The following is a 204658-nucleotide window of genomic DNA, read 5'->3' on the forward strand; positions in this document are numbered from 1 at the left end:
AGGTGTGGCTCAGTTGGTGGGGTGTCATCCAAGCACCAAAAGGTGGCCGGTTTGATTCCTGGTTGATGGCACATGCCCAGGTTGTAGGCTCAATCCCCAGTAGGGAGCGTGCAGGAGGCAGCCAATCAGTGTTTCTCTCTTACATTAATGCTTCTCTCTCTCTCACCCCCCTCCCTTCCTCTCTCACTAAAAAAAAAAATCAATAAACTATTCTTTAGAAAAAAAATATAATCCAGTTCCCACTCTTTTCCAATTTTGCTGTGTGATCCAGAGCAAGTTGCTTACTGTCTCCGGGTCTTTGTCTGCACATCAATAAGAGGAGATGTTGTGTTGTGGCTAAATGGCATGGATTTTAATCACACAGACCCAGATTCAAATCTCGCTTTCACTGCTTATTGCCAAATGATTTTGGTCTGAGACTCTATAAAATAAAGATACATAAAGATGAACTCTCAGAGTTTATTGTGAGCATTAAAAAAATAATGTAAGTAAGACACCTAGTACAGTGCTAATACATAGTAAATTATAGAGTATTCAATTACCAACTACCTACATGTTATAATTGTAACTATTCGGTAACACAATTACATGTAATAATTGGAGTGTCCTTACAAGAAAAAAAATTAAGTTGTCTGTGGTGTAGGAACAGTGGGTGAAAGTTCTATGTAAAAAGATTTTTCTTTAAATAAAGAAATAACTTTCTAGTAACTAGAACTAACAAGAGAAAAAGCTGACTTGTGAAGCAGCAAGGTTCCCAACACTGGAAATATTTAAAAGGGGAAGATGAATATCAATCGGGATACTACAGAACAGCTTCCTGTATATTGGTATAAGTGTAGAAGGACATAAGGCCCTTTACTAATCCAAATGTGAATTTCAGCTAAGTGCAATACCAACTACATTCCTAGCTTGTAATATTAATGTACCACTGCCCTCTAGTGTATAACCTAAGAAGATAAAATCATGGATATAAAAAAGAAAGAAAAGAAAGAAAAGAAAAAAGCAAATTGCACAAGCACCATACAAAATTATTTTTATTGGCAAAAAGTTCTCTCTAATTGAGTAGAAACTTCTCATTGTCAGATAAGAAAACTGAAGAATAGAAAGTGAAATGATTAGCTGAAAGTCAGCTACAGAGTGGAGACTAGACTGCTGGTCACTCACTCTCAGGTTAGGGTTCCCCCTTACGTCACGTTCCTGGTACCACAGTTCTTCCCCCAATAGCCAAAAATCCGTGCCGAAAATCCTTGGTTCTAGCCATGCAAAAATTAAAGTTTCCCCAAGCACCACAAGCCCAGCTTGTCCTCAATCACAAGTTCAAACACTTAGGACTATTTTGCAGGAAAAAGCAATTGTTAATGAGGCATTGTTGACAAGAACAGTCCGTTATCAGCAAGCTAATGACCACTCAGGCTGCAGCAGGGCTGCCAGCCTACAATTAGGTCTGCAGTGATGTACACACAGAAAGGGACTCTAGTTATAATTAAACCTGATCCTTTAACCCAATTGCTCATTAGGAAAGAAAACAAAACAAAACACAGATCCCACAACAAGAAGGTCTAAAATGAAAACTTTCGTCCAGGGATGAAATTCTAGGCCATCGATTTATTTAGCCCATGTCAGAGTATCGTCTCTGGGTGAGCACTTAAGCTTATATTCTTCTTCAAAATACTTTGTAATGAAGGGGGGTTGCTTTTTTATCTTAGTGATTTTTAAAGTCATGGCACATAGCATAGTGATACTCCTTTATTTTCTTCACTTTGCTTATCAGTACTTTCCCATTGTATTTCTATGAAAATGTATAACTTGTATAATTAAATATATTAAAATTATACTGAATCTTGGCAAAATCTCTTTAAGTGATAAAAATATCTAGGTGTTAAATAAAAGGACACATAAAAGAATTAATCGTTCATTATTAGAAGAAAGCAATACGCTCTATTAAATAGCAACGTGATATAAAAAGTCAGTGTGGGTTCTGGGTTCTGGAGCCAAGCAGACCAGAGTTTGCATGGCAGCTTTGGACAAGTGTCTAAAATGTTTAAGGAAAATGACTGATAAAATGAAAGCTCATGTAAAAATCCTAGCAGATTATTTTTTAAGTGACCTATAGTTATAAGCTTCTTCCTCTTCCCAAAATGCTCCTGTGTTTCTATTTCTTTCTCCCAATAGTATTAAAAGTATGTCTAAATTTAGAAAGACAGATGTATTACTAAGAAAATCTACCTTGCCCGGCCAGGCATGGCTCAGCAGTTGAGCGTCGATCTGGGATCCAGGCGATCAGGGTTCGATTCCCGGTGGGGCACATGCCCAGGTTGCGGGCTTGATCAATGACTCTCTCATCATTGATGTTTCTATCTCTCTCTCTCCCTCTCCTTTCCTCTCTCTGAAATCAATAAAGATATATTTAAAAAAAAAAAAAGAAAGAAAGAAAGAAAGGAAATCTACCTTTTTAAAGCCTTGGGTTGCTGAGGAAAGTAGTAAGAAGAGGTGGAAGGAGATTAAAGATGGCAGCAGACTGAGAGGAAGCTACACAGACACTCCCAGGACCAAACTGGAATTACAACTAAAATATAGAAAAACCATCCTGAATAATCAACTGCAACTGAAGACGAGCTGCAGAACACCCCCATAACCAGTGAGGAAAAGTGGAGACCACATAAGAGACTGGTAGGAAGTGCGGAGGCACGAAGTTCCAGAAGGATATCTCAGCTGTGGGGGTTCCCACTGAGGACTCTGGGGTCCAAACCCATAACAACTGGCTGAGAAAATCATCAGAGTTTCTGTCTGCCAGGGAGAGATGACTGGAACTGCAGGCACCCTCTTAAAGAACCAACGCACAAAATTTCGTGTACAGACACTCACCTTGGGCTCCGGCAGAGGGAGGGCAGAGTGGACTGAAACTGTGTGAGGAGAATCTAGGGTTGTGGGCTCTGGAGATAGAGATCAGAAGCATCCCTCTGGATTCCTGGGCTGAGTCATTCCCCCATACTGCAGAGGACATCTTTCTCTGGCAGACATTTTGCTGCTTTTGCCTGGGGGGGGGGGGGGCCGAGAGCAATTGCCCCACTCTGCTGGAAAACCTCTCGCTCTACCTCATGGAGTTTCTACAGCCTGAGGCTCATTAGGAGAATCAGATTAACCAGCCTGCAGGCAGAGGCAGACCTCAGAGTGCTTTGAATCTTCACCTGATCTGCTTCTGGACCCAGGCCTTGGAAAAGCAGACTTTGGTGTGCATCTTGGTTCTGTCCACATGCACTCAGTCCCAATAGAGGAGACTTCAAGCCATGGGTTGTTGATAGCTCCAAACAGGATATACAATGCCAGTCACAAACAGCATCTGACATTGGCCTGCACCAGAGACCTTCCAAAAAGACTGAGTCCTAGCAGGCCTACCTAATACATAGAAACAAACCCAAATAGGTAGCCAAAATGGGGAGACAAAAAAAAAGAGCCCCAAATGAAAGAACAAGAGAAGTCTCCAGAAAAAGCTAAATGAAACAGATAAGCAATCTATCAGATATAGAGTTCAGAATACCGAATGTAAGGATGCTCAACAGCATGAAAAAAGATATGGAAACTATGAAGGAAATTAAGAATGACATAGCAGAAATAAAGAATACATTGGAAGGAATAAACAGCAGATTAGAGGAACCTGAGGATTGGATCAGTGAATTAGAAAACAGGGTAGAAAAAAAATCACTCAATCAGAGATCCAAAAAGAAAAAATTGAAAAACAGGACACTCTAAGAGAGCTATGGGACAACATGAAACATAACAATATTTGCATCATAGGAGTGCCAGAAGAGGTTGAAAGTAAGCAAGGGTTAGAGAACATGTTTGAAGAAATAATGGCAGAAAACTTCCCCAACCTAGTGAAGGAAAAAGTCATACAAGTTCAGGAGGCACAGAAATTCCCAAGCAAGCAGAATCCAAAGAGGCCCAGGCCCAAACACATCATAATTAAAATGTCAAAAATTCAAGACAAAGAGAGAATATTAAAGGCAGCAAGAGGAGCTCCCAGAAGGCTGTCACCTGACTTATCAGAAACTCCACAGGCCAGAAGGGAGTGGCATGAAGTATTCAGGGTAATGTAAAACAAGGATCTGAAACCAAGAATACTCTACCCACAAGGGTATCATTCAAGATAGATGGTGAAATTAAGAGCTTCCCGGTCAAAAAAAGGCTAAAGAAGTTTATCACCACCAAACCAGCATTGCAGGAAATGTTAAAGGGACTGCTGTAATAAGAAGAAAAAATAGAGAGAGAAACATAGGCATAAAGAATTATAATGGCAATAAATAAGGACCTAGCAATAATAACCCTAAGGACTTTAAGAGAGAGATCAACAGAAATACAGTCATAGTCATGGAACTGAACACCTCACTGACTTCCCTGGATAGATCTTCCAAACAAAAAGTCAACACAGAAACAGTGACTCTAAATGGCACACTAGATCATATGGACTTAATTGATATTTACAGAACATTTCACCCCAAACCTACAGGATATATATTCCTCTCAAGTGCACATGAGTCATGCTCAAAGATAGACCACATGTTAGGACACAAATCAAGTCTCTACGAGTTCAAGAAGACTGAAATCATACCAAGCATCTCAGATCACAAGGGCATGAAATTAGAAATCAACTACAGTAAAAACACTCAAAAACATTCAAACACATGGAGGCTAAATAGCATGTTATTAAACAATGAATGGGTCACCAATAAGATCAAGAAAGAAATCAAAAACTTCCTGGAAACATGAAAATGAACACACAACAACCCAAAATCTATGGGACACAGCAAAAGCAGTCCTAAAAGGGAAGTTCATAGCACTGCAGGCCTACCTCAGAAAGCAAGAAAAATGTTTAGTAGACTATCTAACCCTACAACTTAAAGAATTAGAAATCTCCCCTGTGAAGCCGTATGGACCAGGGATTTTGTTTGCTGGGAGTTTTTTTATTACTGCTTTGATTTCATCAGTTGTTATTGGCCTGTTCAGGTTTTCTGATTCTTCCTGATTTCGTTTTACAAGATCTCACTCATACGTGGAATCTAATAAACAAAATAGACTGAGGAACAAAATAGATCCAGAGACATAGAAGCATAGAACAGACTGATGAATCTCAGTGGGAAGGCGGGGGTGGGATAGAAAGTGGGGAGAGGTCAATAAAAGAACTTCTATGCATATGTGCATAACCCATGGACATAGACAATAGTGTTGTGAAGGACTGGTGGGGGGCGGGAGCAGAGTGGAGGGGATCAATGGGGAAAAAAGGGGGAATATCTGTAATACTTTCAACAATAAAGATAAATTTTTAAAAAAAGAGACAAGCAGAGAAGAGGGGGTAGGTGCTGACTGAAAACAAGAGAGAACAGCTTCATTTGATTTTAACTCTGGAGTGTTGAGAAGACAGTGGGGAAAAGAAAGAGAGAGTGAAGCTAATGAGATTAGAAGAGCCTTGTTTCATCCATTTCTTTTCATTTAGTGCCCTTCTTTCCTTATTGACTTTAGATTTTCCTAGGGAAATCCATGATGGGGCCCTTCTTATTCCTGCCCATTCACTCTTCATCTGCAACCCCTCCTGACTCCTTGATAAGCCTGCCCCCTGCTCCTGTGCTCCTGAATCAATCTCGCCAGCATTTTCTGGAACTATATGTCATAAATTTTCTTCTCATTACATTACACTTTCTCGCACATCCCTTCAATCTGTTCGTCTCTATTGATCTCTTACCCATCTGTCTACAAACATTCTTAGGTTCTCTCTGTGCTTAATATTCAATCCTGCAAGTCCTCCAATTGCCATGTTCTCCTTTCTGGGTAATAGAAAGGGAAAGCACTGTGAAGAATACATAATTTTTTTAACTGGTCCTGTGCTCGAGGGGCTTATAATTTAGTTGTGGAGACAAGACTGCTACTTCACTAGAAACAATGGTGATCAATAAAAGGCAATATATAATTAAGTCCTGAATTGTGTTGTCAGGCTCTGAGTTTCTATAGTTTGGGAGATGCAGGAGGGGGAGTTCCCCAAAGTGATTTGGTCAAGGATGGCTTGAAGGAAGTACCCGACCACAATACTGCACAGAGCAATCAATAAATGTTGGTGATTTGATTTTAACTTGATTTGAGATGAAATGTTAGCTAAACTTTGAAAATAATTATCATATGATCACCAATTCTCCCATCCGTATGACAATTATCTGTATTCATTGAACTTAAGGTGTATATTATTTTACATTTTAACAACTCTGACACATGCATCTTTTAATCAGTATCTCAACAGGCATCAAATTAATTGGCAGTGCTTTTCTTTCATATAAATAATGGTATATAAGATCATGGTATAGTTTACAACTGATGGCTTCTTAGATTCCATACAATACAATATTTATTGAGCATCTAGTATATTCCATGTTATTCTTCTGAACCCCAGGATATGTGAACAATGAATGTAAAGTTTCTCTCTTGTGTAGCTTGCATTGCAGTAAGGTAGTGGAGATATGTAATAACCAAATGAATAAACATATATAATACTTTGAAAGTAGGTACTGTGGTAGAGACTAAACAAAAACTGGATTTAAACCTACATCCCAATCTACCGTGTCAGAAAAGAAAAGGTATCCAGAAGCAAAGTTTTAAAATTCAGATTTTATATAAGGAGAAATTGCAATTTTCGAGGAATTGAATAGAATGGGATAATGTAATAATGTGAACTGGATATAACAATCAAAGTAAGGGATTAATGGAAAGACGGTAAATTTGGCAACTGTCTTTAAAGCCACAGTACAGCCCTACTCTGCCTTGTCTTATTCAGAAATTTTGTCAATGACTTGGGCAAATAAGAAATTACATTAGTATCTAATTTATCAGATGATAAATCTTGGAAGGATAACAAATACATTAGCTGATGATGACAGAATAAAACAATGGACTAAACCTAACAATAAAAATTAACCACGAAGTCCTGTTTTCAGATTAAAATTTTCATTTGCAAAAGAACAGATAGAAGATATATGATGTAACAGTAGTATATGTAAAAAAAAAAATTGGAGATTTCTGTTGCTGACAAAATCTACATGAGATAAAAGTTCTGAGGCTAAATTTTTTTTTTACGTATTATATGTTAAATACATTTTGTTCCACTCATACTGTTCTGGAGTCAATACTGTATCCCGTTTTGGCTGGCATAATTTAGACAGAGGGCTTCAGTAAGAGTCAGTTGACATAGATTTGCTTCAAAGAATCTATGAATCTCATAAAATTGTGTGTAACGTTTTATTTTGGCTTGTGTGTTTTCAACGAAAGAATCTATAATTTTCTTCAGATTCTCTAAGTGTTTAGAACCACAGTTTTTAAAGCAATGTTGACAAACTACTGTGATTCCCAAGGATAGTGATCTGGCAGATGAAGGATCTGTGGAACAAACCATGTGAGGAAAGGCTGAAGAAGGGTAAGAAGACACTACTGAGTAGAGAGAGATGATAGCTCTCTTCAAATACTTGAAGGATCTTCTTGCTGAAGAGAGCTTGGATCTAGTTTATGTGACTCTGGTCAGTAGCACAAGAATGAAAACGTGAAAGTCACTAGAGTTTCTCACATTGTACAATCGGAACAATCTTAAAATGTCATTGGCTGCCCCAGGAGACAGTGAGTGTCTTCCTGGAGATACTCATAGAGATATTGTAAAAATTTCGCATACTCTGTTTTCTTCTTGGAGATTTACAATGTACGTCATGCATGTCAACACACTAAAGTCTTTGAGAAAACCTTTGGTAAAGAAACTGAGCATGGCCAACCCCACCTGACACCTAACACACTTTTAAAAGGCAGCTTCTTTAACTTTTACAATAGAAGCTGGAGAACATAGTATGGATTAAAGCCCTGATCTCAAGGGTGAGCAGACTTGTTCTACAAAGGGCCAGATAGCAAATAATGTCAGCTTTGTGCATTATATTGTCTTTGACACAACTACTCAACTCTGCCATTGTAGCAGAAAGCAACACATTCAATACATATACTAATGTGCATGGCTGAGTTCCAGCAAAACTTCATTTGTGGAACGAAACAGGACTCAGGCTGATGGGCCTGTGCTGCAGTTTGCCAATCTCCAGACCAGATAGCTGCTCCTAGAACCCTAGAATTCCATGGCTCTGAGATCTGAACCTGAAAACCTATTTACCCACAACTATATACAATACCCACACAGTGCCCAGGATTTTAGAAAGGCTACTAAAGCAAACAAACAAGAGGAGCGGCAATGTTTATAGTGTGTAGTGAGCAGAGACAAACACATTTATAAATTTTTGCTCGAAGAACTAGAAATTACACTCATCTCAACATAATATGACTTTCCAGGTAGATTCAGAGGATCCTGCACTAAGAACAGGCCTTTTTAAGAGCCCAGGTAGGAGAGCACGCCGGTGATTAGTGAGGTCTGTATCCTCAGGCCTGGCTTGTTCCACTGCGGTCAGTTACACAGCTGGTTACAAGGGTGTGTTTGCACCTGTTCGAGCCTTCAAGTGTGCTGATCTCACATTAATTAAACAACTCCTTAAAAGCAGGTTAAAAACAAATTAGACTCTGCCGTCCTGTGCCTACTCCAGCCTTCCCTCTGTGGCCCTTCATCTACAAGGGATCATCTGCAGAGGGTAAGAGGCAGTGTTTCTTTGTAATTAGGGAGGGGTTCATTATCCCCCATCAATTAATGCTGCCACCGCTTACTGAAAACAGTTGTTGGTACACAGTACAAATTAGTGACTAATTAATAAGGGTTGATTAGCTAAGCTTCCTCACAAGGTAGAACAGACAATAGCCACCGTCCACATGGGACCATTGATGGATTGATTAGAACAGGGACATGAACAGTCTAAAATGAAAGACAGGCATGATAATGACATTTTCAGGAAAAAACAGCACTGCTAGACATGCTTTCTCCCTCTATATAGAGGCCAAACAAATCCTTCAAGATTTTAAAATATTATTTAAAAAAAGAAAACAGAAAAATGGATGGTATCCACTAACTCTACATACCTATTTTCCAATGCTGGGAGATACAGGCTGAAATACCTGGGTAACTCAGGAGGACGACAGCAAGATTCCTCGGGTGTGTTGCCGAGAGCACACCAAGTTTAGGACTTCTGTTGGCACTCCTGCAGCCAAGAAATTCTTTCTCTTTTTCTTCCATGAAAAGAGATAAAGTGAAGTCAAGGGCAGAGAGCAAAATAAGTTAGATGACTTTATAGGACAAATCCCAGAAGGTTTTCTTATAATTTTCAAATTTAAGTTGCCCTTGCTAACAAAGTAAAAAATTAGCAGAAGAGTCCACTGAACGAAACATTTGCTGGAGCTCCAGGGCAGCTGGGACTAAAGGTGGTTCTCAGCTCTAAGCTTCCAGGTTCTTTTAAAGCAACTGATTCTATTGAGAAACTGCAATAGGTGCAGTATCATCATGAAAGTGCTTGACACACAATGAGAGTTTAATAAGATTTTTTAAAGATAAAAGTAAATATTTTGTAATATCTCTCTAAAGAGAGATGTTAGTTGTGCAAACTAGAATTATAGCAGCATGGTCTTTGGCAATGGTTCCCAAATATTTTAAGTGTGAAAACTTCTTGAATATCAAAATAAAATTTTGCATATCTCATGAAGTAATAGTTCTGCTCTGGGTTTCCATCTATCAAAAAATATTTCACACACGTTAAGAGAATGTATGCCAAATGCATTGGTAGTACTTAAGAAATATTATGAATGAATGAAAAAATTGCATTCATATATGATGTTGACCTACAGAGAGTGCTCGTAAGGATCAGCTCCCTATCCATAGATTGGGCCATTCTCCTCAGAATGAAAACTCCTTTGCCCATTTGTCTATGTGTCAGAGCAAAACTGAAGCTATTAATCAACGAAAGCCTAAGCCTTGCCTGGACTCCACCCAATTCCAAGTGGAAATTGGGGAGCTTTCCATATGGCATGCGTCCTATTAGGCTTCTCAACTTTCTCTTAACTGTTAAACATACTCCCTGCTTAGCTGTTAAGCATGCGGGTCTGCACTTAGCTTTCAGATATTACTGCAAGGATAGCCTTGAAGTCACTCGTACTTCATTTTATCAAAACCTAGTTAAGAGATTTAACATTTATAAAGGACTGTTGGGCAGTCTCTCTTATCCTCTAGATATAAGATTTATGCCCAGACCATTGATCTCACTTATGTATATTCTAAAATAGTGAAACTCAGAGAAGCAGAGAGCAGAATGCCAGGAGCTGGAGTGAGGGGGAAGGAGAGGTCTTGGTCAAGGGTACAAAGTTTTAGTCATAGCAACATGATTAAGCTTGGAGCATGGTGATTGCAGTTAACACTGTATTGTATACTTGAAATTTGCCAAGAAGGTCGATTTTAAGTACTCTTACCGCACACACATACACACACACATACAAAGATGAATAAAAAGAAAAAGGTAACTATGTGAAGTGACAGAAATGTTAATTAGCGTGGTTGTGGTGCTATTTAACAATGTATACATATATCAACACATCAAGTCGTACACCTTAAGGATATACAACTCCTATTTGTCAATTACACCTCAAAAAAGCTGTTTTTATAAAAGACTTATGCTCACATCAATCTATTATGTCAAATTTCTACTTACCTAGTCTGGATGCAATTGTTTGGTTTCCCTCCCCCACAGAACTACTTTTCACCAAATTGCATTTTCCGTTTAAACCAGTGGGTCACATTATGGGATGTAAAAGGGGATGCACTGACTTTGAGGATACTGCTGAGGCCATGGTTCTCTCTACAGCGGCCAAGGGAACAGTTTAAATCAATCCCAGGGAAAGTTTTACTTCTCCTAAGCAATTGCTTTTTTTCTTTAAAGATATAGTAAAACTTCTGTGCGTAATGGTATTTTCCTACTGTGTTAAGGAAACTCAGAGCTAATTTTGTGAATCTGAGTTAACCTCCAGTAATTTCAAAAAGCTGGTGGCACACATTTTGTGTCTGCACCTCTCCCTAGTTCTTACTGCGTTTCTTCCAATCTTTTTCTTTTCTAAATTTTTTGTTTCTTTCAGTTACAGTTTACATTCAATATTACTTTGTATTCGTTTCAGGTATACAGCATCGTGGTTAAACAATCATATGCTTTACAAAGTGTTCCATCCATAGTTACTACAATATTATTGACTGTATTCCTATGCTGTTCTTTACGGCCCCGTGACTATTTTGGAACTGCCAGTCAGTACTTCTCAATCCCTTCGCCTTTTTCATCCAGTCCCCCAAAGCACACACAACACACACACACACACACACACACACACACACCCCCGCAACCATCAGTCTGTTCTCTAATCTTTTTCATTAGCTCCAAGCCAGAAGTGACAGAACTAGAGACTAAATCAGCAACTGAGAACAAGTCCCCGAGGAGAGCACATTCTAGGCTCAGAGGCTCGCTGGGTGCAGCCAGCACCTCCCTGGAGAGCTTCCTGGCGGAGCCAATTCGGCAGGAGCAGCATTAACGCCTCCATCTCAACATCCAACCACCCTCCTACTCCTGCACCATAAATAGGAAGGCTGGAGATCACCTTTTGAGAGAGTGTGTTATTTGGTCTAAAGAAAACAACAACAAACAATTCCCTCCATAAGGAGGAAAAATTGCTCACCTCCACCAGGGTCAAGGGAAGGGCCTGTGCTACCCAGGAAAAGCCCTGGAGCAGATGAGTCCTTCCCTGCAGAGCATGGTGCTGGGGGAAGGAGAGGAAGGTATATGGGAACTGACACCCCCTCCAGGAGCCTCCCCAGGAGCCAGGAGCCAGGGGCAGGGAGAGGCGGAGCCGGGTGGAGCTGGCGGTGCCTGTAGAAAGGAGGGGCGCTTCCACAGAATGTGAAATTTAAAAATAACAGGAATGAGTCACCTAAAGGTGATTGTTTTGAGAACCGAAGAGCCAAAAATTTGTGGAACTGGACTGAGATGCTGTGTGTGGGACCTGCTAACCAAGAGGAAAATGAAGTTGTATGTAGCAAGTCTCAAAGCATTAAAACATTTAATTTTCAACCCCAACAAACTGAGACTTGTGTCTACCCTAGGTATATTTATTTCTTTACTTACATGGGATCCATTATGTATTTAAGATAACTTTCAAAAACAAGGGCTATTAATGGGAATTGTTTCTCTTAATTAATCTTCTTAATATTACTGTGTATATCAAATTGAGGGTGGGGCGGGAAACACCTGGCAGAGATGTGAGAATCATGGTCTGGCAACGTCAGAGCAGCACATTTCCGTGCCAGCCTCTTTATGGAATTTTTAATTTTTCAGCAGCCAGTTTCAAAGCGAGCTGAGATTGTGGCATGTTTCAGGAACCACGATTTTCCCAAATCATATTTCAGAAAGTGTAATGCTCTACACTTACTGATACCCTTTGACTCAGCACTTTTTCCCCCTGAAAAATTTACTATGAGGAATAATCAAATATTTTGCCCAAAGCTTTTCAAGACCAAGTTCACCTGAGATACCTACTTGGGAAGTCCCTTATTTCTTTGATTTCCCCCACTTTCCCTCAGGATGATCCAGCTCTGATCCCAAGTTTGCCCTGAGAGGGGAACAACCTGATTAATAAATAGAGACCTGAACTGGGCCTGAGCAGTTCCACTTCTATCAGTAACTTGGTCTGTTATTTAGGTCTTCATTTTCACTCCTTCATTTTCATCCACAGTCACCTATGGATGTTAGAATCCTGGGTGCTTTTCTTTTCTTTTTTTTATATTGGTTATGTACCAAGTTTTCCATAATGATCATATAACCCTTTTGAAACCAGACACAATGGATCCGAGGCCGCCTGTCACTACTTGAGCCAAATTGAGCAGAGACAAGGTTGAATCATATATGAGCGTTTATTCTAATAATGCCGGCAGTATGGGGAGAGCAGTCGGTCACCCTGGGAATTCTGCCCTGATCCCCCCCCCCCCCCCCCCCGCCAGTTGGCTGACTATATATCAGGGAGGGAGAAGCTGGAGCTGCAAGTGTGACAGGAAAGGGGATGGAAGGGTCTGCCGTCCGGCCCTCAGGAGCTCAAAGTCCGATAACCAGGTGGCGAATCTGTTATGTTAGAAACAGCTCAGCCCATTCCTGGGGCCAGAGAATGGTCAGCATTCCTCAGGCAAACTTCCGAGGGGGTCAGGGTCCAGGCACAGCAACCAAATTGAAGCGTGTCCTGTCCTTGGTCTGTTCTCAAAATGTATTTCTTTTCTAAGTAATGGACCCATCGAGGCATCTTATCTTTTTACAGCCTTGTTTCAGCCTCCAGTTTCCCAGGGTCTGTAAGAAAACTTTTTATCTGTAGTTAGAAAGGTGAATAATTATTAAACAACTGTGGCTGTATTCTTATTACATGCCCTACCCCACTATCACTTTTATAATAAAAACATTATTTTAAAAATAAATTAATGAAAAGACTAAGTTAAAACATCTTATAAATACTATAAACATTGTAAGTAACAAAATGCTTAATAATAGTTGAATACTGAGGAAAAATTAGTGCCTAAATACTGACATGGCTATACAGAAAGATTTTAGAAGAAACCATGCTAATCTAGAGAAAAGGGGATGAAGAGGAGCTTAGCAAATAATTGATTTTTAAATAATGCTCTCAATTCAGCTTTGATATCATCTATCACAAATCCTTGCCTTCTCTTAATATGGCATAATCACTAGGGAATGGAGGTTATTCTGCTGCACTAGAGAAAGTCAAATCAGCCTCTTGTAATTTACCCAGAAAAATCCAGAATGTAGCAGGGATTAGTCAAGCAACTGCAGTCTTTGTGCACTATTTTGATGGGCATTGAGGGATGACAAGGACAGTCTGACCTTCACAGCAGCGACAGGCAGGCTCTAAAAGCAGTGCCCTGTTGCTCCCCGGCTCTGGAATGCATGAAAAATCTTCATTAACCTCTTGAAATAAGATCACCCTTTGGAGACACTGCTACTTTTTTTTATACTTTCACTACCCAAGTACTGTCTGCAGACACAGCACAAACTTAATCACTGAATCAATTCACCTTTGGAGAGAGTTCTGGTTCCATGAGATCCCACAAACAACTCAAGAAAAAGAGAGGCACCTTATAAAAAGGAAATAAAGGTGACAAGCCCCCAACACACAGAGTTGCAGATCCTGAACCATAAAGGTGGGTGGGATCCAGTCAGAGCCTCTTGGATCCAGGATTCCTCCTCTGGTTTAGATCTGCATATTCCTGGCTACCATCACTATCCAGATATATGTAGGAGAGGTGGGAGCAATACCACTGACGTCAAGGTTACTAAAAGGCCAATTGGGATTTTGAAGACCATAATTTCTTTCCCTTTCAAGCAAACACCCATGTTAAAAGTTAGCCTCACCTCTCACCAAATCGTTTCACCAACCTGAGTTTGCCTCACCACTTCTAAAATGGAAAAAGAAATTGTACAGCTCAAAGTGCTAGAAATCAGAGTCAATATCCCCTCCTCCCTCAGTCCCTCCACTCACAAGTCATTATAACCTAGCTAGCAAAGTTCACTAGCCCAAATGGCAAGCTTGACTAATGGCTAATATTTAATCTCCTTTCAAAACATCAAATAAAAGCAGAGCGCTAAGGCCAAGACTGTACTTCCTTCTTGCAGCTTCTCTTTGCAAGGCAGACAGCCAGGCCTGCAGTCAAGGTCACCTTGGTAAATGATGTCAGGTACTGGTAAAGAAGCTGGGACTGAAGGCTAATCTGCTAAAGAGCAGGTTCTGTTCAGTCTTCTTTCCTCGCAGAAAAAGGCAGTACTAATCCCCTTTGCCCTTCTTGCAGATTTTAAGACAAGCAGAAAGGGAGTAGAGTCAGATTCTTGCTTTGGAGACACAATAACTCTACCCATTGTGTTGTACGTGGCTCAACAGATTTACTCACACCAATTAGCTATTTATCTTCCTTTCAGGAGGGCAAGCAAAAGGTGGTCAGACAAGAACTACCGAGAACTGAGGTGGTCCTACAAGTGACTGGCAGTCTGGTAGGACTCGGTATCCTGATGCATAAATCTTAAAGACCTCGGCTTACTACGAAGCTCAAAGAAAAGATTTTCAGCAAATATTAATAGAGAACATCAAGCTGGGAAGATGCTAGGGGAGGGGAAATTCTCAACTCTCCTCAGTTTCTGATAGGAGATGGGCTCAGGCTGGTGACAACAGTGTTCTACCTGTCCAAGGATAGATCCTGCCAGGTTGCCGGAAGGCCTGTCACTGTGAAATTCTAAATAATTGCTTGGTGTAACTGTAAAATCTAACTTGTTTAGCCACATCAGCTGGCTCTACCATCCAGTTTTAAGTGCACTGATTTATAACCCCATTGGTGCTGTCTTGCTTTACTGTCCAGAGACATTACAATAATAGACAGGCAATAACATGACAGTTATGACATGTCCGGTCCATGTGATTCCCCAGGTATCTGTGAAGTCTAAGAAACACTGAGCGTAGCAGACCTAGCCCCATTTTATTATCCCCTTTTTATAGGTGAAGAAATCAAGGCAGAGAGTAGGTATAAATCACGCAACATCTCAGCTAATGTGTTATAGAGCCAAAAATTGAACCCAACTAATAGAGTTCCAAAGTTCCTAGCAACCATTGCACTGTGCTGTATTGTAAGGAAAAATGTTTCTAAGGAAAAATACCCTATGCAGAGCAAAACAAAGAGTGAGCTTTTCTCTGGTTAAAAAAAAAACAACAAAAAAACTAGCCTCCACTCATATTGTTACCTAAAGTTAGATTTAGAATTTACACGAGGCTAAGCCATCATCTTGTCCAATTTATAGTCCAGAGCATAAATAAATCCTTTCTATAAAACTCCATTTCCTAGAACTGCTGCAAATGCTAAAACCAATAAAAGATCGTATTTATGGAGCATATGCCCTGTGCATGACTCTCCTTCATTTAAGGTGTCACATTTAGTCTCTATCAGGTAAGAAGCACAGAATCCTTATTTTCAGATTTAAAAAAAATTAAAGCTGAAAGGGTAAGTGACTTGTCCAGGATCACACACCTCACATTAGCAGAGTTAAGACTGCCCATTAGAAAGGGGTGTAAGGGTAGAGATGGGGCGCAGGCATGCACTGTGCAGGGAACACCCATCACCTGAGGCCCGTGTTGTGGGACATGTGCGCAGCAGGGTGGCAGCCGACATCCTCTGGGCCTTCGGTTTATTCTTCCTGTGAGCTGCCTTTTTGCCCTCTCTTTATTTAATCTGCTTGTTTTATCTTTCACTTATTTAACAGATATTTAATGAACACCCACCATGAGCCAGAGACTAATATAGGCACTAAGGATAAAGCAGTAAGCAAAATAGAATTATTTCTCTCATGGCGCTTACATTCTGCTGAGGGCAAGAGGAGAAATAAGTGAGAGAGAGGAGCAGTGGTATGAAGAGAAATAGAGAGAGATCTACATCTAAATATTTCTATCTATCCACCTACCTGTCCACCTAATAAATAGATGGATAAATAGATAGATGATAGATACATCGATAGATGATAGATAGATGATGATAGATAGATGATAGATAGATAGATAGATAGATAGATAGATAGATAGATAGATAGATAGATAGATAGATGATAGATAGATAGACAGATAGACGATAGATAGATGATAGATAGATAGATAGATAGATAGATAGATAGATAGATAGATAGATAGATGATAGATAGATGATAGATAGATAGATAGATAGATAGATAGATAGATAGATAGATAGATGATAGATAGATATAGATAGACACACAGACAGACCCAGAGAGGGAGAGGGGGAGGGAAAGCTTTGGTGATGAGTGTTATACTAAGATAATAAAACAGACTAAGAGGGATCGAGAGTGATAGAGTATAGGGAGGGGGTGGAATCTGACATCAGATGGTAAGAAAAAGCTTTGTTAATAGAGTGAACTGCAAGCAGAGCCTTTAAGTAGATACTTCATGTACTTTTGTGTCCTTATATCCGGGAGGGGATGGAGTCAATATGTCTCATCTTAACATCCCCAGGGAAGTGCCTACATATCTCCCTTCATTCATTCATCTCGGAGTATCTTAGTGGTTTCATTGGTGGAAGACAGAGATGAAGAACATCAATTAGCTGTCTTGAGTCGGGTTCTCTGGTAACCAGACTCGAAGACTGAGATTTGTGTGCAGGAAGTTTTATTGGGGAGTACTCGGGGAACAACACCGTAAGAAAGCGAGGGAAGCAGCCCTGCACAGAGGGGCATGCTGACTGGTCCTACAGGGAGCTCTGGAGCTGGGCTGGCTCTGCAGAGGCCAGGCCAGGACTCTGAACTCCTGTATCATCCAGTCACTGTAAGCGCCCGTCCCCAAGGACAGAGCAAACCTGGCTAGGCTGCTGCTCCCTTCAGCTAAGGGCAATCGAAGGCAAGGGACTCCAATAACAATAGCAGCCGACACTCCCAGCAACTGTGGAAATGGGCAAATGAGCGCCTTGGCACCAGAGGCGCCCTGGGCAGCACACACAGCATCTACCACACTAACTCAGCCCAGTGCCCTCTCAGTGGGCAGTATTGTAAGAGGGTGAAGGACATCTTGAGTTGGAGTGCCTGGGTAAAGCTGGTTTCCACCCTTTACCAGTCGTATGACTATGAGCAAGTTATCTAATTTGTCCACGCCTGCCTTCCCTTGTCTGTAAAATTAAAGTAATAATAGTGTCTATTTTCTAGGGTTATTCTTTTTTCTTTTTTTTTTAACCCTCACCCGAGGACATGGGTTCATTGATTTTTTTTTTTAGAGAGAGAAAGGGGGAGAGAGAGAGAGAGAGAAAGAAAGATCAGTGTGAGACAGAAACATCTCGGTTGCCTCCTGTACACACCCCGGTCGGGGACTGAACCCACAACCTAGGTGTGTGTCCTGACTGGAATCGAACTCACAACCTTTCGGTGTATGTGATGATGCTCCATCCAGCTGAGCCACCCAGCCAGGGCTCACAGTTATTCATAAGATTGCATGAGTTGGTGAAAGTAAAATGCTTACAAAAGCACCTTGGTAAGCATCAGACAAATAATAGGGTATGGCTTTTCTCTTTTACTCTCAGAACACTCCCTGTCCATATTACTACTTCCATTTTAACGAACAAGTTTAGCTAAAACTCACTAAAGGGGCCCATGTACACCTGCTTGCTCAGCCTTTCTTTCCCGTCTCTGCTTTGCCTTGGGTGTGGTTTGTAGTGAGGCTGGCCCAGCCCCCTCGAGCTCTGGCTTGGGCCTGGCCAGTCACAGCCGTGAATCCCGAGTCATAGATCCTGGGATCAGCATCCAAGCTAAACTGAGATAAGAAAAACTCTCTCCTGGAGCTTCTCTGTTCTTTCATGAAAGCTCATTTTTCTTTCTCCTGAAAATCCTCTCTCTTAAGAATCATGTAAAGATTCTCAAGTTTCTAGGAATCCTCTTTTATAAATTGTGGAGACAACTGGCCTAAAAAGTGAAACCAACCCCAAAGAGATAATGCCAAATGACTGTGATTGAGTTCCTGGATCCTGCCACGCCTGAAACCAGTATTCCTGGTTTTGTAAGAACATGAATCAAGAAATGCCTTTTGCATTGGGCCTGAGGTGGGCGTCCTCACTGGCAATCCTTAGCTAGGCCCTAGAGGCTGCTAGCACAACCCCGAGAGCAAAACAGTAGCGCCCTCCCCAATCTCCTCCAAGCTGCGTTCAGTTTACTTTCTAACCCTGAGGAAGATCGTCCTTAATATGCCTTTCAAACTTCTTTCAGCATATAATAATGTCAATTTTTTTTTTTTTGGTGGTGGTTTGTTCAATCCTCACCTGAGGATATTTTTTTCCATTGCTTTTCAGAGAGAGTGGAAGGGAGAGAGAGAGAAACACTGATGTGAGAGAGACACATCAATTGGTTGCCTCCTGACCGGGGCGGGGGATCGAGCCTGCAACCGAGGTACGTGCCCTTGGCTGAAATCGAACCCAGGCCCCTTCAGTCCGCTGGCCCATGCTCTAGCCACTGAGCCAAACCGGCCAGGGCAATAATGTCAGTGTTTTGAAAGGAGTTGGCCCAAACTGGCTTCTCTCCACAGCCCACTTCCTTAAGTCTCCCCAGCCTCATGCACACATTACTCCGGAGTTCTTAACCTTGAGCATGCACCACGACCACAGGGACAGACTACTGACTCTTACAGCCATCGTTTCCCATTCAGATGGTCTGGAGTGGGGTGCAAGAACTTAATTTCTAATGAGTTCCCAGGGCACTGCTTGTGAGGCAGGATAGTAAGAAGCCAGGAACCTCCCTGGGCAAGTGGAATGGGGAAACTGAGACAAAATAATTTAAGAAGGCCAAACAATTTGAACAACTTACAGATAGCTAGTGAATCGCAAGACCTTATCTTTCCTAACCAAGAACACTTGAGAGCAAATGGTTTATACCTCTCCTCCCTGACCAGAGAATATATAGCTTAAATCACCCTGGTCAGGGGGATAGAGAACAGAGACCCATTTAATGCCATTTGTGCCAGCCAAACCCAAGGACAGATGAAGTCAGGGGAACAAATAAAAACCAACTAGAGCCCAACAGGCCCAAGATAAAAGTAAAGCAGGGAAACTGACCAGAGGATGATCCCAAACTCCCCTATACACAGGCTCATTTTGATGACTCCACATATTGATGGACACACCTAAAAACTAATGAATATTCTGTTAAGACCCTCCCCTGAGACCTTCCCTAGGATTCCTGCCAGCCGCAGAAGAGAGATTAAAACCCTCAAGTCAAAGTATTCCAGCAGGAATTCGCTCTGGACCACTCCCATGCCTTCTCTAGAGCATGAACTTTTACTTTCCTTCTCCTAAACTCTAAGGGTCCCTACGAAACTTGCAACCAGGGGAGCAGCGGGCAGCAGCAGCTGGTCCTGGGCTAACCCCGGAACCTGTCTCCGAGGCCCCCTTTTTCTCTGACTTCCCAGTGAGCTAAATGCAGCCCTGCCTTGGCTCACTTCTTTCCCATAACCTTTCCAGGGAGCCAAAGCAGAGCACCGCCTAGGCTCTCTCCTGTTGCTTCTCCTACCCTAAGCCCTTCCTTTGTTTCACTGTCCCCAGCTTTAATAAATATTCTCTCAAAATCACCTAGACTTGTGTTGTGAAATCTTTCCTGCATGAAGTCAGGAACCCACACACTACAGGCGGGCCCGAGGCAGACATGCTCCGGGCCTGTCTTCGTCTGGTGACACTTGGATGTTGCTGGTCCTGGACCACACTTGAAGGACCCACCACATTACTCGATAGAGCCTCTTTATTCCACACCGAAGTGAAGAAATCAATAAACACGCAAACCCATTTTTCATCTTTACAGTTATCTCCCAAATGAGCCCAGTGTGGATCTGATGACTCACAGCGGCCTGCCTGTTTGACACGTTAGAGACAGAAAGCCAGCTGGATACTTGTTGTGAAAGGCTTGGTTGCCGTGGGACTTTATGGAATGTCACCTTGAAAAGCCCACGCCGGGCTCTTCACTGGTACAGGCATTAAAACAGCAATCCTATAGGGGGTAGGGAGAGGAGGTGAGATTTTGATTTTAAAGAAAATTCTTGAATTGAAATTTCTTTCCCAAACACTGTATCATGTTGCTATGTGGACACACATACACACACACACACACAAACTGCAAATGCAAATGCTTTTCAAAAGTCATTAAATGTACAAAATGCTATTCTTCTTTTAACATACATAATTGTCCACCCACATGAAAACCAGCGGACCCAGATTTCCTTCCTTCGGGAATTGGGGAAGTTGTACAAACTCTTGTGGGTTGATTTTCTTAATTTCTCTACTTACAAGCCAGTTGCTAACTTCAAGATATCTCTCTTTCATAACCATCCATATCTGTTACCAATTCTATTCCTGCACCTTTATCTTCTAGATCTTACCCACTAAACCCAGAAAAACCATTCCTCTTCTTCCTCCCTCTGTTTGTTTCGATTCTTAGAGGAGAAATGGTCAAATTTGCTAAGTAAAAGCTAGTACTCAAACAGAGGAAAACTACGCATTTTGATGGGCTTAGATACAAGAATCAGAGCCACCAACATGTCACATTCTTGGAGTCTTTCCAGCTTGACAAGTCTTTTTCTTCGTGTTTCTCTAACACTGCACCATCTTAATTATAACTAAAAATATATTTTTGTTGAATTTTTAATCACCTTTATAACTTTGACTATTTTAGCAGTATTCTTTTTACTTACTTAAATTACACATTTTATTATTTAATTACATCATGGGTTGAATAGATTTTGAAGGGTTTATCTGAAAACCTATTCATGATTTATAATTTTGTAAATAAAGGACATGCATTTTTGCCTTAATAAAGATCTACAAGCCAATCCGTTTCTTGCTCAAGGACTAAATGAATTTCTATGATCCCTTAAACCTGAAACATGTATTTAACAAGAGGCCCTTCCTGTTGGTCAACTCATAGATTATCAAGTCGAACTGTGAGATTATTTACTTTGCAACATGATTTTTTGCTTTTCGAAAGAATCAACCAGTTTTCTTTAACTAGTCACTTATAAAAGCACATTTTGACTCACACACATTTTCATGCACACAGCTGTTGCTAAAAGCAAATGTAAGAATGAAATAGAAATGAAGTATCATCACTCTTATTTTAAGCCTGTAGACTCTTCCTCATTAAATTGACTCCCGTTTCCTAACAGAAAATCTCAAAGCATCGCCCTTTGCATGTGGATGTTAGACTGAGCACTAACAAACACTGCTACAATAGTAAGTAGCCAGCTCAACAGCAAGTAGCACGGCAAAATCTAGGGCTACAGGTGTTTGCTGGTGTCTTACACATAGGGTTGCCAACAGCAGAAATTAAAAGTCTAAAGAGCAAACTATTTGTTTCCAACTATCTCCTCTGTAGCTCATCCTTTGAGGTAAGAGCCGTGTCTCAGGACACTCTATGCCAGTGGAAACCTATTTTAAAACTAGGGTCCATGCCTGCCCCATTTCTCAACAAGGATCCCTGACTCTAATCCTAATTCTGGGTATTAAGGATGGGGCCTATAAATGGATTTTTAACATTCTGTTTTATGCCTTAAATGCTCTTATCTTTTCATATGCCCTAACTATTCTTTTAGAACAAAATCCAGTCTTGTTTCTAGAAAAGGACCAGGTTGGGATTTGTCTCTTAAAAGTGTATGTAACTAAAGTTATGAAATTAAACCATTAAAAAAACAAAAAACACCTGTATGTAGCCCATGCTCAGGCCACCTGCCTCCGTGGAAGCCAGCGAAGAGTTTCACAGCCCTCTAGCTGAGAAGGCCGCTGGCCAGCGGAGTGTGCACCTGCCTCACCCAGATGCCACTGTGCTGACCCTGCTGGACCTGTGCCTCCTGGCAGCAGGTGTCTGCCAGGCTAGTGGTATGAAGGTGACCCACGTGGGCACTATCCTCAAGGGACTCAGAGTCTGTCAGAGGGGCCCCTTCTTAAATACAAGGACCCACAGACCCCAGTTTGAGAAAAACTCTACCCTGATCCCATTAAAGGCAATTTGCTAACCGAGAGCCACTCTCCTGCCATTATGTCAATGAAGCACTAGATGGCGTCAGAAAACTGCCACATGAGAGGAGCGGCTCGGGCATCCTGGGCTGCAATCTCCTTGCTCCTCCAGGAGTCAGCACTTGGTGTGCAGAGCCTCAAATATGCCCTCATAGCTATGATTTTCCCCAGAGAAACACAAAAACAACACAAACGGATATTCTAACAAAAGAAGCACCTACCATTATCACTGTCAGCTGCCTGATTTAATGCCGAGGACCAGCAGTGTGGCCTGAGGCAGCTTCTTGATTTTCCAAACAGCTCTAAGTTCTGATTTCCTCGCATACCAGACTCGGAATTTCATCTGGCTTCCTCGAGAGGCATGTGTGAGAACCAAATGTCAGAATGGGCTGGAAAGCCTTTGGTAAACTGCGATGGGTTCTTCATTAAGTGCCATTCGCACACACTTTCCCCTGAAATCAGAGCTGGTCCTCGGGAAACACAGGCCGAGGAGGGAGCAGCAGTTCCTCTGGGGAAGGCGGGGGTGCCCTGCCCAGGAATGCAGCGTTTCCACCGAGCTCGGCCAGCGTGCTCCGCGCACACAGCGAGGGAACAGAAGTGTTATTCAGTTTCTGGACACCGGGGATTTGCTTTCCCTGCTCTCTGGTTAAATTATCACCCTGACTTAATTCCAGTCTCAGGCAGAGGCCCTGGCACACTGGTTCCCGGTCCTCTCAGCAAACTCCAGTGAAACTGAAGGCTAATCAAAATGGTGAAATGAAAAGAGTCTCTAAAGCGCCCCTCTCCTTCCAGGTCCTGACAGTAACGTTTCCTCCCAATTAATCCTGTGCCATCACTTTTATCCAGGCTGCCCCTGTCTGGTAGGGAAATGAACAGAAAAAGGAATAGATGCCTTAACATGTTTCCCGTTCCAGAAACATTTATATTTTAAAAGAGAATGGTGACGAAAGGACAGTGGTTCATCCAAAGAAATAAATCTCTAATGGTTAAATGTGAGGCATTGGGTGGGGGGGGGAGGCTTTAAGTTATCAACTCTTCCTAGCGGAAAAGTCATCTCTCTTAGCTTTTAATAGAAGGCCCAGCCACCTTTTCTTCCTTCTGCCCCCTAACTTGCCTCGGGTCTGTGCAAATGCCCACACTCTGAAATGTACCTACTATTCTCTTTCCTTTGCTGTAGTCCATCAGCAACCGCATTTTTAAATTTAGAGGATCTTTCTATCTGACCCTAAACTCACATTTCTGTCCCTATACACACATGCTCAACAGAAATCTAACCAGCTACCATATAAGCTGCAGAACTTAGCAATAATACTTGAACCCTTTGTACTATTTTATAATAGACAAGTGTTTCTAAGAGGTAAAAGGAGGAATATGAAATGCAATAAATTGCCTGAGGCCACAGGGCTAACTGGCAGCAGGATTCAGACCTAAATGTGAAACCCTGACTCCAGACAGCCCACGGAGTGTTCTGGAAGCTATGGGAGAGGAGCCTGAGGAACAGAATGATTCTCCATGGAAATGCCCTCACGGGCCACACCTACACCTCCAGGCCCACAGGCTTCTCCTGGGACCAAAACAAATCATATCTACAGCCGGCACTGGTGACGTCGCTATTATTGGGGATGGGGAAGGAGAGCAGAGACAGAAGTCCTATCTCAGCACCTGGCCACTGTTAAACTCTCGGAGTCCCTTAAATACTTAAGGCAGATTCTACCCTGAGCTGCACGAGAGTATCATTCCCACGTCCAGATTCAACCGTGGAGCTCGGATACCCTGAAAAACTGTGAGCTAGGGGGGAAAAGAAGAACTCTGCAAAGTGAAGAAATCAGGGCCGTAAAGCCGTGTTCTTGATTCCAGATTTCTTAATCCTGTCTGTGGAAAGTGCTCTCTGGGCTGTTGTAAAAGAGCTAACCACCACAAGCTTTGCATTTTTACTAAAACCCTCTACTATGACTTCACCCTACACCCACCAACACCCTTCCTCCCCTCGCGCGGGTCCTACCCGGGCTGCGGGGGCGCCTCCTCCCTGCGCACAGTGCCGCCTTTGTGGGAGCTGGCGCCCTGCCCTCCGGGGGAGCCGGCCTGGCAGAGCCTCCCTCCCTCACTCAGGAGCCCAGTGCCCAGACACCTCCAGTCCTGAGGGCTTCAGCAGAGACGAAGATGGGGATTACGAAGAATCCAAGAGAGCTGTTGAGAAGGCCGCCCACCTTCTGAGGGTGCACAGAGGCCCTTTTAAGAACTCTTTGCTCTCCCCAGGACATGCTGTCATGTGAGAGCAGGAAAGCGGCCGTGGCTCTGCAGGCACACCCCTGCCATGCTGCCCTCCGTGATAGGCCTCATACCTGGAGGCGAAGTCCACGGGAGGCATCCAAGGGCAGAAACAGAAGGCCTGAAGCTCAATCAGCTTAAAGACATGCCAGGAAGCCTTGTCAGAGCAAAGGTGAGGCCGTGGTTGCTGCCACCCTGGGACTTACCAATAACTGTGGCTGAGCGGTTTCTTTGCAGGTCCCAGCTCAGCCCTCGCACACCGTGGCTTCCAAAGGCCCAGTGGATATCGGATATATATATGCATGTTTGTGTATATGTGTGTACATATATTTATACAGCTGACCCTTGAACAAGAGGGGTTTGAACTGCCCAGGTCCACTTATACGGTGGTGTTTTTTCAATAAATACAGTCCACCCTTCCACAGATTCAACCCTCAGATTCAACCAACATGGGATCAAAACAGTATTTTCGCATTCCCAACTGCAGATTCCCAACTGTGGGTAAGGAATACTGTTTTCCATCCCAGGTTGATTGAATCCATGGATACAAAGAACCAACTGTGGTTAAGTTTTGGGGGATCAAATTATACGTGGATTTTCAATCTTGTAGGGTCATCGCCTGTAACTCCTGAAATTGTTTAAGGATTCACTGTATATGTTTCTGTGTATATATGTACCGATATATGTATACATACACAGTCCTTCATACGTGTGACTAAATGGGACTGCAAAGGAAAAAAATAATATCCTACATTTCTATAAAACTTTCTACCTTTATCAAAAGCTTTTGCATCTGTTACTGTGTTGTTTCATTCCTAAGTTATGAGATAGACTGAGCAGATACTATTATCAGTCTTGCTTGACAGATGAGGAAATCAAACTTCCAGTACATTGTGCTGGTTTGAATCAAAACTAGACTCCAGGTTTAAGGACACATCTGTATCTCCCTGCCCAATAGGTATTTGTTTTTTAATAATTGTAAAATAATTGTACGTAGTGTTCAGTTTGGGATATAAACTTATAACATTTTATAAATTTAAGAATGATTTTTGCTGACCATGCTCCCCCTCGTTGCCTTTTATCTCTATAACTAAAATCCAAGTAGAAATGAACAAAAATTATTTGGATGCTGCTTACCTTAAAATAGCTATTTGGCCTATTATTCTCAATTCTACCTGCATATTAGGAATCAACTGAGGAGCTTTTAAAAAATATCAATTCCTGGGCTTCACCCCTGACCAACTGAAGCAGACTGTCTTGGGGTGGGCAGGGCAGAGTAATTTTTTAAAGTGCCATGTGGGACTTTAATATGCAACCATGGACTTAGATTTATAGAAGTACACATGTCATCCATCGTACCACCCGATGCCAGGTCACTTTGCACATTTTGTGTGTGCACATATCCCATTTCTTTAATCCAAATGCCCCCAAGTTTACGAGCTATTCAGGAGTCAGTCTTTTCACTAATATTCAAATAATATGCTCGAGCCACCATCTAATGTGTGGTGAGAAATCCAACTACCTCCCAATATTTTTGAGGAATCCAGGAAACATGCTAACTCTTGGTTCATCTCACTCTAAATTCCTGCTGTTGCTGATTTCTCAGCCTTACTTAGTATCTTTGCAACCCCTCGCCTTTGGCCACCACCTTCCCACCTCCCTTCAACACCCAAAGCAATCCTGTCACCACTACTTCAGGGAACAAACTTTTGCTAAGAGCTTAGGTTTAATATAAGGAGACTACAGTTCCTAAAGAAAAACTTGCCATTGGGTGTTAGGCATCACTGTTCTTGAAGTTCCTAGCCCTCCCCTGGAGGTTCCCGCTGGCTGTTTTTTTCCCTTAGTCAACAATTTCCTATGTTGCTGTATCCAACTAAACTTTTCTACCACCTTCCCTTTCATTGAGCCAGGGGTCCTCACCACCTTCCTACCAAGCTACAACCCAAGAAAGCTCACATTCCCTCAATTTTATTAAATAAAGCAATGTAGCCCTTTGGACTTCATCTTCTCCTCTAGATTATTCCAGGAAAGATAACCTTTTTTTTTTTTTTTTTACCAACATGGCCCATTCAGGGGTTTCCTAAATAAAATATCTATCATTCTTAGGATCTAGTGGGAGCTTTGAAGATACTGGTTTTCTTTGACTTGGCACAGACTGAGTTCATAGACCATGATCTCTTCTCTCACTACTTTATTTATATACATTCATTTATGTATTAATATATATGTATGTACGTATTTATATACATTACTATATGTGTGTATATGTGCATATATATGCATATGTGTATATATACTTATGTATGTATATATGTATATACACACACACTCCTGAGGAAGCTATGCACTGCCAGACACTTAGCTGGGTACTATTATCACAACGAGCTTTTCAGACAGAGAATGAAAGAATTCTTTGGGCAACATGCTTACCCAACATCCCATTCATCCCCAAATTGCAAAATCTTTCTGCTCAGTTTCTTTTAGAAGAAGGAAGGCAGCCTCCTACTCATGGCCTTCAGGGTGTCAGTGAACAAACCTGGCCATTTTAGACTGTACATATTAGCATTTGTTGCACTGTTTGGCAGAGTACACACCAAATCAGAATGATTTCAGGAACAGCGTATCTTGCCATGAAGGATGACTAGACTTGGGGAGCTAGCGACAAGAGAACTCAAGAAGTCATCTGAGTCACTTCTTCATGACACTGATAAAGAAACCCAGGTCCAAGGGGTCCATAATACTTGTTGGATGATCTTGGCTTCTTAGTAGCATAGCTGAGTCTAGTTGGTCTCCTGGCTTCCTGTCGAAGGAACTTCGGTAAACACACAGCCTGTCATAAAATGTAACCTTAATTAAACTTTATTTTCCTTATTAGAAGAAATCTTAAGATTTGAAATGGACTATATTTCAATAACAAGACCACAAGGGAGAAGAAATAGGTTTCCTGACAAAATGCCATTTCCTCTCTGGCTACACTGCCCCCTTTTCTTTCTCCCTAATACCACACCCCCGACCCAAACCCCGCCCCCCATCACCCATATCACAATGCCCAAACACAGAGCATCTCTTTATACAACTGCCCGTGAAAACTGCCTGGACAAAGGCAATGTTCCAATCTGCTGCAGAATGAATTCATAGCAAAATTCAGAGCCTTAGTTTTGTTGACTTAAGAGATTTTATCCCAGCATATTTCCTAAACTTTATTTATCACCTCTAGATCTGCCACTTGCTCTGCTAAAGAGGTGAAATTCATGCTAACTTTGCCTATTAAACCATGAGCCTAAAGAAGTCCCAGCATTTTGTTAAAATCAGGCAATCCTCAAAGGAAGTCTATCTCAGCCACAAAAAATGCATAGACTTTCCAAGCTGGGGCATCGTGGACAGGAGAGTGAATTGAGTGGGAGTTAGGAGGTCTACATCCAAGGCCAGCTCTTCCACTGACAGACACACCCCAGTGGCACTGTTTTCCTTTCCTAAAATCAAGAACTTTAGACTAATAATCCCTGAAGTTCCTCCATCCACAAGTTTCTAGGATTCCATATAATCATACGGATACCTTCTGTGATATCCTAAGCGATGTGACTTAGGTTAGGTCATCCAGAGGATAGACGTGCTTTAATGGGCAACCCTAGCAAAACATTTTAAGAAGCTGAGTGTTCCTAAGAAAGATTAATGTTGAGAAAAATCAGGTCACCCTATTTGGAATTTGCCCAAGAGTTGCTTTACTTAGAAGAAAAGCCTCAGAAGCCCAGTGGCCGTGGCTCATTACTGAGGTTGTGGGATTTTTTCCCCCCACAGCCCAAATGTTGCCTCTCCCAGCACAACAGGGGCCTCTGCTGATACTGACCCAAAGGGCACTCGCCCCACCCAACACCCTACAATGTGTTTTCCTTGGAACTTTCTTTATACACATTTAACTACAGACCAGCCCTGCCTATCTTAAATCGAATGTACCAGGCATGGCTCTCCCTGGTACAGAGCCCGAAAAATAAGGAGATGAACAACTCGTGGCTACTTTATTGATGTCTTTCTGGGCCAGGAGGAGAAGGCAGAGGAGAAGGTTCAGACAGAAGGTATCACTGAAAATACTGAAAGAACCGAAGGCAGAAACACAGCGCCAATAACTGTTGGCTGTCATTAAATCAGGAACAGGCAGTCAGCTGGGAAGGAACCAAGCAGCGGCCTGCTTGCTACTCCTGTTACGTTAATTATGAAAGCCGAAAGGTAAGTTTCATGATTTACCTAACACAGTGCACGTTTCGCAAGCTCATGAATTCAAGAGGCCTTAATACTCAGCACATAATTTGGTGCATGGCACTATGGGCACCTTTCAATTTAACTTTCAGAGCTGCGATTTCAAATATGACAAAAATGTTAAAATCAGTGTGGCCTTAAACGATGTGAACACATCAAATGATAGGAGTAGAGTATTTAGGCTGCATTCTCTCTGTAGCAAAGCTCAAAAGGGGACAGGAGATGGAAGCTCTCTTATGCTTTACTCTGTCTCCCTTTCATCACAGAACTTGCACATACCAAGTGTTATGGACTGAATGTTTGTGTCCTCCAAAATTTAAATGCTGACACTCTAATCCTCAATGTGATGTGGACGTGGGGCATTTGCGAGATAATTAGGTTTGGGTGAGGTGATGAGGGTAGGGCTCCCATGATAGAAGAGAGAGACAAGAGCTTTCAAAGAAGTCATGTGAGATGACAGTAGCCTACAAGCCAAGAGAAAAAACCTCAGAACAAAACTTACATTGCCGGCACCTTGATCTTGAACTTCCCAGCATCCAAAACAGTGAGAAATATAGATTTCTATTGTTTGAGCCACCCAGCCAACAGTATTTTGTTATGGCAGCCGAGCTGACTAATTAATTCACCAAGACTCAGAACTCATAGTCTGCCTGAGGTGAGTGATGTAGTCCATGGAAAGTCGTGAAGCCTGAGTTTAATCAACATCACAAAGCAAGTCAAGAAACAAGGGTCTCAGGTTACTGAGTAGAGTTTTTCAGATAAACAGACCTCTGCAGCCTCTTCATTCCTCTCTCTGATTTCCAATATGGACGGTCCTTCACAGACCAGAGGGCAGGTCTGAGCTCCTCCGACTAGTCTGACCATTTGGCTTTTCTCTCATGATCTGCAGCAGGCCATTTAGCACTGAGTTACATGCCATCAAGGACTTTTCACATTTTGGTTTTGTTTTTTTAATTTTGCTTCTTGAAGATCCTTTTTAAGCACATAGAGTGTAGAGACCCCATCTCATCTGTTTTCAGCCTCCACAAAGCCCAGCACAATACTTAGCATATAATAGGGAATCAATATGTATTGGGTTTTTTAGTCAAATAAAAAGCAACACTTTTTGTGATCAAATGAGCTGTAATTTGTTGCAGGTCCCACTTGCGTTGAGGAAAGGCCAGCCATCTTTTATGCACAGGATAAAGAGCTGTGCTCTTACCCAGCCTCACATCTAATAACAATAATTGGTCATATTAGTCTATCACTTTATAGCACACCTTCAAAAAGGTGATTTCTGCAGGTTTCTTCCCACAAATCCTATCAGCATGATCCTCCGAGGGGAGCCTCTCGGTGTGGATGGGATCATAAAGCCCACCTCATCAAACACCCCCTACCTCTCTCCAATCCTCTCAAACATTACATGTTTGAGACCACAAATCTAGCAAAAATTTCAGTGGTTAAAGTAAAAAAGTGCTGTTTTAAAAGTTCTACTTCCTCACAGGTGGAGTCATAAGGAAGAATCTCTATGCATGACCTAGACAAAGAAAATTTTTAAAAGCAGACATGGTCAGGTGTCTCCCATTTAAAACTCCCCTGAGTAAGGGCTGGCTCCTGGGGGGTGACCCTGCACATGAGTTAGAGCGAAAGGCTCCTGGAGATGGGTAAATAGTTTCACTGATTTCTTTTATGAACAATAGAGCCAGGCAGCCTTTATGGGAAAAATAAGTCATAAAAGGGTAAGATCACATCCTCAGCCAGAGGGGTGTATGCAAAACAGAACACAGGTGGTCAAATTTCTGTCCAAAGCTACAGACAAATCTTTTTGGTTTTGTTTTTTAATTTAATTTAATTTTTCCATCACCATTTATCCCCCCTATACTTTCTTCCACCTCCACCCCCCACCCCACAATCACCACACTGCCCATGTCCATGAGTTCTCTTTTTTTCTTTTTTGCCTAATCCCTACACCGAACCCCCACCCCCAACACCACCAGAGCCGTCAGCCTGCCCTCGATCTCGGAGTCTGTCTCTATGTCACTTGGTGGCTCAGTTTGTTCATTCAGGTCCACATATGAGTGAAATCACAGGCTACTTGTTCGTCTCTTCTTTCATTTGTGTTACACCCAGTGAGTGCTTTCACCGAGCAGGCCACCTCCAACCCGAGGGCCAAGACCAGCATTTCTTTTAATTGAACGAATAGTACAGTTCAGTTCAGTACAACAACCGAGCACTTCACACTTAGTAACTGTGAGACTTGCCTCATGAAACTTTTGGGATTTATACATAAAACCTCACTGGGTCTTCCTGTCGTATATATTTCTCACGACTGGTGGGCCGGGGAGCTGGCGAGCTTTGCCCAGCAGTGGCCAGGGTGCTGGTGGAGTAACAGCACTGGCACTTTCTCCTTCCTGGCTGTGGCACAATGGAAGAGCAGCACCGTCTGTCCTCTGACAGAGCAGCACCCAGCAGGGTGTTGTAGCCCTGGGTTCTGGCCCGTGGATCATGGCTGCACCCTTAAGGAGTAGGTGGGCCTGGGCAAGCTGCTTACCCTCGGAGTCTCGATTTCTTCATCATTCTGCAGGGCTCCCACCTACTTCATCCAGGAGTCCCAGGAGCCTTAAATAAGCTATTGCTTACAAAGCACCTAACATAGTGCCCCGTGGATGAAGATATGGAATAAATGTGCATTCCTGCCCTTTCTACACGCCCCACCTCACCCCACCCCTCTCCCACCACTCCTTCGGTCGGGTCTTTGGCATCACTGCTACATTTTCCCACTTTCCTTAGGAGGGGCTTTGTCGACCCTGAAAATGTTACCTAACAGTCCAACAGAGTCAGCTCCAGAGGCAGTCCCTGAATCAAAACAAGGTGAATGTAAAATCTACACAAGTTTTCAGAAACACATATATCAAAGAATATCTGAAATCCACGAAGGACTGTTATTTCTCTTGGCTGGAGCAAAGTCGAGGCCTAAGAAAAACGTTTTGTTAGGTGACTGGCTTTAGGACTTTTGGGGTCTCTGAAAAAGACTGGCTTCCTATTTGAAGCAATAAAAGCAGCTTCTGTGTCTCCTTCACCTGACTCCACATTCCTGTAACCGGGGGGTTTCCACAGCATCCAGGAAGGACTCTTGATAAATATTAACTAAGGAAAAACAGGCCGGGAGAAATGACTCTTCTTTTCTGGCTTATCCGTTCAATTCTGAAAAGCCGGAGGCCTGTGTGTTTCATCTGTAAACTTTTCTAACTACGAAACAGCAACTCTCCCAAATTCCAACACGCTGAGGAAGGCAAGTTAGTCATAGGTGGCCCCCTGATGTGTGACCTACCCTGGCAGTTTGTGCAGGGACATTTCCTCTCAGAACATTCTAGTTCCTCATCAGCAACAAAACTGCCTATTCTCACTGTCTCTGTCTCTGTCTCATGTCTTCCTTTCCTGAAACCTTCCCATGTTTCTGGTCAGACTTCTTCTGTTTGTTTTTTGCATTGCCTGCTATTTTGTTTATACCTTTCCTGACACGTGTAACAGTTACTTGAAAAGACGCCCACCCTCCCGCACAGTCGGGAGCAGCTGAGGGCGCGGACAGGTCGGCCCTTCCCTGACCTTGGCCAGCCCTTCCCTGACCTTGGCCGGCCCTTCCCTGACCTTGGCCGGCCCTTCCCTGACCTTCGTCTGCTGCACCATGCTCTGCCCATCACAAGCATTCAGCACAGGTTGTTGAATTGTCTTGAGCAGAGTGCTCCTCCACACATTAGTTGTTCATTTGTGCCTGAAACCAAGTCCCAGGGACTCCTTTTTCTGCCATAATATCAAGAGAGTGCATTTGAATAGACAGGAAAAAAACAGGAGGGCCAGGAAAGAGAGGCAGCTGGAGAGAAGCCTGAAAAGCTTCCCCTGGACCGTCAGAGCTGCACATCTGTCCGTGCCCCGCCTGCCCGCTCACCCGGGGCTGCGAACCTGTTCAGCTGCGGCTGGGGGACTGGTTTTACCTGAAAAGCAGCTCACTCCCGCAGAGTTTTCACAGGCTTCCTGGGTCTCTAATGAGAATGACACATTTCTATTTAAAATCCTTTTTACCGTGATCTCAAACCATTTCTAACTAAAGAACTAATCTGTATTGAATCACATGTTCCATTGCCTCCCACGGGTAATTCCTGCCGCCCAGGTCTTTGGAGGCAGGCTGAGCTGAGACCTGAAGGAGAGGCTGTTCTGCAAAGTCATGACACCCACACTGCTATCTTGGTACGTCCACCCTTCCTCTGGTCACTCACAGGCCGGACCGGTGGCTGCTACTGTCACCAGTTTAATGCATGATGCTCTGCAGGAAGCACTGCTGGGAGCCCTTTTACAGCGGCTGGAACAATGCTTCTGACACGTGTCCCCACGGCCGTCACAATGATGAGGCTCCTGTCAATTCCCTTTTTCTCCTAGCGGGTTTGGAGAATGCCCTTCACGAGGCCTGGCTGGTCATAGAGAGACACAGGGCTCTGCGCTGCCCCCTATTGTCCCTCACCTCGAGGATGCCTCTGGCATTTGCATGCAGTGAATCCTTCTGCCAGGCTCTTTACAAAAGCGAAAGAGAGAAGAGCCGCCTGAGGAGCTTAGACAGAAAGGCCTGTGTCCCTGACAGTGGTTCCACCCAGTGGTGTAGCCTCAGGCCCTGTGGCTGCCCCTGAGTTCCATCCAGTGCTTTGTACTTCTCAGAGGAGCAACTAGAACCGGTGTGGGGATTGTCACCACTGGAGTCCTCGTCATTCAACATATATGGAAAAATACACAGTACATCTCAGACTCCCACATACATGTCCTCAAATCAAAGGCACAAGAATATGCCTTTTCACCCATCCTCGTGTGTGGCCCACTGTGCACCCAGCTGCTGAAATAGCCCAGAAGTCATTCTGGTTGCTCCGCTTTCCCCACGTCCCCATAACCCATAACCTATAGTGGGTAGATTCTACCCAAATGTCTCGCTCGCGCTCCCCTCTCCTGACTCACATCCAGCTGACTGTGCTAGGTTCTTTGCTTTTCTCCCTGAACCCCTTTCCACAAAGTTGTCAGGATAATTTTTCTAACATTCAGGTCTGATCTTGTCACTCCCCTGCTCGAAATTCTTCAGTGATGCCCCATTCATCCCAGAGATAAAAACTGACTCCTCCAGGTGGCTTTCGGATTCGGCCCTTCCCTCCCTGTCTAGCACCCAGTTTTCAAGACCACCAGATATTCAGTTGACTCGCCTAATTTCACTCTGCTCCCCACACCCAAACCAGGATACACGCTCGTCCATCTTACCTATGTTCTGTTTCTTTAACTGGCCAAGGTCAGCAGAAGTGTGAGAAGTTTATTTCCCCCACTCCACCATCCCCAAGCAAGACAACCTTAAGGGGTGTCCCACAGGGTGGACTCTGATCGTGAAGACGACCAAGTGGCAGTGAGACAAAGAGGCAGAGAGAAACCGGGTCGTTAGTAACTTTGAGAGTCAAGCCTGTCTGGAGCCCTGTCTGTATCTAGATTTTTCAATTTTATCAGCCAAGAAGTACCCTGTATTGTTTAACCCTGTTTGAATTGGATTTTCCACCTCTTGCTACAGAGAACCTTATTTGACACAGCTGAAATTAATAGTATTCTCTCTGAAAGAAGCAGCTTTTCTTAGAATAAATGATAAAATAACTTTTGAAACCAAAAGAGTTCAGTAAGTGCAGCTTGAATAGAATCAAGAAGCTTGAATTCTCAATGAAACTTTGCCTGCAACTTCTTGGGACCCGAGTTTCTCGTATTTTATTCTTCTTTCTGTGCATTGGGTCTGTTCCTACCAACTCCGTTCTTAATTTATAACACTGTTGATAGTAATAAAGTCTGGAAAGATGCCGTAGTCTGCTTGGGCTGCTATAACAAAATGCTACAGACCCGGTGGCTTATAAACAAAGAAATTCATTTCTTGCTCTTCTGGAGACTAGAAATCCAAGATTGGGGTGGAGGCATGGTCAGGTTCTGGTGAAAGCTCTCTTCCAGGTTGCCATGTGCCAACTTCTTGCTGTGTCCTCACGTAGTGGAAGCAGAAAGCTAGCTCTCTGGGGTCACTTTTATAGGGACACTAATACCAGTCACAAGAGCAGAGCTCTCAAAGGCCCCACCTCCTAATACCATTACCTTGGGCATTGTTTCCAGTTTTCAACACATGAATTCAGATCATAACAGAAGTTCTGCTGTTCCTTCATAACGCATTTAGTCAGTTAAAAAAAAAATTTATTGAGTACTTTCTGTGTCATATGCATAGGAAAACCTGAGACATTTTCTGGGCTAGGGTTAGGCAAACTCTAGCTCACAGACTGAATCTGGCCCCATCCCTATTTTGGTAAATAAAGTTTTATTGGAACACAGCTGCACGCAGTTTTTGGCATACTGTCTATGGCTGCTTACACAATACACCAGTAGAGTTGAGCAGTTGCCACAGAGACCATATGGCCTTCAAAGCCCAAAATGTTTACTATCTGGCACTTTACAGAAAAAGTTTGCCAACCTCTGCCCTACGCTACTCACCACATCTAAAGTTCTGGTTACAGTAAACCTCCCTTTCCTGAAAAGCTGCGGTGAAGTATGTACTTCACCAACTTTTGTGTAATACAATCCCAAATATCAAATTACACTCCTTAAAAATAAGCATGGAGGAGAAAAAATGTTTTTATACATACACTAAATTTAATACATTTTGAGTTTCCAGAATGAACTGGTACCAAAAATGGCATGCAGGTCCTGGAACCATCCTTAGGATCCCCCTTGAGAGATGGGCAGACTCCACCTCAGCCGGTGTCAGTGAAAACCCAAGTGAAGACGCTATGACTCATTAAAAAGAAGACTTTTGGTTTTTATCTCCTCCATTCTTTCCCCGGGCACAGTTTACTTCTCAGAACAGTGATCTGATTTCAAGAAACTATAGGCTAGAACTAGAAGAGAAAAATACACGTAGGCCCATTTCTAAATATTAATGCAAAGCTGAAAACTAGAAATTAGGTCCCTGGTCTTTTTCTTTCTATCTTGGTTTATGGTGACTCACAGGTAAGCTTCTGACCTAATATCCCGACTTCCATTGTGCACCAGAGGCTTTCTCCAGGCTCTTTTCAGGTACTAGGGGAATTAACACCATGATCACTCACATGATTGTACAGTGGAGTAGAAACAGCACCGACTGTTAAATCCCACAGATAGCGGTATGAATTTGTTTTGCCACTTATAATGTACACAATACAGAACACAGTCCTCATCTCCGAACCATGATCTCCTCAACAGGAGGCAGAATGCTAAATGCTATTTTCTAATTGTTAGACAATCAAATGAAGTCATGTGAGAGCATCTAACACCGATGCAGGCACAGAGCTGCTTTTCAACAAGCGTGGCATTCTTCCCTCCTTCCTCCAGCCTCCTACACCCTAGTCTGAAAAAGAGAATCACTACCTCTTATAATTCTGAGTCTTTCCTGTGTTAGAGGAAAAACAAAAGTTAAAAGTTGAGAGATACAAAGAGATTTAATTGTGTTCTGGGATTTTCTCCTCCCCATTACCTCAACTCCCAACCCCAAGATTAAAGATGAGAATAGGTTTCTGTTTGTAAATGAACAGAAAGCTGCAGGCATCAATCAGTAGTAACCACTAATGGAAACTTGGCTACTAGTACCCTCTCCGAGGCTGTCTGACACATTTGGATCTAATTGGCAGTCTGCTTCAGAGCAGCCAAAAAATATAGTGTCATACATATTCCAGATCAAAGCTGAGGCAAACTTGCTGGAGGCCCTGGGGCTTTGATTGCCAAAATTAAACAGGAAGGTCTGTGGGTTTTGTATAGAAACAGGTAAATGCTCACTAGCTTATTTAAAGGAAACCTCTAGAAGACCCTGATTTAGCTAGTTTGGACCCTAAACATGAAGGGACAGGAAAAAACATTCAGGGTAGCCAGCAGCTTGGGTGGTCAGAAGGAAAGACCAAATTATTTTCATCCTGCCTCCAAATATGATGGAAATTAATTAATTTTCTCTTCTGGGCTTTGATGTAATGAATAACATAGGCTTTTTGGTAAGAAATGTGCTCCAGCCCTAGGCTCAGAAATGTCAACTATACCTAAAAACACTCTTCAACCCATTATTTGCAAGAGAAAACAAAATTTTGCTTTTAATAAAAACCAATGAAAAGAATGCTCTTTCCTAATTCTAACACTATCCACCAGAAGTTAAATGATAAATGTTCCATTGAAAACTGTTCTTTTTTTTAGTGTCACAAGCCCCTGAAAATGATGGAAACATCTTTCCAGAAAAATACACATTCAACACAATTTGTATACAATGTCAGTGTTGACAAACTTCCTGAGGACCTCCCAAGGAACCCCTTGGGCTCTATACTTCCTAGGTTAAAGATTCCTGTATTAAATCTATTAAATGGAAGGATAAACAATTTGCGAAGTAATGATGTACTTCTATAGGTACATCATTATTTATATCTAACTTATACCAGTCATAGCCAATTGCCCATCCTACAATGGACCTCCAGCTCACTAAAAATTACCCTAAGTCCCTTGGAATGTTGGCTATGGAGAACTAGAAGGGCCATGGTACAAACTCCTAATTAATCTTAATATGAAATGATAAGAAGATAAGGGAAAGCATTCAGATATGGGAATTATTCATTCACTCAACAAATATTTATTACACGCTTATCATGTGAAAGCCACTATTTCAAGGCAATAGGGTACCAAATGAACAAAACAGATATGGTATCTGCCTTCTCAGAGCTTATACCCAGGTTCAAAACTTGGCCTGTATTTACCATATCAAGTTATCTGAACTTTGTAAGATTCACTTCTTTCATTAAAAATGATTATAATTTACACCTTGTAAGTAGTGACAAATACTGTTCTAAATGGTAATGCCAAAGCAACTAGTACACAGTGGACATTCAAATATTATCGATTATAATTTTTATCATCACTACTATGGGAAAAATAGGATTATGTGGCAAGTCTTAATTCTTCAGATTATGTATCACTGCTGAAAGGTCTTTCAATATCCCTACTATTACTGGACTCAAGCATATTACCACAGAACTCCATAAGCATTGGAGAGAATGCCAAAGAGAAGGTTTGGACTCAATTCTACAGTTCTGGACCCTCTCCTGCCAGCCTCGGTTGGGTTACTGTTTCTTGAATGCGCTTTCATTATAAGCATTAATCATTGTTGAATGCTCCTTGATTATAATGGTTCTTTCAGCATCAGTGCCACTGTTTCTTCTCTAAGGCTGCCATGTTTTCTCTTCTAAGACATCACTGTGGTAGCCTCTATATTTAAGAAAAGCCTTTTAATTGAGTTGCCACCTGCAGATTCTTCACTTCCATTTCTCCATCACTGATGTTAATAGAAGTAAGGACATTAGAAAGATCAGAGTATAAATAAATGAAATAGAGACTAAAAAGACCAGAGAAAAGATCAATAAAATGAACAGCTATTAAAAAGATAAACAAAATAGACAAACCTTTGGTTACACTTACCAAGAAACAAAGAGAGAGAATACTATTAAATAAAATTAGAAGTGAAAAAGAAAACATTACAACTGATATCTCACAAATACAAAGGATCATGAGAGACAACTATACACAATTACACATCAAAAAATATTGGACCACCTAGAAAAAATGGATATATTTCTAGAAACATATAACTACTAAGACTGAATCATGAAGAAGTATAAAATCTGAATCAGTAATCAAAAACCTCCCAATAAACAGAAGTCCAGGATCAGATGGCTTTACTGGTGAATGCTACTAAACATTTAAGGGAGAATTAATACTAATCCCTCTCAAATTCTTCCAAAAAAATCAAAGAGGAGGGAAAACTTCCAAACTCATTTTATATGACCTGAATTACTTAGATACCAAAACCAGACAAGGACACTATAAGAAAAGAAAATTACAGGCCAATATGACTGATGAACATAGATGTAAAAATTCTTAACACTATATTAGCAAGTTGAATACAACAATACATTAAAAGGATCATACCTCAGGATCAAATGAGATTTATTCCAAGGATGCAAAGATAGTTCAACATCCATAATTCAATCAATGTCATACACCACGTTAACAAAATGAAGGGGGGAAAATCACATGATCATCTCAGAAGAAGCATTTGACAAAAATCCAACATGCATTCATGATAAAATCTCTACAAAGTGGGTAAGGAGAGAACGTACCTCAACATAACAAAGGCCATAATGACATACCCACAGCTAGCATTATATTCAATGGTTAAAAGCTAAAAGCTCTTCCTTTAAGATCAGGATTAAGACAACATAGTACTGAAAGTTCTAGTCTGAGCAATTAGGCAAGAAAAAGAAATAAAAAGCATCCAAATTGGAAAGAAAAAAGTAAAACTCTATTTGCAAATGACATACTGTTTTTTAAAAACCCTATTGACTCCCCCAAAAAGCTGTTAGAACTAGTCAACTTATTCTGTAAATCTGCAGAATACAAACTCGACACACAGAAATCAGTTGTGTTTTTATACACTAACAATAAAATATCTCACAAAGAAATAAAACAATCCCATTCACAGTATCATCAAAAAGAATAACATACCTAGGAATCAATTTAACCAAGGAGGGGAAAGATCTGTATCCTGAAATCTATTAGATGTTGATAAAAGAAATTGAAGAAGACAAATAAATGGAAAGACATTCCATGTCCATGGATTATAAGAATTAATATTGTTAAAATGTCCATTACCCAAAGCAACCAACAGATTCATGCAATCGCTATTAAAATTCCAATGGCATTTTAAATAGAAATAAAGAAAACAATCTAAAATTTGTATGGAACCACAAAAGTCTCCAAATAGCCAAAGCAATCTTGAGAAAGAAAAACAAAGCTGGAGGCATTACACTTTCTTATCAAACTATATATAGTTTTAATATATAGTATACTGGCAGAAAAACATACACATAGATCAGTGGAACAAACTAGAGAGCTCAGAAATAAACCTATGCACAATATACACTTTAAAATAATACAATTTTATTTTTCAATTATACCACTGTAAAGCTGAAATATAAACAAACAAACAAAATCTATACCTTTCAGAGAAAATACATGACACCAATGCAAAAACAAGCCCACGTAGAAAACCTGTCATATTTTTAAGGAAAAAGAAAATATGCCTGAAAACCAAAGCCTATCTAACCACATCCATTGAGAGAAGGTAAAAATCAATATGGTGATTATTTTGTAGAAAAACTAACAATGACAACATTATTTATTAAAATTCTTTGATGCTATCAAAGTTATATTGAAAGGAAAAGTCATAGTTTTAAATGTTTTTATAACTAAATAAGAAAGAATAAAAATCAGTGAAGCATTCAACCCAAGAAGTAAAAAAGCACAATTTAAAAAATACTAAGAAAAGCAGAAGAAAAAGTTAATAAGTATTTTTTTAAATTAATGAATTAGAAAGAAAGCAAAATAAGATTATTAAATCCAAGAGGTCATTGTTTGAAAAGACTAAGAAAACAGACAAATACCTGGCTACTAAGAAACAGCTGAGGGAAAACAGATAAAAGCATCATTCTGAGAATCAGAGATTGTTTTTAATTTAAAAGACTTCTCCATATGACTCAATTCTTCACCTTCTCAACACAACAAAAGTATTGCCCCTCAAGCTCAGAACCTTTCGATGGCAACCACCAGCTCCTGAGCCGGGCAGTCAAGGTCTCTCTTTCCTCGAGCTTTCCTGGTTCTCCTATGGCCTGCAAGTGCTTTGTTTCAGTTTAATTAGGCTCTTCATCGCTCCCCACGCCACAGTGCTCTCATCACGCCCCTCTCTGGGATGCCTCTGTCCCCTTCTCCCTAATCACAATCCCAACTACCTTTCGAAGCCCTGGCCCAGTTACCATCGCTGTAAACCCCTAACCAAAAAGTTCCAGCCGTGTCCGTCCTGCGCATCCCACCCCCCCCCCCACCCCCGGCATTCATCAGGCATGACCCGGGCTGGCTGGTCATCTTTCCAAAGCCCAGTGTGTTCTTTCTCCTTAACCCGGCTAAGCCACTTTGGGCAGCTCATTGTCACACTTGTTTTTATGCAAAGAGAGCACCCAATAGACGCTTCGTAAGGAGAGCAGTAACCTGACAGGCTTGCCTTCTTCAGTGTGCTCAGCTACAGGCCCATGCTCCTCAAACAGGCCTGGTGCGCCCCAGGAACACACTGTGACTACCAGAGGAAACAAGATACAGCTTCTTTAGGAAGTTAATTTTACTTATGTAATTCACAATGTCTTATCTAAAATGAAATCAAAATAATATGGAGATTATAATTTTTAGATAAATTTTAAAGACAAAAATGAGAAAATAAGAGATATCAAGTAAGCTTCTAGTCCTCAGCAGTTCATCCTGGGCAATGCTCCCAGGTCATCGTCTCTTCCTTCCAGGGGTGAACTCGTGTTCCTGATACCAGTTGAGGATGTTTATGAGGAAACACTTGAGAAATACCCTGTAGATTGTGAATGGGTAATAGGGAAGGAACACAGTCATTTCTGTTTTTTACATCATTTCCATTTTAAGATGCAATCAACATACATTTTTGTTTTTATTTAAATGGGTAATAGACACTGAAGCATACAACAGACTGATGTATATCAGAGGGAAGTGGGGGCTGGAAGAGATTAACTAAAGAAGTTATATGCATATATGCGTAACCCATGGACACAGACAACAGTGAGGTGAAGGCCTGGGGAGGGGGTGGGAGCGGCGCAGAGGGGGCGAGTGGGGGGGAAAAGGGGACATCTGTAATACTTTCAATAACAAAGATACATTTTAAAAAGTAATAATGAAATGGGTAACGGAAATTAAGACTGAAAATTATTTTTCAAGTGTTTACCTCCTTGGTTATTATATATTTGTGACATCAGGCAGAAATACTAGAAATGAATTTTAGCATGACCACTCAAAATTAAATGTTCCTTCTCTCAAATGTTAAAAGCCCTAAGTGGAAACATTTTGTCACAAATGGGAGCAATTATCTGTAAGATGGCTTATTATGGGTTTCAAGTACTACATAGAAAAGTAAATACATTTCAGTTCCAAAATAAAAATGTTTTTAGCCCTGGCTGGTGTGGCCCAGAGGTGAGAGCCTCAGCCGTGCGCCCAAGGGCTGCAGGCTTGATTGCTGGTCAAAGGCATGTACCTGGGCTGCAGGGTCACCCCCCGCCCTGGTCCGGGTGCGCGCAGAGGCAGCCAATCGATTCTCTCTCCCTTCCACTCTCTAAAATCAGTGGGAAAAATATCCTTGGGTGAGGAGTAACCAAAAAAATAAAAATGTTTTCTTAAAGCATGTTTTGAATATTCAACTTTTACTTTCTAATTTACTGTTTTTGAAATTCAGTAGTTTTGTGTTCTACTTTTGAAAATAAAATTTATTAGGTCTGAATAAAAATTTATTTATACCTAAGTAGATGTGCTTGTCCATACACCCAACTATTCACACACACACACACACACACAGATATGTGCAGGCCCCACAACAAAAGGCAGCAACTGGTTAACTCAAATCCATTGCTTTCTCAGTCCAACTTGAGTGTGTGTGTGTGTATAAATATGTATGTGTGTGTATATATATACATACATACATGTGTGTGTAACACCCTATATACCATCTACTAACACATACACATAGTACCTCAACTATTACCTTAACTTTATTTCAATTCACAGAACATGCAATGTGTACCAGAAAAATTAGTAACAACTGAATGTTAAAAAGACTCCTTAGACTGACACACTCAGAATAGTTCACTGTGTGCTTCAAATAAGAATACTGAGGTTCTGTTTTTAATATAATTACTAGAGGAAACATGTCCCTGGAAATTCCCAAGCAACTTTTTTGGTAAATCGTTTTCAACCATCAAGAACTGTAAATAAACCATAATGTTCAACGATTGTTCTTTGAATTTGATAAACTGGTCATATAAATTTACATGCTTCTGGAATTACCCATAATTTAGCAAATGGAAGCTTCTTTTGGCAATTACCAATTCCTCACCTAATAAGAATTTCCCTTGTGCTATTCTTTTCTTTTTTTAAGATTTTTTTCATTGATTTTGAGAGAGAGACAGTGGAAGGGAGAAGGAGGGAAGGAAACATCGACATCAGAGAGAAACATCGATCAGTTGCCTCCCGCACGGCCCCCCCCCGGGGCTTGAGCCCACAACCCGAGCATGCTCCCCAACAGGGACTCAAACTAGCAGCCTCTCGGTGCACAGGACAACGCCCAACCAGCTAAGCCACACCGGCCCGGTCTGTGCTAACTATTCTTACGTACTGGGGCCCATTGTGGGTGCTGGTGCTCTTTTCTGTCTTACACAAAAGGTTAGATGTGAATTGGACCCAGAATAGAATCACTTCCAGTTTTCTAAATAAGAAAACTGAGACAAAGAAATTGTCCAAAGCCAAAGGGACTAGTAGAGCTGTCGCACCACCTCTGGTCTTCCATCTCCAGTCAGAGGAATGGCTATTCTAGTCCAAAACCTCTAAAGCATCAGCCTGCATCTGTATTCCTATACTGGGGCAGGAAAGGGGAGGAGGTGATGACCTTGACCTTTGGTGCAGGCCCCTCATACCAGGCAGCACCTGATGAACTAAAATCTATTGCTTCATTGATCTGACTTGAATGGAAACATCATCCTGTACTTTAAACCACCTCTTGAAAGTTGTCCTTCTGAATCCACCATGAGATTCTATCCGATCCTGAATCTCCTGAAAGTTTGTTAAAAAAAAAGACATCAGCACTTTATAAAGTATATAATTGTCTAATCACTATGTTGTACACCTAAAACTAATATAATGTTGGATGTCAACTACAATTGAAAAATAAATTTTAAAAAATACTAGATAAATTTTAAATTAAAAAATGAGATCAGGCTTTCTTCTAAGTCCATTTAGGGAAATCTGTCTCATGTGAAGACCAAGTGGGTCTTCCATGGGTGCCAGCCAGAAGTAGGGTTGCTGCTGACACCTTGGCCATGCCAGGCTCAACTGAAACTTCAGATCAAAGGTTCCCTTGTAGGAAGCTCAATATTGCTCTTCCTCTTCTCTGAGTTTGTGAGTTCTTCTGCATGACACTCTCAAGTCTGCTACCTATTTGGCTTCACAGGGCAAGGAAACAGAAGAGCAAAAAGTTAAATTTCCTGGTGAAAACAACAAACATAAACATGTTCCCATTAGCCACTTTAAATTTTAAATAATAGGGGTCAGAGAAATATGGTAGAAAGGAAGTGAAAGGTATCTGAAGGACTTGATGTGGCTTGCAGAGGTAGGGGGCCGCCTGGAAGGTGGGAGAAGGAAATGAATTCTGCCCACAACCAGTGAGTTTGGATGAGAACTCTGAGCCCCAAATGAGAACACACCTGGCCAACAACTGGATCTTTAGCCCAGTGAGACCCTGGGCAGAGAGCCCAGCCACTCATGCCAAACTTCTGATGTACAGAGACTGAAGCTAATATAAATGCTTGAAGCCACTTCAAAAAAAAAAATTAAAATAATGCTCAGAGGTCCTGAACTGGCTCATGCATCATGTAGGTTCAAATTCTAGCTTTGCCGCAAACCCATTGTATGACCTGGTGCCATGTCACTAGCCCCTGAATCTCATCTCCCATCTATAAGATGGGGAAAGGGCTTATTAACTAACATCTACTTTCTAGAGTAGTTTGAAGAGCAAAGTGAAATGTGAAAGTACTTTGCACACCATATGGCATCACGTAAGTGCAAGTTTTATGTAAACCTCTGCCCCACAAATAGTGTTCATAGGAATTCTGCATTTCTCTCTCCATATGTCCTCCCATTTTAATTGAGCATAAAATTAGCTAAATATTTATTTGTGAAATACTTCGTGAAAAAAGCAACATAAAGACATTTTTTAAATCTAAAAAGATGCCTGGCTGGTGTGGTTGAGCGGCTGAGCATCGACCTAGGATCCAGGAGATCGTGGTTTGATTCCCGGTCAGGGCACATGCCCGGGTTGCGGGCTCGATCCCCAGCAGGGGGCGTGCAGGAGGCAGCCGATCAATGGCTCTCATCATTGATGTTTCTCTCTCTCTCTCCCTCTCCCTGACTCTCTCTGAAAGCAATATATATTTTTTTAAAAACCTAAAAAGACAATCTACTTACAGAGATCATTGCTCCCTCAACACACTTTTACAAGTTTGAAATCCATTAGCCGCCCCCTTCCCCTTTGGGATCAGTCTGGCTGAAAATTCGTCGCCCACACTCCCAGCCACAGCGCACAGCACAGTGCACTGCAGCGCTGCAGTGGCTCCCTCTCCTCCCACCTCCTCACAAACAACACTCAGGAGTACTTTGACATTCGTGATCTCATCCACTCCTCCCAAGCCAGGGCTAAGACGGATGAAATGATGCTGCATGATAAATGGCTGGCCTGGACCACACCACCAGTCAAGAGCGAAATCAGGCCTGGAACTGAAGTCATCTTATTGCAAGCTGGTGTCTGTCTTCCCACCCCCACCCCACCCCACCCCACCCCACCCCACGTGGATCAGCAGAGGGCAGGCAGGGAGAGCCGTGGATGCCGCTTGCTTGTTCTGTGCCCTGGGTGACGCCAGATTTGCCAACCCTCTCCCAATACTCTGTTCATGTGTCCTCATGGTGCCAAAGTCCCAGGGCCAGGTTGGAATTCAGGACACGCCATGCAGGGTGGTGTGTGGATTCTGGGACTTGTTTGCTTTTAGTTAAACAAACTTGCTTGGATACAAAAAATAAGTCCAGGTTTATCAGTAATCAGAAGTCCCATAACTCACCTCAGGAAAACGTTCATTTTATGTGAATGTGTTCAATAGCATTAATGCTAACTACCCATCTGCTCCTCCAAAAAGAAAATATACCCCTCAAGTCATGCCAGATCATTAAGGAACTACGAAATGGTTAACATTAGACTTAATTTCCCTCTCATCAAAAGCCTAAATTCTAGTTTTAACATACAAAAAAGGAAAACTGATAAAATTGTACTGATAAGTTGAAAAACATAAAAGCAGAAAATGGTACTCAAAGTACAACCTCTTTATACATCTATACATCAGAAATTCATTCAGTCAGCTCATTATTTAGAGCCTCATTTCTTGCTGTTGAAACTGTCAGTCGGTTGATCTGATGATAGGCCAGAAATACACATTAGAGTACAAGCTGGTAACATTAATAGGAAAGCATTTGGATCTGCATTAACAATTGCTGGGTTGTAAACATTCAAAGGGACCTGTGAGAATGTACTTTGTGTGGAAGAGGCAAACATTTTGGCATTGGAAGTAAGTATAATTCTAGTTCCAATATTAGCAAGTCAGATACACACTGCCTAGTTAATGAATCACTTTCCATCTCCTGCCCTTCTCCTCCAGCTGAACCCCAGGGAGTGACTGGGTTTGATCTCAGGGGGTGGCCATCGGCCCTAGGCACACTGTCAGACACACCAAAACACAGTGTCAAAGTGACTATTCAAAATAATAAATTATTCTTACATATACCTCCACTGATGCAAAGCCTTGAGAGAAAAGCACATTCTCTTGGGACTCATAGAGCGAAGGCAGGCTCAGAATTACTGATGACTGTAAGAGCATCAGTGTACTTTCAAGGAGTCTGGTATTTTTTTCTGGCTGCCACTCATCATAGTGTAACCCTTGGCAAGACATGAATGCAAAACCATTGCTTTCTCTGTTCAATGGATCTGCTCCATTTATCTCATAGGACTGTTCTCAAAGTTCGTTAAAAAGTATATGTAAAAATACATTAAAGACATTCTAATTGCTATTAAATTATTTGAAGACTTTTTTTTCTCTCTTAATGTAGAGTTGTATACTATCCTTAGGGTCTTAAAAAACAAACAAAAAACCCTAGATTTATTATCTAACAAATGGAAATAACTGAACGACAGAAAATCCTAATTATAATTCTCCAAATTCACTAGATTCATAATTTACATTGCAATGAGTCTGCTGGTTAGGCATTGATTAAAATCACTGCTGTATAAAATGATTCATTCAATAATGCTTTGGGAATGCAAATTCAAGTTTAGCAAACAGTAACACACTTTAAAAATGAAATAATGTTGACATTCGAGGAGATGATTAAGCAAATTAAGAAACTATAACCCAAAATGTTTTAAAATGATGTTATTGATTTCCTTGAGACTAATGGAATAGAAAATAAAACTTCAATTTATAAGTCAATTATGAACCTTTGTACTCAGGTATATTAGAAGCATATAATATTCAATAAAAAGGCATCAACACCAGGATAGGAATGTGAGCTTTCAGGTTTACAGAAACACAAGTTCTAGTTGTTAACCAACTCCTGGCACTCAGCTTTTGGGGAGTCCTGCCTTGAATGCTAATCAAATGGAAATAACCTCAAGTTAACATTCTAATGTAAATCCTTTTTTAAAAAATCATAACAAGGAAACACATTCCTCTAATAAACTTAGAGGAAGGTTAGAACTGACCTTAGAGAGCATGTAGTCCAAAACTTGTTTTACAGAGCTAATGACTTTGATGCCTGGCAGCATTTTTTACTAGAATGATCAAAGACCTAAATCACTGGTTATTTCTCTGGGTAATGATTAATGCGTGTGCACTGGCGGTGTGGAATGTCGTCCATGCAACAAGGGCGTCTGCAGCAAGTGAAGGCATTGCATTTGCTCCCATTTCTTCTAAGAAAGAAGGTAGCAAGAGTTACTTCCATAAATGGTATTGCAGAGCCTAGGATTTAATAGTGACTTGGTTGACACCTAGATGATTAAAATTAAACATGTCTAAAAACATGCAGCACAAGAGTTAACACACTTGATTTCCTGCTCCACATTTATTGGGGGCTGGAGAGACTAAAACAGCTATTTTCCTCTCAAATAATTGGAAAAATATAGTATGACAGTAATTTCTTAAATGCATAGCAAAACTTTCTGGATTGTGAATCAACATGAGATGTAACAGCCTATAGATATCAATTGTGACAGCTTTTTAAAATGTCATTCATCTAAGGCGTTCTGAAATTGTCTCTGAAGCTACACAAATATACACGATTCTGTACACATAAAGGCGTCCATTCATGAACAGGAAGTCTTTTAGAAGCGCTGTGCAGGAAAGGTGAAAGTAATACATACATATATAGATGCTGAACAGTTTTTAAGAGTCAGTTTGGGGTTCCAAGAAGCAGTGATTTACAGTCAAATAAGCATTTGGATTTTCGGCTTGGATAGGTAAAATTTTTGTGATGCAGGCACAAGAGAATTCATACTGCGAAGTATTCATTTTTCAAAGACCTCCTTCAAAGGAGAGATTTCAAGTCCAGAGCAAACATCCATGGCACAAGATTCTGAAATTTCCTTCCATATGACTTTCCTCCTCACCTCCCTACTGGAGAAAAAGAGAAAAATTCCTAGAAGGGGCAACGGCTAGATGTGACGCCATTACATCCAGCAGTGTTTCTGGATGGTAAGTTATTGCATCCAGATAACAATTTCTATTTCAAATGGACTCTACCACTCCAAACGCAAGAAGATTTTGTCACAACACCCCAACACGATCATGTAGACCCGGATTTCTTCCTGGTACAGCATGAGAACCACTAGGAAAGGATAGAGCTGACAGAGAGAGGAGACAACGCTGAACTCTTTCACTGGCCAGTTATCCAAAATGACCACCTTAGTCTCTGTTATCAAAGTTGTCAGCTCTTTCCTTTATAAACAAACTCTCTTGATTGGCTTACATCTCAACCCTGATGCAACAGAGATATACTTGGGTTTCACCTACCGATCTGTTCTTGTTGATTCTGACCATCTCATCCAGGCCAATTCATTTAGCTATTTAAGGATGAAGTCACCATTTCCCAGGTACTTTTCAACATTCTTAAATCCAGTTATTTCAAATCTGTTTGACAAACAATCCCACTCCTTATCCCCCCCCCCACACACGAGCTAATTCTGTTATAACAGTATCTCTGTGAGAAGACCATTCCTTCCGTTTTTCCAAGGAAATAACATAGATATTTTCTTCCACTTCTACTCCAAATTCAGGAGCTCCACCTTAAATAACACACCCTTTTGGGTGACTTGAAATCAGCCCATTTTAAGATTCTTTGTAGAACCAAGCTTGAAGAGTTTACTAATGGAGGAGTACATCGCCACTACTGACATTCCTGATACAAAAATTCACTTTCAGTTGAATTCCTGTGATTCCCCTGAGCAGTTATAAATGCCTTTTATGATAATGAGGCAGTGTAAGACAAAGCAAATTATTCAAATATATATACATTTATATTTATACTAATATACATTAATAGAAGAGAGTATTGATTTTTTTTCTGAAGTGTTTTGAGTTTCAAAGGAAAATAAAGACACTTAACACTGAGAAATTTCTAATAAATGATTAAAAACGTTTTGGGTTGGCTGCCATTCAAAAGTATTCCCAGAGTTCTCATCAATGTTCTATACAAACTATAAATAAAAATATACATGACCAAAAGTACTATCTATATATTTCAATACGTACATGTGAACGAAAAGTTCCTTAAATATACACATCCCCACATAGGATACATTCCATTACATAGGCAAAGCATCATTCTCTAATAACAGGCCCAGGATAGCAGCAATTTAATAATCTAGTTATTATCCAGTTACCTCAGAATTATCATAGGTCCTGAGAGTTCCTGATGTGGGGTCCCTGGCTTCAAGGAAAGCTCTCCATTATCATTTAACACAGTTCTCATGAGGCACCAGGCTACATTGCTAATGGCAATTATGTCATCCTGTGACTGCAGAAAAAGTTACTGTCTTTTCAAAACCCGTTTATTCAAAATCTGACTAATGGTATGATACAAAAAATAAGTCATTTTATTTCTTACATATTTCTGTTATTTTATCAGTGCCTTGTACATTCAGAATATTCAGATTACCCTAACAGACACTAAACTCTGCTGAGAAGACAGCTCCTTGGAAATGTGTTTGAAAATACATATATAACCTGGCGGGTGTGGCTCAGTTGGTTGGAACGTTGGCTGTACATGAAAAGGTTGCAGGTTGGATTCCCGGTCAGGGCACGTACCTAGGTTGTGGGTGCAGTCCCCAGTTGGGGCGCATACAAGAGACAACCAATCGATGTTTCTCTCTCACATCGATGTTTCTCTCTCCCTCTCCCTTCCTCTCTCTAAAAACAACAAAAACAAATGTAAACAACATGATTATCAATCAGTATTTTTACAAACTGAGATGGCATGATGTCATACTAAGTATTGTTTTAAAAGAGTTATGTTTATGAGTCTATACTTGAGTAAGTTAAGAACTTGCAATCAAAATTTCCATATATAATATGCAAAAAATCTTTAGGTTGACTTACAATAAACAGTATTAGTCACAGAAGAAAATATAGAATGGCTTTTACATAAACATTTATTTTGTGCGTTGTACTATTGTGTGTGATAATTACACACTATTATTTTGTGTGTGTATCTAGGCATGCCCAGTGGATAGAAATTCTAGGTAGGCAGCAAGTTATATGGGTCCTAGGGGTACATATGGACTTTAATACTCATTCTTGGTGTGTACTTTTAGGTCTAATTCTAAATCTGTTGGGTATATGAACACAAAGCTCAAGAAAGGGCCCTGTTATCTATGATGAAGGTTTTGAACCTCTGCCACTCCACCCAAATACTTCATGTAAAACAAGCTTGTAGACAGTAGCTACTGGCTGTATGAGAAGAGTTTATCACCTTAAAAAAGTTATACTTGCCCAGAGAGAGAGGTTAAGTTAGACCATATTGTTTTACATGTGAAATCCTTTTACTGGGACAACTTCCTCTGCACAGCAGTTTCTCCTGCTTGAAGATGAGATCACTTGAGGAAAAACCCATTGTGTTCCTGCCAAGTCACTGTGGGAATGCTGGGAAAGCACGCCCAGTAGCTGGCAGATGGAGCCACCCTATCGACTCCTGAGATAAGCAGCCTGCTTTATCACGCTTATGAGAATTTTCCCTGAAATAGTCTTATCCACGGGTTTCCCCCCATATTTCCCATGGTAGTCAAATCAACACAGAACAGACTCTAGCTTCTCAATTATCATGCATGTTGCCAACCACGACAACACCTTTATTATACTGAATGTTCACTCAGGCTCCTTGAATTTGGCTGGAAGTTGAACAGTCCCACGGGATCCTTCAGGTGATAAAACGAGGCTGTGTTAGTTCCTTCCCAAGAACCCAAGCTTCTGACATGCTCCGCAGACACAACCTGGACTGCAGAACCCGATTCTCTTTACACAGGAACACACACACCAGTGCTTGGCCTTTTCTGATGCCACAGGAGGACAGGCAAGTTCAAAGTCTGGACACAGAGGCACTTCCAAAATTTGGCAAGAAAAAGGAGGCGAGTTCACTAAGTGGGGCTTTATCACTGTGCTCTCTCGTATGTATAAGACATGTGTGGCACGGGGACACAGGCAGAGATCTTTAGGTTGTGGATGGGTCATGCTTTTTCTTCTTGCCCCGACAGGACTTGCAGACACAACAGATTATACATGGGGAAGCCAGAAGTAGCAAGGGTGAAGTCACCAAGGCAATGATGCCCAACCCCACAAGAATCCCAACAACCTGGAAATTTAGAAAAAAGGAGAAAAAAAACTATTTTAGCAGTTAAATCTTCGTATATGTGTATTATACTATCAACTATGGACTCAAAATTCACATTGAGCCTGTACAGCATGGCTCAGCGATTGAGCATCGACCTATGATTCCAGGAGATCGAGGTATGATTCCTGGTCAGGGCACATGCCTGGGTTGTGGGCTCGATCTCCAGTGGGGGGCGTGCAGGAGGGAGCTGATCCATGACTCTCTCATAATTGATGTTTCTATCTCTTTCTCTCTCTCCCTCTCCCTTCTTTTCTCTAAAACCAATAAAGATATACTTAAAAAATAAATAAAATAAATGTATTTTTTTAAATTCACATTGAAAGCCTAATCCCCAATAATGATGTTTGGAAATGAGGTTCCTTGGGAGGTAATTAGGACATGAGGGTGGAGCCCTCATGACGGGATTAGTGCCCTTATAAGAGACACCAGATAGCTTGCTGCCTCTCCACCCTCTGCCATGTTAGAAGATGGGCATCTGTAAACCAACAAGAGAGTCCTCGCTGGAAACCAACCCCAACTCTGGTGGCACCTTGATCTTGAACTTCTAGTCTCTAGAACCGTGAGAAATAAATTTCTGTGGTTTAAGCGACCCAGTCTACAGTAATTTGTTACAGCAGCCTGAGCTGACTAAGACACCATCTCAGACGCACAAAACGGTCTCAACTATGGGACCTTTTAGCCAGTCCCCAGCAATGGCCTGAAGTGAATAAACCAGGAAGATACCAGAGACGAAATCAAAGGGGAGAACCAACCAACCAAATGCTAACTCAGGCCCTGGCACGAGCTCAGTATAATCATGAAATGTTGGTGTTGGCTCTCTCTCTACCTGAGTTTCCTCAACAAGTCTCATAGGGATGTTAATAATGATTACTAGGCTATTAACACTGACTCCTTCAAAAGGAACATGGCCTTTAATAAATATGAAACACTATTAAAAACAAAACAAAACAGGGCTCCCTCTGAACCTGTCAGAGTCACACAATGCCATGCACAGAGGGATCTGAGCCCCAGCAGGGCTCACTGGGTGTTAGAGCACTGCCTTTCAGAGCAAATGTGCCATAAAGGGCTGCAGGAAAAGTCATTCCACCATTTTTTCAGAAGGAAAGAACATCTGCCCTCATTCTGAAAGTCACTGTTAATTACTTGGCTGCTCTGGGGCCCTGCCCCTCCACCTATCCTCAAGAACACTGTGCTCACCAATTAACTCCAGGCAACTGCTCCATTACTTTTCCCTAGCCCTGCCCCAGGACACCCCAGAGCCTCCTGGGCTGGAATGGGAAGCGGGGGTAAAGTGGGGGGACGAACACGTAGGCTTTCTAAGCCATTATGAGTCTGGTTTGTTTCATGCCCCTTTCAAGGTCAGGGTACCTGTGTCCGGTTCCATATCACTGAGGCTCTTGAATGGCCGAGCTTATTCCTACATGGCCCTTTGTCGTAATGTCTGAGGAAAATGTCGTTCTGAAAAACAAAGAGAAAAGTTTTGGTTAACTTTAGCGGAAGCACAGGCTCTTTCTGGTGATATTAGTTAACAGCCTCTAGGTATTCCAAACCCATGATCCTTAGACTGTACCATAGTAGTTCTATATATCACCAAGTGAAAACAGATCATAATCAGTGAGACTCTTGACTGAGTCTAATAGAGATAAATGGCCTGACCAACTATCATCGAAAGGCAGCTCTATCAGAGGTGTGATATGGAATGAGAGGACCGTGAGTGAGGCAGCTAAAAGGTGGTTGTAGCAAACAAGGCGATAAAATGCCAGTGGTTGAGATGGAGAAAAGGAAAATACAATCATGAGATATTAAGACAGTAACTAACCAGGTGGGGAAACTGGGAGAAATCACAGATGAGGGGAAACAGAATGGCAGTGGCTTTGTTGAGAGAAACAACACAGAGATGGATTTTGTTGGGAGGTGACAAGCAGAGTTTAGACATGTTGAACTTGAGAGATACTTGAGACATCCAAGCAGTACTGTTCAAAAGGCAGCTGGTTACACAGATGTGGATTTGGGGGAAAAGACTTGGGAATCAGTGTACATGGGGTAGAAGAAACCACAGAAGTAAATGAGATCACCCGGGGAGAGTATAGACTGAGAGGCAAACAGGCTGTTGAACGCAAACATGTAAGAATGGGTCAAGGGAGAGCCTGGAAAAGAAACTGAGGAGTGGCCAGAAATATAGACAGGAAACCTGAAGAGCTGGAATCACTGAAACGGAGGTGGTCAAGACGTGAAAAGCAGCAGAGAATCTAGGTAAGATGAGGACTGAAGTGTCCCTTGGATTTCACCCAAAAGCAGTCACTCAGAGCCTTGGAAGAAGAGTCAGAGTGTGACTAAATGGCAATCTGAGCTCAGCAATGACTGGAGGTAAGTGTCAACAGCTTGAGTTGATTATGCTTTATTTTATTATTTTTTTTATTAATCCTTACCCAAGGCTATTTTTTCCACTGATGTTTTAGAGAGAGTGGGAGGGAGGGAGGGAGGGGAAGAGAGAGAAACATTGATGTGAAAGAGACACATTGATTTGTTGCCTCCGACACTCGCCCCAACCAGAGCCAGGGACGGAATCTGCAACCCAGGTGCATGGCCTCCACCAGGAATCAAACCCACAACCCTTCAGTGTGCAGGCGAATACTCTAACCACTGAGCACACTGGCCAGGGCTGATTATTGAGGCTTGGCTGCTGAAGCAGGGAGAGAAATAGAATGGCTGTAAGGGAAAGATGTAGGCTTGAGAAAAGTACTATTCATGTTTCAATGGGAACCAGCTGAATGCCTGGATAAGTTACTGACTATAGAGTGGGGAGTAGAAGTTGAAGTCAGAAGAGAGAGAAGGGAATAATTGAAGGGGACAAGTCGCCAAGGTTCCCAAAGCAGAGGATTAAGAATACCTCATCCTCGCCTGGCCGGCGTGGCTCAGCGGTTGAGCATCGACTTAGGATCCAAGAAATCTCGGTTCAATTCACTGTCAGGGCACATGCCCGGGTTGCGGGCTCGATCCCCAGCAGGGGGCGTGCAGGAGGCAGCCAATCAATGGCTCTCTCACATCACTGATGTTTCTATCTCTCTCCCACTCCCTTCCTCTCTCTCTGAAATCAATAAAAATATATTTTAAAAAACAAAACAACAACACCTCATCCTCCCACCATGGTAGCTTATAAGATTGGAACTATCTCAGCTAAAATTTTTAAATCTAATTCAAATGTATTTGAGTGAAGGATTTTTTTAGAATTTATCTTTATTGTTGAAAGTATTACAGATGCCCCCTTTTTTCTCCCATTGACCCCCTCCACCCGGAACCACTCCCCAGGCCTCCACAGCACTACTGTCTGTGTCCACAGGTTATGCATAGATACATGTAAGTTCTTTGGTTAATCTCTGCCCGCCCTGCCTTCTCCCCTCTTGCATCTGAGATCTCTCAGTCTGTTCCATGCTTCCATGTTTCTGGATCTATTTTGTTCATCACTTTATTAAGTTCTTTAGATTCCACATATAAGTGAGATTATGGATGTTTTGTCTTTCTCTGCCTGGCTTATTTTGCTTAGCATAATACTCTCCGGATCCTTCCATGCTGTCTCAAAGGATAACAGATCCTTCTTCCTTACAGCTGCATAGTACTCCATGGTGTAAATGTCCCACAGCTTTTTTATGCACTCATCTACTGATGGGCACTTGGGCTGTTTCCAGATCTTAGCTATTGTAAATAGTGCTGCTATGAACATAGGAGTGCATATATTCTTTCTTGGTGTTTCAGGATTCTTAGGATATATTCCTAGAAGAGTGAAGAAATTTTTCCCCCATATTCTCTTGATGTTAAAATTTAACCAGCATTAATAATGGTAGGACAGAAGAGCAAGTGTATTCAAAGATCAACAGCCTATATCTTTTTAACACTATCTCAAAGCAGTAAGGACTTTGTGAGTTTATCATTTTTTTAAACAATTAGATATTTTAAATTAAGTAATCAACTATACATCTTCCTCTCACTGCAGTTTTGTGTTTAGCCTCATTTCTCTTCATCAGCTGCAGGAATGTGCTTTTATAAAGTCTCAGTGGTGGGAGAAGACTGAAAACTCATCTGGGATTTTCCTGCTGTGACTGACACATTCTTCTGATTTATGACACTTGTCTGATGCTTTTTGTTAGGTGGTTTCCTTTAAGCTTCACAGATGCTCTGAGAGGTGGCTATTATTCCTCTTTGAAGATGAAGTCATTGTGCCTGGTCACCTGGTGGAGAGAGGCAGAGCCAGGAGTCAAATCCAGTGCTCCTTCACCCCACCAAGGTGCCTTGGGACCTTCTCAGATGTCACTCGGCTGACCTGACCAGCTAACTGATCATGGCAAATGCCGTATGTAACCTTTCATGAGGCCATAGGAGGGCTTCCTGCAGCTGAAACTTGTGTGGGGCGTTGTCTAGATGGACACCACCCAAAGAGTGGTCTTGACTCCATCAGCTCCATTTGGAGTGTCTTAGAAATGCCAGTTCCTAGGCCCCAGTGCAGACCGCTGAAGTTGGGTATTGTGCCTATGCTTTAACATGCCTTCCATGTGTTTCTGATGTTCACTAGTGTCCTGGGATCCAGTGGTGGTTCTAGGTGTTCTCTGGAAGGTCAAATGAGTTTGGGGGAAGCTGAATCTTGAAGGTGTGGAATGTATGTTAGTATGTCAGTGAACCTGTTTATTTAACCTAGGGAGTCCCAAACACATTAGGTTATGGAGATTTTTTTGGCAAGTTTCCTTGCCCAAGTTTCTAGGGGATACTGTTCTAGGCTGAAGTGACCTTAGGGACAGCTCAAGGAAACCCTTCACAACCTGTAAGAAATTAGAATGTGGCAGTGTTAGTTCTCAATCTTTACAGTTCACATCTGCCATGAAGCTTTCAGGTGACACAAACAAGTCCAACCAAGTAGATGTCAACCTCACTAAAACGCATGTTATATGGAATAAGTGCTTTTAATTCTAGGCTTAGGATAGGAATTCCTGTATCTTCTTAAATGAGATTGGTTTCAGGACAGCATTACAATTACCTTACACAGCACTTGACAAAGTGTTAAGGGAATATGTGAATGTCATACATATTCATGGATTTTCAGTCACTTTGTGAGACTTTGACCTTTTTTATTTTCCAGCTTGGGACTTTTTTGCTTCTATATCTGAAATGACTGTAAAACAGATTTTTTGTGAGAATTTAAAAAACTCTATCAAAACATCTTGGGGGCATCATAAAGCCCCATTCACAGTAGTGTACATGAAAGCACAGAAAATGCTACAAGTTTCATTGATTTTAGTACTACTATTAAGTTAATCAATTTTTGCTCGTCTCATGATTAACCTTTTTTAAAGTTTGTCCATAGGTAACAAAGCGTTGCTGTTTAAGGTACATAAAGGGGGGTGAGCTAATCGTGGCGTCTATTAAGTAGGATGGTCAGAGGTGAAGAATTAGGGTTCTCTCTTCAGTATGTTCTCATGTGTACTCAGCTTCCTGCCCTGGGCTCTGCTGGAGTGCCTGCTCTTTGCACACGCTCTCCTACCCTCTGAAGTCTGCTCACTGCACCTCTTGAACGTACTTACGACAGTCTGCACATTATGGAAAAAGGCAAATTTCATAAGTTTGTGCTCTGCTAACTGTAGATATTCATTACTCTATGAGTTATCTATTTTTATAACCACCTGTGGTCTAACATCTCTTACTGATTATGGCACTAGGGAGGGAGATATCCAGAAAAGACGCTTAATTTGTACAATTTCAGCCAATCTGTGGATGTAAAAACTACACTACTGCCTTGCTATAACCCAATCCACTATAATATGGGGAATGATTTGTCTTGAAATCCATCCTAGCGGGTGGAGTTGAGCTGAACTCCTTCTGGCTTTTCATTGAACTCTTTAACTATAACATGGCCCCATGGCATCGGCCCAAGGAGTGGTAAGACGCCAGTGTGCAAAGGGCTCTTCAGTTTTTCCATTAATTCTCATCTAAGAGCCTTTTACTTACATGTGTACTGTATTTATTTACACACTGTAGGTGGATAATATTTAAAAGCCTGGTTTAATAAACATTTAAACCTTCCCCCAAAAGAAAGAATATCTAACTTTGCATAGTGACAGTATTGTAGCCAGTGAGGTTTATCCGAGGTACAATTACTGCTAATTGGAAAACACACACACACACAAGAATGCCTCATCCTCTGAAACAGCAGAGGCAAGGATCAAGGCAGGAACACGCTCAAAGCCTGGGAAAGACTCAACATCGCTCGTTTGGTGTCTGTCTCGGGACTGGCTTTTGGACAAGCACCCTTCCCCGAGACCCATGCTCTAAAACTTTCCTATAAACAAGGATCACCTCCACCATCTGACACGGAACACTCGTCTACAGGAAAACATCATTACCAACAAGCCAATGCCCCTGGCTAAAACTAAGAAGCGAGGACTCCGAGAACAATGACCAGAAAAGATGCTGTGTATCCAGCACCTGGCATCTGCGCCAGAACAGTGTGTTCTCTGCAGCTCCATGCCACAAGCACACTTCAGCCAGAGGAGAAGGGGATCTGCAGCACACATTTATTCCCTCACACTCTGGCTTCCTAAAGAGAACCTCATGGGCTCAGCCTGCTTGTGGATCTGAACCCAATTAATATTCTGGTGAAACCTGGAGGAAAACAAAAAAAGACTCCTTCCATTTGTAAAGCGTGAGGGGTGTGCAATCCGTCAGATCCTCATCTGGACTAGCACTCAACTGGATTTATGAGAGGTCTCGAGTACCAAACATAATTGTGATTCAAGGGCGAGAACAGAATTTTTAAGAGAAAACATTGCTCTCAACCTGAGCTGCTAAGCTTCCAGAGTCTAAAATGTCAATTTTCTTCTCCCCAACTTATACCTCTTCTTGAAATACTGACATAAAACTGATTAAGATTCTTACTCATAGATGTCATCCTAAACAACTTATATCGAATTTCAGTTAAAAACCAGGCACATGGGGGCCAGCAAACATCCTGTGTCTCCTGCACACTCACTCCCCAACTGCGGATGATGCTAAAGCTCTAAAAGACTTGCTTACTGAATTGGAGCGAACTGAGCAATTAAAATGCAAAGCTGAGAAAAGAATGGCCACCCAACCATGACTGAGGGCTGACACTGATATGGACATATTTTATAGATCCAAATTGCCAAAATTGGTAATACCTATAAACAACTCAGGCTGCCTCAAACGTTAAAACACTGTAACTGAAAACAGTAGAATGAATTCTCAACAATCCTTTACACCATCTTTTAGCTCATAGGTTATCATTAGCCTTAGCACGGGACTGAATGAAACTGCACCTGAACTTGAGGAGGCATGCTTCGTGAATGGTTAAGATAAAGAACCATGAGACCAGACCTCTTTATCTAGAAGGGAACCCTGACAAAACAGTTGAAGTGAATGAGACAGTTATTTGAGAGACACCATTGATGTGAATGGCTTTTTTTCTTTAAATTCAAAAAGAGGAAAACCACCTAATTGTGGTAGGCAGGATAACTGCTCCCCTAAACATGCCCATGGGTTTTCCCCCAGAACTTGTGAAAATGTTACCTTACATGGCAAAAGGGACTCTGTAAGTGTGATTAAATTAAGACCTTGAGATAGGGGAGATGATCCTGTATTGTCCAGACGGGCTCAATCTAATCTCACTGGTCCTTAACGGCAGAGGAGCTTTCCCAGCTGCGGTCAGAGGGAATGGCTCTGGAAAGAAGGGCCAGAGAGATGGGATGTTGTGGCCTCAGAAGATAGAGAAAGGGGCCACAAGCCAAGGAATGCAGGCAGCCTTGAGAAACTGGAAAAGGCCAAGAAATGGATTCTCCCCTAGAGCCTGCAGAAAAAAATGCAGCCCTAAGGACACCTTGATTTTAATCCAGTGAGACCCACATTAGACTTCTGATGTACAGAGATAAAGATAATAAATTTGTGTGAAGCCAAAATTTCACGGTAATTTGTGATAATAGCAACATAAAACTAATCCACTAACAGTCCTTTACATAATAGGATGAGACAATGAATGCGCCCAAAGCAGGACATGTCCCTAAAATGAAAGCTTGCCTTTGAAAGCCAAGGTGACACATCTCTGGCAATCAAGGAGAAGTTTCACGGACATCTAAGGTAGCAGACTCAGGAAGTCTCGTTAAGAAAGATAAATCCTTTGGCAGGACAGAAATATTTTGAACAGAAAGCCTGTAGGACGCCAGCTGTCGCACGGGTAGTGAGGAGAAAGACGACCCGAGCAGAGTCCGCGTCGCGAACTTACGTCCAGGTTCTGGAGACAGTACCAGCAAAACGTGTGCTTGCAGTTCTTGCACATCATCTGGGCGCAGCCTTCGTTGCGCTCGATGTACACCAGGCAGACCGGGCACTGCTTAATGGGCGCGTCCGCGGCTGTCCCGAAGAGGGCCCTAGGAACAAGCGGGTCAGAAATCACAGCGCGGGCTGCAGAATGAGGCCTGATTTTTTAAAAAGCTAGGACCACCAGGGTATATACCAACCAGAGCTACGGTAAGAATGGGCTAAAGATAATTAACTGATTAAACAGTGCCCTGCTAGACTCAGTTTCACGGTCAGCAATGGAATTCCTAGGGCTCCTGATGGGTAGGTAGGGAACTCTTGAGCTGGGCTTACTTCAACCCAGGGAAAAGGGTGGGGGGGAAATAGGAGAGACAGGGATTATTAGTTGTTCAGATAACTCAAAACAAAAAAGACCTTAATTTATTTATCTTTGGCTTTGAGTGAATTATAGCATTGTATTTTCCACAGCTGATTTAATTTGTTGTTTTGCTGAATTAGTATTTCATTCCCTGAGCTGAATAAAAAGCGCAGAAGTCTGCTACACCGCAGAAAGACTAGCTCAGGATCTGACGGGACCCAGATAATCCATCTAATGAGCTGTTCAAATAAACAAATGAAGGAGGCTGGGGGGGAGTCAATAATCAATACTTTAAAGTAAATGCCCAATGTCAGTGAAAAGACCAGCTCCAAACAGATGGATAGGCCAATACTGGGTCACAGCCTAGAGGGACACAGAAAATAAGGGAGGGAAAGTTGGGTGGGAGGGAAGGCTGGGTAAGCCACCACAGCACTGGGCTGCACTTTAGCTACTGTTTCATCAAAACCACCACCCAGCTTCCCAGGGTTGTAAAACCTATGATAGAATTTGGTACCCACAATAACCTTACAGAGCACTGGGACAGTTACTATTTTAATTATCTTCCCACTCTGTTTTTTTTCAAATAGAGAAACATCCCGTAGGGCCTGAGTGACTTGCATGAGGTCACACGGATGCCAAGTGACAATGTCAGAACTCAGTGCTTCTCCCTCTGGGATCTTTACATTGTCCTGTGATCCCCAGGACCTTACTGCGGTGGCAGTGAAAATGTAGGTACTAGCTGAAAGGGCACATGCCCGCCATGTGGACTGGATCATCTCTCCCCTCTCAGTGTTTGGTCTGAGTCAGGCACAGTGTCGCAGCCAGGCAGCACTGCTGTTCCTCTCTGAGGTGCTGGGGGACTAAGCCAACTGGACTGCGACACTGGCATTTCTGCTCGAGCTGATGCAGAACAGCCATAGCCTCAAGCAAAGCATAGGATCAAACACAAAGGTCTCTCACTCCGGGCCCTGCTGCTGCCATGAAAAGCCTCCCTACTGAAAGGTACAGATTTAATTGCTTCTCACCATAACAGAATCTCAACCTTGGCACCATCTTTTCAAAGCCTCAAGTGTTGAGAGAGAAGCTCTTTTCCTCTAATGCCTTGAATTTAGCCCCGTACTCTGCGGAAGGGCTGCTGTTTCTGCCGCTGTATTTTCCTGATATGACTGGCACACCTCAGGAGCTGACAATTTAGTTAGGTAAGAAAATAACTTCTGCACTTTGCAAGCAGGAAGAAGGAGGTATGTCTGTCAATAGTTGGCGGGTATGATACTCAAGCAAATGGCTGTGGGCAAGCTATGACTTCCAACTGAGAACCAGCGGACCACACGACTCTCTAACTAAAGGGAAATCAAAGCTCATACAAACTCTAATTGCAGCTGTGTCTGAAAGATGCTCCGGGGTAAATAACTAAAATCCCTCTAGAGATGCTTTGCGGGTCATTCTTTGTTCAAAACTTACTGATCCTGAGACACTTCTCAGGAAGCGCTGCAGGGAAATCATGAATCTCTAAATTCCATCACAAGATAACTCCTCTTCCAAGCTACATATTTTGCATTTCTGAGAAAACTAGTGAATAATCCCAAATGCCACATTTGTTTTCCTACCCGTGCTCTGTTGGTAAGATGATAGGCTGACTCTCCCTGCAGGAGACCTCGGCGTGCCAAGCATCCTTGCAACAGGAGCAGAACTTCAGGTGGCAGGAAGGGCACTCCACCAACACGGGCTGTCCTGGATCACCTGGTGCAACGGGGCACACTGTCTGACAGTCTGCGACGGGACACCACGTTCGGTAGGGGTCCAGGTGAACTTCTAAAGCGTAAAGAAAGAGAGTGTGATTGTCTATCTGTCTTTCATTCAAACTTGAGGCTTTCTCCCCTTCATTTATTCTCTTTGACAAGCTAACATTTATGGACGTTTAGGACAACCAAGGGTGGTGATTTCTTCACAAGGGATCCAAACCTACAAGGTCACTCAGCGCTGCCACATTTCTCAGAGTAGGTACTAACAGAACAGGCCAGCCCTGCCCTTCTAAACAGATAAGCAGTGTTCTCAATAACATAAATTTGCAACTCCTAAAATATTTCTCATCTTTCAGCACTCAAAATAGGCAAAAATCTCAAGTCCCTTCTACATTAAATGTGGGTACTATCTTGGAGGAAATTGGACATTAAGACCCTACCAAAGCAAAGAAAAAAAATTCAGAAAAGATTTTGTCCTTTCAGGCACTGGGAATTAGGTGGTGAGGTTTCTCTGCTGTTTAGTGAGAATTTAAACAAGGAAGAATCAAATAATTTAGGGGCCCAACAGTGTCTGGTATGGCTTAGCCAAAAGGTCAGATTGGCTGGCAACTTGGATCTTCTGCTGTCTTACCAATATGTCACTTGGAGACAATTTTTAAAAGACCCACATACTCTAAAAACCAAAGGTAGGGACTTTCACAAACCATAAAATGATAGTGTTGTCAGGCACCTCATAGGCTAGATCCATGTGGCATGCAGGAAAGAAGACACGGTTGGGGGGTGGATTGCTGTCTCTCTCTTTACAAATCTTGTTCAATTTTCCATTTTCTACACAATAACAGAACCCATGTTCTTGTCATATAATATGGCCTTCAAGGGAATATATCAGATGAAAAACGATGTTATTTGAGGCGTAGAATAGCCCTTTTTTCTCTGAACCAATGTACAGGGTGGGGCAAAAGTAGGTTTATGGTTGTAAGTATGTGAAACACAGGGTTTATTCTTGAACTGTTATTTATTAATTATTGTATTATTGTATTATTTTCCATATGAACAACTGTACACCTACTTTTGCCCCACCCTGTGTTTTGCAAATTTTGAACTGATGAGATTCTAGTTTTAAATCTCCTAAAGCTTGTGATTCTTGAAAATTTCCACCCAGGAGGCAAAGAAACCCAAAGGGTGGCACAAAAGGAAATGAAAGTATTAAATATAAGCTTGGTTTTAAAGGTAATAATTTTACAAATTCAGTATCAGGGGGTAAAGTCTGAAATGTTCCAGTCAACACTGTCTCCATTAATGTCTCACCTAGAAAATGCAACAGTTGGATCTATTTTTATTATAGGTTTTCATTCAAAAAGAGCATCCTTAAACATATTTTCTTATTTAATTCTGGGGGATAGGGACTGGAGAATGATGAGCCAAATATAATCAGAAAAGGGAAACCTATGATTTATAGATCCTCAGACCCCGAGAGAGATGGACCATCTAAGATCCCTAAAACTTTGGGACAGGATGGGTAGAAAGCCAAGGGGATAGTGACACACATACACTCCAAGGTCTTACCTTGTATTTCCATACCGTTTGTATTTTCATCCAAACTCTTATAACTGTTTCACAAATACTAAACCCAAAGAAATGAAGGCTGATATATAACTTAGAGCTAAGGACTCTCAGATCAGATATCTACTAACCATCCAATCTAAGTCACAAGTCTTTAAAAGTCTGATGATAAAGGCAAGTCTATAGGTTAAAACCATGAATAAGCAGCCAGCCTACACATGGTTTGATTTGAAAGCTTTCCAGCTTTTACCCAAATAAGGCAAAAGAAGAGATTTACATAATAAAGCAGTCGAACTTCATGGCGAGCTAAGTGAGCAGAAGGAGAGTCACAGACTACGTGGGAATAGTAGCCAAGGGCTACTGCAGGAAGAACAGACGGTAATAGCACAAAGTAGCAGCAAAGGGGTCTATTAGGAGGCTATTGTAGTCATCTAACCCAGGAGGATACACTGGATTTCATGTTAGAAGTGGAAGTACTAAAAATCTGGAACACATTTTGAAGGCCAAACTGTCAAGATTTTCTAGTAGAGATGCAGTTGGATACAGTCATCTCAGTTGACAAACACTGACCTAGAAATATGCCTGGAACATAGCAGTCACTGAATCAATGAGTAAAGTGATGTAACAGAAGTGTAAAAAATAGTATCTGTAGATCAATTCCTTTTGGTAATAAAAGGCGACAGTAGCATAAACGGCAAGGTTGCATATTGTCCCACCCTTCATTCAGATATTTCCAGAGAACAGAAACAACTACCCAGGGAGATTTATTTTTTTTTTTAAAGGACATCTTGGAATCTCTTGGACAAGAGCTTCCCCCAGTGGAACGAGAATCCAGACATACAAGTCTGGCCAGGTCACACTGAAAAGGTGTCTGTCCTTCAGATTACCCTTCCGCCCCGCTCCTAGAAGAGCAGCTATACGGAAAGTCAATAGAAGCTAAAAGAGTTGTTTTATTTTTTTTTAAATATTATAATTCTAATAGGCCATTAACTGCATAATTTTGCTTTACATACCTCAGGTAACACTGTGTTCCACAAGAGGGGCCTACAGGCCAGATTAGCAGAAAAGGAAAAGTGCTGAAGGGGCCTGAGACACTGGCAGCCCTGGCAGCTAAGGACTTCGCAGAACCCAAGCCAAAGGGGAACAGACTGATGGACACCAGGTGGGGGCCTAACCACTGAGCACGAGCAAGAGCTGTCCTCCCCCCACCCTCCCCTCCCCGCCAACAATACGAGAGGACACTGAGAGCAAAGGCAGTCCCACTGGATTAATGATTAATGGGGGGTTTTCAAAACCCTTTTTTATTACTATTATGGTGAATTAAACTCTACTTCGTGGCTTTTGGCCTAGGAAACACAGTAATTACGGAGATAAACAAAATGCACACTTATCCAAAACATTTAGGGTCTAGTTTCTCCACCCGTCAAATTTCTTTTCCAAAGTTGGGGGAAAAACGAGCTAATGTATATTCAAGAGATGGGGAAAAGTTCAGAAATCTAGAAAAGAGAAACCAGGAGCATGTGTAAATCAGCCCCCAACTAACAGTGCCCCAGACACTTTAATATGAACATGATTTAAAAGTGATTAGTTGTGCGTAGGTGGCTGGGCATTGTCCTGTACACCGGAAGGTTGCCAGTTCGATTCCCGGTCAGGGCACACGCCCAGGTAGGGGGCATGCAGGAGGCAGCCGATTGATGTTTCTCTCTCTCTCCCCCACCCCCTTCCTCTCTCTCTCTCTCTCTCTCTAAAATAAATAAATAAATAAATAATCATTTAAAAAATCTGTTTTAAAAAGTGATTAGTTGTAACATACTTACATCAGAGATGAACAAATTCACAGACTTGCACTGGAGTGTATTTATGAAAACGACAATGGATTACTGAAGTAAAGCCCCGTGACTATTAGATCTTAAAATTCTGCTTGTTAACGCACTTTTTGAAAGGCAGGAAATGCTATTTAAACTCTTTCCTACTTCTGTATTCTGACAATTATTGGGAAGTAGAAACATCTTAAGAAAATAAAACTGCTATGAGACCTAAAGGCCATATCTGACACCAATGCACACAGGGCCCTTGGTTTTCCTACCCGAGCTACCAGCGCCGGGTAGAGATTGTTTCTTATTCTATAGTACTATCTCAACTCACGTGAGTGGTTTCTCTGCCCTCCTCTACCGTAGTGAGGCTGTGGCCAAAAAGATATCAAATGCATTTTTATTATTGCGGGAACACCATGCCCCCAGGCTAATTTAATTATCAGTTGAAATAAATCAAACTGTTTTAATTTTTATGACCCACTGCATTTTTAATTATGCCAAAGTTAATTTGCTTTCTGATAGCTCAAAGAAAAAGTCTTCTGAAGATAGTTAAAATGCAATTAAATTAAACTGATCAGAATTAACATCTGCTACAGGAAATACACCCAAACAGAGGCAGCCATCAGCAGAGGGGTTGCTCTCAAGGTAGTTGAAGGGAACCACAGAATTTCAAACTTGGAAACAACTTTTTAGGTAGGCTAGTCTAGCACTGTTGTATTAGTACCCACAGACCAGATGTTAAGAGTCTGCATAATGGGGTTAGTGAGCAGATGAAGGGATCAGGCCTTTTTCACCCCTAGAATACCATTCTCCATGTAACACTATAATCATGCTCCTAAACAGATTTTAATTTCCACTATAATGTGGGAACATTCTCAGCACATCATGATCTCCTTGGAGGTGGTTGGAGTAAGGGGATTCGTGCTTATAGTAAAAGTATACTGTAAAGAAAACGGCTGTGACACGGTGGTATAAAGGAATTAGCATTGATTATCAAGTTTCTATATAACTCTCTAGCATCTATGACAACGAGGGTGGAAACATGCTGGAAAAGATTTGGACTAAGTTGAAAAGAAAACAGAAGTACAACTATTAGGCTATACTCTCAGTCCAAGGTATGCTCTAGGTCCTGGAAGATGCTTTCTTGGTCTGGTTCAGAAAACTGGGGGAAAGGTAAGATTTCGTGGTGGCAGTGACTGATAACAACAACAGTAACAGCCGTGATAATATACACATGACATTTTCTCATTCTCTACAACAGCCCTGTGATAACCATCCCACGTATACCCATTTTACAGATGCGAAGAGAAGTGCGCACAGGCACTTCACCTTGTGCCTCTCATTCGAGTCCCCTTCAGAAATCCCATCCTACGTGCTGATAAGTGTCTTTTCCTGAAGATGTTTTAGTTTTTCCAAGGGAAACTCAACATCGAGAGGGTGCTGTTTTAGGTTTAAAACAGATCAACAAGAAGGAACCGGATGGTAAAGCAGAGGAAGCGTGAAGCTGGGGAGCAAGTGTTATCGCCCAAAAGCACAGAACAGCTTAAGGAGGAAACCCCAGCCTTTCATTCCCCCACGGCGAACACAGGCCCAGGAAGAAAACACACCCACCCACCCACGCACACACAGTAAGAGCAGGCTTGTGATCAGAAACTTGTGAAGAGGAAGGTGACTAATGAGAGAGACTAATGAGAGATGGGATTTTTATTTTAAAAATAAAAACTGAACTAATGATAAGGTCATTAAATGTCACAGTCTTACAAACAAACAAAAAACACTAAAAGACACCAAATAACTACCCAGGGAGCTCTGGTGAGATTAGACCTTACTGACCAGACACAAAGATGGGTGAGAGCATTTCACCAAGGAAAAATAAAAGAGTGAGATGAAACTCGAAGAGCCATATCATAAATGTTAATACTTAAGATGAAAGGAGGCTTGTGAAAAATGCTGAGAACAAAAGGGCTTTCAAAGAAAGATGAAACCAGCATCTGGAACGGCACTTAGTACCTAGCACATAGTAGATGCTCACTACATAAAAAATATTGAATACACGAGTGAATGCGGTAGGGTTAGCAGAGAGAAGGAAAACAAATTCTGATTTCACTTCACTTTTTTATGTAGAAGAACAACATGGCACTTAAAATAGTTGTGTTTCTAGCCACTATCTGATAATACAGCTAGCCAAGAACAGACACATTAACCTACCAAGGAACTGAAGCAACTTGAAGTTACAGCGAGTTTAAAGCGACCACAAAAATAGAAAAAGTGCTTAAAGACTAGAGATGGATAATGTTAACCCAGTTTTTGAAAAAATTCTTTTGAAAAAGTAGATTCTGGAAACAAGAGTAAAGCAAAATTCTCGCATTAATCATCAGGCATGTGCTTTGAGAGCAATAGAAAGTAAAGCCGTAATCACTAACACATGCTGAGCTTATTCCTGTTTCCTTGCTAATACTGGAAGACTGACACAGAGAGGGACGGCCACAAACAGCAGTGGCCAGCGGAAAGCCACAGATGGATGCGGAGGGGCGGCACAGAGCAGCCCGTCAATTCCGAACGGCGCTTCTCTGCTCTGTAGAAACAGGTGATTGGGGCCCATTCCTACTCGACATGTCCTTTTCCCTCACAAAGACTTAGATGGAAACAAAGACATATGTAACATAAATCAGAGGACAGCTAAAACACTGGATGAAAAACTAAAAACTGAGAAAAGAAACGTGGTAGGCAACAAGAGCCAGACAAAAACAATAATTTTTATAACTAAGACCTCAAAGTCGCCTAGCTGGTAAGGCTTGAGTTTGAGGTGATGACGAAGTCTAACGTGTAACAACGAGGTACACAACTCAGAGTACCCCAATCACGTATATTCCATTACGTAGCACTGTATTAACTTAAGTCTACTCTTACTTGAAGTGCCTATTTTCTAATATAATTATTCCTCATTGTTCGCATCTTAGGGACATACTTATTAGCTAAAAATGCCTTTTTATAATTACACTAATGGGTGAAATAGTAAATTTTATGTTATACATATTTTACCCCAATAAAAAAACATAGAATTAAATTTTTTTTATAGATGAGGAAGCTTAGACAGTCTATGTGATCCTAGGCAAGTTTAAATCTCTCAATTGTAAGTTTCTGCATCTGTAAAATAGGAATAATAAAATCATTTGTCAATTCATGGGAATCTCTTATGGGGCATCTGCCTAGAACTTATGAGAAAAAATAAATTCCATGTCTGAGTAAAACTATGTGATCACCTTATGATGCACCAAAGCAGAGATTGCAAGACCACCTATAAAAGACAGTCTGGCTCCAAAGCCTGCCCAACTTGATGGTAACCTGACTGAATACATCATCATAGCTAATTTCTAATGAAGAAATAAGCCAATCACACGCATGGACGAACACTACAAGAACATCAAAAAGTCCCAGTCACAAAGCAAAGTGTAGTGACATCTATCCAAGCACTTTCTGGGGAAAAGTGAGAGTCTTGACCAATGATCTTTCACATGTACCTTGCCTATGGCAAGGCCATTCCTGCTGGAACAACGGATGTGGCAGTGAAATGCGTATTACTAAGTGAAAGAAGGCAATCGTAGAAGGCAGCTGATTGATGTTTCTCTCTCTCTCCCTCTCCCTTTCTCTCTCTCCAAAAATCAGTAAAAAAATAAAATTAGTCTAATAAAGTTAAATCACATTAAAATGATACTCTCAGCCATCACTATAATTACAAAGGTAATACCAAAAGAACAAATGGTAAATATTACAAAGAGCAGTAAACGTGTTTGGGCGAATGTTTTGGAGTGATCTCTATGAGTACGAAAATTGGCAGTAAAACCCATTCTGAGGGTCACTTTTCTTTTGTAATAGTACTGTTATTGTGAACGTATCCAACTTCTGCAGAACTTCTCTCCCATGAGCCAAAGTAAAAATACAAAACAACCGATCTAGCCCTGGCCAGAGTGGTTCAGTGGGTGGAACATCATTCTATATACCAAAAGGTGACCATTCCGATCCCCGGTCAGGGCATCTGCTCAGGCCGCAGGTTTGATCCCCAGGCGAGGTGCATGCAGGGGCCAGCAGATCCATGTTTCTCACTCACATCAATGTTTCTCTCGCTCTCCCTCTCCTTTCCTCTCTCTCTCTCAAATCAATAAAAACACACTTTTTAAAAAGACAACCAATATAAGGGAAGTTCTATTTCCTGCTAGTCTGTATTTTTTCTGGCTGTGGCTGAGAAAGCTGAAATTGTATGTTGCCGTTACAGGTTTCCCCTTTCTGAGCACCCTCACGGCTCTGTCGACAGTCCACATGCAGCAGCCTTAGTCTTCCATGCATGTTGGTGGAAAGATTACACACGTAAAACCACATTCACCACCGGATAAAAAGAAGAGTGTATACATACCTCGTTCAAATTTTAACCGCTGATAAAGCTGAAACTGATCCACAGGTACCAAGCAGGCAATCTGAAAGCGGACACATTATACACATGAGATTTCAGTCATCACAGAGGCGCACGTTACCAGCCTTTTATGATCTCTCCTTGTTTGGCTTACTGTATCTTCTCTATACAAGTTGTTTGCAAACTTCTTATCTCTGCACTGTTCACTCAGTGACACAAGCAGCAATCCCCAAGTCAGCCCCAATCATCTGCCATGGCCAGGAGTCACTCAAGGCCCTAGTTACAGAACTAACTGACCACCTTCCATTCTTCAATCAGCAGCTACTAAAACCAGACAACGAAATTCTTAGACTCCCCAAATTATTTGTGTGCATTATGAAAGATGCTCTTTTTCTCCCTAGATTCATTTAAGACGTTTTTAAAAGATTATAGTTCTAGTTTTAGAACCCTTAAATACTAAAGTCAGGTAGATAGTGCCTCGGGAATTATGAACACTTCATTTGTTATCAAGGGAAGAGTACCTTCCAAGCAATGTAAAAAAGTCATTTCTTCTGACCAAAAATCACTTCTAAAAATCACCTTGGTTTTTACACATTGCCATCCCTTACCTGGTAGAAAAAAAATGCCTAAGATGTTTCTTGTGGCTAGACTCCTATTTCCACTTCAGACGGCAATGTGGACCAAAGGTTCACAAACAGCAATTCATCCCTAACCAAATGGCCTTGCAGATTTGTCATTTTTAAGTTGCATTTCAAAGTCAGGTGCAGGCAAAGCGAACTGCTCTTAAACTGGCATTCTAAAAAATAGTAATTCCACTGATGTCAACATGTAAGTATATTGACATGGCTTAAAGAGTTTATAACTGAGAAAAATCAACGAATTTGATATTAGGCTTCCAGACATTCAGCAAGCTGATACAGGACACACCTTGGCAATTCTGATTCTGAAGCATTACATATTTTTTGGTATAAAACATATCTTGGTGGAAGTTCTTGCAACTAATGGAAAGAAGTGTGCCTTGAGAAAAGCAGAATGAAAAAATGAGGCAGCTAAAATTGTACTTAATAAATAAATACATTTTAAAAGGTATTCAAAATTGAATTCTCCTACACACACACACACACACACACATACACACAAAACGAGTTTATTTTGTAAATGAATGAACCTAAGTTAGTTAAATATATGAAGAACCAAAAAACAGGCAAGTTCTGTCTTCTCCATTTCAGGTAAAGTGAAGTAAAACATACATTTAAATGAATTATAACCTTTTTCTCCAGCTGAGGGGAAAATGTTTGCATTTTCATGTGGTACGTTAAGTAAAACCTCCTCTGCAGTCACTATAAAAGATTATGGTTAATTTTATGTTATGTGTATTTCACCATAATTTTTTTTGAAGTATGATTACACGTTTATTCTACTGAAAGCCAGTTTTGTTTCATCTGTGATAATACTACCTGGACATCTTTCCTAAAAGACAAAGGCATCTCAAATAAAATATATTTGGAGACAGAAGGTGCAAGCAAGTGAAAGCGTGGGAGGCATTAAGGAATCAGAGTCCAGTTCCTGACTTAGTCAATGATTCATTTTAGGTGGTGGACAAATAATTTAATGCTACTTTGGTTTTTGGGCCAAGGTGACTTGGGAGATGATATCATCTGGGCCCAAGAGACCTCAGTGGTATTCTATAAATCTATTTTTAATAACTCCCTCACCCCCAAAGAAAGCTATTTGAGGCTTTTCATGCTATGGGACAGTTCTATACTCTTCTTACACCACCCACAACTGTTTCTGGAATGATGAAGGCTTTCTTCAAGTCCCTCAAAATCAATCCCTAAAAATTCTGATGTTTTTCAGTGACAAGCAACTTATATAACAGCTAAGTCAAGTACAGTTTATAAAAGACAAAGCAAACAGGAGATAAATATTTTAGATACAGAAGAAATGCTAATGTGAACAAGGCAGAAATCAACGAGGTAAAAAAGTCAACAACAGTAGAGATGGATGTTTAATATTAAATTAGAAAGACAAATTTCATTAGAGGACATAGTACTGCCAGCAGGAAAGTGAGAGATCTCTAATATTTTTTTGTCTTTCACTCTACTTTGAATCTCTTATTTATTTTTTTAAGTTAAAAGTTTGTATGGAATTAAGACTTGATAAGATAAATAAATTTTTCTATTGAAATTTGTGATCACAAAAAGTTAGGTCTATCACTTCTCCTCCTGTTCGATACTTTTGGAATAAAGATAAACCCCAAACACACCATTCTCTCCCCACCCCTGCCATTTAGACTTGCATCTTCTCCAGAGACTTGTTGACAGTCTATTATGGGTAAAGCACTGGCTGGAAGCCTGGGGATACAAATGAGCAAGGAGACACAGAAGTCACCCTCAAAGAACTTAAATTACTGGGGAGGCAATAAATACGCATAAGTTTTAAAAAAGATCTACTCCTTGATCTTATCGTTTGTTGGATTTCACAGATTAGAGTTCATTTTCTGAAATGTTTACCGCATGTTTGGCTTTAGATGAGAGAAAGCTGGATTAGATTTTTTTAAAAAGAGGATCCAAAGTATTAAATTCCTATTCCACTGCCATTTGGAACAAAGTCACTGTTGCTCAAGGTCTTTCACAATTATAAAACTGAAATAAATGTTTTGGGATGATTACTGAAGGATCAATCAGGCGACAGGTTAAAGGCCTACTCCTTAAAAAAAATTTTTTTTTAAGGAATTACAAGGCCTCTAAAATTAATTGTGAAAATGAAAATCCTAGCAAACAGTAAAATATTATAAGTATCTTATGGTATACAATTTCCTGCCAACAAAGAAATTCCAAAGCATTCAAAAATCGTATCAGCACATTCCTTTTTAACTTTTTTATTTTAAAATAATTTTAGACTCACAAAAAGTTGCAACAATTATACAGCACTTTTAAATGCCCTTTCCTCAACCTCTCCTAATGTTATCACCTTACATAACCATAGTTAACTATTTTAAATAATAAAACTTTCATTGATACAAAATAATTAAACAATCTGCAGGTCTTATTCAAATTTCACAAACTGACCCACAATGTCTCTTTTTTTTCAGTCCAGACCCAGTTCAGGACATCACCTTGCATGCAGTTCCCTTGTCTCCTCAGCCTTCTCTAATCTGGGGCAGTTCCTCAGTCTGTGTTTGCCTTTCATGACCTTGACATGTTTAGGAGAGTCCAGGCCAATTTTTTTGTACAATGCTCTCCAATTTGGCTTTGTCTGATGTTTTCTCATGATTAGGTCAAGGCTTTGCATTTTTGGCAACAACATCACAGAAGTAATATCGGGCCATCAGGAGGTAAATGAGGACAACTTGTCTCTACTGGTGATATTAACTTTCTAACTTGGTTAAGGTAGTATCTGCCAGGTTGCTCCAACCTTTGTAATCTTATAGGGAGATATTTTGAGATTCTGCGAATACCTTTGCCCATTAATTTGTGTATTTATCGAAAACCCTTGCCTACTATAATTATTACTGCACTATTTGCTTAATGATGATTTTCTATCTCCATCACTATTTGTTCATTGGAATCCTGCTGTAAGGAAGGGCTGCCCCTTCTTTCCCATGTATTTGTTTATTCATTTATTTATTTAGGTCCTTATGGACTGCTGACATTTATTGTGCTAGGCAGGTTCCAATCCATTACTAACCAAATCCATATTCAAACAGTAGAAACAAAGATAGTTAAGTGTCTTCTCAACTATCAAGAGACCACTGCACTCAGATTCACTACAAAAAAATCCTTAACATTATCTAGTTATATTTTGCTAGTTCTCTTTGAAATTTGTGCTAATCTACCTGTTAAACAAAAATGTCTCTCTCGATTATTCAAGGAGCTTATATGCACAAATTCATAACCCATGGACACAGACAATTGTATGGGGAAGGCCCGGGGGGTGGAGGGGATCAATTAGGGGGAAAGGAGGGATATCTGTAATACTTCCAACAATAAATATTTTTAAAAATTTCTCTTTCCTCCAACCCAAGCATGACAAACCAAGTTTCCTCCTCATCATCCCAGAGATTCTTTCCAAAAAAGAAAAACTTAATTCAAAGAGAAAATAGTTTCATTTTAATAGAAGAACAGCAATAATATCAGAACAATAACAACAAAATTTACTAACTCCCTACACTCATCTTTTTTTTTCTGGTAAAAATGAACCCGAGGATACTTATTAAGTACCCAGTTCCTACTCCGCTGAAAGCCTCCACTTTCCAGTCTACTCCTTCCATAGCAGAACATCACCAGGGAAGTTAGAATACACCTGAATGTGCTGGGTGCTTTAAGTATTACACATGACAGTTAATTGGATATATTCACGATTAAGAAGAAATTAAAAGTGTGGCACATCCTGGTTACCACTGACTATGACCACAGTACCTGAACCAGCCTTACCACCTCCATTGAAACCAGTCCTACAAAAACCAAAGAAACAAAGGATATGGACAGTGGAGCCTGTTTGCTAGAGAAATGTTTATGCTGAAAGTGGTATGTGTTCCCATAAAAATCATTGATAAATACAACCTATTTTTTCGTTTTGTTAGGAAAATGAAATGGTTAAAACATAGAAGCTAGGGAAAGCCAGGACAGAAGGGGGGAAATAGCCCAGACTTTACTTAGGTTTAGCCCTTTAAATCATACCTCTGCCACAGTTGCTTTAAAAAAATTTTTAAAAACAGGCTGAGCACGGAACACAACAGATCACTACCTCTGGAGATGGAACTGACCTCTCGTAGACCATTACAAATCTTGAGGTGCTAAGACTTGTAAAAATACTAGCAAGAGAAACAGGACTAGTCTTAAGAAATATGGCCACTTGCCCAGGGATCCCCCTCTTTCCTCTGCCCCAGCTTTGCACTGTGAAAATGGAAGGAAAGAGTGGTAAGAGATGGCAAGTGGAGGCAGTGCCAATGGGTGATTTGGGGGGACCATCCGGATCTCTAGTTCCAGCACCCTTTCCCAAAGCCACATTCGATGAACATGCAACATGAGTAAAAACTTTATTTTGCAAATGTAGCTTCAAATTCCCTAGTACTGCGCCCCCGTGCCACCCATCCCTCTCCTAGTCTTCAGGAGTGCCCCACCCTAAGTCCCTTCCTATAGAATTCCGGAACCCCCGTTCTTGGAAAGAGCAGCTGCACCCATCCTTCCTCGGGTGCCTGCTAGCAAGTGAAAGGCAGGCTGGTCACCCCAGCGCCCTAGGGCTTGAACGGAGGGCTGATGGGCGAGAAGCTGTTCCCCGCCATCCACCGCCAGCTGGCAGTGAGAAGTTCCATCCCTCAGGCCACTACTCAGATGAGTTATGTCCTCACCGCTCAAATGTTACATGGTCCAGACCGATGGCTCAGGCTCTCCCAGCAAGTGATGATACGGGACTTCCCAAACACTGTAAAGGAGCTGCTTAAAGTAGTCATCGCCTCTTTAGCAAGGCTACTAACTTCGAGCAAAGGCCTTGCCTGAGTGAAGTAATGCTATCAGAACAATCTGTGTCCTGCCTTTCATAATTCTATGTTGAACAAGATCCCTGGATCAAGTATATCAGAAAAGCCCCACCGAGCAACAGCTGAAAGTACCAGATGACACAAGGAAGGAAAGCTTCACTTTCCCTGGCTCTGGTGGAGCAGTTCTGGAAGCACAAGTCCTCTGGAGACACGGCCTCCCTGCAGCTTCGGTGACATTGAAGGGGAAGCTGCCTTTTCTACTGTCTCCTACATAAGCAAATAGCTCTGCAGTTGGGCATTAAAGGCTTTGCTGATGAAGCTCTTCCTGACAAATGAGGCAGAGCCACAGCTGAGCCAATTTGGAGGCATTGAGAAGGAAGGCGAGAAGGACCTAAAGCCTGCAGGAGGCAGACAGACCGAGCACAGCCAATGGTGTGAACTAGGCCATGTGGGGAAGCATTCGGAGGACAGGGCCAGGGCTTAAATTCCTTGTGTCCTTTGAAGATGAAGAAGTGTTGTAATTACAAGCATTTTATAAGACAATAAATGATAAAAAGCCATATATTGTAATATAAATAGCAGCAGGACAAAGGGAACTTAAGCCTTAACCAGAATTATTTTTAACAAGCCGAGTATATTTATGTATTACCTATATAATTCAGCATTTTTTAAAGGTGGAAAATGTAGTCATGGAGATAGAGTCCAGTTAAGAGTAATGTGGATAAGCCCCATTGTGATACATTCAATAATATTTAGATTAAGAGCTCTATATTATAATAGTAACTATTGCCCTGGCCAGTGTTGCTAAGTGGTTAGAGCATCAGCCCGTGCAATGAAGGGTCTCGGGTTTGATTCCTGGTCAAGGGCACATACCTAGGTTGCAGATTCGATCCCCAGCATTGGTCAGGGTGCGTGTGGGAGGCAACTAATCGATGTGCCTCTCTCATATCGATGTTTCTGTCTCTCCCCATTCCCTCCCTGTCTTCCACTCTGTCTAAAAAAAAAACACCAAAAAACCAAAAAAAAAAAAAATGGAAAAAAATCTCCTCAGGTGAGGTTTAACGCAAAATAATAATAACCATTATTATTATTGAGGAAAACTAGATGTAAAGCAAGTCAGAAAGGATGGCAGTAGAGCCCAAGTTTATGTGTACATATGGTATTGCTTTGAAAGGAGTAGTCCCATATAAACTAATGACGCTACCAATATCTCCAACATAATTTTCTATTAACTTCTCAATTCAAAATGAGAGAAATCACTACCACCACCATCACATGTTTTTACTCTGAAAAAAATATTGTGGCAAGTTGGTTACGAACATGATCACTGTACAGTCCTGCCCATCTTCAGTCAGGCGCTTAGCAGGACCTGTAAGTACATGAAGGTCCATTAACACCCTGGAGCATCTTCTTACTCATCTAACGGGAAACAGACTTTAGAGAATTGAATAAATACCAGGGTTTCATTTGCAATATGCTTCTGCTGTTTTTTCAAATATCCTTTTATAATTTTTAAGAGCCACCACAGGTTTGTTTGGTTTTAACACAGCCTACAAGTAAAATTGTTTTTAGAGTAAAATTGCGTAAACGGAATCAGAACTAGGAAAGCATGAATGAGAATGGGTACGGGGGGATGGGGGAAGGATTAACAAGAAGACAACTGCGGGGGAACTCGAAAAGAAAATGTCTATACTAAGAAAATCAGGAAAGTTACTAAGCTCTGCTCCGGAGAACTGTGAGACAAATGACAGCCTTTGCTCACTGGTCTGAACACATCAGCCCTAACATTTGATATCCAGTGTCAACGGCTAATAGTTACTATGCATATAAAAGTCAAGAACAACACTATGCAATTGAACTTTCTGCTCTGATGGAAATGTTCTGTTCTGCGCTGTCCAATCTGGCAGTCACTAGCCACATGTGGCTACTGAGCTCTTACAATGTGATTAGCGCAACCAAAGGAATGAGTTCTTTATTTTATCTAATTTTAACAAATTTAATTGTAAATAGCCACATGATGCCAGTGGCTACTGGATCAGACAGCACAGGTGTAGAATACAGGACTGTGATTAACCTCAAAGGCTTGTTTTGAAGCTTTGTCAAACCATTTCATTTATGTTTAATAGATTTTGCATACCTGAATTAAGTAAGATTTCATATGCTGCCTGCTCCATATCACCCAAGGATATTTTTTCCACTGCTTTTCAGAGAGAGTGGAAGGGAGAGAGAGATCAGTGTGAGAGAAACACATCAATCGGTTGCGTCCCGCACGCACCCTGACCAGGGCCGGGGATTGAGCCTGCCACCGAGGTACATGCCCTTGGCCGGAATAGAATCCGGACCCTTTGGACCACAGGCTGACGCTCTAACCACTGAGCCAAACCAGCTAAGGCTCCATATCACACTTTCCACTTTCATAATCAGTTTAATGTCTCTCTGGTAGTCAGAGATAGCACTCTCGGAAGGATTATGCATAAAAAGATGCTCCTGAATACCTGAATCTCATTTTAAAAACTGTATCCAGGTTGCATAGATGAAGAGTATTCTTGGTAACCAACTCATCTTTCCCCACTTTAATTGCCTTCTGCCCATTACTCACGCACAAGTAAGCAATATTTCTCACCACAGCTTTACATATTCAATATTACACTTTTATCAAAAAAATCAATTATTTTATGATTTTCCTAAAATGAATCACTTCTAAACCATTACATACTCCTTTGATTCTTCCCTAAAAAAACACTTCAAGCTATCATGTACCACTGAGCTGATACTCCATAAGCTGAACACAGGACCTCCAGAGGCACACTGATTAGAAGTTGTCTATAACATCTGACTGCTTTGCTCACAAAGCAAAAAATTATATGTAAGAGTATATATCTTTGTAAACAAAGGATGTATATACACACACGCACACATACACACACTCACATACATATCCACACATATATAGCTATACACACACCTGCACTATTCAGCTCCCAATTATCAACTTCATCACACATTCTATCTATTTACCTAGTTCTACTCTTAGAGCCATATAATTACATATAAAAAGGTGGTCAGAAGAACTGCATTAGATTCCTAGCTCTTCTACCTTTTTTAGATATGTATGTACTTTGGGACAAATTACTTACTTAAACCCTCTGGGTCTCAACTTTATCAGTGTGTTGAAAGGATTAGATAGATAGTACGCTGGCTATGAAAGCAACTGGAAAAGGGCCTGATGCACAGCAGGTGTGCTGTGTTTGCTGAATGAATAACTTACTGCATCTGTTTCTTGGGACCTCTTTGAGTCGCTTACCAACTCCCTACAAATGGGCAAGAGTTGGTTATCTTCTCATTTACAGTGAACAGGCTCTGAAGATTAAAGGCAGATTTAAGGGCAAGCTACTAATCAGGCACTGAAGAAACAAAGGAAAGAGGCATATCCCAGTCTTAAGAAAATGGTGGGAGCATTCACTGAAAAAAAGACAAATGAGAGGTTCTTCTCTGCTCTTTGGAAATGGTTCAACTCAGGCTACCTTCATAGACACAAATACTAGTTTATTGTCTGTCTGTAACCATGACTAATCTGTTGTTAGTTTATCTTTAAAGTATGAGAGATTACAAAACCACTCACTATTCAGCCTCTAAGCCTCACATTTAGTAAATCTGATTTCTACACCTTTGCCTGTCTGTTCTAGAGCTTCTTCAGCTCAGACAGCATTTATAAATAGAACTGAGGTAAACAGTAGCTTTAACAGTTTGTATAAAGAATCCTAAGGTGTGTAGCAATAAAGTACTCCTTTAAAAAGTCAACCTCTGTCTTTTGTTTCTAGACTCCCTGTTAGGGAGTACACATAGTCAAGATCCTAGGATGCCTGACCAGGCGTGGCTCAGGGGTTGAGCATCGACCTAGGATCCAGGAGATTGCAGTTTGATTCCCAGTCAGGGCACATGCCCAGGTTGCAGGCTTACATGCAGGAGGCAGTCAATCAATGACAACTCTCTCATCATTGATGTTTCTCTCTCTCTCTCTCTCCCCTTCCTTCCTCTCTCTGAAATCAATAAAGATATATTTAAAAAAAAAAAAAAAAGATCCTAGGAAATAATATCAAGAGGAAAGGGGGAGATCATGTCACTCATCCATACCTCAGCCTCCTGCAGGATCCCATGGTTTAGGCACACCATGTCAGGGCAAGTGATGGGAGACCCACATCCGTCTCGGATTGCCAGCTGCATGTACTGTTTCAGGCACTAGAAGTTAAGAAGAAAAAAGAGAATTACCCACCATGTTACAGTAGCAGAAGGTTACAAAACCACCACTGCCTCTTCTTCCTTACTTGGCAGTCCTGGGGCTCTTGTACTCGGGAAACGTAAGTTATCACAAATGTGAACACTAAGAGCCATCCCTTTGGAAAGAATGCAGAGACAGGCAATTTGGTATGACTTCATCCTAAGAATATTGAGTTTATTCAAGGCAGCAAGTCGAGTTCCTCCAGGCTCACATTTTATCCACCATAGATTGGGAAAAGAAAAACACTCTTTTGCACTAATGGCAAAAGCCTTCTTTCTACTTTTTGTTTTTTTTTAACTTATGTGACTTCCCAGTTTAATTTTCGTCTAGTGGTCCTCGCCCTCACAGTTTGCCCAGAAGGAGAACTGTGACCCTTGTGCTGAACTAGCCAGAGAAACAAAATGAAATTAAGGCACTGACTTATCCTGAACACCGTTAACAGCCTGGGAAAAATAATGCCCAAGACAATTTGGGAGACTGAGACCTTCCCAAAACTAAGGGCCACGGTGAATGCTATGATGAGGAGGTGTGAGTAGAACCTGGGTAAAGAAGAAACTGATTGGCAAAAAGAAACCCAGAGAAGAGAGGAGGAAGACCCCCAAGGACAAACCTGTCTACTCATTGCCTGTTGCACCTGGATCTTGGGCAGGTGGAGATGTGAGTCAGACTTCGAAGGTAGGAGAGGGACTGACAGCACTATGGAAATCTCTCACCCCTCCCGTCTCCCTCCCAACCCACCCCACCAGCCCACAGGAGACGAAGGCCATAGTTTCAGAAGATAAAGCTCCTAAGAAATCTATAAGTTGGCTTTTCAATTTCCACAAATTTGCTCACAATTGGTCAGCTCTTTCCTATATGCATGATGAAAAAAAATCAAGCTGAAGTGTTAGAGGAAGACACCCCAAAATACATAAGCTTGTCAATGAATTAATGACTCTTACGAAGTGATCATTATTTATAGCTGAGGTCGGATCTTTCAAATTTACACATTTATGTATCCACCTGCTACATTAAAAATATTGCTGTTGCACCAACCTTTTATAAAAGCTTAACAACTAAATAAATTTTACGGTTAGAATACCAATGACGTAACTGTGAAATCTAGTCCTTTCATTGGCCATCTTTATTCATTTTCCCTGTCTGAAAATAAAACTGATATCACAATTGTATTTCAGAGAGATAATCACATATTTATCTGACTGACATTACTGTTACAATGTACTAATGAATCGATGACTAGGGCAAACCATTTAAACCAGATTTGCATCTCTTCAAGTACCTAATAATTCCCTTCTCCAAGGAGTAAATGTTTTCTATGATGCTCATCACAGAAAAAACAAACAAACAAAAACCCACTGGAAAAATAACCTAAATATCCAAAATAGAAGAACATATAAATATCTAATCCTAAATCCATGCAATGGAAAGCTGAAGCATCATGAAAAATATTTTCAAATGCTGTTTAAAGATGGGAAAGTATTCGCAGTTTGGTACCAACTGTGGGATAAAAGGTGATTTAGTGTGAACTGGAGAGTTAAAGAAACCTGGGAGCAGGGGCCTTCTTACGTCCCTCTTCCCTCACAACTGACTACAATGTAAATACTATATTTTAACTTTCACTTTCTTTTTCAAGAGAAGGGTGAACAGTCACTTTTGCTAGGAGTTACTGTGCCAAACGTGGTCTCCAGTGCCAGGAAGAGTGGTAAGTCGGAGAGAGCAGCAGCAAGGCAATATGGGGAAGAATTTAATTTCAATGGGCAGGTGACCTCGAGAGAAACAGAGAAGGTGGCTTGCAAAAGGAGTGTCATACCAAGGGACAGGTGAATGAACCACGTGGAGGCCTGTCCACCCACTCTGCTCCTAAGGACCTCTGAGCTTTCCTCCTGCCATTTAGATTCCACTGCTACTGCCTTGATCTCCCCAGCTGCCTCTTGCAAGTTAAGAAGAAAGACTCTGAAAATGTATGGTCTCTAGGCTCAAGGGGAAGGTATCTGAGGAAATAAACATCAAATCCTAATAGCTGGGCTTTAGCCCTAGCACCAGTCTCTGTCACTTGACAATGGGGAAATTACTCAAACTATGACCCAGACATGCTTCCCTTAATTTTTAAAATGGGGACAATAATACCTGGTATGGTTACCCCACAGGGTTTAAAACACGCACACAAACACAAGTGTGAAATTCTGTATATGGAAACCCTTTGAAAATTTGCTAATTACAGGATATTTGGTCACGTTTCTACTCCACTTCATCTGTCTCAGACTTTCTCTGAAAAACATAGAGGGGAAATGTTAATCCTCTGACCTTCTCAGGTAATCCTTTCTCCACTCCCTGCGAGGGACCAGTTAAGCCACTCACGGTAGAGTCTCTCCACAGACAGAACAGATATTTGTAAAGGAACATCCGCACGCCTCTATTCAAGCCTCTCCTCAGAACCATTTAGGTCTATACCTAAAGCTTAGAGTTACATAGGAAGTAAAAAGACTATATGAATCTTCAAAGGCAAAAATATTCTTTTCTACTTATACTGCAAATTTGTAAAGTTGAATCTAATCTTTCCCAAGAGTTTACAATGAATGTTCTATTTGCTAATGTAATGTTCTTAGGTGCACTGCAACCACAATACATAAACCCAATGAATTTTTAGCTTCCCACAGGTACTCTCCTGGTCACAATATTACACGACCTATGATTTTAGGAGAAGAGTGAGAGCTGTATACACCAATGGCAGGGTGTAACTGTATACATCCTATATACCCTTTTTTTAAATGCTAAGAAACACTGGTTCAAGAAAGATTTGTAAGCACAAGTTGCTAAGTAAAGCTGTATCGCAAGCACCTGACACTCCATCACTAGGGGCCTGCATTTCTATTCTACAGCAGAGGGAAAACAACCTCTAGTTATTGCTTAGAGCTAACTAAGCAGCTCTAGTTATTGCTTCTTATTAAATTTTCAAGTACCTTAGGTTCATGATCTGTCTTCTATTAGCTTGCACTAAAAATTTAATCTCGAATGCTCTCTCTCTTCTTCAAAATCTCTGGCTAAAGCACCAAAAAACTGAAAACATTCATGTGAACCCCTGTGCATGTTAGATGAACCAAATGATTCTGGAAGAAATTGGCATCTAGTTTGTAAATGAAAACAGAGGAGCACAGAAAGAGAAAAAGGAAAACAGTCATCATTTAGTCATGTTGAAAAAAAATTACATTCCAATAACAATAGCATGAAACAAATGTTTAAATATGTAATTTTCACAACAGCTAACACATCCTAAGGGAAATGTTTTAAATAGAACATCCCAAATATCCCGATGACCAAAGAAAGAAAGAAAGAACTTTTCTTTTAGATAGCCAACATTCCGCTAGATTAGTTTGGTAGAACATAATATTTTTAGGCCATGAGGTGTCATGTATAATACGGATTGTTCCTCAAAATCATTCCACTGACTTCAAGGATTCAAGTGTGTTTTCACCAAGGATTTAACCATCAAATCTGGTGAACCGGATGACTTTTATTGTCTCTTCCAGCCCTGAGAGCCTATGAATTACGGACAATAGAACCTGCCCAGAAAGAGGTTTCTTCTAGAGCCCTTTCAGGGGCGTTATTTTCCAATGTACCAAAAGGCATTCTGTTTTTAAAATATGTTTTTATTGATTTGTGAGACAGAGGAAGGCAGAGGGAGAGAGAGAAAAAAACATTTATATGAGAGAGAAACATCGATCAGTTGCCTTCCAAACACACCCTGACGGGATTAAACCTACAAGCTGGGTATGTGGTCTGAGTGGAATCAACCCGGAGACCTTTCAATGCACAGGACAACAGTCAACCAACTGAGCCACATCATTCAGGGCCCAAAGGGCATTCTTCATAGGTCTTCTCATCTAATAGGTAGACAAAGCCAAAAGGGCCACAACATTTAGACAAAGCTCCTAATAGATCCACCCAAAATAATAAACACATATACGTATATATTTACTCTAAAGTTGCTCATTCTCTGTCACTAGATTATACCTTTCTTTAAAATTTTCTCTAAGGAAAAAAAGCATTATGTGAATAGTCAAGGGAACTGGATTCCAACTATCAAGACTGAAGTAGCACCTCTAAAGTTTTCCTCAGCATCTTGGGCAAGTCTTTAACGTCTCCAGCTACAGCACTCTCAGTTATAAAATGGGACAATACTTCCTGCCGAGCCTACTCTCACAGAAATGGGGAGTCCTTCATGAGGGCAGATACATGAAAATACAATGAAAAGTGAAAAGAGGTATGCAAACATAAAGTATAATTGGAGAATAGATGTTTCTGAAGTATAGGCAGGCATGCAGAAATGAAAGTCTGCAAACAGATGCGACCCCCAGAGATTGATCTCATGGTGGTGGGGCAGGGAGGTAAGAGGAGAATATGTGCTGCTGGAAGGAAGGAGGTAATGTGTACCATTAGCTGTAAGTTTAAATTGATCCCCAGGCTTCTGGATGCAGATGCTGGGGTTCTAAGGTCCAAGAAGGACTGGCAGACCACCTGGATTGAAGCTGAACTGATGAAATACTGGCCTTGGGTTTCTCATTCCTAACTCAGCTATAGATGGAAAGGAATGGATGAGGGGGAAAGTACCTTGAGTACAAAAGTTTGCTTTCTATCATTCCTGGCACAATGCTATATGCTAAAGTAAATATTTAATAAAGTGTAGACTAACACTTCTCTGCCTCAGTACACAATTACATCATAATGTCTCGAGTGTTCTAAATAACATCTAATATTTAGGCCAATACTCTGTTTATTCCAGTTCAGGCTACGATCTCTACACATGCTCCAAGAATAAAGTCTTCTTTGTTGGATGCTGCTGAGTTAAATTATTAATAAACTCAAGATGGTATATCTCTCACAATTTAAAAGTCTTTTTAACACACCAAAAGCATCCTGGTTTGAAAATGTGTAATAGTTTGAAAACATTCAAATAAATCAATTATCTATAGCTAGACAGTAAATTGTTTCCTGGTATCGTATGGTCCTAAAACTTTAATTAGAAAACCCCTTTCAGAAACCTTGGCTTTTCACAGATATATTACTAGTGATGGGCATCACCTTCATACCCCCTTGTCAACCACATGGGACATCAGAGGACTGACAAGAAAACATGGTACCAGGTGATTAAAGAGAAGCCCCAAACCAAACAACAAGCCATAAGAACAGTTAAAAAAAAGACCCGGATTTTACAGTCTTCATCCTTAAGTATCTCTTATTCAGAAAGCCTTCCTTGCCTTGCCCCCAGTCTGGCACGATGCCCAGCCCATCTGCTCTCACAGCACTCCGACACCCAGCCAGCACAGGACTCTTCAAACTGAGTGCAAAGGTGTATTCTTGGGAGCCCATGAGCTCTCCATGGCAAAGTTTTTATCCATTTTATGTTTATTTAATAATATTAATAAAAGCATACTCTGAACCATCTCAAGGAAAACCCCGTTTCTACTCCATTTCAATGCTCACACTTGTGTTTGCGGTGCAGTCCTCACTGCTTTGCCAGATAAGAAAGCTTTCATTGTCACAGGCAGACGAAAAGGCTACGGGAATATCTGGACCCAGTGAAAGCTGTACAAGTCAAGATTCTTAGTGATTCCAACACAGAAGAGTGGCCAGATCACTGAATTACCTCTTGTTCACTGGAACATGCCAAACTCAGAGCCTAACTGTAAAAAGTGATTTAGTGGAAACTAAACATCATCCATCACGTTAATGTTAACTTAAATTCTGTTGGTGTATAATTTTAGTTAATATGTCACTTATATATTTATTCTGATGTTCTCATTTAAGAGATATAAATCTAAATGTGTTTGTACTTTATATTATGGTTTTGTAAGTTTGAGACTATAACAAAAGTAATTTTAAAATAGCTCAGTATTGGGGTTTCAATTATTTTCCCCTTCAAAAGGAAACCTTATAAACCCATCAAAAGGAGGAGAACACTGATTCTCATTGGCTGATCGTATGACATTTTCCCTTGGGGACTTAGAGTATCAGACTATCTAAGAGAATTTTATAAACTATACAAACATACACCCCTGCCCCACTTCTCTAGAAGACCTGGCTCTTCCTCCCTACTTTCCAATACTTCTGTCGCCAACTTAGGTAACAGCAGATGTTAACAATTGAATTATGTCATACATGCCAACAGTGCAGCGCTTATCGCCCTGCACTGCAGGTGACTGGGCACTACGCTGTCTCCCCGATAGTCCAAAAGTTACTTCAGGTTCTGGACCATATCTCATTACTTTTCATATGCCCTAGAAACACCTACCAGAGGACCTGGCACACGGTAGACACTCAGATGTCCATGTGAGCTGGAAGCCTGAATCTACCACTTACCAGCGTTGTGGAAAACTCCTTCAGGGCGAATCACTGAAACATATAAACACACTGCACCTGCATCCTTCCTCCCTTCCCTCCTTTGACACACAAGAGCCAACTCTGCCTTTCAGGGCCAACTCCACTATTATCTAGTTCCCATTCCCTCCTGCCTTTCAGGATATTTACCCTATTGAGTATCTATTTTCTTTCTTACGTCTTGAAATTCTCCCATCTATGGGCTCCTTCTTCAGTTAAACATGTCCAAAACTACCCGAATTAAAGAAAAATAACAACAACAACAACAAAAAACAGCCAAGAAAAACAATCCTGCTTTACTCCCCTCCCCAGCTAGATACTGGTTTGTCATTCCTCTCCTCATCACTGCCAAACACTTAAGACACTTGTCTGCCCTCACTGGGCTCACTCCTTCGCCAATGCCATCGCAGCTCCTCCCCTACAACTTAATGGCAGTGGCTGTCCAGAGTTGCCAGTGACCTCCATACTGACCCAATACACATTGTCTTCCTTCCTTCCTTCCTCTCAGCCACAGACACACTTAATCACTCCCACTGTCTTCAAAACTTCTCTTCCCTCCCCTTCAGAATTTCACACTTGTCTGATTTCCATTCTGTTCTTCCTCTCTGGACATTCCTTCTCAACCTCTACTCAGCTTTTAAATGCTAAGCTCTCTTCTCTCTTTGTACTTTTTGGTCATCTCATTAACTAGATATAACCACTTCCCTCCTCTGCTCTGTAATGCAGAGACTATTTCCCAGATTCCAGAGAGACTTGGCCAATGGGAGGCATAAATGAAACCAATTACCCAGTTGTTTAGCAAAAAGAAAACCAAAGGGGGAAAAAAACCAAAACACCATCATCCTTAATTTTTCTTCTCTTCCTCAACCAAAACTCCACAACTAAAACATGCCCCAAACCTAACCACTTCTCACCACTCCCACTGCAATTCAAATCATCACCACCTATTTCAGGACCCCTGCGAGTGCTTCCTCACTGGTCTCTTGGCTTCTATTCCACACAGCAGCCAGGGTAGTCTTTATGTACATCTTTTAAAACTATAAATCCTACCTTTTTCTCCTGCTCAAAACCTCCAATAAGTGTGCATCTCATTTAGATTCCCTCTCAAACTTCTTAGCATGGGTCACAAGGTCCTACATTTTCTAACTACTATCTACTGCTGCGAATTCACTTCCACCACATTCCCCCTTACTCTGGGGATATGAGCCTTTTTGCTATTCTTCAACATGTCAAACTTGCTCCTGCTGGAAGGCCTTTCTTGGTTTTGCCATTTCTCCTCCCTAGAACGTTCTTTCCCTAGATGACTCAATCTCGCTTCATTCAGGGCTCAGCACAATGTGACCTCCTCAGGCAGGCCTTCCCTGGCTAAACAGGCCAATCTCCCCTCCCCTATCAGGCCTCCTTACCTGGCTTTATTTTTCATCATAGCACTTATACTATCTAATATTACTTGTATATTGCCTGTTGCCCGGCTGGAAGTTCAGTTAGAAGCACAGGGGCCTTGCCTTGTTCTCTGATGGATCCTGGAAAACCATGTGGAAGGTTCTACAAAATGTATTATTGTTAGTATAGGTAGCTACTTAGTATTAATAAAGGAAGGGAGAAAATTAGACATTAAGCCTAATAATACAGGGAGCTGAGTCGGACATTAAGCCTGACTCACTAGGAAGCTATAACATTCACAGTTCCCCAGGGGACCGCCACATCCTCAGCCTAGGGGACTTAATCCCACCCCCCAAGTGGGCTCTGCAGGGACAACCAGCCGTTATATGCAGGATTGCTGAGGGAGAGATAAAACAATAAAGGGGAAATTCCTCTGCCGGGTGCATGGGCAATAGAAGCCAGGAGGTCCTTCTACTTCGAGGCATGTGCAGTAGGAGCCAAGATGGTGACTATAAAGGGGGGGTATGGGCCTGGGGAAAAGACCGGATCGGTTAGGGGGAGGGCCCAGCACAAGCCTGTAAAGATTGGGAAAGAGACTGGTCAGTCTGAAAGTGGGAAGTAATATAATTAAAGCTTAACAAAGGCCTCTCCTCGGTAGCATGGGTTCCCCCGGTGCCCAGGCCCGTTTGTTCATGTTTTCTCTCTCTGTAGCAGCCATGCAGTCCTAGCAGCTGCGCCCAAGCATGCCTAACCCAAGGTCATAAAATGTTTCTAATTTCCTATATTTTCTCCTAAGAGTTTTATAGTTTTAGCTCTTACAGTTATGTCTATTAACTCATTTTCAGTTAATATTCCTCGGTGTGCAGAAACAGTCCAACTTCATTCTTTTGCAAACGGATATCCAGTTGTCCCAGAACCATTTACTGAAAACCTATTCTTTCCCTTTTGAATTGCCTTAGCATCCTTGGTGAAAATTAAGTGACAATAACATGAGAGTTTATTTCTGGACTCTCAATTCTATTTCACTGGTCTATCTGTCTATCCTTACCTTATCGCACAGTTTTGATTACTATGGTGCTATGGTGAGTTTGAAATCAGGAAGCAAGTTCTCCCATTTCATTCTTTTTCAAGATTGCTTTGACTAGTATTCTACATCCCTCAAATTTCCATATGAATTTTAGGATCAGCCTGTCAATTCCTAAAAAAATGATAGTTGGGATTCTGATAGGAATTGTGTTGAATCGGTACGACCATTTGGAGAACATTACCATTTTAAAATATTAAGTCTTCTAATCCATAAACATGGGATGTCTTTCCATTTAGTCTTCTTTAACTTCTTTCAACCATGTTTTATAGTTCTCAGAGTGTAAAGCTTTGTCGTTCGTTAAATTTATTCTTAAGTGTTTTATTCTTTCTTATATTATTGTAAATGGAATTGCCTTAATGACATCGTATTAGTCTTTGTTAGTGTACAGGAATTGACTTGGCTTTTGTATATTGGTTTTGTATTCTGCAACTTCATTGAACTGGCACCAGTATTTTTAAACTCTCAAAAGGATTCCAATGTGCAACCGAGTCTGAGAATCACCAGTTTAATGCCATCCCTGCCCTCAAGTTAATCAAGGGAGATAAGTCTGTCATCACTGCCTGTAAGTCACTGTGTAATATTCAGAGGCGTGACGTCCACAGGAGCAAAATAGTGCTGTTACTTTTCCTGGATAAGGGTACTAGGTCCACCTTGTAAATCTGAGAGCAGTCAGTCAATATGGGAAATTCAATCTGGGCCCCACTCAAAGGTACTCCAGTTCCCACCAAGCAGGAGTGATCAAACACTTCTGTCTTTATCTCAAGTGATCATGAAACATCTAAATTAAGACACTCAGTGACAGAAATAGTTGTGAAGAGAAATCCACTGGAAATGCTGCAGCCTTGTCCAGTCCTCACAATGAAGCCAATTAAATCTGCTAACCTGGGAGGACATTTCCATCGCCGCAGGGAGCAGGCACCCGCATGGAAAGACCTCCTTCCAGCACAAGTTGCTGAGTTCCATAACTCTTCGACTGACCTTTCAGAGACTTTCCCTTTTGTCCCACCTTTGCTACCTTTTTTGGAGTCCCCAATTCTTAATTCTTATACAATTCCAGAGAGATCCATCTGTGCCAGGTGCTATCTTACAACACAGTATACCCAGAAAAACAACTGATTGTTCCAGGAGAAATAAAACGAAGTCTTGCCAAGTTTACATCCTTCCATTTCCTCCAAAGAAACTTTAGACCTGAGAACTGCCAACCTTCAGCTGGCCCCAAGCCCCAGCCAACAGGCCCAGGGCAGGCAACGAGAATAACCACGCACCAGATTAAATGTGGGCAGATCCCACTGAGCTCATTTATCACTTCCTTCCTCCGTCTCTTGTGCACCTAAGAGTCCCTATTTGAACTCTCAGGCAGCTCTTCTGATTCTTAGAACACAAATAAGGTTTCAGTAACACGAAAGGGACAAACCCCAAATAGAGTGTCAAGAAACTCCTTCAGTCATGATGTAGCATTATGCAAGTTATCTGCAAAAAATATGACCATTCAATCAATCTGAGCAAACACACTGGAGCATGTAGTATTTAATATTTTACTAGAGAATTCACAGTCAGTACTAAAACGATATCATTCAGCCTTGGCCGGTGTGGCTCAGTTGGTTGAGAGTCACCCCATGCACCGAGAGGTCTCTGGTTGGATTGCTGGTCAGGGCACATGCCGGGGTTCTGGGTTCTGATCCCCAGTGGGGTGTGCAGGAGGTACTGTATCAATGTTTCTCTCATTGGGGTTTCTCTCTCTCTCTCTCCCCCACGTCATCTCTCTTGAAAATCATTAAAATATATATATATATATTTAAAACTATACCATTCAAAGGATAGAAAGATAGATGGTTGGACAGATGTGTGATACGGCAAGTAGAGTAAAAAGTTAATGTTAGAATCTAAGAGGAGGTAGAATTATAGAATCATTGCTAATATTATTTTACCTTTGTTGTACATTTTTTAAAAATGTCATAACAAACTGTTGTATAATTTTTTTAAACTAAAAAGAAAACAAATCATACCATTCACTAAATCTCAGGTTTTAATGTTCCTTAAAGCAGGAATTATCTGTATTATATTTTATATAAAACCCCAATATCTGTATTAGTACATAAACTAGAGTTTAAATAAATTATAGTGAAATAAAGCCTTATTAATTAAAAGTAATGGTAGCAATATTGATTCATGATTACCTAAATTTTTGAAATTTTAAAGAATATGTACACTGTATAAATAAGAGAATGATGCTAACTCATCATTAACTACACTTTTTTCTACAGGATATAACCTATAAAGCCAGCATGAGAAACAGCTCATATCAATGACAAGTGGACACTAGTGATGCTGTTTGTTTCCTCAAGGAGATACTGTTTGTCTATATAGACAATGGTTAGGAACCAAGTGTTATCAGTTTAGAATAAATGTTAAGCCTTAAATAAACTTCCTCCTTGGCTACATTTATAAAAAAGAATTTATTACATTTAAGAAATGTGAACTCTGAAAAAGTAGAAAAGGTTAAACAATAATGAACAGTGACTACACTGCATATGAGCAATCTTGTTTTATTCAAAATTAATTTGAAATTATTTTATTGGATTACTCCATAGCAAAATCAGAATATCTTTCTTATAATTTATTTATTTTTAATTTATATTTATTGTTGAAAGTATTACAGATTTCCTCTATTTTCCCCCGATTGTTCCCCTCCACCCCTCATCCACCCCACCCCCAAGCCTTCTCCATACCAATGTCTGTGTCCATGGGTTATACTTATAAACATGTAAGTTCTTTGATTAATCTCTCCCCACCCACTCCCCCACCTTCCCTCTGAGACTCCTCAGTCTGTTCCATGCTTCTATGTCTCTGGATCTATTTTGTTCATCAGTTTATTTTGTTTATTCCACATATGAGTGAGATCATGTGGTACTTTCTTTCTCTGACCGGCTTATTTCACTTAGCATAATACTCTCCAGTTCCCTCTATGCTGTCCCAAAGGATAAGAGATCCTTCTTTTTTACAGATGCATAGTGTTCTATGGTGTATATGTCCCACAGCTTTTTTATCCACTCATTTACTTATGTGCACCTGGGAAGAATGTATATTCTGCAGCTTTGGGGTGGAATGTTCTGTAAATGTCAATTAAATCCATCTGATGTAGTGTGTCATTTAGGATTACTGTTTCCTTGATTTTTTGTCTGGAATACCTATTCAGTGAAGTCAGTGGGGTATTCAAGTCCCCTAGTATCACTGTATTGCTGTCGACGACGCCCTTAAAGTCTCTAGAAGCTTTTTTATAAATTCAGGTGCTCCTATATTGGGTGCATATGTGTTCATCAGGGTTATATCCTCTTGTTGGATTATTATGTAGTATTAGTATCCCTTAGTATTATGTAATGACCTTTGTCTTTTGTTATGGTCTTCACTTTGAAGTCTATTTTGTCCAATATGAGTATTGCTACCCCAGCTTTTTTTTCACTTCCATTTGCATGAAAAAGTTTTTTCCATCCCTTCATTCTGATCCTGTGTGAGTCTTTTATTTTGAGGTGGGTCTCTTGTAGATAAATTTTGGTCATGTTTTCTTATCCATTCAGCCAACCTATATCTTTTTGTTGAAGCATTTAATCCATTTACATTTAAGATTATTATTGATAGATACTTATCTATTGCTGTTTTAATTCTTTATGCTTATGTTTTTTCTCTACTTCTACTTTAAATTACAGTAGTTCCTTAACATTTTCTGCAATGCTGGTTTGGTGGTGATAAATTCCTTTAGCCTTTTCTTGTCTGGGAAGCTCTTTATTTCACCATCTATCTTGAGATAGTCTTGCTGGATAGAATAACCTAGGTTTCAGATACTTGTTTTGCAATACCTTGAATACTTCTTGCCATTCCTTTCTGGCCTATAGTGTTTCTGATGAGAAGTCAGATGACAGCCTTATGGGAGCTCCTTTGTAACAGATTGCTTTTCTCTAGCTGTCTTGAATTCTTGGGATTTTAATTATGTGTCTGGGCGTGGGCCTCTCTGGATTCTTCTTGCTGTGTGCCTCCTGAACTTGTGTGACTTTTTTCTTGTCCAGGTTAGGGAAGTTTTCTGCCGTTATTTCTTCAAACAGGTTGTCTAACCCTTGCTTACTTTTGACCTCCTCTGGCATTCCTATAATGTGAACATTGTTACATTTCACGTTGTCCCACAGCTTCCTTAAACTGTCCTGTTTTTTAATTGTTTTTTTCTTTTTGGATCTCTGATTGATTTTTTCTACCCTGTCTTCTAATTCGCTGATCTGATTCTCAGCTTCCTCTAATCTGTTGTTTATTCCTTCCAATGTATTCTTTATTTCTTCTATGTCATTCTTAATTTCCTTTATAGTTTCCATATCTTTTTTCATGCTGTTGAGCATCCTTAAAATCAGTATTCTGAACTCTATATCTGATAGATTGCTCATCTCCATTTCATTTAGCTCTTTTTCTGGAGACTTCTCTTGTTCTTTCATTTGGGGCTTGTTTTTTGGTCTCCCCATTTTGGCTGCCTGTTTGGGTTTATTTCTGTTTGGGTCTAGATCTTCTAGGACTCTCAATCTTTTTGGAGGGTGTCTGGTGCAGGCCAATGTCAGACACAGTTTATGACGTCCTGAGTACCCTGTTTGGGCTATCAAAAACCCTTGGCTTGAGGACCCCTCTGCTGGGGCTGGGTGGATTTGGACAGGACCAAGATGCTCACCAGTCTGCTTTTCCAAGGCCTGGGTCTAGAAGCAGATCAGGCAAAGACTCAAAGCACTCTGAGGCCTGCCTATGGCTGCAGGCTGATTAATCTGATTCTCTTAATGAGCCTCAGGCTGTACAAACTCCACAGGGTGGGGCAGCTGATTATCATTCTCTTAACTGAGCTTCAGGCTGTAGAAACTCCTCTGGGTAGGGTGAGAGGTTTTCCAGCAGGGTGGAGCAATTACCCCCCCCCCCCCAGCAAAAGCAGCAAAATGTCTGCCTGAGAAAGATGTCCTCTGCAGTATGGGGGAATGACTCAGCCCAGGAATCCAGAGGGGTGCCCTCTGAGCTCTAGCTCCAGAGCCACAACCCTAGATTCTCCTCACACAGCTCCAGTGCACTCTGCCTTCCCTCTGCTGGAGCCCAAGGTGAGTAGCTACACACAAAACTTTGTGGGTTGGTCCTTTAAGAGGGTGCCTGCATTTCCAGCTGCCTCTCCCTGGCAGACAGAAACCCTGCTGCTTTTCACAGCCAGAAGTTATGTGGGCACCTTTCTCAGTGCTGGTGCTCTTGGCTGGGAAGCCCAACCTGGAGTTTAGGCCCCAGGGCCCTCAGTGGGAACCCTCACAGCTGAGATATCCCTCTGGACCTTCAGCTGCTGCCTGTGAGAGCTGAGCCAACCCTCTCACACCTCCAACACTTCCTCCCAGTCTCTATGTGGTCTCCTCTTTTCCTCCTTGGTTATGAGGGTGCTCTCCAGCTCATCTTCAGCTGCAATTGATTATTCAGGATGGTTTTTCTATATTTTGGTTGTAATTTCAGTTTGGTCCCGGGAGAGTGTCAGTGTAGCTTCTACTCAGTCTGCCGTCATCTTTAATCTGTTCTTTCTTATAATTTAGACGGAGCACAATTGCAATTATTCCTCACCTCATAATTTTTCCCCAACACTTTATACTGAAAAAGTGTAAATGGTTTTGAAATTTTCTAAAAAGCAAGTTTCTATAAATCAGGGGGTTTTATATGTGGTGCTTACATTTTTTTTTTGTTTGTTTTCATTGCCATAATTTGAACCAGTCTTCTTTTTCTTTCTCTTACTAAATCAATAGCCTTATGTATCTCTTGAGACTGCTCTTGACTCTCTTGTTAAAATCTAACCTAGTTACTGTCCTTGAACTGCGATTTTCCAAATGTTTGGAGTTAGCACCATATCTAGCAAATTAGACTATCAAGGTAAAGATCTTAAGCCAAAGCCCTACGACCAGTTGTTGCCGAAATGTGTGTCGGTGGTCGCAGACGAGACAGTGGGGGCATATGTATTTCAAAGCATATGATAGTGAGTAATTCACATGTGCTTCACCAATACAGTGCTCTGAAAATACCTTAGACCAGTGCATCAGAATATCCTGAAAGATTAACTGAAACACAGATTGTAGGGCCCATCCCCAGAGTTTCTGACTCGGTAGGACTAGGGTGGGGCATGAGAATGTATAATTCTAACAAGTTCTGAGCTGCTGCAGCTGCTGCTGCTGCTGCTGCTGCTGCTCCTGCCGGTTTGAGAACCACACTTTGAGAGCCACTGCCCTACCACTAAAGTATTCATTACATGATAGGCAGAGAAAAGGTGGAGATGATGGAAATAAGAATATCTGTCAAACTCCTATGATAGCTATGGTAGGTAACTTAAAACTATCTCACTTAATCCTCATAGCAACACTGAGGCAGGTTTTATCCCCATTTCACACAAAGCAGTTCAGTAACTTATCCTAAATTCCCACAACCAGTAAATACAGGAGTTGAGGTTTAAATTAAGGTCTAATTGAGAAGCAGCCTTTGCTTGCTTTTTCTCTACTTCAGAATGATTTCCATGTTATCAGAACTAAAGCATGACAAAATACTGGAATCTCTACAACTGGAAAATGCCACTTTTTTTTTTTCCTTCTGAAGGTTATCAACACCATAAACCATAACGTTTTTCAAAGACTAGACACCATTCCACATTAAAACAATCTGTATTTAAATACTACCTAGGAAAAGCAGATACCACAGCTATAAAATATTCTTTTCCAGTTGCAGTAAAGATCTGTGTGCTTTACAGTCACCCATTCTGCAATTACCCTCTCAGCACACAAGAATCCTTGAAAACAACTTTCAGGTCCTCTTGTGAACACCAGTAACTTCCACACACATGATGGATGTATAGGGTGGGAGAACACCAGTCTTTGGACCAGGAGGTTTGGGCTTGAACCTTGACTTCAGTTTCAACATATGAATATATGTTAAATGCACTGGGAGTTTCCAGGTGTGGACAGCAGATCTCTTAATCTCTCAGCCCTTGGTTTTATAAGTAACCTGCCAGAAGTCACACAGTTGAAAGTTCATAGCACACTGCTCAGTCCCTTCAATCTGGGGCTATGTCCACCAGTGCATTCAGATTACATACTCTCTGGTCTCTGGAAAACTCCTTGGATTTTTTTAATCAGTTGCTCCTTACATCTTCTTTGTATTGACTAAACTTTTATGCAATTAAAAACCAGTTGTAAGCCCTGGCTGGTGTGGCTCAGTTGGCTGAGCATCATCCCAAGCCCTGAAAAGTCGCAGGTTCAATTCCTGGGCAACCTGGGCTCAATAGATGTTTCTCTCTGACATCGATGTTTTTTTTCTCTCTCCCTCTCCCTTCCTCTCTCTCTAAATCAATAAAAAACTTTTTTTATTTTATATTAAAATAGAAAACAAAACAAAAAACCAGTTTTCAGATTGCATTACATAGGCCATTGTCAAGCTTTAGAAACTATAGGTAGGATCATACAAACCTAATGAGACTCACTCATTCACTGTTCATGCCAACAAATAAAATGTAGGGAACACATACTATGTACTAGGGAGTACATTATGTATTTTCAGAGGTTGTTCTTATTTCATCCAAACAACCCTATGATCCAGGAATTAAGAGTACGGATCTTGGGCAAGTAACTTAATTCTGCATTGCTTTCTTATTTGTAAACTGGATGGTAAACGAAAAAAAAAGTAGTACTTTTGCATGATACATATTACATGGTAGGTACTCAAGTGCTCTTACTTTTCCTTCCTTGATTTTCTTTAGTACATGAACGAACGGAGGGTCAAAGAAATTCAATAAAAACCCTGCATTCATGTGGCTAATAACTCACACACACTTTCCAGATGAGTCCAACCAAAAGGACCTCCTAATTGGGGATGGGAAATGATTCAAAATCATTGAGGCTTTTAGTTAACACAGAGCTACTTGTTTCCATGAAAATGAGGCACTGACTGTGTCTCGCCTCATTCCAAGAGGTGCTGTGCATATCTGGATTCCACAACATAACCAATCCTTGATGAACTTATTCAAAAAATGGGGGTTTGGAGTTAACTGAATTTTCTAGTTAGCTCACAACCTTTTTGGCTTCCACTTAACCTAAATTTTTTCAAGTTCCTTTTTCTAGTTGCCATTGAACATAAACTTTGTGACAACACATGTCACATAGTCCTAAGACCACCGTCATTTTTCCATTTATTTACTCTGTGTAATATACTTTTCTAGATGGGGCCCATTTTTCTAACTTGATAGTACTATAAATACCAAGGTATAAAATCAGCTGAAATTGTACTGGCCCTGCGCTTAGCACATATTGAGTTAAAGATAGACTCATGAGATGAGTTTGTTTTGCTTCCTCCTTAAAAGAGGAAGCATGGATAAGTGACAAGATGTGTTCTATTCACATATCAGATTAGAGAAGATGAAAAACTTGCAAATACAGTGTCAAGAAGGAGGGTTTCCTACACCACTGGTGAGAGTGCTAAACCAGCAAGAAGGCGTGGGAAGGCAATCTGGCAACGCATATTGATTTACAATGCATGTATGTACCTTTTGTTTAGGCAATACCACTTCTAGAAATCTATCCTAGAGAGAGATATTTTCACATTTATGTAAGTATAAATATTTTCATTTATAACAGGAAAAACTGGAACCAACCTTAAAGTACATTTATTAGGAGGGGCCTACTTAAGTAAATGTTGATACAGCCATACTGTAGGATACTACACAACACTTAAAAAGGAAGGTAGGGAAGAGAGGTCTGTATATGCTAACATAGAAACATATCCACAATACACTAAGCTAAGTCTGTAAAACTCGAGTTAAAAAATAGTATCTATATGTAAAGATCTCATTTCTCTATTATGTGTTGTGTATGAATACACATCCATCCATATGTTTGTTTATACACAGAGAAAGAGTCTGGAAGGGGGTACAGGTGAACTGTTTATAGCATCAATACTTTGGAGATTTTTGTTTTATTTTGTTTTAAAACCAGCATGTATTACATTTATAATTAAAAATCAGTCTTTAAAAAGGAGAGAGTAAGGAAAAAAGGGATAGAAGGGAGGAAAACAAGTGAGGTTTCCCTATATTTCTAATTAAATTCCCTACCCCCAGCAGCATACATGAAATTGGTCACCAAAAATTTTGCATTGAGCTAAAATGTCAGTCTAGGACTCAAAGTCATTCTCGGTGGCAGTTAAAGCAAAGAGAGTCAGCCATGGAGCCTTTCTTTCTGACCCTTCTGCTGGGGACCTTCATTTGCCTATTGGCTTCCTTTTTCTGCAAAGAGACAAACAGGGGAACTAAAATCCTATGCATCTTACCATTAAATGACTGCATACTTTGTAGAAGTAGCTGAAGTTAACTAGAGTAAGCTATCTGGTTCTGTCCCAAGTATTCCTGGAAATTAGCAACTGGGTGAATGATTTATTTGCTTAGGGTGGCTGAGTGGGTCTCAAAACATGAACAAACAAGTCCAAAAAAGTGTTACACCAGGAAAGAGTAACTACTGTATATCTACTAACTGATCTTTAAAATAGGGATATTCTTTAAAGACTGATTTGGGTCATTATATGGATGAAATGAGTTAAAGCACTTACAACAATACCTCCACTGAGTACACTGAATAAATGTTTGCTGCTATTATTATGACGACAATGATGATGAGTGATGCCTAGCTGCTTTCCTAGGCTTTGCCCTCAGTGGACCTCACGTCTACGTGGGAAAATGAATTTATGTCAAACAGCTAGAATATAAGGCAATACAGATATTTGTATAAAACCTATTCAATTAGATTTTAAGTGTTAAGTGCTTTCAGAGAAGAGATGATAGTTTTGCACAATGGTGGCCAATGCCCCTAGGGTAAGAACGATGACTGAGTTGTTCACCAATAAATTCCACCCCTGCCCCCCACCCCCCCGCCACTTAGTATTCTGCCTGTCAAAATAAGTATTTGTTGAATAATAAATGGTGGTTTGCTTTGACCAGGCAATGAGACATCATTAGGAACTGAGTAGGTGGAGTAAAAAAGAAAATAGGAGCTTTCTAGGAAGAAGGAAGGAAGTGGTGGTATGAGATGCCTCATAGAAGAGGCAACAGCGACGATCTGGACAGACACTGAGTGACGGTTCACAGATGAACTTGAGTGTCAGCACTAAGGAATACAGTTCGAACAGGAACACGTGAATCCTCAATAACAGTAGTGGCATTTTGACAGAAATATTTTAAGAAACCTGACATTAGTATCTAAATGGAAAGGAAGGAGGAATTGGAGACATAAAAATAATTTCAATATTCCAGATCTCAAAATTGCTGTCTACCATAACAAATACATGCTGATGAGGATGTTGTTCTTGGAGTTCTCACCACGCCCCTTCTTCGTCCTGCTCGTTTTGCCCACTTTCAGACCATTCTCCACCCTATGCCAAAGCCATCCTCCCAAACACAGCCTTCCAGCAGCTCCATCGCACCATTGAACATGGCCTACAAGACCTGCCATCTAGTCTCCGCTTGCCTCTCCAGCCCATGCCCAACCAAGCACACCCATCCTTCTACCAGCGTGTTCCAGGGATGTCTTTCAGGTCGGTTTCTCGGTAGGAACCTTCCTTGGTTTGGTGCCTTCACACGTGGCTGCCCTTCCTCCTTGTTGCACTCTCCTATCCACAGCCCCACCAACGCCACCATCAAGCAATCTCTATTCATCTTTTGCTTTCAGCCCCTCAGGAAATCTTCCCTGACCTCCTCCAGTCTAGTCTAGGTGGGTTCCCACGTGCTCCCCTAGCACCCAGTGCTCCCTATCAGAGGGTCTGCTTCCCACAGGAGAGTCAGTCTGAGTATGCATTATACACACAATTAGCACAGGGGCTGGTACACAGTAGTACCGAATGGAAGAGCAGAATCAGGACTAAGATGAGAATGAACTTAGAGGAAACTGGAATAAAAGTGCAACTTCGAAAGAATCAGTAGCTAAACCTTGGTGACTCGGTGGATGTAAGGGGAAGCTCTCTCATTGTACGCCCACGTTCCTGCTCTCTGGTTATGTCTGCATGCTTGGCCAGCCTATCGCGCGCTGATAAATGGTTTGAAGAATTAAATTAAAAGCAAGGTATGCTTCCAAAAATAAGTCTTCACAACATGCAAACACAGATTACCAACATACCATCTTTTTATAACTTTCTTTGAGAAAAATAAATTCAATCTCGTTCCTTATTATAGTACCACGCCCCTTAGCCTGATACCAAATGCTTTTTTGAGAGCATACAGAAAAGCCTGAAGGACTTGTTCAACCTATGATCAAAGTCAAGAATGTTGTGCAAATGAAGCTTGTTCCAAAAGAACTGCGTCAACAGAAGGGGTGAAGGATGGAGAAATAAAGTTCTATTTATTAATATTCCCACACTGGAAAGAGAACTGTGGGAGAATTTTGAATAACTTTCTCCTTGCCCTCTCATAGAAAGATATTCCCAATTCAAACAATACAGAGCTAATGGGCAGGGGGAAAAATTAGATTTCAACCAATTTTGTTCTAGAGAGCATAACTAGTACTAATAGGCAGAACTTATAATGAAATGTTTCAAATGAATGTAGAAGAAAAGATAGTTTAGAATTAGAGTTTCCAAGAACTGAACAGCCAGTGTTATGGTATGTCCCAATCCTGGAAGTTTTCAAGCAAAATCTAGATGACTGCACAACTAGTAGAATGACACATGCTAGCTATACTCCACACACTAAGTGCTTTGTGTAGGTTACCTACCGCAATCTTCTCTAAAATGTTACACAATGATTTATTATCCTTATATTACGTAAAAGAAAATGAAGACTTAGACTACCTGAAGGCATTACCAGCTACCACCTTTTGGTCCAATCCACTATCATCTCTGGCCTGAATTACTATACTTACCTTCTAACTAGTCTCCTTGCTTTCACCCTGCTCCCCTTAGTTCATTCGCTATGCAGCAGCCAGGGTGTTGTGATGGTTAATTTTAGATGTCAACTTGACCACGGCACAGGGTGCCCAGAGATATCTGGTTTCACATTATTTCTAGTTGTGTCTGTAAGGGTGTTTCCAGATGACATTAGCACTTGAGTCAGTAGACTGAGTAAAGCAGACTTTCTCCAACCAATGTGGGTGGGCCTCATGCAATCAGTTGAGGATATGAATGGAACAAAAAGGCAGAGGAAGGGAGAAGAGAATTCACTCTCTCTGCCTGACTGCATGAGCTGGAACACTGGTCTTCTGCCCTCAGCCCAGAACTTAGCCAGTGGTTCTCCCCATCCTCAGGCCTCAGGACTCAGACTGGAACCACACCGTGGGTTCTCCTGAGTCTTCAACTTGCAGACAGCAGATCCTGAGACCTCACCTCCACAATTCCGTGAGCCAGTTCCTTTATGTATATATTTATATGTCTCATATTGGAAATACATATCCTATTGTATCTGCTTTTCTGGAGAACCCTTCCTAATGCAATGATCCACTTAAAACAGTGTTATATCATGTCACTGTGGGTCAAAACTCTCCAAAGGCTTCTGTTCTCACATCAAACTAAGGCCCGAATCCTCACCATAGCCTGAAAGGTCCTACACACCAACACCACTACCTCTCTGACTTCATCTCCTTCTGCTCCCCATGTTCACACTGGCCTCCTTGCTGTATCTGAACACTAAGCACACGCCCAGCTTAGGACCACCCACTGCTCCACCCTACCCAAAGCTCTCTTCTCCCAGATATCTATACAACTTATTCCGGTCTTTCAGGTCTCTGCTTAAATAATATCTTATCAGTGACACTTCCCTGACCATCTAACATAAAGTGGAAACCCCCTCTCCTATAAAACTCCCTATGCCCCCTCCCTTGGTCTTGTTTTTCCTCAGAGCACATATCACCTGGCTCCTGTATTTACTTGTTAATGTCTGTGCCTTGCACTAAAATTGGAACTATCTGAAAACCAGGCCTTGATCCAATTATTCACCAACTATATCTTAACCATTGGAACTATCCACCGCATGATAAATATTTTTTGAATAAGTGAATCCCAGGCAACCAGATTTGAGACCCATTCTCTGAAACACCAAACCATATTGGCAACCAGGAAAAAGCCTCCTTTCATTGGGAGGGTGGGGGGACTAGAAGAGCTAAGGTCCCTTCCAATTCTAGGACTATGATGTGATGACAAAGTCCTTTGGCCTTAAGAGCATGGTTTTCTTTTGCTGCTCTTTCCTCTTACCATGTTTTACCACTTTCCTTGACTAAGTGGTGAGCAGCATGGATGAGATCATTGGTCCAGGAAGCCAGCTCCTCCTTGAGTCATCTCTAATCCATTTCTCATGCTGTTATAATTTGCTCCTATTTCTCAGATGCTATCTGACCTGCAGCAGCTCAATCACCAATGGAAAAATATGGTGTCAAAATTTGTATTTTAAACCAGTGACTTGACTAATAAATACAAAAGCCATCATAGCATTACATTAAAACTCTTAACAAGTATGATCATTGGTTAATAAAACTTATATAGGTTTCAGGAGTACAATTCAAAGATACATCAACTGTATATTGTATTGTGTGTTCACCACCCCAAGTCAATAAATTCAATTTAAAAAACACATAAGTATGATCAGTGAGTATAATGAAGTCATTTACAAATAAACAAAGAGAAAGATAGATCCATTGACTCAATGTTGAGCACCCAGGAGAGCATAAGGCTGGCAGAATTTCTTCTGTCCATTTAATAGCACTAGAATAAAGACAGCTGGAGAATTTTAAAGCTTCAGGTAAGGTTGGCAGGTCACATGACCAGAAGAGGAGACAAAAAGTGTTCTGTGACATTGCTGGAGTAAAATGCCTCATTATTTCTTGCAGTTACAGAGAGTTATCAATTAAAAAACGAAAAAAAATGATACTTAAGCATATCAAGCCAACAAATAATTATATTATTAGATTATTACTGGGGGTAAACAGCTCTTAAATAAATGGTAGCTTGAGACACTCTTCCATCTGAATCTTTTACATCCATCAGAAATGTGCTTATCTATCTACTCATTTTCAAAGTTGTATTGGTTTTTGGTTTTTTGCTGTAAATCCTACTTCAAGATCTTGAGTTGAAACACCCAACTATTAGTCTCTCTTTAGACAAATCCAATAGAGAAACTTTTCTCTATCCTAACTGCTAGCCTGTGGGTATTTCAGAATAGAAAGGTTGAAATCACCTATACAACTTCCTTTTTATAAAAGGCTAACGAGGAAGCCAGACAAGTTTTTTTTATAGGATTTTCTTTCTCTAAAACATTTTTGAAAAACAGAGCAGTTCAGTATCCTCACAGAACTTACTCGGGCCTTGACACTGTGCTAGCTGCTTTGCTGGAATTCTTATTTGATGCCTCCTATCACACGCTGAGAAAGGTATTGTCATCCCTTACCTCCCTCCACCCTACCGGTGATAAAACTAAGGTTCAGAAAAGCCAGAGATTTTACCTGAAGCCACACACCACTAAATGACCAAGCCTAAACCTGAACCTGAGCCTGGGTCTTCCCAGCTCTGTTCCTGCACGCTTAATCACCATGCTCCACTGGGAGAGCAGATGGAGTGGGAGCAGGAAAATGGCATTCCTTTCTCCTAACACAGCTTTCAGAATCCAGAACTGAGCCACTGCAGATTCTCTCTTTCACTTGAAAGTTACCAACCATGTGGTGCACAAGTGTGCACATGGACACACAAATGCACACGTGCACACATGCGTGCACACACACACACACTCATGCAAGCACTGCTAATCTTCCCAAACTGAAATGTCTCCCAAACCATACATATGTGGGCTTTTCTTAAAGGTCACTCAACAGGCCCAAAGGAAAAGGGCTTAGTCTGAAAACTTTTATATTTCCTCTCACTTTTTTAAACATTGGAAAATCCATTTGGCTCAGAGAAATGAATAGTAAAAGGAGTTCTAACTACCTCAAGCCAACAAAACGTAATGGAAAAAAGGCAAGGATATGGCTGGACTTTATTTTCTTTTTGCTCAGCACATCCTGTCTTTAATCTGAAAGGTAAATAGGCCATGCCCAACATACCAACTCTTTTCAGGTGAAATTATCTAGGTTATAAAAACAAGCAACAACGGTGTATTCATTCTTCTTTAATTCGTGGCTGCCAGAAATAGCTTCCAAAATAAATCAGAGAGGCAAATATTGCTCACAAGGGAGCGAAGCCACAAGTCTGTCCTCCTTTGATAACTGACTTTTGTGAATTTTTCTTCTTTCACTTGCATTATAATTGTGCGATGTTACCTGAAAAGGCTTGTTGCAGATGCCAGAAGAGGAAAATCTGAATTTTCATATTGGGGTTATTTAAATTCACGAGGGTGAGATAGAGAGAGAGATTTTTTGTATATCGTTGGTTAGTATACTAACATCCCTGAGAAATTACAAAAACAAGTAATTTTGCAACACCTCTCTCCATAACTCCCAAATATCAACTCCTCTGGCTCCATAATACACCTATGACCTATAACTTCAGCCATGCTAGTGAGAGCTACACCCATTTTTGTCCTGTAAATTCAGCTTCCCCTGCTTTACACTACACTTTCTTCTGTACATTAAAGCTAAGCAAATCGTTTAACGAAAACCATCTTCACAAATAGAACATAATAAGTTTCCTTTACAAAGAAACTGGATGTAATGACGGATTATTTAAAGCAATGTTAGTCACATTCCTTTCTCTGGGTGCCACTTAAATCAAGAATTACCTACATGGGATAATTTAAAGCAGCATTCTTCAGAGCTCTAGTTGTAGGGAAGTTAATAGGTATTCCACTAAAAAAAAGGTGGAATGATCAAATGGAAATGCTTTGGAAGAAGTTAAACAAACTTTCCTCTTAACCACAAGATTTCACAGAGCTTCTAAAATGCAAATGTGCATTAGGTCCCTCCAAGAGAGGTACAGAGCACATACCATTTTCCAAGTTGAGTTGAGTATGAAACACTTTATTCAAGGAGCTCCTCTGTTTCACAGAGCTGGAGGTCCATGGAATACATCAGTTAGGGGATGACTAGTTAAAGGTCAGATCTCCCTAAAAATAGGGAATGAGCTGGCTAATCTCCAGTGGTCAGGTCAGACACTCCACATCTGTCCATTCTGCATTCACTGATCTTAGAAACAAAAAGCATTTAACCTCACAACAAATGTTCAGGGATATATCTTAGGGAAAACAGACTAGGATAGAATGTATAAAAAGCTTGATTAAATCTATGAAAATATATAAGTGTAGCACCATATCTAGCAGGAGGACCATTACATTCGGACATTTCCCTAATGAGGGGGAGAGAAGGGCTATCTTAGCAAAACCATTTTAAATATATGGTCTTTCTCAGCCAATAATTGGGAGATGTTATCCAGTCATATTTAAAGTTGGAAATTAGTAGTATACGGCATAATAAAAAAGTCACAAATTTCTTTTCAGCCTTGAAAACACATTTGATAGCTGCAATTTGAGTGCAAATTAATATCTGGAAGGATTAGACACATTTTTAAACAGTTTTTTAAAGAAGAAGAAATAAAAGCTCCAACAGTAAAAAGTTATAGTAGTATTTCAGGTGAGTTTGGCATCAATTGCAAATTTACAGACACTAATATAGTCAAACACACGCAGCTTACTATTTCAGCAGATCATAGGAAATGGGGTATCAGGAAGCCAGGCAAGGTTAATGTTTATAGGTACAAAAAGTTCCAAAGTTGGAGGGATACCAAAAATAGCAAGCCATCTGGCTTTTTGCTTTTGAGCACTCCCCAACAATAAGGAAGTATGAACCTAGATGACAGAATAATCTAATTGTACCAACTCCTACCTCTAAATTGCTGAAGGAGAAATAAGAAGCAGTTGTGCAATTTTTAATTGGGAAATAAGATCTACTGAAACAATATGTCAGTGTCAGCTCCCTTGTGAATACGAAATAACCACCTTTGCTTGATTACGCTTTCCCCAATGTTGATGTATAAACTTGAATTCCACACTAACACATCTCATAGCAAAAACGGAATTCCATATCCTGCTTTTAAACATCAGTAATGCTTGGGCAAAAATTTCCATCCTACCTTTACCCAAATGTTGCTTCTGACTTTTGTTTCAAAAATTAGCAAGGGTCTGAAACATATGTGGAAAAGTCAGAGACATAATCATTTTTGAAGCACAGCATTCAGAAACAAAGCAAGACCAAAGGAAACTAAAGCTGCCCTGAGATGACAAGGCCATTTCCTCACTTCCTATAAAGCAACGCCCACTGTCAAGATGAGAAAGAACCAAAGTCATTGAGGTCTTCTCCTGGCCGCCCTGCTTGAACTGTAACAGCCCCTCGGCCCGCACTCCTAATCTCCTGCTCAACTTTTTTTCTAAGCCCTTATCACCCAATAGTATAACTTACCTATTCACTATGTTTATTGTTTATTGTATAACTTGCTTTGACAAGAGCAAGGATCTCTGCTGGGTTTTGTTTCTTTAACTGATAAATCCTGGTGCCTGGAACAGTTCCTGGCATACAGGTGCGGCTCACTAGATTTTTGTTGAATGAGTGAACAAACAATACTATTCATTACCATCTTTGGATCCTAGCGTTCAAAACATAAGAAAAGGATTTCAATCCCTCTCCTTTTTACCTAAAAGTCATGCTGAGGCTTCTCCCTACCCTAATCCTCAATCCAAAAAAAAAAATTGTTTTTAAGAAAATTGGTGTGAACTAGCTTGAAAATGTGCTTCATTGATTACATTAACAAAAAACTGTGGAATAAATTTTCTTTCACCTGAACTTGTCTGTTAAAAAAAGAATGCTTAGTAAACCTTAGTAATAAATATGCCTCTTTTTAAGTGATTCTACTTCCCAAATGATTCCTTTCTTTTATTCCCTTTGATTTAAGCACTGATCACTCTAACTAAACAATTCAATTTCCTTCACAAGTCAGGGCATTAAACCCTCATTGGCTGGCGATTATTGTACTGACTGTACAAAAAATATTAACAGTCTGCCCATGAAAGGCCCACCAAAGCAGAGCTAAAGGGTAAATACTGACTTTTGGCACCAGACCGTTCTCTCTGCCATGCGGAGACACCTGTCTGACTCTTCACCAACCCATCCTTAGTTTGAAAGTGCAGCTTTTTCAAATACATACAGGAAAGAGACAGGTACATAAATGGAGGAAGGATCATCTATTTCTGGGCCTATGAACACAGGCCCAGAGTAGCTATATCTTACTACTTTTCATGAAAAATTTATAAAATTTGTTATTTTTAATTTCCCAATCAACAAAAAGCAACTGTATTGAGGCCAGACATGGTCCCTGGGCATCAGTTGGCAATCTCCTGTTAAAAGCCTCAGCTCGGAGGTCGCTGAGCGCATCCTGGTCTCCCCAGGCTGTCAGGAGCTCCTTCAGCCTGCCCATCTCCCTGTGCGAAGCACCGAGTCATCTGTGCATTCCCCACACCGAGCGCAGTGCCTGGCACACAGCCGAAGCTCACAAAGGTTTGACTAAATGGAAAACTGAGAGAGACCACCGGAGCTCACGCTTCTAGAAGTTACTTTGAACTCGTCAGTCTGTTTTCTGTCTTTATACCTTTACCAACCAACCTTCAGGGAAACGCAGTAAAGGTCATGGTCACTGATACCAAGTGTCAGACGGAAAGAGACAAGCCCACACCTGGAGATTTACAGCATTGCTCTATTCTGAGGAATAAAGAGCCTTTGGCAAATTGTGCAAAGAGAGAAGAGAAAACAAAGAGGAGATGTGACAAAGTGAAACAGTTGTATACCATGTACCTTGTAGGAGATGAACAAGTATATGAAAGAAACTTCAGTAAATTGCTACCTGATTTCCCCATCATTCAAAATACCCCATGAGCTTTGTACAGATGATAGTTAACTATGGTATATTAAAAATGTCGCTATTTTATTTCTTAGCTAGAACTTTAAGAACAGAAAAACTCTGCTTATTCAACAAATAATTAAATTTCACACACACATTACACTCTTCCTAAAAACCAGTAAGTATAGAATTTACCATTCAAGACACTATTTGGAAACAGATCCAAATGTGGAGTGGCTCTCCAAAGTTCAGATCATATTGTAGCAATCCTGGCTTCTCAGTAAGCCACAGAAATGTATCCTACACCATCAAAAGTCTTCCCTTTGTATTTTCTCATGATGAAAGCATCAAGGAAAACTTACAGCTGTGCAAAAGATGCAGCGGCATTCCTGGAGTGTGGTCATCTTGTCCAAGGACTGTTCACACAGGCAGAGTTTGCAAGTGACAAGAGGAGCGAGGGCCAGGTCTCCAGGTGTCGGATTTTCGGCAGTCATGGTGAGATAATGCAGCCTACCGACTGAGCCCATCAGCCTGTCTTCAGCCTCTTCGGTCTCCTCAATCCCTGCAGACAGGTGCAAAGCAAAAAATTTATAGCCATCGATACAACTAATGTTCAACCAACACATCTGGGTACCAATAGAGCAAATCCTCACCCTCGATGATCTCTAAGTGTACAGTGAATACATTTCTGAGACCATGGGTTAGAGAGCTTGCCACCTTGGCAAGGTGTTCCTGGAGTCCTGAAACTTAAGGTGACCTCACTGTCCTGACTCATGTCATGTAAACTACGGGAATTAAATGACCGCTATGAGCAAACACTCCATTTAGGAGTCACACCACTACAATCAATTCAATAGATTCCAAAAATACTTAAAAGTAGGATGTCACCCAAAATGTTAAAGAATTACCATATGATGTGGCAATTCTGCTTCTGGTGTAAACCCAAAAGAACTGAAAAGGGGGCTCAACAGATACTTGCACACACAAGTGTTCAGAGCAGCATTTATTAGCTAAAAGGTGGAAACAATCCAAATGTCCATCAAAGGATGAATGGATAAGTCAAATGTGATATAAAATGGAATATTATTCAGCCTTAAAAAGGACTTGAGATTCTGACACATGCAACAACATGGATGAACTTTGAAGGCATTATGCAAAGTGAAATAAGCCAGAGACAAAAGTGCAAATATGATATGATTCCATTTCTCTGAGATACCTAGAGCAGTCAAATTCATAGAAATAGAAAGTAGAAAGGTGGTTACCAAGAGCTGGGGAGGGGGAAGTAGACAGTTACTATTAAATGGGCACAGCGTTTCTGTTTAGCATGATGAAAAAGTTCTGGAGATGGGTAGTGTGATGGTTGCACAACATTGTAAATATACTTAATGCCACTAAATGATACACTTAAAATGGATGAAATGGTAACTCTTATGTATATTTTACGCCAATAAAAAATTCAATAAGGTTAGTTGTGTTTCTTCATATGCAATATTTCATTTATTCTTTTGCAGCCATGATGATTATTTCCTTCATTTTATAGAAGAATTGAGGTCCTAAGAAGTTAAGTATCTGTCAAAGTTCTCAGAACTTGATATATGGCATCTTCTGAGGCCAAGCCCAGTACCTGGTCCATTACACCAGAGCTGCCTCACAAGTGAGCATGATGTGGTGGGATGGAGCAGGGAGAGGCAAGTAGGACAGGGGAGGGAGGGAGGGAGGGAGGGAGGGAGGGAGGGAGGGAGGGAGGGAGGGAGGGAGGGAGGGAGGGAGGGAGGGAGGGAGGGAGGGAGGGAGGGAGGGAGAAGCCCATGACTACAGCTATCAGAAGTTCACTGAAATTGTACAAAAATAAAATTTGTCTCTACACGTAGCATAACTACAGGAAAGGATATTTCTACACTGAAAAATAAAAATTATAACCAAAGGCTTTCCACTAGATTGTTTTTATTCAGAATATCTTTCGAGGGAAAATAACTGTGAAAATAATCTTCCTGCATATTCACAGTTTATATCGTATCAAGAAATTTTATGTTCTGATTAAATAAAAGTGAAACCCAAAGGTTCTTACTATTTTAAAAGAGTACAGCTGATTCTAATAAATTCTACAATTTATTACAAATAATAATTCTACAATAATTATTCTACAATAATTACAAATACCCTCTCTCCCTCTATGGAAAACCAGGCTTTTTCCTCCCAATTTTTTTAGCAAAACAAATTACATGTTCAGCATTTGCTACATAGCCCCACAGTGGCTTAAGTCTCAATACATAGGTATAAAATACTGAAACAATGGAGGGGAAAACAAACTGGATCAGTTGGAAAGAAAAAAAATCTATGGTATCTAACTGCACTTTCTTAATGTCATACCAGAAATAGTCAACAGTTACTAACTCTAGTAACGTGAAGTATTCAAGGTTTTCCCCTATTCCCTGCGTGGTGGTAGAAGTCCTGATTAAAAATAAATAGGCTCGAGCTGGTTTGGCTGGGTGGCCCTCAGACTGAAGGGTCTCGGGTTCAGTTTCCAGCAAGGGCACGCACCTCGGTTGCAGGCTTGATCCCTGGCCCCGGTCGGGGTGCATGAGGAGGCAACCAATTAATGTGTCTCTCTCACATTGATGTTGCGCTCTCGCTCTCGCTCGCTCTCTCTCTCTCTCTCCCTTCCACTCTCTCTGAAAAGCAATGGGAAAAATATCCTCGAGTGAGGATTAAAAAATAAATAAGTAAATAAATAAACAAACAGGGTGCTGACCAATGATTGGGAGAGATCCAGTAACGCTCAAGACACAGTGTTCTTATTCAATTAACTACGAGTGAATTATCATCTAAGAGCAAATGAAATTCAAAATGACCTGTATATCAAATTCAGGATTTTGAAGTTTAAAAAAAAAAAATCTCTTTTTAGGGTAAATTAGGAGTTAAAATGATTTTAACCTTCCCCTCTTCCCAGTTTATGCTTAGAAAACTATCACCCATTTGTTTCTCCAAGACTCCCCACAGCACACAGAGGCTCATCAATCTCCCCGCAACTGCTATCTTCTCATCTCTGTTTCCCTAACACTGCTCACACAACATATTCTGAATTATCTTTCCCCTCAAAAAGACAAAGCCCAAGTCAAACAATAAGAAGAAATGTAGCCTGTAAATGCTTCCTGAGGGAGAAGATGGGTAATGACACAGGCCAGAACCATCCCACATCACAAATGTCAAATATACTCTGAGTCCATCTGAGGAAAGCTGCTGTGAAGAGATAAGTCCTGTTGTTTCAACCTAAGAAGAGATGGAGGTATTCTTCAAGAAAGCCAATTATTTCTCAGTCTCAACCTATATTATTTTTTCAAAGGAGACATTAAACAGGCCAAATTTTTAATGTTCTCAAAAAATAAGGCATAATTGAATACCTTTTAGAAGGTATATCTTAAAAACAGTTTTCTTTGGAAGGCAGAACTAGAAATTGTGTTAATCGAGGCCATCTGAAACATAATCTTGTCTCTTACTATATACTTAAGTTCTCACTCCTTAGCTTGTGAGTTATGTGCCTATAGAATAAGATCAGTTATAAAAATATAAATATATCTATCATCTCCAGAAGTTTCCTCCTGCCCTCTTTATCATTATTTTGTGTGTGTGTGTCATAAGAACACTGAACATAACAAACAAACACTGAACTTAACAAATTTTTAAGCATACAATACAGTATTCTCAACTACAGGCATGATGTTGTTCCATGGGTGTACACTTATCTCCAAACTCATCAAGTTGCAGACATTAAATATGTACAGCTTTTTGTCTGTCAATCATACCTCAATAAAATAGTTTAAAAATATATATATGTTTTTTAAAAATATTTATATATAAAAATATTTTATGACATAAAAACTTTTTATAAAGTAGAGATCTTTTTTGTTAAAAAAAAAAAAGAAAAGAAATTCCAAGCATTCCCGTCTGGGCAGTGCCTGTGACTCAGTGAGAGAGAGGAAAGAATTACATACTTCATCTCTTTGAGATGCGAACAATCCAAAATAATTCTTCAAAAATAAGTGATTTATTTTTCTGTGTATAATAACACCAAATTCCCGAAAGTGGTAGCTTTCAAATGTTTTTAAAGGGATGGAATTTTATGAAAACAAAATCTCAAGTAAACCACCACTGTATAAAAGAGATAAGGTTGACGCATGCTGGTTGAATCAACACTGGGAGGCCAGGTCAGGTCCCATTGACCTTTCCCTCAGCAGCCTCCCAAGCACCATCCCAGAAGCTGAAGGCTTCACCATGAAGTTTGAAAACCAGCCTTTTGGCTTTCACTCTGGGTAAAATCAATAGTGAATATGTTAAAAATGCGTGACACATGGTGGGTACTTCATAAAAAAAATGTATCAGACAAGAAACCCTTTCACCGTTGATTGATTAGAAGTCAAGCTCTTCAAGCAATAATCAGGAGAATCTTGATTTCTCTAATGAATTCCCCCGCACTTGAGGCGTTTGAGAATGGCTGGCTCCATAGTGTCGTAGTGTTTCTTCATTTATGTCTTGCTAGGATTCACCAGTCTCCACAACAGGAAACCACCAACAGCAGAAACTCAGCAACAGTAGAAACACTACTAGTAAATGGCATGAGATTCAGAGCAGGTGCCCACAGGAAGACTGGCAACACACTCACAGCTCCTCCTGACCCTTTCGCGAGACCACATGCTCACAGGTTCATGGCCAATGCACCACTCCCCTCCAGTTTGCAAGAAAAGTCTTCCTTCCAGAGAGTCCATAACTCACTGTCAATCTACTTGTTTTGCCTCATACTTCACGTTTTACCTACAATAAGGAAGTCACTGAATGTTCGACTTTCTTGCTTGATTTAAAACAGTCATGATTACAATTATTTTTACCATTATTACAAATGTGATTGAACCTCTTACTGGGTGTGATGGACCCAATGGGAAAAGAATTTTGGCAAAGGAAAGAAAGAAGAAAAAGAGAAAAGAAGAGAGAGGAGAGGAGAAGAGGGGAGAAGAGGGCAGGGGGGAAGGGGGGAAGAGAAGGGTGGGAGGAGAGGGCAGGAAGACAGGAAGAAAGGTGACAGCTGCCTTCAGGCTTAAACTTTCTAAAATCAACGGTAGGATTGGGGTGGGGTGGTGAGGGGCAGACTTCACCCAAATTGTGTGTCGCTTGCTCAACTGTAACTAATCACAGAATAGGACAATAGCTGGGGCAGAAGGAAAACCACTCTAAAGCATCTGATTTTGCACTGAATTACCAGGAAAGGGGAATCAGCAGTCCCATCTACTCTATGGGTGTCTCTTGCTCTAAGACTGTTCATTATATGAGAAGCAAGTACTATCTTGTAGGGAAGAACAGGAAAGCCACTTTTTCCCTCATGTATTTTCATTGGAATTGCCAAAGAAAGGAATATTTCAGAAGCGGTGTTGGAAGCACAGGATGTATAAGGAATTTGCCTGAAAAAGCAATCTGCTCCAAAAATGCAAAGGGTAGGAGAGCTAACATTCAAGTATTTTTAACTAATGTATTTATGCCTGTACCACCATCTAAAATCATAGGAGGTATTCCATTGCACACCAAAAATAATGCAGTTGTAAAGGATAATGTTTTACTAGATACTTATCTAGTTATTAGAAATTTTTTAATGTTTTTATTGCTTTTAGAGAGAGAGGAAGGGAGGAGAGAGAAACATTGACGTGAGAGAGAAACATTGATTGGCCGCCTCCTGCACGGCCCCTACCAGGGATTGAGCCCACAACCCATACATGTTCCCTGACTGGGAATCTAACCTGTGACCCCTCTGTGCATGAGACATGGGATGACACCCAACCAATTGAGCCACACTGGCCAGAGCTAGTGATTTAGGAATTTTTACACCCTTCTGCAAAACTTTAAAACTTAGATGAATTGATAAAGCATGATTAAAGAGACTACGAGAAATAGAAAGCTACCAAAATGAATAAACTGGCTATTACTGATGTAACAGAATATTAATGTATGTAAAAATCCGGTTGATCTGCTCTGAGGCTATGCTATTCTAAGAGTTACTCAAGAATAAGAGACGAAACAGAAGGGGAGATACACGAATACTCTCAAAATGTTTACATGCCCGTGCAAGACTGAGTCATTGCTGTGCGGTAGCTGGAATAAGAGATATGAATGCATGACTACAAGAAGGAGCTAACAAAGGGAAGGGGAGGTGGTGGCGAGGTACAGCTGAAGTGCTGCCTTGCATAATGGGACTCTCAGGAAGCCAATCTTCTAATAGGCCAGAAAGGAACAGCAATCCAAAGACCTTGTTAGGGAAGCTCTCCCAATACCAACTAAGAATGACATGCCAGGCAACCAGCTTCCACTCAACACAATCTGAAAATTAGCATAGTGTTGACCTTGGCGCTTCTGCCCAATACAGTGATATATTTAGCTGCTGGTTTAGGTTCTTAACAGAAGCTATTAGTGACTCACATACTCACTGAGTCTAGTGGAGTGCTGACATTCATCACCCATTTGCAGAAGTTGTACCCCAAATGCAGTCTGGAATGGAAGGTAGACCAGCTGGCTGGTAGAGCAGCAAGGGCCATGGGTAGTATTGGTGCTAAGCAAGGCAAGAACTTATGACCGACCTCCATAGTGGCCAGTGTTGTGGTTCTACTCCTGGCTTCCACCTTTCACCCACTCTCTGATCATTCAAGGACTAGATGAACCAGTGCACATCCAATAATATCAGAAAAACAGTTCTAATATGTGCCCTGAGAGGATAAGAACAAACGGGGACATGGCCTCACTAGTAATCACAGAAATGCAATTACCCAAGCATATCTTATATCTATTAAATAATTTTTTAAAAGAACAATGCTCAAGGTCAATGAGTAGATACACAGCATCACACACAGGACACTTTGTCATTATTTGAAAAAGATAAAATAGATTAGAAACTATTCTCTAGAATAAACAAACCCAAGAAATGCTTAATTCTTAGATGTGATAGAAGTAAATCTTCGCCTACTCAGGCTTTGTGAGGTAGCAGCATTGCTGAAAAACACTGTTTATCACCATGTTTCATGTGATAAAAGGGAAATTCTGTTCTCTTCCCCACTGTTTCAAAGCTTCATTTAGAGGAAATCAAGAAAGGAAAAAAATACTTCAGTCTTTCATTCCTTAGTTTTAACATCTTCATTTCATCAGTTTCCAGGATGGTAATAAGATTATGACTTTGTAACTTGAAAACCATTATGTTCTAAAATGGAACTGGTATGCTACTCTATCTCTATTAACTTGTTTTGTGGGTGCAAAGGACAGACACTCCATTAGGATGGGCATCTTAAATATTAAAAGAACTATTTTCTAGAGAGTCTCTTTGCTATTTGAAATCAAGGTATGAATAAAGTCTAAAGACTTTAAGAAGATCTAAATTTTTTCCAACTTTACTGATAATATAATGGACACATAACATTGTGTAAGCTGAAGGTGCGCAACGTGATGATTTAGTATATATATTTTGTGAAATGATTACCATAATAAAGTTAGTTAACATATCTGTCACAGCATACAGTTACAAGTTTTTATGGTGAGAATAATAAGATCCAATTTTTATAATTCTTCCTACAAAATATACAGGTGAAATATTTGGAAAGAAATATGAGATCATGGCCAACAAAGACCATGACATTGTGATAAGCTAACTCTAAACCCTATAGAGTACAGAGCATCTGGGATGTCAAGTTTTAACAATGGCAAAATGCTGATCCTTTTTCTGAAACGCACTTTTATTTTTTTCTTGCCTTCTTTCCATGTTCTCATTACCACTACAGGGTAAGGCCCAAGAGGAAGAAATCCATTCTGAGCTTTCCTAACAATAAGAACATATCAAAGAAGGTAGGAGTGAATTTGAGAATAATAGGTCAATGATATTTCTGGCATTGTAATTTTACATTCATAGTGGTAGCTCCCTCCCTGATACCAGTATGTGCCCTGCCCACCCCTTTTTCGATCAATGGTTCCCTTGGAGCCCACAATTATTCATACAGCCTTCCTGAACACTGTTCTTCCCCCTGTTTGGCACAGCAACAAAGCTCAGAAGCAGGAAGGAATGCCACTTAAAGGCAGGTCAGACAATGATGTAATTAACAGGTCAAGGAGAAGTGTTATTTCAGGCAGGCCCATATTGCAAAAGAAGGGCGGATTTCTTGGGTCATGATATTACCAGCAAACTACAGTCACTAAAGCATAGATCTCTAAATCAAATTTTTTTTCTCCAAGTGAGTAAAAGCATATGTAAATATTACCCTCTCCTGTGAAAATTAAAAGTTGCATATAGAAATTTCAATTAGAAACAAATTTAAAACTAGTATGGGAGAGGAATCTCCTCCATCCCACACTAAGTAAAGTGCAGGTGTGTATTTTTATGTCTCTGCCCAATTCAGTTTCTTAAGAACCCAATAATGCAGGAAACAAAGTCAACCCGCAAAGTTGGGTGCTAGGGACACAGAGGTGATTAAACCCCGTTCCCACTTATAAAGAGTAAGCTGGTTCAAGAGGTTGTCAACAGTTTCATGTAATCATACACAGGACAGTTTGTGGGTTTATAGCTTCAGCCACTAGTCCAGCAAAGAGAGAAATGAGATGTCTTGTTCTATCTTTCCAAGAAAGACAAAGAACCAGTTGACTCAAGGTCTGGAACTCAAACTAATGCCTGCAAAGGAATTAGAAACCAATGAGATATGGCATTCCAAATATGTTTTTTAATAGATACTACAAGCCATGTGATCAGAAGTGAGGTATCTCCAGCTATCAATAAGAGAAGTGTATCTCACTTAGGTGGTTGTGTTTTCAACTCAAGGAAGGGATCTGATCATAGATGAGAAGTTTCTCATTCCTTGTTGCAAAAGCATTGGTCACTTTTACTCTTTCATGTATTGTTTTCTATTTTTAAAGAACTACTACAGTATGACTCATTGAGTTTAGAAGTAATAATTGACCAAGTAAACAACAAATGCCACAGTTAATAAAAATAAAACACTAGCACAAGATTCCCACATACACCTAAAAGTGGGGGAAAAAAAACAAATTAAAATTAAAATAATTAAATAAATGAACTTAGATGTTATTATGACTCCTCAAATTACTGAGTGCTCAGGCAATATCAGAGAAACTATGGTTGAGATGACAAACATCAAATTATTTTTCACGCTCAGGTAAAACAACATGAATTGAGAACTACCACTCTGGTTCAAAGTCACTTCCAAGCTTATGTGAATTCCTTCAGGTCAAGGTCTCATCTTATACATCTTTATATCCTCAGTACCTATCATACACCTAGCAAACAGTAGGCACTCAATACTACAGTAGATAAGTTTTCTCAATGTACATGGGAGAGAGAAAAAACTAAAGGCCTGGTTCTCATCTGTATTCACTTCTAGCAATTCAAACACTGAAAATATTGATAATTTTCTGTAGCTAAGGAAGGTCTGTAAATTAAGGTAGGCAGTCCTGAAAAAAATTCACAGCACTCAGGAGCAGCGGCTGCAGATACCTGTTCCACACAGCCCAAAGTGGAAAGTGTGATTTGTGGGGCGGCTTGGCCCCTTTCCCATATCCAGAATAATCAGTTGCACAAAGTAAGGTTAGTACCAAAACTGTTCGGACTTTGTTCCTCCATCAACATCTGGGTTCAGCATGATTCCTGACCTCTACCTCAAACTGGTGATTTCAAACACTACACACCTCACTTAACAAGAAAGTAATGTCATTAGCCAAGGCCTGGGGCAACACACAAGTCAGAATTAGCAAAAACACTACAGAGAAATGATTCTGGTGTCCTTATAAATGTCTCTAAATATCTAACATATTGAAACTACTTTCCAAGAAGAAAAATGTACATATACTTTCTCAGATTAAATGTTTTCATATTATTGAAGAGAAAGCTAGTTTTCAGGAAGCTAAATGGTCTTACTACATAGGTAAAATAAGCTTTTTTTTTCTCTCTTTCTCGATAGAGCGTAACTTCTCTCTCTGCTGTCGAGTTTGACTGAGAAAACTTGGTTCATAATCTGGGAGACCCAAAAACTAATTATTTTTATTTTTTTTTAAAAAGACATGTCTTAAGCTGACCTAGTTTGGGAGCCTGGATGCCTTTAAATTGCCAATGAACTGAAACCATTCATGAGAATAGGGCTTTTGAATGCTGAGAATGTTCTTGGGGCTCAGCACAAAGATATTTGGCAGCGACGACTGTAAATATTTGTAAAGCCCTGGGTTTAGACAGTGTTTGACCACATTCAAACCTCACTTCCAGCACAGTAGTAGTGGGGGAGCAAGTTATCTAGGCTGATTGGTTTTGGGGGGTTTTTTGGTTGAGTTTGTTTATTTGTTTGTTTTAAATAAAAAGCTAGGCAACCCAATTCTGCAATTCAACACCTTTTTTACATTCTCTATATATGTTTACAGTCTCAAGTAGACAGAGGCTACTTATGAAACAGGTTTTTTTGGGGGGGGTTCCCCCTATTTTTCACAGTTTCTGCCCACTACAAAGAATACCAGTCACAGGTGTGCAAGAGAAAGGCAGGAGGAGCTGGGAGAAAACGCGGCCTTGGATTTCCTAATCCAGGTCCCTCCAAGTGGCTCTGTGGCTCTGCCATCGCTATCAGTCTTTTTCTCCCGCCCTCTTCTCCTCAAATAGTTTCAGAAGTGCTTAAGGGACTGTTAGCCATGCGAAGGACTAGGGCTGGGAAGGGAGGGCAGAGGAAAGAGCAGGAGGACCCCGCAGAGGCATGAGAGCGCAAGGGACCAGGGATCAAGAGGTTCGTCTCAGTGAAAGCTGCAGCAGCCTGGACACTTGAATTAGCCAGCAGCTCAGTGAAGACTGGCCGGGTTCCTTCCTCCTCTTACCCACACCCTAAAAACTTGAGTCATCTCAAAGTTCTTTTCTTTCTCTTCTGCTTAGACACCCCCAATCTGCTGCTTCGGAACTGTTAGGTACATTTTTCTTTCATTCATACCTGGCTATGTGCAAATAAACATCTAGAAAGGCCAAGTGAGAAGATCATGGACAGTCCCCGCAGGAGCCCCGGCTCATGTTTTGATAAGATAAATGTGCGGCAGAAAGAAGTGAGAAAGTGAGAGGCTGTAGGGGAAGCAGGAAGGCAGGGTACATTTTCCCAGAAAGGAGAATTCATTTCTGAGAAATCCGAATGCGAGAAGTATACCAGCAGGGGTAGGCTTACAGTAGGATCCCTGAAACTAAAAATAAAAGCAAAAGGTACCCCTGGAAAGGGTAAGCTAAAATACCTTTTCTCTGGTGAAACTGCAGGAGTCAGTCTCATTTCAACTTAAATTCAAGAAGAGCAGCATAAGATCAGAGTTTCACTTTGTTTCATGAGCAGTTACCTGGCAAAATCATCAGCATGCTGTACGGCCAGGGGCCCGCGGATAACATAACATCTTGTTAACATCCGTGAGCGTCAACCTAGCGCTGTGCACTTCCAGGCAGCAGCAGGTCAACAGCTGAGGGTATGCCAACTTTTGGTCTCCCTTTAAGACATGGGGAGGTCTGATCTAACCTTGAATTTTCCAATCCATTCCATAGAGGCTGTTTTTAGTAGAAACGAAGTAAGTTTCTTTTTACCTTTACAAAGCCATCTCTTTTTAAAAGTTAACAGGTGTCGAAGGCGTTCAGCATGAATTCGGTTCGGTGTGGCTGAAGCCCGAGACGCAGAGCATAAAGCTAATACTACCCCCGGCATCGTAGTTTCCCGCCCCGTTTTCCCTCTCGTCCGTCCCACACCATCCCCGTCTCGCTGCGCCTGCAGCTTTTGGGGAGCTCGCGGCACCTACCTGGCCGGGGAGCCGCGTCCCTCGGCGGCCGCCAGGGTCCCCGGCGGCGCCGGCTCGCGCGCCCGGGAGGAGGGGCGGGCTCGGGCTCCCGCGCGCCCTCCGCGCGCCGCAGCTGACAGCTCCGCGCTCCGCAGGACCGAACGCGGCTCGGGCGCCAGACCCGCCGGGCCCGAGGCGGGGGCGGGGCGGGGGCGGGGGCGGGGGAGGACCTAGGGCCAGCCGCCCCCCGCCTCGGGGAGCTGCAGCGGCGCGGCGCCGGGGAGCCCCGCCGAGCGGAGCGCAGCCGAGCGGAGCGGAGCGGAGCCGAGCGCGGCGCCCGGAGCCGCGCGTTGCTTTATACAGGAAGCTCGGGCGCGGCACTTCCTACTTCCCATCCGAGCCGCACTTCGGCGGCAGGTGATGGCTTAACCCTGTCCGAGCCGGCCGCCGGGGCTCGGGCGCCCTCCGGTCCTCCTGCGCTGGCTCCGCGGACCAGCAGCTCTGCCCCGTCCTTCTGGGACGGCCGCCTGCCGCAGGGCTCCAGAGCAGGGTGCCCGGCAGCAGCCCCTAGCGTCCGTCATCCTGCCCACACGTGTCACCTCTTGGCCTGCCCAGCTCGCTGCTTCTCTGCACTGTGTCCTCCGGGCGCGCCTTTGTCTCTCTCTCCTTCCCAGCTCTTTAATTTTTTTTTCTTCTACTTCCAACAGGCCAGGCCTGCCCCCCCACCTTGCCAGAAAACTGTTTTTATAAATACTTTCTATGCACAGCTCATCAAAAACACCCTGTACCTAGTTATTAGAATACTATTGCCTGTAGTCGCTATGCTGGACTTTACATCCCCGTGACTGTTCTGTAGCAACCAATTTGTACTCCTAAACCCGGCACCTTTTTCACCCATCCCCCCGCCCATCTGGCAACTTTCAAAATGGTCTCTGTATCTGCGTCTGTTTCTGTTCTGCTTGTTCGCTTAGTTTGTTTCTTAGATTCAATTGTTGTAGATATGTATTTATTGCCATTTTGTTGTTCATACTTTTATCTTTTTTTCTTCTTCTTTCCCTTAAAGAAGATCCTTTAACATTTCATGTAATACTGGTTTGGTGGTGGTGAACACCTTGTACCTGATTTGTCCTTTTGTGTCTAATAATAAAATGGAAATGCAGGCAAATGAAATCAAGACTGTCTTAGTTTACCTCATAAAATGCAGGCACACCTTTATGAAACAATGCTTTCGCTTGAAATGCTTTGTCGACAAATTATGTAGGGAACACTTAGTAACCTAGCAGGCTGTACTCTCAGCTAAAGAAAATGTAACAAAGTGATCTGGAAGCCCTGGGGACTATGATGTGCCTTCCTTACTCCAAAACCTTAGTTAATTTGTGTAATGTTGATAACAGAATATATACCTACTTGCACCCCACACCCCCCAGAGGTCAAAATCACAGTCCCAAATCTGTTGCAATTTAGAAATGCCTCTCCTGTGATACAAGAAATCTTTCTGTGCTCACTCTGCACCTCCCTCTGCTTTTGCAACTGCACTCAAGAATGTGCTTGCTAAAAGGAAGGGACTCGAAAACCCCTGTGGAAGGGACTAGAGCAGGCCAGTGAAGGAAGAGCACACAGCACACTGCTGCTCAGCTCTCTCCATGTTGAAGAAAACCTTCAGGTCAAAGCCTGGTGCTGAAGAACACAGTGTATCTATGTGTGTGGTGGTAGGAAGGCAGGAGGACCACTCCACTAGTGGGGGAGGAAGGGAAAGTGAACAAGGGAAACAAGACGGTAAGAAAATTCACAGTGGGAACCCAAAGTAATAGAACCAGAGGATATTTGAATTTGAAAAGTTCTTTTAGCTAGTTTAGTCCAAACACTTAATTTTAAAAATGAAGAAACTGATGTCCAGGGAGATATAAGTGGTGGTCTTGAACCAGATAGGGGGCAGGGCTGGAATGAGACCTAAATCTGTCTTAGATGAAAAAGGTACATGTTAAATGAAAACCACCCCCACAGATGTCTAACTTCAAATTTAGCAGTAGCTTAGGTTCTGAAATAATCAACCTCAAGGCATTTTCTTGGTGTAGTGACCATCGTTGATGGGCAGGAATCAAGAAAGGTAAATAAAGCACCTTCTAATAGGTTAGTTTACTCATTAGTGTTGATGCAAAAAAGTTTGACACCTTAAACCAAAGTTCAAAACAGAGTCCACTTTTTAAACTACGGTGCAACTGGGTTGTAATCTCTTATCAACAGGATAAGGGAAGAAGCTGTTGCCAATATGAATGAAAACATGGGCTTAAGCAATAATAAAGGCTGCCTGTTATTGTAAATGGTTGGAAGGGGAATATATTGTATAATTTAAAAACATCAGCATTATTTTAACCATGCAAGTTTATAAAAATTGCATTCAAATTTTAGTTGGACTAAATAAATATGTAGAACACTACAGTATTACGTGACAATTTTTTCCAATATGCCTAATGAGCCCACTGTGTGCATTCATTCATTCCCTCAAGCACTTTTGTATCTCCTCCCAGAAAAGCTGCTAGATGCTTGGAAGACAAAAGATAAGTTGGATGTAGTCCCTGTCCTCGGAGAGCTCTCAGTCCAGGGAATGCGTCAGAGAAGCAAATCAATTCTCAGCGTATTCTGATGAGTGATGTGACAGACTTAAATGTAATGTGCCATGGGAGTACAGAGAAAAATAATTTAACTTAAGGAAAGGGATTGATGAAAAGAATCACGGAAGCCATCCCTGGGAAAGTGGCTTAAAAGCTGAGTCCTCAAGTAGCTGATTAGGGAAGGTAGAGAAAGGTGAACCCGTCAGAGGCAACAGCCAACGCAAAGGCCTAGACATGTGAGACTTTAGGCGATGCTTTTTATCATTCAGAAAGAGTGGGTGCATTCAGAATAAAAGAATGAGGGCCTCAACTAACAGTAGTGACAATTGACATGAAAAGGAAGGGAACAAATGGAGAGAGATTTCAGAAACAGAAGTAATAGGACCTGATAGATCTGACTGGACGTGGGGGATGAGGGAGAGAGGAGGGCCCAGGCTGTTGGTGCCACTAACTGAGATTGGGAATAAAGGAAGAGCAGTCGTAAGGAAAATGATGACGATTCCATTTTAATTGTGCAGAATCTGAGGTGCCTCTGGGACATAGTGGGAAACTTGTCTAGTAGGCTGGCAACGGAGAGAGATCTGGGGTAGAGAATCTTTGAGAATTACCATAATTTGGGTTGTAGCCACGGATGAGATAACCAAGAGCCAGAATCATCCACAAAAGGTGGCATGCTGTTAAGAGAATCAGAGGCTTTGGACCCACACAAACTCTATCACCCATTCATTATTATGTAAGTTTAAACGAGTTTGAACATACCCACAATTCAGCTTTCTCCTCTATTAAGTAGGAACAATGGATATTCACCTCATAGGTGGTTGTGAGGTTAAATGAGAGGTTGAAATAAGCTAGCTCAGTGCCTGGTGGCACTAAGTCTTGGGGGTGGTGCAGTGAATGCCACCTTCTGGATTGCGCAGTACACAACCTGCTCGACCGCACAGCATGGCCCGGTCCTGCCACACACTAGGAACTCATTCAATGTTACTTATCTAAGAAGGAAGGAAACGGGGAAGCGAAAAGAAAGGGATCATAAAAGAGAATCAAAGGAATGCCAGTCCTTAAAGGGTAAATAAAGAGGAGCCCTCAAATAAATCCAAGAAGGAACTGCTTCTTTTAGACTGGAAAAATAAATGTAAGGTTCAATATCATAGACTCCGAAGTAGAATCCAGCCACTGCAATCTATAAAACTGTTTTTTATCTTTCTAAGCAATAAAAAACGTAGTATTACAAATTGCCCACCAGAGATTACAGTCATATTGACCTACATCGTAATAGAGAATTATTTCCTAATCAGAATTACAGATCTTTCCAAAGAAAAGGCAAACAAAATCTTGACATGAATGGTAAGTAACCCAAACTGTAGGAATTGTAATTAACTTGTAATGTATCTAAAGGTATATAGAGCAAAACCAAAATAAACCCAAAGCATACTTAAAGTTTTCCCTGCATATGAGGCAAAACTATACAAAAATATACTTACTAGATTACTAGATATTTATGTGTAAGATACTTATGTGATAATATATGCCATAGTATATAATAGATAATAATAATATGTACTGTAAAATGCACTGTATTCCTGCCCTAGCTGGTGTGGCTCAGTAGGTTGAGCATCATGCCATGCACCCGGGGGTCACCGGCTGGATTCTCGGTCAGGGAACATGCCTGGGTTGTCTCGATAGTGCAGGAGGCAGCCAATTGATGTTTCTTTCTTCCTCTCCCTTCCTTTCTCTAAAGTCAATGAAAACACATTTTTTAAAAATGCACTGTAGCCCGGCCAGGCGTGGCTCAGCGGCTGAGCATTGACCTAGGATCCAGGAGATCGTGGTTTGATTCCTGGTCAGGGCACATGCCGGGGTTGCTGGCTCGATCCCCAATCAGGGACTTGCAGGAGGCAGCCGATCAATGACTCTCTCATCATTACTGTTTCTATCTCTCTCTCTCTCTCTCTCCCTTCCTCTCTCTGAAATCAATAAAGATATGTATTTTTAAATGCATTCTAGTCCTACATAAGAAGAGAATCAACAAGTAGAATTTCTTTTTTGGAAAAGTTTTTTCTTTAATATAAAGAAAATTCAAGATTCATTCTTGTGCTATTGAAATTAAAATTCTCATCTACCTTAATATGTAAGTTATGTAACTTAGATGTGACATCTTAGTTATATCCTGTGTTAAAACATAAAAAAATTTTTAATGATTTGTTCAGTTTCAAGAAATCAGATGACAGAGCACCAGTATTGGGAAACCAGCTTCTGCAATAGGTTCAATTCTTTCTCCACAGGAGAAATTTAAGGCAAAGGTCATGGTGTCCTGCCACTGACAATGTGGTGATTTCTCATTTCCAAACAGCTACAAGTTCATTTGCATTTTTCTGTTGCATCTAATGGTGCCCATCTTATACATCCAATTCATCCTTTACCGAGGGTGTTGAGTATAGGAGGACTTGTCATTTGGTTCTATTTCATACGTACAAGAGTGTCTCAACATCTCACAGAGCAAGTCAAAACCAGGGGGCCCCAACAAGAAAAACCTGACCAGAATACAGTCACGGGCGACATAAATGTTTTGGTCAACAACAGACCACATATGTGACAGTGGTCTCATAGATTATAATGGGGCTGAACTGAAAGCAATAAATGAACAAACAAGACAAAGAAACAAAAACTCATAGACGCAGGCAATAGTATAGTGGTTACCAAGGGAAAGGGGGCTGGGGAAGGTAGGAAAAAGGTAAAGGGGGTCAAATACGTGGTGATGGAAGGAGAACTGACTTTGAGTGGGAGGCACACAATGTAATATACAGGTGATATATTATAGAATGGTACAGTTGAAATGTACATAATTTTATTAACCCCAATAAATTTAATTTAAAAACACACATGTTAAATGCCACATTAGGAAAAACTGAAACGCATGTAATACTTATTTTAAATCACCTTTATTTTAACTGGTGACAAATGAGTTTAAAGGAAAATTAAGATCATCAATAAACTCTACAGTATATGTGCTTTAAAAAAAATAATGGATCTCGCCCAGCCGGTGTGGCTCAGCGGTTGAGCATCAAACTATGATCCAGGAGATCTCGGTTTGATTTCCCGTCAGGGCGCAGGCCCGGGTTTCGGGCTCCATCCCCAGTGGGGGGAATGCAGGAGGCAGCCGATCAATGACTCATCATTGATGTTTCTACCTCTCTCTTTCCCTCTCCTTTCCTCTCTCTGAAATCAATAAAGATTTTTTTTTTAAATAAAATAAAATAATGGATTTGAACATTTTTCTAGTGTTTTATAACACCCTAGCCATTGTAACATCATAGCACCACACAGTTCTCATGTGTTTGTGGTGACACTGATGTAAACACACCTACTGCACTGCCAGTTGTATAAAAGCATCACACACACGATTATGTACAGTACATAATTCTTAATGATAATAAATGACTATGTTACTGGTTTATGTATTTATTACACTGTACTTTTTATTGTTATTTTAGAATGTACTCTTTCTGCTTATAAAAAAAAATGTTGCTGTAAAACGATGCCGTGCTATGCTGGTAGCAGCCTCATCCTCTCCTGTTAACCCATCTCTTGATTGCAACATTTTCTCTTGTGCTTGATTTAATCTCAGTGCTTTTTACATGATATGCAGGCTTGTAGCCTAGGACAATAGGTGTGTAGCAGGCTATACCATCTAAGTTTAAGTGCACTCTATGATGTTCATGCAATGACAAAATCCCCTAACAACACATTTCTCAGATCCCTGCCACTGAGCAGCGCATGACTGTCATCTCAAACTTCCATTGCCATTATCCACATGAGAACCCTCCGTGGCCCAGGATGGAAACTGAATCAGGGAGCAAGAGTCTAAAGGATTCAGTTGTTCGAGACTCTTAACATGCCACGTACACCACCACTAGCCAGCCGGGGTTACCAGCCCAGGCAGGAACGTGAACCCCAGCGCCCCTGTTTATCACCTAACTCTAGAAAAAAATGACTGCACTGGCCCGGAATTAAGATTCTCCACTAGAAAGTCACATGAAACAGTCTTGAGAATCCTTATGCGTGCAAAGTCTGCCTTAATCCTTCTACTAATATTATTACCATCTCTTCCTAATTCCTGTATAGCAGACAATCGAAAAAACATCCCCAAACTATGTTCCCATCGTTGTCATCCCGGACAATGTACTAATCGGTGTACAGGACACGAAGAGCTCAGCACTGTGCATCTATATCCTACATGAGACAGAGGACTCCCCTGAAGTAAGAGCCAAACTATTTCTTGGCTTAAATCATGAGGAACCTCATTCTTCAAATTAAGATTCCACTCTGCCGGGACCAAATTACTCATAGGTGGGAGGCTGCTATAATGTTAATTTTCCAGGGGAACTTTATTTTAAAGGCGCCTTAAAAACTTGTTTTCTCTGTAACATAGATGTCCGATTCCCTTCTTTTCCTGCTTTCTCCCTCTCACCCGTCTCGTCCCTCTTCCTGCAAAACAGTGAATCATAAAGTCCCCAGTGAAATCAGGAGCCAGATAGAAACAACAAACACTACGGTCTGCAACAGATCAAAGAGACCAAAATTAAGGGCATGGAACCCAGGGCTGGATAGAGAAATGCAGGCACCTTGAGAGGAAGGGATCCTATTCTGTATTCCACAAGGGAAAAAAAAAAAGCCTACACTGAGAAGGTCTATTTCCCTCCCACACCTACTACTTTTCATCTAAAGCCCTCCACATTCTCCTTAGGACGTCCTAAGAGGGTTGGTTCAGCACAGCTCCCCACAGCACATGCCACAGCACAGCCCTCACAAGGAGCCCCGCAGAGACCTTGCTTGGTATTAACGCTGTAGCAAAAACCAAAGACTGTTCAGCAATTCCTGCGTTGCCAGCAAAAGGGAACCTCAGAGAGAGCTTTCTCACAAATCAGTGATCCTTAAGTGGGTCCCCCTTATTCCCCTTGGCCGCTGGAGAGGTATCAAAATTGATTAAATATATGAAGATCAGTTTAAATAAGCAGTAATTGCAGCTTTGCGATACATCTTTGCAAAGTACCTTTCTCCAAGGACCCCACAATGATTTTTAAATGCATGCTCTCTGCCTGACCCTCATGACTATATTCACCTCACGGAAGTCACTGTGTCACTAGTTGCAAGTAATTAATGATCTCGTAAGGCCAGTGCTGAAGAAAGTAAGTTACCGCCCAGAGTCGTTTGTTTTCAAGTGCAGAGGCCTTTCCTTCCTCCTCTAACTCAGCTCTCTCTTTATTCCTCAACTTTGGCACCTACGGAGCACGCTATTCATGTCTGTCTCCCTCAGTAGTCTGTGAGAAGAGTGTCATAATACTTCTTTTTCACTTTCCGCTCACATCGGCCCTTCACTCACCCATGCGCCCAAGTTAATAGCCTGGGGTGTCTTCTAAGCGTTTTTCTCTGTGTTCATTTAGGCTTACTGCTGCATGCTAGCGCACACACCCCATTTATCTTAGCTCTGTGGATCATCTTTTCATATTCTTTGCCCATGGTGCTTTAGTATAGTTTATATTTTTCCTATTTATAAGAGCTCTATAGATATGAACACTTGGCTGCAATACATTTTACGAAGACTTTTCCACACATAGCTGATGTCTGCTGATTTATTTTATTCTACTATTTCCATAAAATGGTTCTTGGTTATATATGTTGTGATATCCCTTTCTTTTCCTATAATAGCTTCCAGGGTTTCCAGTCTTGAGAAGATTTCCCAAGCTTTAGATTGTACATGTGCGCTTCCCTAGATATTTTTTTGAGATGTTAATTGTTGCGCTTTTTTTATTATTTGTATTTAACCTACCAAGGAACTGTATTTAAATGGTATAGGATGAGTCCTGTTATATTTTAACCAGATAGGGAACTACCTATAACAGAACAATTTATTAAGTAATCCAGGATTTTTTTCAATAAAAACTGAAACAGGTATCAAATATTGTTTTCTATATTTTCAATGATCTATTCTGAATGATCTATTTCTGAATCGACTCCATTCCAATGATCTATCTGTGAATTGCTAGGTCAATACTATGTTGATTATAATGACTTTACAGTTGTCTAATTTTTCACACTTTTCTTGGGTATTATAGGGTATTTCTTTATCAATATAAAACTTTATGATCATTTTATGCAATTTTTTAAAAGCCCATGTTGCTAAACAATAACTCACCTCATCAAATGACCTGACCCCATGAGATCTAATCCCACCTGGCATTATACAATTGATCAGGGCATCAGAGAGGTTATTCTGGCTAATAACCTAAGTGATTTTTTTTCTTCAATCCTCACCCGAGGTTATTTTTTTCATGACTTTTTTTTTAGAGAGAGTGGAAGGGAGGAGAGAGAGAGAGAAAAAAAACACACATCAATGTGAGAGAGACACATCAATTGGCTGCCTCCCACACAAGCCTTGACGGGAGCCAGGGATCGAACCTGCAACCCAGGTACATGGCCTTGACCAGGAATCAAACCCGCGATCCTTCAGTGCCAAGGCTCTAACCATTGATCCACGCTGACTAGGGCCTTAAGTGATTTTTAAAATTTATTTTATTGTTAAGAGTATTACAGATGTCCCCCATTTTTCCTCCTTCCCCCTCCTCCGCTCATCTCCCACCTCACCCTTAAATAATTTGTTTAATTGGCACAAAGTAACATAACTTTCTGACCTTTTAAAATTCATCTTCTTTCCTTTTACTTTGCATCTAAGCTCCAGACACACCAAACTATTTCAGGCACCCAAATTTCTCATTCACAAATTCCTCTAGTTCTCCACTTGCCCAGGCCGTTCCTCACTGCCTTTTTCACCTAGCGAATAGCTGCTCATTCCCCAAAATGTCACTCACTCAAAGTCTACATCTTTTCTAGGACAACCCCCCTCCATTTTCTTCCTCTGCCATATGTTTAGATAGCCTCCTCTAGTCTCCCTCCCTTGTACAATGCTCTTACCCTATTACAGTGCTCATTCCTTCATTCAGCAAACATTTATTAAGCTCATATTATCTACCAGGTTCTTTGTTTGGTGCTGGGAATACAAAGATAAATAAAACAGCCCAGCCAGTGTGGCTCAGTGGTTGAGCATCCACCCAGGAACCAAGAGGGCACGGGTTTGACTCCCATGGGCTCGATCCCCAATTGGGGGCGTGCAGGAGGCAGCTGATCAGTGATGTTTCTCTCTCATTGTTGTTTCAATCTCTCTATTCCTCTCCCTTCCCCTCTCTCTAAAAAGCAATTAAAACATTTTTTTTTAAAAAAATAAATAAAACATAAGACTTCAAGTGGTACAGGAAAAGACAGACATGTAAATAAGCCAGAGCAGTGCTGTACCCGATCCTGGACAGCAGCTTTTTGAGCCCAGCCATGCAGGGTGGGGAGAGTGTAGTAGCTAGAAGGGTGCGGAGCCAACAGGGAAGGGGCTGGGCAGAAGCAACCACATGAGCAAAGGAAAAGAGATCGATAACCGATAGGCGTTGTTGATGGCAGAACACAAAATTTTCCAACCAAGGCATACTATTTAAAAAACAAACTTTAAAACTACGAATTTACAAACTTTTTCAAGCTATAATAAAAACAAAAGGTAATCACAATCAACTCTGACCTGAATCCTATTGTAGTATCCAGTGCTTTCTTTAACCCAACGAGGCTCATTAGCGATTTATGAGTACTTTCAGATTTTATCTAAAGACAGGAAAGGATTTTATAACTGCCCTGATAAGCATTCATGAATAAAGATAAAAAGTTCCGTGAGACCTGAGAAATAGGGTGAGCAGGAGAGACTCATTTACCTCCCTAGGAAAGGGCGAGAACAAATCAGCACAAATGATAGAAACTTTGGTGCAAGGCCCCTGGGCCGTTCTATGGGGATTAGGGGGCCATTTCAAGCCCGGTCTTCTTGTCCTATGACCTAATTCACATGCACATGCTAAAGCTTGCTACAGCTCTCCTCCTGCGTGGTTATATGGAAAATCGCCAATCCAAACTGTATCCTTTTGGACCAACAGAGGAAAAAGGTGTTCAGAGTGACCAATGTTATTATATGTTACTACTTAAATTCTGGGGGGAGGGGGGAATTCCAATCTTTTCATCCTGCAGTTTTAACACATACCCCCACAGGACCTTGGACAACACAGATGCTGATACCACCATCCTCAGAAGAATGCTGTACCCTGGGGTGGTGGGCTGACTGTTTCAGTTCAACAGTTCAGATTGCTCGAGATGGTCCTTTGACAGCATATCAGTTTATGCCTCTTGCCAGAAGGTACACTGACTTCACAGTAAACGTCCCGAATGAGCAAGGTGGAGACATTCAGGGCTACATCATGACCTGAATGACACTATGCTTCATTTTATACTGCATTCAAAAAATCAAACGGGGGATGAAGCGACAAAGGCATGAATATTATTACCACTATTCTGCAAGAACTGAATAAAAGGTGCTGAGCACAATACTCTAGGTTTACAATAAATAAATCTGTAAGTGAATCACTCCTTGCTCATTTTAAATTATGTTGCTATACAAGAAGGATAGTTCTAACCTCTGAAAAACTAATCGAAATCTGTTACTATAATCATGCTCCCTCACATGGGTGCTTTCACAAACGTCATCTCATTGAATATTCACAACCACCTTCCAGTTGCAGTTGTATCATCCCATTTTTTACAGATGAAAACACTGAGCACCGAAAAATGAGCCATCTCTCCTGAGGTCAAACAGGTGTTACTCGCACAGCTTGGACTAGAACCTAAAAACCAAGTCCAGTGACTTTCTGCTGGAGCACCCATGCCTCCCAAAATAAAGTTACAGGTGAGATCAAGCTCTCCTTGTTCTCATATCAGAACCGTTTTCGGAAGGAGGGCAAAAATAGAAGGTTGATGCAAAACTTGTAATCCTATTTTTAAACATCTACTTAGGGCAAAAGGCCAGGTGTTAGGCCAAGACATATTAGACACTATTCCTACCTTAGCAAAAGCCCAATCTTGACAAGAAGGAAAATACAAAATATACCCTGGGTTGAGAAGCCAACAAATCTCAGCACAGTAGTTCTCAGCGACGGTCTCCCAGGAGGAGGAAGGAGCGAGTTTCCTGGGAGAGTAAACAGTCAAGAGGAATGACTCGAAGACTATTTTAGGACAAGATCCCATGTCAGCCTTGCTGTCCATCTGTTTGCTGAGAATGTAAAGTCGTCTGGGTTCAAGACAGCAAAGGGGACGAAGTCGTCCCCTAAGGCCGCATATGCAGGGGCCCGGCTGCATTACACAGCCACCGATTAGATTAGAAAGAAGCCAGAAGGCGCCTCCCTTCCCATCACCCGGCCAGGCTGCTGCGGGGCCCAGGCGCCCGCCTGCCCCCCGGGGCTGAGTTCGGGGAGTCCGTTCAGCTCAACAAATGGGAAACGCTGTAACATTCTTCACTCGCTTACTGCAAGCTGGTCTGGGGGAAAGAACAGTTCCAAGAACAGCACACGGGAAACAATTAATGAAGTTTTTAAACACAGGCAGGCGGTGAGGAACTGATGCTAATCGTCCTTTACCCTAACTCTTCCCAGACTCCATCTGTCCTGTGGGATTCGCTAAGGACGTCGAGCCCACTGCTTCCTACCCTCCCTGCCCTCCCTTTCGTGGCATCTAGTACACCTGCATCTTTCAACACCCCGAGCCCCCACCCATCACTCACCCGTGCACCATTCGCCCTACCTCCCTTAGATGGAGAGAAAATGGAGCTTCCAGACAGCATCCAGCGTTAGAGAAGTGCAGCTGGATTAGGATTCAGGGAGCTAATGAATTAGGGCGTTAGACCCAGAAGAGTCCAGACCGCAATTTTAAGGGCGAGAAAATTTCAAGATTATAATTACCATTCCTGCTATGTTGCAGACCAAATGACCATTTGCAGTTTGGCTAGAAACCTAAACTAGCAAGTATAATATTGTTTCCATAGTAAATTGAGTTCCAAATTCTAAACCACTGACCTGCAAACAAACTTTTGGAACACTTAATGTTCCTGAGTTTGGGCCATCTACCATCTTCTCCTTAACTTTCTCTTTACAGCTGCAGAAGAATATACAAAGTGTAGGTGTCAGGAACCGGGTGCTGAGCTTTCACTGTCTTCCTCAGGAGCTGCCTCAGGTGAAAAAGAAGTTGGCGGCCACCATTTGTTCCCAAGAGGCCCTAGGTAAATTCATTCTTCCCATTGTGCCCAATGAGAGTAACTGGGCCCACGTCTGGATAAGTAATGATTATTGGGGAAAGAACTCTCAGCATTATCACAAAGACATAGAAAGGACACCAGGTGATGGGGAGGGTTCTATTTACAAAGGGAGTCAGTGGAGTTGCTGCTAGGGTAGCCCAAGGCAAAAGTTGAACTGTAAGGAGACAGGAGGCAGGTGGTTTCTTCTGAGCAGACACTGTAAAGCATGCTCCTATGTAAAGAGTGTGTGTGTGCGTGTGTGTGTGTGTACACACATGTAAGGGCAATGGAGCAATAGAGGGACAATGTCAATGTCTTTTGAAATGGGAAAATCGTTCACATGACAACACATTGGCCAAGCCTGTCCTAGTTTTGTTTTCTCTTCAAAGAGCTATAATCTTGGAAGGAAATCCTTAGACATCTCCATGTCACAATTAGAACACCCAGAATGGGTGGTGGTCAAACCAGATGAGTAAGAAAAGACAAGAGTCAGACATCCTACCAATAAAGGACAGTGCCTCCAAATCGCATGGCAGCCTTGTTTAGACAGTGTAATTCTGCCTCCTTAGCTAAAGCTAACTGGACCCAGAATGGATGTTTGTCTGAAACAGAGCCAATCGGATTTTCTACCAGGAATTTGGAATTGGGACTTAGGGACAGCCAATCTCTGTACTTGACGGAAGCTGTGCAGCAGCCATATTCCATCATCATCATCTATAGGAGCAGCAGAAAAAGCCAAAGAGGGAACAGAGTCAATGTGCAAGAGAAAAGGTGAGATAAGAGTCAGAGAGAGGGAATGATGCTTTAACAGGTCTCAGTTACAGTTCCTTCCAAAGCCACCTGCGTTCCTGTCTTTGAGCTCCTCAAGACACTTCTTGTCCTTATAACAAATTTTTGTTAAAGCGAGTTCAAAGTGCACCCTGGCCTCTGTGGCTCAGTGATTAGAGCATAGGCCCGTGCACCAAAGGGTGTCGGGTTCGAGTCCCAGTCAAGGGCACGTATCTGGGTTGCAGGCTTGATCCCTGGCCCTGGTTGGGGTGCATGTGGGAAGCAACCAATCGATGTGTCTCTTTCACATAGATGTTTCTCTCTCTCCCCCCCCACTCCCTCTCACTCTCTCTAAAAGTCAATGGAAAATATATCCTCAGATAAGGTTTAACAAAAAAAATTATAATAACTAGTTCAAATTGCTTTCAGTTCCTGAAATCAGAAACACCTGATTAAACCACTTTACCATAAAGTAAATCAGCATCATGCTATACAAACAGAGCATAGACTTTTGAATCTGCCAATGCTGGGTTCAAATCTTGGTTCCACTGAATAAGAAGCTGTCTCATCTAGAGTAAGTTTCCTTGTCTCTCTGAGCCTTGGTCCCCTCACTTATAAAATGCAGATAACTGCCATGTATAATTGTTGTAAAAATCAGAAAAATATAGAGAGAGTCTCTGGCACATGGTAAACACAAATTAAATAATAAATTCTAGTAGAGTTCATTGGAGCAGCAGTCATGGTGGCCCTAGTGGTACTACCATAGATATCTCAATAGAAGGGTTCTATACAAAAGCAGAATTTATGAATATAGATGATGTTTTTCTTAAATTCTGTATTTTACAAAATAATTCAACCCAAGTTTCTTTATTGAGATACTCTAGTATATGCAAAGTATGGCTTGATTTTAAAATACTTTTTAACGTAGCATCTACCAGAGATTACTCCTGTATTCGTGGGGAAAGTCCTAGGGAAATCCTGGTAGCAACTCTAACCAGAGGGCCACTTCTTTATCAACTCATCTTCCTCCTCCATCAGTTTACACATTAGAGCAATGGTTCTAATCCTTGTGGAAATCATAGACCCTTTGAGGAATATGATGAAAGTATGAGCTCTCACTTCAGAATATTCACATATATACACAAATAAAAATTCTGCACATTTTCCAGTGTGCATGATGCAGTTGAATCTCATCCATCAATCCCCAAGGGCTGAACAGTCCAATAAACTTCTTTAAGTGGCAGTTCTTTAAATAAGTGTCTATGTCAGAATGTACCCCTAGGTTTGATCCACAGACAAGAGATAACCTGTATTAAGCTCCCCACCCAAGGCTAGTATCCTTACTGAAATGCAATACAGTAGGTATGCACTTGTCTGGGAAGGGGACTTGCATGGCTCCCATACTAAAGTATGAATGAGAACAGAATGTGTGTCTTTTTTTTCTAGAATTGTGTTCCATACAGTAAATAGTCAACAGATGATAAATAAACATGTAATATTTTGTGAATACAAATTATAAATTATGCTTGTCTTTCCCTCCAGAAATAGAAAATTCAAGATAGTGTGCAGGCAATAAAAAGATTTTAATCCATTTCAGGACACCCCCCCCCAATATAATTTCCATAACAGCCTTATCAAGGCTGAAGGAAGTTTCTGCTTGGTCAATTCTAAAGAATTAAATTTTTGGCACTGGAGTTCTTTACAATGTCCAACTTCTAGTCTTCTTTGGTTCTCTTCCACTCTAAGGCATTTCTAAAATATATTCTACCATACACTCAATCATGTGAGCACACACATGTACACATTAAAAATAAGTGCAGCCCAGCCGGGTGTGGCTCAGCAGTTGAGCATCGACCTAGGATCCAGGAGATTGAGGTTCGATTCCCTGTCAGGGCACATGCCCAGGTTTTGGACTCGATCCCCAGCAGGGGGCGTGGAGGAGGCAGCTGATCAATGACCCTCTAGTCACTGATATTTCTATCTCTCTCTTCCCCTCTCCCTTCCTGTCTCTGAAATCAATAAAGATATATTTTAAAATAAATAAATATATATATATATATTTATTTATAAATAAATAAATAAGTATAGGCCTTGGCCAGTTTGGCTCAGTGTTTAGAGTGGCAGCCCTTTAACTGAAGGGTCTCGGGTTCGGTTCTGGTCAAGGGCACATACCTCGGCTGCAGGCCCAATCCCTGGCCCCCATCGCGGTGCTTATGGGAGGGGACCAATCGATGTGTTTCTCTCACAGCGATGTCTCTCTCTTTCTCTCTCTCTCTCCCCCCCCCCTTCCACTCTCTGAAAAGCAATGGAAATATCCTCGGGTGAGAAGTAAAAAAATAATGTCAGGTTTTCATGAAATTGTGTTGTACCACAATTAGCCAAAATAAATTCACTTGTTGCTTCTTTATATATGTTAAGGGTAGTAGTAGCAGTGATAAGAAGGAGAATTAGATCATAGAAACACCTTGAGGCACATATAATGAGTGCCCTCAATAAGGTTTTGAATGAATTGTTAACCAAAAAACAAAGTTAAAACATGTTAAAGATAGATACACACAGCAAACTCTAATCTTATATTATTACTGCCATAATTCATTCATAGGTAGTCTACATACCACCTTCTTACTCAAACATAGCCTTTCATTTATTAATTCAACAAATATTAAATAAATCCTTATTATGTGCCAGGCACAGTGCTGGACCCTAAGGGTAAACAGTAAACGAGAAAGCCAGGGTGCCTGACCTCACAAAGATTGTCTTTTTCCTTTCTAACAGGAAAGATAATTTTTTTTAAAGTGACAATAATAAAGTGGTGATAAGAAATGCACGAATGCTATGAAAACACATGGCTGGAGCCCAAACTTAGTCTAATCTAGACCAATGATTTCTAATCTAGAGCAATGATTTAAAGTGTGGTCCCCACACCAGCAGCATCAGTGTTGCCCTGTGGTTTTAACAAGCCCTCCAGGTGGCTCTGATTCACACCCCATCCCAGGGCTGTTAAATTGGATCACTGATGTTTTAAAATGTCCCTAGCTGATTCTACTGTGGAACCAAGGACTAATAACTACTGATACACAGGGTGGGGAAAGACCTGTGGAAGGGACGTTCAAGCTGAGAACTGTATGAATGAGAGTCAGAAAATAAATAGGAAAAAGGAGTTTCAAAGCAGAGAAAACTGTGTGCTTAAAGGGCAGAAGGCAGAAACACACAGTGCATTTGAGGGATTTACAGAATTCAGTAGGGATGGATTATGGAAAGGTTGAGGGAGAGTTCTTTGAGATTAGAGTGAAGAAATTTGATGGGACAATGAGAAGGAATCGGTAAACTTAAGAGTTGAACTAAAGACCATGGGAAGCCTTTTTAAGCAACTTGACATTACCAGGTCTTTGTTTAAATATCACCCTGGCTGCAGCATTGAAATAGGTTGACCAGAAGCAAACTTCAATCGAGTGCTTCTAGGTGAGACTCTGATTCACTAGTTCAGGTGAGAAATGATGCTGGTGGTAGCAATGGGGTGGGAGAAAAGGAAACCGCTTCACACATTACTTAGGAGCTGGAATTAAGCCCTGGCCAGTTTGGTTCAGTGGTTAGAGCGTCAGCCCGGGAAATGAAGAGTCCCAGGTTCGATTCCAACTAAGGGCACGTACCTCGGTTCCAGGCTCGGCCCCGGTCTGGGCCCGAGTGGGAGGCAACCACTCGGTGTGTGTCTCTCTCACATTGATGTTCCTTTCTCTCTCTCTCCCTTCCACTCTCTCTGAAAAAGCAATGGGGAAAAAATATCCTCAGGTGAGGATTTAAAAAAAAAAAAAAAAAAAGCCAGAATCGGTAAGATTAGGGAATTAGGAGGATTTTGGAGATGTGAGAGGCCAACAACTCAATGTTTACTTCCTTGTTTCTGGTAAGAGCAACGGGAGAGACAAACACAATTTCAGATTTAAGCATATTGAATTCAAGGCGGTATATACAAGTGGAAACGTCTAGCAGGCTCTGACGACAGGTCTGTGAAAATACTGATTTAGGAGTAGTCTGCTGCTTCATGGTTAGTGGAGCCCTGAATGTGAGTTATACAATCTAAATAATTCAATCTAAGTAACACAACCCCTTAGGAGTACTAATGAAGAGCGGAAAAGAAGGTAACCATGAAAAAGATAGCAGAGGATTTTAAAAAAAGAAATGGCCAGAGAGTTAGGAGGAAAACCAAGGGACCAAGTGAACGTAGCGCATGAAAGCCAAGGTAAGAGAAAGCTCTGAGAAGCACAGAGACCACAGAATCAAAGGCTGGTAGAAGTTCAAGCCAGGCAAAGACCAAGCGGGTCCATTGAACCGATGACGGCAGAGGGCGATGACAACCCAGACGAGAGAAGCTTCAGAAAGTGGGGGAGAGAAATGCCAGTTTGGAATGGGCTGAAAAGTACGCTGGAGGTAAGGAAATGGAGATGGTGGAGAAATCCGATTATAAAGATGAGAAGACAGAGTGGTACCTAGAAAGGAATGTGAAATTAATCTAACACGTTTTTTAACATGTTTAAGAGCAAATATAAAAGAAGATACTGGAGAATGACAGGACAAAATAGTATAAGACCATTGAAAAGATGGGAAGGAACTGGACCACAAGTCCAAGAGCAGAATCTGCCCAGGTAAGAATGGATGCCCCTTCCCCAGGTAAAGTCTCCAGCAGGTGAGACTTGGCAGCGGGGAGCATGCATCTGTGCGCACTTCCATTCCGGTGTCTTCCTTAGGAGAGGGATTACAGGCCCTGGGCTATTTGCAAATACTCTTGTTATACTTATTGTGGGAGCTGCTGAGAATGAGTCTTATTTGGAGCATTTCAGTGTATCAGTGAGCTCCAATAGACATTCTCACACAAGTCCCTGAGAACATAGGAGCTGCTGCCTCGGTCAGACCAACTTTATGGTGACTGACTTATCGCAATTTGCTTGCGACTTTCTCTGTTTCAGCACTAAAATACCTGTGTCCCAGGAAACCCCCTCAGTCCCAGCAAACCAGAACAATTGATCACACTGGATCTGGCTCTAATGCAGTCTCTCTGAATGTTAGCAATATGCTATTTTTCTATGAATGAATGATCATAACCCCCTCACACAAATGGTCAAACTTCACTTATTTATATTTTTAACCTTAACCAAATCTTGGAGTTTGCTGTTTACAGGGTAAAGTAGTACTTTTTATTCTTTCATGGAGTCTTCTTTAAAAAATTATTCAGTTCCTCTGTCCATTTTTAATTGGATTTTTGGGGGGTTTTGCTCAGCTGTATGAGTTCTATATATATTTTGGGTATTAACTCCTTGTCAGATATATGACCTATAAATATTTTCTTCCATTCCATAGGTTGCCTTTCATTTTTGTTATTGTTTCTTTTTGCTATGCAGCTTTCTAATTTGATGCAGTCACACTAATTTTTGCTTTTCTTGCTTGTGCTTTTGGTAGCATATCTAAAAAATCATTGCTGCCCAGCCGGGCATGGCTCAGCGGTTGAGCGTCGACCTAGGATCCAGGCGATCGGGGTTCGATTCCCGGTCAGGGCACATGCCCGGGTTGCGGGCTCAATCAATGACTCTCTCATCATTGATGTTTCTGTCTCTCTCTCTCTCCCCCTCCTTTCCTCTCTCTGAAATCAATAAAGATATATTAAAAAAAAAAAAAAAATCATTGCCAACACCACTGTCAAGGAGCCTTTCCCCTATGTTTTTTTTTCTAGTTTTATGGTTTTAGATCTTATATTTAAGTCTTTAATTCATTTCAATTCATGATCCAAGATGCCTGCTGAAACTCCAGCCATCATATTCAAGATTATAAGAAGGAGAATATGAAAAAAGAGCAAAAGAATGTGTGCCCCTCCTTTTCAACAGCCTTTCTGGAATTTCCCAGACGCTTCTACTTACATGGTACTTGGCTGAAACGTAATCATGTGGACACACCTGGAAGCAATGTAGGCCGAAAATGTAATTTGGGAAGCAACTAGTAGTCTCTACCACACATGAAGAAACCAGCAACAGAGCTCAGGAGCTCCGCATTCCATGGTGCTCTCTTCATTGAATCAACTCCATTGTTGTACAGTGTCCCAAATTGTTACTGGCCTTAGAAGACTAGTATGACAGGAAACGTGAAGTTCTAAAACTTGACACCACATCTCTGCCATGGTTGAATAAGCTGAAGACGCCAAACTATATGTGTTAGCCAGACCTGTTGTCTATAAAGTCACAATGGGCTCAGCTTCAAAGACCAGGCTTAGAATCAAGGGATATTCATTCAGTACACAATATCCATACCCCATCTGGGGAAGGTATGCATAAAGCCAGGTCTTTTTTAACATAACCCTCAGCTAAGAATAGATGCTTCTACATCACGCTGAGTAGCAGGAATACAAAGAGAAAGTCACCACTGCAATATAAATCACCCAATTTTCTTACATATTTGACTCTCAGACTATTCTTATAGACTTTGTATGTGAACAAGCATGCTTGCCAATAATGGACAGAGCCATCTTGCACAGAAAGTGGGTTACTACAAACTCCCTGTTTTGGTGTCCTACTACCTTCTTTGTGAACTTTGCCCTGAAGCTTTTCTCAGCCCTCCCATGCTCATTTAGGCACCCGGTGATCTCACGCTGCCCCACCTCCAACTGCAGGCATCTCAAACCATTCTAGAGGAGGTACCCTACTGCCCCATGGCAATGATCACAGAGTTAGTTAAGATAAAGAACATAACCAGCTATTGCCCCTTCTAGGTAATGCCTGATGAAAATTATATCTAAGACTCCCTGGAAGAGTGTTATAGGCTGAATAGTATCTTCTCCAAATTCATATGTTTAAGTCCTAACCCCTAGTACCTCAGAATGTGAAAGTATTTAAAGATAGGGTCTTTAAGGAGGTGATTAAGTTAAAATGGGGTCATTGGAGTGGGTCCTAACCCAATAACACTGGTGTCTTTATTAGAAGAGGAGACTAGAACACAGGTCCAAAGGGAGACCATATGAGGACACAGGAAGAAGATGGGCCTCAACAACCCAAGGAGAGAGGCTCAAAAGAACTCAACCCTGCTGAGACCTCGAATCCAGACTTTCAGCCTCTAGGACTGTCAGAAAATAAATTTATGTTGTTTAAGCCACCCAGTCTGTGGTACTTTGTCATAGCAGCTCTAGCAAAGTAATACAAAGAGTAACTAAGTATTTCAAATGGCACCAACTTTAGAATTGGTGGGCAGCTCCACTGAAATCATACCAGTTAAGCAGTTACCACCTTTCCATGCAGGTAGACCTAGTCCCCAGTTAATAGTAAAAGTCGCATATTTCTTTTCTTTTTTTAATGTGTTTTTATTGATTTCAGAGAGAGGAAGGGAGAAGGAGAGAGAGATGGAAACATCAGTGATGAGAGTCATTGATCAGCTGCCTCCTGCACGCCCCCTATTGGGGATTGAGCCTGCAACCCAAGCATGTGCCCTGACCAGGAATCAAACCGGTGACCTCCAGGACCCTAGGTCAATGCTCAACTGCTGAGCCATGCCAGCCAGGCAAAAGTCATATATTTCTAATGAACATCAAAAATAGTCTATAATTTGAGTGACAAAAGAAAGTAGTATTGGGTTATAACCAAAGCATAAAATAGGCATCCATGAGTGCATACTGATAAAAAAAATGATGAAGAACTGACCAATCTCCCAAACCAACTGAGCTACCTGACCAGAGCAGAGACTCTTCTTATGATGCTTCCACACTTAATGTCCTCCCACCTCCAGTGGGAGTAACAGATTCTTTATATATATGCAAAAAAAAAAAAATGCCTTCAATTAGTTTATGAGACGGTTTTGCTGAGCAAGGAGTCATTCCCCCCAAGAGGAACCTGATAAATCTTTGCACTGACCTAGTGCATATAAATACCCTAGATTAGCTCTCTAAGAAAACTGTTTTATTCCCTTAGTCTTAATGTAGAAGGGGAAACACTGCACTTACACTGCGGCTGCAGCAGAGAGGACTCTCATTCCTAAACTATTTATGGAGCCCCAACTGAGTGCCAAACACGCGTTGGGCCCGGGGATGCAGTAGTGAGCAAAAGCAGACAGGCCTCCAGCCCTGATGCAAAGTGGCCATTTGAGAAGAACAGCATGCTTTCTGTCTTTAGTACGGCTACATAAATATTGACTCTTATAAACTTCTACTTTCTCCTCCTAGTCAGTCAAATCCTTGGTTTAACAGCCTTGAGAACACAGGCACCCTATACTGAACTGCAAAACCTGCTCGACCAGTCAGCTTAGTTTTACAGCACATTTCCCCGGTTTCATCATCTGACCTGTTATGTTCATGTGGCTGTGCAAAAGCCCCCAGGTAACTCCCAGGAAATTCCCCTGGGTCAAATCAAAGCATAATTTTTAAAAATCAGACAATTATCTAGAAACCCTACACCAATCAGAGAAAGAGTAATGAATTTAAAAACAGTACATGAATAAGCATGGGATCTTGCTTATTCCTGACTGGTTTAGCAGGAAAGGAACTAATGATTTTGTTTCACTCATTCAGCCGCTTTCACACATGCCGACCAAGGGAAAACATTGTTCAGTGGGTAGTTCTCAAAGTCTAGTGTGCAAAAGAATCACCCGGAAAGTCTGTTCAGAATGCAGATTCCAGAGTCTCACTCCCCCAACCCACACCCCACACCCTACTACCAAAGAGTGGGATTCAGAAGGCTGGGGCCAGGGCTTTTTAATCTGCATTTTATAACACAAACCCCAACTGATTCTGAAAAATACTGACTTAATTCTGATTCTATTTTAATGGATTTCAACTTTGGCTCACATTACACTTCTGTGAGAAGCATTAAAAATAAAAATAAAAAAGAGTCCTTAGGCCCTTACACCAAGACTTCAAACAATCAAGTCAGAACATCCAGTGGCTTGAGACCCAGGCTTCTTCAAGCTTCCCAGGCGATGGAGTGTTTAGTGTTTCCAGGTGGCACTATTTGTCTGGGTTGTTAGCCATCTCTAAGGCCCTCCCCGATTCTGATCAGTAGACCTGCCTGGGGCAGGACCTTAGAGTTTTTGTCTAACAAGTGCCCCTGGTGATTCTAACAATGGTGTTTGAGAAATGTGTCTCTCTTAATTTAGCTGAGTCAGAAACTCCATCCCCAACAAGGCTGCCCCTATGGACCTTCTCACCCCAGTTTTGGAGCCCCTATTCCACGCATTCAGCTCCAATCTGACCTGGGTTTTCCCAAAGAGACAGAGTGGGAACTCGCCTTACCTTAGGTTGTATAGCAATGAAAGCCCACTGCTTTCTACCACAATGACCTCTGTAGCCCCACTTCCATTACTAATATAATGGGATGTTTCCCCCCCTTTCTTAGCACAGGGTCTTACCAGTACCTAATATATTAACTAATTTAATCTTTAAAACAAGGTTAAGAATAAGAACTCTTAGTGCTAACCCCATCGATAAGGAAACCGAGGCACAGAGGTTAAGTGAATTGCCTGCTACCCATAGTCACTTTGACAAAGAATTTGGACCCTAACAGTGGGACCAAGGTGCACTCTCTTACCTGTAACACACTATAGTGGTGCTGACCAAACAAGAGTTGAAGAGCCTGCCTACACATTGCGTGCAGCTAGGGGCTTAATGTATATGATTTCATCTAACCCAAGAGTCACATATAATCCAAATTGGCATGGACACACTATACTGCCTTACTCAGTGATGAAAAGGGTTAACAGTTGTAGAGCATTGTGGGATAAAATAAAATAAATCGGTCAAAGAAACTTTCCAAGTGGATTTGGCAGGCTGGATGCTGAAGAACCAGTTGTGGGGATGTGTGTTGGGGAGAGAGGAGGCTGAGCGGAGATGGACTGGGGCTGGCTGGGGAAGGATTCTTGAAGGAGGGGGAGCCGTGGAGATCTCTGACTCAGAGAAAGGCCCTGGGCTTCCTGAGGACTCAGGAAGGGACAGGAGTTTCATTCAGACATACTGCTTCTCAGGGCACATCTTAACATGTCAGGACAAATGGCAGAGGTTCACCCCCTCTGAGGAGTGACATGACAGGACACTGCCTTACAAGACAAGCCAATGTCTCCTACTTTTGCAGAGAAACAAAACAGCCACTCCTTCGTCCTGCCCTAGGCTTCTCCCTAAAGAGTGGCAAGAAGGGAGAAGTGGGTTGCAAATCCAATGCCTTGCACACCAAGGACCTTAAGCATTTGGCAAGTGGCCAGGAGGGACTACCTGTGTCTTTAGAGAAAACAATGGTGAGTGGCTGCTAAGCACCACCATTTCCCCACCTCTAACTGTTAAGGGATGCCGCCTTGCCAGACCCAAGCATCTGTCTAAGAGGAGCCACAAGGAAATATGCTTCACCTCCCGGGTACCAGAGGTCCGTGGCTATTTGCCAGGGTCACAGGGCACATCAAGCCTTAACAATATGGAAACTCTACACTGACCAGCTGAGGAAAGGGTCCAAGAGAAACCAGAGACTTAGGCACACAGACAAGTTCCAGAGAGGTTGAAAGGGGAGGTCTAGGCTTGCTGGCAAAGAACCTGCCCCAACAGCACAAGCATTCGGGATTAGCAGCTCTGATCCTGGAACAGGAGCTATTCAGGTTTTCCATGTGGGCTATGGGCTGCTCTATGCCCGAGGCATTAGCCGGACTGAAAGGCAGGCAACAGTAGGCCCGTGAATCCCACTCTGAGCTGGCCCGGGGGTGGAAAAGCAAGGATTTCTGTGAGAGATGTTCCCATACAGGCCAGGAAGCGGTGAGTTAGGTACAGGAGAGTGGCAGGGTCACAGGACTGAGGAGAGTAGGTAAGAAGGCAGGTTGTATTCAAGTCTAAAGGAAGCACATGCAATGATTTTCACTGAAGGCAATAAATAATAAAAATAATATTTAAAATCATCCTAGACTTCCCTTTTTTATTGTGATCCCACCACGATTTATCAGCAAATTTGACAAAACAAGCATTACAAAAAAAACCAGCAACAAAACAAACAACCTGATTAAAGCTGGATTGAAGAGTTTATTATTTTTAAAACTTTCAACTATGCTTTATTACCCCTGGGCCTCTAGGGCCGAGTAGACCGTATATATCAGGCAAACCAGAATGAACCGTTCCAGGTTTTTCACTGCCTTCATCCAAGAAATAATAGCTGGCAGCATTTATAATTTAACATTGTTTCAAGGCAGACTGCACTCACATTCCCCACCTTGATACATTCCATTTAAAATCCACACCTACTGTCTTCCCTTTGTACTTTATAAAATCAGAATCTCCTTTCCGTGCTACACTGATAATGACTTCTCCGGGGCCAAACAATAAAATACCCGCTTGCAACCCACTGAACCCTGAACGCAAGCACCACCACCAGGCATTCGGCACCTTCTGAGGCACACCAAGTCAAAAACGAGCCTATAGCTTCTGAGAATTATTAGATATACATCCATGAGCAACAAACTTCCCAAAAAAATGTTTTTGAAAACACCAATTTTATCAAGGAAATCAATCTTTCACCAAATTGGACAAATCCCTATGAGAGCAAACAGCACTTGGTACCTTACAGATCTCCTTTTCTACGTCTCTCACTTAACTGTAACTGTCACGGGGTGGGGGCCTTGTCTACTTTTTCACCCACTGTGCCTAATATGCTGCATGGAATGTAACAAATACTTATAAACATTGGTTAGAAGAGCGGAAGTTGCCTAAGGTAAAAAAAAAACACCACAACAGACTGTGTGCATTTATGAAATATCCTTGGCTAAAACCATAAAAAATAAGAGAATTGTATTTGATTAGGTTCTCAAGCTAACACCTACAGGTCTTTCTATATTTATATTCATCTGGCACTCATACACCTTATTTGACTGAAAGGAAGACACAAAAGATTGCTGTCTCAATGACACTCATCTAGAAAATCCGGAGCCCGGTATTAGAATTCTGATTAAGCATCACTGTGCCTTCGCATACTAACTGTGGTTTCCTAGGAAATTCCTTGACCTTTCTAAGACTCACTTTCCTCATCTGTCTAATAGGATTACCTTAAAAGCTTCCTATGAGAACTAATATGGTGATAATAGCTACCATTAATTATTTATTATTTGCTAGAAACTGTACTAAATTCTTTGTTTATATATTTTATATTTATGTATTATATAAATATATAATCTCATTTCATTCTCACAAAAATCCTATGGTTATTCTCTCCATTCTTGATGAAGAAATGAAGGCATTTAGACATTCAGCTACTTGGCTAAAGGTCATACAGGCAGCAAGTAGCAAAACCAGGACTGAAATGCGGGTGGTCTGGCTCCAAAGCTGGTGACCCCAACCTCAATGCACAATTTGCATCTATGGGCCTGGGCTGTCTCTAACCACAGAAAAAGTGATAATATTCTTGCCTTCCGGGAGAGCTAGATGTCTGGGGTACAGAAGTGACACTTTATTAACTTAATACAGCCTATGTATCCCTTGAACTTTATATTTTATGAATGTATTCCCTACTCAGAAAAATCATATACTAAAAAAAAACTTTCTTGAAAACAAAACTGCTATAAGAGTTGACAAAACCAGCAACAAAGCTACCCTTTATGTAAAGAGTTGGGGAGGGTTTCATTTCCACTATATAGTACTAAAAGCATTATGAAATTTTATTATCATACAAAGGCCCACCCACCCAGACGCCTGTTTAATACATGCTGAAATTTCTAATATAATCATTGCATTAGCTCTTTTCTCCACTTATAAAGTCTCATCGACTGTGCCAGGAGTGCGCCCACCTCAGGGCCTTTGCACTTGCTGTTTCCCCAGCCAGGAGCCTTCCTCCCTCATTCATCCAGAGGCTCCTCCCTCACCTGCCTCCTTCAGGTCTGTGCTTAAATGCCATCTTCTCAATCGTACTCTTTAAAAACCTGCCATCCCTTCTTTTTCTCAATAACACATATTCCCATCAGATGAGACACTAGGTTGCTGTTTATTTACTTGTTGTATGGTCTGTCTACTCACCCCAGTGAGTAGCACCATGAGTGTTAGCACCATGAAGGCCAGAATGTTTGTCTCTTCCATTCCCTGCTGTTTCCCCAGCCCCTAGAAGAGTGGACCCTCATTTAATTGTTGAATGAATGAATTGACTGTGGTCTATGAAATTCTCCTAAATTGACATTTTGAAATTCCTAATTTAATATGTATCGTATTTATTTCACAGGGCCTGCTTTAGGAAAAAATGCAGAGTGACCTATACAGTATTTTAAGGAAGAGAGACTATTTGTCAAAGTATCACAATAAGTAAAAGCCGACCTTTACAAATTCATTCTTTGGCATTTCTTTTCAGAAAATGTTTTCAATTGCAAGAAGGGGTGTGTCACAGCAGGCTTATTCATTTGACCTGAGCTGGTGAAGGAGAAAGACAATGGAAGTTGAATTCAGATTGTAGGTTTCCATGTCCACAGGCCCAGCAAGTTATTTAACCTTCCTGCCCCTCAGTTTCCTAACCTATAAACGGTTGATAATTATAACATGCTTAACTTTATAAACATGTTGTGAGACTTGCATTGGTTTAAGTACGAGTGAAGCATTTGGTAGACTGTTAAAATGTAATTACATGCTAACTAAGTGTAAACTTTTGGAAGGAGTAACATAAATGTTTCTCTCAAAGTCACCACCAAAATTCCTAGTAAAAATCCAGTGAAATTTAAAGACTAGAAAAGAAAGTCAAATTTGGAAGAAAGTATAAACTTAAAAGGTCACTTAGAAAATTAACCCAGGCCAGTTTACTTGAGCTTTTACATTTTTAAGTTTTGCAGCGAAGCAAATTTGTAACAAACCTACAGAAAAACAGTGTGGTTTGGCTGCCAGTAGACATAGTTTAAGAATTTCCAGAGAAGGGCACAAAGATTTTAACACAGCACATTCTATCAGAGCAAAGCACAACAGCCCTGAGAAGCCACCAGAAAAACTCGACCGAAACAAGCATTTATTTAACTTCAAAGAACCAGTAGTGACTTGCTGGTTGGTAAGGGGGGCGGAGGGGGAATGAGTGCAACATCAAAATTCTCCTGGGGCCTTTTCTTCCCAGTTATAAAAGTTTAAGTGACAACCTTCCAGAGGCCAGTCAACCTTCTTTTAAAGGGTCTGGAGTGACTGACAGGTGTTCGGCAGTCATTCAATCCTTATGATTTGCATTACAAATCAGAGCATGTGAGGACAGAGCAGGCATGTCTGAGGCTCTGGTCCAAATCCCTCATTTTATAAAGAAAGAAACTGACACATAGGCAAATTCAATGGTTTTCCCAGCTCTCGTGTTCATTCATTAAAAATAGACACCAGAGTCTAAGTGTTTCATTTAATGTGGAAACTACTTTTTCAAGGAAAAAATAATTTTCCTCCTTAGCCCAAAGAAATTAGATACATTGGATTAATAAACAGCCCAGATCACTGTCTCAGGGTCTTTTTATCAAAGGCTGCTAAAGCTCCTTAACATTTCAACTGGGGGTTTTCATATAAGGGAAAGAAATAGGCTTTTTCTCTCTTTCAACTTGAAAATCCTGAGACTTATCAAGCTATAATTGTCTCTGTCTCGGGATAAAAGTCAGCAGACCTGTATATGTAAATGGAAGAGACTCATTCAAAATATTTTCTTACCATTATTATGACCATACATAAAATCACCCCCATATTCAAGAGGCAGACTTTGGCCCTCTTTCAGAGAGATGCTCCTGCCTACAACCGAATACATCATCCCTTTAACCTTCCAATTATTCAGTGATCGGCATCACATATACTGGAGGAGACGCCAATAAATTCAAAGGGAGATGATTTACCAATACTAACACAACTACACAAAGCAAATAATAAAACTACCATCCAGACTAATAATTTCCAAATGTCTGGGTACCGTGTTCAACTGAAAACATTTTCCTATATACTCTAAGGAAAACCTGTGCTTTGTATCAGCCATCCAGGCAGAAACTCGCACATAAGAATGAGGCTTCGGAGAAGCCAAAAATGGCTCTAAATAATCACAATTACACCTGCCAATCAACGGAGCCCACTCTGTGCTAAGCATTCCTACCACCCGTTATTCCACCTAATGCAAGTAACCCTGCCGATGGGAATTATCATCCTGGGTTTGAGAAAACAAAGTCTCACAGAGGTCAGTCGTTCGCCGAAGTTTACCCGGCTAATAGACTATAGAGCCAGGGTTTACACCCCGATGATTCTAACGCAGAAGCCAGAATTCCTTCTCCAGAAACACCATGTGGCTCTTCCCCCACCGGCCTGAAATCCACACCATTGTTTGCTCTCTTTAAATGACTTCAGGAAATGTCTTTGTTTTTTCTGAGACAGTGACCTACTCTGGCTAAGGCATTCACTCAGATGAGCATTTGTGATTAACAATTACTGTCACCCAACAAAAAGTAGACTCCGTGGGAAGAGGCCATAGGACAGGAAGGTGTTGCCTATATCAAACAAGGCAAAGAAAATTAAAGGAAGGTGGGCACAGAGGGGACGCTGGCTGGCCTCTGACAGTGTGGCAGTTGATATCCAGACGGCAGGCCACCAACCCGTCGTAGGCATCTTTTTCATATTGCGAACTAATAAAATGAATTAGAAGTTCGGCCCAAACCATTCTATTAAAAGAGCTCCTCTGAAAATACATTTGGGAAAACTCAGAAATGAATATATCTAGGCCTGTGGGTATGAAAAGACTAAAAGAACTTGCTGCTACGCCGAAAGAACAGTAAGGGACATTCAGAAATGTTGATTGCTACCATTGAAGTCTGAGGAGCTCATTCATTTGACTGATATAGTCACGCACATATTATGTGCCTGTTCCCAGATGTGATTTCCATCTACCATGTCCCCGGGCTGCATCGAGAACTCAGAAATGTCTTCATCTTTAGCCTGGACTATCTTTGGCAAGGAAATTTTTGCTTTTTTGGTTCTAGCTGGGCAAGGAAGTTGGCCTGTGACATCAGAGTTACAGGAAACAGAGTCTGTAAGACAAGGGAGGACCGTGAGGCTGAAGTAAAGTTGTTTCAGGCTGAAATGAGCTATTCCTCTCTTAATCAGAGCAAGACGCAGCGTGGGTGGGCGAAGCACCTTAATGTTCTTTGTTCGGAACACAGATTATACCTTTATGGGTACTTCCTGCTTCACTTTTAAGAGAAAAATGGGGAAAAAGCAAGTGGGTTGTAAGCATGCTGAAAAGAAAACGGATAACTTGTATTATGTTCTAAAGAGTGTATTTTAAATATCCTGTTTTCCAAAGATTCTAATTACATACAGGATTTTCAGGAATGTGTTGTTATATGAAAGCTGTATATGCTCACTTGACTAAGTACGGAGCCCAAGGAGTGTTACTGGAGATGATAAAGTTTACATGGAAATTATTCCGGAAGCAATGGCATACTGAGCAAATCTGACCTGGAGTAAATCATCTAACACCACCATTCTCTCTACGACAAAACTATTTTTAGTTATACTTGTAAAAGGGAACAAATAATAACAATGGCCAGGAAAGAAGCATAAGCAGAGACACTTTTCTTTTACTTAATATATGTAATCATGCCGACAAAAAAAGATACAGGATATTAAAGAAAGAAAGATTTCCATTCAAAAAAGGGAGCACTGGGGTTGGTAAATACACAATACAACATACAGATGATTTATTATAGAATTGTATACCTGAAACCTACAGAATTCTATTAACCAATGCCATCCCAATAAATTCAATGTTTTAAAAATGGAGAAAAGTAATGGACCAATATCCTTTATTTGAATGTATTTTTGGGATAAAGAGAGAAAAATTTATATCTATATATTACAGTAACTGAATAAGCTACTTTCAGTAAAAAGAAAATATCTGAAAAAGTTACTGTTTATGTTAACTACTAAATCATATTGATGTAATGTTTTCTCGTTCCTTCTTTAGTTTTAAAACAAACAAGAATTTAAAAAGAAAAATAAATTTTAATGATGTTATCCAAATTCAATAAAATGTCATGTGTAAACTACAATTTACACTTACGAGTAAAAATTGTACCCTTTGCAATTTGCACTCCGTCACACTGTTTCAAGTTTTAAACATACACAAAAACTCCATATGGTCACAAAGAGTGACAGAATTGAAGGAAGTAGATTTCTTCATCTGTAAAATGACAGTGCTGTCATTATTTATTTCAAATCTAGGATTTAACCACAGAAATGTATAGTTCTGTGTGGGTCAGAGAGTCAAACTAGACCTAAAATGAACTCAAACAATTGTGAACCTTTAGGAACCTACTTTCAAAATGAATGTGTACGGATCACTCACATTGGGGAAAGCCAGACCCCATGATGGCTAGCCCTGTGGACAGGCCCAAATAGCAAGGAACTGAGGCCTCCCACCAACAGCCTTCAAATGACTGAAGCTGTAGCCAACATCTTCATTGCAAACTCATGAAAGAGGCTGAGCCAGAACTGTGGTCCTAAAGCTGCTCCCAGATACTGACACTCAGATACTGTGGGAGAGAAGAAATGTTCATCATTTTTTTAAATGTTATTAACCAATGTTACCCCAATAAACTTTTTTTAAGTGAATGCGTACAGCTCAGTGTTTAAGTGGTTCTCCAAATTAACTTCCCTATAGAAACAATGTTTATAAGTAATACAAATGTGCTCATTTATAGCTTACATATACATTATTAAAACTCAACAGTAACCACAGCAGGACTTAGAACTTAGGCCAACAAAAGAGTTTTTTCAGGGAAGAGTATTTTATCGCTGACATTTGTTTAGAATTGTCATCCCGTGGTGATATTAAAAAGCAGGCCAACATTTACTGGTTTTGTTTTATATCCATACACAGACAAATCACCCTCTTTGGGTTCACCCACGACAGGCCACTCTTACTGTCCCACCCCTTGGTGGGTCATGGCCAGGGAAAAAAGAGATTTAAGTCAATTCTTGAATGAAATAAGTAATATAGACTCACTAAATGGAGAGTAGAGAATTACAACAGGTAAAAGAGCATGTGTTTAAACTATACCACCCTCTCAAGAATACCAAAGTACTGGAAAGGAATCTACATTTAAACTGCAATCTATGTCACAGATGTGGCAATTACATTAAAAATCTGTCCATGAGAATGGCTTAAACACAGATATTTTTCATATTTCAAGATGTAACTGTCAGTGTTATTTTTGACTGCCACCGTATGTGGAATAATAACTTATTCCCCTTTTCTTAAAAAGGATGCTGAGGACACAAAAGTAAACCTGTGCCTCTACAAAGGCTACAAATAAAGAGATACCCCTATTGACAGGTTTAAAAACTCAAACAGTCTCACCAGGAAAACTATGGCACCTGAGCACAGTTCCTAAGCTTGTATTTGGGCCCTTATTTCTTATTGTCACACTGGCAATCCTGCCTTAATTCCAGTAGGCTGAACCACATGGCCATTCATATCCCAAAGAACAGCCAATCAATCCGCTTGCAAAGCCTCGAGAAACCTGACGGCTGTTGGCAGCTGAATCACACCACAGGTTTGTCTGCAACGACAACTGCAGTCCTGAGAGGCTTTCAAACGTGATGTGCAGTCTGGTGCTAAGCCAAGACTGGGGTCCTGGAATCAAAAACAAGGCTGTACAATGAGACACCTTACAGACTTAGCAGTCTTGTGAGCCCCAAATATTCTGCATGGCCCTGTGTTCTCTACAGGCATTTGATTTCATTAAATTCAATCTATTTCAACCCAAGTAATAGTTACCTCTAGGCCGGGTCCTGTGCTAGACAGTGGGGACTTGGGGGGCTGGGAGGGAGGAAGGAAGTATGAATAAAAGAATTCCTGTTTCAAAATGTTCTATGTCCAAAAGGGGAGACTGCAGGAACCCTGAGATAAAGGTAACAACAGAACAGAGGCCCTGGTACAAAGGAAACACAGAGGAAATAGCCTTCTGGAGGATCAGGGGAGGTGATAAAGAGCTGCATTTAAAGAATAAACCGGAGTTCACCAGGCAAGAGGCAGGAAAATCACCTCCAGTTGTATCAGGACTTGTGAATGTCCTGTCAATTTACCTTGCCCTTGAGTACCTTTAATACTGAAGACAATACCCATCATTCTTATTTCAACTGGACGGCCACAAAGGAATCTGTAATGTCTATTTCTCTTGGCCCACAAGTGACAAAATATTTGTGAATAAATAACTCATTTGCTGAGGACTTACCCTGTGCTAGATATATCACAGTAGGTATGTTAGTCCCACAAATTCCCCTAAAAATTATGTATATTATTATCTTTACAGATGAAAACCCCTTAGTTAGATCAAGGTCACCTGGCTAGCCAATGGCTGAGCCAGATTTTGAACCAGGTTCATCTAATGCCAATGGTTCCAGTCTTAATCGCCACTCCAGAGTTCCTCTTTTGAACATCCTATGCATATCTAAACCAATCCTTTGTTTTTCTGTTTATAAGAATCTCCAGGTTGACGTAGTTATGTTCTCCTTTTGCTCTGCCATGGAACTAGAGCTAAGTTGCCCTCCCACAATCGCATCAGCCAGAGCCCCTGCTTTCGGCGCTGGCCTAGTCACAAATCACATGTTGAACTTGTATAGGGAAGTGGGAGAAAGTTTAGTTTGCAGGACATGGAGCTTTTTTTTAGCTTGGGGAGTCCCTGCTTCCAAAGATCCCCATTTTCTCTTTTTTTTTTAATATGTTTTTATTGATTTCAGAGAGAGGAAGGGAAAGGGAGAGAGAGATAGAAACATCAATGATGAGAGAGTCACTGATCGGCTGCCTCCTGCACGCCCCCTGCTGGGGATCGAGCCCGCAACCCGGGCATGTGCCCTGACCGGGAATCGAACCACGATCTCCTAAATCACAGGTTGATGCTCAACCGCTGAGCCACACCGGCTGGGAAAAGCCCCCCATTTTCTGAGTAGCAGAAGGAAGAGAAGCTCTGCAGCTGAAGTGATTCAAGAAGGAACTTGAGATAATTGAATACCTCCATGTGCTTCATTCCACTTAAAGTTCTTCCGATGAATACAATATGAAAACAGCAGAACTAGATGGACCCAGTGGACTAAACCCAAAGAAAATGTCTTTCCAAAGCTCGGAGGGCATGCAAATATTACCATTTTTTTTAGTGCTTGTATTTTTAAAAGAAATGGAAAAAATGGGCTAGGGAGGAAGAGTCCGCATAAAAACAAAGACCCACTGAACTGCTAAGGTCAAAAAGGAGAATCCTACCCTGGCCAACTCTTCCTCTGAGTTGTTTATGGCTCACCCCTGGTTTCCCAGCCCTAATTCTCTCCCACTACATCTGACCCTTGAACAACACGGGTTTGAACTGTGCAGGTCCACTTGTACACGGATTTTTTTCAATAAATATTTTCTCTTTATTATTAGATATTCTTAATAACATTTTCTTCCCTCTAGCTTTGTTGTAAAACTACAGTACATAATGCAAAATGTGTGTTTAATTGACTGTGTATATTATCCATAAGGCTTAACTGTAGGCTATTAGCAGTTAAGTTTTAGGGGAGTCAAAAGTTACATGTGAATTTTTGACTGTGTGGGAGGTCAGCGCCCCTAACCCCCATGTTGTTTGAGGGTGAACTGTACTTATAAAAGAAAATAGTACATGGTGGTCCGCTTAATTTCCCCAATCATCTGAAACAGCTCCTAAACAACTAACTCCAGGATCTTTGAATGTGGCACAATTTTCTTGCTTTTTAAGGAAATTAAATGAAATTGTGGTTGGAAAAAGAACTGGCTAAGCATTTTTTTAAAAGTTCAGAACAGTCTAAATTATGGGTTTGGACACACAAGAAAAAGAAAGTTTTGTTTTGTTTTAATCCGATTTTAAACTGAATTAGTTGAGGCTGCTGAAAAGATGAACTATATAATTACAGCAATCTACGCAGATAATACAGCTACAGCAAAGGGATACAGTCAGACTCAAGGACAGAGACTTAAAACCTTTTCTCCTGCTTTCTCCACTAACGTCATTTTTCTCTTCAGTAACAGAAAAGGGAAACATAAATATTATATTGCATATTTAATGTGCAAAAATCTCCTGACATTCCATTTAAAATTATATTTCTTACAAAATATAAATTTTATCACTTCTTGTAAAATAAATGTATCTTTTTACAGAGGAGGGGGAATTGTTCCTTAAAGGGTTACTAAATACATTTATTTACACTTAACATAGGTTTCTCACACATAAACAATCAGGCACCATTCAATGACAGGGATATAGCCTGAGAAATGCGTTGTTAGGTGATTTCGTTGCTGTGTCAACGAAACCTAGATGTATAGTATAGCCTACCGTCCTAGGATACAAGACTGTGCAGCATGTTACAGTATAAAACACCACCAGATTAAATCAAGCACAAGAGAAAATGATGCAATCAAAAAACAAGAAAACAGCCCTGGCCAGTGTGGTTCAGTTGGTTGAGCACCAAAAGGTCACCGGCTCGATTCACGATCAAGGCACATGCCCAGGTCCGATTGGGGTGCCTATGGGAGGGAACCAATTGATGTTTCTCTCTCACATCAATGTCTCTCTCTCTCTCCCCACTCCCTTCCTCTCTCTTTGAAGTCAATAAAAATATACTTTTAAAAAAGAGACCCAGAAAACACAAGATGTATGAGGCAGCTGCTGCTGATGTAACACAACATACTGTTTTACAGCAAACTTTTTTTATAAGTAGGAAGAGTGCACTGTAAAATATTGATTAATGATTTAAAGTATAATGGAGTAAATACATAAACCGGTAACAGTCATTACCAAGTAGTATGTACTGTAGATAAATATATGTGCTACACATTTATACAACCGGCAGCACAGTAGCTTTACACCAGCATCCACACAAACGCACGAGAAATGCGTCCCCATGGCTATGACATCACTAGGCAATGGGAATTTTTCAGCTCCATGATAATCCCACGGAACCACTGTAGCACATGCAGCCCGTCATTGCCTGAAACGTCGCTATGCGGCACATGACTAAACCAATGACACTCATAATACATGTAAAGGAAGGGACTAATACTGCCTTAAGACTCATTCTTATTGAAATGTCCTAAATATTAAAATAATTTTTAAGCACCGGCAGCTTGTTATTAAACACCTTAAAAAGCCACACTGAATCGAATTACTATTCCCGCTTCATCTTTGGGACTGAAGAGAATCTCAGAATGTACTAAATATCAGGGCAGGGATACAAAAATCAAATGTCCACAAGACCCAAGAGTCTCTCTCTTATGTCACACCGGCAGAACTTGGGCGTAGCTGAGCAAGCTTTAGAAGCAGAAAGCCACGCTGCCGTGAGTTTGATCATTAACTTAGAATGTCTCTCCGATGTTCAACCTGACATTAAGATAACATGAGTATTACAATGCAATGAGAACATATATGTTTTTTTAAAGTGATTTGTTTAAATGTTTTCCTTGAAAATTGAAACACAAAAGGCAATGCTAGCAACTGCAGCACACAGTGAATGTCACTTTAGGGAACAAATAACTAACTTGTTTAACAAGGAACCAGATTTCAGAGATAGTGACAGAAAACCAGATCTACTGATGCATGTTTATTCCCTCAAGGAGGGTGATTGAAGCAAAAAGATTAAGTGGGTGCCTTAAGTATTAAAATGCAACATGAAGGACATAGCTCCTTTAAAGACTTGACAATAAACTTGAACTTATCCGTCACACAGATCAGGTGTAAGACCAGGGTGTGTTTCTAAGAGCAGCAATGCTGCCGCTCAAGCACCAGGCCGGCAATATTGTTCCCACTGGCTTAAAAGACTCAGAAAGAGCTTCAGCAAGGGATTTTCAAGCGCATATGAAATGCGGTAAGGAAACAGAAAATGGGACATGGGAAACCTGAACGTACTGAAGGCAATTCACTTACCAGGAAATGCTACAAAAATAATCAGCTCGTTCAATGAAAACACAATGCAGAATTAGGTCAGCAACTCTGAAAACATGATCCAGAATGAGGTCAACAGCACAGACCTAGAAACCTCCTTCCGCCCCGACTCCGCGCGTCCTTCCCTCGGTCCCCGCTGGCTGCCTCTCCAGGGGGAGGAGCGCAGGCCCGTCCTCCCACGAGGGTGTCCCCGCGTGTAAGCCACGTGGCAACCTGTACAGAGGCCCGGCCACGGGGCCTTCGGCCTGGAGGTGGCCGTGTGGGCGCAGCTGAAAAGACCCTAAACTGTCTCCGCAAAGAACTTCTGTTGCTCACGGCCGGACCCAGAGTCAGCCCTGGAAACTTCTTCGTGGCTCCGTCACCAGAAAGTCTGCAGAGGAGGGAGAGAAGCAGGCTGCGAAACAGCTCTCCCCATTCCCTTTCAAGACTCCGGTTCCTTAGATGTTTTAAACGACAGCTCCCGGGTGGGCCACGGAGGTGGTCCCACCCGGTCCCTGTTAAGACTGGCCCCTCTGCCCTTCTCCTCTGGATTCCAGGGTCCTCTTTCTCCCTTCTCTGCAGGTGCCCGAAGCGCAGATGAATCCGGATACACTGCCACGTATGCCCCAAAGCTTCGGCTGGCCTCTGCTCTGCACCCCCACCCCATTTTCCCACTTGCTTAGTTGAGCTGGGAGTGCTGGAGATGATGTGAGGACACAAACGCACACTGAAGCGGGAATAACGGACAGGCTTCGGCCCACCCCAACTCTGCGCTCCCTCTCGCCGTGGGCCCAAACCCATCCTTCAATCCCTGTAGTCTAGGTAACATGCAGAAGGAATCTGGGGGGAGGCTGGGGGGAGAAGTTTGTTTTCCTCTTTACCCATCAATCACAACACTTGCTAGCCTCAGAAAAAGGCAAGGAAGCAGCCGGGTGACAACTCGGAACTTCTTCAAGGGCAGGACAACTGCACCCTGGCTCTGCTTTCTCCCACCCCCACCCGGGAGGGCAGGCCCAGGCCCCCTCATGCCATCTCCTCTCCAGTTTTCTAATTTTAACAAAGAAAGGAAATTCTAACACGTGTTACAACATGGATGAACCTTGAGCACATCATGCTAAATAAAAGCAGCCAGGTACCAAAGGACAAATACTTGTGAATCCACTTGCATGAGGTGCCTAGAATAGGCAAATCCACTGAGACGGAAACCAGAACAGAGGTTCCCAGGGGCTTGGGCGAGGGGGAACGTGGGGAGTTTCCATGTGAAATGATGAAAAAGTTCTAAAAAAAATGCAGACCTCAGAGATATTGCAGGTTTGGTCCCATACCACCGCCATAAAGCAAGTCAAACATTTTTTTTGCTGGTGGATGGTCTTGCCTTCAATTTGTAAAAACTGTGGCATCTGTGACACGCAATAGAGAGAAATGCAATAAAACGAGGTATGCCTGCAGACAGTGGTGATGGTTACGTGACATTGGGAATAGACTAAAGCCACTGAATTGCACACTTTAAAACGGTCAGTTTTATGTTATATATATTTAACCACAATTTTAAAACACAACAAAACAATAACAAAAAAGAAAAAAAAAATACCACCTTACACATAGCCCCCCCAGCCCCCCACCTCCCCCGTCCCACACTGACACCAGTTTTAGTCCTGGCACTTCAGTGCCTGTCTGTCTTCTCTGGTTACGGTTCCACCCAAGGAGGTCTGGCTCCCAGAGCAGAGGGACAGAAGCTCGACGGTCCTGATCTGCTGTTACAGGACAGAGCTGTGGAGGGTGGTCCTTGCGTTTTACCTGTGTCTCAGGAAGCGGGTGGACCCCATTCTTGTTACCCTGGCTCTCCCATGCTACCCCTGAGCCAAACTCCCAAGGGTTGGTCAGCGGGTGGCTGTGAATCCATATTCACTATTTGCAGGTAAGCCTTGGTGTGACACAGCCAAATCCATTCCCCGCCTTGAGTGGACTCCTCTGGACCCTTGGGAGCTGGGTAGATGCATCAGATTATTGAGCGAGCCGCTGGGAAGAGATACGGCCTCTCTACCATGTGCTTAGTGTCTCTGCAACACAAGCTATTCATTCATTAGATAGTATTCAAATGATTATGCCTTGCAGCTGTGTTGTACAGCATGGTGACTGAAGACAAACTTCTATGCGCCGGTGTGTGACCCTGGGCAGTCTCTTCGACGCCCAGTGCCTCGGGCTCCTCGCCCATAATGTGGAGATCATACTCATGCCTATCTCATACGACTCCGATGGACACTAAATGTGTTGCACAGAAAAGGTTCAGGAAAAATACTTAACACATACTGAGCGCTCAAAGTAAAGTGTTGTTCCTGTTGTTACCTGAGTCAGTCTAACACCCTCAGTCTTCACTGCTCATTGCTGACGTGTGTGACAGTTTTTATTCCCAATGTTTGACACTCTTGTCCCACAAAAATCAAGGAGTGGGGTGCAAGAAGGTGGCTTTACTTTTTATTTTATAACTCTCTCTACAGTGTTTTCACCACTTGTACTACAGTGGCCAAAATACCAGCCAGCCATCTGGCACATGCTCATCCAACCGAGTTCTCCACCTCATTAGAATTCTCAAGAAAGACGCTTTTTTAAAAAAACTAGGATCCAAAACTGTAAGCAGAAGGGAACAGAGATGAGGGGCAACATTTGAAACTCTGGTCCAGCTATTCCTGTCTCTACCCCTTTGACTTCCCAATTATGTAAACCACAAATTCCCTTTTTTGCATAGGCCAGTTTGAGGGGGGTTTCAGGCACTTGCAACTAAGATAGTCTTCACTGATAATCTTGAAAATGACATCATTAAAACAGTAGTGGAGCCCTGGCTGGGTAGCCCAGTCGCTTAGATCATCGCCCCTATGCACCAAAGTTGCTGGTTCCATCCCCGGTCAGGACAAATACAAGAATCGGCCAATCAATGCATAAAGAAGTGGAACAACAAATCGATGTTTCTCTCCCTCTCTCCCTCTCCATCTCTCTAAAATCAATGAATAAAAATTTTTTTTAAAATAGTGGAAATATTGATATCCATTTGATCTCTCTATTCCTCCAGTGTTGTTTCTGACATACTTTTAATGAAGAAGAATAAAATTAATTTCCAGCTAAATGACTGAGGAAATTATTGCACTCTGTAAATAATGAAGACTCTCTAAGGAACAACAGAAGCAGGGCTCGCTGTCTAGAATTCAAGCCAGCCTATTCATCAAAGACTTTAAGTAGCGCTGAAAGGACTGAGAGGTCCATCTCTTACAGGCACTTCTGCCATTCCCCAACACGACCCTCCCCTCGACCCCACTGCCCAAGGGTGGGGTTCATGCTCCTTCCGCTCACACCTGGGAATGCTGTCCACCTGGGGAACCTTGTCTTCCCTTGAAAGGCATTAGGCACTGCATCCTCAGTGAGGTCTTCTCCTGTCCACCCATAGCCTGAACTCCTGAGCTCCGTGGCACTCCTCTGAGCATTTATGACTTTATCATGGCTTATTTCTATGCCTGTTTTACCTGCTAGTCCTTAAAATGCTTGAGGGAAGAAACTCCCACAATCATTTCACCAAATGTAGCACCTGGCACAAACTAGGCACTCGACACAGGGTTGATGAATAACAGATGGGCTGAATCTTCTGACACAGACCTCTTTAGGCTTCCACTTGGGGGTCTCCTTGCAGACTTGACTAGTTGTGAAACCCCCTGCCCAAGTTCCCTAGAGTGAGGCCCATCTGGACCTCTGCCTTACCCTGCTTTTTGGTTTGGCTTCTGTGTCCTTTCCTCCCCTTCTCTGCCTGCTGTTCCCAAGACTCAGTTCAGACATTATGGGTCATGAAGATATTATCAAGATATGGAAGTTCCCTTTGGGATCTCCTTAATTTTTATTTCACCATCACAGATGGGGAACTATGAAGTGTGGAGAAACTTTCAAGATGTAAAATAAGAGTTACTAACTGCAGTGAATGGATACTTGAAGTATGAACACACAGAGATATACCTGCAGACACAAGACAAGCAAATCCATGTACACAGGTGCACACACAGACACATAGTCACACAAAGGCATGCAAAAGGTGCCTGAAAATCTTACAGATTTAGAAATATGCTAAGAATCACTTTTTGTGTGTGTATATAAGACAGGAGTTGTATAATTCCACCAACCAAATTATTTTCCTTCCAACAGAGATGAATGTGCTAACATTTTATTTTTCCATGTAAAACGTACACCATTCAGAAATATATTTGTTTTATAAGGAAAAGTCAGTTAACAATGTCAGAGCATTCTTCGGGAGTTAAAAAACTGTGTAGCAACAATATTAAATCAAACACCAGATCACTAAACACTCTGGCCTCAATTATATGAAGGCAGATGGGGCTTATATCTATCTGGCAAATGTTTTTCTCATTTGTTTTCATAACATCAGAAATAGACTAATTAGACTTGATTTAAAATCTCAAGTGATTTTTGGCCTCTCACTTTTTATCTAGGCTGAATCCCAATCAGAAAGTCAATGAAATATAAACATTTGGCCACCATTTTTGCTTCAAGAAAAGTTTGAGGTTCGGCAGCAGTGTCTATATGAGTATTTTCTAGCAGTTGACAAAAGCTATCTGTTTCTAACACAAAACAAGTCACTATAAAGAACTTGATGGGTCTCACCTACCTGTCCTCTTTCTCCTGATCCAGTTGTCACAGTGTCCCAGGCTTCACTGTCTGAGTTGAAGGTAATTTCTAGACATGACACCTATATGCAAATATAAATTGAAGACTAATCAAAGTTAAGTATAAAACTCAGGATTATAGAATTTCAGACTTAAAAAAGATTTATCAGTCATTTAGTTCAGTCCCAACACTTTATTAACAAACATACACAGAACGATTGTAAAGTTTGCCCAAAGTCACAGAGGTGGGGACAGAACCACTGGCCCTACATCAGATGTCAGGTCAAACATTTTCTTCCACTGTTCATACTGTTTCCCTAAAGACTAGAGTACTTGCCTTAATAATCCCCTCTCACTTGTCAACACTTATGATAAGAACAGTGGGTGCCACTTGTAAAACAATATTAGGCTCATCTCAAAAGAACGATGCTGTAGTTGTTTTAATTGGCTGTATACCACTCCCTCTCCACCATCCCCCCAAGAAAAAATATAAGCTCTCAGTTAATAAGAGCAAACTGTGACCCAATCTTTAACCTTAAGGCATGCCTGATTTTTTTTTTTTTTATGTAAAACAAAAATTGGATTTTGGGTGGTGAACACACAATATACAGATGATGTATTATAGAATTGTACTCCTGAAACCTATATAATTTTATTAACCAATGTCACCCCAATAAGTTCAATTAAAAAATAGGATTATCATAACCTTTAGCATGGGTGTGGCAGGGGGATGGGAGGGGGTGGAAACACACCAAAACATTTGTATTAATTCTTTTCATGTCCTTGGAATATCAAAATCACCTGATATCCATTCACTGTTTTATTATTAAAGGTTTGTAAACTATTCACTATTGAAATTTATTAACATCAATTTGGTACTAAAGGTGTTACCTTGTGTAAATTAAAGCAGAATTCTTACAGTCTAAAGCGCCCTCTGGTGTTCCCATGTAAAAACTTCTTTTCAGATAATGTGCTGTCCTTTCTAATAATAGCTAGGGTTGGTTTTTGGCCTGGACCATCCAGTTTGGTTTAACATTTGCCATCTTGTCTGGTTTAACATTTGCCTTGACACAGTAAACCCTTGATTTTGCAGACCTTGATTTAACGACAAAATTTCCAGTCTGTATGTCTTATGTGAAAATTAACATCCTGTTAATTTTAAAACACTTTTAATCAAGGTTGGCTTATAATTAAATTAACAGGTGTTTTTTGTTGTTGTTGTTATTAATGCACTGATATTTTTAACAAATTTTAGCAAATAGGCCATATGTTGGAAAAAACACTGTAGTAATTTTGCCAACATAAATAAACATTACATATCTACAACTATAGTCTACATATTTAAATCCAAGGGTCACGGCTCATAAACAATGTTCAGCAAATGATTAGCATGTGGTCACACTGCCTCTCACAGTAATTGGTGCTGTCGTCACTGTTGTCTCATGGCGTGACTTTCTGCAGCAGTTTTAACACAGGCCGGCTGACGTTCCGACGTGCACTAAGCCACACCCCAGCAGTGTAGCATTTGTGTACTCAGGGTAACTGGTGAGTGCATGCATTTATTAGACCTATTCAGTATAAATTTAAAATTACAGTGATACATATAGAAAACTTTTCTGTGAAATTAAACTTTTCATGCATACTTAATTTTAAATACACAAACATGTCTACCTAAGTAAAAACAGGTAAACTAATTTTTCAATTTTTTAACCTACGCATTCAGAAAACCTACTTTATTATATAATGACTTTCAACTTTACCGGACACCCCCTCACCTGAATTAGTCCATTATATCAAGGTTTTACTATATTTTCACTTTATATAGTAAATATCTGTTAAATGAAAGCTTAAAAGAAGCTGAGATGGGTTGAGCAGCCCTCCACTTTGTATTTCCAAGCTTCTGCCATAGTTTTGTCCAATACTATGTGAAGCACATGAGCAGCGCTATGGACTGAATGTGTACCCCCTAAAAGGTATGTGTTGAAGCCCTAATTCCCAATGCGGTGGTATTTGGAGGTGGGGCTTTGGAGAAGTAATTAGGTTTAGATGAGGTCATGAGGATGGAGCCCTCACAATGGGATTAGTGCCCTTTTATAAGAGGAAGAAACCAGGGCCCCACCCCCACCCCACACACACATTAAGGAAAGGCCATGTGGGGACACAAGATGACAGCCATCTGCAAACCAGGAAACAGGCTCTCACCAGACACCAAATCAACTAGCTCTTGATCTTGAACTTCCAGACTCCAGAACTGTGAGAAATATCTGTTGTTTAGGCCACTCAATCTACTTTGTTACAGCATCCTGAGCTAAGACAAGCAGCAAACAGATGTTGCACTAACAAAGGATAACCAGCAATGACCCATTTCTATTTCCCCCAATCCTTTCCAAACACAATGGAACTACCATTTCCTTTTCAGGACAGCAGGGCATTTGCTTACAAAAGAAAATGCACCCAAACAGGAGCTGTCAGGACAGGGAACCCCTCCGGCCTCTGCGAGAACACCCTGATGCCGGTGCCCTTGAGTTTACCAGTGAGGCGTGCCATGCCCATGATCAGGCCTGCAGGATATAGGGAACTGCAAAGGCACAGCTGGTGGGGTCAGTGGGAAAGGTGGGTTAGGGTATTCCAAATATTTTCAGGCAAAAGAGGCCAAGAGTGATGCCTTAGAAGCATATGGAGGTCAATCTGGACACTTGGTCATTTCTTGTATGATGTAAAACTACGACAACTGTGTTATTTCACGATGCCTTGTTATTTTTCAATAAGCTCAAATATTAAGTGCTGAATTTCTGATTCTCAAGTAAGTTGATGAATGTGAAGTTGCACAAAAGGTCAGCATTTGCCAACCCTCACAGCCATGAGGGACAAAGCTATATCAATAACCGAGTGAAAACCCCAAAACGCAAATCTGCTGAAGAAGCATGAAAGCGGACATCAAAGTGAATAGCTATTTTGAGAACCCTGTACTTGAAGTTTATGATTTATCACATGCAGCTGCAGAGGTGCTTACATAACATTTACAGCCAGTGACTGTTCTTCTAAACTGACTTTGCCAATATATATATTTTTTTCACATAAAAGTTCTTAGTTTGTTAATCCTCTCATGAAAAACCTGCACAATCACCCCATAAAGTCACTGAAGAATTTTTATCCCTCTGTTGTCCAGTCTCCAGCTCACTTTTGCCAGCACCAACACTGGCCTTGCAGCCCCCTGACTTTCTTTGCTCTGTCCTGTGCTCTGTCCTTTCGTGGTTTCCTTGAGGTCTTCCATACAGGCCGCGTCTTGTAGTTCTATGTTTGGGTTCATTTCTTTGCATAATCCAAGGAATCCTAAATCATGCCAAGGCCACTTGTCTCGACACTATCAAAATGGGTTCTGAATCCAGATACAAAGATGACATCTGCTGTGGTCTTACCCATTTTGGCTAGTGTTTCCCGAATTTCTGTTTGGGGTACTGTTACCTTCCCAGGGTGAAGGACATCAATGACCATTTGTTTCTGCTGAAGTAGACTGTTGGTCATGAACTTCCTGGTCTGGCTAGTTACTGTGTTATTCATGATGAAGGCCAATCTTCAAGCAACCAGGGAAGAAAACAACCACCTTGTCAATTTTTTATTTCAAGTTTTTGTGTTCAGCACAAAAAGTGAAGCAAAAGCTATAATGTGTTTGGTAATGAAAACAGAAGGATTTTTATAAACAGTTCAGTGTTGCTAATTTCATGGTAGTGTTATCAAAGCTTCATCTAGAAAAGTCAATTGCAAAAGTGCTTTCATTTTTTTAAACTAATTCATGAAATCAAAGCAATGCTTCTAGAAATGTAGTCTGTTTAAGATGAAACACCTGACATTATTGTGAGTCTTCTCATAAATTTGGTTTAAAAGTTCAATAGGAACTATAAAAGCATTTGTGATAATACTGCATAATTTTGGTGGAACACTGTGTCCATGGTAAAAAAAAAAAAAGTGTTACTTAAGATGTCTAATTTTAAAATTAAGATATGAAGCAGGAATGTAATTGGAATTGGTTAAAGTGTAAACGTAAGTCATAATTTCACTCAAAGAAGTTTCATTATACCAACTGAAATAAAAGCTGTTATTTATTAAAATTTACAGGTTTTGAATATGCCAAGTATTAAAGTACAACATTTTTGTAATGAAGCTGATATTTAATTAAAAAACAAAAACACATCAGCATGGCCACATTAGACTGCTCTCTTAGCTGCCCATCATTAATTGAAACTACTGAGTAAATCAATGTGTCCTATCAATGGTATTGAACTTTTTCACAAATGAGTCCTCTAGATTTGGGGTGCCTTTTTTCAATAGCAGTTAGGAAAAATAATTTTATTGATGCTTTTCTCCAGCAGGTAGACATCATAGCAACATCGTGCAATACAGGAAGCTGTTGCTAAGCAACCATTTTGGTGTTTAAAAAAACCCCAAACCTTCCTTTTAAATGTCTGCAGCACGTGAAAAATTAGATAAACTCTCCCTACAACTTTAAGCAAACTCATACAACTTATAAAAATTATGTCATCCTTTTTTCCCAATAGCAGTTAGAAATTTTAAACAAAAAAATTCAAGGAGCACCAGAAATCTTCAGCTTCTGAGGCTTTTGGAGAATTACAATTATTGAGAAACAGGAAGGAAGACACTGAAATATCCCAATCCTAGCAGAGTGAATAAATTAAATGATGGGCACTCAAGTCATGTCCAAGGTTTAATACTGAAATTCCATAATTGTTCTTTGGAATATATCCACTTGTGGGTAGAAACTTTTATAATGTCCAATGGGATGGAATAAAATTTAGGAGCGCCTTTGATTTTGTAGCATCCAGTTGGGGAAACATCAAAAGAATCACATCTGGTGGTAATTTATTTGATGAATTTTGTCTTCTAGAAATATTTGTCAAGGAAAGGTACTCTGAATGGAGGCAAAACAAAACAAAACAGTATCAAGGATTATATTTTAGGTGATTACTTATACATTTTAATACAAAAATATTATAATTGAGAATATTCTCCATTTCACAGAATTCACTCAGTTTTCACTCAGTTCTTGTAGAAAGATTATGTTTCTCAAGTAAAAATATTATGGTTTACAGAGAAGAGTTAATCGAAAGTGTCAATTTCAATTTTACTACCATAAAGTACAACTTCTAAAACAATTGTAGGCATTACAAAAAATCAAAAATAATATGTCCATACAATAAAACTAATTTTTCAGTAACTATATAAATTTTTAAATTATATAATATATAATATACATACATGATATATATTATAATATATTTTATATTGTAATATATTTATATATGTTATAATATAAATAATATATTATAGTATATAATATAATATAAAATATGTAATATATAATATGTATTATTTCAGTACTTTCTTTCCTTTTTGAAAGTGTACTGGTTTGGACAAACAGCTACCATTTACCAAGAGTTTACTATCTATCAGATACTGTGCTCAAATTGCTTTATCAATTTAATCTTGACACATACACTGAAGGGTAGGAATTACTATCTTCATTTTATCTGATGACAGTAAGTGGCAGAGTGAGGATATGCCTCCAGTCATCATGTTCTGCTGCGTCTCTCCCTATATCACAGGACACACTACTGACCCACCACAGAGAGAATGTGCTTCTAGTTAATGACCATGAATTTGGTTGCAACATGACCTCTGACCCCGTCACCCACTTGGCCAACACAGTGCATTCTTAGGACAGCTGACACATTTAGGGGGCCAGACTACAGCTGCAAACACAAGCAATTAACTGCTCCTAAAGAACCTAGGACAGTCACACTTAGCCCGTGTCTTCCAAGGCACCGGTGACTTTTGCATGTGTAATCAAATCTCTAGTTCTGCAAAATCTTTTACTTTGCATTCAGTGGTATCCTATACACAAGGGGTGATTCATAATGGAGAGCTCTCACATTAATGTGAATTAAATATGCCACATAGCAACTTTCGGGTCAATGACAGACCAAATATACAATGATGGTCCCATAAGACTATAATGGAGCTGAAAAATTCTTGCCACCTAGTGACACTGCAACTATCATAACATCACAACCTGCTTGCAAATAAATCCACGACAAAATAAGAAACAAACCACACAAACCACCATGGCCATATTTTTGGAAGAGTGACACCTCCTCAAGAAGAGCCTCAGGCGTGTCCTCCAGGAGGTGTTCCAGAGGAAGGCGCTGCTATCGTAGGAGAGGACAGCTCCACGGGCCTTACGGCCCTGAAGACCTTCCAGTGGGACAAGAGGTGGAGTGAAGACAGTGACGCTGATGATCCCGACCCTGTGTGGGCCTAGGCTAATGTGTGTGGTGTTTGTGTCTTAGTTGTTAACAATACGGTTTAAAAAGTTTCAAGAATGTAATTTTTAAAATAGATAAAAGTTTATAGAATAAAGATATAAAGAAAATACTTCTGTGCCGCTGGACAACGTGTTTATGTTTTAAGCTAAGCGTTATTACAAAGGAGTTGAAATTTTCTTAAGAACTAAAAACTTCATAAAGTAAAAACAGTTACAGTAAGCTAAGGTTAATTTATTACGGAAGGAAAATATATTTCTACAAACTTAGTGTAGCCTAAACGTACAGTGTTTATAAAACCTACACAGTGGGCAGCAGTGCCCGGGGCCTTCACATTCACGCGCCACCATCGCGTTGGCTCACCCAGAGCAACTTTCTGTCCTGCAGGCTTTATTCGTGGCACCTATACAGGTGTGCCACTTTTACCTTTTATACCATAGTTTTAGGGAACCTTTTCTATGTTTAGATACTTTTCGTTGTTACAGTTGCCAAGAGTACGCAGTACACTAACACGCTGTATGGGCTTGTGGCCTGGGCACAGCAGGCCGCCCCACAGCAGGTGGGTGGTGGGCCCTGCACCCAGGTTTGGGCGGGCGCGCCCTGTGACGTTCACACAATGACGCCCTCCTCAGAGCGTAGCCCCGCTGTGGAGTGGCACGTGATTGTATTTGACCTCAGACCTCAGCTTCGCTAAAACTACAAGTTCTTTATAAGTCCCTGGCTATCCTATAATATAAAAGATGGTACGAAAAGCAACAATCAAAGTATGATTATAACCCTGGCCGGTGTGGCTCAGTTGGTTGGGCATCGCCCTGCGCAGCGAAACGTTGCTCGTTTGATTCCCAGGCAGGAGGCAGCCGAAACATTGGCGCGCTCTCTCCCTCTCCCTTCTTCTCTCTAAAAATCAGTGAAAAAAATATTTTTTAAAAAGTATACTTACAAGTTTAGTCACTAAACTTAGCACTCGGTACATACTCTGCTGTCCTTAAGTGTCACTATTGAGGTTGGAAACTATTGAAATATGACCATGTTTAACTTAGATACTTATTTTTTTCTGATGCTTTCATTGTATTTTAATAGTTTCAATCATATTTTAGATGTACAAAAGCTTTCCCTTTTTTAAAATATAACAAAGACACTATTTGGAAAACAACAATATGTACTACCAGATAAGGAAACCATACAGGCACGCCGCCAAGATATTGTGGGTTGAGTTCCAGCCCGCCACGATAAAGCCAGTATCACAATCAAGCAAGCTGTAACTTTGGGCTAGTGAAGGGTCTTACCTCCAATCTGTAAAAACATGCACCACCTATGAAACACAATAAAATGAAGTGTGTATGCCTGTATAAAGTACAGTAGTCCCCCCTTACCCGCAGTTTTGCTTTCCTTGGTTTCAGTTATCCAAAGTCAACAACAGTCTGAAAATATTAAATTTCCTCAACCCCCGACGCTGTTCACTCCTGACAGGTACCCATCGACATCATCATGCTCAGTGATCCCAGACCACTCAAACAGATGGCCCTCCTTCTGATGGTCATCAGGTCAGTAGTAGCCCAACACTGTGTCACAATGCCTATGTCATTCACCTCACTTCACCTCATCACACAGACACTGTATCATCTCACAACACCAGAGGGAGGAGGAGTACAGTACCATAGATATTTTCAGAGAGAAACCACATTCACATAACTTTTTATTACATCACAACTGTCCTACTTTATTATTAGTTAGCGTTGCTAATCTCTTACTGTGCTTAACCTATAAATTAAACTTTATTATAGGTATGTATGTATAGGAAAAACAGTAGATGGAGGGTTCGGTACTATTTGTGGTTTAGGGCATCTGCTGGGGGTCTTGGAACATATCCCCTGTAAATAAGGGGAGAACTACTGTTCCTGTTAAGTGGATTAAACCAAGAAATGTTTTTAATTACCAAGGATAGTACAGGGTGGCCCAAAAAAATGTATGCACACTTTAATAGCTAATAGCTCAATTTTGAAAATGAAGTATATTTTAATAAACACTACCTTTATAATTATTCAAAGTGTATGTTAACATTTTGGGGGACACCCTATAGACTAAAATATTGCTTGAAGGCAAGAGGTTTGTTTTAGATTAGGTATTCCCCAAAGGGATTTTGTTTGATATATGACAAAGTCTTGATTGCAAATAGATGAGGAAGGTTCAGGCATTACTGGTATGGGAGCAGCAGGAAAGGAAGGACAGCTAATAGAGGCTGGGTTGTTAGGCCATGACTACAACCTAACTCCGCAGGCCTTACAATTATCCCACCCAAAGAGGGAGGGAGCTGGAGTAATTACACCCTAACTCTCACCAGCCACTGACTGAGTGCTGAGGGTTGCTGTTAAATTCCCCAGAATTTCCAGGTAGTCAAAGTTAGAAGTCTGAAGCCAATGAAATGAAAAGGTCTTTAAGTGGGCAGAGCACTGACAGTATAAATATATCGATATATTCTTACATCAAGTAACTATGCAAATAACATGCTAACTGCCTGCCCCCTTCCACATCAAAACAATAGTCAAGCCCGGCCAGCGTGGCTCAGCGGTTGAGCGTCAATCTATGATCCAGGAGATCGTAGTTCGATTCCTGGTCAGGGCACATGCCTGGGTTGCGGGCTCGATCCCCAGTCGGGGCCTGCAGGAGGCAGCCGATCAATGACTCTCTCATCATTGATGTTTCTACCTCTCTCTCTCCCTCTCACTTCCTCTCTCTGAAATTAATAAAGCTATATTTTTTTTTAAAAACGAAAACACAATAGTCAAAATCTAGCAGTGAGGTTTAAGTAATTATAGCCAAGGAAAATAGTTCTAAGTTTAAACATCCTTTCTCAAACAAAAAATTCCTAGAACATCAAATAATATCATTATATGAAAATAACAGAAATATTTAATTTAAACTTCTATTAGGCTTTGGGTTGCAGGATATTTTGAGAAAAATCTATGAAACTGGCCCTATTAAAATATAACAAGGATTTCTCAGCCTAATGAGATCCCAACACAGTGTGAACAAATGGTTTATTGATTGAGCTGCAGGTGAATATAAACAACTTGAAACACAATTCAGCTGTATATTTCAGTGCTTCAAAGGAAGGAAGAACTTGCCCATGGACCCCAACTGATCCTTTTTATGAAGAGAAAAATTGTAGTTTTTCATTTGGTTTTCTGTTTGTCACTTGGTAATTTAAATATAGGTTGGAGAACAGCACTGTTGCCATTTCTCACTTCTGAAATCTAATGCCCCACCCTCCTTATCACCTTTGTCCAAAAATGTCTTATATACCCAATGTTGCCTCACTGGCTTTGGAATTTTCATGCTTATGTGAATTCCCATGTGCATATATTAAAACTTGATTTTCCCTTGTTAATCTGTTAATTTAATTATTAGCTCAGCTAGAAGAACTTAGAAGGTGAGAGGAAAGCATTAATATTTTTTTAGTGAGCCCGTTTGGTGAGCCAGCCAGGAGAAGTCACTGGCTGGGACCCTGTCAGACTCTCTGGTCTCTTGTGTGCAGGGTTCAGTGGAAGTTGGAAGTGGCGAGTCTTTTTCTCTCTTCTAAATTTGGATGGGCAGGAGAAAATATTTGTGAAACTAGTTCCTTGGGCAAATGTGACTGGTGAACACTTGTTTTGCGTACTCTTGTACCGATCCCCTTCCTTCCAGAGATGGTCTGTTATCTCCGCCAGCGGGATAATGCACAGTTTGTTTTGAAAACATAACTGCCTTTGCTTGAGTGTCCAGAGCTCTGGCCCTCTGAGGCTGCCCCAAGCTCAGGCAGCTGAGCACTCTGAGCGCTGCTCAAAGGAACGTAGTTTTCTCTAGATAGCAGATGGCAAGCCTGCAATCTGTTGAAGAATGTCTCACCTAGTTTTCACCTCTGTATATAACTCACCAGTTTTACATCTATCCCCCTCTGCAAAAAATGGCAAGCATTCCATGGTCATATCCCGGGTGGATATTAAAGAGTATTGGAAATAGCACACGCAGCTGTTAGCTTCTACAAATACACAATCAAAGGCATTTAAGCGCCCAGTTTGCAATGCTGGCAGCTAAAGACAAGAATAACAGTTCCCTTTTTTTGCCAAAGATAAATGCCAGATTATGCCTGAAAAAGGCGTAACTTCCTAGGCGGACAAGAACAGCACCCATGTCAATGGGACGAAAAGGATTCTGGGGAGGAGTCATAGGCCCAACTAATTGAAGGCCTTTGAAGAGGAAAACAACCTGGTTTGTTAAATTTAGAAGGCAAAATATTGACCACAACTGCTTTTAAAAATCAAGAACAAGATTTTGTGGATAAAAAAGAAGTGGTGCATATATACAATGGAATATGACACAGCCATAAAAAAGAATGAAATCTTGCCACCTGCAATAACACGGAGGGACCTAGAGGGTGTTGTGCCGAGTGAAATAAGTCAGGCAGAGGAAGACAAATGCCAGCGTATGTCACTTATATGTGGAATCTAAAAAACAAAATAAACGAACAAGTAGAATAGAAACAGACTCACAGATACAGAGAACACCCTGAAGGTTGCCACATGGGAAGGGGGGTGGGAGGCTGGGTAAAAAGATGAAGGGATTCAGAAGTACAAACTGGGATTCAGAAGTACAAAGTGGGATTAAGAAGTACAAACTGGTAGTTACAGAATACTCAGGGGGATATAAAGTACAGCATAGGGAATACAGTCAATAATATTTTTTTAAGCCAATAAAATTTAAAATAAAAAATAAAATTAAGAAAAAGATTTTAAGTATATACAACGAAATGTTAGCTCTGATTTTCTCTGGGTAATGGAATTTCAGTGATTTTTCATTTCCTTCCTCTATACTTAAGTATTACTTAATTTTCTGACATGGATATGTACTCCTTTTATTTAATTTTTTTTAAATTTGTTGATTTGAGAGAGATAGAGGAAGGAAGAGATAGAGAAAGAGAGAGAAACACTGATTTGTTGTTCCACTTACTTATGCATTTATTGGCTGGTTCTTGTATGTGCCCTGACCAGGGATCGAACCTGCAACCTTGGTGATGTACTACTTTTATAATCAAAGAAAACTGTATAAGCTATTTGACTTTGAAAAAATGAGGGAAAGACAAAATAAGTAGAGAAAAGATATAAAAAGAAAGGAGAGAAAAGGGGGAAAAAGAATGTAAACTAATTCCTTCATTCAATCATTTGACAAAGAAGTCTTTAGTCAGACACCATGCCAGGGCAAATAATTATAGATCGTGGTTGTTGTTATGGAAACAAATAAAGGGCTTAGACAAGGGGCAGAGAGTACTATGCATAGAGTAGTCAGAGAAAGCCTGTCAGAAGAAATACTTAAGCTAAGCTCCCAAAGAATCAAAGCTAACCCTATAAAAATGGTGGGAAAATAGCATGTGCTAAGGCCCTGATGCAGAAACACCTTAATGACTTCAAGCTGACCCCTGCAGCTAGAATTCAGAAAGAGGCAGAGTGGGATAAAACTGGGGGGTAGGCGTGGGGGGGAGGGGGGAGTTAGAGAGAGAAGCATGTGCCAATCCAAAACCCAAGATAAGGAATTTATATTTTAATCTCAATACAATGGAAGCCATTGAGGTCTTTAAAGGTCATGTGATTCACATTTCAAGTTGATCACACTCACTGCCCAGTGGATTAAGTGGAGAAGGGGAGCAGATTGTTATAGTAATAGTAGCACTACTGCCATTTTCACCCCTGCACTTGCAAACCCCCCAAATCCTTGCAGCCTTACATCCTGCCCTCCTGGCAACACTGCCCGGCAAAGGCCTTAGACACTTTTCGGTGTTTGCTCAGCTCCCAGACAACCCTACAACCTTCATCCCAAACCCATAAACCTGTCCAAACCAATGGCCTCACTCTCTAGTGACCTCACCACACACACCTCACCTGCCCTTGCAGTTTCCATCTGCAGCCCTCTACGGCACTAAGCCTGATTCTCATAACCACCTTCTCTTTTATTCCTCTACTTAACTCCTACAGTACTTCAAACACATGCCACCTTGAGTGTTCCTGGTCCTAGATGTCACTGTGTTTTCTTGGCAGATTATTTTCTTTCATGGAATTGTAAAATGCCTGCAGTTGAAAAGGACTTGAGAGACTTTCGGGTTCAACCTGCAGGTTTTTATGGCAAGGCAACAGTCTGGCATGATTAGAAAGTCTCAAAGGCTAGAGTTCCTGACTATCTATTTAGAGTTCCTTGCATAATTTTAAACCAATTTTTTTTTAAAAGAACACTTACAAAGTGCTTCACGTTTTACAAACCGCTTCTACATACCATCTCATAGAATCGTTGCAGCCCCCAAGTAACAGATACTATGAAGTTGAGAGAGTGGCTAAGCCACAGGTCTTCAGGCTCCAAGTACAGTAAGCGTTAACTACAAAAATGTCCCTATAGTTAGATGGAGTTAGTCCAGGGGCATCAAAGTTACAGGTTTCCTATTTCTGCTCATTATTGGTTAATTATACCTTTGTATACCTGTGTATTACAGATTGTTTACTGTGGTTAAGGAGGGACTGTATCTAATACTGGGGGTTTATTGGAATGAGGGTGAGGGCTTCTGGGCAGGAGAGAAATGTTAAAGAACAAAGAAAATTAAGAAAAGGGATGCAAACTTTGCCAAGTTTATGATTTGACATAGGGTTGGATATGAATGACGACTCAATGCCATCTGGCAAGTGCCGTTGTCAGAAGATGCTCTCTTAAACTGGATTTCTTATTTTAAGTAAAAGTTAACATAGCACAATGCCAATATAGTAAAAGAATGGTTTCATGGACTTCATTATTAAAATATTTGTCCATGTTTTGATTTTTTGGGGGGGGAGGCAGCAAAAGTTATACTCAGAAACTGTGTCTTTGCCATCAATTTATTTAGCAGAAGTTCATGGTGGAAATGATAATCATTTCACAAGCCAATAGTATACAAGATAATGCTTCTTACTAAGTAAAATAAAGAAATAGAATACTCCAGCCTGGCTGGTGTGGCTCAGCTGCTGAGCGTTGACCCAGGAACCAAGAGGTCATAGGTTCGATTCCCAGTCAGGGCACATGCCCAGGTTGTAGGCTCGATCCCCAGTAGGGGGCGTGCAGGAGGCAGCTAGTCAATGATGTTTCTCTCTCTCCCTCTCCCTTCCTCTCTCTCTAAAAATCAATAAACAAATATTTTATAATAAGAGATAACATACTCCAAATAAATGACATATTAATCACACTATTGTTTCAGGTAAGGAGAGATGAGAGAAATAAAGTCCAAATTTATTACCTTTTTACGCAAGCAGGTACTCAGGAGAATCGTCAATTAACCAAGCGCTGATTTCCAACTGCCAGGGCAGAAGTAAAAGTCCCTTGTTGCTAGAGCATGTTGCTAGGGAACGAAGACTCTAACATTGGTAGGGGGTCTGATCTCTTTCACAGGGCCACTGCATGGTTTGTCACCACTATCTTTGAGCATTGTCTTGCTAAGACAGGAGCAAATGCTCCAAGGGTATCCAAAGAGTTTTTATGTTAGAGGAGAGTCATCTCACCCAAACCAAAACTCTCAAACAGTCCTCACAAACTCTCAATATTTGTAGTTCTAAATGTCCCCTTGCCATAGTTGCTTCTCCACATGTTCTCTATCTGCTGACTGCTTATCAGCAACAACAGAGGTAGAATAATGACATCCTAGTGCGACTTACTTCATATTTACATCAGAACAACTTTCTTTGTCTTTGTCCTAAGTAAGTGGATTAAAACAACTTGAATCATAAACAAGTGGGTTTGAAAAATATTAAAGTAATACACAGAACTATGTACAAATTGGATTATTTGTACTATATTTTTTCAGTACATTTGAGGTTTAGAGTTTCAAATCCAATGTCAAAAAATTCTAAGTGACAAAATAATATGTCCTTGGTTGCTCTGCAGGATACAAAAGAGATTACTGCTTCAGGGTAAATATATTTTGGAATGCGCCGCATCTCATGCTACAATTAGTTCTATTCTTGTTCTGAACGTGGAAAGGGGTGAGGGGCCCTGCATAACTGACACTCAGCTGCAGCAGCTGATGCAAGCTGGGCACCCAACACTTACCCAGGAGAAATAGTTCACTCTTGCCCTCAGGGCCCAACAGAGCCAGGCTAACAGAACATTTATGCAAGAATTAGTGCCTCCTTGCTCTTTAATTTGCTTTTACTTTGATGTACGCAAACCTTGTTTTCCAAAGGTCAAACCCATTCTTGTCACATCCCCTTAGGGTATTTAAGGACAGTTACTTAAGTGTGTTGTGAAACCTCTCAAGTGCGAATGAAAAAAATCTACACTTACCTCAAAGGCCAAGTAAGTAAGATTATAGTTCATTCCCTTTATGAACAGTTGCTAAACTAAGAGGACTCTTATAGATCTTTTAAGTGAAAGCACAGAGTGATGTAATTATTAGGATTCTCTTAATATTATCCATTGGACTTGGAGAAATGGCTCTAACAAACCAAGCAAACAACACTACTTGTTTTTGTTTTGTTTTGTTTTGTTTTGTTTGTCAAAGATAAAACTGTATTTAAGCCCAAAGACCTAGAAGCAGAACCAAGGGCGGCGGCAACACACATAATCCAGGAGTCAGGAGATTCTTCATGGCACATGTAGGGAAAAGCAGTCTTGTATGCAGTTTTTCAACCTCCGCTTGCCACTTAAGAATGGGCTGGAAACAGGGCTATTGCCCCATGTGGAAGTATCTTTCCCTGTTTCAGGCTCGACGTGTACGCCTTTGTTCTGCTTAAGTGTGTGTGTCAATGGCCCTAAGGCACACCCTCAGCTTTTTGCAAGTCAGACCCCATGTGGAAGGGATCAGGTCCTCCTGCTGTGAGACAGGAGGGCATGTAAGGCCAACTGCACCCACTGGCCACGGGAGACAGAGGCCCACTACTGGAGCCGAACTTGCTCTGTCTCTTTTATATTTTACTTTATTTTTTTACTTTTTTATTGAATTTATTGTGGTGACATTAGGCTAAGAAAGAATGTCTAAAATAGCAAGTGGTCCACTGAAAATAATCATGTAAAATGCACATCTCTCTCATACCATCAACTCTGAACACATTTCAGGACATCCTCTGCGTTACTGCATTCCATCCAGTTCACGCTCCTCGCCCATTAAGCCACCCAAGTTGTGACATGTGGAATCTGGCTTAGCTCAGTTGAATGCTGTGAGCCTGGTGGCATAGAGAAGTCAATAAAATACCTCACCCTGCATACCTCTCATACCTATCCAGAGACCCCAAGATTGTGGTTCACAAATATACAGAAAGCTTACAGTGCGCGACCTCAGCCTGGGGGCTGTGCGCCTCAGAGTGAACTGGCATCTGGAGGTGCTGTCACCTTTTCCGACACTGTGCTCCATGTAAGTAGCCAATGCTTAAGATCAGGGAAAATGGCTAGTCGAAGGTGATAAGAATGCATTGCTAAGATCACCCTTTCCCAACTTTTTAAAGCACTGAATGGTGCTTTTGTACACAGGACTTGAAGCTCTACGAATTCTTGGAACTGAGTAATGTTTGTATTTGTGTTATTTTCATTTCTTTGGGTCAATGCACTGAAACTGTCTTTATATTTAAGATTCAGATGAAAGCAGAAAATAAAAAGTGTTTTAGAAATCCAAAATAAGTAACAGTACTCAAATGTCACACGTCTGCTTTCTTAAAAATCAAGTTTTACATAAAAAGCATTTTATTTGCCATTGACTTAACACAAGGTGCTGGGAGCTCAGTGCAATAAGCTTGTATTTTTAGGCAGTTTCTGATTCTTAGATGTATATTTTACAACCAACAAGAATGACAATCATTATGGGTAACTTTCTCCATCACTAATATATCCCTAAGATAAAAGAAAACATGCCGTGGCCGGGTGGCTCAGTTGGTTGTAGCATCATCCTGTACACCAAAAGGTCACAGGTTCCATCCCCAGCTGGGGCACATAAGGGAGGCAACTGATCATTGTTTCTCTCTCACATTGATGTTTCTCTCTCTCTCTCCCTCTTTCCCTTCCTCTCTGTCTTAAAATCAATAAACACATATCCTTGGGTGGGGATTAAAAAGAAAAGAATACATGCTACAGTACTGACTATATTAAACTCCAATAAAAAATAATTAGAAAAACAATTCAGAATAATGTCTGTATAAAAGCAAACAACTGAACTAGCTTTCATAAGTCACTCAGTCCCTTTACCAATCCATTAGGCTAGCAATGAAATTAATGTACCTTCAGTGGGCACCTCCCAGATAGGGGTTATGGCTCTGAGGAGAGCTTTCTTTTGGCTCTGAGAAAGCAGAAGTCAAAAGCCAGAGCAAGAAACCAGTGACACCGCATCCGCCATTAAATAGGCACATGGCAATTGACCCTAAAGGCTTTGTCACTTGAGCCTTCCATCCAAATTGACTACAAACAAAACATTCTGAGGATTTGATAGCTAAACCTTAAAGTGCAGCCACTGTCGCACTTCCACCAAAAGGAGAGGGTGGTGCTGAGCCTCCCAATACCTTCCCAAGGCCTTAGAACCCAGGAAGAGTACAGCAAATTTAGATAAAATTGACAAATCTCATAAAAAAAGTGCTAAAGATCTTGGCCCTGGCCGGTGTTGCTCAGTGGTTAGAGTGTTGGCCTACGCACCGAAGGGTCGTGAGTTCCATTCCTTGTCAAGAGCATATACCTGGGCTGCAGGTTCAATCCCCAGCCCCTGCCAGGGCGCGTGCAAGTGCTGGAGGCAACCAACCTATGTGTCTCTCTCACATTTATGTTTCTCTCTCTCTCCCCCCGCCCCTTCCACTCTTTCTAAAAATCAATGGAAAAAAGATCCTTGGGTAAGGATTACCACCAACAACAAAAGTGTTAAAGATCTTGGCTTCCACATCTCTATAAGAAATTGGAGAGATTAAAAAAGCAAGTTAAATAAAACAATATGGTTCCACTACATCCTCAGAAAACTTTTTCTGAATGGCAAAGTAAAAAAAATAATAATAATAAAAAAATCTTAAATACAAGGAAAATACATTTAAATATCAGAAAACCTGGAAAATATATTTTTTTAAAATTGTGGATAGCACTTACAAAAGAAATAGAACTCTGAAAGCTCAATATATGGTGTTCTGGGACAGTGCAAGTTTTAGATGACTTAAACATCATTTACTCCTTCAAATGTTATAATAAGCAAGATATACTTCAACCTGTTTCTTATATTTTAAAATTATGTTAAAGATCTATAGCCCAAAATAGCTAGCAGCATGCTGCTCTGATTTCCTGGAATTACAGGTCAACAAGGCTAGAAAGATATTCAAGATGATTTGTTTCAACACCTATTTATAGATGTGTGTCCTGAGACCCAGACAGCATGAAGGTCATGCAGTGGCCATCTGCAAACTACAACCCTGATTTCTTCATTCTTAGTTTAATTTACTGAATCCTGGTTGTGATTTATAATGACAATAGTTCAAAAGATGTTGAGATTGGTTGCAGCAGTCATTCCATGAATAGTTTGCTACCGGATGTGATGAAAAATAACCAAAATGGAGAATCAAGATAATGATACAGAAACATTCCCCCCTAAAAGATACTCTCGGTCTCTCAATAAGCAAAAAAAATCATATCACTCTTTTTGCCCCAAATTGTCAAATGTGTTACCTAAATTCTTCATTTCCCTTTAATACTAAAGCCTAAATTAGAAACATTTTCTTCCTTAAAAGAAAACACCTTATTAGCAGGTTTGTAACGTAAGTTTACAGATAAGCCCCAAATGTCAGTGGCTTAAAACAAAAAGGGTTTTCTCACTCATGCTATGTCTATTCTGGTTCAGCAGGGGGCACTGCATGTCATTACGGTTCAGGGACACAGGCCAATGGAGAGCTACCACAGACAGATCCCCAGAGGGTCTCATATCATGGATTAAACACTCCCCCTTAGAAGTGACACACAATTCTGCTCAAAAATCATTGGTAAAACTGGTCACATAGTCCCATCCAACCACATGAGGGTCAGGAAATGCAATATGGAAGGCAGAAAGCCAGAAATATATGGAGAACAGCATGACTACATACCCTATATTTCTGAAACATGAAAAACTGGACATTGACCTTTGATTAAATACACAAGTTTAAGTGCCTAAATTTTTTTTATCATAAGCAGAAAGAAGCTAAAAAGAATGTCACTAAGAATCAAGAACCTTCATCAATAGCCTTTGTTCAACCACCAGATAACCAATGACCCCTGGCAAGTCGCATCTGATTTCTCATTTGTAAATAACAGGTGAGAAAGGATGACTAGTTCTAAGGTCCCATCTAGCCTTATAAGACCTACAATCCTAACTTACTGAGTTTCTGAGTATGTACTGGAGGTCTCACTGGTTGCGTTAGCAATGATAAAATACAGATGTATTCTCTTGAAAAAGCAGTATTCAAATCTTATTCTCAAAAAGCCAAACAAAAGTGGTGCTTACTTGGTTGTTGTTTTTCTTTTTCTTTTTTGGTGCTTTTTTGTTGTTGTTTTGTTTTTTCACAGAAGTAGAAAAACTTACTTTGTTCAAGGAATTACGGCATGTAGCTTGCATAGGGCCTGTTCCAAAGAATTCTATGGTAATATCTAAAAGTAGCTTCTCTAATCAAAGAAAAAGTCTTCTGTTCATTCTGGACCTGACTATGTTTCACCACCTTAGATGCACACTCTAATTTATTTCTTTCTGTTTATATTTGTCCTTTTTCTTATAGGGTTGAAGATTCTACAAGGCAATAATGTAGCATTATCTTTTCTCTTACAGGGACTGGCCCATACATTTTGCCTAAACTAAGGTCATTTTGTTCAACCTGGTGAAGAGATATGGACACTCATATTTACTCCTGATCATTAAACATAATCTTAACAGAAAAAAATTATCTTATGTAATATGGAAAAAGAACAGTATAAGCTCCTCTTTGAGAAAGGAAAATGTGAAACTAGAAATATGACTCCCTTTGAAAAGGGAACCTGTTTCAATAAAAGGTAGATCATATAGCAAATCACCTAAACCCAAAATACTTTATTTAGGTAATATGTTATTAAATATCTTGATCTGTGCTTTTAAGGACCTGAATTTGGGGCAGGGTAGTGCTTAATGAATGGAGTCCTAGGTAGCTACTGGTCAACTATGGTGGATGGGCTCAACTAAAGTTAAAATTAACTATGCTCTTTTCTCTTCCACAAATGATAGATTCCGCCTTGGGTTTCTTTTCCAACTATCCAATGTAAGGAAAACACACTCTTGCTTTCTTGTTTCCTGATCTACCCATCTACAAAAGTAAACTTTTATATTTGTATAAACCTCAAGAATTGTGAAATTATGCTTCAAAGTTATTATCCATGACCAGAATTGGAGATGATGCCAAGTTACATATCACTTCAGAAATATATGAATGTAAAATAAACTTCATGGGTTTTTAAAAGTTATTTTCCAGCCTACAGTTCAGTCTTGGTCCCATGGACACTGTACACACTTCAGTGTGGCTTCAGCATTGAACCAAGCAGCTCTGTCTGCTCTCCCCCTGCTGCAGCTGTTTGCAACTAACTTGAATTATTCTCATTAAAGAGCTCCTCACAATCTCTGGACCCAAGACACAGTACAGAGCATTGTTCATTCATCTACATTATAAAAAAAACACAGAGATTTGTTTTGAAAATAAAGATCTACCTAAAGCCCCAAGTCATTAAATCAGAAACTAAATTGCAAGTTGATGGTGGTGAAATATGAGCTCAGAAAGAACTGGAAAAACAGAATCATTAAGGTTTAAATTTTCTAACTACCCAAGTTAACCAAGGCAATCTTAAATTGGAAGCATTTTTCTTCCTTTCAACAAAACTCTTTCATCCATACAATTTTAAGGAGTTAGACTAGAGAAATGATTCTTAACCTGAAAACCACACGAGATTACCTAGGAAACTTTTCCAAACACACATACTCATCCACACCCCAAACCTACTAAATAAGAAGGCAGTATGTATATTTTGAAACCGTTCCACAAAAGGATTCTGTTATATACCTTTAGTTTGTAAATTCTAATCTCTGAAGGCCCTTCTGGTTCTAAGTGCTACATTAATAAATGGAGCCAGTGAGAAAAGAGCTCTACAAGCAATAATGATTTATTGATTACATGGTGGCATCGAGGTGAAAGAACTGCACATGGTCTCCTTCTAGTAGTACAGCTGTTGAGACGGCTTTAATATTAGATTGGTGTTTCACAGATAGTCTTGTATAGAGAAGGGGAATAAATATGCATTGGCCCAAGCTCAAATTATTACTTCTTCATTAGTATCTGGATAACTAAACTTGCAACCTTGGTTTTTCCATGCATAAAATGAGAATAAAAGTCCCTCTGTCACTTGCTCACAGTGCCTCATGCAGAGATTGAACAAAAAAAGGGGGGGCGGGTGTTTCTGGGTAAATGTTACTTCCAAACCCACCATACTGCCCCTGCTTCTTCCTCACTTCTCTAAAGATAATCCTTTTCAGCCCGGCCAGTGTGGCTCAGAGGTTGTGCATGGACCTATGATGGAGGAGATCCAGGTTTGATTCTGGGTCAGGGCACATGCCCGGGTTTCGGGCTTGATCCCCAGTAGGGGGCGTGCAGGAGGCAGCTGATCAATGACTCTCATCATTGATGTTTCTCTCTCTCTCCCTCTCCCTTCCTCTCTCTGAAACTGATAAAGACATATTTAAATTTTTAAAAAGTCTTTTCCTGTGTTTTAAAAGGCTATTTTCATTATAAAACATTTTGATTTAAAGAGAGAACTGTGAAGTCTTCATTATTCATGCAAGTGTCACAGATAGATGAAACAGTATACTCAATGATCCACAAACCTCAGTTTATCTATTACTATTTCTTAGACCACACACCTCACTTTAGTCATTTCTATCTCCCTGACAAAGCCTCCACTTTTCTAAATACAGCAGGTCCTGGAATAATGACATTCAACATTGTTTCATTATAACATTGATGAATTGCCATAGGAACTTAACTCATTTATACCTATGGCAACGATTTTCAACCTTTTTCATCCCAAGGCACACATAAACTAATTACTAGAATTCTGCAGGACACCAAAAAATATATTTTTTGCAGATCTAACAACAACAAAAAAATTTTGATTCATTCACACCGGACAGCTACTATTGTGTTAGCTGCTGTCATTTTTTTACCTGACAGTGTAAGGGGAAAGAGGTCAGTGCCCCTAAGTAGTCAGGTATTGCATACAGTATTTTAAAAATTCTTGCAGCTCACTGGTTGAAAATTGCTGACCTACGGTAAGATGGTAAAATGGTTTCTTTAAGTTGCAGAACCTATGGAGAATGTTAAGTGAGGATCTACTGTATAAGGCCCTAGGCAAGTCACTTTATCTTGTGGGCCTTAGTTATGTAAAGCAGTTACGCTAATATCTTCGCCATTGCACCATCTGCTTCACAGGATGTTGTGAGACCCAAATGAGAATGAATATCAAATTTATTGGTGTATATTTAACATTATGCAAACATAAGGCTTTTCAGATGTGACACATTTGACTTCCTTTTACTCTCACTTTCTTTCTCCATTCCCATATTATAAGGGAGACGATAGAAACAAAAACAAAACCAGCCAAATGTGGAGAAAGTATATGTGCCTGATGAATAAGTCGATTTGTAACCACGATATCATACACAAGTTCCACCTCAATAATGGACAGACCATTCGCTTGTTATATATGCATTTCACTTTAGTAAATCACGTACTCAGGCTTTTTTATTTCCTACAACCTCTCTAATGTATTCATTGCTGTGTTCTATGGAATCATAATTAAACATATATATTTAAGACTTTATATTTTAAATGTTTTCCAATAATTGAAAAACAGTAAGAAAAATAAATAACAAAGGTGAAATTTTATAAAATAAGCAAATTTTAATATAGGGAGCTATTTAACATAGAGGGCAAAGCATACCAGAATTACTAAAGACAACAGAGAATACTGTGGCCCAGAAATCCCTAATACATTTTAAGATTTGCCCATTTAAGCCTGGTTGATTTGGGGATTCTTGTATCACCTGACATGTCACACCACACATCTTATTTTTTAATTAAAAGAAATAACAAATTTTCACAATAATTTTGCAAAATCCTTTAAAATTGAGAGTGCATGAAACCAGGGCAGACAGTTATTACATTGCCAACAGAGGGTGCGGTCCCAGAGTTTTCCACTGACGCCTCTACAAGGCTTCTTCAGGCACTTAACATTTCTGTTGTGTCTGAGTTGACTTTTCCCATATCCTAGCAATGAAGATCATTCAGCTCACTTAATGCCTGTTGCCTAAAGCAGTGCTCCACAGTCTAGCAACAGACATAGGTTCCAGTTTCCTTCTTTCAACCAACGATTTTACAAATCCTGATTCTGGCAAGCATCAAGTAATAAAATCAGATATTTAATTTAATTTACTACTCTGTCAGTAATTTCTATTTTATTTATGCTTCAAAAAGTATTACTTTTGGCCCTAGTCCATTTGGTTCAGTGGTTAGAGCGTCAGTCCTCGGACTAAAGGGTCCCAGGTTCGATTCCAGCCCCAGTTGTAGGCTTGTTCCTGGGCCTCGGTCAGGATGTGTGTGGGAGGTAACCAATCGATGCGTCTCTCTCACATGGATGTTTCTCTCTCTTCCACTCTCTCTGAAAAGCAATGGAAAAAATATCCTCAGGTGAGGATTAACAATGAGAAAAGGAAAATATAATATGCCCAGGTCACACCACTTCTACCACTTTGGCTCTCACCACAACTCTAAAGGAAATCCACATGGTATATTTAGCAGGGCACTAGAGCAACACAGCATCCCCTCAGGATCCTAGGGGCACAGCAGGGTTTCCTCCAGATATAATGACCTAATGCTGGTGATCTATGAACTTGGTGGGCATTTAAATCTTATTTCTCTCAATCCCATCTCTTGGTGGGATGGTGCTGAGGGGAACAGGGGTTGGAGAGGTGGAGAGCCTCTACTCCACCCCCATCCCTGGGGATCTTTCACCTACAGATCCATCTTTGCAGGTTACTTATGGCTCTTGCCTCAGTTGATCCTGCTGGGGTCCAGGTGGCCCTTTGCACGTGACCTGAGGTGAGCCCTGGCTAGCTCACTCTCCATGTGGTCTACCTTTGGTCCTCTGTGCTATCAAACTCTGGAACATTGCAGCTGTATTCCTTTTGACCCACCATCAGAGAACCTAGCCGGCCAGTCTCTTGTCCTTTAGATTTCTCAAGCATGACTCTCTGATCCACGGTGCCTCTGAGTCTGTAGGGCATACCCATTGAACACTAAAAGTGGTCTGCACGAAACCCCTTCCTCCAGACTTGAGAGGAAGGAGCAAGTGCCTCACACCCTCTCTCACGGTGGCCAGAGGGGGCACTCAAGCCCACCACCAACTCTCTAAATACTGGCCTCTAATCATTCTTTTCTTGGTCTCTCCAGCCTGTTTTATCAGCTGGAGGTGGGAGGTGAGCTAAACTGGTTCCCCTGAACTTCTTTTCCAGTCTGCACTGTGGAATTCCACCTGACTTTGGGACGTGCCCCTGTTGTCTCCAGCCACAGCTAAAATTGAAAACTAAGAAGGTTCCATTTTAACATCCTGTTATACGTGTACTCATATTCCTATCAATTGGTTCGTTTTTAATTTTTTCCCCAGTAGGAAATACACAGGTTCTATTGGTTCACAAACTCTGGCAAGCGGGGTTTGAACTCCCAATGGTTAAATAATTGCAGAAACTAAGGTTTGAAGACCAACCATGAGGGATGAAAGGACTACAGCTGAGGTGGGGTGTTGGGGGGAGGTGAGGGACTAGAAGCATACAGGAGCAAGAGTCAAAGATACAGTCCGAGTTGCCAACCTATAAAGCCTCCTGCACACAGAGCAGAGCCCATGAGTGTTTATTCTGCCAGCCCTGCTCCTCCTCTGGGACTGCACCACGTAGCATAGTCACCCTGAGAGTTATCTTTGATTCCTCCCCCCTCTCACCTGCCAGATCCAATCAGTCACCAAGTCCCATTAATGCTATTTATAAAATATCCTTCCTCTCTAGCCCCTCCTCCCATCTCCTCTGCCACTGTTTTCATTTAGGTCCTCATTGACTCTTACCTGTGTTTTTAAGATAGGAGAGTGGAACATACTTATATGCTAATGGAAGAGTCCACAGAGAAGAAGAGATTGAAAATATTTGAGAAAAGACCTCTGGTGAAGCCTGACCCTTAAAAGGAGAAGGAGAGATGGAACCTTTAACCCAGGAAAAAAAGATACATCTTGGACAGGAAAAGAAAAGCTTCACTATCTGAGATACTGACTTTCTCATAGAGTTAAATTTACTCAGCTTTTTAATGTTAATATTTTCTTCCTTTTCTGAAACAAATTAAGAATAGATGGTAGTATTTTTGCTATTGTTGTTAATCTTTACCCGAGGATATTTTTTTCCATTGATTTTTTTAGAGAGAGTGGAAGGGAGGGAGGAGGGGGGAGAGAAAGGGAGGAGAGAGAGAGAGGGGGAGAGAGGGAGAGGGGGAGAGAGAGAGAGAAACATCAATGTGAGAGAGACACATCCCCGACCAGTTGCCTAATGCATGCACCCCGACTGGGGATAGGGCTGAAGATGGAACTTGCAACCCAGGTATGTGCCCTTGACCTGGAATCGAACCTGAGACCCTTTGGTGCATGGGCCAACACTCTAACCATCGAGCGACACCAGCCAGGACAAGATGGTAATATTTTTAATGTCCTTATTTGAAAAATAATTAAACTTGGCAAATTTTCAGTCCCTAAATTTTTCAATTTTATTTTGCTATTTCGTCGAGTCCAAATCCAATTCTGCAATCCTGAGTATCTGCCTAGCTATTGACTTATCTCTCCTATCTTTTCCCTTTCTCCTAAGGGCTAAACTTTTTATTGGCTGTTTACACTTTCCTGTCTCCCTTACTCTCATTAATCATTGCACTGCAGTCTTCCTTCCAGCCCTGTGTTTCTTCTAAAACTTCCTGTGGCTGAGGTCACACTAATCTAATTGCCAAACCCAGTGTAACTTCACTGTCCTCATGACGCTAATGAGCGTTCCTTTCATCTTAAATTTCTAAATTCCCTGTGATTGTCTATGTCCCTCTCTCCTGATCTTTGTCCTTCCCTCTGTCCACTCCTTCTCAGTCTCCTTCTGCTGGCCTTTCCTCTGTGTCCTCAGTTTCATTGTTGACGGCCTTGCTCCCCACTCTCCAGGAGCCATCTCATCTCTGCCTTCTACCACCATCTGTGTTCTGACAATTCCTATATAATTACCTCATGAAATATGTATCACTCTATGAGATAAATATTACCTTTTCCAGGTGAAGGAAACGAGGCTAAGAAAACTAAAGTAATTTGCAAAGTTTCCATGATTAGTGGTAAGAAACACATTTAACCCACAGCCATCCAAATCCTAAGGCCATGGCCCTTTGACTCTAAAGTAACAGTGTTAAAGATGAAAAAAGGTAATGTATAAAAATGTTTAAAAACTGAAATAAAGGTTTCTATTTTAATGAATTTCTGACATTGCATAATAAAGAAAACTTTGTAAAGAGCCAAAGTTTCCTTCTATAATACCATCTGTCTCTTGCTCTCTCCCTTCTCTCTGAGGTGGTCAAGTAAACCACAGCACATTTCAACTTTTCCCTTCTCCTTTCACTGTTCTAGGATTCAACCAAGGATCCACACATATGTACAGGACACAGTTCAACTCTGGATTTTGGACTAATAGGGATTACTTCTCCAAGGTAGAACAAATAAACAAAAAATACTATGCATATGAAGAGACCGTATTTCAAAAGGAGACCCTTCTAATGAATTACCATAGATGGCCGTTATTTCTACTAAAATAAAGTTGCACAATAAAAACTTTTATGGATCTTCTATTTAGTGGATTCAATAAAAAGCAAAAGGATATCATCACTATGAAGCCAAAGGAGGTGAGCATAAAGCAGGAGGAATCTGAGATTAGGAAAGACAACTTAGGTACTAAAAATATTATTGCCAAATAAAAAGTTGCAATGGAGACAGTGAGTAACAGATTGGAAACAACTGAAAATCTAATCAAAGTAGATGATAAGTTTGAGAAATTCTATTGTTTAGAGAAAAGGCAAAACGATTGCATTTATTAAATAAAAGATGATATAGGAGATAAATACATAAATGTGTGCCAATTGTAAAAAGAAAAATATCAATAAAGAATAATCAGAAAAAACAGTTGACTGTTGAGATTAAAAAGTTTAACTCTTCAAATCGAAACTACTCAGAGAGTGCCAGGAAAAATTAATAAAACAGATTATCACCATGAGATAGTCTGGTTAAAAAAAATTAGTATTAGAGAAAAGAAAACAATGTTTTAGGCATCCAGACAGAAAAGCAGGTTACCTACAAAAGTAACTTCTTTTCTGCAACCCTAATGCTAGAATTCAGTCAACAATATCTAGAATATTGAGGTAAAGACTGCGACCCAAGCATTTTATATAAAGCAAGAAAAACAGAAAAGTATCCTCATCTACATAAGGCTTCCTGAAAACAATTTCTTAAAAACATTCTCAGGCCCGGCCGGGCGTGGCTCAGCAGTTGAGTGTCGACCTAGGATCCAGGCGATCGGGGTTCAATTCCAGGCAGGCCACATGCCCAGGTTGCGGGTTCGATCCCCAGTGGGGGGCGTGCAGGAGGCGGCCTATCAATGACTCTCTCATCACTGATGTTTCTATCTCTCTCCCTCGCCCTTCCTCTCTCTGAAATCAATAAAGATATATTTAAAAAACGAAAAACATTCTCTGGCCTTAGCTAGTTTGGCTCAGTGGTTAGGGTGTCGGCCCACAGGCTGAAGGGTCCCGGCTTCAATTCCAGCCAAGGGCACGTACCTAGGTTGCAGGCTCGACCCCAACCTGGGTATCTCTCCCCCTTCCACTCTCCCTGAAAAGCAATGGAAAAAATATCCTTGGGTGAGGATTAAAAAGAGAAAAATATTTTAAATTAAAACATTCTCAGGGACACACAGTCTCCTAAAAAATTACTTGAATATATACGGAAACAGGTTGTGATATGAATTTGAGGATGGAGGAACGGTAATACTATTAAGCTGGTATAAGCAGTAGAACAGCTTAAATAGAGTTAAGTCTAAATAAACTTGGTCAATATGGGCATAAACCTTAAATACAATGTCAAAAGTAATTCTTTAAATAGTAAATAAATTATTTCAGCATTTATTAATAATAATAAATTTGATTTTAATAATCCAAGATTATATCAACAAAAAACTAGGAAATGAAGAAGCTGGAGAGAGGTAGTAAAAGTGTCAAGTTTCTTATCTTACAGAATAAAAGGTAACAAACACATTTCTTCCTGGCATTGATTAGGGAAAATAAGCATAGCTAGGTAGCTAGCTAGATAGATGGATACACATACACACACACAAACAAAAACCTTAAAGGCAGTACTAGTTGGATTTTTAAGATATACCCCATACCTTTCAATCTATCAGAAGAGAAGTGAACAAATAAAATACAGTCCAGATAGCTAAGAAAAATGGTGAATAGCATGGGCAATTCTTATGACATTGTTAATTTTTTTAAGTAAATAAAAAGAGTGCATAGAAAAAAAAATCTTAATTATGTAACAACCTTCATACACATAAATGCTCAAATGCATAGTTAAAAAACTATGCCAAAGTTATGCCAAAATGTCAAATGTGGTTGTGTGGTAGGATTAGAGGGGATTCTGATATTTTTCTTTACACTCCTCTATATTTTCCAACACCAAAATGTAAAATCAGTCAGTTGTCACTCATGCTCTTTAATCTTTTTCATAAACCTACTTATAAACTTAAATACATTTATATGCAAATTTATACACAATATTCCAAATCTCCTTACTGCTTTCTGCTCACATGGTTTCTTAGAAAATATTTAAATAGTAATAGAGTGCTGAAGTGTACTAAAGGAGAGTATGATTTTAAGAAGAAGAAAATCAGAACTAATTAATTTTATGGGAAAGAAGTGTTAAGTCACGATAACTTACTTGAAATTATTTTTCTTTTTAAAAAATGTTTTAAATTACAGTTTACATTCAATATTATTTTGTATTGGGGGATACAGCATAGAGGCTAGACAATCATACACTTTACAAAGTGTTTCCCCTGATATTTCCAGTTCCCAACTGGCACTGTCTATAGTTATTACAATATTATTAACTGTATCTCCTATGCTGTACTTTACACCCATGACTATTTTGTAATTTCCCAATCCCTTCACCTTTTTCACCCAGTCCCCCAAACTCCCTCCCCTCTGGCAACCATCAGTCTGTTCTCTGTATCTATAAGTCTGTTTCTGTTTAGAGAGTTTATAAATCAGAATTCCACAAGGCATTTCTACCCTCTCCTGGGGAGGGGGGGGGGTGAGGAACAGAGTGAAGGCTGCCTGAGTTGCCCGCAGCAATGTTCCCAAACTGCAGTCTAGGAAGCAGGGCTTTGCCAAGGGTGTGGCCAAGGGACAACTGCTGTATGTACTAGACCTGGCAGTGGAGCCTTTCAAAGAGTTTACAAAGATTGTCTATGAACCAACTAATTCAGAGAATAACCTCTGCCTTTGGGGTTATGGAAGAAACTGCAACTGAAGAAAGGTGATGAAAGACTAACAAAGCCCTTTACAGATACAAAGACCCTCCCTTGGGGTAGAAGCTTCAAGGTTAGAGTTTAAGGAGACAACTCTTCACCTTTTAATGTAAGGCTGACTGTTAATCAAAGGCCAAAAAAAGATGATTAAAATGTATAGATTCATGAAACTAAAGGTAAAACATTTACTGCTAAATAGTTATATTTGTGTCAGATTCAGTAAGTAATATTCTTTATTGGGCAATGACTCTCTACCCTATCAGACTAATGCTCATTTTTTAATGAACATTTTGTAAGTTATCACTTTACTATCTTGAAATGAAATTCATAGAAAATATGGCCTAATTACATACTTTCTAAACCAAACAAGTATAACATCCTAACTATACTATAAAGGAGACATAAAAGAAAGTAAATTTAATAAAGTAACACATTTTAACTTACACTTGCTCTGGAAGGATGACACTGTAAGACAATTTCTAAAAAGCCTCGAAGGAATTGGTACCAAGCATTGGAGAATCACTTGTAAAAAGCAATGGGGAGTGTGGCAAATTAGTCATATTATAGATGTCTTGTGAATCACCAAAATTTTATGGAATTATAAAGAAAATATACCTTTAAAGACATTTTAAAGATATTTTAAATGTAGTGATTGTATTTAATCATTAAATCAATGTCAGAATGTTGAGCTCCATATACCAAACACACCTAAACTGAAATATAAACACATATGAAGACTTTATAGTCTTTTCAGAATTAGGAAATTTGTCAGATACCCCAAAATCATCATACTATCATCTATAGATTGAACCAACAGCTTGCACTAGTTAGGTGTTGAAAGTGGTATGTGTCCTTGGTCAAGATCCTTAGCTTCTCTGAATCACAGGCCTATGTAAAGGGTACCTGTGAGGGCTGTGAAGAGTTGTTTGTTTGTTTTTTAATTTATGTAAAGTACCTCAATAAATAAATGATAGTAAGTTGAAGCACTAGCAAGAATGCTTCTCTAGATTCTATATGGCTTAAAATTAGATGCAGTCTTTTTGGTGCCTACATATTAGGACCAATTCTTTTATAACTGGTGACAAAAGAAAAATGTCTCAACACCAGGATCTCGGGGAAAAGAGATTCTTTAAGATAGAAGATCTTGAAAGACAGGACATCAAGTGGGACTTCCAAAGTCAAGCCTTAGCTCAGTAGGGTGTTAAGGACTAGAAACTCCAAAGATTGTTTGCATTATTTCAGATGAAAATCTCTGGGGAGGGCTCTGAAGGCCAACCATTCCTGAAGCACTTGCTGATTTAGTAGGTTATGCTTTTCACAAGCCTCGCCACTGTACTCTGCTCGGTTTATATTCATCTTTCTTAGCGTACTCCTTTCCTCTGTCAGCCAGTTGAAGTAGCACCTCCCCCACTACTGTAATGAAAAACCTGGTTTAGAATATTTATCGCCTTTGTAAATGACCCACATTGCCTTTAGCATCACACTTTGAGTTTCATTGGAAATCTCCCTGAGATTTGCAATGTTCTTTGCTGCCATTCCTGCCTTATTGAACTCGTATGTAAATTCATCTAAAATGAGCAAAATCTACATTACTACAAGGACTGGAAAGAATATAAAATTTAATGGGTAGTCTCAAAGTATGGCTTATGACTATGAGTGCTTCAATATTCATCTGTAGAAAGAAATGATTAGAATCTAGATGACTTCTAAAGTGCCTTCCAATTTTAATACTCCATGACTATTATTTCTTCATAGTTGGATCATTGGGAAATTAACATAGCGATTAAAAAAAAAAGGCAATTTGTGATCTAGGCCGCACTAAGACTACTTTCTTCATAGCTAAAGGTATTTCTTAGAATACCGAGCTAAAAATGTAACTGCATTCTGCAACCAATGCAAACATGTTCTAATTGATGGGAGGGGAAAAAAATTCAGTCCAGAGTGCCTGCAGTTCCTCTGTGAGCTAGCGTGGCAGGGAGAGTGTGGGGTCAGTGAAGCATCAAGTTACAGACCAAATTAAAGGTCTGGAGAAGCGTGGCAGGGTCTAATCATCCACTGTGGAAGCTGCCAGAATTGGATCTACCACCCATACCCGCTCACAAAGGACTGCTCTACGTGTCCTAAACACACAGACTAAGGGCTTGTAACATGTCTTATTAAAAAGTCCTTCGGTTCCAAATAGATCTTTATGGAATTACTTCCTTGAAGTTTTTAGTTCTGTCATATTAAAATTTCCATGAAAAAGTAATCAAAACCTAATGCTTACAGTGTTCTGCCACAAAGAAAAATATTGTGGGTTTTTGTTCCTATTAAAAACATGTGTTACATATATATACATAATTATGTAAGTCCCAGAACCAGTGTACACACATATACACAAAAACCTTAGGGAAAAAATGAAAATAGTTTTGCCCAAGCCAAGAAAATTCATAATATAATTTGTAGTCTGTCCGTAACTCCCCTCATTAAGCCAATGCTTTGAAGAGGTCAGCAAGCAATGAATATTTCTGCATATTTTGTGACATAGGCTGCAAACCCTAGATCTACACAGATGAATTAAGGTCACTTAAAATTCAAACAGTATTTTCTGGAACTGGTTAGCTGAATCGTGTGCATCTGCATTATTTTTCCTATGGGAAAGTTAATTTTAGAAAGAAGAAAGAGTTTGCAAGGGAAACAATCACATTGGCTCATTACCTAGACAGTTATTCTTTTCTTAAAGTTCGAAATATCTCCTACTTTACAGAATGTCTCCTACTTGTCCTTAAAATCCTTGAAAGCAGGTACCAAATGCCACCCCTATTGCATAACAAACATCCCATTTCATTAAAAGTTGTGTGATTTCACATACCTACTTTATGGTATTTTTAAAAGTCCTTCACCTCAATTTTCCAAAAGACAAATAAAAATTTTTATTTTTCCTGGTAGTTACACTCTGAGAGTTGGTTAGGTACTTAGAATGGTTCAGGCACATATACGGATATATATGAAAAGCAGCAAATGTCCATCTATGACAAACTGCAAGACAGAGAAATGTTTAGTTATTTGTGTAAATTCAAATACAATATAATTTACAGACGCTCAACCAATTCAGGGCAGAAGAGCTCGGTTTAAATAATTAGGAATTTAAACAAGATCCAAATTCATTTATATGATCATTCCTCCTTCTGTTTTCTAGAGACAAGAGTCCATTTGGATCTCTAGCCGTAAAGGAGCCAACATGCAAGAATGCCAGTAGTGGCCGACAGCGGTCCAGTCAGCGCCAGCATGTGAAGGAAGACTTGCTGCTTCCCACCAGCACAGGCCTCATTCCCCTCTAATAACCAGAGGACTTGTGAGGGGTTCTTACCTTTTTAAAATTGATGTTTAAAAGCTAACTCTTTAATGAAGGCTCTTAGAAGTGGTATATGTCCCCACCATATAGCTGCGTTTCAGATGAACTTTAACCCTCCCTTCCCAAAACTGTCACCCCTTCACCAGTGGTCCCCCACCGAATTCGCCAACTTGAAGGAAACCAGCTTTCACTCCGTTTTTCTTCTCTATTCACACTGCTATTTAGAGCGCATCGCAGTCACCTAGAGCGCTTAATACACGGAGCCTGCAAACACACACACACACACACACACACACACACACACACACACACACGTGAGAGCAGGAAGGCGACGGGTCCTAAACGCCGCGGAGTTTAAAGGGGGGGTGGGGGGGTGGCGAAGGGTCCCAAGTCCCTGCGCACACCCCGCCAAGGGCTCCCGGGCGCCGAGGAGACGGGGAAGGGGCGAGGGAGGGAGGAGGTGACAGCCTGGGGACGCGGCGAGCCGCCCCTAGCCGCCGGCGGCCGCGCTCCGGACGGGGCTGCACCCCGCGCCCCTCCTTACCTTGCGCGCGCGGTCGGAGCGGGGCGCAGGGGACCGGGAGCGCGGGGCTCCGGCGAGGGCGCGCGCCGCTCGGGGCCCGCTGTCAGCTCCGCGCGGCCGCCGCTCCGGGTCTCCGAGGCTTTCGGGTCTCCTGCGACCGGTACGCGAGCGGGTCTCAGCCCCCTCGTCCGGCCCTGCCCCCGCGGCCCGACTCCCGCCCCCTCCCGCGGCCCTTCGCCGCGCTCCCCTTCTCCCCCTGCTGTTGATGCCGGGGAGCGGTGGCCCCTCTCGGATCCTGCCCTCCCCCGGCGCGCGCACGCACCGCCTCCCCCAGAAACGCGCTCTCTCAGCAGGGCGGCCGCGACTGGGGTCCACGAAATTCCGGGGCTGGGCAACCTCGGAACACCCTTTTATAAATCTTGATCTGCCCAGTGAGGCTGAAGATGGGCACCGCTTCCATTCACCCCCGCCTCTGTCCTCGTGTGTCTTAACCACAACATCACGTAACGCTTGATATTCGTGTAGATTGTGCTCTGAGAATCTCCTGCCAGTCGTTTTAATTTTTTTTCATAATAACTTCTTTTGTTTTATTGTTTTGAAAACGAAAACGGCCCCACTATTTAAACTTAGGTTGCCAGGACGTTAGATTGGCCTCCGGGGAAAATATGTTCAGCTGTACAAAACAGGGCAAGTCTCTTCTGCCAGCTTTGTCGATACCTGCCACCTGTCAGGGCTCCCAGGCAGGGCCAGAGCAGTGGGTTACCCCAGGCTTTGTTTCCTGAGCATGCCCTGAGCCTCTGCTCTCACTGAGGAGGGACGCAGCTCCGAAGCCAAAGTTCTGGGAGGGAACAGGTGGATGTACTCAAAGAGAGTTCTAATGGCCAGAGAGCTGGCCATGGCAGACCGTACTGAGGAACATAAAAGATAATGATGCTGGGGGATCCGTGAAAACATTGCTGTATCATTAATATACAGGAGCTGGAGTGACATAGTCCCTACTGGGAATGTGGAAGGTGACTAGTTAAATTGCATTTCATCCATTCATTCACCTACCCATGTACTATATATTTATGGAGTAGGTTAGAGACAGTGTAACATTATTAATAATCAGTCATGCTATAATTTAAGGAATTAACATGAAAAGCAACCAGTTTATTTCAGAGCCCTGATCATGCAAATACTTATTAAAGATTAATCAGATAACTTCTAATTTGTGGGCTGGAAAAAAAATGAATACTTACTGGAATTATCAGGTTTCTCTATTTGGCAGGAAGTGGGTATTGGAAGATAAACTCATCAAGTTATTGAAAAGGACCAGCTTAGATGACATAGGAAGAGGGGTAAGGGGAGGTTAGCGCAAAGACTCTGGCCTTCTTACACATTCCATCAATATTTATTGAATGCTTGCTAGTTCCAGCCACTGCTGGGTGCTAAAGATACAAGAGTTAATAAAAAAGGCAACATCCCCAACCTCACCACGCTGAACAGGGGAACAGACAAGTAAACAGGCTGCTAAAACTAGACCTGATGGAGGACAGCACACACAGAAGGCAGTATACATAAAGCCCAGAGGAAGTGACTTTTACACTGAGACCTGGAGAATGAGTGTCATTTGTCCAGGGACAGGAGGCTAGAAGGAGAAAGAGTTTTCCGGTAGGGGGCATAGCGTGGAGAGAGAGCCAGAGGTAAGAAAGACATGACAATTCAAAGAATTTAAAGAAGCTCATTACGGCTGGAGGATCTTTTCTTGCGGGTGGCACAGTGGGAGTGGCTGGGAGGAAGAATAGAGAGACAAGGCTAGAGAGATAAGCAGATGCCAGGTCACAGAGAGCCTTCTAGGCCATGTTCTCGAAATTGCACTTTATTCCACAGACAATGGGGGAGCATTGAAATGTTACAGGCAAGGTAATGGCGAAATCAGGTTTTTGCTTGAGAAAGGTTACTGGCTCCAGTAGTAGTCTATCTCAAACAAGGATGGGGTGAGGGATGAGAGAGAATCAGAGAGAAGCGCTCTAGAAGGGGCACAAGATCAGTGAATACTAGAGTATCAGTCTTCCTGCCTTTGTGAAATGTGAGTTCAACCCCATCACAAGTCCCTGGAGAGAGAAACTTTTCCTGAAGGTGTGGAGGGAGGGGAGTCAGTGGTGGTAAATACCTGAGAAACAATAGAAGTAAATAGAAATTAGAGAAAATGGTTTGGATTTTTTAATGAAATATTTATACAGTAACTCTATCTCATGCAGTTCGAGTTTTAAAAGGATGTTGATTTGTAACTGAATAGTGGAATAAATTAATGGACAATTTGACACACAGGAATCACTTTGATATATATTCCAAATGCCCTACTACACTATGTAGCAGCATGCTTCTACCCCAGTTTCCCTCTCCTTTTGAGAGTTATTTTATTCCTACTGTCCTTCACTAATCCCATCTAATCGTCTTCTGTCCTTCCTCAATCTGGATCCATCTGTTCATGCTACTTCTACTAGGCAATCCTACCTAGATTCTCTAAGCCCTAGACATCTATGGCTGCCACAGGGAGCTGAATTACTTCGCTATAACCATGGTGGGCTGTAACCAGAAACCTCATGGAAATCCTGAGTGCCTGGGCAAGGGTACTCTGAAGTACTAGGGCTTCCTGCTGGATCCTCCCACCTGACTGAGACAAGTGGGCAAAGGTGAAAGCAAGTGGGAAGCGCCCTGGCTGGGGTGGCTCAGTTGGTTAGGTGTCATCCTGTGCACCAGGAGGTTGCTGGGGTTGTGGCTCCATCCCCAGTAGGGGGCCTGCCTGCAGGAGGCAGCCAATCACTGTTATGCTCTCACATCAATGTTTCTCTCCGTTTCCCTGCCTCTCTCTCTAAAAATCAAGAAACTATTTTTTTTTAATATGGAGGGAGGCAGGGAGGGAGGGAGGGAGGGAGGTGGGAGGGAGGGAGAGGGAAAGGCTGACTGACCGTAGGAGAGCAGAACCAGAGCAGGATAGCCAAGCATTTTACCCCAAGATCACACTCTACATTATTCTTTTGTTGTTGTTGTTTGAAGATCATTTGCTGCCTTCTCCCTCTCTCTCTCAGTTCAGTTCTGTTCACTTCAATTTTTTCTTATTTTTTTATTTCTGTTTCTCTTCCCCTCTTATTGTAAACCTCTCATCACTTCTTTCTTTCTTTCTTTTCTCCCTTTTATCCTTTATTCATTGATTCAGCCCACAAATATTTTTGCATTTACTATCTATTTTGTATCTACATAGTACTATCTATTATGCTACTAGGATAAGTACTGGATCTGCAAAGATGCCCAAGGCAAGGTCCTTACCCTTGAACTCATAGTCAGTGAACGTATGAATAGTCAGTGGATGTATGAGCTTTATGGTTGCAAGTAACAGAAATGCAGTCAAGACAACTTATGGCAGCTGGGTGGGAGGGTGCAGACTGCCTGAAAGGTAACAGGGCTGCCACCTGGAAGCCCAAGGGATGGACACAGTTAGGCTTCCTCAACACTCTGGAACAGGGAATTAAATACAATCATGAAGCTCTGTTTTCCCATTATTCTAATTCACTTCCATCTTTAATCTGTCTCAATTCCAAATTCGCAGGGAGGGGACTAACTGGCCTTACTTGAGTCAGATGCCTAGTGAAGAAGGAAAGCGTGTCAGGGTCATGATGTAAAAACATGCCTACAAACGTTCCTCATGTAATTGTACGGATAGTGGCTCACATAGGATTGGGAAGGAGGGTGAAAAGGTATGTGAGGTGGTTGGGAAGAAGGCTGATCTTCAGAAGAGTAGACAACTTAAATGTTTAGTATAAAAGCAGACATGTAAATTAGTAATTATAATTTTGTAAGTACTGTAATAAAGATATGAACAAGTACTAAGGGAACACGGTGCAAGGGGGAGGAGAAGGCGTCTCAGCTTCAGAGTCATGACGAAAGATTCTTGGAGAAGGCAATGGTTTGCGTTCTTAAAAGATGAATCTATGTTTGCTAGACAAACACACTAGTTAGATTGCAAGATTATTTCCTGTTTGGTGGACCAGTTTTTCAAAATGACAAGGCTTCAGAGAGAGAGACAGTTAACAAGAGATCTGATACGACCTGAAAGAAAAGGAGATGTGTATTGGAGGCAGAGGTCTAGGATTCAGAGGACTTGATGTGGGGTTGCAAAGAGCGAGACACCAAAGATGACTTCAAATTTCAAGCTTGAGCAATGAGGCGGACGACAAAGTGACTAAATAAATCAGTAAAAAGAGAAAACATTTGCTAGAGAAGAGAATGAGTTTAGGTTTTAATATGTTGAATTTCAGATATTGGTGGGATATTGAGTGAAGAAACCTAATAGGCAGTTGACAAGAATATGATACTCAAAGAGAAAGTAAATTGCTAAATATATTTAGACTTTATTAGTCTAGAGGCCATTGGCATCATCGGTGTGGATAAGATCACCCAGAGAAATCATGTGTAAGGAAAGAACCAAGGTCATAGGCGGGCCCTTGAAGAACACCAATATTTGCTAGGTCAACAGACAGGGGACAGCCAGCACAGCAGGACGACCAAGAAAAAGCAATGTCATGCAAGTCAAGAGAAAACATTTTTGAAAGAAGGGGGTGGTAAGTAGTGTCAAATGCTGCATAGAAACTAAATACTATTATAGGAATATTCAAAAGAAGCCTTTAAATTGCATTGGAGATTGTTTGGTCTTTACGTGTCCAGTTTTAGTGGAATCCCATGAAAAGAGAGCACACTGCATTATACCAGTGTTTCTCAGTCTCAGCACTATTGATGTTTTGAGCCAGACAATTCTGTGTTGTGGGGGCTGTCCTGTGCATTATAGGATATTTAGCAGTATCCTGGGCTGCTACCCACTAAATCCCAGCAGCACTTCCCCCAAGTTGTGACAACTGAAAATGTCTCCAGATATTATCAAATGTCTCCTGTGGGCAAAATGCCCTCTCCATCACTTGACAACCACTGCATTAAATTGAGATGTAGGTCGGAGACACAACAAATGCATTTTTCAAATATATATATATTATTAGGGGGTAGCACCACTTTTTAAAAATATTTTTATTTTCCTAATTTGCAAACATCTGTTCCTTCTAAATGTAATTTCTTTTTTAATCCTCACCTGAGGATATTTTTTTCATTGCTTTTCAGAGAGAGTAGAAGTGGGAGAAAGAGAGAGAGACACGTCGATTGGTTGCCTCCTACATGCGCTGCTCCCACTGGGGCTGGGGATCGAGCCCGCAATCAAGGCATGTGCCCTTGGCTGGAATTGAACTCAGGACCCTTCAGTCCTTGGGGCGACACTCTAACCACTGAGCCAAACAAGCTAGGGCCTAAATGTAATTTTTAAATGCTAGTTGGCCTATGGGACAGATATACACCCAAATCTTCCCTATTTCACTTAAATAAAAAGTAAGTTATAAAAAATATATATTTTATTTATAAAAATCTAGATTCAAAATAAGATTTATAGGAATATTTTAGAGTTAGACCTATCTTTTTTTCTATAGTGGCAGAAAGGATATTATTAGCCCTTATCCAGGGTTAGGGATTGGACAGATGCGAGGGTAGGAAAACAAAGGGCACACAAAAAGCCTTTGGAGGTGATGGGCATGGTCCTTATCTTAATTGTGGTCATGGTTCCATGATGTATTCACATATATCAAACTTGTAAGATAGTATATTTTCATTACATGCATTTTATTTCGTTCTAATTATACCCCAATAAATTATAAAACAAAACAAAACCAAAAAAAAACCAGAAAGAAAAAAATAGGTTGACTGTATGAATAGCAAGAAAGAATAGGTGATGAAGCTAGGGCTCGGATTGTCATACAATTTGTTGCAGGTTTAAATTGTGTCCTATGTGTAATGAGGAGCCCATTGAGATTGCTAAACATGGGTGTGATCTAGACATATCTATTTTCTAAGATAACATCCCATCTTGATAATCTTGTGACAGTGTTGAATATTTCTAGCCAACTTGTAGTGGAAAACACTTTACTGCCTCTGATGCTCTGATTCAGCCATCGGTGATAGTATTAAGTATAATCTAAGCACTAAATGTTAGGCCATAAGCAGAAGAGCCCCCTTCAACAGAGATGATCTTATTTTACAGCAAACAAAGGCAATAATACCAAAGCTCTATGCTTCTCTATTTCTTTGGTCTCATTCCACAGAAGAGTTGATAAGAATATATTACTGAACTGTGTTACAAATTATGCTTCCTAAATTTAGAACAAAATTGGTGTTAGGGCCCCAAATTGGTGAACCCTTATCCTTTGTTCTCCAACTTTTATAAGTCTCGCCACCGTTTCCCTCACTTTCTCCAACTGCTCACTCTGAATAGTCTTCCCTGGCCATTGTCAAATAGAATATCCATTTTCCCAACCAACTGGATATTGTTGCACTCATATATTTTCAACCTAATCTCAAATTACTAAATTGTGTACTTTGGCTAATTCTTTCTACCAAAAATAGAGTATGATAGCTTGTTTTTAGAAGAACCAAATGTGTCACTCTATTTATATTTATGAACAGGTTTAGATAAGAATCTGGTTCTCAGTTTATTCAAGCCATGCTCACTTACTGAGTTGATATTGCTGGAAGGTCTTTAAAAAGCAGCCAGACAACAGATTCATGCCACTAAGAACTAAAAGGGGATGCATTTCAATTAAACAAGTATTTGTAAGGTATTTACTATGTGTTACGCAGTGTGCCAAGTACTAGGAGAGAATAAATAGCGTGAACATGGTCCATGAAGCTTGTAGTCTGGGAAAGAAAGATATGTGTATGTAAGAGCTAGATATGGGTATGAGAAAGACAGATATATGCACAGTGTGTACAAAAACTTCTCAAGGCAAAATGAAAAAACATTAAGAATCAGGGTTTTAGTACAGGGTGAGGCAAAAGTAGGTTTACAGTTGTGAGTATGCAAAATAGCCTATTTTTGTATTATTATTTATTAATTATTGTATTATTTTCCATAGGAACAATTATAAACCTACTTTTGTTCTACCCTGCATTTCCAAAATAAAACTAACAGATATTTTCAGGCACATTCCCTGTTCACTCCAGTTGTACCTTATCTAATTGCAATTATTAGCCCCTTCTGTGCAAAGACAGCAATGCTCACCAACTACTCCATATGTGCCCCATATTGCCTATATTTGTTAGGGACAGAAACATTAATCATGCTCTGTTAACCATGATTTTTGCTATACTTATAAAAAATATTAATCATGCTCTCTTAGGCATGATTGTTCTGTTCTGATTTGAGAAAGCACAGTCTAACCAGGCTGAAAGTTGTCCCCCCCCCCACCCGGGACATGGGAGTTAACTTTGGAATTCCGTCTATCACCATGGGAAGATTGACAGCCTTGTTCCTGAAACAATGGAATCCCGGAGGCCCCCAGGCCACATTGCCTGCAACCCGTTAGCATTATACCTTGCCTACTTCCCCTTGCTTGTAATTCCTACTTTCCCCATGTAATCTTTGTCCTTCTACCCAATATAAGCACCTGGCTGGGCGGGAAGGGGCAGTAGAGCAGATTTTTCAGGATGACCTAACTACTCTCCCATAGTGCCAGCATTTTGGGAATAAACGCACATATATGATTCAACTCTGTCTCTGCTTAATTGGCTCAAGTGGTGACAGGTAGCCAGAATCAGGGTTTTAGTACAGGGTGAGGCAAAATTCTAACCCACTGTAGCCCGGTTGCAGATTCTTTGCAGTTAGGAGGGGTCATATGACTGATTTGGCCACTGGCCAATGAGCAGAATCATAGAAGAGCAGGAATGAGTTCTCCTCCTGCTGTCTTCCCCTACCAACTCGTGCTGAGATAGTGGATCTATAAGATCAAAGTAGCCTAAAGAAATAAATAAAACACCTGAACAGAAGCCTTGGGGAGCTAACCGAACCAACAGAAAGCTTTACAGAGTGAGAAATAAACTTTTGCTGAAATAACTCATCCTATCCTAATATACCAACTCATTAAACAAAATATGTTTTGAATCTTCATAATAAGAGTGTAATAAGAGTTGGTTTGCATTCATTTGGCAAGTAGTGACCACTTACTATGTGTTTGGCACTGCTTCAGGTGCTGAGAATACCATGATGAATAGGACAGAGTCCCTGCATCTATACGGAACTTACTGTTTTACCGGGGAAGACAGGCAATGCAATTTTCAGGTAGTGATAAATGCAACAAAGATATACAGATCTTGCTTTGTGAACTTGCCTCATTTTCACTACGCCTCACTTTTCTCGTGTACTTACTTTCCTCCCTACTCAACTCAGGTTCTGTGCACCATCACGTTCATTGTCCTGCCCATAGACTCAACCCACTTACCCTCTCTCCTGTCTTCATACTTGCCTGGCAAAATCCTAACCTGATTAAATCCAAATCTTTGCCATCTTCACATCTACTCCCAGGTAGCTGAATATGGCTGGAGAAAAACAATAATCCTGACTGGTCTCACTGACTTCTTGGCCACCATTCTCACTGGGTCCTCCTTGCAGCTTCCTGGCAACCATATCACATTCCCTAATCCATCCATCCCCCATTCTTACCAAACTAGCTCACATTTCCTTTCTCCTGAAACTTCCAATAGTCCTCTCCCATAGTCACTCACTGTCAATGATTTTGCTCCTGGTTGCACTGAGAAACTTAATGGAATAGACTTCTAAAACTCCCACTACATCTGCCAACCTCACCCAGTGTTGGTACCCATATCCTCCATGTTTCCTCTTACTACTCTGTAGAAACTGTCCATTGTTCCACCTAAGGACAATTCCTCCACGTGTGCACTAGATTCTGTCACCTCTCATCTCCTGTGTTAAACATGGAGATGTGCCAACCAGATCCCCCTTCAAGGAAGGACCTGCTGCCCAGTTGCAGAGCCTGCAGCCAGCAGCCTCCATCTGTCAGCTCCTTCAGGTTCTGCCAAAAGCTGTGGAGTCACTTCACCTGAGGTCATGCCCTTCTTGGGACAGCTTGCATGCAGTGACTGAGCAAGGTTAGAGTATAAAAGCCCAGCCAGGCAGGACACTCAGGAGAGCAGTACTCACTGCAGAGCTCCCTCAGGGCTGGCTGAGGCTTTGTCAAGTCTGATTCACAGTTGGACTTCTTCCTCTGTCCAATCCTGCTTCCTCCACCCTTCCTTTCACGGGTACTGATCCCTAATAAATATCTGGTGCCTCAAATTCTGCTTCAGCATCTGTTTACAAAGAACCCAACTTGACCTACCTACTGTATAGGTCACTCAGCTCCAGCCATTGCCCCTCCGTCTTTCATCAATTTCCCCCTCCCTACTGATTCATTCCTATCATCCCATAAACATACAGTAACATCTTCCTTCTTAAACACCAAACTCCCTTTGAGCTAACTGCTCCACGTCTCTGCTCCCCTGCACAGCAAAATTCCTGAAAACAGTGTCTAAATCCATTCCCTGCCTACCCGTCTCTCTGGATCCCCACCCCTGGCACCTTCATACTCACCACCCACAGAAATAGCTGCTGTCACTGTCACTGATTACCCATCGTTGTTGTATCACATGGTCAATTCTCAGCTCTCATCTCACCTGACCTTCCAGCAGCTTCTGAGCTAGTCAGTGACCCTCTCAGTCTCAGACACTGACCCGCCTGGCTTCTGAGACGCCACGTGCACTCGACTCTCCCCCCACTTCACTGGCTCCAGTTGTCTCCTTTGCCCGTTTCTCTTCCTCTCCTGAACCTCTAAACACTGAAGAGCTCCCAGGTGCGACCTTCTCCCTTTCCTCATCTCCACCAGGACCCACTCTGCTAGGGATCTCACCCAGTCTCGTGGTTTTCGATGCCGTCTACATGGGGACAACTGCTAAATGTCTATCTTGAGCTACAGCTTCTTCCTCTGAATGCCAGACTCTTACATCCCCCTGCCTGTTCCGAATCTCCCTTGAGTTGCTAACAGGAATCTCAGACCTTACCTATCTGAAGCAAAACAGCTGACCCCCTTCCTCATCACCCAGTCACCCCCCACCCCCACCCCAAAGCCCTGCTCGCCCTCCCCAACTCCTAAGGTCTTGCCCATCTCAGCAAACAGCTACTTGGTTCTTCTGGTTATTGAACCAAACACCCCAAAAAGTCACCATTAACTTCCCTCTTAGACCCCACATTCAATACTTTCCAGAATCCATCTACTGAAGACCTCTTTCCAAATGTCATGTTAACAAGATCTCCCTTAGTCCTGCTCTCCAGCTTCCTAGCGCTGAGCAGAGTAGGTGCTCAATGCATATGTTTGAATAAACAAATTAATAAACATAATGTATATGTTTGAAAGACAGTGGGGAGGGAGGAGCGATGGTGCCGAGGAAGGAGAAGCACTTGAGCCTAGAGCTAAACGACGTGAACGGTACAAATCATTTGACGATTATGAGGGAAAAGCAAGCCTAGCAGGAAAAAAGTTAGGTGGAAAGTGCACCTAAGGAATGAGCTTGGCGCTGTGGGGAAACAGAAGGAAGGCCTGTGTGGTTGCTAAAGAGACGAGGTCACGACCGTCAGCAACTGGGTCAGGGGGGACCTTATAAACCACTGTATTTTGAATCTTATTCCAAGTATGAGGGGAAGCCATCGGAGAGTTTTACCCAATCTGATTAAAACAGCACCTTGGCCGCTACGGGACTAGGAGGTGATGGGGATGGCGGTGCGGCTGCCGCCTGACCCATGGCAGGCCGCGTGGGAATCCACGCAAAAGACAGGACGGGCTTCGAGCGGCATCGGCGGAGTGGGAGGCGGTATAACATCTGAGGGTCGAAATGACGAGATCTGCTTATGTTTTCGGTAGGTAGGGGCACAAAAAGAAAAGAGAAGATTCCAAGAAAATGTCCGATTTCGCCCTGCAACCCCGAGTCCATTCGGGCGAACTTATTTTTGTATCTGGACGTATCCTATTTCCGTGAAGCACCATCGCATCAAAGGATCCTCTGGGCGGGTGGTGGCGTAGATGCTGGGGGGAAAAAAATGAATCACATACAGAGTATCTGAGGGCGGAGAGATGCTGCGTTCAGTTCTTGAAATGCTTCGTTTAAAAGGTCTGCGGAGCTGGCCTAGAGCGCCGAGAGCAGGGCCGGGCGGCTCGGTGCCGCGTCTCCCGTTACAATAAGCACGCGCCATCGCCCCGCATTTACAGGCCCGGAGGCTGTCCGCGGCCGTTGACGTGACCCTCCAACGTGACAGGCGCGGTCTCCTCAGGGGGCACCCCCCGGCGCGGCGCAGCGGACCCCGGGTCACCGCCCGCCCGAGCTCGGGGCCTGCACGGGACCGCCCACTTCGTAATTCCCCTCGGGCCTGCGAAACGCCCGAGACGGCGACGCGGTGGTTTGTAAACTTCTCTACGACCCGCGGCCGCCCCGGCCCGGCCCGGCCCGGCCCG

The 204658-nt window shown here is 41.1% G+C and overlaps 1 protein-coding gene across 3 annotated transcripts; it reads right to left on the reverse strand.

Annotated features, from left to right (window-relative positions):
- Positions 1–49915: 49915 nt before the first annotated feature.
- On the reverse strand, positions 49916–193462 carry RNF144B (ring finger protein 144B). 3 transcript variants are annotated; one of them, XM_081146078.1, is made up of 9 exons: positions 193269–193462; positions 160377–160457; positions 107800–107999; positions 79584–79688; positions 69971–70031; positions 62048–62252; positions 60048–60192; positions 53135–53224; positions 49916–51727 (listed from the first exon to the last, which is right to left on the reverse strand). In XM_081146078.1, exons 3-9 carry the CDS (start codon positions 107962–107964, stop codon positions 51587–51589), a joined length of 912 nt encoding a protein of 303 aa, XP_081002204.1. In that variant the 5' UTR covers positions 107965–107999; positions 160377–160457; positions 193269–193462; the 3' UTR covers positions 49916–51586. The 3 variants fall into 3 exon arrangements, with proteins under 3 accessions (XP_081002204.1, XP_081002203.1, XP_081002205.1); XM_081146077.1 differs by lacking the exons at positions 160377–160457; positions 193269–193462 and adding an exon at positions 119264–119414; XM_081146079.1 differs by lacking the exons at positions 160377–160457; positions 193269–193462 and adding an exon at positions 118718–118787.
- Positions 193463–204658: the final 11196 nt, after the last annotated feature.

The sequence above is a fragment of the Miniopterus schreibersii genome (assembly GCF_964146895.1).
Source record: "Miniopterus schreibersii genome assembly, chromosome: 8".
In the NCBI taxonomy this organism is placed as follows: domain Eukaryota; kingdom Metazoa; phylum Chordata; class Mammalia; order Chiroptera; family Miniopteridae; genus Miniopterus; species Miniopterus schreibersii.

Excerpts from the sequence above, each read along its gene's own strand:
- RNF144B (XM_081146078.1), bottom strand. The coding sequence starts at position 107,964 with ATGGGCTCAGTCGGTAGGCTGCATTATCTCACCATGACTGCCGAAAAT. Across the intron at positions 60,193-62,047 it reads ATCTTACCAACAGAGCACGG|GGCCCTCTTCGGGACAGCCG; the intron begins GTAGGAAAACAA and ends GCTTGTTCCTAG. Across the intron at positions 53,225-60,047 it reads ACTGTCTCCAGAACCTGGAC|AACGACATTTTCCTCAGACA; the intron begins GTAAGTTCGCGA and ends TTTGTTTTTCAG.